Source organism: Neopsephotus bourkii, unplaced genomic scaffold (assembly GCF_033783945.1).
Source record: "Neopsephotus bourkii isolate Nb327-2 ecotype Australia unplaced genomic scaffold, CSIRO-AGI_Nbou_v1 NB_1638, whole genome shotgun sequence".
In the NCBI taxonomy this organism is placed as follows: domain Eukaryota; kingdom Metazoa; phylum Chordata; class Aves; order Psittaciformes; family Psittacidae; genus Neopsephotus; species Neopsephotus bourkii.
The window spans coordinates 4,922,978-5,211,335 of record NW_026902113.1 but is presented as its reverse complement, the minus strand read 5'-3'; the positions used below and the strand labels follow the sequence as shown (position 1 = coordinate 5,211,335).

Genomic DNA, 288,358 nt, shown 5'->3' with positions numbered 1-288,358 from the left:
TTTATAGATAATAAATATCTAAAAAGATATCTAAATAAGTATCTATCTACATACAGATCCACTTTGTTCATGAGACATTCAAATAGTTCTGTGGAGATGATGCAAGTGAAATTACTCCACAGCAAAATGAACTCACAGAGGCAGTCAGTGAAAAACAGAAACACACAGATAGGACAAGGAAATCTTCTAACTCCTCAGACCCGATCTTCCAGAAGGACTCACACCAGAACTTCAAAGACAACCTTGGGAACTAAAAGTAATAACTTTTCAGAATATTTGAACCAAACTTAATAAGCATTTTATAACCATTAAATATTTTTATACTTTCCCTCACATCTCAGCAACTGTTAAGCCATCCCTGTTCTACACAGGTTAACAACCTATATCTGATCTACAGATCCAGTCTCACCCCTCTTTGCCAACTATCTCCTCCCACAAAATGTTGGTAGTATTATGTTAGTGCAATGACTTCTAGCTTGACGTTTGCTGTGTCTAGATTAGATGTACAAGAATTGTATTTCCTTCTCAAACATCCATTTACTCCAGTGTAATAGATGGTATGTATCGCTGCAAATCTTGCCGTCATAGACATCTAAGACAGCATCTTATATTGTCACAGTTACAGAAGCATATCTAACTCAGTATAGTGTCAGGAAATTACAGGATCATGAAACCTGCTCCACTGAAATACTGAACTGAATTAATGCACATTGACATTTCAGAGTTAATGCCTAAACTGTGTAAGAATCTGTCTAGGTGAGTTTAAGACTGCCTTTATATGAGGCTAAGAACCAAACCCAAACCAGCAATTTATTCTACTACGTAAAATAAGTTAAGTATTTGTTCTCCTTTCCTCCTTCTTGTCATTTATCAATCTTATACTTCACTTTGATTTGTTGTTTGGAATGACTCCTTCTAGTCATTCTTTGCTCTGATGAAGTCCATCTCCTACATCTCTTTTCTGTTTGGGAAATGCTGATGTGTGAAACCACATAGATTTCCCCTAACAAAGAATACTCTTTGAGCTTTGTGCCATGGAACCTTTGTGCACATTGATCAAAGAGGTACTTTTTCTGTAAGGACTGCATCTCTGAGGAAACCCTACAATTCATTGCCCCCTGTGATGGTCATCTGTTTTTTCCAGATTCCCACTTTTGTCCCAGATGCATTCTCTGATAATTTCTGAAGAGGAGTATTATTTCTCTGTCCTGTCCAGTGCCTGCAACAAAGGCAGAGAAGACACTGATAGGTAAATGTAATCACTGAGTTAATTCAGACAAGTCACCCTCCACTCTGCAAAAATTAAACAAAGAATTTTCTGGTATGGTGCCACTGAGTTCAGCCTACCTGGAAGAACTGCTCAGATGAATGAGCTGTGATTATACCTGCAAGCTTGAACAGACTGGATTAATCCAGTATGAGCTGGTAATACAGGTAGTGTTTCTTTTCTTGTAAATTACTTGGGTGGGAGACTGAAGGGTTATAGAAACTGGTGGCAACAATTAACTGGCTTCAGGGATGGAAGACATAAAAGAGATTGGGCCATGTGATGAGCAGAGCCATTGCCAGATTATATCAGTGATCTAATATAAAAGGTAATAAAATGTTATGACGATAGCCCTTTGGGAGCAACCACCATACACAGTCATCTGATACCACATAGAAGATGAAGCCCAGGAATCTCAACACACAGAAACTAAGCTGTCATCCATAGATCCACCATCTCAAGCAGTCAGAATGAGTGACCTGTTCCTCTGGGGTTACTGGTATAGGACTGGTCTAAACTAGACCTGTGGGGCTGAAGCTCTCATCTCTGTGTGATGTGTTTGCAGAATAGGAATAATTATCCACTTAACCTATTCTCTCAGGCAAAGAAATACTAGACCATGTATCACTGAGTACAGTAGCACAGCAACCAATGTCCTCGTGACCATAGGATGCACACTGTAGATTAGAGACAGTTTTAATTTCAAAAAAGTGATGCAAATGCTTGCCTTAGGCTTTGCAGCTGGAAGTAGGTCCTGTGGTCTTTCACCTTGAATGCCATCCAGTTTGAGCCCAACCTTGGTTACATGGGAAGTAGACTGAGTGCCTTCAGGGCAGGAAGTCTTCCCTCTGCCCATGGGAACCGAAAGCCATTTAAAAGTGACTAAAGAAAGGGAGGGAAGAAGGGGTGGTTTTCTATGGGGGTTTTCTTGCACTCCGTTAGAGAACCAGCTCTCTGACCTCCCTCCCAGGGTTTCACTTCTGCTACCCCTTCAGAGTCATTCTCTATTACTGTCAGGGATATTACTGTGCTTCCAAACTAAACTGTTCTGTTTCAGAAAGAAATACAGACAAGCTTTCCACCAGTGAAGTCCTGTTCCCAGCTAAAACATACTTTGAATTGAAACAGAACTAAGCAGATCTGCTGATCCCAGGAATAAAAATGAAAACTATTATCAACAGGACAAACCCTCACCCTAACACACCTGTCTGAGATCTCTCAAAGACTATTTGCACATGTGTGCTCTCAGATCTTCAGTTTTTATGCCCCAGAATATGTCTGATTTCAACAAGAAAACTCTTTGTTTTTGCCGGAGTCAAAGATGTTTAGGGATTCTTAGTATTCAAATCCTGGAATTCTGCTACTCATATGCATGTTGTTCTCTTTTTATCTGCTGAAGGATATGGTGCTGAAGGACAAGAAGCTCCTTAAAGCTGCTTTAAGTGCTATGGTAGTCAAAGCTGAGAAGCAGCATTATCCACTGGAGGGCAGTGAAAGGCTGGGGAATACCTCTGCCTAAATAAGCCCCGTAACTGGAAAGATCCCGAGTTGCTCAAGGCTGAAAGAAAACTGTAAAATTGGCATAACTGGCAGAGTTTCGGTAGCAGAGGAGACTATAGGAGTGACCTGAGTAGGAGAAGGTCATGGACTGCCCTCCATTCACAGCTAGTTCCAGCTGACTTGGCAATGGACACCACCAACCCACCATGTGCCGAAACTTGAACCAACCAGACAAGCATAGAGCACCTCTGTGAAAACACGTTTAACAAAGCGTGGCTGCCGGGAGACGTGTGAGGATACACGGGACAGACAACACAGAGAAGACACAGGAGCAGATACACCCTGAGGGCACTGCAGGCCATGAAGAAATCCCTGTGGGAGCAGGGAGCAGTCTGGGGCAGCTGAAAAGGGTAAAAAATGTGGAGTGACAGGAAACGACTACAAATGATGCCAATCTCCTGTGCTGCATTGTGCCTCACTGAAGGGGCTGAATTTAACACCCAGCAAAACCAAGGGGAAGAAGGTGTCTGGATTGAAGTGGAGGTATTTTGCCATGGCACTTAATTTTTATCTTGTTTCGCAGTACTCCTGAATCAGTAGTTAAAAAATACATAGTTGGTTATGTATAGGTATATGTAGTGGTTTAATACATTAAAAATCAGTGCAATCTCTTGGGGGTGCTAGTCGATGAGAAAATGAACATGAGCCGGCTTCAGTGTGCGCTTGCAGCCCAGAAAGCCAACCTTATCCTGGGCTGGATCAAAAGGAGCATGACCAGCAGGTCGAAGGAGGTGATCCTGCCCCTTTATTCTGCTCTTGTGAGACCTTACTTGGAGTATTGTGTACAGTTCTGGTGTTCTCAACATAAAAAGGACATGGATCTGTTGGAACAAGTCCAGAGGAGGGCCACGAGAATCATCAGGGGACTGGAGCACCTCCCATATGAAGACAGGCTGAGAAAGCTGGGGCTGCTCAGCCTGGAGAAGAGAAGGCTGCATGGAGACCTCATAGCAGCCTTCCAGTATCTAAAGGGGGCCTATAGGGATGCTGGGGAAGGACTCTTCAATACGGACTGTAGTGATAGGACAAGGGGTAATGGGTTAAAACTAAACAGGGGAAGTTTAGATTAGATATAAGGAGGAAATTCTTTCCTGTTAGGGTGGTGAGGCACTGGAACAGGTTGTCCAGGGAGGTTGTGAATGCTCCATCCCTGGCAGTGTTCAAGGCCAGGCTGGACGAGGCCTTGGGTGATATGGTTTAGAGCGAGGTGTCCCTGCCCATGGCAGGGGGGTTGGAACTTGATGATCTTAAGCTCCTTTCCAACCCTAACTATTCTACGATTCTATGAGACAGGGCAACTGAGCAGCCTAGAAAAGGGAAGCGCTCATCTTTCTTAAGATTATGCTCTATTTAGGAGCCCGACTGGCTGCAAATGTGTAATGTGGTGCAGAATGTGAATCTCTGAGCTAAGACTGGCTCTGGAATGGTTCCTAGCAAATTCAACCTTCTGAAGAAACAACAGAGAACAAATGTTAAGAGCATCAAGCTGCTTCATATCAAAAGGGTTTGCATGCACCTCCTGCATATGGGTCTGGCTTTGCTCCTAAAGATATTTTCAATACATTTTCTTCTCCTCCCTCGAAGCCCAGGCTCCTCTGGGCTTGCGGGAAGCCGCACTCCCACCACTGCACTCCACTGCACAGAGCCGGGAGCTGTAAGCACAAGGCCAGCCATGCCGGGTACCACCACACCACAGATCGGTGTGCAGGCTGCATACTGCACCGCGCCCTCCTCAGACACCTGCGGGAAGACAAAGTGCCCCCGAGAGCCCGAATCAGGTCGGGCTGTCAGGACCAGGCGCACACAGACCTCCTACCCTCACTGTCCAATCGAGCAGCCAGGCCGCCCGCACCCCTCGACTCACAAACCCCTACTGCCAAGGCCCCCACGGCCGGCGCCATGACTCCAGCGGCGCATGCGCCAGCCCCTAGTGACTGCCGAGCGCGAAGGGCGGGCGGTGGAGCCGCCATTTTGGCGCCAGGGGGCGCCCGCCGCCGCTCTGAGGGGAGTTAGCGGGCCCGGGCTCCGTGAGGGGTTACCGGCGGGAGCTCTGAACACGCGTAATGAAGTTCAAATAGAGCTTTTTAACAACAAACTCTTTGACACAAATTGTAGAAAAAGTCTGTATTTTACCTGCCAAAAATCTATTCCTTGCCTTAAAAGCATGTTGCATTTAGCCCATTGCGTCTTACAGAACACACAGTGTTTATGTGGATGTATTAGTGATAATTAATCTTGGTAAGAAGTTGTGATGGTGTGTTGTGGTGGTGGTGGTGTTGTGCTATGCCAGAGATGTGTCTGCATGTCTGTGATAGATGGCTTTTTAAGATGTAAAGAACAGTCTGACAAAGCACTTTTTGCTGAGGCCCTGGTAAACCCCTCAGTGCTGAGATTGTCAGTGGTTCTTAGGATCAGAGCCACAGACAGGTTTAGAGATGGATCATTTTTATTGAAAAAAAAAACATTTTCTCAAGAAATAAATCCCAGTTGCTGTGGTTAAGATGCATTCTGTCTTCTCTGCAGTCTCCTGAAATGATGGTATCTAACAGATACCCTAACAGAAACACCATGATGAATGTTACTTAAAACAAACAGTTGTCCATATGAAACTATCAGTTTGGAAGACAGTTGCCCAGCTGCTTTTTAAGAGGATTATTTTCTGAGCACAGGCCCCTTTCTGGGAAGTGTTGGCATGCACAGCTTCCCTCAGCATTGCAGATCAGTCATCAGTTCTCTTTGAGCCAGACCTGAAGATAAAAGCTAGCTTACTTCAGTCAACACTTACTAAGCCTCATTAGATTTATCAACCATTGAGGTTTTCCTATTTCATTCAAGTAGATGCATTTATGTCAAACATTTGTAGATACATTTTTTTGCTATATCTTTTTTTGCCTGCATCACAGATAGCCAAAGGCAGCTGACAAGCTCAGCTACCTGGTCGTTTGATTTATATCATTTTTCTCTCCAAGCACTGGTGATGATTCTGAAGAGTGACTAGCTCAAAGTTTGTGTTCAGAGGTATATGTAAAGTATATATTGTCAATCACTCTGAATTTATACAAGTCTAACTCAAATCAAAATCTGGCTTGTGATTTCTAAATAGCAGAATGCCTTGTTCTTTCTTTTGTTAAAGTTCTGACTTGTAAGGGAATGGGAAAAGGTATGACAGTCCCAGGCAGGTCAAAATACAAGTAAATACACATTTGACTACAGATTTAGAAAGTTCTTTTTCTCAAGTATGCATTGTCCAAGATACTGTACTGTTCATAACTCCAGGAAGCACAACAATCTTTTCATAAAGCAAAAGTAATCAGAGCTATTTAAAAAAGTTTTAACTCACTGTTAATGCAAGGTTGGTATCAGGAGAGTACCCCTTAACATGCTGACAGTATTGAAAAGCCATTGATTTGTAGATACCGATTATAGAATCAGAACATGCCTTGGAAGTAGTCACTGTAACCTAAGGTATCATGATGTGACTGCTGAAGTTATGGCTGAAATCACTGTTGGTTTGATAGGGTGGGTAATGGTGGCAAGGGGTTTAGTGGTATAAGTAGGCTGACTGGTAGTGGTGGACTAAGGGATATTGATAGGTCAAGTGGTTGTTGGGAGTGGAGTTCCTGAAAAATCTACATGCCAAAGAGACATCACACAGAAAAAAATGTAACCAAAAGAAACAGGACACACAACAAAAATTACAGTTTCCATAAAATAGTGACAATAGTGACTTTGTGATAACATCATGCAAGTGCTTCCGGTGAATCAGTCTAGCCATTCTTTTTCTTCTTTCACAGATGTAATAGTAATCTTCCTGCATGGGATATTATATTTATCATACCCAAACAAAATTACAAAGCAAGAATCACAGTACTCTGTTACATGGTTATTTACTCCTAGATAACTTTTCATCTGTGTGTTTCCTGTGGGAAAACCTAATCTGTAGTTCTAGGACTGAAGGGCAGCTAAGGAAAAGTTGTTAAAAAAACCCAACCAAAACCCAACGAATGAACCCAAATAAAATTCTTGTCAATGTTATAAGTTGCAAGTCTTTGGAATAAGGCTAGCACATTTCATAGATTTATTGCTACCTTACACTGTTATAAATGAGAAAAGGTTTTGAAACATAGAAAGCACTTTACCATGAAACAGATACTCTTTCAGTTAAGAACCTATTTTATTTTTGTAAACAAAACTCCAAGAATAATTCCTCTATCGTTAACTTATTTTTCAACATAACACTGATTTTACTAAGGTTGCATATATATTAAGACTGTCAGATAAAGAGAGAATAATGATTCCGTGGTCAGTCTTAGTCCGAATGGAATTATATACATGAAGTTAGTGGGTACTTAATATTTTCCTAACCTGGAAAATAAGCCTTGCAAGTGCCTGGAAGATTAATATTTTCTTAAACTCATGTTGACAAAAAACCCAACAACCCCAAACCCCAAACAAACTTAATATAGCTTATTTTGTGTTAAATTATGTTAATTTATGAGAACAACCATTTTCCTTTTGAATGTATATTAATCTGTAGACTCAAAATGTGTTTCCAATATCTTTCCCCATGGTTAAAGTTCAGCTAAAGAAATGCTATGCTAAAGGTGCAGTTTACATCATTTACTCATTAATGGAATGTCTTGCCAGGATTAAAACAGAGGGTGGAATGCTGTTCCACAGGTCTGGTTGACACCTAACCTCTTTAACTTTTATTCTGCTTTTACAAAATGTTTTCTTGTCTCTCCTCACTAGAAACTGCTCAGAGTAAAAGTTCTGAGTCTCTCCTCACTCTCCTCACTAGGAACTGCTCAGAGTAAAAGTTCTGAGACCTAAACTTCAGCATGGATAAAATAACAGACATATTAAGCCCCCCCCATCTTTAAATCTGTAATCAAAATAGAATGCTCTTGAGAAAAGGTAATTATTTTTCAAAGAAGGAATTGATATGAAACATGAGCATATTATTTAACTAACATTTCTTCAAGCAGAAAATTTTAATGAAATGGCTTTTGTGTATGTAGGAATTTTAGGAAAAAGAATTTAAAGCAGTTTACCTCTGCATTATTTATGTAACCTTACAGTATCTGTTTTCTACAGTATCTTTTAATGTGTCGAATAGTTTTATTTTACACTATTCAAATATCTGGTATTATTTGTGTTTTGTTGATACTGACAACAACTAAAATGAAGAAAAAATAATTTGATCTCAGTTCTACATCAAACTTGATACTCAATTTCTCCTTTTCTTGTGTGACACCTAATGTACTTGTACAGAAAGCTTTTCCTCCAAGTATGGTTTAAAATGTCATAAGGCATGTTTTAATTTTAAGAGTCCTTCATAGGAGTAAGTAACACTTCTTTCAAGACACGTGAACAGCAAAAAGAATGAGGAAACTAGGTAAGTAAGACAATGTAGGACTTCAGAAAGGAAGTGGCAGAAACCATGCTTCTGAGACCTTATATGTTAAAACTACCATAATCACCCTGCATCACCACCTTAACAAGCATTATTCCTATGATCAGGTTTGGGCTCTCCAGTACAAGAAAGAAAATGGCATACAGGAGGGTGTCCAGTGGAGGCCACCAACATGATCGGGGGGTTGCAGAATATAACATCCAAAGAGAAGCTGAGAGAACCTGGAGAAGAGAAGGCTGAGGGGGATCTTGCAGCCTTCATGTTCCTCATGGGAGAATGTAGAGATGACAGAGCCTCACTTTTCTTGGAGGCATGCAGCAACAGGACAAAGGCCAGCAATGACAATCTGCACAAACTGTCCAGATATAAGGATTGTTGGTTTGTTTTTTTTTTTTTTTCATCATGAGGGTACTTAAACACTGAAACAGGGACCCAGAGAGTTCTGGAATCCTCAGCTTTGGAGATATTCAAGCTTAACAGGACATGACCCTGAACAACCTGTTCTAGTTGATCCTGCTTTAAGTCAGGGGATGGGCTAAATGTCCTCCAGAGATAGAATCACAGAATGGTTTGGGTTGGAAAGGACATTAAGATCATCTAGTTTCAACCTTGCTTCCACCAGACACTACACCCGGTTGCTGAACGCCCTGTCCAACCTGCTTCTAGACTTCTGTGAATATCTTTTGATAAACCCTAAGCAGCAATCTGAAAGGAATGTTCATTAGGGTGGAACAGCTGGAGAATTACATCCATGTACTTACCTTATTACAGTTAGGACATTAATGTGGAAACTAAATAAAATTCAGAGCATATTTTAATATTTGTAGTACTGACTGGAGACTACAGAGACTCACAGTGTGATTAGTGGAAATGTAATGATTTAGCTGGGTTCTTATGAATATAAACCCACAAATCCTACATAGAACATTTCAGGCTAGGCTAATTGTTTAAAAGGAACCTGTTGTGCCTTAAATACATGCAATATAGAGATACAGGATTTGATACTTGAAAACAAGAATACGGCAGGAATGAAAGAACTAGCTTTTCTTCACTTCTTCTCTCAGATATAACCACTTACCTGTGCATCACACTGTACAGCTGCATGATACACTACCTCACATCCAGTCTTTCACTGATGATGTAAAATGTGATGGTGCAAGCTCTTTCAGAAAACCACTTCTTAATTTCCCTACCTTAATAATACCTCATTGGTAGGCTGCAACCTGCAAAACCAGTTGGATGAACTAGTTACGTGTCAGACTAGATCATCTTCAAATTACACTTGTTGATCTAATTAAACAATTCCTTCTGCCTGGAAACCACATTTTGTTTGTGGTAGACCATCGCAATGCTTGGACGTTCTTACCTACACCTCTCTTGTCAGAGTGTGAGGGAAAATTGATAGTGCTAGTAAGGTGTAAAAACAACCATGGAAGGACTGTCCCAGCTCTTCTGCTAGGTTGTGGTGGAGTGGAGACAGAGGTCTCATTTGCTTGTAAAATACTATCTTACCCTTAAGTCTGGTTTTGGCTTTCTCTTCTCAGTCCTAGTCTGTTTCACGGTGGTAGGACTTAAAGGAAAGCCACACAATGAAGTCTGACATTCATGCATGTACAGGACAGATCAGTCATGGGTTCGGGCTTTCACCACACTGGGTTTAGTGTCTACCATTATGACAATAACCCATCACAGATAAGCAGGTAATCTGAAATGAGTACTACAGAAACAATGCTGTCTTAGTTAAGAAAAAGATCGGAATGGCATGTTTTGCAATTAAGTATACACTTACTGTGTTTTTCCCTTAATAGCATGGCTGAGTGCAGTGTCACAGGGTATTTTGATAAAAAAATAGGATCAATGTATTAAATGGAATACTTGATTAGTGATTTTCTTTTAAAGACTATATTTCTTCACCTGGTTATATTAAAATTAGGGTGGGAGCACAGGTAAAATCTACTTCTTCAAGAAGAACCCAATCCTCTCAAATGGGATCTACATCAGAGCTGCCCTTTTCCCCCCAGCCCCTGACCCAGTATGCCTCTTCTGTTGCATTGGAACTGGAAGTCTTCCCTTTGACAGGAATCTCATTCTGAGAGCCAAGTCAATAAAGCACAGATCTTATGAAAGAACTCCTCCCAGATCCCAAGGTGTTTCCTTGTAGCTGAGCCAGCTTTATGGGCTCCCTGCAGGATTAGATGAGTGGAGGAGAAGGGGCAGGCCCACACAGCCAGAAGTAGAAGGCTTAGCACCATGGCTTACCCCAGAAGAGAAAAGCCAGTCAGTCCCCTGGAGCGTATGACTCCCAAAACCCCAGAACAAGGCAGAGATCCCATGCTGAAGGCGTGAACTGAGTGGTGCACACAACACACACTGCATTACCAGACGCCAGGCCTACAGTGCAGAACAGAATAACCATCATGTGTACTTTGGCCAGTCTGATGGAAATGCAGCCAAGGGCACCCCATGATCCACACCAAATTTGTATTTCCAGGAGTTTCTCCCTGGAAAACAAAACACAAACTCTTCCCAAACTTTGAGAATATTCACTTGGCTATAATTCCTAAATAACAATGGAAAGCTTTCAGAAAGGGTTGTACCCCAGTCTGGATGGAGAAAACTCTAGGCAATTTGCTGGATCTTTTTAAGTATTATTTTCATAAGTCATCAGAGTGATCAACTAAAAAAAATAAATAAAAATGAAACCAGAATTATTCTGTTCAGTCCAAGGAACAGAATATGACTGTTGAAGAGGTTGTGTTTTAGGCTGCAGCTGCAGAGTCAGAGATGTTAAGTGTTATTCTATGAAACCACTGGGAGAACATGATTCTCTTAAGAGGAGGAAATCTGTCACATGGCTGAAGAACAGTTTCCTTCGTTTCAGGGACAGAGAGTTTGGTGAAAAAAAAAGAAGTCATGCTGTCAGCATGTGTTAAGTGGATTGAAACTTTGATGGTCCTTGGGCTTTATTATGTCTGCCTTTCTGAAGGCATAGCTCAAGGTTTGAAACTGTAATCTCCAGTTTTACCATTGGCTCTATCAGTATCATTTACGTTGGTCTCAGTGCTGGAAGGCTAAAGATTTGAGGGAGTTGTGTTTGGACTGGGTGAGAAGCCAGGGTTGTTTGAGATTTTACTAGTTATTACTGAAATCAGCACCCACATCAGTAACTTAGGTCTCAGGGGCGCTACACTTGCAATGAACTCCCATTTTTTTGGCTGGGTACTTTTCTAGTCAGGGGGTCACATCTCAGTTGAGGGTAGTGTGCAAGACCTGAATTACTGAAGTATAAAGACTTGTGTAACCTCATACTGATTGCCTTCAAAATGCTACCCTTTGTCTTACCATTTCTGTTGGGTCTAGGAATTTTCAATGACAACTGAGTACCTAAGTTCAATTCTTGATATTTTTTCATAATATTCTCCACATATTGAAACTCAACTTCCTCCTTATTCAGTCACTTTTGCTTAGTTAATACCTTTTTTGATATTGTGATACAGAAATGCTTCACATTTCCTTGGCAGAGACAGCAGACCCACCCCTGCACTACAGGAGATGGCAGTGCAGCCATAGCACGTTTTTGCACTGAGTAGCTTACCATGATGTTTCTCAGATTCATTTGTTATGGCTCATTTTAGAGAGTGTTGGAATACTTTAATTTTAAAATTGTGATTGCCTTCCTTTCTATACATACAGGACAGGAAAGCATTGTTTGGCTATCAGGGTTAATGCCCAACTGCCAGCTAGTTTTCTTGTTTCTGCTACTCTTGTGCATTTTTGACAGCAGTCCTGTCCCATCTCAATGTCCTTTGCTAGACTAACAAACCAAGCTGTTATGGTGCATATAGACCCTTTTGCATCTTTCTGCACATTTTCCTTGAATAACCAGCACATACACCATATTTCAGAAAAAGTATCCCAGGACTTTGTACAGTCTAACACATCCCTGTCTTGGTTCCAGCTGATGCATCCTAGGGTTACATTTGCCCTTTGTGCAGCTATTAGGCCTTTTCAGCTCATGGCCATTCTGGGAACACCAAGTGTTTATTTCACTTAGTTCCTAAACATTTCCAAATTATGAGTTTATGCCACAAATCTCTGTTACTGGTTCCCCTATACATGACGTTGTGTTCTATAGTGATAAATATAATCTCAGTCCCAAGGCTGCCCAGTTCTTCCAAATAGTTTTAAAACACTTTTAATAATGGCTTTTAACTAGGAAAAGTAAAAAGAAACTAATGAAGCAGAGGTGAAAACCTACTTTAGTCATTGTTTTATTGTTCCAGTTGTTCATCCTGATTTCACTCATTAGTTTGACCTTTGCTTTCTTCCTTTATTTTTCTGTGAGAAAAGTGGGTATGTTGGAGAGGCGGTATAAGATGATGAAAAATCAAAATTGTGCAATTGTGCAATTGTTGAATTAAAACCAACCAAACACACAAAAGAAAAAAAACCCAAAATTTTATGTCATAATAAAACAGGAGCTTTTATTAAAGAAATCCTACTGGAAAAATCCTTATCCTGATATTTTCCCAGAAGATTAATAAAGGAAAAATCATTCTATTATTCTATACTCTGTAGTGTATACTCTATATTATCACTCTACAGAATGCATTACAGTAAACAAAACAGATTTATTTAGAGACAGTAATTCTTGTATGTAGCATGGATAAAGAAATAGAAACAAAACCCCAACACTGGAGTTAATCGTAGTCTGACCATGAAGGACCTCTAGTGGCATAAATACTTCCAATTTAAAAAACCCCAAACCTGAAATTATGCTTATTCATCATTTTACAAGGAATTCCTTCTGCAGCTTCAGATTTTAAATTCAATTTGTATGATACTTTTTGTCTTTTCTTTTGCTGATAAGGTAAATGTAGAAAATACAGTTTTGTTATAGCAATACACAGTAATGTGTCCAGGTGTAAGTGGCACTGCGCTTTCAGTTTCCTGTAACTCAAAGCAGGTACTGTCAACTTAAAAATTATGTTCTGTGCTTTCACTTATCGTTGTTATTTGCTTTTATCACCTACTCAAACTTATGATTTTCAGGATGAGCAGCCTGATAGGACACACTGAAATAAAACTGTTTAATAAAATGGGGCTGAAAGCAGCTGAGGATATGAGAACAGTGTTCCTATCTCACTTGTTATGGCTGTGCTAATTCTTTATTTGGCTAATTCTTTTAATTCAGCTCAAAAGTAATCTTTTTTGAAAAGCAGCAGAAAAGCTCTGCCATTACTTTCAGGTTATCCTTCAACCACGTTAGAAGATAACCAACTATAAGAAATATTTGGACTCTTAGTTCCTTTCAATCACACTTCAAAAAAGTTTTGATATTTTACATACAAATTTAGAACGGAAATATTTCATTTTTAAATAATTCTACAAAGGTATTGCTAATAGTTCTTCGTCAACATTTTTTCTGAGTCAAAGAAGAGGCCTACTAGTCTAGAGGCTCAGTAAGCATCTAAGTACATCTTATATGCAGATAAACTGTAGCTGCTCCAAGGGATTATTTCACTCATCCTGGAAAAGCCACCGTAAACCATGTTACAGTGGAACCAGTTGCTTTTGTGGAGCACCAGTAACCGAGTTTCTATCTTTGACAGAGAATGCACAGCCTTGGGTGAACATACTGCTGAGTTTCCACTGGTGAGCCAGCGAGGCAAAATCCAGAAACACACAGCCATGGGCACACCTGAGGTGAACCATGACTTGCAGTAAAAGCAGGAGCCTGGAAGAGGAGTAGCTGAACACAAAGTCATGTTTAGATGTCTCAGGTATCTCTGCGTTCATGGCCATGTTGTCCACAGCCATAAAAATTTGAGACAGAAAAGTTTGTCGTCTGAAATGACCTTAGTCCCCAAAGTCTAACAGAGGGCACTGTTAAAAGATGTTGCTGGTTTTTTTTTAACCACTTTTTTCCTTTTTTTTTTTTTTTTTTAGTTAAATTAAAAGGCCGTCCCTGCCTGTTTAACTTCTATTATTTTCTTTCATATTTTTGCAGTAGACAGCTACTGCCCTGGGACTGCAGTCCTGCAGCTGAGCAGCTCCAGTGTAAAGCCCCAGCCTGGCAGTGGCTTCCTGGTGTGAGGCTCCTGCAGCTTATCTGTAGAGAGGAATTCCAAGAGCTGAGCTTAAATGGAGATGAAAAGCACCATAAACATGATTTTTCACCTTTTAAGAATTGGCAGCCATGATTCCCTCTCCATCTCTGGAGAATCGGCAGCAGATTGCAGATACAGGATGAATAAAATTAAAGGCAAAGATAATAGTACCACAGTTGTGGAGCTCAGATATGATGAAATATGCTGGGTCTGATAGTTCTGCTTCTTTTAAACTTATTGTTATAGATTATGGAGAATTGTGACCAGCATGACCTGACTCATAAGTATCACAACACTGAAACTAATTTTGACAGACTGATTTCATGCAGGAAATCAGTCACAGCATGACTTTATTTGATTAGGAATTCAAACTTTTCAATTCCATAAACTATTCTGTTATACAAGTGAAGGAAAGAGACATAAAATGTCAATGTAATATAGAAATGGGTATGCATTTTATAAATGTAGAAATATATTTATGAGTGGTCTTTTAAGACATAATTAATTGGCTTTTCTCTCACATTGATTTACAGCTTTAATATTACAGAATCTCAGAGTCAAAGAAGGGATTTGGGAACCAGCCCTCTCCCATGTAGCCTTAGTGGTTAGGGCCTAGCCTGTGGAAGTGAGAGGTTAGAGTTTGCCCTTCTGCTGGTAATGGACCGGCAGGCACATGAAGTTATAAGGATGACCCGTAAATGGGAGAATAATGCCTCCTTTATGCGCCAGACCAAATGCTATAAGGATGGATGTGGGTAATTGCAAAGGGAGATAAACCAGAGAAAATTTTTCCAGAGGAGGGCAAAGAGGATGATCAGAGGCCTGAAGCAGCTCCTCCATGAAGACAGGCTGAGAAAGTTGGGGCTGTTCAGCCTGGAGAAGAGAAGGCTGCATGGAGACTTCATAGAGGCCTTCCAGTATGTGAAGGGGGCCTATAAGGGTGATGGGGAGGGACTCTTCATTAGGGACTGTAGTGATAGAATAGAATAGAATAGAATAGAATAGTATAGTTTGGGCTGGAAAGGACCTTAAGATCATCAGGTTCCAACCTCCCTGCCATGGGCAGGGACACCTCCCTCTAAACCATATCACCCGAGGCCTCATCCAACCTGGCCTTGAACACTGCCAGGGATGAAGCATTCACAACCTCCCTGGGCAACCTATTCCAGTGCCTCACCACCCTAACAGGAAAGAATTTCCTCCTTATATCCAATCTAAACTTCCCCTGTTTAAGTTTTAACCCATTACCCCTTGTCCTATCGCTACAGTCCCTAATGAAGAGTCCATCCCCAGCATAGGACAAGGTGTAAGGGGTTAAAACTTAAACAGGGAAAGTTTAGGTTAGATATAAGGAAGAAGTTCTTTCCTGTGAGGGTGGTGAGGCACTGGAATGGGTTGACAAGGGAAGTTGTGAATGCTCCATCCCTGGCAGTGTTCAAGGCCAGGTTGGAGAGAGCCTTGGGTGACATGGTCTAGTGTGAGGTGTCCTTGCCCATGGCAGGGGGTTGGAACTTGATGATCTTAAGGTCCTTTCCAACCCTAACTATTCTATGATTCTATGATAAATTGTGTGAAAAAACTGTGGTGGTGGTGGGGGAGAAAAATTAAACTATTGTGCTCTCTGGGGAACAGCGAGGGCAGAAAGCAACACTACCTTGTGTCAGACAGATGCGGACACGGCTAGGATGGTGACAAATATTTGCACCACCGAGGGCAGAGATTGCTCTTCCTGGAAGCCAATCTGTGGTTTAATTCCATCACTTGTGACACATACAGAACATCACTAAAAGTAAGGGTAATTAAAAAGAACAACAGGGTATCCAAAATGCTACCAGTTTCTCCCGGTAAGTTCAGTTGAGATATGGGTTTAGACAAATGGGACAAGATAAATTTTGAGATGTGGGAGTCATCAGCAAAAAGGTGGGAAGTGAAAGCCTTATAAATAGAGGAGCTCAAGGCTGCACACAAACCTGAGAGAAGTTAAACCTTAAGAGTTTACAGTAACCTTGACTCACGTAACTGGCAGATGAGACCTGACTGGCTGCATATGCGGCCATCTGCACTCAGGCCTTCACATGTTTAGAGACATCAATTTGATGAATGGACCACTCGGTGGATAAAGAACTGGCTGGATGGCTGCATGCAAAGAGTTGTGGTCAATGGCTCAATGTCCGGCTGGAGACCAGTAATGAGTGGTGTCCCTCAGGGATTGGTGTTGGGACCGGTCTTGTTTAACCTCTTTGTCGCTGACATGGACAGTGGGATTGAGTGCGCCCTCAGTAAGTTTGCTGATGACACCAAGCTGTGTGGTTCGGTTGATACACTGGAGGAAAGGAATGCAATCCAGAGGGACCTTGAAATGCTTGTGAGGTGGGCTGATGCCAACCTCATGAAGTTTAACCATGCCAAGTGCAAGGTCCTACACCTGGGTCAGAGCAATCCCAGACACAGCTACAGGCTGGGCAGAGAAGAGATTCAGAGCAGCCCAAGGAGAAGGACTTGGGGGTGTTGGTCGATGAGAAAATGAACATGAGCCAGCAGTGTGCGCTTGCAGCCCAGAAAGCCAACCGTATCCTGGGCTGCATCAAAAGGAGTGTGACCAGCAGGTTGAAGGAGGTGATCCTGCCCCTTTATTCTGCTCTCATGAGACCTCACTTGGAGTATTGTGTGCAGTTCTGGTGTCCTCAACATAAAAAGGACATGGATCGGTTGGAGCAAGTCCAGAGGAGGGCCAGGAGAATGATCAGGGGACTGGAGCACTTCCCATATGAAGATGGGCTGAGAAAGTTGGGGCTGTTCAGCCTGGAGAAGAGAAGGCTGTGTGGAGACCTCATAGCAGCCTTTCAGTATCTGAAGGGGGCCTATAGGGATGCTGGGGAGGGACTATTCATTAGGGACTGTAGTGATAGGACAAGGGGTAATGGGTTAAAACTTAAACAGGGGAAGTTTAGATTGCATATAAGGAGGAAATTCTTTCCTGTTAGGGTGGTGAGGCACTGGAATAGGTTGCCCAGGGAGGTTGTGAATGCTCCATCCCTGGCAGTGGTCAAGGCCAGGCTGGACGAGGCCTTGGGTGATATGGTTTAGAGGGAGGTGTCCCTGCCCATGGCAGGGAGGTTGGAACTTGATGATCTTAAGGTCCTTTCCAACCCTAACTATTCTATGATTCTATGATTATATGTTCTGGGGGTTGAATCCTGTGGCCGGACTGGAGCCAAGGTGGTCTTGCAGGGACCCACACCAGGGCACCCGGCTGGGGCCACTGCCGGGAACCTCCTCGGGTTGCCTGGGCTCGAGAGCAGAAATACGAACTTCACGTGGGCGCTTCTAGAGCAGCCAGCCCTTTGCTGCTCTGCCCTCACGTGCATCAGCGGGGGCAGGAAACCTGCAGAGCGGGACTGGAGCTGGCTAAGGGAAAGAACCACGAGCCGCATCGCGGGCCAGGCAGCAGTCCTCCCGCCCCAGGACGAACCATGCTCCTCCCGGGGGCGGCCCCTCTCCGGGCACAAAGCTCAGTGCGACCGCCGTCAGCGGGGCTGTGCTCCGACATCCCTGTGCCGGCGTTGCTTCCTTCTGCTGTACTCCGCCCGCCACCGGCGCAGCGCCCTCGGTCCCTCCCTCTCGGCGGGCGCACGGCTGAAGCATGGAGGCGGCCGCTGACGGGGCACCGCCACCCGGTGCTGCGGTGGCCGCTGCACCCGCGACCGAGACATCGCCCGCCCCCGCCGCTGCCCCTCCGCGCCGGTTGCTGGCGCTGCTCAGGGACAAGCTCTGCACCTGGTGAGTGCCCGGCCGCGGCCCTCCAGGTGGAGCCGGGTACCGCCGGCGTGTCCATTTCCGCGGGGAGGCAAACAGCCTGTGCTCGGTGCGCTGGCCGGCGACGCGGTCAGGGTTATGGTGGCTTATCTTTGCCGCCGGGTAAAGCCGTGCGGTGCCCGGAGCAGAGCCAGGGACGGCCCAGTGCGGGCTCCGGGTTGCTGCGGGGAGCGGGGAGTGGGGCGGGGCTCTTTTCCTTCTATCCTTCTGGCGAGCCCTGGCAGAGACGAGACCGGTGGGTTCGGGCGGCAGCCCTTAGAGTTTCGTCTTGTGCTGGTGAGGAGGATGTGCTTAGGTCGTACAGCGGGCGGACGTGAAGCACAGCCGGCGGACGTGAAGCACAGCCGGGCTGCAGCCTGTAACCGCTGTGGCGTGATGCGAACAGTCACTTCAGGCTGAGAGAGCTGGGATGGTTCAGACTTTTTGCAAGGGCATATGCTGACAGGAAAAGGGGGATGGCTTTAAACTGAAAGAAGAGAAATTTAGATTAGATATTAGGAAGAAAGTATTTACTATGAGGGGGTGAAACACTGGAACAGGTTGTGCAGGGAAGTTTTGGATGCCCCATCCGTGAAGTGTGCAAGTCCAGCTTGGGCAGGGCTTTGAACAACCTCGTCTAGTGGAAAGTGTCCCTGCCCGTGGTTGGGGGTTGGAACAGGATGAGCTTTAAGGTCCCTTTGAAGCCAAACCATTCTATGGCTCTGTTGAGTGGAATCTCACATACGCACACATACACTTTTTAAAATTTATTATTATTATTAGTTTGTAATTTTTGTTTATATATATAAATATATATGTTCTGTAATTCTGTCTGTTCTGTACTCTTACCAACATTCCTGTGAAGAACAGGTGGTGGAGGCCAGAGAAGATAACAGAGCAAAATAGCTGAGATTGAGGAGGTGCGGCATCCAGAAAGACCAATATCCCCTTTCCCTCCTTCCTTGAATCAGCTTAGGCTAGAAACCCAACCAACTACATCACTTAAAATGTGAGCACTGGTTAAGTATGGAAAACTTGAGGAAAAAAGTCTGCCACGTTTTTGGCAGTAATCGCATGCACCCCAGAACTGGTCTTTGTGAAGCACTGCCCTTTGTTAGAGCAGAACTACCTCCTCCAACCTCAGCCTGCAGGAGCTGCCATTCACTTACAGCTTTATTTTCCATCTGTGGAAAAAGAAAATAGCCCTGTTTAAAAGGCTTTGTTCTGGCTCTGATTTTGGTCTCTGGAACTGTTGCATCAGACACCAGACAAGGAGGTGCTGGAGCTCTCCTGCCAGCCCTAAGCTCATATGCTGGAGTCTGGGGAGTGCACTGCATGTAGGTGCATGCTGGCCAGGCAGTCTTACTCCAGAGCGCAAAATCCCGCTCTGGTTTTAAAAGTTTTTCTGTTTTCATTCCTCATGCCTGTCGGGAATGCTCACAAAAGCAAGATAGGAACTTACTGATCTGTTCAGTAACCTCACCTATGCTAGTAGTTTTGCCAAAATGTTGCCAGAGGGCTACACTGAGTGACTTTAGTGATGATACTTGAAAGCAAATAAAGAGCTTGCAGTGACTTCTGCCAAGTATTGTCTGAGATACTGAATTGATCTCACCCTCCTCCTTTTTTATTTCCTCGTGTGGCTGGAGGCTCAGTCACTTCAGTTTTGTTAGAGACCTTTCAGAGTCATAGGAAGGTTTAATACTTCTATGTAATAAACTAGATTTCTTGGGATTGTTTTTGAGTAAAACCAGTAGGAAGTGTGCTTTCTGGTTCTTGAAATAAAGCTAGTCTTTTTTTTTTTCTCTTCTATTTTTTTTTGTTTTCTGTTTCTTAGGTTTTGCAAATTAAATTTATTTCAGTTTTAAGGCAGAACACTGAAAAACACTAACTTCTGAAAATGTTAGCACTTAAAAATAGTTTTTTTTTCCCGTCCTGAGCTGTCTGCTTATCATGTTGGAATATGGCTTCAATCTGAAACTGCATTTCCTTTAACTACTCACTGAAAATGTGAGGTTATTCAAATGAAATGGCTACCCACTGCTCCCCCCCACTTCAGCATTAATTACTGAACTCTTCCTGAAGTGCAAGTAAACTGTGTGGAGAGTGTTTAACAGGCTTTGCCTGTTAGTGTTTAACTGGTTGCATAAATACATGTAATTTTAGAAAAGCTGTATTTATTTTCATGGAAACAATACCTATTATAGGATTTAATAAACTAATAGCCAATAAAATTGTTAACTCTGAGTTTATTAGGTTTTCTTTAACTTCCTGAGATACAGACTCTGATTGTCTTTTTAATATCGGCGTCTTTTTCTTGTGCATTTCACATGGAGCCAACAAAAGCCAGCCTGACCCCCATGATGTCAATAGCTGCACATTGTTCAGCATTAGTGTTAGATCAGTTTGTGCCCAATTTTAACATTCTATAAACAAATCCCCAAATGACTTCTAGTTTTGCTCATAGCCATGGATATAGATAGCTAAGATGTGATGGCTGAAGGGAGAGGAGGAATAATTACTTAGTAGTCAACTACCAAGCAGTAAAAACCAGCAACAACAACAACCCCCCAAACTCTAAAAGTAAAAAGCCATTTCAGACCACTTACCTTGTGTCATCTGAGAGTCCAAAGTGATTTAGTCCTTAGCAATACATTAAAAAAAAAAGAAGAGCAGCGAGGAGCAAGTTCTGGCACAGAAAAGTTAATAATTAATCTGTTTTTAAAAAAGATTATAAATTATTAATAAGAAAATCGTGGTCATCAATACTCATGTTGATACTGGGAAGAATGGAAACTCATGTCTTTGAGGTGTTTTTCTTGTAAGAAATTGTCTGGCAAAATGAAACCAATAGGATTTGAAGTTTGCTCTCTAGTTTTACAGAGGGTCCAACACTGCCAGAATACCGTGGTTTGGGATTCATAGTGGACATATTTTGGGGGCAGTCTTCTATTGTCAGTGAATGACAGTTTTATGAGGCTCTTCTGGTCTTAATAGTTGAATCTGTTCAGGAGAGAAAAAACTCCTGGAATTACAATAGAGAAAAATGAAGAAGGGAATGAGGCAGTATGGAGCCTGCTTTCCTTTGGTACTGTGGAAGTAAAAGTTGCAGGTCTGTTGAGACATACATTAACTAAAGAGCAATGTTTGCTGGTGCAATAACCACTAATCAAACAGTTCTGTGGATTCTGGACCTGCGCCTTTTCCCATATGCAAAAATGCAATAAGAGAACGCCATGGGTACTTTAAATTGGAAAAACTTAAGTTATTAGAAAAGCTGAGGATCAGCTTAGTGGAATTATTCCTCTGCAAGAGGGCAGCCAGGTCTTTCTTGTTTTTAATAAATGGTACCTTATGCTACCCTTTACATACCATATCCTGGAGGAGCCTTGCCTCACAGAAGTCTATGCTAAACAAGCCAAATATTTGTGGGTAGCATTGCGTGTGCTTCTGCCCATCTCTCTGGCACTTCCTAGAAGTGGGTGAAGGGGAGTTTGCATCCAGGAGAGCAGAGCTTGTGTCAGCAAGGCAGCTTTGGTCTCTCCTGGTAATGTGTTGATGAGTGCAGTTCATTCTGTGGACTACGTAGGCTTTGCAGCTCTGCTCCAGTAAAACTACATCAGTTTTGTCCAGTCACAGCTCTACTTAGGTTTGATTCCCACCTCCACACCCTTGTCCCAGCTAGTCCAAGCACAAGGTGAGGTTAGTTCAGTAAACTGCTGAAGGCTTTCTCTGTGCCTCCTGCACTGAGGGTAAGGAAGAAATATTTTCTGCTTTTTTAGAGCAAGAAACTCTTTATTTGAACAATAAAAAGGATATATGCATTTTTTAAAGTGCCTGAAGCATCCTTTTTCATGCTTTGTTCACCATGTTACTTCTTCCTTAAAATTTCAGTGGGTCTTCTGGTAGAGGAACCAGAGTTCACAGGGCTGGCAGAGAGTGAGCTGAGGCTGTCACCCAAGCCTGCTTGAGAGAAGAGGTAGCACAATCAAATCTTTGACCAGAATAAAAAGAAATTCGATATAACTGAAGTGAGGTAGCTTCAAAGGTTTTTTCTGCCTTTTTATTTTGTATTCCTATATGTATTTCATAGCACTGTTTACAGTTAATGCTGTGCTACAAAGTAGCCATGATAAATTTCTACTTGAAACATGGTTTCTGTTGCTTAATTCAACATTCAGAATGCTGGAAATGACAATGTTCTTTTGTGAACCAGAAGAGTTATTCACACAAGGCTGGGTAGGACCTTACATGATATATGAATACTCTAATGGGGATGTGCACCGTTGCTGGCATTGGCAAAGAAACCTGTAGCAAAACATGGGTCTCGAATCTCTTGGAAGTGCAGCATGGCTGAACTTTGCAGAGGTTTGCTGTCTCATCAAAATGGACTTGAAGAGAAAAATGTGCCTCTTGGCATTTTTAGTCAGAAGAGCCTTGGAGTCAGGCAGAATTGAAAACAAGATTCATGCAGCTGAATTAGAATCCATGCAAGGAATATTTCTCCCTTCGAAAAGGAGGGGTTGCCTTTATGGTTGTAGTTGGTTTTATCACCCCTAAACACATCCTTCTAGTTGCCTGGCAGCTAGATTGCACACCATAGCTGTGTGAGCTGGTGTTTAGTACGTTCAAGTCACCCACTTTGGTAAAACAGCTGGTGTTACTGCTTCCTTCCCTTGCTCAGTTACTTTGAGTAGGAACAAATGGGTCAGTTGTGAAGACAGCTAAATTCTCATCAGTAGTTTTCAGAGCAGACAGATTAGATGTGAACTTTGCAGATCTGTACAGACAGCACAGCACTGAGCCCCTATCACTGTATGTTGTGAGTATGCAGGCAGAGACTGGGGTGGTACAAATCTGCCTAGCTCCACTGACAGGAAAAACAGCAAGCCAACAGATATGTAGTGATCTATGTTTACCTGGGAGCATTTGGAATAGTTCACTCTATATTAGTTGAAGAATTGCTACTAAAAGAGGATAAACTTTCCTCTAGAAAGGGTTGGATTTAAAATGAGTTGTAAATGCTAACATGATCTTTGGCCAAAGTGTGTTCTTAACTCCATCCTTTATTACAGCAGGATGTGATGGAATATAGCAGAAAAAAATCCAGAAGAAGTATTAACGATACGGATTCTTATTGTAAGAAAGATTTTTTTCTTCAGCGAGAGAAACCAGTCATGGGAGCAACCTCCCCAGGGATGGGTCGAGTCCCCATTGCTGGAGGTTTTCCAGATGTGACTGGACAGGGTGCTAGATAATTTCCCTTTCTGACGAAAGGCTGGACCAGATGATCTTTCGAGGTCCTTCCAACCTGGGCTGTTCTATGATTCTATGGTTAATACCTTTGTATTTCTTTAGCACTGCCCATCGTAGGGTCTCAGCTCGCTCTCAGAGGCTCAGGTCTTGGAAGGGCCTGCAGGCAGTTGTGCCTTACCTTGATCTTGAAGATTTCTGTTGACCAAAGTCAGAATGAGATTCAGTGGAGGACAAAGGATTCAACTCAGTCCATGTGTATCAAAAACTCTCTTGATAAGAATAGATCCTGCCATTGGTTTGAGCCTGCCCAGAGAAGCTCCTTGAAGATCCTTGAAAACTTTTGTAGTATCCATCACTGTTGGTTTGAACTGGCCTCATTTTATGGCTGTCTTGAGGTTAAACTAGATCTTCCGTGTGGACAAAACCCTATTGACTGGAAAATCAGAACAGCACTGGTGGGGAATATCTATCTAAAAAATGGCATTTTCCATCAAAAACTAGCAAATGTTTTTTAAACAACTTGAATGTTTAATTCTAATCTTACTGTGTTGTCTTTTATATTCACAGGTATATTTTGAAAACAATAATTCTGGGCCAGATGCTTTCCTTGTTTATCTGTGGGACTGCTGTTACAAGCCAGTACCTAGCAGAAAAATACCAAGTGAATACTCCAATGTTTCAGAGTTTTATCAACTATTCTTTGCTTCTTTTAGTTTATACAACTATGCTGGCATTTAGGACTGGTATGTAAAATATGGGATGGAAGATTCTGGTTTATAATTTATTTTTTCCTCTTCTACGTTTTCCTTACAGATTTTGAAAATAAAGAACTCAAAACTCAGCCTAGTTTTTCTAAAGCTCCTGCTGAAATTCCTGCTTTGTAATAACACATGGAAATGAATTTCACAGGTTAAATGAGCATTTAATTTTTATTTCAATTCTTTTCTGTTTGGAATTATGTGCTCTTTGGTTTCAAGTGCTATGTGATATTAAGGAAAATAAGCTTTGTTGTAATAAAAAGCTTCTTTACCAGAGGCTATTTAATATTCCTCCTATTCCTATTAATTTACTCTTTAATCAACTCTAGTCTTGTTTTTTTTCTTATGTGGAAGAGTTTCTGTGCTTTTCAGCATTTGCATTGTCTTGTCCCTGGCTGCATTTTGCTGTTACTGTATCTCTTTAAGCAGGGGAAACCAATATTGAGTGTCTCGGTAGTATTTATGATTCTAAAAGGCAAGATTCCTGAACAACATTTGGTGGGAAAGAAGCACATACTGACTACTGCTTTTTTCTAAACAGGGAGTGACAGTCTTTGGCAAATTCTGAAACAGAGGTGGTGGAAATACATCATTTTAGGTCTGGCTGATGTTGAAGCCAATTACATGATTGTAAAAGCCTACCAATACACGACCCTCACAAGTGTACAGGTAAGGACTGACCTCTCTTTTTGAACTGTATCTTTTATACAGTTTTGGACTGGGTTCTGAAATGAGATTCACAGGACAGACGTGGAAGCTATTTAAGCCTGAAAAAACTTTCCAATATCTATTTTTCTCTCTGCCGTACAGGGAAGAGCATCCTGCATCATGAATAACGTTTCCAGGAAGCAGAGAAAATTGGCCTGTATTACCCAGTGCCAGCTTTAGAGTTGGACTCATTATTTTGCTAGAAAGCACTTCTAACTGTTGTCAGCAGCAAGAGTTTGCTGATAGCCACTCAGGTTTTTCTCCTGACACAAAATAAAGATTTATGACCTGGTAGCACTCAACTCAGCACAAGCTGTTACTGATGAGAGTGAAGCAGATCTCTTGCCTATTCCTAGGAGCTGTGGGAGGCTTTGTGAGATGTAACTCCACACATGAGGACGTACTAGTAGTTAGCTGGTGTTGCTGACCATGCATTGAGGGAAAGCCCTTTGGCTTTTGGATGTAACATAGCACTTCAGACCGCTTTCTGGAAGAGATGGAAGGGAGGTAAGCTTGCCAGGCTCCTGAAGTGACAGTAGATATCCTCTGCCACACCAGCACTTGGAGCTGTGTCACTATCCTAGGATGGATCTTGTATTATGAAAAAGCTTTACAAGCAAGAGGGCTAAGGATGGATTTTCTTTGTCATCCTACACAGACGTAAGCTGCTGGAAGAGTTAGTGCCTTCCTCCTGCCTCCAGCTGCATGCTTCTGAGCTGAGGGCCAAATCCCTTGAGCAAACTGGCTCGGGGCACTGAGCAAAGTGAGAGTAAACCCTGTCTTTTGCTGGACTAATTGCTGAGCTGTGTAGGTCCAAATTAGCTCACTGTATGGCTCCACAGCTGCTGTTGGAGCAAGGGAGGAGTGTGTGTGAGGCTGTGCCAGCCTATGCCTTTTCTTGCCAATGGTGGATCCATGGCTAGGGTCATGACCACACTCACCTGAATAAAAAATGTGCTGTGCAGAACTAGCTGTTAGTTAGAAAGGAGTATTTAGATGTTGGTGTTTTGCAGTCAAAGTAACAGGGTTAATATTTAAAAGAGCTACCTGTAAAGCAATAAATTCCTGTGCTCTGGGCTGCATTTAGAGAACCGCAGTAACTTTTTTTGCACTACCATTTGCAAGACAATATGTCCCTGTTGGATTATTACTGTCACATTTCCACTTCATACTTACATGTTATAACTCATTAGGCCTTTAATTTCCGTACAAATAAGAAATCAAAGAAATCAAAGCTTTAAAAGTGGCACATTTCAGTCTCAAGATCAAGTTAAGCTGATAATTGAGACACTGTCTGATTATATACTTTACAGCTGAAAAAGCCAGGACTTTGATCCAAGTTCCGAGAAGTAGTAAAGCTATTCCCATGATTTCTTTCATAGAAATTATGAAAGACTAGAGTGAGTAGGTTGTCCAGTCCAGTTGCCAAACTGAAGCATTTGCTGAACCTTTTTCCCATGTGGTAACCTTCAGACTGATACTGCTTTTTGTCAGTTCAGTAATTGGAATTTGTTGTAACTGCCTGTAGCTGTAAGGTTTCTTGCTTATTCTCTGAAGTCACCAGTTTCACCACTGGTAGAAACAAGATATGGAACAGAAAAAAGCCTGTGATTTGGTCTAGACATTTGCTGTCTGTCAGTAGCAGGCAGTTCTGCAGCTACACCAGAACCTGTGGTTCAGAGCATCTGGCCTGAATGGCCTGTCTGCAATGCTGGCTGTGAGTGGATGCCCAGGCAACATAAAGCAATGCAGGAGTATATGTCATCTTCCTGGATACAGGGTAGACACTGTTAAAATACTGGCTGGCTAGAGCTTCAGCTCAGCCCTGTGAAACTTATCTTCAAACATAAGTTTTCTCAGCTCAGCAAGGAACTTCCATGTATTTTCTAGAACATGCATACAAAAGCAGAACTGATTTTCCTTTACTTGTCAAATATTAGCATTACACGGAAGGGGGTGGAAGATGTTTAAGGTGATAACATTAGGATGGGAGTGTTAACCTCAACAGGCAAAAATGCAGGATGAACTCCTGGGGCTCAGCGGAAGGCTACCCCAAGGGAGCCTTGTGGGGAGGTGAGCAGGATTAGCTACTGAGCTTTCTTGCTCACAAAGCTGTCTGGAGCTGGCAGTTACAACCAAACCAACCATACAAACAATGTATGATAATTTAGTAACCACGTATTAAAACATCTTTTAATCACTCGACCTTTAAAATCTCCTACAAACAGTACGGCCAAAGCCGGATTTGAGTCAAAACATCTGTAAATCAAATCACCAAGTTATCTGTCTTTTGCCTTGTAAAAATAAAAGGTAGAGTTGAGTAAGATGAGTTTGCTGAGGCTCTGCTGGCAATAGTAATCAGTGCCACAGTACTTTTGTAAATGTCATAAAAAGTGAATAAATAAACTTTATTCTTTTAACTGGTTACATTGATATAATTCATTGTGATATTACATCTGCTCTGCACCTCTTTGATCTTGATCCTGTACAGAAATGCTCTGCAACATAGTAGGTGAAGGGAAGGCAAGATCCAGTAGTTGGGAGTCAGATTTCTTCTGTGTGTAACTGAGGATAATTGTCACCTGCAACAGATTAACAAGGCATGTTCTTCATTATTTGGTGCCTCTGTGTGTTGGTTGCAAGTCCTCTAACCAGGATACTCTAGCTGTACAGTATGTTGTTGGTCTGGATGCAGCAATTCACCATCCAGTGTTACTGAAAGAGATTCTTGTTCATTATGTATAACTCCCTTACATCCTAATTAACAAATCTTTTTAAAAGTTTTTTCTTCCACTCTTTGGGTTGAAAAAATGTTTGGAGGTTGAAAAGATACATAGTAACATCTCAATTAATGGGGAAGTAAAAACTGACTTATTAGTAGAAGAGACATCTGTTACCAAAAGGGTAAAAATTTTGCTTACTAATGTTTCTAATATTTCTAACTGTCAAAACAGTCAAATTTGGAGGAAATGTTAGAAGTTCTTCTTGAGCCTAGACTTAAAAAAGAAGAGAAAAAGGCCTGTGACTAAGTAGAAACTCTCAGCATGATATTTTTTCAGTAGAGCAAAGTTGTGTTAATTATATGGTATTACATATTAGGACTTGTCTGGTTGTAATGTCTCATAATACAGCTTAGGCAAGTGCTTTTGTCCTCCAGGATGAGCTGGAGGCAATCTAAGGAGTGAAAGCAAATTGGCGGAAGGATAGAGGCACTGTTAGGATTTAATGTGTAATAACTCCCCTTAGTGCTATGCTTGTAAGACTTTAATATGTGTAGTTAAGAGCAAATAAAACCAGATGTATCATGAAAGTTGTGCGAGTTTGGTTAAAACCCTTGGGGATGGTGGCTGAACTAATGGAAGCAAGCATAGATGATGACTGCAGTGGTGCACTTAGGCAGGCAGAGGTTGGCAATGAACATTAAGGACTAAGGGCTCTTGTAATGATTATGTCCCAGTCCTATTGACCTGGACCTAATACTCTGTAGGGACTTCAAGAGGCCAAGTTTTAAGGCTGACATTTGAGAATAATTTACAAGCAGCCTTTGGAAGGCTGACTATATGTCCTGTGGTAATGGTTGGACTTAATGATCTTAAAGGTCTTTTTCAACCTGTCTGATTCTATGATTCTGCTGTAAACTGTTCCCTTCTATAGTTTCACAGTACTCTACTGATGAGGGTCAGAAAATACACCTTTGTTTTTGCCTCCAGACAAATTCAGAAACAAAGTTTTATTTTGTTAAGTTTTTAACCAAATATGATTATCTTAATGTTCTTGGTGTTATTCTAAAACATAATGCTCATCTTACCCTGCAGCATAGTTTTCTGTATTAACCACACAGCTAACTCATTGATATTTTCTGTGATAAACGAGATTGGGTAGAAGATGTGTGGGTCTAACAGCAAGGCAAAGGCACATAGGAATTTAGAAACACACAGAGTGGGAATATGAAATAAGAGGAAAGAGAAGTCCGTGTCACTGCTTGTCACGAAATGCAGACATCCTTGAACCATAGCTGTTCAGTCTGCTCAGTGTCTGCAAACACATCTGAAGTGCTTCAAAGCTCTGGCTGCCTTGTGAGTCTCTGCTGGTGAGGTTTGGGTGAACTAGAGTATGTTACCTGCTGCTGACTAATTGAGAGTCAGCTTTAAGAAAGTAATGAAAACACATTGGTAGCTTTTACATGCTTTTGTGGGAAGCTGGAAGGCTGGGAAGGTGACTTCAGAAAAGCTGTTCTTCCCTTCCTATCTTTCTTCTACCAGTTTTGTACATGGCATCCAGCACATGTGCATTTTTATTTTTTATTTTTATTTTTTTTAGTAGGATCCAATTGAGGGGGAGAAAATTAAAGCTAAAACTGCAGGGTTAAATTCTTGTCCTAATCACTTCAATGTAAAAAAGATTACTTGTATCTTTCAGTATTTCCGGATTTTTACTTTGTGGTCATGGAGCCTGAAAGTCTAATTACAGATTTGGAGACAAAAGCTGCTGCGTAGAAACAGAAATGTTGGTGAACCACCTCCTTGTGTTGCTGTCATGGGGAGAATGTGGTTTGAGAACAACACCCTGGCATTCATTTGTGAAGCTGCAAAGGTTAATTAGATCCATCATTAGGGGAGTTTCTAGATCAGTGCCTTCCTACCAGGAGAGGATGGATCCCCTGTCCCAGGTCTCCTTTTACTTGTAAAATGCATTTAATAGTAAAATTTGGGTCTGCCCTCTCTTTTAAATGAATCCACTGGGTTGCTTTGCTTTCATTAACATCTGATAGTGAGAGAAAGTAAGATCCTGTACATTTCCTGTCATGATAGTGCAATTGAGATTTGGGGTGGGTTTCTAATTCAAACTTTTCTCTGTACACACAGCTTCTGGACTGTTTTGGGATTCCTGTGCTGATGGCTTTGTCTTGGTTCATTCTCCGTGCAAGATACAGGCTGATCCATTTCCTTGCTGTTGCTGTCTGTTTGCTGGGTGTAGGAACAATGGTGGGTGCAGACATTTTGGCAGGGAGGCAGAACAGCGAAGGTAAGGAGTCCTTTATTGTGGGAGGAAGAGTGGAGAGATGGTTCCTGTGGCTGGCTAACTTGTTAAGGAGAAAGAGTAGCAAATACAGGGTGAGTGGGAAGAATGCAGAAGAGGAGAAGACACACAGCTATTTGTATTGCTTGTCCAAGAAGATAGTGGCTAAGGAGTTGCTGATTCTATAGGGAGCTGTGGAATATCTTTGCTTATAGGTTTGGATTATCTCTTAAAAGAGGAAGACTTGTGTTAAGCTTAAATTTTGTTGCTGTTCATCAAGCAGCATGATGAAGGGTCTCATTCTTGAAACCTTGTTCACTTTTACTGATTGTGTGAGATGGTGTAATAAAAGATGCTGCCTCTTCCTCCAAACTTTGGCTTGCTTACATGGAATCAACCTGCTGGCAGCTGGGCTTCTGATGTGCAGTTTTCTGTGAGCACAAATAGCAAACAAGAAGTTACTCAACAGCAGCTGACTAAGTGACCTTCAGCAGACCCTGTAGAAGTGGTCCACATATTCCCAAGGCTCATGGGTCTGAGCCTGGAAAGCAGGGACTTACTGTGTGAGAGCAAGAGGAGACATGGGCAGGATGATGGGGTTCCTGGGACCTCTGGGAGGGAGGCTGGGCTCTGGGGACTAGGATACAGCTGGGTGCAGATAAGGGCAAGTCTTCTTTATGACAGATTCCTAAATCAACCCATATCATAGTGATATTATTTTGAATAAGAATTCTGAATTCTCAGAGCCAAAGGGTATGAGGTAAATTTCAGGACATTGCCTTCATCAGGCATCATAGAGATAAGCCTGTTTGGTGTTATTTAGGGGCCTTTGTCCCTTACTGTAGGTAAGACAGTAAGACAAACTGAGGTTTAACTTTAATGCTGTGTGATACAAGTATCTCAGTCCTGAGGGAGAAAAATTACTTTCCCTGAGGCTTTAAGACAGTTATGCTTTATTTGCTGAGCTGGGTATTCTTACTACTGCTTACCCTCACATTTCAGATATATTTTCTTAGTGATTGCCAACTGGCTCAAGAAAGGAAATTTTAAATCAATTCAAGGATTTAAACAACAGTTATCCTTTTGCCGTTTAGCTGATGCATAACAGCATTTACTTGACGAGTGACTGTATCACAGGGAGTCCCATATAGGTAAATCGCAGCAGGATGCACAATACACCTATCTGCAGTGCCCACTTAAGGCCTGTCATAAACCTGAAGCTGAGTCCACGTCTTGCTGAGATCAATAGACTGATTTTAGCAATATTCAGAAAGTTGAAGAGCATCTCTAACGGTGAATTTTCTCTACTCCCTAGAGTGCTTTAGGTCAGCAGAAGTAGAATTGGACCAGACTATACAGCAATGGCTTGGTAAGATGCCATGTAAATGCCAGGTTTAGCTCATTCCAGACTGTGCAGAGTGAGGTGAGCAGATAGCAGTCTGTATTAACACACCAATCCACTAACCTGCGCACAGGAGCTATTTCCTTTCCCCTTACCCTTGAAGGTGCTAGGAAGATGGAGATGTTGGAGGTAAATTTGCTTGTCTTTTTAAGCAAAGTTAAACAGTTTTTGCAGCATTACCCTTATTGTGGATTAATATTTCTGTACAGGTAGTGACGTGGTGATTGGAGATGTCTTAGTGCTTCTTGGTGCTTCTTTGTATGCCATTTCTAATGTGAGTGAGGAATACATTGTGAAAAATCTGAGCAGAGTGGAGTTTCTAGGAATGGTGGGCTTGTTTGGGACTATTATCAGCGGTCTACAGCTGTAAGGATCTAATATTTATTTTAAAACAAATTATTTGTTCTACAGATGATTGCTTGTCTACCATGAAATGATGTTGTTGTTAAATTAATTCTTTGTTATGTCTGCATTTGGCTTATATGGCAGTCCTTCCACTTGAATTTTATATTTGTTGTTGATCAGCCTCTGTTTTATATCCTTTTTATTTGCACTGCTTTTATTACAGCGATTCTAAAGCTGAAATCCTGCAGTTGAACACCTATGATACTACGCTGTATTTTGATTTTGTTGATCTTCATGAGGACACTCAGTATACTGAGATCTGTTCACAGGAATGAAATTCTTAATGGATTTTCTCTGTGGTATAGTTTAGGAGATAATCGTTAGTAGAAGGTCTTCCATGTTAACCTTCAGTTTAAAATGAAAACATATATACTCTGACAAATAACCATGTTAAGAGTAACAGACCACATGCACTTAAATCTGTCTGTTGAATTTTATGTTCCTCATTTCTCATCATTAGAGTTAATAATTTCCTTCAATGGTATATCAAATAAAAGGGAATCTCTGAAGGATGAAAAAGCCTGGAAAGAAGGCATAAGAGTTAACTAAAAGTGCTCTTGACTTTCAGGCACTTTAAAGTCTTTTTCATGCTTGTTAGATGTTGCAGCTAGTGCCATTCAATAAGATTTCAAACAAAAAATTAAGGAATCGTAAATAAAAAGGTGTCTTATTAATTGTAAATGATATTTTTTTTTCTTTTTTACTGTATTCTATCTTTTCTCTAACTCTAGAGCCATTGTGGAACATAGGGAGATAACGAGAATTCAGTGGAACTGGAAAATTGGTATGTGTGTGACAAAAATGTTGTGCACTGGAAAGCTATAATCATTTAGACATCAAATGCTGGGCTTTTAATTTTCTTTGTGGATTTTAAGCAACATTTATTTTCTGCAAACTGCAGCTCAGCAGAGAGATCAGGTTTGTAGGACTGAACATGAAAACTTTGACCTCAGATTTTGCATTTTACATATAATATGCAATAATTTCTTAAATTAAGTAAAACCCAGACCTGTTCAATTACAGAAATGTGTTTGGTGTTGGAACATCACAAGAACATTTTTCTGTTGTCCTTCCTAAATGAAATGCTGGAAAAAAGGATTTTGTGACATGTTTTGACCTCAACAGAATTGTACGTTATTAAGAAATACACCTCTGAATTTCTTCAGTCAGCTCTTACATTAACTAGGAAAGAGCGACAACTTCCTTGTATAGATACAGTAATTTTTGCAATACAGGTTAATCTTGGAAAAGAAGTATTTCTCCTGTGTTTTTCTTAAATTTACATTCGCATATGTTTTAGAAGACCTTATTCTAAAAGATAAAAACGCATAGTTTTAAAGTGTCTGAAGAATATTGGTGTTCTTTAAAATCATTATTCCGTGCTTTAGGACTCAGTTGTCATCTTGTTTTGCAGCACTGCTGTTCACAGTCTTCGCCCTGTGCATGTTTGGGCTGTACAGCTTCATGCCCGTAGTGATTAAAGTTACCAGTGCAACCTCGGTCAACCTGGGTATTCTGACAGCGGATCTCTACAGCCTGTTCTTTGGGCTTTTTCTCTTTTATTATAATGTAAGTACCTGAATTCTTTGACTAAAATTTCAGTTACTTTTTAATTCCAGAGTTGCAAATAAAGCAGAATGCTCTTAAAAGCCCCTGAACAGTTGTTTGCACTTGTACACTTCTACAGCCCGTGTCATTCATCATTGGCAGATGTCAGTCATACCTATTTTATTACATAGCATTGCACCATTAGGCAGATACTGATTTTCAAACCACCTCACACTTAATAGAATACATTAGAGTTAATAAATAGTAAATAATTTCCTGGTGTGTTCAAATGGTAGAGTTCTTGCTGTAAGCCCTATGTGGAAGTGTACGTTAGGTTTGATTCATCTCTCCAAGTGTCCCAAGACAAGATTTGGATCTCCCTGTCCTGAAAGGCATTTGGTGACTGAGAGAGGAGCAGTTTGGCTTGATTTCCAGAAATTAGTATTTTCTTTTAGAAATGTAATCTGTTCATTACCAGTATCTTGGAATAAGAGTCAAGCTCTCTTAGTGCTACTGCCAAGGAGAGACTAAAGGAACTGTCAAAAAAACCCAGCTTATAAATGTGTTACCTCTGTACACTCTCCAGAAGGCAGTTACTTTTATTGTGCTCTAAAATAATTTAGGTAGTGTCTATTCAAGCTAAATGATAGTGCTAAAGAGATTTCATTCCACCTTGTAGTTTCCATCCATAATTGTTTGTGGGAACCTAGCTTGTTACAGCAATTGGAATAATTGAGTCAGTTGCTCAGTGACTGGAAGGGCTTAGTGAGAAGCTTGTGAAATTTGCTTAAGAGCTTAATTTGTGTTATTCCATGTGGTTGCTTTCTGTTCATCATTGTGGGGAGCCAGAAGCTCTTAGGTCAGATTTGTTTCTGAAAATGAAGGCCAATTTATTTTACAATGCAGAGGACTGGTAATGGTAGGGTCTGACATCAGCTAGGTTTTTGTTTTCAAGAATCTTCTAGCTCAGCTTTCCTCCCTTTCCTGGGTTCCAGTGTTTGCTCCAAGCTACAAAGGTATTAATTAAAAAATGTATATAGAAAGCAAACCATACTTACATTCTAACAACTAAAAAAATACTAACTCCCTTCCAAACATGTATTTTGGCATCAAGAAGTGATTATAAATTTGTGTTCAGAGTAGTAAAGAAGAGGAAGTAAGCTAGAGCCTTGGAAGGGGTATAATACTGTTCTTCATGATTTTTAGCTTATTTTAGAGAGAGGTTTTTCTGGGAGCAGATCATTTCATCATTACTATCTGCAGGGTATTCTGGTACAACAAGGAAAAATGAATTAGAGGAAGCTTTGGGGTGGTACTATGAGAGAATTTCGGATCTTTTGTTAAAACATTAACTTCCCTTGAAGCAATAATAATGCCACATGGTTAGTAATCTGAGGAGGCCCTTAATGACATAGTTTAGTGGTGGACTTGGCAGTCCTGGGGTAATGGTTGGACTTGATGGGTCTTTTCCAATCTAGTTGATTCTCTGATCTGAGATAGCTTAGGAACAAAGAACTGAGAGTGCCTGATTTTGACACAGCTTTTAACATAACTTTTAGCAGTAGGAAAACCTCACTGCCAAGTTAACCATATAGTTTCTTTATCAGTGGGACAAAGAAACCAGGCAGAACATTTCCTGGATTAAAAAACACTCTTGACACAGGAGTCTACAAACAAAAGTGCAAGGAATTGCTGTGTTCCTTTACCAGATGGTGTTTCATAGCAAGCCAGGCTTGGATGGGCTACAGAGTAGAGAAAGACCTGAAGAGCTCTGGAGAGCTCTGAATTGCTGTGGTCTGAGCCTGCTCTGAAGCAGAAGGACAAACATGCAGCAGCTATGGCAAAGACTGGGCCCAGAAATGAATGAGGTTTTGACTTGTGCACAGTGTTTTGCTGACACAACTTTTTAGCCCCAACCATGTCTGCTGAAGGTGGAATGTGAATTTGGCATACCTGTTTTGAAGAACTCTGGTTTTAATCTTTTACTCCATAATGGAACTTTGCTGTGCTTTTTCCTAATGAGCTCATTGTATAGATACCTGTAATTCTGCAAGAGATCCTAAAAAAGTTTTCCAAATGCTTCTCTTGTATGAATTGCTATGGAAGGGAGTGTACTGCAAATACAGACACTAGGTGGAGTTACAGGCCTCCAGTAACACTTAAAGTGGTCATTAGGCTTGATAGTGAGTATGTGGATATAAATTGCACAGGTACAACTAGAATCAGGGTCTGAAGCAATGAACTTGCTGCAATATCTGAAAACAAAACAAAACCAACCCCAAACCAAACAAAAAACCCTGCAAACCGTCCCAACCTCTCCCCCCCCCCCCCCCAACAAACCCAGCACCAGCACGATGGTTCAGGTTCACATGTATCAATAGCTGCAAACAGGCAGGCCTGGAATCACAGCTGTGCTGCAAGAGCTTTGACACCCTGGCTTGGTGACTGTTCATCCGCTCATTGAAGAATTAATTCTGAGCAGGATCAGAGACACCTACTGCCTGTGTGCACTGTGAGAGCGGGTCTGACAGTTACTGTCCAGTCTTGCCTGCCGGCCACATGTCCTTGGCTACAAACACATGTTCAGTCATGGCCTCAGGTTGCACTCTAGAGAAGTTGTCTTGCCTTGATGCAGACCCAAGCTCTGCCCATTTGATGGGAATGGGTCAGTTAGGCGTAGGACAATGCACACTGCTGCTGCCTCCATCAGGACATCTTCAGAGCTTGGTGCTTTCTCCTGTGCAGAGTCCAAGCTCCTCCAGGTAAACAGCCAGCAAGGTAAGGAGAGAGGGCACTTACCATAAGGCCACTGTGTTTCAGTCTGCTTTTCCTTTTTCATGGTGCTGTCCAAGGGTTTTTGAGCCAAGTGACTGCCAGCTAGGAATTGCGATGCCTTAACTGTCTATGCCTCAGTTTTTTGGATCAGAATCCACTGTCCAGGTCCTGCCATTCATTTCGTCCAGCTCTGCTGCTTGATAAATGAAAACATACTTTTCAGGCATGCTGAAGGAAGCTAAGGAGGTTAGGGAATATTGATAGTGGGATGTACGATGTGTTATGTCCTTCATCCTACTGTTAATCAGCATGATTTGGCAAAGGCAATATGGAAGATTTTAACAAACGTGCTGAAAAAGCGTTCCTGGCTGTGTATAACTTGAACACTTTGTATTACCGAATCTGGTGTTATGAAATAAGCATTTATTTTTCGTTCAAGGTGAATGAATCTTGGCAATTGTTGGGCTTCTAACAGACAAGTGAATGACAGTGAATGAAATGCCTCAGCAGTTCGTATTCTTACCTCACAAGACTCTTAAAAGGGCACAAGTGCCAAGCTTGTAAAATGAGCCCCAGTCTCCCTCTCTTCAGGAACTTGCTGGGTGTAGAAGGCAAACTGGTTTTAGCCCAGTAATATTTATCTAGCCCTGCAGATGGTTGAGAGCTGTGCAGAGAATGACCTGCTCTGGTGACTTGCAACGGGATGGAGATAATCATCTCTTGTCAGGACCTGAAATACTTGGCTGTGCTGAAGCATTTTGTTTGGGGGTACAGTGTTTCATACTCACACATGTAAACGACTATCCTACAGTATCCTACTATATAGGCCTAAGGAAATTCGCTGTCCAGCAGCGTTGAGGATGAGATGCAGAGAAAAGCAGCCAGCAGCTTTTGACCATCAGTGAGTGGAGGTGTTGAATTTTGTGTTTTGGACATGAATATAGATCGTGCTGATAATCCTCATTAAAATGGTTTTAAAAAGAAAGGTAGCTTTCACATTCTTAAAACAAGGCAGCACTGACATGTTTTTACATCAGACAAGATTTAATGCATCTTTTTCTTTCCCCTGCTAGTTTTCAGGTCTTTATATCCTGTCCTTCATTATCATCATGATGGGCTTCATTTTGTATTGCTCCACTCCAACTCAGACAGCAGAACCTGCTGCCTTGCCACAGCCCAGCAGCACTGGCTTGGACAACGCTGCGCTGAAGCTTGATGAGAATGACAGTGAAACGCCAGCAGTAACCGTACAGTTCACAAGTGGAGAAGCTGTGGTGGTCAGCACTGGGTAAAGAAGTGTCAGCATTCCAAAAAAGACCCTTTTTCTTTTTACTGCCAAATTTCCCTCAAATTTTAATCTGGAGAATTGTTCTACTGCCAAGGCATACGCCATACTGCACTGGTTTTAATGCACTGAACAGACTTTTAAGGCCAGATCCTCCATCAATGAAACTGTATTAATTTACCCTTGCAGCAAATCTGGCCCTTAGAAGAAGTCAGAATAGTGTTTATGTGGAGCCTCTGCAAAGTGAGTGACTCTTATTTTTAAATGCTTAATTAACTTAACAGCAAATGCTTAGGGGAAAAAATAAGCCAAAGCAAGCTCCCAGGTCACTAAATGGAGCAAATATATTTTATATTGTATTAGGGACCTAAATCTGCGCTACCTAAGGGCTTCATGATTCTCACCCCTCAGTGCTGGGTACCCTCAAATAGCATCTTGCAAAAGCCGCTCAGCTTCTCACAGGATTTAGTTCTGCAAGCTGTATTACATATCTACACCTCCCACGTGCTGGACTTCATTCCTCTGCTGAAGGACTTGCTTCTTACATTCCACCCAGATGTTCATCTCTTCATGTTCCTGCACTCCCTGTTGCAGCTGGGACTGCTACAAGTATTTTATTTTGAATTTTGATAGTAAGGGAAGTTTGGATGTGTTTTTATAATCCCTTCTTTTTCTCTCTCAGTGGCCTGTTGTTTGGTGCATTCCCACTAGGTGGACGAGACCAAATCAGGCCCTTGCTCTGTTCAGTAAGACCTGAATGTTGTTTTTTTCTGGATGAGACAGCAAAAGGGTTTGAACTGAAGTTCACTTCCTGGTGCATTTCTCCTTGAAATGGGACACATTTCTACAGAAAGATTCAAATAAAATTGTCATTTCTTAAAAAAGCATATTAGCCAATCTTCATTGCAGCAATAGTGACATCATCTCCGAAAGGTTAAATACTTCCAGTAAATTCATTGGCAGCTTTCTTCTCCCTCTTCATATTTACAGTAAATGATTAAAAAATATGAGGCTGCGGTTTTAACATCAGTAAAATGGGATTTTATTTTAGTTTTTGTACAAGCCTTCATAGCTCAGGTGTATGAAGTAACACAAGAATAAAGTTTTCAGCAGTTGAAGAGCTGCCTGTTGTTTTATTCATTTTTTAAGCTATAATTTGTTGCTCAAAATGATACTGATTGATGTTACTGACCAAATGATTATTTTAAAGCCTGAGCTTTGCCATAAGAAGTAAATGTGACCTTTTCTGAATATTAGTGATCAAAGGACAAAGACTGTTTTTGTGTACTGGTGGAGTTTGTGCAAGCAAAATAATTCAGCAAAACTCAGACTTTATTTAGCGATAGCAAGTAGGAAAAATGTTCAGCAGCTCCTACAGGAATGAACATTGCCTTTTCACTGAGTAGTTCATGCATGGAAGGCTGAAGGGGTGCTGATATTTCATGAAGAGCATTTGGGCCCAGTTGTCTCTTGCTTTATCACTGGAGTAAGATTCAGGTCATGAACAAAGACACCTAGTCTGGTGCATCTGCCATCTAAAGCTGAAAAAGCAGCTGGAGGCCAGGTAGGGTAAGGAAGTCTAATGGCAGTAGATACCTAAGAAAGACCATCTGGATGTAGTAGTTCTCCATACCAAATTTTAGTTACCTATAACCTGGAGCTAAGTCCTATCCACTCTTAACCTGTGTGATCAGTTAACTATGTGCAGTAACAAAGCAAACGGCAAGCAAACCTACAGGACTATAGGTGAATGCTCCAGAACTCAGCACTTAATGGCACACAGTGGGATACAGCTCCTCAGTGTGGCTAGTTATGGTCCTGTCTTAAATTGCCCCTCTGGGGGGCATGATTCAGTTGCCTCAGTGTGGTATCTCTTGGTGCCGGCAGATAGGACCCAGGGTCTAGAGAGACCTGTGACCTAAAACAGATTATGGACGACAGATGAGATGCCCTGGGATCTCTTAAATGGCACTGCAGCCTATGGTTGAGACGCTCAGTGCTTCTTTGATGGCTGCACAGGGTCTTGTGATTAGTTTAGATGCTTAGCATTTCCATAGCTAAAATTGGACGAGATGAATCCCAGGTGAAGTTCATGGGCCAACCTGCAGTATGTTCAGTCTGTGGTCGCTGGGTGGCATCTGAACATCTCGGGTGTTTGCTAACACAGTTCTGTGGGTCCAGTGCTTGTGAAAGCAGACTGTTGTGCCTGTGCATCCCATATGCCATCTGATACGGGAATCACTCTCATTGTGTGCACCTCAGGAAAAATAGCAGGGCCCTTTGAACAGATGATGACTGAATTGTTGTGCAACAAAGAGAAAGCACGAGGCAGCAGCTGGAGTTAACAATAGAAGCATGATGGAAAGTGTGGTCAAAGGCTGGTGCCATGGGTGAAAGTGTTGCCTTTGCAAACGGAAAAAGTAAAGATAAGTTAGCTCCTAAGTTCACAGCATCCCTTTGCATAGTTTCCAGCCAGAGAAAAGCAGGGGGAGGTTTTTCCTTTGTGCCAGAGCAAGGAATAAAGAGACTTGGCCCACCAACTAGCTAATGTAATAGCAGCTCCATCTGAGGATGATGCTTGGCTGGTGTCCTGTAGTGCTGGCATGAACAGGAGGGGACATTGCACCTTACTCAAGGACAATCCTGGAGGTTTTCCTTTAGTATAAAGTAACACAAGCTCTTGCAGATTGTTTGAGGTGGACCAAGTAGGGTGAGACATCTGCAGTGGTGTGGACCTGGAGCAATCTGTACTTGGACAAGGGAAGAGGTGATAGCCTGAAAGGCATTTAGAAGAGGCAGAACAAATGCTGAAGACGGGGACCTGAGTCAGTGAACAACTGAAAGAAATGGCTAAAAAAGGAAGAAATTCCATGGCTTCTACACACAAGTTGAGGCTGTTCTGAGGAGAAACCGCTGCAGTGAGCTCCAGGCTCTGGGCAGAAGCCTGGCCTTGGAAAGTCCTAAGCACGGGGTGCTGGTGCCCTGAACCTGGTCTGACTGGGATGGGGGCTGATATACCACCCCTGCTTGCTGTCTGTCCTGTGAATCGGGAGGAAGTAGATGCAGATTCATTAAGGAAAATGCATAGCTTCAGAGCACAAGTGACACAATGCGTGTATTGCTCCTGGGGAAACAAATGTTCGGTTAACGAATCGCATATGCCAGATCATCTGGTACCTCCGCAGCAAGGTGCATGGGTGAGTTTAACATACATCTTTATAACACTGGAATAAGCTGGAGAAAAAAATAATCCAGCTGTCACTTGAATTAAGCCCAAGTATCCAAATAAAAATGTGTGACACCTCCCTCCAAGGTTTGGCTACAATATGTCAAAACTATCTGGCATCGGAATGTCATGATGTGTTGGAAAAAGCAAAAATCAGGGCGGCAGTAATTGAATGGTGACATTATCTGTGCTAGAGCTTGAGGGAGAGGATGAGCTTTTGGACATCAGCTATTTTAAGATGTTTTTGACCTTTCCTAAGTTGCACATACTCAGTTCTATATGATGCGATGTCTGGGACAAAGCATATCAGTTCTTGTCAGCACCATTCATTCACACTGTATGTGTTGTGGGATATTTCATTACATTATACACATCTGTCTTGTAAATATCTATTTCAATCGATTGAGGAAGTTTGACAGGGACAAGCTGCACAAACTACATGATCAATCATGAGCAATTTTGAGCAAACAGACAGATACCTAAAAATGCAAAGTGCAGGATCCTGGGGCTGTGTTGGTGTTTCACCAAAATACAGCCTACTGGCAATTTAAGTGTTAGACTTGAGAATCTGATGAGCTGTGATGTTACAGCATTTAGTTTTTAACTTGAGGCTACACCTAAACCTACACTTGTCAGACAAACAGCATCTGAGGAGTCTTGCCCTCCTGAGCTCTCTTTTTGCAGTCCTTGGATGGAGGAACTCAGCTCTTCCTTGGATTTGCCAGTATTTATTTATTCAGATTTCTTGTTCTGAGTGCCTAGTTTTAAGTGGAACCAAGGCAAGTCTAGAAATCCCAACCAAGCACAGTGCCCCATTCTTATGGGTAACGGGCAGTAAGGCATTATCCAAGCTGGAAGTTTTACAACTTATGTGAGGGATGAAAGAGGCACAGAGAGATTTGCTTAGCAGCTATGGGAAGCCCATGGCTGGTTCGACAAATTTGTGTGTAGTGGTATCCAAAGTGTTCATCCTTCCCTCCTCTCAATTTGATTTTTTCTCTTGTACATGAACATTCAAGACTGAAAGTTACAGATTTTATAGAAAAAAGCCAGAAGGAAAAATATGATTTCTTGTACAACACAGGTCAATGCACTGCCTGCTGTTGGTCAGAATCAAATGTGTAGGTTTTAGCTAAGTTGCGCCATCACTTCTCAATCTTGATATGAAGTTCCCAGAGTAATATCAAATTCATCTCTTCTGAAAACAGGAGAATTGATTTTTTTCAGGAGCTGGCTCTTAAATGTATAAAAAGCAAAGAGTCGAAGTTAGACTTTAGAGCCTTCTGAGAGTATGCAGCCTCCAAGAGCGGGTTCCCATGCCCTTCAAGACTGATGTATTTGTGTTAAGCTACCAGCTGGGAACAGTCTGTGATATTTTCATATTAAATGCATGCCCTGGGGTCAGTATCACCAAACTAAAGCCCATGACATCACCCTTTTCAAAATAAACTTTATTTGAGCAGCTCATCTCCAGTTGGTCTCCCTAGCTGTCAGTGCTGTGAGCAGAGCTTGTGCAGCAATGCAGAAGGATCAGCAGGGCTACAGGTGAAAGGTGTGTTTTGTTCTCATAAATCAGTGTCAGTGTCCAGAGTACTCCAGAAGAACAGACAGTGTATACTGAAAGTACATTACAGCCAACTTCCAAAGAAGGCATGTAAAGAGGATGACTAAAAAAGAATAGAGACATATTATTATTGTACAAAATGAAATTTCCATGTTTATTTAAGAAAGCTAAGATGTTTTTACAGAAATACCAACGTTTATTTTGTACTGATGGCTGGAAACAGTGCAACATCTCCAGCAGTACAAGTCACTGAAGGTTATGTAAACAGCAGCTAATGACAGCGGTTTCAATTCTTTAGGAATATTATGGGTGCTACAACAATCAAGGGTGATGTTGCTGCTCTTCAGCACCATCTATTGACACCGTATCTAATGATTTTAATTAGAAACCACTCTGACAGGCAAAAGTGCACCTTCCATGACACACCAATGTAACTCAGTAAATGCACAACCAAGGTGGTGGTTGGAAATAAGGTAAAAATGACAGGAAGAGGACTGCACAAGAGTGTGGCTGCTTGCCCATAGTCCAGAAAAGATTGCTTTTGCTTTAACTAGTTATTTAATAAACCAGGTACTTCATCCATACACAGATCTTTGTAACAAAGGGGTATGTGTTTAGCCTCAAACTGTTGAGCCAATAAAACACCCCACCTTGAATAAAATAACCAAAATCATGGCAAAATTTGAACTGACTGAAAAACTTGCTCAGGGTAGAAAGATGTGACCAACCTCAAACAAGCCACCATCTCATGCTCTGATGATAATATGTGTGTGTGCATAGTGTTTGTGCCCATGAGAAATCAGTGAATGCTTGAAAACCTGTGCGGGTACAGGACACAACTGGCGTCCTTGCTTTGCTGCAATGTTTGCAGAGGAGCTACTTCCAGTCACTGCAAGGAGACTCTGATGGTCCTTGAAGTTCAAAAATGTTTGTAGTTTGTCTCCTCTGCCATTAATGTAAGTGCCTGCTGGACTTCCCTGAAGAAATGACTTTCATTAAATAAAATTGCATGTGTTAAAAAAAGAAATCCTGCTGGGTAACCCTATCTCCTGTAACATCTGTAAATTAATTTGTTTCTTGAGAGCAAGAATGATTTATAACTCACAACAGAGCTGAAGTAGCATGACTAAATTAAGAGGAGCATTCAGGCAGCTGGAATGCAATTACAGCATAAACGCACACGCCGTGATAATGTGATAGTAAGGTTATGAATTTAGTGAAACAGGAATCAGTGTGCACAAAGATATGGTTCCTTCCTTCCTACAGTGTTTTTCTAGTCTTTCTAATATGAGAAATGTCTGCATTAGCTAGATATAATCTTAGGACTAGCTATGGATTTCATGCATGCTGATGGGAGATGCTATCTTATCTCTGGGATGCACCAGCTCCTGGACGGCAATGCATACTGTGCTCTGTCAGAGAGATTTTGCTGTTATTCTGGCTGTTTTTCTTAGTCTAAGGGAGGTGTTTGGCAGGAAGCATGCATTAGTTCTGTCTGTACTGGTCAATAAAGTGGCTGTTTTCTGGCCCCTAAGCCAAGGCTGCAGGTTGAACCCCAGCTGAGGTCTCGCTTTTGCAAAGAGGCAGGCATTCCCAGCTTCATTGCAACACATGTAGAGGGCTCTGAGAAACACAAGAACACCACCAAGTTCAATCTATACCCATTGTGCTCCTGTGACAAAGCAAGCCAACAGGATGATGGGTTACATCAACAAGGGCATCACCAACACAGATAAAGATGTCATCATACCACTCTACTTGGCTTTTGTCTGGCCACATCTGGAATGCTGTGTTCAGTTTTGGTCCCTGCTATACAAAAAAAGATATGGACAGGCTGGAGTGAGTCCAGAGAAGGGCTACCAAGATGACTGAAAGACTGGGAAGCTGTATGGGGAAAGGCTGAGAAATGAGTTTGTTCAGCCTGGAGAAAAGAAGGCTCAGAAGAGACCTTATCACCATGTTCCAGTATGTAAAGGATGACTTACAAAGAAGATGGAGACTTCCTCTTTACCAGGAGTCACGTGGAAAAGACAAAGGGTGATGGGTACAAGTTATTCCTGGAGAGATTCCAGTTGGACACAAGAGGAAAATTTTTCACAATGAGAACAATCAGCCACTGGAATAAACTCCCCAGGGAAGTGGTGGATTCCCCAGCATGCAGGTGGTGTGACACAGCTCACAGCCCTACGTCTACTACACCTGGGCCTCATTGATCTGCCTTCCAGGATGCACTGCTGGTCTGTGCTGGTGTTCCTTGAATTTGCCTGGGGAAGTCCAGGCAGCCAATGTTTTGCCAGCCTTTATTGTATTGTCAATACTTCATCCAGTGATAGCTATGGCAGAAGTTAGCTGTGTGATGTTAGATCTGCCAGGCAGAAGCTAGCTGTGCTCAGGTGATGTCAGTGGGGGAGGACCCAGCAATTCTACCATGTCCTCAGGTCTAGATGTGTAACGTTATCCTGCTGTGACAACAGTTTCAGGAGATCCAGCAGGGATAAATGTACCAGGCCCCCTCACTCATGGTCTAGGCTTCTTTTATAACATCCTTTGCTCCCCTCTGCTTCTGCTGTGTGCGTTCTGCAACGAATGGTTTGGGTGCCAGGAATCTGTATGTACTTCATCTAGGAGCAACCAGTGACAAGCGTTAGTGCAAACTTCATTAATGCTGGTGTGATGACAGTCTCCTAAATGTCAAGCCCATGAGCATGCCTGGGCACTGCTTTCTTTCAGTGAGGTCTATTTTTGTTAGAGGGCAGCCCATGAATGTGCAGAGCACACACTCTTCATCCCTTAATGCTGCTCTGCAAAGTCAGCATTGGCCACCACGATGGGCCGCAGTGCTTGGGATGAGAGAGGAACAAGTCACCCAGAGGAGTGAGGCAATTCAGATACTCCAATGAACTAACACAACTGTTGCTAATAAGACATAAAACGTTGCATCAAACACCCACCTGGGTTTTCTGCAGGTGTTTTCAAAACCCCTTGTAATTTCAAGGTGTCTGTTGTCTCTCAGCTACAGCTCCTCCACACATGTTTTGATTGCTTTTGAATGACTGCTGGGAAAAAAAGATACTGCATTGAGGGAAGGGGATGATTTATCCACATATGAAAGGCATTTCAGAAGACAAATGTTCCAACCCAAGCTGTTAACCTGAAGACTCCAACGTGAGGATTATGGTCTGCTGAGAGCTAGCAACTTTTATTTTTGTAGAAAAAAGGGCCTTTCATCTCAGTATTGAATAAGGAGAATTGAAGAACTGTTACCCTTTATTTCTGTGAAAAAGTGCAGCAGCCTTTTAGTAGCATTATCAGGCTGCCGGCAGAACTCAAAGTCAGGTTTGTGGCAAACTGAATTCAGATTGTTTAAACAAGACCTGCATTTTGCTTTTTAATTTGCTGGGATGGAGTTTTCCAGAGGAACCATCTCAATTTGCCCTAGTTCATTGAACTGATACTCAGTTAGCAGTGATGGGTCAGAGAAATTTCATTAAAATGATACAATATTCAGTTTTGATTATAATTTTGGGGATGATGCCTCTGGAGTTACTTGTTACTGGATCAGCCTTTAGCCTCAATGAAGAGCTCATCTGAGGATTGTACCCCCATCCTCTAGACAAAGCTGATGGATTTATGTTCGTGAGGTACTGGCCATGTACCAAACCTAAGACTGATTGTGGCCTTAAAGGATACATGCTGACCCTTAGAAAAGGGAAGAGAGAGCAGATGACAGCTTCCAATCTAATTTTTCCCAGTAAGGGATCACCTTATGGATGCTTTTGCTGGATGAATTTTAGTGGTATTACTGGTTTGATTAACTAATGCTGGCTAAAATTAACTCGTATGCATTGGTCTCCCATTTCTGTGGTCAACCATAGCAAGGTTAGTCCTGCCTGACTATGGATGTGTCCCTCCGTGGTGGCTGCTGGCAGCATGGTCTGTCAGGTGGGATGCAGTCCTGAGCAGCCCTGTGGAACCCAGGAATGAGGATCGTGTCTTTGATGCCCACCCAGCTTCACCCTGTGCTGCTGAAGGCCACACGGACAGAGGTTGTTTGCAAGGGTGCCATGGTGTGATAGGGCGATTCAGAGTCACCTGAGCAAAAGCTACATCAGACAGGTGCTGTGCCCTGCATAGACAGACCTGAGGCTCGCTGACATGGGCACGGTGCTGTCAGACTTGTGACCATCCTATTGCTGAGATGTAATCCTGCCTGCTTCAGGGATGCAAAGATGATTAAAACACCTCTTCACAATTAAGCATACACACTCCTGGTGCTTGCAGTGGAAGCCCTGCCACTGGCAAAGCATTGCAACTGCGTTTCCATAAGGTCATGCAGTTCCAGCTCTGCCCAGCCCATGGCAGCCTTCGATCCAGCAGAGCATCAAGATGCAGCAGAGTTAGGTCCTTCTGGGACTTCTTCCCATCCAATTAAGTTTCTGTGTGCTGCGATCTCTGTCTCAGTAGTAAGCTGATCCACTGGCAGGGTATTCAGTCAGAAATTAATTAGTGGGAGCAAAACGTTATGAATACATGCAGCGTTCAGATTTTATTCCAATAACCTAGTTAATACTTTCGCTTCTTCAAGCACAGAAAAGTAGCATGAATTCCAGAGCTTTGTTCAGGCGGTGACATTTTGGTGCTAAGATGCTAAGATAAGAATCTAGACCAATAGTGTTACACAAAAGCAAATTGAAAGTTGCTTTGGTAGTTTTGAAAGTGCCCTTTCTGGAAGATGGACCAGGTACTCAGAAATAAGGTCTGTGCCCCAGCATGACACCCCTGAAGGTTGGTGCTCTATAAGATGGGCATGTCCTTATTTATAGAGGTAAATGGATTGAGCTACGAAGCACTTAAAACTTCGATTATTCTGCATAATCTCTGTTGTGAGTGGAGGCTCTTGGGAATTTAAGTGATGCAGGCAGGACCGTGATTCAGAGCAGGCTGAAGGAGAACACCCCCTCTGATGCCACAGCTTCTTGCTCTGCTATTCCTGCCCACCCAAGGCAAAACATTCCCAGAAAACCATGTTTCTGCTCCAGGGTCTAGCAAAATTCAGTTTTTGGTTTTTTTTTATTCACATTCCCCAAACTGTCCATACAGATCTTTGCTATCTGCCAGCTACATTCAATATTCTCTTTTTACGTTGAAATGGCCTAATTGACTCAAGGTCATGTTGCTGTGACAGGTCTGCAGGCAAACCTTGCTCTGGGTGTCTGATGAAGCTGCAGGACTCACGGAAGCACTTCCTTCTTGTTTTGAAATGGAGAGCGCACATTCCTGGGAGGGAATAATGAGTTGGAGCGTTTACATAGGTACTTATGTGAAGTCATTTAAAATAAACACCAGAGCAGGCGAGCTCCAGCATACCAATGCCCTGCAGTCTGTGCTCATCACATAATAACACAAACAATAGCTTCCTGCATTCAGTACAACTGATTAGCAAAGCTCATCTGCAGGTTTACCACAGCAACAGGAGGTTATTTAATGTTGGCATTTGAAAGTGGTTATTTTGCTGTGGTAGCAAAAAGCAAGAATATGGGGGGTTCTTTTCTGCATCTGGGATTCTGCTTGTAAGCTAGCAGTTGTTGTTTTGATTCTGTACTTTAATTTCCCTGTTTTCTTTAATTTAAATCTTTTATTGACATGAAATCCCTAGTATTCAGTGCAACCCCCAGGGACAGTTGCCCTGACCGGGGCTGCCATCATCAACAAAGAGTACAGGAATTATTAACTATGGATCAGCTTGGAGCTCTGGAGCAGAGAGCATGTGGCTCACAACAAAATTTCGCTCATGGCCAAGTGGGATCGTTCTTGGAGGAGTGAGCTTAGACAGGTGTTTAAGTCATGAAGCTGGCACCAGTGTGGTGGCATTTGTGCCCTCTGCTTGGCGGAGGGTCAAGACTGGAATACTCCAGGTTCCTTCTCTCTGCAGCCCTTCATCAGCTGATCGGAAACCTTGAATCTTTCCAAACAGGAAGATGATTGGGAAAGCTTTGTCATATTTCTCCAAGTTTAAAAACTCAGTTCTAATCATCTGCAACATCATGACTGGCTCCAGAAATGAGATAGTACTCATTTATTAGATACCATCTGCCTTGATACCCATAAGCTCTTCCTAAATATAGGGGAACTATAATGAAGAAAGTGATGTACTACAGCCTGTTATCTGATTTTGCAGCACTGAAGTGCCTTGAATAACCACTTTCGATATTAGTTTGGAAATAATGTCAATTGCTGCTTCAGACCATCTCTATCCAGACAAGCAGATTTCTGGAAGTGACCTGATAGCGTCAAACTTCTGTCATTTGTAAGTGGCTGACATTAGTTGGCCAAACACCAAACAGATTCGTTTGCAGTGACGTTACTGTTCTCTGTTTTGATCTTTAGATCTTTCTCCTTAGGAGTGCTGCCTTGTAGACAGCACACTTCAGTTAGAAGTCCCTGTCTAGAGAAAGACTTTCAGCTGCAGAGGTGTTAGACTATTTTCAAAGCTTTTTTTCATCAGAGATAAGATCTATACTTGCCTACAGTCAACATCTTTGAACCACCATAAGCAAAACAGAAGCTGTCAACAAACTGCATTAATAGTTTAGAAACATATTTAATTATTTATGGTGAAGCTTCAGCATATTCTTGATATAAAACTTCAGTGTAAAGGAGTTGCCTTGAGACACACTTCTCCCTGATCAGTACTGTACCACTGGGAACTGTTTATAGGGCTCTTTTTTATCATAAAACATCAGCAACATTTACTTAACTTAGAAGTGTGTTAAAGGCACTTTGCATCCAGGGGTTATGGTATTCTTTGGCTGCTGTTTGAGTATGCAGGAGTTGGCACAGGCTTATTAGGTTTCTGCCTGCAATACTGGCACAGTAGGGGTGCATGAAGCGCAGGTTACTTAGAAAGCATGGAAATAAGCTATTTTATTACAGCTTCTCAGATAACACAATGAAACTGCCATGGTCTGAGCAGTGGTACAGGTAGCTGGGAACCCAGGAGCTGAGCCAAGGAGAATCAGTCTGCCGCAGGACTGTTAGGTGGTGGGGAAAATAATTTGATCTTCCAAACTCAGGTTTACCAGGTTTCAGAGGGGGACAGGAAGACACCAGCTTTCTTTGTAAATGCTTCTGGAGTTAGAGATGAGAAGTAGAAGATCTGGTCCTCAGTGATCTCAAACGACTGTGGGTTAGAGATGTGCTAGCAATGTAGTTAGTTTCTAAAAGCTGGTTTATCTACCCAGACAAGAACAGTATTTCCTTCCTGATGTCCATTAAAAGACCCTTAAAAGTGCAACATTAATTTTATGTTGCAGCACCAGTGAATCTGGCATTATAATTTGCCCTACCAGATGTGTGTCTGTGGCTGGGTGTCGCTCTCCTCTGCATACCTGGCTTTCTTGTGGAAGCTGGAGATTGCATTATAGAGTCAGGGACACAGACTTGTGGTTGAGCTCGTCTCCTTGGCTTGCCCCAGGTTTAAATTAAAGTGGGAATCAGCATGGTTGGCATGAGGGCAGATGAGGAATATGGGCTGAAATGGTAATACAAATTTGCAGGAGATAAAAGCAGGTTTCTCAGCAACACTCCTCTCACCACCAGCGTACCTCTTGGTAGCTGGTCTGGATACTTATCCTGCCTTTCCAGGTCAATTTCCCCCCTTGTGCAAAAGAATCTTAGTGTTTCCTGCATTCATGGCATTGCATCCAGATGTGTAATTCCACAGAGTACCAGTGAACTTTCCCAAAAGGTCATATTTACCAAGGCAGAAGATCTTGAATGCTCACTGATGTATCAGAAGATCATTGCTAAACCTCAAAGCTGAAGATTGCCTTCCTGAGGTCCAAGCTGGTGCCTGATCCCACAGCCTTGGGATGCACTTCATCTGCTCCAGAAGTATCACTTTTTGATGGAGCTTGGGTCACTGCATTAAATGTTTGGTGGTCTAAGCCCTGTTTGTGGGGAAAACCTCATAAACAGCAGGATAATCAGGCAGGTTCACAAGCAGATTTATTGCACTTTTTTGGTACAGCCAGTGGAAGGGGGGGAAGGCACAAAAAGAAAAAGAAAAGATTATGAGTAGAGAATGGTGCCGTCTTATACAGTAGCAGAACCAGAGGGAGTGAATTTCACAGCTTCTGCTGGGAGCACATCTCTTTCACTACTGGCAGCCTATACCTGCTGGGCATCGCTTTTATCTTTGACTCAGGGCACTTCTGAAGAAGTTTCCTTCCCTGGCAATTTTTTAACTTGAAAATATAATCTAAGGCATTTCAAAGGGGAAAAAGAGACTCTAGACCCACTTGCGAGGATATTATCACACTATCCTCTGAAAAACACTGCTTTTTCCCCTGTATGTGAAACAGAAGAGTACTGAAGAAAAGAAGAAACTCAGTCCTTACCCGGGTGACAAGTCAATGCACTTGGAAACCAAAGCAGCGTTTGGAGATGGTTTTGTTTAGCAGTATGCCTGTGATTGCTTTTAGTCACCTTGGGAGCTTTCAGACCTGTGTGTTCTGGAGATCTAAGATGAAGTGAGGGTCTTACCTTTTACAGAAAGTAAGTTTCTTGCCTTTGTGCTTGCAGAGGAAGTCTGATCCAAGGAATAATAACAGCTGAAGTCAAGAGAGCTCCTTAGTTGCTGCTATTTAAATAGAATTGTTTGTTTGGATTTGGGGGAATCTGACTCATGCCATGTAAATATTTGAAGCTGGCAGTAGTAACTCAACTTTTAAGTTTCTCCACTTAAAACGTCCATAGGCTCTGAGCAAAATAATCATGGTGCTGACAATACACAGGGACTGAGTCTTCCCTATTTGTGCAGGAATTCACAGTAATGGTACACCTTTGACCTTTGGTGATTTGAGACCAAAAAACAAAAGGAAAAATAAAGTCAAGCTCCAACTCTCCAACTAACATGCTGCACTAGCAGAGAGTTGGACTTGATGATCTAGAGGTTTTATTCATCTTTTGAATTGAAATCCAGCTCTTCTAGCAACAAATCTACTTTGTAGGTAGGAAAAGGGAAGTTTCTCGCATTGTTTTCAGCCCAAAAGAATAGAAGGAAGGACAATCATTTGCCATTTTGCAGATATCTTACTTTGGTGATACCAGAAATGTGTATCATTGAAATTATTACTGCATAAATAGTCATTAAAGTATCATATTGAGGCATGCCAAGATCCATGCTTGTTGAGCAGCCTTTTGTTTCTGATACAGAAAGCACATATGGAGAATTGGGTTCTTCTGGAAGTCTTTCCTTTTAGATAGAGCATGTGAGCTCTTGGATTATTTTGTCTTACATGGCAAGTTGACTATTGCTGTTCTAGGCAAATAAGCTACTCCAGAACAGCACTCTCTGCCGTCACTGTGTTCCCAAATAATCACCTTTCCTATAAGGACAAGTAGAGAGGAAGGTCATTTGTCTTTCTATTCACTGTGCACCTTGTGCATATACACAGCAATTCCGCATGTATGAATTAGTTTCAGAGACCCTTATCATCTAGGGGACAAGTTTTTAGACCAGTACTGCTGCTGTGAGCCCAATAGATGTGCATGCACATCCACCTCAATTCCTGCCCTGCTTACTTGTCATCTTGTAGGGGATAGCCTGGTTAAATTGAAAAGGAACAGCAGCATTAGCACAACCACGCTTCAGCACTCCAGCAAGAAACCTGCCTCTCCCCATGTTGTCAAGCTCGGGCGGGAGCGGGGCTGCGTGTCTGTGACTCACTGAGCTGCTGCACAACATGGTGCAGGTTTTGAGGTGGTAAATGCGTTTTAATCTCATTCGATCTGTAATTTACATTGACAGTTGTGTGCATCCCTGCCTTTCCTTACACTGCAGAATCAAGGGCAATTAGTCTGGTTCAGAACACGACTGTAGAGCAGGCAATATGGGCTCTGATAAAGCAAGCATGCTTTTCCATTAAAGGAATTTGCATAATTTAATTCAATGAAGCATTTTTTCATTTTTCAATGTTGTTTTCATTCACTGAGCTCTGTATTAATTGCTAATATAAAACAAAGCAAGAGTTTTAATTTTAAGGGTTTCCTCTGCCTTTTTGAAGTATGAGGCTCAAAGCACAGCACAGTTTGGAAGCTTACATTCAGATACAGCTTAGTGCAGACCTCGTCCTATTAAAGATGTATGATAGCTTAGAGGACATTGTAATTTTAGAGTGGATACATGGTGTGTGCAGCCTGTGAGATAGTCCTCTGGTTGCTATGCTATTTAGTGCTTACCTAAAGCTGGACAGCCATGTTAGCTATTCCCCCTCCCTGAGTTGGCTCTTGTGCTGGGACCAAGGTAGCTTCCTCCCACATAAAAACTGATGTGACAGAAGTAGTAAAGAGAGTGTTTATCTTTCTTGGTACCCTGCATATTCTGCTCTGAGGGGCCAGTACCTTACCCAAGGGCTGGATATGGGCCTGCTCTGTGTGTTTTGACTCTGTGCATTCAAAACACCACCACACAGAAGGAGAATGAATGAGTCCTGTTTGTGCTGGGGGTTGAGCAGTCGTATCAACATGCAGAACTTTTGGCCATGGCAGTTGTTTTGCTTTTGCTTTTGTGGAATAAGGGAAGACTGAATGCTGCCCTTGGTAGACATAGTGGAGAACTACTGCATGTGGGCCAGGGGATGAGGGTGTGTTGAGGCTCTGGCACAGGCTGCCCAGAGAAGCTGTGGATGTCCCACCCCTGTCAGTGTTCAAGGCAAGGCTGGACAGGGCCTTGGGTGACATGGTCTAGTGGAGAGTGTCCCTGCTCATGGTTGAGGGCTTGGCCTAGATCTTTGAAGGTCCTTTCCAACCCAAACCATTCTGTGATTCTATGATAAGGTGATGAGTTTGGACCCTGGGATCTGCCATGTTTCCTAGCGCTCTGATGGAGAAACCTCAGGAGGAAGGAAAGGTGTGGTAGCTGCTGTGTATTGCATAGAACCATAGAATCATGGAATCATGGAATGGTTTGGCTTAGAAGGGACCTTCAAAGATCATCTGTTTCCAATCCACCTGCCACGGGCAGGGACACTTTCCATTAGACCAGGTTTCCCAAAGCCCCGTCCAACCTGGCCTTGAAGAGGAAACCACCAAGGTTCAGCTCTGGAGACAAAGAGAGGTGCTTTTTATGAAAACACATTAAAAAAAACCATGAAGCTTTGGGTGGAAGGAGTCATGGCCTGCGACAGTATGTGTTGCTGGGGAATGATTTACATACTTGGAAAATAACAGCCCTCAATTTTAGTTCCTTGTAGAAATAGTTTCCTTGGGTAAAAAGGAGCTATCCAGCCAACTCAGACGAGGCTACAGGCCACAGCTCTGGTTTCCTTGTGCATCCCTGCAGCAGGGTGGTGGGTTCTTTGGTGCTGGGGTGGGACGAAGCAGGACAAAGCACCCTGAAGATGAGGACTGATAAATGCAGCAAAACAAAACCAACATGGAGAATACTGTGATCAGTACACATCAAGTGAGTCAAGTGAATGTGGAAGTTTTCTCTGCTGGATAATTTGAATGAAGTACATTGTATTTGATTGTGTCAGTGGAAACATTCCCCCCCTCCCCCAGCATCATCATTAGTTTTCTTGTGTTTCCTCATACATTTATGTGCATTAAATGCAAATAAAATCTGTACATTTGGCTACCTGTTTGTACTGCTGTGCATAGATATAAGTTCTTTAAGGTGGGGATATTGTTGTTATTTAACCTCTTGGTGCTTTCCGGTGGTGTTCTGATCCTTAGACACCACCACTGCAGTAATGACATGCTAATGATAATAATGTTTTCGGAACGGCACCTGCTGAAATTTCTCTTTGTGTTGTGAAGAACTTTTATTTACCAGATTGTGAAGAGATTATAAATTAGAGGTAGCCGTTAAAAATCTGAATTTACCTGAATGTATTTCTCAAGGAGAAAAGGGTTCATAAAATCTACAGTGCTCCATCAGGAAGATGACAATCACATGTGACTCAAGTGATCTATGATATCCAAAAGCAGCAAATCACGAAGCCATGGCAGTTAGCAACAGCAATCAGGTGACAAAGAATGATGGATCAAAATGTGTTTCTGCAAAACATGTCCATTATGAGTCACAATTATTAATAAAGATCACTGTTATCATGCATATAAATATCACATTAATAGCCATATTTCTGCTGAGGAGCAGTTCATATTTTCAATACAGTCTGTCTTTCTTGCCATTGTCTCAAAGGCTGAGAACATATACATCTGTGCTGCACACAGCCAGGGAGCTGCTGCCCCATTATTGCTGCAGCCTCATGCCCGGCCTTGCCCTCACTGGGGCTTGGAGACTTGCTGCAGAAGGCTGCAGCTTAGCACCTGTGCGTGGGCTGTCTGCACCTTGCAAGCCCTGGTGATAACTCCTCCAGAGGCTCAGCCTCCAGCAGCCCTGGCTGCTGCTCTTCCTGCTCAGCTCCCCATGCAGAGCTGGCTCTGTGGTGCATGGGGAGAGCTGTTGGGTCCATGGGGGGCATGCTGGAGGGGGATGGCTTGTGGAGAGCCCAACCAGCCACACAGCCTGGAGGCTGCAGCCATGGCACGAGCAGGGCAGTGCTGCAGCCTGCCCAGCATGGCAGCCCACAGAGCCAGGGGCACACCAACCTCTGCCTTGTGGCCTCCCTTACACTCCTGGGTTAATGCACTGAGGGAACTACATGGACTTCACCACCCTTCAACTGAGAAGGAGCTGAGATTCCTCCTTTTCTATCTTTAAAATAGGAATCCAAGCCTTATTCTGTGCCTTCTGCCTCCTCCCATAACCCCTAATATCTGCAATTGGTTATTTTTCAGTCTCATTTTTTGTAAATTGCAAGTGTTTCTGAGGAAGGGAAATCTGACAGCTCTTACCTGGAAGGTGCTCTATAATCCCAAAGGTAGGAAAAATTATAGTCAGAAATAAAAAGAAAAAATGTCAAAAATATTTATCTGTCATCAGAAACCCCACAGTGTACTTGGTCTCTGGAAAAAATACATTAGACTGAAGGGGAAAATCTAGAAAAGAGTAAGGGAAAGATGAGTTTAAAACCAAGGCTGTGGTGAGCCAGTGAGAGCTAAATCCCGAGTACCACGAAAAGGTGGGCAGGGAGATGCTGAGCAGCGCTGCAGGGAGAGAGTGGCGGCTTTTTGCAAGGCTGTTTTTAGGTCACAATTGCTTTGAAATGAACATTTTTCTCCCCTGTCAATAAGTGAAACCTAAAAAAGGCAAAAGGCATCTTGTAGATCTCCTTAAGTGGAGAACACCCTTTAAAGTATGTCTGATAGTGATCTCAGAAACAGCTGCCAGTCCTGGCAGACAGCAGCAGCCCGAACACGCTATTCTTAGACCAAGAAAGCGTAAGTAGGTCGAGTTACAATAGGTACTTGTAAACACAGCCCCCACTGCAATCAGAAATCAATACGAGGTCAGAAGTTTGCGTTATGCTGAATCAGCGAGGTGAAACGAACAGGGCTGATTTAGCCTCCAACCCCCTGTTCTTTTGATTCATCTCCATTCTTACCAAATGTGTTTTGCTCCATATGCTATCAGTGGCTGGAGTCGTCCCTTTTGGAGGGGGAGTTACCATGAGCCCTTCTGAAGGCCTGGCAGTGGTACAGCTTAGGGATGCCTTTATTTATGTACCCCAAGGTAAAACTAAATAGTTAATGGGACTAAAAAGGAAGTTGCAACTTGTTAAGTGTTTAGTGCTTGTAAGAAAACACACTGTATGTGTGAGTGGGGTGAATCCAGTCATGGTGGCACTGTCTGTTTTGCCAGACACCAGAGGGATGCTCAGGTTGTGCCACCTGGGTGCTTGACTCCTGGAAATGCAGTGGGCTGCTCTTGTAGTGCTGCTGGCTGGAAAGGATGGATGATGACCAGCAGAGATGGATGGGGCTGGGCAGTGGAGGTGGCCCTGCAGGGCACTGCACCTCTGGGAGGCTCCTGACTCCTGAGGGTGGCTGTGCTTCTGCCAAGGGTGTCTGTGGTGTTGCAGGACACCTCAGCAGGGTCCTGGTTCCCCCAAAGCCACTGCTTTCTCCTCTGTCTGTGCTGTTGCCTCCCCTTTCCTAGGATGGAAACACTCAGACATGGAGGGACTTCATTTGTAGGCTGAAAACGAGGTTTGGGGTAAAATGTGGGTAGTAAATCCCTGTAGATTTTAATCCCGCATTTATTTTTGTTTAACTGCCCAATTTTTATTCCATATTTTATTTGCTTTTCTTTTGGCTGGCATTATAAATTTGTTTCTACTCTATTCCACACATGTATTACATTACAGCTCAGGGACCTCCTCCACATCCAGTTGAGCACTGCCTAATTATAGCTTGAGCTGGCCTTTTAAATAGGCATAGCATCTTTTTCATATAACTTCCCTCTCTGCCTTTTTCATTATGAAGGCAGACGTGCTACAGTTGTTTACAGCCACCTTGATGGAGGAATCCAAATCAGAATGCCTTTAGCAGCACAGAGCTCATTCTGATCGCAATAAACCCCTTCTGCTCTCATTTCAGAAGATAAGAAGAAAATAATGCACTGAAAGGAATTTTCCAGATAAAGCTGGTAGGCAGGGCAGCATGAGGAGCCTGATCTATCTCATCTCCTACGCTCTCAGCGTAAAAGACTGAGGCTTAGCTGAACCTGAAATGACAGAAAGCTGTCTTAATTGTGGGTCTGAGCACTTGCCTCAAAACTCAACTGAGTCAGTGGACTGATTTAATTCCTTGCCCTTGTTAAAACAGATTAAAAAATTCTGACACGGTTGGGCTCCCATTACTGGTCAAAAGCTGGTCTTTAAGAACTTGGGGTTTTAATTGGAGTAGACTTGCCAAGTCTTGTGATTTATAAGGATTTTCACAGTATCTTTGAATTTCTCCTTTCAGCTCCAGCACCTGGAAGCATCTTAGTGAACAAGAATACTCCATTTTAACCGAAAAGTGAATATGCATCTACTGTAGTTAGAAGAACTTGAAAATAGGACTCCTAAGGTGCAAACCCATCAGGCAAATTACTTCCTGACCCAGCAATTTGTGTTTCACCTTTGAAGCAAATGCTCCTTCCAGGTCCTTAAATCAAAAGGCAGTAATATTGCTGTTAAGTTCATAAGTAGCCACTGGCTGTACTGCAGCTTTTAATGTAGGAATAAAATTTTACCTATAGATAGCAGACACAAGATATATTTTTAGCTTGGGTAGGTCCTGCTTGTATATCTTTCATTACATCACTTACAGACCACTGATGGGAGTGTTTACAAGACTGGCAAATCATACCAACTTTAAACCCTAAATCAAAATTGTCTAAATTCATTCATTAGCAACACTTGCTAATGGGTAATTCTTACACAGTACTAAGCATTGTCACTACATAGAGAAAACTCTTAGTCCCAAACAGTCTAAATTGCCTGAGTACATGGTATCATGGGGCTAACATTTTGCACTGCTGGCTGCAGTCTTGGTTGTTCAGAATCACCGAGGTCTGGGTCATCAGGCCTGAGAGCTCACTGGTAAGAGTGCTCAGAACCCAACTGGTCTTCTTTCTTCTCTGGTTTTCCTTTTTTATGCCTGGTGTTTTCATGCTACATACAGAGCAAGGCCTACATGCTCATCATTAGCATTTCATGTAGTGCCCACAGCAGCTTCCAGCTAATGAAATGGAAAAAGGTTTTGAAATGTTGAAACTGATGAGACTTCAGCTGTATTTGCATTTCCTTGATATTTCTTGGACTACAGAAAGTCCCTTTATTGGTCAGTGGCAAAATCTCAAATGTCCAGAATAAGACCAGATCCATCATTTTGTTAGGAAGGTCACTATTTGAATATAACATGTCTGCATGACAATTTGCATGTGGCCTGATTCAGCAGAGCTCCTCAAGTACATTCAACTCGAAGTGGGAAGAGCTATTTCTAAATCAGCAGCTGACTCAAGTACAGCTAAACATGCACTTAAATACTTGATGGGATGCTGCAGCAGGGCTCCTCTCCTCTGGGTACCTCAGCTGTGGGTGTAGGGAATGGGCACTCCCCAGAATCACACATGGATTTTAATACTAATGTTTTGCTACTAGCAGGAAAGGGGTTGGGGTCTAAAAGCCACTGGCACTGATGAGCTTCCCTTCTGCTGTCCCAGCTCCTCCCACTTCACATACGTGTCAGCTCTCAGAAGAGTACTCAAGTGAAAGTCCCTCCTCTGGAGCATTTAAATGCTTTTATGTGAAGACATTTTTTCAGGCCTAGAAAAATAGGCTTTTATTTGGCATTTACAGGGGTGTTTTGGTGGTGTTGTTTAGTCCAGTTTCATTAGCTGTGTCTATTTTGGGGTTACCTGTTGGTTGCCAGATAAGCACTTTCTTCACCTGAAGGTGACAGTGGATTATTTAACCAGTTCCCTCGGTGAAGAGCCAGTTAATCCTCCTAATCTTTCTCAAAGTGTTCTCTTGCTTTGCATGCTCGGAAGTGTAAAGGCACCAAACTTCAGCTGAAACATTATACTGCAGGATCCTCACAGCAGAACTAAATAATCCAAACACGTCCTTCTGGATCAGACAATGCTCAGACGGTCCTTAATGAGATTTTGAAGCAGGAGCTGACACGTGCCCTGTGGCAGGGATGGATGCACATGCCAGGGATGGCTACAGGGGTAACCTCAGAGCCCCAGACTCCACTGCAGCAGCAGCATGATGCTGCCCCAGCCACCAAGTCAACAGTGGCTCTTGCTGTACCTTGTACCTTGGATGTTTGAGACAACACAACCACAATCCAGGAAAGCTGCCAAGCTTCAAACCTGTATTGGAACAGGGCTTATGTGAATATATATAACTGCAAGCTGTAAAGAATACTTTAGATACTGCTGTAGCAAGAAGTAATGATTGAAAAGCCAAAATCTCCCCGGAATTCTGTGCCTATGAAGGCTAGCTTTCACCCCTCTATAAGTTATCAGAATCTGTCCTTTGCCTCTCTGAAAACACCAAAAGCTTCAGATCATCTACCCTACAGCCTACAATCTCTGGTGAAAGACCCATATTCACAATTGTAAAACAGCTACAGTACCAACAGGGAAATCAAAGTCGCTACCTAGAGACAGGGCAGGGAATGTATGGGTTGTGGATGGCCAGAAATGTGAATGTTTTGGTCTCATACATACCCATACAGCTGCCCTTTTCCTACTCATCTCTACCAGAAGGCCTGTGAAAGCTGGAGAACTCAACCTGTATCAAGGAAAAGCTGCCCCAGCCCTCCACTGTTCTCAGGAATCTCATCAGACTTCACCAAACCTTTCCCAGCCATGCAGGCAGCTGAACTCTAGCAAGACCCTTCCTTGAAAGTGCCAGGCACAGGGGAAGCCACATGAAAGGGTTTGGACAGGCACCAAACCTAATGAGGTGCACTCGAGAAACCCCATTCCCATTGCTGCAGGGGGACCCTGCAGGTTAGACCATTCCAATGAGGGGTGGCTGGGACCAAGGCAGCCATCTGCCCTAGCATCACCCCTCTGCCCACCACCTCCCTGTCCGCAGTGGCCTGCACCAGCTGAGACCCCATAGAGGGATGTCCAAAGAGTCTCCCCATTGTCTGATGGGGATCTCAGAAAGATTGGCCTCGTTAGCATGAAGATGCACTTTGACTGTAGACCCCTAAGACTTAATCAGACACAGAGGTGAGCAAAGAAAATATCCTGCTGGTTTTCTGTATACATCTTTCTCATCTTACCGCCTGGAATTAACTAGGCATAAAGAAAAGCCAGTGCAACTGTTTATTGTTCATGAATTATTTATAGCAAACAGTTTTTCACTATGGCAGTTACTGAATAGAAAAAATACAGCTTGTTTTTTAGTGACACTTGAAGCTTTGAAATTCAAACCAAGAACTTACTGTATATAAAGAAAACAAATAACAGGCTTTTGACAGAAAAAAATACATTTTTTTTGGTAGAAATAATTGCTCCAAGTAATAATTGTTCCAATAATTGCTCCTCTTTCTACTTCTTTGCAATAAAGCATCCAACATCCTGTTCCAAATATTTTTTTGTCCAAACAAAATAAGCAGACCTGAAAATATTTTCCTCTTTTTGTGATGTCTTTGCCCGAAGGTCCATCCAATTTTTACAAGTGTATAAGAGGTGCAAGAGATGAACAGAATAAGTGTTGCTTGAACCAAAAAGCATGGAAGAGTCTCTCTGGCTTCCCCAGGGTTTAAGTGAGGCCCTAGAGGGAGGTTATGTTGCCAGCTGTGCTGTTTGTCCCTGAGCACACTGCAGCTACGATTTGCAGTAAACATTAACTGCTTCTCTACTGAAATGTTCACATTTACCCATGCATACATTATAGGAAACCCAAGAAATGGTACAGACCTTATAGACCAGATGAATTCATGTAAATGTTCATCACCTCAGCCAACAGTTCTCATGAAAGGCAGTGAGAAATAAACTGTGAATAATTCCTCCCCGCTCCTTCCAAGAGGGAGATGGGAGCAGAGATATTTTACCATCTCAGTCAAGGTGTCAGGGATTTTCTCCAGGGCTTTCTTAGCTCAAATGGGTTTTAGCAAATTAAAACAGTATTTAAAAAAATAGTTTTTGCAAAACTTTGGAAAGAATATTCCTAATGGAAAATGGTGCATCCAAGCTCCAGTGCAGCCAGTTTAATATCCTGACATTTTCTGGTAGCTGGTATTATGCAGAATGAGGAAATTTGGGATGTACCTTAGCCAGGTGAAAGCCATGCAAGCACATGGACCTGTGTCCTCCTACGGCATTCCTGCCACTCAGCTGGTTTTGGGTTGTAGTGTCCTAGCTAGGCTGAATGACTACTGGGAACTGGCTTTTTGATTCGCAAAGTAGCAGCTGTCATTGTGCTTGCATTAGCTTTCTGTGGCAGAAGCCAGGCTATTCCTGTGGTGCAGTATCTCTATGCCTCCTAACAAACTTCCACCTGTATAGCATGCTACCCTTTATAGACTCTTGCAATTAGAAGATGACCTATTAATGATTTTCTTCCTCAGGTATGCATTGATTAGTGTATCTACGCTGCAAGCAGGAAAACGACATAAGATTCACGTAATTTGGCTGCCTGAACTTGCCTAACTAGGTTTTGATTTTTACATCACCATGAAAACATAGCAAAGGCTCCTCAGGTGATGGGCAATTCCCCAAGGCTCCCTTTTGCCCTCTGCTTCCGAAGAGCACTGCAATGACATGTGAATTACCGAACACCTGGATTGGGCTGGTGTGTTGATAGTATGAGCACTGGCATCACTGAGATGCTCCTTTGTCTGTGCTCAGCCAGAGGTGTTATTTGCCTGCCATGCACTGCAGCAGCACTGGCTGTGAGGATGGTCGAGCTGTGACATGCTGCATCTTATGCTGCTCCAGCTGTGCGTGTCTTCTCTTCCTGCCCTGGGAAAGGGGTATTAAACATCAACATGTGAGACTGGACAAAGCTGAGGTCCAGTTTAGGAAGAGGGAATGTTCCTGTAGCCTGCATGGATGTACGAAAGACAGGAGCATTCAAACCACTAATGATTCCCCCAGAGAGGACAAGACTCTCACTGTCCTTCTGAGTGGGTGGTGAGACCTGGTTGGGTTTAACACCTATTTCCCCAGGTCTACAAATGTGGTCATTGCTAATCCTCTGTCTGAACAGCACTTGGCACAAAGCGCTTCTTGACTATGTGCCTATGTACTGCAAATCAAAGCAGAGAAAGGGGGTGGTGGCTTTCCTTCAGAGACACTCTTTGCCATAGGACTGCGACCTTACAGTTCTCGTGCTCCATTAATCCCCGGAGGTGACATCCTATTAAATGTCCTTATCATATTCCAGAAGTTTATTTCATAAATATTTCATGGATCGTACGTGGAACAGCTGCTCCCTTGCAGCACCGTCAATAGCACAGGTCCCCTCTGCTGGGAGTCCTGTCCTCTGCTGTGCTGCCTCAACCCTGCCCTCCTGCATCACCAGTGCACAGACAGGCTGCTGCTGCCAATTTAACACTTTGCTTTGTATTTCAGTCTGAAAGCACACAAATAAAGGTCCAATGAGGTCTACCAGAGGAGGAGGCCTGGGGAGCTGGGCAGAAGCAAGAAGAGGTCAGGCTACACCAAAGCTGACCAGCCTGGTGTGGTGTTAATCCTGCATGGCTGTGTCTGTGCTACTAAATAAAACAGGCCAGGAGCAGTCCTTTGCCCTGAGAGCAGAAGGCATGGCCTAGATGCCATGTGCATGGCTAAGCTCACTTCCCTGTTAAAATGGAGCAATCATATCCACTGGTGCCTCTGGTGAAGGGCCCCAGTGTCACGCTGCCTGAGCCATGCATGAGCACGTGAATCTGTGGGGCTCAGCCAAATGTGTGCCCTGGGTGTGTTTTGTTTTGCAGTAAAATGGGACCTTTGGGACTAGTGAGGAGCACAGAGGCAGGGGCCATCCTTATGGCAGGGGAGAGATCTCCAGGGTTTTGATGAGGAGCAGAGTCCTGCACTGCTCCCTGTGTGCCTGGAGAGTGTTGAAAAGGGAAGGAGCAACAGAGATGCAGTCCTCACACATTTAGAGGAACCTGGGGGTAGGTGAATCCTGTCCCACGCTCTTATTTTAAACTGGAGCTTAGCTAAAGTTTGAGCAAGCCAGTGAATGAGGATTTGCACCCAGCCGTGTGGGAAGACAAAGGTCAGGTGCAGCAAGCTGTGTGCTCTTTTAAAAATGATGCTAACCCCGAGCTGATGTTGCCAGCCTATGCTGTGGGATTAAGACCTCCTGCCAAAGAAATTGGTGCAACGGCTGGGCCATCACAACAGTCCAAAACGCTTAGATCATGACACAGTCAAAGAGCTTGCCTCCCACAGGGGATAGTTTTGGATTTGTGGTAAGCCTGGTGGGATGGAGACTGAATAATACAGCATGTCTTTTTATCTCACTCGCTATGTCATGTGCAGCCTGGTGTCCTGGGATGGCAACCTGAAATTTCTGAGTCAAACACAGTAGATAGGAATAACAAAGTATAGAGCAGTGAATATGGCAGGAGGGTAGAGCTGGTGAGCACCCAGCTCTGAAAAAAGACTTTGATTTCAGAAGGACAGATCTCCTCCCATGGGGACAGGAGTTGATGGGTGCTCGGTGCGCAATGGAGACCCTCAGGATGGGTGCTGAGGATGCTGCAAACAGATGGTTGCAATTTTTATCTCTGTGGTGCTCTCAGAAGGCTGGCCAGAAAACTCATCACCTCCTGCACGGCTCCTGTGATGTGTTTTGGACAAGACATGCAGCACTGAGAATGCAGCCCAAACCCAAGGTTAGATTTGAAGGTGAGCTCAGCAACATTTCTTACTGAGATTACGGTTATTTTACAGGCATAATCTGCTAAAGTGCCAAAGGCATGGATGAAATTCATAGCTTGAACCATTAAGATAACCTGGATCTGGGCTGAGTGTTTTTGCCCTGAAGAACAGATCATGGTGTTGTGAGGGAAGAAAAGCATCCCAAATAACCCTGATTTTAGAAACAGTCTCTGCAGACTGAAACTGGGATGGGTTTTTTGTGCTCTCACCTACTGCATTTTTAAATCTGTAATAGTCTGTATTTCTGCTGAAGAAGAGATTTTGAGATCAGTTTGAACCCCCCTGTTATTTATATAATCATGTTTTTACTTGCAGCTTTCTGCACAAAATTCCCCTGATATTTCCAAACTGATTTGCCAGGCTAGTGCAATACAGCCGGAAGCACCAGCCCTGGCCACACATAATGATAAATACTGTTTTAGGCACTACTACTGAGGGGAGCTCAACCCTGCTCAAAAATACTTGTGGCTGGATGCAGAAAGCTTTGTTCCCCACATTTGTCTCCAGATCTGTTCACCCCTGTTGTCAGTGGATGTGGTCCTGTGTCCTGCTGAGCTCTTTGGCCCAAAAGCATTTCCTAAGACACTGCGACTTGTCTGTCACCAGTTTCCCTGAATTTGAAGAGGCCTCTGCCTCTGCTTGGCCACTTTTCCTTGCAACCAAGTTTAATGCATTCTCTTTCTTAGGGCACTGCCAGGGCAAGACCTTTTCTTTCCAAGTCAAATGCCTTGGGAGAGAGCAGGCAGGCAAGGGCATGCTCAGTCATACCTTTGGGGGGAGCAGGAAGTTCCTTGGCTCAGAGTACCCCTTGCATCCTGCCCCCCCTTGCATGCACACACTTCTCCATTGCTCCTTGGCTGACATTTCCCCAGCAACTCCCCTTCCCTCAGGTTGGTCATACCCAAGCCACATGCCAGCAAACCTCAGAAAATAATTGGCTCAGAACCAGTACTTTCTTATTACAAGGAGGACTGCACAGAGAAAACAGCATGAGCCCTTACTGCCTAGGTAATCATCAGCAACAGCAACCCCTGCCAGTGTGTTGGGGTGGAAAGACTGAACTTTAGCTCAAGATAATGAACCAACATCCCTCAAATGTTTCCTGGGATAATGAGTTTCTGGTCTGACCTGGCACAGATTGCGCTTCTCTCTAAGAGCATAGTGAGACCCACAGGAGCTCTGCAAGGGATCAGAGCATGGATCTCTGGCTGTTTCTGCTGGAATAAGAGATAACTTTGTTAGCCAGGGTTGACACAGGTCAATGACATGTCACTCAGCCTGAGCAGTCTGTTAGGTGTCAGATGTTCCTAGGTCCGATTGGCAAAGTACTGATTTTGATATATTTATCAAGTTAAGCCAAAGAGTGTACTGACCTGCCCCCCTTACCTTCTCTTGCAGGGAAGAGTTACAATGAGTAGGAATTCACATTTGCTGCTATTTTAGCCAGACCTCCAGTCTGGAAAGTGTCTCTTGTGTTCCACATAAGGTCTGGAAGATGGCAGATAACACCTCTTCCAGTCAAGAAGAACTGGAATAGACTTCAGAGGGGCAGAAGCCAGAGGTGCTTTAAGCCAATGCTTTAAACACTGAGCTTGCAAGCAGAGCTTCTTGTAGCCACCTGTGGCAGCATTTGAACCATGCAAATAGCCAGCACCAAGCAGCACACCCAAGGATGGAGGGGAAGTGGGTTGTCTGGTTCCAGCTGCCATTAACACTGACTGTGTGCTGGCAGGTCAGCTGCTCACTGCTGCAGGATTATGTCCATGGCCTGATCCAAAGTCGTGCTGACAGCCAGTTTGGTAGCACCCAGGTTTGATATTAGTGGATGCTTAATCAAGCCCTGGAAGGGCAAAACAAGTAGTTTCCTGCTTCAGAGAAGGGAATAAATGATAGTGTATTAGCAGAGGATATGATCCTCCCAAAGAAAGGTATGATAGTTGAGCAGGGAGTCAGTGTCCTTGTTTTTCCCCTTAGCTGTATCACACTCAAGTCTGTAGGCATAAACGTAGGTGTCTGTGTACTGCTCACTTACTGCTATCTGTCTGCAGGTAATGAAGCCTCCATCTGCTCATGTCGAGATGTGTTAATTGATTCTGTAGAAAGCAAAATGTGGACTTAACTGTTTGTCAGTGACTCACAAATTGTGATTGCTAAGAGAGGAAGAGGGCAAGGAATATTCATCACAAACAAAAGTGGAAGCTTAACCTTAGTGTTGTAGCTGTCTATTATTAAAAGACTTTGCTCCCAATATATCCCCTGCCAGTAGTCCTGTTAAATGTTGTTGTTCACTCTTAACACTTGTCTTGCAAAGAGCCCAGACAAACATGTCTAGCAAACTTCCAAATGGCTAATCCTAATGAGCAACCAAGCAAGAGGAAAGAAGCACTGGGGAAACTCAGGCTGAAGGTGCTGGTTTGGGCTGTTCCACAGTCTGGCTGTTCAGACTTTTTTTTTCTGGGTTAGATCCAGACAGTGGTTAAAGCTCATCTGCATTTCATTGCCTGGAGCAAGAACCTGGGTTGTTGAGAGTAGCTATGTCTGACTTCTCATTTATTCCATGATCATAAAATGGTTTAGGCTGGAAAAGTCCTTAAGATCATCTAGTTCCAACGCCCTGCAATGGACAGGGACACCTCTTCGCCCACAGACGAGGAATCACACCCTGCAGCTGGGTTAAGGGCACCCCCACAGGTGAGCAGCCGCATGGCTTCATGTTGCCGCAGAGCTGGGCTGTGAGCTTTCAGGAGCAGACTTCTGCCCATAGCTCTGTAAAAGCACACAAAGAGTCTGCTGAAAGCACCAGGCTGTGTTGGCACAACAGCTGGTGGCTACCTAGTAACTGAAGGCAAACCTTCCTCGCAGGGCATATTTACAGGCTGCCTTATAAATGACTCTGGAGATTTAAGAACTCACACAACAGCTGTATGAGATAGGGCTGAAAGCTTCTCACATAGCGGTAGTGCTGATATGGTTGTTCACAGAGATAAAAATTGTATTTCTACATGGTGCCAGGACATAGTTTATTAAAGACTCACTTCTTTTCATGTAAGAGAACTAAGCCGGGCTGTGAGCACACAGGCATCTCACTCTGGGATAGAGTAAGGGGAGAACCTGTCTGGCACCAGCGGCAGCTCTTGGACAAACACCTACTCAGAAATATCTTCACAGTAACTCACCCCTTTTTTTGCAGAGATGAGCACCCTGTCTTTGCTTATACAACCAGTTACCAGACTAACCAACAGGATGTAAGTTCTCAGACACCCTTGTTGCTTTATGTCCATTCCTGTTCCCGGGTGGCTGGACCCTTTAATGGAGATTTTCAGCACATTGATAGCTACAAGGGCATCAATCAGTCTTGATACAAGAGCACTGAGCATCAAGGCCTGAGTACAGAAAGCTGCACTCCTCTGCCTATGCCTCTGACCCTGCTGCACCAAAGTCTTTCTTTCACCACAGGTAGAAATTTCCTCCACCACTCAGAAATGAGTTAAAAGAAGACTGACTTTGAACGTGTTCTACCACAGCTTCTACCATCAATCCCTGTCGGGTATTTCTCTACTAGTTTGCAGATTACTTTGAACAATGGCTGACTAGATTTTTTTAATCTGTTCCCTTAAGGCTTTGTATCTGTGGGCAGAGGTCTTCTGGTTCAAGCATAAAGCCCAGAAATGGCACCCATCACAATAAGAAACTCTTACTCATGTGGCAAAGGCCATGCCTGCTCTGCCCCTGAAGATGTTGCTGGCACAGGGGACCATAGCAACAGGCATTTATCTTGCACGTGCCTGCTCTGTCTGCTCAAACCACAGCTCCATTCAGCAGCACATTATAAACTCTAACTGTGTGGAAGAGTGTGGCCACAGTAGTCTGCATCTCTATGACCTTGACCCTGATTGCTGAAATTAATTAGCTTTACAGTGGGTTAAGCTCAAAAGCCTCTCCATAGTTTCTGCCAATAATGGCTAGACAAGAGAGTGGGGTGAGAGCATATCCCACCACACAGCCATGAACCCCCTACTTTTAGTTATCTTACAGGAGAAATTCGTTAACTGCAAGGTCTGATGTTTAGCAGCACTGCTAGAAGATGCCTTTTAATGCCTTTCCTTTCAGCCCAGTGAAAGATGAATGCTGCATTCCAGAACTCAGGTCAATTCAGAACGAGTGGGAGCATGTACTGGCTGAGATGTAAAATACATTGATTTTGACTAACTTTCTACAGCATTTCTGCGTGATTTTACCTCTGCTATTTTATCTCCTAAATGCTATTTACCATCTTATTTGTCTGTGAGGATTACTGTGTCACTGCTGTTGCAGGTGAATTGATGTTTTCTTTATGCTTGACCTGACATTTAATGTAGTTTGGAGCCAGCTATTAAATACTGAAATTGAGGTGTCCTTCTCTTTATTCTTCTCTCATTTGTGGTGACTTAGAAGTAATCTCAAGTTGTCTTTTTTCCCCCTTGTGTCTGGCGTTGCATGTAATTTTTTACTGGTCTAACTGCATTGCCAGATGGGTTTGTAGTTTGACCCATATTACTGCAGCTTTTGTCTGGTTGAAACTGTTGTATAGAAATCAGAGGAGTATCTTCTGACTCTAGGCTTGTTGTGAAAAGTCTAAAATTAATAAAACTAAAAATGAAAACAATAAAATAAGACTAATAAAAATATGATAAGAGCAAGTCTAGAATCCAGACAGAGAAGGAGGGAGTGTGACCTGTCAGCAACTGTAAACGTTCATGTGGCCTGTGGCCCATACGTGGGTTATTGTAATCTTCTCTGAACCATTTTTCTGTGTTATCCTGGACTTTTCTGGTCATATTCATCTTGCATGACTGTGGAGGTAAAAAAGATTAATACCTTCCAGAGAGCTGTAAATGACTATCTTTTGTCAAATAAATTGTCATTTGGAGGACTCTTTCTCCCCATTGACTGTAGTGTGATGCTGATTTTGGAAGAGATAATCCCACCCATCAGGCACTGAAAAATAGTGATGATTCTCTGCCTGTCACCCATTCCCTATTGTATTCCTTTTGAGGGCTGGCCTCACTAACAAGTCAGTGTGAAGCAAAGCTGAATGTGAATGAAAGATTGCAAGAGAGAGTGCTGTGATCACTAAAGCTTGGAAGTCCTATTCATCAATGTCCCCAGTGATTTTTAGGATGGAGATTGGTGAGCAGCAAACATCAACAATATGGGGCAAGATGTTCTCTTTCTGCTTTCTGCACAGAAAATATGAGTCCTTGAGAGCCATCCTGTGCTGGTGTCTCATCCTGGAGACACTAGCCATAGGTGCTTATATTTGTTATTACTGAAGCTCCCTAAGACCTGAAAGACTGTCAACAGAGGCAGTTCGGTCTCTACCTTGTGCCTCCATTGCTGTGCAGTACTTTTCCAGTTTTCCCTGAGGGAGAACAGATCTGAATCCAAATCTTCACATCCCATGTGTGTCTATCACAGCGGTCCTGCTGCAGAAATGGAGGTACAATTTACTGTGGCTTGAAAAAATGATGCCTGTGGCATCTGAGGATTTGTTCAAAGCATCTAGCTTGCTGTAGATGGTGAGATGCATGCAAATGCAGTTAGTAGCTACTTTTGCGACTCGGTGCTCTGAATATCTAATTATTTTTCCTTTGCTTCTGCTGATCTGACGTCCCTGCTAATTTTGGGACCTTCAGTTTTGTTTTATGCTTCAGTAAGCCTCAAAGGATATGCTGACGCTAATGTAAATGACATATGAACTGTCCATCAGACAGTTCTGACTCTTCTGATTTGCTGCATAGCCAGTTTTTACACAGCAATAATACATGACATCTCTGGGCAAGGGCACCATGCACTGCAGGCTCTGGAAGATGAAAAGCTCTATTCCTTGCTTTGAGGAAGGAACACAACAGGGCCAACCCATTTAGCTTTCAAAATACAAGGCTAGATGTCTTAACTCAAAGAGGAGGCTAAAATCACCAATGTCTGAGTGGAGTGTACTGTCTCTGCAGCTGCAGAAAAGGTAGCTGGCTCTCAGCTACCTTCAGGAGGGTCGCAGAGTCTCCTTCTTTGGAGATATTAAAAACCCACCTGGATGTGTTCCTGTGTAACCTGCTCCAGGTGGCCCTCCTTTGGTAGGGGTGTTAGACTAGATGATCTCCAGAGGTTCCTTCCAACCCAAACCATTCTGTGATTCTGTGAAATGCTGACAGCATTTAAGACTTGTTTTGACCTGTTGTATCCTCTATCAGCTAATTCAAGTAACTGTTTACTCATCCCGTGGCTGGTGTTAATCCTGTTCATGAGAGCTCAGGTAGGTTCATATGCTAAAAATACAGACCTCTGCCATCTGGCCAAGTCCAGCCTTCCTAGCCTCCAAAGCTCCCTTTGGGGGAAGTCAGTATGATCTGTGGTGTTCAGGGGTGCTGTCCCAACAGCAGATATCTACAATAGCAGATGATTTGCATGTATTAAGTGCCTGGGTTTCCCTCACTAACTCGTTTGAGGAGCCTATGCTGGCTGGTTCTGTGGGAGGTTCTTTGCTGTAGTCATGCAGCCATTGTGCTGAGAGCCATGGGCCTCACACCTCCCTGGCACGTACAATCCTGCTATGGACAATGTGGCAATATTCAAGCTCCTTTGTACATCTTCAGCTTTTTGCGGAGTGATTGTGTCTGTTTAGGTGATGATGTCTCTTCAAAAGTCCTGTAGATCATCACATTTAAGATCTGTTGAGCAGGCTTAAGTGATGTTTGTCTTCAGATCCCACGGAGACACACAGTAGTTATCTGTGAAATACATGTTGTGATTACAAGTACAGTATGTTGCTGCAAATTTGTATTCATACAGATAAGACATCAGTGCTTCAAGTGGGTCTTGTAAGAAGACACTTGTGATTACACTAGAGAGCAGGTGCCAACTTAAAAAATAGCCAATTCTTAGGATTTTTGAAAACTACATGTACTGCACTTGCTTAGTGTGAAAGATAATGATGAGAGCAAAAATGAACATAGGCTGCTCCAGTTATGTAAGAATGGTTTTGAAGGATTATGTGCTACTTGATTAGTAGGCTGGGAAGAACTTGAGATAGTCACAGCAACTTTAAATATAGACTAGAGCCTTAAGTTTGAGTATGTGAGGCATGAAGAGGGAGATTTGGCACGGGCCATGTGAAAGCTGAGAACATCCAGATCTGTCAGAAAAAGAAGAAAAAATAAAAGTGCCAATGAGAAAAATATTCTGTGTGGTATCTGAACCTCTGGGTTAGCATTTCAAGTGGAACCATCATGTTCGTTTTCTTTCTCTCCTTTGTGCTTTCCTAATCAGAACTAAATCACTTGGTTAAATAAACCATCCTTTGAAAGATACGGACTTTAGTGTCTTTGGGCTCTTTGTTCATAAACAGCAGGAGTATGTGTTTTTGGAGTGGGGCAGAAGTTTCAGCTCCTGGCAACTGCATACTCTAATCTATGGTGTCTTGAGGTCAGAAGTTCAGGCACATTCCACAGCTCAGGCGTGATTGTTGGACCTCTGTTCAGTGCTAAGTCCTTTTTTTCCCAAGTCTTTGTATGTCCATGCAGGCATATACTGTAAAACTATATGGGAGTGTTCTGTTAGATGACTTCAAAAGTAAATGTAACATAATTTGGCTCTTCTAAAGTTGCTAGGAACTATCTCTGTAAATCAAAAAGTGATTTTTAACTAGTTGGTCTCAGTTCAAGAAAATGAGCTGCCTTTAAATTGCTGATAGGTTGGGGAAAGTTTCTTTCTATGCTATATGGAATATTTGAATTTGCTTTTTCATTTTTGCAATGCTAAAGGTATGTAGGATGTTGTGTAGAGAAGCTCAACTATGAACACGTTGCTTGGTGTAAAGCTATTCACAGTATGAGCCATCACAGCTACAGGAGCAGACCCTTGTGTTGAGGGGACACTGACAGTGGGAGCAAGAGGTAGTCATAAACCCAACCCTGTTTGTAGTCCCAGTCTAGCAGTTCCAATAGGCTGAATCCCAGAAGTATGAGGATATCCAGGTAAAGATCATGCTACATTCATTGTGTTTCTATATGCTTTCCCCAGATTTCCCTACCAGTCAGTATGCTGGGTTAGATGAATCTTTGTTCTGGTCCCCTAATGAATTCTTGTGAACCCTGTGTGCTCTTCCATGGCCTCCTGTATGATCTTCAGCACAAAAAAATGAAGGAGGCATCTGTTCATGTAGAAAAGAGTTAGGGTGTTTGCCATGTGTGCTGATTACTGTCATGTACAGCACTGTTTCCCTTCTTTGAAGAAGGGAAGTTTTCTAGCTGTCATGGACAAAGTCCAAGAAAGACGTAAGCTGGGACAGAGCAGGAAGGGGCTCCCCATCGGTGTGGAAGTGCAGGTACAGACCTGGGGACCAGAGCTGTGGGGTTCTCGTTAAAGAAACACATTTTTGAGTGTTCTGTTGGCAGAGAGTAAAATAAACCTCAAGATCGCTAAGATGCATAGACCCGGGAGAATATTTGGGCACTGATGTGCAACATTTGGTAATTAAGATCAATGGCACTCAGATGTTTCATGCTTTTCCTGGTGGATGTTAATGTGATTCAAGGTGAAGTAGATTAGCCGTTGCATGAGAAATCCTTAGATTCCTGCTTCAGAATATGCCAGCGAAGGGAACAGCCTAGGTCAGGTTCATGGCAGACATACACCTGTGTTCCCTCTGGCTGAGGGGGAGAATTTTGAATCTGGATTTCCCAAACCCCCTTTAAGTGTGGGACAGGTTTGCTCAAGTTTTCCTTGAGAAGACAGGCTTTGGTGGCACAGCCAGCAGAGTATGAATTACAGTAAGAGCCTGCAAACCTGCTTAGGCATCTGAATGAGGCATGGGTTAAGCCTTTGCTCTTTCACCAGTATATTTTAGCACAGGACTCCCACGCAGCATGTTGGCTTTTGTGAATGTGCTGCCTGATGCCCAGGAGGGCAGTGGCAAGGCAGACAAGCCAATGAAAGGGAAGATTTCTCTGGTTCTGGTCCCCCTCCTACCTCCAGGGATTGCACGGGGAGACTATTTAGGGAGATCATCCAGGCAGAACATCCCTTCCCTCCGCCCCCCTGGTTACCCACAGCTATTTGTTTTGTTGTGTTTTTCATCGGATTGGTTTCCAGCCTGCCTTCCTCACTGGGGACATCACACTGAGATGTGAGTGCTGGTGCAAAGGGAGAAACGTGGGAGCTGATGGAGGGGCACTGTCACAGTAAGCGAGGATACTCTGAGCTGTGGTACCTCCCAGCATGTCCGAATGTAAATGTACAAAAGGCATCAGAATCAGTAAACAATCTTCATGCTATGCACCATGTGGTGTTTGGCAGGAGAATAAGGCCAGCGTTGTGGATAACCTTACACACTTAAACCTGATCAGGATCCTCATGTTAATCTGGCAGCACGGCGTTGCAGGAGTGACCCCTCTGACTTCAGTGGAAATACTTGCATCAATCACCTGAAGCAAAGGCTCTGAGTGGGGGAAACCCACAGCAGCACAGGGCTGGCAGAGTCTGCTCCCAGTTCAGTCCAGCCTGCCCTGCCAGCACTCTCTTTCAGCTGTAGTGATTAAAAGGAAACAAAAAGCCATTTCTTTTTGTTCACATACATAGCAAATTCTAGCAGTGCTTTGGGCTAAGATAAGGCAATGTGGGGATTACAGCTATCTAGGCCACAGAGCAGTGAGCTTTCTGTGGAGAAATGCTTCAGGGTGTCAGAAACACTTCTCTGTATGCTCAGACAGATGGAGCATTAACATCAGCTTTGAAAACCGATGGGAGAAGAGCATGCAGGCAAGTCAGTGGCTCTTTAAAGCAATGGACTGTGCTTTTCAGACCTCCTAGTCCCAAACTTTTCTATCCAGCATATGATCCTGGATTTCAGTAGTCTATATTCGAATGCCAAGAATATTTTGCTCCTGTTCACTTTATTTTAAATGCATATAAACTCCAGAAGCTGTGGTATATAGGCATGTAGGATCAACAGCTGTGTTGTATTTATGAAGATAAATATATAGGCAGATCTCCATACCCCAGCAATGATCTTGATGCTCCTGAATTGTGCACACAGACCTCTGCAAGTGGCTCTTCCTTTTTCCCACACTGGGGAAGACACCAAGCAAAAAGAATTCTCTGTCAAGTCCCATTGACTCCCAAGTGCTGCCCACTGCTCTGCTCTAGGCACAGCACCACCTCAGAAGAGCTAAGAGAGGCGAATCAGCCCACAGAGCCCCTGCATGAGCAGCCCATACCGAATCCCGCAGCCCAGCTTAGCCCTTTTAAAATGTTTTGGGGGTGATGTCAGCACCTGGGTTGCCAATGCACTTGTTGGTCTCCTCCCTCAGCCTACTTCAGTTCCCACTCAGGGACTCGGCATCCAGACAGAGTGGGAGATAGGCAGAAGCCTGGAGGGGAGTAATACCTGCAGTCACCCAAAGTCCAGAGGCAGAACCACTGGACTCCATTTACCTCCTCAAGGTAAAGAAAGTTTGGCTTACTTATTAGGTCAGATTTTCTCTTGTCCAGGGACATACAAGGCTGGCAAAACAACTTGGGAATGTAGGAATCTGTTAACTGCATGCACTGGGCTTTTAATGTTTAATCTGCAGACTAAGGCATTTTGTATTCAAAGTGTCTGCCTTCATGCTGGTACAGTCCCAGGGATTCTCTTGTTTGCACTATAGGTGTCACAGCCTAATCTGGCTTCTCTGCTGAAATTTTGGTTTTGTGGCTGAAATTCTTTGTCTAGAGTTCAGTTTTTTGGAGGTTTCTATTATATTTGCATGTGATACAGGTGGGATTAGTGCATGACATTCATGATAAGGTGTTCTCATTTCTCTGCATGAACTCCAAAACCATACAAAATTCAAAACTTGCTGTGGTAAAGTAAATAAAACCAATAACCACTAGAAAGGTTTTTGAACACAACTTGAATGGGATTTCAGAAGTAAGAGACCTATAGCAGCTTGAAACTGCAGGAAAGTCAGAAGGTTCTTGAGAGAGTTCTGTTTAATTTGTAGGATTAACTTACTTACAAACTTTATGAAGTTCTTCAGAAATGGAAATACTTAACCTGGGCTTCTCCTGGTACTGCCAGGGGTAACATAAATTATTCAGATTCATCAGTCTTCATAATAGTTTGCACCCAGGTTTTTTTTTCATATAAGCATGCAAAGATATATAGGAATTTAAAGAGCTCTAAACAGTGCTGCAGGTACAACATGGATCTATTGAAAGTAATAAACGTGGCTTGGGCATAATTCATTTGAACATGCTTGCACAAAGCAGCACTAATTTCCACCCCTGCATGGTGTATTTGGGGTGACACTGAGGAATGCTGGGTATCAAAGAAGGTGATAAGCTGCCAGGTGTAGCTTTTCCTTTTACTGTCCCCTGTGCCTCCTAACTCCTTGCTGCTGAAACAACATTTATTTACAGCAACATAAATAGCTCTGCTGAACCTGCCACCTCCATGCGTCTGTTCTTCACATATTTTTCTTTTTCCCTTAAAAGAGCCTGTGACCAGAAGGTTGAGCTCCAGGACGCTCCTGGGCAATCCACTGAAGTTTTCCCTTTGCTCTGCCTGCTGACCTCTTCTCTCTCCTGAGTGTTCCCCCCAAATGGAGCGATCCACACAAGAAATTTTCCTCAACTTCATGATTGTCCTGATTACTGTATTGCTCATGTGGCTCCTCGTGAAGTCTTACCAGGAATAAAAGACAATCAGAAACTGTGGGAGGTGATTTAAGTGTGTGTCTGCGGAGATAAGTAGCACCTACAACACACCGCTGTGATTAGCTTTCAGTCAGTCAAGTATGTTGTGAACCTTTTTTACTCTCTTGTATCTGTTGCCTGTGCTAATGTTTGTGATGGGTCTGTGATGGTGTAAGTATTTTATTCTGCGGCGATCCACTGTAAAATGTAAAATGCAAGATCCTTAGAAGCTGTTTGACTTGGCTGTCTCCTCCAGTAGTTACTGTGAATGCTGTAGCCCCCTGCCCACCATGCCAGCTTGTTTGGTGTTGGTGTTAGGTACTCAAGGGTATAAAACTGCAGTACGAAATGTAACCATCTATATTAACCAGTATGAGAGGCACAAGTTCGCTTAGCAGAAGGGAATGTGAAACCTCTACTTTCATTTGCTCATTTCATTTCAATAAAGAACATGTAAACCCATTTTTTATAGCATTCCTCATCCTTCTCCCATCCTGACTGCTGTTCACTGCGAGACCTGCTGATAAACATGGTATAGGGTGATGTGCGAGTCTGGTGGTTTGCTTGTTCCTCCCACCTGCATTTTTATTTGTATCATTTAAAAATTGCTGTGGAGTGGAAATCCTGCAACTGAACACCTGGGTACTCACAAGAATGAGCTGTTCAGGTCACTTTTCTGTCCAGAGTGACTTATGCCGTTGATGCCTGTGGACACGGGCTTCAAATAGACCCTCTGTCCCAGGGAGGCATTGTCAATAATTGCATTTGCTGAAGCTGGATTTCAGGCAGGGATTCCCAGGACCCTATTTTTGGCCAGGCTATGCTTGGAGTAGTGCCTGGAGGGACAAGCCCAGGTCAGCTGGCGCCCCAGCCCTGCTGCGCGCCCTGCGCAGGGTAGCAGTCCCTCGGGGTCTGTTGCAGCATGCCAAGTGCCATGGCACAGCCACTCTCAGCTTCGGTAGAACAAGGCGTGAGTGTGGCAGGGTTGCTGTGATAGTGTTGTCGCCTGCTAAAAAATCTTGAGCCAGCCTGAAGAGCCCACAGCCCCTGTGTTTGTGAAATCCGCAGTGTAACTCCTCCTGGGCATTCCTCGGCTGTTATTTTAATGGATTCAGAGAATCAGCATCTTCTCAAAATGCAGCTTTCTGCAGGAAGGCAGTTAGATGTGTGCCATGCTGCTGATACAGGTCTCCTTCCCCTCCAGGGACCTGCAAGAAGCAGACAACGATGCAGGGCTGTGCTGAGGTACCTGAGGCCAGTCTCGATATGGTTAGGTGGAGAGATGCTGGCTGTGACAGCTGGCACTCATGCCTGAGCTTAGAGGAAAGACAGCAAATGTTGTAGTAGCACCACTTGCTAAGTGAGTGTGTTGCTTAAAGATTGCTAGTAAGTGATCCATTGCCCTGTATCATCAGCATGGGGTTTTGCAGTCACCCCTGCTGCAGCATGTGTGGTGCACAAGACATGAATGCAGCACAGTATCTGATCATGGAGAAGATTGCCAAGGTGACATAATGCTTACCCTGCTGCTTCTCCCATCCCGCATACTTTGCTAAAGGCACTCTGTGTAGAGTTCACAGGAACTGCCAACAAGTAAAACAGTAGTTGCTCATGACTTTCACCTGACCCCAACAAGGCATTTTTCACTCTAAGTATAGATAGATGAATTAGCCTCACCCAGAACCAGAAGTTCAGTGGTATCCTTTCTGTTTGTTTTCCTGGGCCATGGATCAGACTGTAGCCACCTAATTTTAGATGTTCTGATTTCAAAAGATTGGCTCCAGGCCAGGTAATTTGGAATTGCCAAGCACTCAGCACTTCACTCAACACAAACAGGATGTTCAATGTGCTTTTGGAAAAAACAGACCACTAGTTTGTGTGTGTGCATACCAACCTCGAAACCAAATTTTAGGCACCAAGATTTGAAGCTTTGACTGAACATTAGAAAATTATTCAGTGGGGGTTATCAAAATGCTTGTATCAAGCATCAGTGGTTGCAGTTGAAACCAGTATATAGATATTTGTTTTTTTCCAAGAAAAGGGGTTTTATCAAGGAAAACTAAAATGTATCAAAGACAAACACTATGCTTGAAGACCAACGGTGTCCATTTTGCTTCTGAATGATGTCTGGCTGTTGTAGACTGTATGGCGTGTGCCCCCTTTCTCCTTTCTTGCTGAGGCGCCAGGTCTGGCAGGTTCTCTATCTTGCGTGATGTAACCAAGCATTCCTATGATGTGTTACCTCCAAGTCACAAGGTAGGAAACTGCTGTGCAGTGAGAGAAAGATGAGAATGGGGAAGTGTGGTTGAGACTGAGGAACTGCATGTGCTGAATTTCTAAGTGGGTTGATTGCAAACTATTTCCTGCTGACAGTTTTCATTTTGCAAAGTTTCACTCAAGATTCAGTTTCATGGGGAAAAAATTGCACACTGTGTAAACTGTGTGTGCGTGTGTTGTTTGTGTGTGCTCAGTAGATGACAGAAACAGAAGGAAAGGCAAAAAGTGTGGTTTTCACCCTTATCAAGACAGCATTCCTGTGTTTGCATTGAAGTTTTCCCTGCATCAAACCAAGAAAATGCGGAGCACAAATAATTTCCTCGCTACACAGCAAGTCCAGTGTGGTTCTATTTTTACAACCGTGTTTGGAAGTGTCCCAAAGGCAATAGATGCCCTTGCAATTCAAGAAGAACTTTGCACAATACTCATCTATATTTTGCTGGTGCAGTGAGCTACAAGGGATCAAGAAGACTGACATCTGCTGACGGGGTTGCCATTGCCGGGGCTCCTAAATCATTCTTCACCTACACAGCTGAGCTGGTTTGCCCCCTGTGCATGGGGTTTACCCACAGATTAGTGTCTCTGGTCTGAGCTGGAAAAGAGTCTGGCGCGTTTCCCAGGGCTGTATACAGCTGGTGCTCCAGCCAACCAACTCTGACCTCTTAGCTTAACAGTTCAGCTGTCAGCTTCTAAAGAGAGATGACAGCATTTTCGAGCAAGCTCCATTATGCTTATCATCTAATGCTAATCTCTGCTCACACTGAGCTGATCTGTGAGGAAGTGTAAAGAAGCATAAATTCATGCAAAATGAACAGAGATGGTCAGTTTGTGCTGGTGTGTATGCTGTACTGCACTTGTACTTGCTAGTTCTTCGCTGCAGTAGGTGGATGATGGAGATGAGTAATAATTTGGTTTTGGCAGCAGTTGTTAGCTAAATGTAAGTCTATGATTCCTTATACTACAGCTTGCATAGCAGGATCCGGAAGGGCATTTATATGGTGCATGGATGTGCCTTGATCCATTGGCTTTGCATATATGCCTCTTTGTGTACCCAGAAGAGCAGCCAGAGCTGTTTCTCTTCTGAATGGCTGTTTTCTTCTTGCTTCATCTCTTACGTTTCTTTTAGGAGGCAGGCAGTGGCCTTTCCTCTTGACTACATGGCCAGGGCAGGATGCCGTCTACAGCAACAGAGTCGTGCCCTGTTCGTGTCTGCTCTGCACTGCTGTTCCTGCCCATGTATATGAAAGCTTGGAATGACTGTGGTGACCTGAAGATCAAATTGATAGGGTCAGGGTATTCACAGTGACTCGGGTATCTAACAGTTTCTTAGGAAGGACTTAATCACTTGTAGAGATACACCTTTCTACATGCACTTCGCATAACTTTGGTCTTGCACATTACTGTGACAGCCTGGCCTAGATGCATTCTCCAAAAGCTCTAGTGTGAGTGACCCAATTCCTAGCCAAAATTATGGAAAACTGAGCAATAAATAATCTAGAATGGATGTTTCATGTACCTCTTTTCCCTGCAGTATTCAACCATTTTCATGTTCAGTTTCTTGTCCATAGACATCTGTTGGCATATCTGAAAGCAGGAGCATGATTTTTTCGCAACCAGGTTAGGAAGGACCTGTGAAAGTGGTGAGACACTGGCAGAGGTTGCCCAGAGAAGCTGTGGATGATCCACTCTTGGCAGTGTTCAATGCCAGGTTGGATGGGGCTTTTGATCTGGTCTCCTGGAAGGTGTCCCTGCTCATGGGAGGGGATTGGAACTAGAAGATCTTTAAGGTCCTTGCAACTACTCTGTAATTCTGTGATCTGCTGCTGCATGCTGCAAGCCATTTCCCCAGTGGACTTGGGCCTGGTTGCATCAGGCAGTAATCAGCCCTTTTGTGTTCCCCTGGTTCTGATCTAATCCCTACAAAAGTCTGTTTCAGCATCACATGGAAAAGGTATGCCACAAGTAGCTTTAGATCTTTCACTTAAACCCACTTTTGAACAGAAGAATTTCACTATAAGAAATCTTACATCCTGTATTAAGCTCTATTAACTAATACTTATGAACATAGGATTTGAAACACTAAGTCCCACACATTAAATCCATACCTGTGAATATATGTTAAATCCAAATGTTACTAATTACAAACAAATTTGGGTGGACTGGAACATCTGATTGTTAATCAGCCCACCTCACAAGTGTGTCAAGGTCCCTCTGGATGGCATTCCTTCCCTCCAGCGTATCAACCGAACCACACAGCTTGGTGTCATCGGCAAACTTGCTGAGGGCGCACTCAATCCCACTGTCCATGTCAGCGACAAAGATGTTGAACAAGACCGGTCCCAACACCAATCCCTGAGGGACACCACTCGTTACTGGTCTCCAGCCGGACATTGAGCCATTGACCACAACTCTTTGCATGCAGCCATCCACCCAGTTCTTTATCCACGGAGTGGTCCATTCATCAAATTGATGTCTCTCCAATTTAGAGACAAGGATGTCGTGTGGGACAGTGTTGAATGCTTTACACAAATCCAGGTAGATGACATCAACTGCTTTACCGCTGTCCATCAGTTCTGTAGCCCCATCATAAAAGGCCACCAAATTGGTTAGGCAGGATTTCCCCTTAGTGAAGCCATGCTGGCTGTCACCAAGCACCTTGTTGTTTTTCATGTGCCTTAGCATGCCTTCCAGGAGAATCTGCTCCAAGATTTTGCCAGGCACAGAGGTGAGACTGACTGGTCTGTAATTCCCCGGGTCATCCATTTTCCCCTTCTTGAAAATGGGGGTTATATTTCCCTTTTTCCAGTCATTGGGAACATCACCTGACTGCCATGATTTTTCAAACATGATGGCCAGCGGCTTAGCAACTTCATTCGCCAGCTCCTTCAGGACCCGCGGATGGATTTCATCAGGACCCATGGACTTGTGCACGTTCAGGTTTTCAAGATGGTCTCGAACCAATTCCTCTCCTACAGTGGGCCCAAGGTCTTCATTCTCACAGTCCCTGCGTCTGCCTTCCAAGACTTGGGTGGTGCGGTCAGAGCCTTTGCTAGAGAAGACCGAGGCAAAGAAGTCATTCAGAACCTCAGCCTTCTCCAAATCCTGTGTAGCTAGTTCACCTGAGAGCTTCCTGAGGGGGCCTACGTTCTCCCTAATCTGTTTTTTATTTGCTATGTACCTGTAGAATCCCTTCCTGTTATCCTTAATATCCCTAGCCAAGTTTAATTCTAACTGGGCCTTAGCTTTCCTAACCTGGTCCCTAGCTTCCCGGACAACATCCTTGTACTCTTCCCAGGCTGCCTGTTCTTGCTGCCACTTTCTATAAAACACCTTTTTTTCATTTGAATTTTCCTCAGGAGCTCCTTATCCATCCAAGGAGGTCTCCTGGCCCTCCTGCTGCACTTCCTTCTGGTTGGGATGCAACACTCCTGAGCTTGTAGCAGGTGATCCTTGAAGACCAACCAAGAGTCTTGAGCCCCCCTGCCCTCTAGGGCTATATCCCATGGAACCTTACTAAGCAGGTTTCTGAAGAGGCCAAAGTCTGCTCTTTTGAAGTCTAGGGCAGTGAGCTCGCTGCACGCTCTTCTCACTGTTATAAGGATCTCATATTCAACCATCTTGTGGTCGCTGCATCCAAGGCTGCCCTGGAGTGCCACATTTCCAACGAGCCCTTCCCTGTTGGTGAGCACGAGGTCAAGCATGGCACCTCTCCTTGTCGGTTCCTCTATTACTTGCAGAAGGAAGTTGTCTTCCACACAATTGAGGAACCTCCTGGATTGCTTGTGCCGGGCCGTACCGTCATTCCAACAGATGTCAGGGTGGTTGAAGTCACCCATGAGAACGAGGGCCTGTGAGCGTGAGGCTTTTCCTATCTGCCTATAGAGTGCTTCATCCGCAGATTCCTCTTGATCAGGTGGTCTATAACATATCCCCACAGTAATGTGTCCCATCGCTGTTTTCCCTTTAATCCTGACCCACAAGCTCTCTGTTAACTGCTCACCAGTCCCCAGACAGAGTTCCATACTCTCCAGCCTATCCCTAACATAAAGGGCAACTCCCCCTCCGCGCCTGCCAGGCCTGTCTTTTCTAAAGAGTCTGTAACCTTCCATTCCAACACTCCAGTCATAGGAGCCATCCCACCATGTTTCTGTGATGCCTATAATATCATACCCCCGTAGACGTGCACACATCTCTAATTCCTCTTGTTTGTTCCCCATGCTACGGGCATTTGTATAGAGGCATCTGAGCCGAGCTCCAAATGAAGCCGGCTCATTGGCTGGAGCAGCCGGAATATCTCTGCATTGCTCCAAGCATTTATTATAGGTGCTGGCAACTGACTGGGTGTGTTGGGATGGAATGATGCCCCTCTCCCCCAGCACATCTAGTTTAAAGCCTAGCTTGGCAAGCCTCCTACCAAAACTGTTCTTCCCCTTACCGGACCAGCTCCACCAGCCCCTGTTAGACCTGGCCTACAAACTCGGGTCCCATGTTCAAGACACCCAACCCCTGACTGTGACACTACCTTTTAACCATTTATTAACCTGGCTAATCCTCCTAGCTTTTTTTAGGTCCTCCCCTGTATCCTGGAGAATAGACAAAAAGACTATCTGAGCTCCAGAGCCCTTAACCACCTCTCCCAGGGCTCTGTAGTCCTTCTTTATGCTCCCCAGGCTACTACTATCTATATCCCTAGCACCCACATGTATCACCAGAAGCGTGTAAAGTCCATGGGACTTACTAGACCAGGCAGCCTCTCTGCCACATCCCTGATCCGTGCCCCTGGTAGGCAACACACCTCCCTTGAGACCGGGTCAGACTGACAGACGAGTGCTTCTGTCCCTTTCAAAGTAGAATCCCCTATCACTACGACCCGCTGCTTTTTCCTGGCAGCACCAGCAGAAATCTTTACTAGTGCATCAGCCGGCTGTTTCTGGCACAAGTGCGTTTCCTCATGAGCCCCCTGCAGGACAGCAAAGCGGTTCTGCGTGGGGACAACAGATTCAGGAGGAAGTCCCTTGCTTTTAATTGTCCTTTTTCTCCTTTTTTTTTTTTTTTTTTTTTTGTCACCAATTCCCAGCTTCGAGGGTTAACAACCTCCTTCTTTCCTCCATGAGCTACAGGGGAAGCTTGAGGACTCTGCACAGTTTGGGCAGGGAGCAAGCATTCCTGCTTCCTCTCAGCTACCCTGACATCTTGTAGCCTATTAATAGCTTCCTGCAGCTCAGCCCGTGCTGCAGGAGAGCCTCCACCAGGGAGCACCGAGTGCAGCCCTGCCCATTGTGTACCTTTCCCTCACCAGACCAGTGCAGGCACTCTCTACACCCCGAAGTCTGCACTGCAGCCTCCCCTCTCATCGGCTCTGTCTGAGTGCCTACGGTGGCCACCGCCGGGACAGCCAGAGCAGAGCTCCCACACCGGGCCCTGGTCATACGGCGAGTGCTCACCATCCCGCTCGCCTGCCCGCGCAAACTGCCCCGACCCGCTCTGTTCGCCGCGGTCGCTCGCGCTCCCTGGGGCAGGTTTTTACCCAGTCAGGGCTGGTTCAGCTCCTCCTGGCTCCGCCCCCTGTGAGTCCCTGCTCGCCTCAGCGGAGCTGCCGGCTCCTGGGCAGGTTCTGTCGAGGACTTGAGGCTCCCTCGGTGACTCTCGCCGCTCTGAGTTGAGGCTCCTGGGCGCTGATCTCCCCCCCGCTCCGGTGTTCATAGGCGTCCTCTCTCGAGCTCCTCACCTCAGCAATGGACTGTGAAACTCAGAAGTACAAGATGTCCTGAAAGAAAACAGGACAGACAGGTTTAAAAATGTTCAGATAAATCTGTGGAAGGAAAAAAACCCAGAACATTAAGATCTGTTAAATATGAAGATAGCTTCCTGGCTCCATAGGAAGCTTAACTAAGGACTGCCAACTCAGAAGATATTTTGAGGAGTTATTACTCCTTGTTTTACCTATTATCAGGGCAGTGCAGGAGCTAGGGGCTCCCCATAGCGTCAGGCAGGGCCTGTTCCGCCACCCCAGCTCAGACCAGGGGTGACCAGTGGCAGCTCCAGCAGCAGACATCAGACACGTCCCTGGGAATGGGAATGGGCCAAGTAAGAGAAATGGTGACTGTCAACAACCTTCAAATATATGCAACATGGTAACAAAGAAGAAAGCAATGAACTATTTTCCTTGCACACAAGTAATAGGCTTGAATGTTAGCAAAGGAGATTTCAGAGCATTTTTCTTAGTCTAACGACTAGTGCATGAAGTTGAGTACTATGCTACACTGTTGAAAGGTGAGGGGCTACCAATACTGAGAGATGTTGTCGGCAGTGTTTAAGAACAGGTTCAGACATCCATCAAGAATAGTTTATAACAGCTTTGAGAGGGATACTATCTCCTAGGGAGCTTCCATGAAAGCAAATACCAAAGGCTACCCTTTTTTGAGAGGCCTCAGCCTCCCCAGCCTGGCTCAATGAAGATATTTTAAAATGAAGAAAAATGCTGCAATTAGCTTACAGGACCTAACAATGAGTGTGTGAATAGGTCAATCTGCACTCCTCTTGGAGGAATTCTGAAAATGTTTAGGTGACTTAAAGCAGTGCTTCCAGTGCGAAAAATTCTTGCCTCAGGGAGGACGGGTGCTACAGGAATTTTATACCCTCCAGGCTGCTGCAGCCTCTTTGGAATCTCTCAGACCTGGAGTTCAGGATCTTTGACAGTCTTTCTCCAAGGTAAGGGCATTCACAACAGGTGAGTCCTACCCAGGCAAAGAATATCTGAAGTTGCAAGGGGACCCATAAAGATCATTGAGTACGACTCAAAACGTACGACTAAGAGTATTGTCCAGATGCTTCCTGAACTCTGACAGGCAAACTGAGTTAAAATCTCCTAAATAGAGTTCCAAACCCCTGGAGGGGCAGAGCCTCAAAAGTGATTGCCAAGATCTGAATTCCACCAGAAACTCAAGTCTAATTAACTAATTTGGTTAACAGTTTTCTTGGAGATAGTTAAGAAGCATCCATAGTACTATTGCTCCAGCAGTCAGCTCAGGGGCAGCTGCAGGAATGAGCAGGAGCTGGCACACAGCGGTGCTTTGCCCGGTGGACGAGGAGCGCCGGGCGCCGGGCAGGACCTGCCGGCTGGCGCTGTCCAGGGTGCTGCACCGACACCTCCGGCCTGACAGTGGGGAAAGTGATCGTCCAAACCCTCAGGGGTTTGTTTTGCGCGAGAAACCTCTTGCTTTTACCCCCAGATGTTCCTTGGTTATAATTCAGAGCGTCAACCAAAAGGCAGTTAATGTGAGGGTGCTCTTAAAGATATCTCTGCTCACGGCTTTGAAGTTGTATTTTGGGTTTTCTCTCTTATGACCTCAAATTCATTGCATAGTCAGACATCGATGATAAAGACTAGATTATGGGTGTCTTGCAAGAAGAAAAGTTTTGAAGATTGACTGAGACTTTGGTTGCAACAAGTAAGAATGCCAGTTAAAGGATTAGGTAAGGAGACCAAAGGCAATTCTCTCTCTGGGAGGAAGAGAGTCCTATCATTCAGATGTCTAGGAGCTATCATCGCTGTGCCTGAAAAATAATGGAATAGAACTGTGGCATAGAAGTTAATTACCATTATGTATGAGATTCATAGGCAGTGACTGTAGGCATCCATAATAAATTCAGCAGGATCACAAAAAATACTGTTGCTAGACAGTGATGTTAAATTTGCACTTACAGGTGCAAAGTAAGAATATAGAATGAAATGTTGAAGTGCCAGCATCTCTCTCTCTGCCTTGCAGTTCAGACAGCTCCAAAATGACTTGAAGTGCTGCAGGTTCCCAAATGCACTTCACAATCTCTCTATAACTTTTGGATCTCTGTTGGAATTAGATATGAGTTTAGTGCTCCAAAACCACTGATATTTCTATATGATAAGAAAGTCACTGTCTGGCTTTTCAAATAGTCTCTGAGGATACGAATGCTTAGTCTAGCTTTTAATACAAGGGCACTCATACCATTCATCAAGGATGACTTTCTGACGCACTCAGTAGATAGCTGATGTTCACATCTCTCTCAGACCTGTCTTTTTATGCAGCAAATGAAGGAGAACACCATGCTGTGGTTATAACTCCTTTCTGGGGCTCAGGGTCCCCTGTTTGCTGTTGCTGTATTCATCTCTTCTGGACAGATTTGGAGCCAGTGTACATTTGCACAGCTTCACAGCAGACTTGGACTAACTGGGGCCTGTCTCAGGCATGGACAAAAAGTAAAATAAATTCTATTCTGCAAGATAGAATCAGATGGTTCTCTCTGGAGAGAGCCTGGTAGGAGTTTGAGAGTACTTTAGGGGCAGAAGAACCCTATGCACTAAATTAGCAGCTGAGAAGAGCTAGAGAAGCTTTTTATTCCCCATGCAGCCACATGCTCATGTCCCTTTCCACTGCCCTCGTGAAAGGTGCAAAGCAGTTGAAGGCAGCAGCCTTGTGATGGCCAAGTTTACAGCAACCCTCCTAAACCTGGTGCCACCATGGCCCTCCGCAGGCTGGGCCAGGGCAGGATCAGAGGAGAAGGCTCATCAGGTCAGCTGGTGCCTGCTCAGATCCCTGCTCCCACCATTGTTTCTTTGCTCCTTTTTGGACCACAGAGCTATGGAGAGGTGACATCCACATCCTCTGCAACATGGCTCTGCCAAATGTGTGTGACAAAGGGTGAAAGGGAGAGAAGCTGAAGGTGCAGTGAGTGCAGAGACATGAGAATGAGGAAAGTGTATGTCTGTTGGCTTAAATCCAAATCAACCAACCAATGTGATTGGAAAACTGGGAGAAAGTGAAGAGGCAGATGGAGGAGTGAGGAGGAGATGATGGCTTAGTCACAACAGCTTAAAGCAGCACGTGAGAAGATCCAGAGCCAAGTCTTGCTCCCCTCCCTCGTTGCAGACTGTAAGCTCTTTGGAGAATACACTACCTTCAAATACATGTTTTTACAGCCACAGTACAGTGAAACCCAGGTCATGGAACACAGCAACACAAGTAACAAACCTTCTGCCCTTCACCATAGTTCATTTTGATCTAAGCTGCTGTACCCAATACTTGCTTGGAGGTTTTAGAGAGAAATCTCTTTTTCTAATTATAGGTTTATAGAGAGAACAGTTTCCTTTACTAGAATAAGTAATGACCTGATTTTTATGTGTGCTGCTCAGAGGGGAAAGCACAAAGCCAGTCCTGCTATATTCCTATGTGATCTTGTAGGAAGGCTCCTGGCTAATTTTTGGCAAGCCTTACAGAAAACCTGCACTGCCGCAGACTAAGGAAAACAATGAATAATTCATTTTCTGATCTGTTTCAGGATTGTTTTCTCCAAAATATCTATTTTAATAATTCATGTGATTTTTAGCTGCACCATGCTGCAGATGCAAGGGTACAGAAAGAGCCATACTGCTTTTGAGTGCAGCCTGGAGGATTCATCAGTACACAATTCCAGCTCACATTGGACGAATTCAAAGTGAGGAATGAGAGTTAAAGATGGGTGGTTAGCAAGATTCAAAGGAGAACAGTTCTCAAAAAATCAGAGGTTATGAGAGCCATTCACAAAGAAGTCTTCCTACAATGCCAGAATGGTCATGTTGAAGGTGTCAAGCTTGTCAAGAGCCAACTGGGGACAGAGGAAAGTACATACAGAGTTCTCCTACTTCCCAACAGAACCCATGGAATGCCTGAATTTAGCATTTATAGAACTGCCCAGGTTTACTGTTTCAGGCTGTAACTGATTCCTACTTCAGTCAGATACATCTGTGTGGCATAGCCATGGATTGAGGTTTCCTGTAGAGCTCAGGCAGGAATGACTCCAATCTACAAGACCCCACTAGTGGGCAACCCTGCAGTGCTGGCTCCCCCTGTGGAAGGGTAAAAAATCTTAGGGCACATTATGACAAAAATGGACAAGTCAGCAAATGAAAAGTTAAAAGCTAACCACAGCCCATGAAGGGCAGGATAAAGGAAATGATGATTCCAACTGCAAAAGGAAACCAGTATGTGCATGATGAAACCAGTGATTCTCTAGGTCAGTAGCAGCAGATCTGGGTACATTAACCTGAGCATCAGTGCTCTGTTCACATACATCCTGCTCCAACTAACACCACTTACTTCAACTAGCCACATGCTGAAAATCTGCTTGCAGCAAAGTGCTCCAGCCAGCACCACTAAGCCACTGGCACCCAGCTGTGCCCCATGGGGCGCACAGTACAGATGCAGCTGCTGTTAAAGATTGGTCTTCCATTAGCAAGGACAATGGATTAATCCTCTTTACCTTCTACACGACAGGAAATTTTCCAGTCCAGCTTAAGTGCTGCTGCAAGAAACAGCAGGAGTTACGATTCTCCAAGACAAACTGCATAAATAAGATGGACTTTGATTGCCTCTAAAAATAGTACCTAGAAATGCCACCAGCATTTAAAAAAATACCTGCCTAAAGAGCCAGTAAGAACCTCAGAAAAAATAATTCTCCCTTCCCCAAAGGAAAAAAAAAGCTACAAGCTAAGAAGTGACAGAAAGCCGGAGCAGCACTCGCTCTCCTCCTGGCTGTAATCAAAACCCTGCTCACAGATACTGCTGGTGCTCACCACCCCAGCTTCGCAGATGCTGGTGCAGCAGTGAGGTTACTGAAGACAAATCAGTGCCCACCTACATTGCTGAAGGAGCCCTAGCAACAATTTAAATTCACATTAGCTGGCATAAATAGTGCTGTGCTATGGGAAGTGACACAGAGAATCTATAATGTAGAGAAATACAGGCCACCCTCGTATAATTTTGCATATAGAAATAAAGAACCACAACACTATGCGGTCCTTTTTTCTGGCTTTAAGCATACAAAGGTAAACATTTCCACAGTTCGAATCACATGCAACCTGCCAATATCATGTTTTTATCAACTATATTTTTATCTGCCTGCCCAAAGCAAGACATACTCTGTATAGCATCAGTAAGCTATCTTGTATTTTATAAACCAAAGAGCATCTTAGACTAACAACTTGGCTGGGCTTTTTAAAAACACCTGGGTTGGATGCCACTGCCAGCATAAATTATTTGACTAAGAAAAGTACCTGTGAAAAAACAAAGGGTCTGAAGAGCCCCACAGGCTGGGCAGGCAGCACTGGTGGCCATGCAGGGCCAGGGATGATGCTTTCCCAGCAGTGAGCACCTGGGTGGCTTCACAGGAGCCTCCAGGAGAGGAGATATCAGGTGAAGTGCAGCAAACATCAGTTTGTGGAAAGCTTTTCAGAAGATCCAGCCTAAGTCTCCTCTACTCTTAGATAAACTAATACCTGCACCCTGCAGTGAGTATAAATCTTGATTCTACTTTCTTGAAACACATTTTTAACTTTTTTTTCTTCTTTCTGTTTCTTTCATTTTCCCCTCCCTAAGGAAACCAGCATCCAGCTCCTCACAGGTCAGCTTGGAGGTTATCTTTTTTTAATGAAAGTTCAGGTTTGCACTGTGGTAAGGGGCGATTATTGAGGAGGAGGGGAAGCAGTGTTAGGCAGACATTCTCCCTCAGTAGAGCACAGCCAGTTTGACAGGCACCAGGGACACTCTGCCTCAGGTTTGACGGGGGCTTTGAGAGCAAGGATGTCACAGGCAACACAGCTGAAGCACGAGTGGGCAGGAGGATAAGATCTGTAGGCACCGGCATGCAGAGGCTCCACAGGAGAGGGAATTTTGCACTTAGCTTCATCAAAACCATCTCCCTGCAAGACAGGAAAAACAATCAGCCAAAGCAGTGACGCTACAGTGACACGATCTGACAGAGACAGGTGACATTTTCTGATTTTATTTCAAGTTGACACCTTGAGACATGGTGTAACAATTGAGAGGATCAGAGCAGTAAGGAGGTAGCAGGGACCTTAATGCCTCCCTCCCCGTCAACTCCATGAGCTCCAGTTTAGAGAACTAAAAATAAACCAGCATAGCCTAACAAATTGCAGAAGATATTGAAGTCAGAGTGGGGCAGGCAAAGAGAGTCAAATATTTGAAACAATGAAAAGCTGTTGCTAGAAACTGATCTTAGAATTTTCAAGAGTGATGCAAAGTCATCCTTGATTCTGCTGGTTATCAATAACCAGTTTTCAAAATCAGTGGTGAAGTTCAACAAGCAGATTTTATTTCTTGTATTTCATGCAAAATAGGCAATAGCTAAAACTTCCATATTTCTGAATTAGTCAGAAAAGACTAATTATCACAACACCCCAAGAGTTTTGCTCATTAACTCCAAAACTAGTGCAAGTTTCCAGCCCTGGAGAGAAGCCCTAATGCCCAGCTTACATTTTAGCGAACAAATGAGAGGGCTTGAATGCAAGGAGCTTCCCAAGAACTTTACCTATTCCCCATTGATTTACTTTTCACTTATAAAGTGATGGCCCAAGCCACAACTAGAAATGGTATAAAGAACATGATCTGAGGATGTTCAGATCACTCTTCGGACAAGGGAAATACCACAAAGCTGTTATAACCCCTTTTATCTCATCCGTTAAAGTAAGCCAGCTTTCACCTGTATTAGTGTGTATCTCAAAAACAAAACCCACAATGCTTCAGTTTAGAATGACATATAATTTATTAATATAATTCACAAGTAGTTGGGCACTACCCAATCTCCATATGCAAGTGATTTACACAAACATATAATACTAAAATTGATTGCTTAGAAGGTAAAAAATACCATGGGTATGAAATGCCATGGTAGATGCTTTTCAATATACTACACAATCTTCATGTCAGACACTTTTACTCATTTTTTAGAAAAAAAGGCAGTTTGCCATTTTTAATTCTTTTCATAAGTAGTCTGGGAAACTCAAGTGGTTTTGCTCTAAACCTTCTAATCAATTATTTCTCCCAGTTCTTAGGAACTGAATGGACAACCAAAGCAACATTCTCAGTAGTCCAAACTCCCCCCCACCCAAAAAAAAAAAAACAAACAAAAAAAATCCACACCAAAAACAAAACAGATTTTTGCTCCCCCAAATTCACCAAGCATAAGGTGACCAGATCATGTTGCCTTCTAACATGCAACACAAAGTACTAACCCCTGTATGTTCAAAGGAATGTGCAGGAATTTAGACCATGTTTCACCATGGTGGTGTTGGTGACAACAGCCTGATGCTAGAAGTTTTGGCCCCTGCCAGTATCCAGTGGTTGTGAGTGTGTTTGCAGTTCATTGTGGATGCATTAGCATTACCAGATCATTTGGTATTCATGCAGCTGTGGAGTCTGATTACAATTCTGCATAAACTCTTCTCACTGAAACTTGTGTCTCATAAGCCTCATTAATTCTGCATTAAGCATATAATGGCTGCACAGAGAAAACTGGACTTTAATGTGTTTGCCTGCATCAATTAAGTTACACACACAATCTTCTAGATGAGGTCCAAACAAATATTTTGCTTGAAATGCCAGTAGTTACCTTAAAACATACCAAGAAGTTAAAAAGCTTTCACAATACAAGATCCAGCTACTTATTCCACATATACAAAAACACAGCTAGAGAAATACAATTCAATTGTCAATGCTGAATTATGAGGAAAGTCTAAAAAAATAGAAAACCTCTGATATCCAGACATCAATTCAGAATGTAACACTGCAGAATGTGGCAATATGAGCACCCATTTAAAATGAGAAATCCCCAGTGAGAGAAGCAGAAGGGGATCTAGTATGTGTGACCAAAAAAAAAAAAAAGATGAATATTGCACCAAAAACATGCATACAATTGCCATGGTCATTCAGTATGCTAGTGATGGTCTAAGCCATGATCTAACACAAGAGTGAGACAGTGTTTCCAAATGAAATTGAATGAGTAACTACATATTGATTAAACTTTCTGATGCAGCAAAGTGAGGGCACAGCGCCATTTCTGGGTTCTGGAGCTGTTTCAAGATTTGCTTGTGAAATTTCTCTCTGACACGATTGAACTCCATTATATCCAGCGGATCCTCTTCAATCCAGAATTTGTGGAATTCATGCATTAAGTAGCCTACAGAATAATAAAAAAGCAGAGTATGTAAAGATTACACACAAAACTATGAAGAGCAAATCCTGGTCACTGAGGTTGGACACATCACAACAGTATGCGGGCCAAGACTAAACTAGTTTTGGACAAACCCCAAATGTGATGAGTATCATACATTGGCAGAACTTCTCACAACAAACACAAGAAGTCATTAGTTGTCTTGACACACAGATACAGGAACTAAAATATTAAACTAATAAGTATAAAAGCAGGGAAAGATGCTGCTGATGCTGCTCCACGAGCCTTTTGTTTATATGTAAGTTCTGCCTCACAGACATTTCCTCACAGGTACATTGCCTACCCTTCACTAAAATAGAGAACATACAGGTAATATAACTGTCACCATCATGTCTTTCTGTATTAACACTTCCTCCTCATGCATAATTTTACCTTGTGTGTGCATGACCTTGCTGGAAATGTTGTTTAACATTTATGCCTATAATCCTGGAAAGATGAGTGATAAGATGATATACAGAACCACTTTGGTAAGACATTCCTGTTACAGGAAGAAACTTGATTCCATAGTAGATTTAATATATAGGCTCTGATTAAGGCCTTTACCCTCTCAGTTCTGTGCCATCCTTGGACTCAGAGTTTCACTAACAGGAAAAACATTATATTCAGCACTAGGACTTCAGTGAACTGAATCCAATCTCAATCCCAGCTTCCACAGCAGATGAACCACTGAAGATGTGTAATCTTACTTCCCAACACAGTGAAATGTGAAAGTAAGTTTTCTGTATTCCAGAAAGTGAGGGCTTTTGTTGTAAAAAAAAAAAGGTTTAATTGCTTGTACCCATTTATTTCTATTATGTGACAATTACAACACATATACTTATAACTTCAATTTCAAGGTATATTCGTGTAGTCATATTTTTTGCCAATCATTAATTTGCAAAAGGAATGTTACTTTCAGGAGATGTTACTTTCAAAGAAAAGTTCAGTAAAACCCCTCCAAAAATCCCCACAAACAAACAACTAAATAGCATCCTTGTTCTGAAAAGCCTATATAATATTTAATGGAACACATGCCCAGGACACTAATATTTGCCATTTATCCAGTTAGAGCAATAAGAAATTATTATAGCTGCAAAACATCTGTTATCTAAATAGCCAAACTTAAAAAAACCCAAAACAAATAAAGAGAACTGAACTTTTGCAATTGCCATAAATGTGGCATCTCGACTTCTTATCAGATTCTTACCTATACACTGAAAAATATTAGAAGCATTGCTCTCACTGTGCAAGGATGCACAGCAGGTCTGTGCTGCAGGAGGAATGCTCTAATGTGGGGAAAGGGCTGGAACAACTCTACTGAAGGGGGAAGGGTGACACTTGAAGTAGATACACATATTTTAAGACAACTGTACTTATGGCGAAGTGAACTCCAGAAGCTCTTTAAAGTACCCTTAGTTTCTTGCTGTTTAAAAGCACTCTAAGATGACAGGAAGATCACTCGTTCAGGTACTTGGTAGGGGTTTTTTGAGTTATTTGGTGGGATTATTTTGGGTTTTTTTTTTACTCCTTAGTTTGGTAATGGCATCAATCACAACCCAGAACTTAATTCAGTCATCCTAAAGACAGGAGAACAAGACCAGCATGACAGTCCCTGTGCTGTGTCAGGAGATTTTGATAGTATGGGTAGTACAAAAGTGTTACCAGGAGTACAGTTTATGTATTTCCCACACCCCTCCCCAGACACTTACAGAACGTCTGCTGAAAGTGAGTTAGTGTTGGTGCTTCTGGAGCAACATTGTAGAAGTGGGTCTTCAGAGCTCCACTCACAAGCAGGTTGTATGCGAGGTCTGTTATGTTAATGCCCACGATAGCGAAAGAATAGCTGTAAGATAAAAAAGCAGCAACATTTATTGAATGTTTGTCTTATTTCATTACTCTGTAAGAAACACTGATGACTGAAACTGCAGATTTTATGTGCTGCTGAGGTGTATTAATTTTCTCCTTTGTGAGCTTTCAGTGTGAGGGGGTTGGGAAACACCACATATTTATCTTGTCTGCTTTGTACACTCTAATGGCAGTGTTTCCCTTGTGAAACATATGGTCACAGTGAAAAACAGGAGTTTCTTCACTGTGCCAGTATTTTCAGTGGAGCAGCACCAATTCATTCCTATGGAATAAGAACAAGCCCAGGCGTCCCTGAGCTCTCCTCTGACACAGGGCAAGCACTCCACACAGTGTCTATGTCTGCAGTCACCCATCATTTGCTATTTTAACCCATCTGCCCCACTGGAATTCATTACCCACGGTTAGGAACGTCAGGTTTCAACAATCAGTCCTACAAAGACATGGCTAGAGAGCCTGTAAAAGAGATCCAGCTGAGTCACCTCCAATGTTTTCCTAAGAGAGAACTAGGAACACAGGCCAGAAAACAGGCAAAAGCCTAAATCAGATCATGCTGGAAACAGAAATAACAAAATCAAACTCATGAAGCAAACTCCTGTCATGCTAAAAGATATCAACGATGAAAGTACATTTAAGCAAAACACAACTCGGAAACTAGACATTATTTCTTGATTTGTAAGCCTGTTGCCTAAAGAACTTGACGTTCCTGGCAGTGACTATTTCCCAAGAGAATATACAATGTCCCACACTGACATTTAGTGATAAAAGCAAACTTGTTTAGTTATTAAATGATTCCTCCCCTCCTCTAAACACAGCTGTCTTCCGCAGACTGTCCTGGGTATATTTTCAGTTATCTCTGTCAAGCAAACCAAATACATTCCTTTTCTTTAACCTCTGATACATTTCAGAAAGAAAAAATAATAAAAGTCCAGAAGTTAACTGCAACATGGGGCCTAACGGCAATTTTCAGAGAGAAATTAAACATGGGCATTAAAATGATGTATTACGGATTTTCAGATACACTCAGAAGGAACAACCAGTTCCATACTCATGAATAAGGCAGCTGTACCAAACCTACTGCTTAAGAAGAAAGAAATCTAACTAATATTTCCTCCCTATTATGCTTTCCTGAAAGCAGATCAGAACCTGGCTCTGACAGTAAGAATTGAGACTTGATCACATTACACGTTAAGAAGAATTAAACAGGTTTTCATCACTGCACTATTCATAGCATACAGAGAAAGCTTCTCCTTTTTGGTTATTTTTCCTAATTCTTACTTTAAACTGCTTTTCCTGTAATCTTTGATCAAGGTCAAGGTGTGCTTAAGACAATACATGTCAGTATGTACACCAAAATTTCCTTTAAAATGTAACCAGGAAACACCTTTTTCCCCTCAAATATACAGCAGCATTATTAACTGTTGGCCTTGCGGCAACTTTAAAAGGATTTTTAAACTTACCCAATTGCTTTATCAAACTTTTTCTTCTCCCATTCAGCTTTGCTCAGTTGGCTAAGGTGGGGGGGGGGGGGAGAAAAACCATTAAAATCCAGCAGTTGCCACGCATCACTAAGTGATAAATATTTTCTTTCAATTTCTTTGATATCATAACATAGACTGAACATGGTATTCTACCTCCATTGAGGTAATCACATTTAACTTTGCTTCTGACTGAATGGACTGGTATGAAAAGACTTGAAATGAGTAACTGGCTTTATAGCATTGCTGATAAACTTGTTTAATCTTTACTAAGTATGCATCTATGGCAATGCTCTCAGTAAAAGCTAGTTAATTTCTATAGTGGCCATAAAGATAATCCATTTAGATTAAGTCTGAATTATACAGAAGTTGAAAAAATTACATTTCTTTTAACTCAAAGACTGTTCCAGGCTTTCGTGTTTTCAAAGATATACATGGCACTCATCACTGGAGGCATGATTCACCTGAAGAAGCAAACATGAAAAATGCTCCTCTGACAGAAAGTATTTGTGTCCAGCCAAATCAGAAGCCACTCAAGAGTCAAAAGTAAGGATTAGTATTTCTTACTATTTGGCACAATAATGCAGAGCTTTTCAAGGACACAGAAGGTCCCTCCTGTAAAATTGGTTAGAAAACAGATTGATTTTAGACTAAATTTCTGCTGTTCAACCACATTTTCATTTATAGAGTTATGTGATGCAACCAGTCAGCTGATATCCCACTAACCAGGTTTTAATCTACTCTCATGGACCAAGTTTAGCAGAAATCATTGCCTGCATTTATCACCAGCTAAAAGCAGGCATGGAACCAACCTTAGACATGCCTGGGGGAGTTCTGCCTTGGTAAGGCAGATCAGATTTTGCAGGCTTTAGATCCGAAATTACAGACACCAGTGTGTTCTTGGACTATACTTGAGCTACAATTAGTATATATTACACTAAAAACAATACCCTGACATTCATGTAAATACAGTAGTTTAGAATTCTTGCTATTAAGTACCTAGGTTCATACCCATTCTGACCTGAGTGTTATCACATGGCATGAATGAAGAGAAAACTTCACCTCCTAAATGGCTTAGCATACAAGAATACATCAGTCTTCACTCATTTCTCTAAAACCTTAACTGTCTTTGTAGGCTGTGCCATAATATCAGTTAAAAAAACCCAAGCAAGCATTGAATAATAAAGGTGGCACATGTAGAATGTGGACAAACAATACAATTCAACAGACATAGAAATTACATGGATCATGATCTCATCAGAAACTAGCATGGCTGCTAAGCAACCACACCAGGAAGAACACCAGAGGCACCACCAGCAGTATCTATCTTCTACTGAATTCCCTTTCAAGGGGTAGAAATTGCACATGCTCACACAGTGCTCTAAGACAGTCCTTGGTAATCAAACATGTAAATGAAGAACACTTGTGTGTTCCAAATGCTTTTTGTCACAGAATCAGCATTGAGAACTCAAAATACTGAGGAGATTAAAAGCTTCACAGGATTCAGATGTGGACCTTCTATAGGGCAATCTAATATTACTAGCAGAAGAAAAATGCCTTTTAAGGCAAATGATTACTATGCAGCTGGCTAAGAGGCATTTCCACCCCCAGTAATTAGAGAATAAGTCTCCTATTCACAAATCATTCTCAACACAAAATTTATGCCACTTGAAAGTACCTGATTTCTTAACAGTCAGGACAACAGGCTGGCCAGATTAGACCCACCCTTTGTCAGGGTAGGCAGAGTATGTGACTATAAATAAAGGAGCTCTTCAGCTGTCCTAACAAATCCTTGGCCTAGACTACTTTTGATTACCAAGTCAGTCACAGCTGTTGTGACACCACAGTGGCACTGCTTAGACTTTTTTTCCTACATGTAGAAGTCCCCCACATTTGTTCCTTAAGCCTGGTACTAAATAAGTCTAAACCACAATGCTTTAGCTACATCAAGCAGGGTTGATTTCATTCTTTATATATAAGTATTTTCTATATATAAGCTCAGATGTTGCACCATCAACTATGTTTGAGTTAACTTTAGAGAAGAGAATATGGATCTCTCCATGTGGCAACAAAGACTTTCAGTTTATAACATGCCAAATTTGCTGTATGGTTTGATCTTTATTTGCATGTAGGGTCTCATAAAAATAAGAGAAAAGAAAAAAAAATACCTTAGTTCCTTCTTAGTGACTTCCCTTCATTATGAAAAGATAAAAGAATTAAAAGAAAGGTAAATAAAAATACAAAATCACTTGAAATTAGAAGTATAAATGAAAACATTTAACACTAAGTTTAACTATTTCTAAAGATGCAGTATATAAGTTTGCCTCTTGGACTTGATCAGTTATCATGGATGGATCATGATCATGATCAATCCAGTACTTGAAAACAGATAGCATGTGGCAAGACCCAAGCATATGTTCAACAAAAAACACCTCCCCCCTCCTGCCCCAAGCTCCAGCCAGGACAGTGCTCTTTCAAGATACTGTTTTTACTGGTTTCAGACATTACCTGTATTTAGGATGAAGAGAATCAGAGAGAACTTGCTGAGCTATCTCAGTGTCCCATTCAGCAAAATACCTGCAGATATATATGTTTAGGGTGAATTGTTTAAGAAATACAATGAAAAAAGCATCTTAACTTATACTGAGCTATCCATGGTAGGATACTACATGTGTTGTGCAGTATGAGTAGCGTTTAATGTGTTAAATTCATTAAGCTACTACTTAGACCCCCAAATTAAAGTGCAACTCCATGAGCGCTTAGTGAAAGTGCATTACCAGAGTCTCCTTTCTATCCATCCTACTAAAAAAAGAAAATCAGTTGCTTATTACTAGAGCATGCTGGCTGTTGAGCTCAAGGGAAAGCAGTTCAGGCTTCTGGATGTCGCAGATTCATTAAGCAAGATAAGAGTCATCACAGGAGACTGAGAATTGAAATACATAGTACTGATTCATCTCAGTTGGAAGTTCAAAGCCAGAGTCAAGAGTCCAGCTCCTCCACTGAGCCTCCCTAAACAGTGATGTACCGACAGTGGATGATTTATGTCCTTCAATCAGTAAAAGCAGAAAATATTTCTTTTTCCCCTCGTAGGGGGAGGTTATTTTCCTAAATGTTTCAAAGTTATGTAACAACTTGCAGCAGATAAAAGGGCTGGAGGAACTAACAGTCATTGATTGATTCCCAAATTACCAGCCACACATGGTACCAACACCTGGTGTGCATGAGGCAGAAGGGAAAAGTGATGGAAACTCACTGCTTAATTTCGAGTATAGACAGAAACAGAAGCAGCAGTCTAACCACATAATTCTGCCATGAAGATCACATTTCAAGTGTTTTGGCCAAGAATTCAGCAAGAAATTCCCAAACAAGAAAGCTGAGCAGTAACATAACCCTCCCGCCTGTTCACTTGCAGGGCATTTTGTTTAATGAGATCTAGATATTTGGTGAAAATATACTTTACAGTTTCTTTCTTGTGGGAATAGAGTGCTAAATTACTGTGTCACAGAGAAACTAAGATTAAAAAAGGGTTTAGCAAGTGGTGCTACTGAGTTGAATTAGGAATGCCAAACCAAAGGAGACTCCTTCAAGAAGAGAAACCCTCCAAAAACTGGGCTAGCAAATAAATTCTTTCAGTTTTTTATATCAAGTCCCTAACACTTTTATATGTTATCCCCACAGACTTGCTAAAAACCCGCAAGTAATGCTGATTTTCATGACTTCAGACACACATTGACAGAGGAACATACTTACACCAAGTTATATAAGCCCAGGAGACCCATCCCTCTAAAGTCTGTTTTAGGATCATCACCTTGGAAACCAATTTCACACCACTGCTTTGAAATCCGAGCATTCAATGGTGAATTGGGCTTCAAGCATTTCCACAACTAGGAAAATTACAGGTAAAACATAATGAAACTTCCACACATTAGTAAGGCTTCTTCATTTTAAACCAAGCTATGTTCTTATGTAACATTACTATCCCAGCAATCCAGACATCAACTCAAATTAAATTCCTGGAGGTGAGGAAAGTGGGGAGAAATCCCAAACCACTATTAAGCACTGCAGACATTTCAGCCCTACAAGGCCCTTCTGACCTTATTTGGCAGCTGTTGTAACGTCTCTCAGAAGAGCTTGTTTTGTTCACACCTTATGCATCAAACTAGTGTCTGCCTCCATAAGCACTAAGACAGGAATGGGCTGCAATTTGGTTGTAAATCACTGTCAGAGCTGCAGGCAATCAGCCCTCAAATCCCTGAGGCCCTGCAGTAATCTTTTCTCCAGCATCTTTTGCAAGTCTCTGGAAGGGTTATAAATCAAGAGTGCTGACTTGGCTACCACAGTGCTGAAAAGCAAATCAGAGAACATAAAATAAAAATCCATACAAGAATAGCATGTGCCACCTCCATACTTAACTAAGGGGTGAATCATTCATTGATCTTGCATAAAGAGGAAAAAAGACAAAGTGATTTAACAAGCCAGATCCTCATCTGGAATAAATCCACTTAGCTGCACTGGTCCAACAACTTTAGTGCCTAAATATCATATTGCTAGGCACCTACAAGCAGCCTAAATTGGCATATCTGATAAATACATAACTTTCTGCACATCTCATGTGCCATTTCACAAACTCTCCCTTGCCAAAGCGTATTAAGAAATCAGGTGCTCTCCATAAACTATGAGTAGGTAAGTAGGGCCTCAAGAGCTACAAGACAAGGCCTTTCCAAGTGAAGGAACGATATGCACATTTCCCAAATAAGAAAACCCCAGAAACTGTGTTAATTTTCGCAATTCTAACTGCACTTAAAATAAAGCACCTTAGGAAGGTCGATGATTTCACTTTGTAATGACTGCATAAAGCATCATTTTTTAAACCATATTTGCTATCTTTCTCGCTCATCCATTGACAATAAATGCGGTATTATCCATTAGTTCAATCACATTAACTTAATCTTTCTCTCATTCAAGTGCCCTGCTGGTAAACATGAATAAATGATAGACATTAGGAACTTGAATTACCCATTGCAGAGATCACTTAGCAGAACACCTAGAAGGAATGAAAAGCAACTGGCCTATTCTTCCCCAGCATGGGTTAGAATTAAGTCCTTGGATGTATTTCCATTTGACATGAGAATCTGCAAAACTCCTGCTGTAAAAAAGTGCTAACACACAGGTTGCACTGAAGGCAGATGGTAAAACTGATACTTTCTTTGAAATTATGAATTTTACAGCATAAACTGCACTGCTTAATCTCCCCTCAGATAAATACTCAGTTTCCATTCTGCTTTCATTCTCATGCAGTTATGTTGTTAAAGCACATCAGTGACTACACATCATCAACTGACATGAATCTCAGGAGCATCCAAGAACCAGGACCTTGCCCTCACAGGACAAGGGTGGCCAGGGAGGAGACCACAGCCAGCTCCCTTGTGCTTCTCACCTGTGATCCTGCCCTCAGACCCAAATTCTTGCTCTCTGGGCAGTGTAGATGACCAGTTTATTTAGGGATGCTTTCCTGGAGTCAAAGCCCCCCCTTAAACCTGCAGACAGGTACCTGGTATTTTCAGGTACCAACACTACAGGCTGGTGCCCGTATCCCTCACCTCCACGACACAGGCTTCCTCACTAGGTAAATCTGTGTGTCCTTTTAGTTGAAAGCCCACTCTACCCCTAGAATTTTGTATGTTTGGCTGTACAGAGGCAGGACTTTAACAGGAGGATTCCATCTGACCCATCCTACCTGGTAGCTAGGAGCATTCCTTCAGGGGCAGATCTGGATTTTCACTCCTAGTTGGTGAGACTCCCACCTCTCAGCAAGGAGTCAACTTTAAAGACAGCTTTCCAGACATCTACAGGAACTCTCTGACCATTTGAGGCATTTAATAGAAATAGTTACTTACATCTGTATGTGTTTATATACAAGATGCCTCCTGGGATTTCTGGAAGTGACTGGAAGCCCAAGTAATAAGGTAACATTTCTAGAAGCTCCCACCATAATTTGTGTGAAGCATTACGCTGCAAACCAGAGTGTGGGAAACAGCTTCCTTGTAACACCACCAAATAGGTGGTATGTTTTATAAGCCCTCTGAAAATACTGTAAAAAGCCATTTTCCTGCAGATTACTATTCTATGTTTCTTGCCATTTCTCTTGCACTAGCTATGATGAGAAACAGGATCAGAAGAAGTAATGGAACTTGCTACTAGACTTCTAGCCCCTTTACCCCTTTCTCAATTCTTTTCTAATACAAGAGCTCTCTAGCTCTCCCTCTTCTTATGGCTTCAAGACTGTCTTCCTGCAAAAATAACTTCCATCATCTGTTCCAGTGCAAGGCTTTCCTGAAAGCATGAAGTAAAACCCAACTGGCATGGTTGTCATCACTCTGCATGCATTATCTAAAGAACGGTTTCATTTTGTTTTCATTTGAAAATAGACTTGGTAAATGTAAGGGCATAAGTCATCATCTCTTGCCCTTCCACCCTATGCAATAAAAGCTAGAGGGTTGCCATTGTGATACATAATATCTTCAAAAATGCAAGAAATTGAAGAAAAAAGAAAATTCCAGTTAAGAGAGGAAAATACCCTTCTCACATTGAAGAAGAGTACTGAAGTAGGACATCAGCCTACTTTTACAGGGTTCATAGCGCAGAGCTGTTATCTGCAGTAAGTGCTGGGTATCCAGTGCCTAGATATAGTCCAGCTAAAGGACAGGCATTCATCAAGCTGCTTGCTTGGCAGGGGTTGCACTTACACCCAGACCAGATTAATATGCTATATAACCTTGAAACAGGTACACAATGGAGAAGGCAACAATGCCTCTTGATGTTTCAGAGAGGCTGTTTGGAGCTGACACACACAAAAAGGGTTGCCCTTTAAATACCTCTCAAGCACCTACCTTCAGAAGCATTTCCTCATGTTGTGGATTCTCTGAGTCATATGGCTCTCTGCGAAGCTTTTCAACCTCTGCAATCAGATTTCTGTACCCCACAATCTGCAGCAGGCATGCTTGAAGAGATACTCCCAACCTCAGCAGAAGAGGAAAGAAGTAACATAATCCAGCTCAATCATATGAGCAGCACTACTAGGTACCTACCTGTTTAATTCATTAATGTACATGAATAATATTACATCTATTAATTGATAGCCCAAGACTTTAATTACAACGGGAGTATTTCAGAGATCAATATTATACTAAACAAGGTTGTGAAATGCTTAGTGCCTTCCTTAGATTATAAAATTGGGGATTTTTTTTCTAAACATGCTTCACTTTTTATACCTTCCAGGTGTACAAAAAGGCTGCATTTTAAAGAAAGCTGAAAAGCCTGACGAGACTGCATGTGAAATGTTGTAGTGCATCACTAAACCACAGCTGTAATGGTTTTAACTACTCTATAAACTTGGAGTAGTTTAGAACAGAATGTGACAGGTGGTGGCAGAGCAATTTTATCTTAAAAAAAAATATTGTATTTTTGAGTTCCAAGTTGCACAACATATACAAAGTAAGCCATATTTGCACTTTATCTAAAGGCAGTCAAATGCTCTATGCAGTATTATTCATGGCAGGGGGAAGTGGGTGGAATTAGTTTCCCCACTCTGCTTTTCATTAAGGAATGCTCTCCTCCTTGCCAAACAGAGGAGGCAGGTGAGCTGCTGATGCCCCACACCTCCTCCCTGCCATCCCTGTGCTGGCAGTGGCAGGTCTCAGAGCACAGGAGCAGCCTGCCAGGGCTTGCGTTCAGCTCCAGGTGCTCCACCAGACAGGGGAGAGTTCAAAAACTGGGAGTATTTCAAGGACTGCCTGCACAGTTTGTGTCGACTGCATGTGTCACCTGGTTATTCTACCTACTTCATTCCACCACTAAATACACACACACATCTGAGAGACTTTCATAAAGGGAAATTACTGTGGGTCTCCTCCTCAGGTCACAGCAGCCCACAGCTTTCAAGAGCAGCTCAGTGCAAACACCCCTAGGATGCTAGTTCAGCTCTGCAAATATGCTACATTAACAAAAAAAATAAAATAAAAATCACTGCATTTAATTTGCAGAAACTCATACAGCATGACACACGTCTCAGTCTTTACCACAACAGATTTCAAGTCGCTGCTATGCAAGAGAAGGCCAGAGCTTCTGAACAAGACAGTTTGGATGCAGGTTTTCTTATATTCAAGAGTGGGCAAGTCGATGAATTTTCCTTAATCCTGACTGCAGAAATACTGACCTGCTTTTGCTGAAATTTCTCCAGAGAACTTTAGTGTAAAATAAATGGCTCACAAGCAAAACTGCAGGGCAGATGCTTCAAGTTGAGCAGAATTATGATTAATTTAATATAAAGAACAATTTAGTGGCAAGGTGTGTTTCTGTGTATGTGGCACCACCTTGCACACCCCAGGCCCCCCCCCCCCATTCCCCACTGCAGATGCTGCTGACCACTTAAAGAAAAGCAGCAGTCAATGTATGGGTACTCATTTTGGATTATGTATATCAATTTCAAGTTTAGAAAGAAGAGTGAACCTCAGGCTTATCACCTGAATAATGTAACACTCAACCACAAATTCCTGACCTACACCATCTTGTGCCATATGCTATGGGCTGAGAAACAGTGCATCACAAAAGTGGTTACTCTTGCAATACACACTTGTAAATTTAACAGTTTGCTGTCAGTCTCTTCAATCTCATATCAGCTATGTTGTATCATTAAAACTTGAGCTTGGATAATTAAAGGCAGTTTTAATATTTAAAAGAGTATACTATTTATATCAGTTACAACAGAATTATTTCTTCCCTTCTCAAAAAGCCACGTACAGCCTTGCTAAGAAGCATGACAGGCACTGCCAGCACTACCTGCCTTGGTGGTATTTTATCTCTGTGGAATTGGTCCCCATAAATCAATGCATCAACAATATACTAAGACAGCATGATTCAGGAAATCAGATAGAGACTCATGACTTGCCTGTTACAGTCACCATAAAAGATTATCCATTTTTTCCATCGGCTTCTTGACAAAGCTTAAGATGGAGTTTCATGCTGAGGGATGAAATTCATCTTCAAATTGTGTGCCACAACAGCTACAGAGAACTAGTTCTCCATGGACCTAAGCCCTGAAGAAATCAGTAATTCCCATTTCTTTTGTAAGGAAACCATAAACTTACTGTGGATTTATATCTGGATTAATCCTTTTCAGCTCCATGATGTCATCTATTGTTTTTTCAATAGCATCAGGGTGAACATTTACTGAAGTTTGCAGCCGCTAAAAAGATTTTAAACACATGTTAATTCCTATGGAAGATATTATCCAATAGAAGTTAACAATGGTAAATTTGATACCCAAAAGCTTCTAGATTAACAGCCCAGAAAACTCAACTCAACATAAACACACACACCTTTCACTCTATTCAACCTTACTAACTAGTTTCAGGCATTAGCCCTGTAAGAATTCAAGTTACTTCTCATGCCCTTGTAGTCAATCACATTTCTGTGGTGGCTGCCAGTGAAGGTGATCTGCACCGAGGCCTTTGATCAAGAAGCAAAAATCATCTCCCTGACTACACTGAGACTGCTAGCCTTCCTTTGACAGCTCTCCCAACACACTGCAGTAGGACAGCAAAGCATTCTTCCTTTTTCTTGCATGTCACTGCACTTTGTAGAGATGTCCCTGGAAGTTCAGTATTCAAAAACCAACATTAAAAAATTAAAAGGTTGAACCTGCTGGTGCTTTGTCTCAAAACTACACAATTGCCTAAATGGAAGCTTTTAAATAAGATTCTGCCTTTCTGTTTGTGCTACAAGTATATTTGGAAGCATTATGCTGAACTATGAGCTATGAGACACTGGTTTTGCTAATGCTGAGGTAAGCTTTTCAGCATCACTGATTCTCATGCCGATGAGAAAGGAACAGCTGAATGATGCTATTTAATGTATACACAAATGCTCTGTGACAATTTAGGATAGCATACCCAGTGCTACACTGAAAGGATGAAGCAAAAGAGGCTCTTCTCCTTTAACATATCTAAAATGAAAGCAAAGACAGTTGTCTCAGTTATCTAGGAGCTCCTGCCCTCAGCCCCTTTTATCCCTGCTTCCCACACAAAACCCCTGAGGTGTAAAGTGTGTGACTGACTGCAGATTACAAAAATTCTAAGACAGGATGAAGAATCAAGCTCAGAAGCCCCAAAGTATATCACATCATCTCCACCACAGCTTGCTGCCCCCTTCATTCATCAGTGCCACGGTGTGCCTGTCCCTGGAGCACAGGACACTCTCCTTGAGTTTGCAAGATCACCTGCTGTTGTGGACACAAGACCCTCTTCAGTAGAAGATGGTTTTAATAGAAAATCATATCAAGCCTTAAAGTGTTTTTTGGGGTTAGCAAACAGCAGACTGAGCAAACCAAATGCACAGGACACAACAGAGAAAGGTCAATGACGAGATCTTCCACTCACCTTACTTTTTGAACCCTTCAGTGATGCCTCTGTAGGAGAACAATATTTGAAAGCATCATGTCAGACAAGCCAAGTTCATACTTGATTCATTGAACAATTGTTTATTTATAAGAACAAAATCACACTGTTTTTAGAAGAGGCAGAAAGGTAAAAAGGCATGCAGAAGTATTCTGCAGTTACCTATTTTCATAGTTCTGGCAGCTCCAGGTTTGGTATTGTAGCAAATCCTCTGCAATTCACACTGACCAGTTAGTTTCCTGACCACAAATTTCAGGCAGCGCCACAAGCACTTGCAGTAGAAGTACAGGCATACCTGGACAAACATCCTGGCAAAAGAAGAAGCCTTGATAAGAGTTTTGAGCAGTTTGCTTCAACAAGGTCACCACTCAAGCAGAAGGTACTTTCTCAGGCCAAGTTTCCATTGCCTAAGAACATTTATAAGGCAAAAGCAGCTTTCACACTGCAAACAGTTATCCTGGCAAGCGTTAAAAATGGTTTTTACTCTTGGCATGCACAAAGTGCCAGAACTGGAAGCACAGAATAAGTCAGCACCAGAGTTCTCAAAAAGGTATTTCTGGAAACTCTGTCCCCTTAAAATAAAAGGCCAGTTCCTACTAGTTCCTAGTTCCTACTAATGCTTTGGAGAAACTGGACTACATGGAAGAAAGCACAGGTCACCCTGTTATGGCTGCTGAGGATCCAAGCAGCCACTACATCCAGGCTTAGCTTTGGCTCTGCATGCGGCTGCTCCAAGCTGAGTGGTTATCCTGATGAACAGGAATCAACACTCGGGTGCACAAGAGTGAAGAGTGATGATTAAGGAAACTACAGCTTCCCCCACCTCCAGGAGAGAAGGTGTTTAAGAGCCTGTCCTGAGGACTGCCAGTTCTCCCCAAGATCAGCTGTTACACAGCACTGATGCTGCACAATTTCTCGAAGTGCAGAACTGACAGTAAGCCAAGAAAGCCCTTATTTAGATACTGCATCCAGTTCTGAGCCTCAGCAATACAAGACAGGCTTTGACAAACTGGATAGGTTCCAGTAGAAGCTCCTGAGGTGGAAGGACTGGAGCACAGAACCTGGGAGAAGAGGCTGGAAGAGCTAAGCTTCTTCACCCTGCTGCAGAGATAACTTTAGGGGGACTTGTCAGCAGCCTCTAGTGCCTGTGGGAAGATTATGGAGGAGACAAACCCAGGCTCTTCACAGTGGTGCAAGGCAGGAAGATAAAGAACCACAGTCATAAGCTGAAACATAAGAGGCTCAGCCTAAATATAAGGAGAAGCTTTTTCCACATGAGGACAGTCAGGCAGTGGCACAGGCTGCACAGAGAGGCTGGGAGTCTCCTTCCTCAGAGTTTAACCCCCTACTGAAAGAAGTTTTGGAAGGCAGATGCAGGGACTGTGAGAATGAAGACCTTGGGCCCACTGTAGGAGAGGATCTGGTTCGAGACCATCTTAACAACTGGAATGCACACAAGTCCATGGGACCTGATGAAATCCATCTGCGGGTCTTTAAGGAGCTGGCAAATGAAGTTGCTAAGCCACTGTCCATCATGTTTCAAAAATCATGGCAGTCAGGTGAAATTCCCAATGACTGGAAAAAGGGAAAGATAACCCCCATTTTCAAGAAGGGGAAAATGGATGACCCAGGGAATTACAGACCAGTCAGTCTCACCTCTGTGCCTGGCAAAATCATGGAGCAGAATCTCCTGGAAGGCATGCTAAGGCACATGAAAAACAACAAGGTGCTTGGTGATAGCCAGCATGGCTTCACTAAGGGGAAATCCTGCCTGACCAATTTGGTGGCCTTCTATGATGGGGCTACAGAACTGATGGATAGGGCTAGAGCAGTTGATGTCATCTACCTGGACTTGTGCGAAGTGTTCGACACTGTCCCACACGACATCCTTGTCTCTAAATTGGAGAGACATCAATTTGATGAATGGACCACTCGGTGGATAAAGAACTGGCTGGATGGCTGCACACAAAGAGTTGTGGTCAATGGCTCAATGTCCGGCTGGAGACCTGTAACGAGTGATGTCCCTCAGGGATCGGTGTTGGGACCGGTCTTGTTCAACATCTTTGTCGCTGACATGGACAGTGGGATTGAGTGCACCCTCAGCAAGTTTGCCGATGACACCAAGCTGTGTGGTTCGGTTGATACGCTGGAGGGAAGGAATGCCATCCAGAGGGACCTTGACATGCTTGTGAGGTGGGCTGATGCCAACTTCATGAAGTTTAACCATGCCAAGTGCAAGGTCCTATACATGGGTTGGGGCAATCCCAGGCACAGCTACAGGCTGGGCAGAGAAGAGATTCAGAGCAACCCTGTGGAGAAGGACTTGGGGGTGTTGGTTGATGAGAAAATGAACATGAGCCGGCTTCAGTGTGCACTTGCAGCTCAGAAAGCCAACCACAAAAGGCCACATCAAAAGAAGTGTGACCAGCAGGTCCAAGGAGGTGATCCTGCCCCTCTACTTTGCTCTTGTAAGACCTCACTTGGAGTATTGTGTGCAGTTCTGGTGTCCTCAACATAAAAAGGACATGGATCTGTTGGAACAAGTCCAGAGGAGGGCCACGAGGATGATCAGGGGACTGGAGCACCTCCCATATGAAGATAGGCTGAGAAAGCTGGGGCTGTTCATCCTGGAGAAGAGAAGGCTGCGTGAAGACCTCATAGCAGCCTTCCAGTATCTGAAGGGGGCCTATAGGGATGCTGGGGATGGACTCTTCATTAGGGACTGTAGTGATAGGACAAGGGGTAATGGGTTAAAACTTAAACAGGGGAAGTTTAGATTGGATATAAGGAGGAAATTCTTTCCTGTTAGGGTGGTGAGGCACTGGAATGGGTTGCCCAGGGAAGCTGTGAATGCTCCATCGCTGGCAGTGTTCAAGGCCAGGTTGGACAGTGCCTTGGGTGACATGGTTTAGTGTGAACCCCCATGGCAGGGGTGTTGGAACTTGATGATCTTAAGGTCCTTTCCAACCCTAAGTATTCTATGATTCCATGTTTATAAGTTGAAGCATCCCAGTCTGACCTCAGAACTGACCTGCTGTGAACAGAAGGTTGGGCCACAGATCTGCTGATGTCCTTCCTAGACTGAACTCTCCTGTGATCCTACAAAAGCCTCAAAGAGGCTGTGTACATGAGAAATACTCTATTTTAAAGTTTGTTAGCATTGCAGCTGCTACCAAAGCCCACATACTGCTACCACAATTACATAACACACCCCAAAAGCAGATTTCATGGGCTATAACTTACCTAGACACAGTTTTGCTTCCTCATTTCTACAGCTATGAATGCACAGATCGTGCTGTGTTATCCAACATGTCAACTCCTATGGGGTGTACCAGGACTCGAGCTGTGTGTGGGAGATCTACCCAGGGACATTGGATTCAGAAGCACATTTCAGGAAGGCAAGTTGTAAAGACCTGACAACTGGAACATCACCATCTGGACATGGTCCTGGGCAGCTAGCTCTAGGTGGCCCTGCCATAGCAGGGGGAGTGGACTAGATGGCCCCTAGAGCTCCCTTCCAACTTCAAACTCTCTGTGATTATAGTCTATAATTATATTATGGGAAAACATCAATACAGCTTTGATATGCTAGTTTGCCATTAAACAGTCAAAAATAATTGGGTCTCTAAGCCCGTGTGCATGCATATTCATCATTAGCCCATTATTTTTTCCACATGCTGTTGATGTTTTCAAAGGACAGTTATTTGTTAGGAGACTCTGTATTATTCTTTTCAATGCAGTGCAGTGGTTATTCTGAAATACTTAATTCCAGATAGCTTTAATAAAGCTTGAAGACTCCATCACTTCCTAAAAACATCTTGAAGGGCATGGTGTAGAAGCACATTCAGGGAAGGGAAGATAAGTTAACTCTTTTTAATGTCCACATAGGAGTTTAATCTCCTTTATGTTCACTTTAGCTTAATTGCCTTTGAAGGGAGATTAAGCTAAGAGAACTAAAGCCACTTTATGTTTAAATAGAGTATCCACATAACTATTCAACGTGCTCTAAAAGCATCTGCTTTATCTTCACACTTTAAGTTACTTCACTTAACACTCCCAAACATCTGCATGCAGGCAACCCCCTTGTCTTTATGCATCAGGAAGCCTCTATTTTAGATACAAAGTGAAACAAAGAATGCAGAATCACTCCTACACTGAAATCAAGTTTTAGACAAGCAAAAAAGTTTCAGCTCCTGACACTGAAATATTTGGTCTGTCCCTGTCCCTGCAAGATGTGCCAGAACACACTATTGAGAGGAGTTTGCATGTGCTTCACAGCAGGTTATGACCTTTAGTATTAAGAACAAGACCAGTTACCAGGAGGCAAGTCTGTCATCAGCCAAGTGGCCATTCTTAGTTAAGTTTCCAACAGTCAGAAGGGTAAGTCAGTCTCATATAAGGTCAACTAATGCCTTCAAACTGAAACCTTTAATAGTGGCTTGAAAAAAAACACAGGCTAACATTTGGCATTTTGGTTTTTCAACAGACATTTGCTATCGACCTTCACAGATTTGACTAGCCCACCATCCCTGAATAATCCAAACAGAACCTACAACCACTCCCCAGCCTCCTCAGAACAACCCAGTTCTGTAGTCAGGCTGAAGGTCCAGAGAAATGAATACAAGAGATTAATGCCAAACTCCACACAAAAGGTAGAGTGTGGCAAAACAAAAGTTCTGGGTTTTCACCGTACATCTGTAATAGAATTTAGAGTTGCTTTCTTTTGGCCTGCTTTGTTTTCAAAGGTTAGGCCTCTATTAGAGCAACTGTCTGAGTAGAGAGCTCTTTTATACAAAAGAGGGGAGGAAAGACTCATGTCATGTTAACAGCCCATGTAAGATTTCCTTTTAATGAGGAAGACTGTTCCCATAAAAAACACACAAAGCTCACGACTACAGGACTAAAGCATCACAACCCATTTCATTACTCAAAACTTTGTTTCTTACTGCATTATGTGATATGGACAAGTTTTGCAGTGTGTGGGGAGTTATTAGGTGCATTGAAATGATGTGTTCCTGCCTTCAGGCTCAATGACAGATTCGCTAATCAAAGGAAAAAAACTCTAAATGGGACAGGGCTGTGACCACATGGTTGCAACCACCTTCCCACTAAAGTTTTGCTCCAGCTGTGGTTTGCACAAAGATTAGCTAATAAAAATGCATCTACTAAAAACATGTCACTAAAGCACTCAAACACTACATCTGTGATTCACTAAAATATGCTAATAAAGCAACGAACACTAGTTTTCTACTAGGTAGCTTATAGAAGAAAGTTAGCCTTTGTCAATACCTCAATTTTCTACTACTCATCCATCTCAAGCTTACAACAGTGGAAATCTTCCATTTGTAACATGAACAGCAGGAAAAATAACACAATCTGGTTTTCAAAGGGTTGTTCTTTATAAAATGGAATTCTTGCTTGCAGAAGTCCTGTAATAAAAGCACACTAGTGATTATAAAACTTGGCTTACCTGCTAGCAGCTATGCATGTCAGTTCATGTAAGCAAGGTGGAGACACTAAGAGCTATGTGTCCCACGAACATGAACCCACATGGAAGTGAATCATGAGCCACATGACTGACTACTGTACAGTGGCAGTAACTTCTGGTTTGTTCTAGAGTCCAGTTCCAAGCCTCCTCTCCACTTAATCTCTTCTATGTCTTTATTTGTTCTGCTTGACTTTGCTATTTTTCTTAGCATAGGAGAGTGTGCTTCATCAGCAGTTTGCATGGTCATATACAGCAGTACTTGAGATCCTGAGATGAGCTTTAAGAACAGAAGTATTATAAAAATGAAAGTGTTCCTCAAGCTTGCACTCTATTCTTCCCCATCCCAATACAAGCTCTTCCTCCTGTATTTCTTGCAGCTGCACAGTCCTACAGATTTGTGTTTATACATGCAAAGCACATTAAATGAGTTCATACAAACATTTGTTCAGGTACAACAAAGAAAAAACTGCATAATAAGATGCTGATGTGCACATCATTATTTGCCAATCAACAGGCAGTTCCCTTGCCAAGGATGCAGTATGAGTGGACACACATGCAGTCATCCTCCCACAAGAAGTCAGGATTACTCATTCCCAGTTGCTGATGACAAACATTTGGGCATCAGTGCTACCCATTTGCTTCTGAGCATCAATACAACTCAGTGTACTTCTCCCAGTTTGGCCCACAGAAAGGGTCACTGAGCTCCGAGATTAATACTACAGAAAACTGTACTTCTTACTTGGGTTCCAAGAAAAAAAAAATTAATATCAAGCCAACACAAATGTTCTGAAATGAGTAAGTATTGCCTTATGGACTTGTGGAACATCACCCAGTGCTTAGAGCTACCACCACAGCTACAGAAATGTAAAGTTTTCTTCTGTATAACTAGCAAACATCAGTTAGGGGATGGTATACGCATTTATTTCACCTCTCCTTCCCTGCTCCTCTGTGTTTAAGCCTTTTCTATCTTCTCTGCTGTCACTATTTCTGAGCTCTGATTTTCTACTAAGAACAGCTTTAACAGAAAAAAAAATAGAAACAACAATATTAGGCAGTCAGTACCTTGCAAGGACTACCAGGAATGCTGCAAAACCAAACAACCAACCCACCTCTATCAGCAATAATGGGGCTCAGCAAAGGTTCTGGAGAGCTTTCTTCCACAAGGGAGGGGGTGAAGAAAAGGGGTTCTACAATTGCTAGGGTCCTTTCAAGACACACAGAAATGTAAAGCCAAAAAGAGCACAGAGTAAGAGTACGGCTGCTGCAATCACAGCACTTCTATTCCCCACAGCTCGTGCTGCTCTGCCTGGCATAAGGAAGCACACAGCAGCAGTAAAGGTTTCCAACGTGGTCTAATATTTCTGTGAAGCTCTTTCCTGTGTAAGGTGTATTTGCCTAAACAGCAAGATGTATGCACAATGCAACACGCAGTGTTTCACTGACATGAAAGGAAGTAGAGATTAACTACTGTGCAATGTTTTGAAACTAATAAATTAGAAGGTGCTTATTCCCTCCCCCAGTAATTTCAGAACCACAGTATTTTCAGAGCTAGCGACAAAAAAAACAAGTATTTTGGGTAAAATGAAAACTTCAACTAGATACCCAATGCTAGTGACTGCATTTAAAACTGAGGGGAAGGGAAGAAGCAAGTAAAAAAAACCAAAACCAACTGTAAACCCTCCAAAATGACTAGTTTAAAAATGAAATGAAAGTCACTGAGTCTCCTTCTACATCATTTACTCTCCTATGTGTCCTGTTTTAGGTCCTACAGATACGAAAGGTTCTTACACAACTATTTTTCCTGAAGGACATACTGAGCTCAGAGAAGAAAGCAATACATATCAATATTTCCTTCCTGAATATTCTAATTATGGCTTCAGAAGTCAGGGACACAGAAGATATGGATGACAAGCTGTCCAAATAGGTGAGTAAGCAAGTGACACTACCCCGTTAGGGGCTAATTAATTTGACTACCTCTGTTTATTTGTGCAGCTTACAGCATGAATAGAAGGTCAAACAAGAAGTAATGTACTGATGAGTTCTTCTGCTAGACAAACCTGTTGTCAGCTCCTTTAAAACACAAGAGATTCATCTTCACTGTGTGCCTTTGCATGCTTGACAACTGAAATCCATCTTATTTCTCCATTTAGACATGAAAGCAAGTCACTGTGGCAACTAAGGAAAACATAAGAGTAGTTTTTAACAGCAGCTTTCCACACTTCTCCACTTTTGGTTTTTTGCTAATTGATTTTCATTTTGTCGGATGATTTTATCTGACTCCAGTAAGACAGAAATTACACTTCAAATATGATAGTGCTCATGCACTGATTTGCAGTAGATTAAGAGGTGTCAAGTTTTTAGGATTTACTGAAAAAAAACCCTAAGTATCTGCTACAGTTGGTTCTCCAAGTTGTTCTTATTTCAGATGTTTCAGATAAGTTACAGTAAAAGTGGAAGTATCACTGACAGAGTGTTTTGATTGTCTATGGCTTAATGATGGTAACTATAGGGTTCAGCATTTATGGATAACAGTCAGGAGGAAGGCCAATAAGGCAGATATGGTGGGAACCTGTTAAAGAGGCAGATGAAATACTTCATAAGCATGTGGGAGAAGTCTCCCAGTCACTAGTCCTTGTTCTTATGGAGGACTTCAATGTTCCAGATGTCTGCTGGAAATTCAATACAGCATATAGGAAACAGTCTTGGAGGTTCCTGAAGTGTGTGGAAGGGAACTTCCCGATACCACTGCAGCTTCAAACTTCACTGCTCTATACCCTATCACACAAACCTGCAACTGCAAGACATACAACAGAACTCAGTGTCCCCACTGAGCACTTCTCTTAGAGGATAAACCCAAGTTATTTCTTAATCTCCCCATATTTCGTATATGTTTACAAAATATGAGGTTATATTACTCGTATCAGTTTGTGTCAAATCATTAACATAAACCAGGAAAATCCAGGTGCTTGTATGTGAACAGAACAGCTTTACTATTTCAACAGTGTTTTCCTATTTGAGGTGCTCTGCATTACCCCCCCCCCCCCCCCCGACCCCTTAATCTGACTTTCTGTTCAGCTTTTGTAATACTGGACTTTGTATAACAAAGTCCTAGTCTGTGCTATTTAGATAAGCCATTGCTTTTCAGATGATCTACCTTGGCTACTTAAGAAAAGTTAACACCATCAAGACTTCCAAAATCTTTTAGGATTCACTGACTTTAGAAATACCATGAAAAGAAGTAGGAGGTAGTTTATTCAAGTCAGCCTCAGGAACATGGCTTCTCCAACATGGGAAGGAAACACCAAGGCGCCAGGACATCAAAGGAGGGCAAACCAGACAGTTTAAAGGGAGAGGCAACATGTTTACTGTAGTCAGGGAAGAGCTGGCAGCTTAGAAGTCATCAAAAGCTCAGCTTCTCCATCAGGAGGGAGCAAAATTGCATTATGCTCAAAAGATACCAGGCCATGACAGGAGCAAGCTGTGACACCCTCTCTGACCCCAGCTGGGGGCTCCCATCCAAGTCCCAGGAGGGTAGAGTCTTATTTATGCAGGATTCATGGCCCAGACCCCATATAGCACCAATCTGTGACCATGGGCCAGGCTGCTGAGCAAGTCTACAGAGAGAAAGAAAGGTAAAAATTATAGAGACAGGGCTGCCGAGATGAAAGTCACTAGCAGGATCTAATAAGGAAGACTCCAACATGGAATGTTATAAAACTGTAAAGGGGAAAAGCACCACAGCGACGTTAGCCAGGCTAGTAGTGAACCATTCAGTCACTGGACCAGTACCAGTGGAGTTTATGGAAGACTTGTGAGTATCCAGTCCCAAGATCTGGGCCTCAGAGCTGCAGGTGTCAATCTTTTCCCTCCTGACTGGTGCCCATCAGGGTGGTGATCACACTAACAGCCTAATGGCTCATTAAATTGTAGCTGTCTTTTGTGGGTGTGGGCAAATAAATATTTGTTTTATACATTTAACCTGTATATAACCTATTTATAGAGTCCTTTTGCAGCTTGCTCAAGATACCTGAGAAAACTGACCCAAACACCCCACAGAAGTGCTTAGGCCACAGCTGGCTTGGCAGTAAAGTCATTAGAGATGATTAGCCTAGAGGTGATAATGCTGATATACAACTATTTACTATAAGCAGCCTAAAGAGAGAGAAAATATATAGTGACAGATGCTCTATATAGAAGCCTATGTTTCAGCTCTCTTGAAAAGGTTTTTCCCATCCAGACAGAAAATTATTTCTTTGGTTTATACACAAATTATGTTTGCTATCTCTGTTCGTTTCTATGAGTCCTCAACTCTCTCTGCTGACTGCACAACAAAGAAACCATGGGCTTTCTGCACCTACAGCTGGTGCCTGCAAGTCTCCCATAGTACCTTGGTTTATAGAGAAAAAACTGAAAGTCATATAGGAGTAAGTAATGGACATTCCCCTCCAAACTGAGCACAATTGGCTTCAAAAACATTTGCACATTTTTGGCAGCCATCTCCCCTTCTCTGCTTTCACAAATAACACTCCAAGAATACAGACAGCAGACTGCATTTTTGAATGGGAAGAATAGGAAAGAAAACCCAACTTTTTTCAAGAACTATTGCAGGTTACCATTTCTCCTATTTTCCCCTGACATATCAGGCACTACTGATTTGATACATCAATGCTCCAATCCCACAAGACACTTCCCACATTATTTGCTTCTATAAAAACTGGAAATTTTAAATTAAAATAGCTTTAATTAAATAGCAAAATCTAGGTCAACAGAAAGCAATCTAGTATAAACTAGTTTACACCTTCTGTATTACTGCTAACAGCTAAAACTGTTAACTCACTGCAGCATAGAAGTAATAAGAATAATTTAACACTTGAAAAAACACAGAACAGTTACCTCAGGAAGTGTTTCATGGTGACGGTTTGGTTTCTGTTGTTGGAGCTGTAATCTATTGATCGCTGATGAGCTCTGCTTTGCAGGCGATATTAATGCTGTAAAAATAGAATTGAGATGTATTTACCAAGAGAAAAACAAAGCAGTGTTTTAGTTTGCTAAACTGCTCTTGAAACAAACATCTGTGGAAATACATGGGATGGATGCTAAGAAATCTCCTGTCAATAAGAACAAAGTGAAAAATCATGGTTTGCTCACACTGTTCAGCCTGAGCACATACTTTGACCAGACTACACTACCCATGTCTTTTTTATCAGACAAGCAAAAAGTTTGAGTAGGAGTACAGAAATAAGCGAGAGTGCTTGAAGAAAAATCTAGTTTCAAACACTTCTTGTGTTCTTCAAAAACCTGTCTTGTTCACAGCAGCTTCCAATTGGCATTTTCAAGAGATGTTAATTTCACTCTGCTGTTAGAAGCCTTCTGTTCTCAGAATTTACAACACCATTTGGTCTAAAAGTAGCATGTAAGCAAAGAGCTACTGAGTCCTGATTTAACTTACTACAGATGTCAGGTAATCAATTTTTCTGGTGACCTGCTTTATTAAGTGAGGTCTCACAATAGACATAGTTGATCAGGTTGTCCATCTGTTCTGAAATCTGGGGTCCTACAGTTAATTTTCACTGTGATTAACATTTAGTTCCAGTAGAGGAGGAGGAACAGGAACAATTCAGGAAAAAACTTCATAAATATAGCCCTGCTCATGTACTACAGACACCAGTCACCACCTCTTTACTTCGGATCTCTAAAAGGGGGTATTCACATCCAAGTGGCATTTGAATAAGAGATGCAGACTTCTCAGATTGCTGTACTTCATATCCTGTAAAAGGCAATAAAACATCTTTATTTGCTGCCAGAAAACAGGCTACTGCTACACATCTTCTACTGGGACAGCTTAATCCAAGACTTGAAGAGAACAAGACCACACTTTCAAAGTGAACAAAAGGCCTGAAAAGCCTGAAAGCTGCATAGTTAAGAAATCATTCAAGAGACCAGTTTTTACTAGCACTACATGCAGCATGCTCAACAATACCTAAGGGCCTTAAAAAACAAAAATCTAGCCTCTTTTGTCACAAGCTTATAAGAACCTCAGATCTATTTTTCTTTTTGTGGGACTTACCAGCACTGATGGGATAAAAATCATCTTACCCTACCTTCTTCTTACAGTCTTTCCCTTTTGTAACTTGCAAGTTTTATGTTATGCTGTTGCCTGCTGTCAAGAACAGAACAAGCATTTAAGTTCAGAAAAATGCAGCTATCTTGTTGGATTACATCACATATAGCTTGCTAAAAATACATAATCCCTGAACTGTGAAAGCTTCATTCATTTATATTGTTTTTGACTGGCTGAATCATGTTGCTGTCCCCTGAATACAGCTGTAATTGCTGCTGGCTTCAGTGACACCTGCTTGCAAGGGCAGAGAGATGGTAACATCAAACTCTGGTTCATTAATGAACACAGTAGGCAGGCTCCTAGCACTTCCTGCTACAGCTTTTGATAGGTCTTTGACGACAGCAAGCACAGGAAGCAGAGGAGATAGGTGAAAACTGGAGGGGATGTAACCTGCTCCCCTTCTCCAATCTAATAATTTGCTGTTTAAAAGATACAGTTTGTGAAAGACTCTTACAGCTGAGTCTCAGCTTTTTAACATCAATTTGAGCAAAGCTTCACCACAGTATTTGACCCATAAGGGCAGCAGTGTAAGAAACACACCAGAAGTGCCAGGAGCTATCAAATCAACCCCTCTAAAAATGTGTGCTGGCCTCAACCTCTGAGGTCATCTCTTTCTCGATTCTGATCAAGGTCCTTGCTGAAAGTGATGCTGCTTCTTTACTACTACTTTAAAGGGAAGAGAAGTTCCACTTGCCTGAACTCCAGAATTGGCTCATTCAAGTGTGGCATGCTAAGAGCTTTGAAATACTCCCCTTGAAGAACAGGTACCAGGTAGAGCCAATTATAAATTTGTTTTGAATGCTCATTAAAAATTAGGCTGTTTCAAAAACTGTATTTTTAAGAAGTCAACATTGCTGTTCATAAACTCCTGCTTTCTTCCCAGAAAGCTAAACCTGAAGGTAGGTTGTTGGCTTTGGTTGCAAAGAAAAAGCATAACTGACAAAACAAGCATGACAAATGGTTAAAAATGCCAATTTTGGATCTCTTTAAAACCCACCCTTGAAATTACAGGAATAATTCTCCTCGCTCTCTTTATTTTAATTAAAAGAGGGCAGGAGTGGAAGTCATCATAAAAACTTTACAGCAGAAGTCTCGAAGAGACAGAAGTCAACATCAAAGCCGCCCAGCTTAGAGAGGAATAGTTCATCCTGCAGGCTTCAACAGCTACTGCCCTACAGCACAAGCACAGCCAATAACAAGGTCCATAGAAAGGCTGCGGTCTCAAAAGCAGTTTCCTCCACTCAAGCACAAAGCAATCAAATTCCACCTGACTTTACCAAGAAGGTTTCAAGACCTAGAGGCAAGACTTCCAGCACAAATGAAAGCACAGACTACACTGCTGTCTTGGTTCATAAAATAAAGAAACTTTGCTTTAATGTCTGGCAGAATGGTTTTGTAAATGCTGTCATCTGCTATGTACGTGGATAGAAATGAATGCCACACTCTGCAATTCTTGCAAGAATTCACTTGTGTGGATTCACACACACACATGGCAGTAAGCTACTGACATCCAAGTTAGACTGGGAAGCCAAATCAGAAGGTGGGAATCTGCAGTCATCTTCAAACAAATAGGACTAGAGGTCAGCATTCCCCATTTCCATACATCTCCATAAGTGATCCTCTGGGGGAGCTTGGTAAAGATTCTCTGTGGTGAAAAGTGTTTCAAGTCTTTAAAAGATTGTTACCACAATTCACAGCTAAGTTCAACTATTCATAAACCTGTAGAGCCACAAGACCTAATTTCTGCTAACCTTTTTTCCTCTCAAAGTGTAACAGATTTCTTCTAAGTGAGGAGAGAAAAAAGCAACAACAAAAGAACAACAAAAAAAAAAAAAAAGAAAAAATTCCATACAAAATAAAGCACTACTCCATCTTACTCTTGGAAAAGCTGTTACAGCATCTCAGTGAACAAGAGCAGCTGTAGCTTTGGACAACACTTCAGTTTGTCAAAAACTTTCAGTAAGTTGTCATTAAGTGTGCTCAGAAAAACACAAACTAACAAACAAACCCAAAAACCAAACCAACAAACAAAGACCAACCAACCAACCAAAAAAACCCACAACAAAAGCCCCCAAGCTTTGTGGCCAGAGAGAGGGATTTGGTTTCCAGATTCTTGTTTTCTTAAGGAAAGAGTTTCCTCATTAAGTTGGATGTCTGCAGGTCAGGAAGGCCCTCAAAGTCCACTTGTGGGAAAGGAAGACACATGTGAGAAAATGGTTTCTACAAGTGACAGATAACCAGGGTACTGCATGTTTGCAGGCTTGCTGACAGAAAAATTACAACAGTTAGAATCATACAATCATAGAATGGGTAGGGTTGGAAAGGACCTTAAGATCATCGAGTTCCAACACCCTGCCATGGGCAGGGACACCTTGCTCTAAACCATATTAACCAAGGCCTTGTCCAACCTGGCCTTGAACACTGCCAGGGATGGAGCATTCACAACCTCCCTGGACAACCTATTCCAGTTTCTCACCACCCTAACAGGAAAGAATTTCCTCCTTATATCCAACCTACACGATCTAGTTGAGAATCTGGCGCAGTTATGGAATTGGGGAGACTCAAATACAAGTTTCTGAAGACTCCCTGCACTTAAGAAATACCACTTTGTCAGAAAGTGCCGGACTTGCAGCAGGACGGCCAGAGCCAGCAGGTACCTGGTGGGGAGCAGCCTGCTGGCCCCAGCACCCACCCACCACTCTGAGGGCCTGTCTGCACTCCTACATGCTTTCATTCACGTGAACTTGCAGCTGGTTTTCTGCAGCCTAAAAAGAGTGTTCCAGCTTTAAGCTATACACACATTTTCTCACTGAGGAACAACCTGCAAGGTACTCTCCCTGTTCTCCTTTTGTGGGCAACTTTTCAGCCTTTTATGATTAAGCCGTGAAGCTGGGATAAGCCTAAAGACAAACAGGTTTGACTTCATTCACTAGCTTTCACTAATCCCCTAGAAGAACACAAATCCACCACTGAAAACCTCTTGGCCCAATGTTTAAGGTTAGCCCTTTGGCATGAAAATACTCATATTTTAAGGCTTCACACTGAGGATGATTGAGCAAGAATGCAGTTTGGATCTCCCATACACTCAAGTTTTTCAGCTTGCAGGATTTTATCCCATACCACACCACTTAGACAAGTCAACCTCCTCCCTCCAACAACACACCCACATACCCATTCACTGCCAATTGTTTCATCCAGTTTATCTTAAACCAGAGAGGAACTTCCCCTCCTAAAACTAGCTGCAGCTTTTCCTGAAAGAGAAGCTGTACTACTACAATCACATAGAACAGCAAAACCATTGCAAGATCTGTCTCAAAATACAAATTAAGCTTTCCTTATAGAAACATTAACTATTTTAATCCTTGTGACTATGCTCTTTTAAGTTGTATAGCAAAACATGCACAGTTAACTGAAAGGTTAACGGTTGCTGAAAGCTGAAAGAAGTCAAGAGTAAGCCTTAAAAGTCACCTCTACTGAAGCAGAGGGTTTGCTTTCTTGTCTTCAAGAAAGCTGCAGATACAGCTGAGCAAAAGAATTGTATTATTGAATATAAATCACCGTATTTGCAGAGTAAAATATAAAACCAAGGTATTTCCCCCCCCAATGTTTGTCTTGCAAGCTAATGACTCACCTGGCATACTGCAAACATTTTTAGAAGGTTTATATTCTAATTATGATGAAAGAACAGCTCTGCTGAAGAGACAAACCATCAACCATTAAGATGAGCAGTCAGAATATAGGACTTTGTTTACATGGATCATTAGATTACCATCCATCCAAACTTTCCTCCTCGCAAAAAAAAAGGACATATGTTTGAAATAGAAAGCAGTAATTACATCAATCATCTTGAATGCAGAGGAGGGAAAAAAATCATTTATTTTTAGGTTTAGTTGTTAAGAGTTCCATAGTAGTCTCTTCTAAACTACCTTGATGCTGACTTCAGGTTGCAACCTTTCTTAGTATCCTGGCTTGTAATCTATCCCTCATTCACCTCAAAAGTCTACGTGCATGTACTTGTGCAGGGTAACAATCTTTAACCTTACATCATCAAAAGTGTTTTGCTACTACACATTCCTTTTTTGTTGTTGTTGATGGGACAGTTAATGCTTCTCTAGCCTAAATACCAACCTGCAGTAACTAGAATTAGAAAGGGGAAGAACAACTATACAGATTGCAAAGTGTTCCCTGAGGTCCTGGTGGATAGCATGCTGGCCACAGGCCAGCAGTATGCACACACAGCAGCATGCGAGGCTGCATAAATACAAGCAAAGCCAGTAAGCAGATTGAAGGAAGGGATTATCTTCCTCTGTTCAGCACTTTGGACCGCATTTAGACACTGTCTAGTTTTGGGCCCAGGAATACCCAAAGGATACCAATAAACTGGACAGTGGTAAGCAGAGGCTACTCAGATGGTGAGGGAGAGGCTGGGGGAGATGAGCTTGTTCAGCCCAGGGCAGAGACAGCTTTGGAGGGACCCAACAGCACCTCCAGTGCCTTTGGGAAGGTCATCAAGAAGTCTTAGATGGACTCTTCACAGCAGTGCAGGGTAGGATGGTGAAAACCAGCAGATATAAACTTAAATATGAAAGGTTCAGCCTGGATACAAGGTGAAAATGTTTCCCCAAGAGGATAGCCAGGCAGTGGCACAGGCTGCCCAGACAGGCTGTGCAGTCTCTATGCTTTGAGGTTTCAAGCCCCAGCTAACTAAAGTCCCAAGAAGCCTGAACTCAGAGATAATGCTGCTGTGAGCAGGAGGTTGGCCTTGAGACCCTTTGAGGTCCCTTCCCACCTTTGATTCCCTGCTTCCCCCCAGTCACTCTTACGAGATCTCAGATACCTTGAGTTATACCCAAGTACTCTATGCAACACACAGGGTGCCCAAGTCCTTGCTATTTTACTCGTATAAGAGCTACCAACATCTCACTAAAATCCCATATAATTTGCAGTGTTTGTTTGCCATGGAAAATAAGCTTAGCTTGAAGATGAAATAAGATTACTCTCTTAACCTCACCTCTCCCCACCTCTCCCGCCTGAAAGCCTCCTCAATTTGACCATACAATTTAAGAAGTTTAAGACAATTTAAGGAGTTTATAAGAGTTCTGCCAGTATCAGTGTAACACACAAAATCCCAAATACAAATAACTCCCCACCAACTCTAGGACCCCAATTTGGTCAGGCGTATTCTCAGCAATCACTGTTTATCATAGAATCATAGTGTAGTTAGGGTTGGAAAGGACCTTAAGATCATCAAGTTCCAACCCCCCTGCCAAGGGCAGAGACACCTCACACTAAACCATGCCACCCAAGGCTCTGTCCAACCTGGCCTTGAACACCGCCAGGGATGGAGCATTTACTGTTTACTTGGGCAACCCATTCCAGTGCCTCACCACCCACACAGTAAAGAACTTCCTCCTTATATCTAAACTTCCCCTGCTTAAGTTTGAACCCGTCACCCCTTGTCCTACAAGGATTACAGCCCTAAGCAGGCTGTCCCATGGAACAGACACATACCTACTTGCGTCTTCCAACTTGTATGTCCAAAGGTGACATAAAAGTCACTTAAAGATATATTTAGAACCCATCCACATAGTAATTTAAAGGTCTTCAAATCTTACAGCAAGAACAGTACTTAGACCTCTCCAACTCAGAAAACATTGTGGGAGACACCTCGCTCTATTGACAAAAGGCTGTCAGGAACAAGTTGCCTCAAAAGTGGTTTGTGTGCGCTTAGAAGTGGCTTCGCCTGACACCAAAAGCTGCAGCCACTGGCAGGACCTACTTCAAAGGAAGATCATCAGCGGATACCTATTTTGTGTGAGCTCAGTTCCTCATCTCACTACAGAAGGGTACTTTCATTTCCATGTGCTTAAGACGAAGCTATATTCAACTTCAAGCATTCTATAGAAGAAAGTCTTGGAACAAAATGTCACACTTGACTGACGCAGCTAATAAGCAAGACTTGACTTCAGTCACACTGTCACAGGTAATAAGATTTGTTCCTTTCCTAATCTCCATCACACATTGACATTTTATGTTTCTGTATTTCACTAGGAGAGTGATGGAAGACTAGGCATGAAGGCAAATTCTCTGAATTTTAGTTCCATGTAAAAGAGCCTGTGAGCATGAGCATACACAGCAGAATTAAGTAATACAAAGACAGAGCTCTGAATAAAAGCTTAAAAATCACAGCAGAGTTGGAGGGTGAGAAAGCATAAATCCCCACACTTCTCCTAAGCCAGAGAACAGTGTTCTAGGAGCCCCTAATTCTACAGTCCCTAAGTTAGCACTTCAGTCCATTACTGCCTCCTTAAAGTGGCAAATACTTCACAGATACAAGACAAACACGGAAGCATCAAGAGGGTCGTAGATACAGTCACACAGGACTGCATGTGGGTTCAAGAAAACTTGTCACATGGCACGTTACTTCTAATGCCATCCAGTTCAGCCTATGCACTGCAATTTCTTAGTAGACTTCTGTTCAGTGACAACCCAAAGGCTGATGACGATAACATCAGCCCAATACTCAGCATTTGTAGAAGCATATCTACAGTTCCTTGTTGATCTCTGCCCTTTAAAAGAAAATGGCTATGGTTCTGTGCCTGACTGTTTACAGCAAACTAAATCCTAGGTATGCAACAAAGGAGATGTACATGCATACAGATATATTTTGACTTCAAAACTGGGCAATAATCTACTTTTACCAATTTCTATTAGCTCTGCTTTATTATAATGTTGAAAGATATTGAGGACAAAATTATATGAAGTCATTTCAGGTCACCAGTGAAGACTTCACTGGGTACATTCTATTTCTAATACTAAATGTGAAATTAAAAAGCAGAGGAAGCTTTCCACACCCCAAAGTACTGTAAGCCTCTAGAAATGTAAGCAGATGCTTAACTTCAAAAGGAATTAAAGCATCCAAGTGTTGTCTCGGTCTATAACATTTCCATCCTTAACAAGTTTACTCTGCTTATTGAGGAAAGTGTATTTTATCCAGAAGAGGCCCAAATAGATGATATATCACCTAAACCAAAGACTTGTGCTTGAAAAGAGCCTTCAACCCATAGCAACTCCCTCCCCACCTCTGCATGCATTATAAAGAGGCATAATTTTTAGCCACTTCAGAAGAGCCACTTCTCACTTGACCACTGAATAGTTCACCCAGAAGAACAGCAGCAGCATCTGGGTGGCTCATGTGTGCCTACATGGTTTTCAGTGCAATGTTTCTGGCCTACTTGCTCTGTTTTCAGACACACCATACAACAACTTGCACTGCAAGAAAATCTGTTCTGCATAAAACATCACACTTTGTAGCAACATTCCTTCAAGTTTAGAATAAATCCTACAAGACTGGATGAGTAAAATCCAAAGAGGCTGCCTGATTAGCCCCCAGAATAATTACTGCAGAAGCTTCCTGGAAAAAACCCGAAGTGACTATTTCTAAAAGTGGGTGACTCATGCTCTTTCCCATTCTCTTCTTAGTTTACACCTCATTGCCTAGGTGAGAGGAGTGCAGAAGGTAAAAGGCAAAGATGAAGTAGTCGCCACCAAAATTAAGTCTAGATTGCTTTAGAGCCCTACCCATTCCTAACGCGTAGCAATTTGCGGGGAAGAAGCATAATTCTATCAATGGATCACATGTATATCTGCAGTGTCAATAAAATGACACCAGAGATGCTTGCTCTGTCCTTTGCTCTACCTTTCTAAAAGCCGTTATGTTTGTTTGGACCACGCAGTTAATTCAGCCATCAAACCAATACAACCACATACCAGGCATCAGCCAGAAAGCATGTAGAAATAAGGACTTCCATATTTATTTTGTTAACTGTCAAACAAAAAGACAAGGACAGTAGACATGTCAGGAGAAAGGCCAGACAAAGCTTGCAGGCTAGAGAAGCATAAAGAAATTTATTTACCCAGAAAATTGGTGAAGATCAGACACAATTCATACTCATCTAACAGAAAACTGCTGTGGTGCCCAGTTTCCCCATCACTGCATCCAGATTACTTTGGCATGCAAGCAGCAACTTTATATCCAAGACAGACATGCAAGAGTAGGGTACATGAGAGTTTCTTCATGTGCTACTGTAATGTTACAGACACGCTGTTCCCTAAGCCAGGAGTCAAGAATAATGATCTCTGATGTTGTTGGATGATGTTAGATGAAGCATCACGTCTGTGAAACTGTGAGCATCCTATAACAAGTGTTATGCACCAGCTCTCTGCTGCCTACAGTCCTGCGACCTACAGAGGGACCACAATAAATGAAACATTTTATTTAATCTGCAGACAAGAGGACTAAAAATCCCATGGCAGGTTTTTTGCAAACTTTGTGGCCTAGTATTTAATCTTCAATTTGCTGCTCAGTGAGATGTTCTGCAACCCAAGAGGCAGCAAATCAGGACAGCTCCAAGTACATGACCTTGCTGGAAGTTCTGGTTATGTGCTTGCTGCCCAGAACAACATGCTCAGAGTAGACTGCTTGAATTTTACCAATGTCTGGGGTGAGGAAAACTGGAAGAAATAGTCTGTTTTCCTGTGGAAACCGAAAAGTTTTCTTAAGTTTTTGCAGTAAATACTGAAAACTCCATGCTTTGGTTGTTTTATGACCTTCTTCAGTGTAAAATTCTGAATGGTAACACAGTCAAAAATAAAAATCACTTTAGGGGACCTTAGAATCATAGAATAGAATCATAGAATAGTTAGGGTTGGAAAGGACCTTAAGATCATCAAGTTCCAACCCCCCTGCCATGGGCAGGGACACCTCACACTAAACCATATCACCCAAGGCCTTGTCCAACCTGGCCTTGAACACTGCCAGGAGTGGAGCATTCACAAACTCCTTGGGCAACCTATTCCAGTGCCTCACTACCCTCACAGGAAAGAATTTCCTCCTTATATCCAATCTAAACTTCCACTGTTTTAGTTTTAACCCATTACTCCTTGTCCTATCACTACAGTCCCTAATAAAGAGTCCCTCCCCAGCATCCCTATAGGCCCCCTTCAGATACTGGAAGGCTGCAGTGAGGTCTCCACGCAGCCTTCTCTTCTCCAGGATGAACAGCCCCAACTTTCTCAGCCTATCTTCGTATGGGAGGTGCTCCAGTCCCCTGATCATCCTTGTGGCCCTCCTCTGGACTTGTTCCAACAGTTCCATGTCCTTTTTATGTTGAGGACACCAGAACTGCACACAATACTCCAAGTGAGTTCTCACGAGAGCAGAATAAAGGGGCAGGATCACCTCCTTGGACCTGCTGGTCACACTCCTTTTGATGCAGCCCAACACTCCTTTTGATGCAGCCCAAATCCGTTGCTCAGACAGGCCTATGTACCAGCAGCTTTCAGTCTTCAGCTTGGAAGAGTCCCAAGTATCTTACCAAATTTTAGTTTCCATTAAAATGGGTTGTGAACAACTGTAAAACTGTATTAAGACTCACTTCACTCTTCTTAGCTTAAATTAGCTTAAGATAACTATAGGCAGCACTGTGTATGGAGCAATGCTCCATAAATAGTGGAGAAAGCAAGCTAGGATGGAGTTTGATACAGAGACATTCATAGCAAGGAGCAACACAAACACCCCTCTAACATGACAAAGCAAAAGGAAAACATAATGAAAAGCTGCAAAACAAAGATTAAAAGAATGGTTTGAAGGTCAATAAAGTTACCCCAGCTGGCGAGCAAGACTTATGAAACACACTTTCAGACATTGCCCAGGAACCATCCTTATGTAGTTATTGCACAAACTGCCTTTTTTTCAACCAAATAGGAAAAAAGCCAGTGGCAAGGGAAACGTGCAGTGCCACTGTGCTCTCCTCCGCTCTGCCATTTCTTGCTCAATCCTAGTGGGCATTTGCTTTCTTTTTGGTACCTAGTCTCAGACAGAAAAGGATGCTGGCAAAGATTTGATAGCAGAAAAGTGGAGAGAGAGGAGAAGACAACGTGGGAAGAGAAGAGAAAGAGACATGAAGACCATTAGAAACTGTTTCTGTAACACCATTTCCAAGAGGGAAGAAGAGCAAAGCAGAGCAAGAATACAAACTAGGACAGAATGATTGACAGCATTGCTGTAACACACTTATTCTTAACACAATGCAACAGTGAAAGTCTCCTTCCTTCAACATCTCTTTCTACTTAGAATAGTGGGGCATTCATTTTTTAATGAGATAAAGGATAGGACTATAAATGTTAAGAGTTAGAAAAACTTTTAAAAGAAACTAAATAAAACAAGCTGCTAGAACACTTGCAGCAGATACAACCATAATTCGTTAGCATGACCTGATCTCATCCTTGAGATAGTGCCATATCATACAGGTTACCATGTGCACACTCAGATTTTCTCCAGATTCAGTGGGTTTGTTGTTTTCAGTAGGGTTTTTCTGTTGTTGTTTGTGGTTGGTTTTTATACTGAATGGTGACCACAATCATATCTTTCAAGCTTTAGATCTAGTCCTGAATTGTTTGGTTTGCTTATGATGTTAACTAGATGTTCAAGATGCACAGGAGCAAAAGCACTCCCTTGCTCATGCTGCATCACTCAACTTCCCCTCTGGAAAAATATGCCCCCAAATTTCAAATAACCCCTACAACATGATAAATAAGGATGATGTGGGGGTAGCAAGAAAAGCCACTCTAGCTAAAACAGCCTATGGTATAAAAAAAACCCACCAAAACATTTTTTCCTTTTTACAGTGAAACCTCAATCTTGTTTGCATATAGGAGCCTAAAGACAGCAAAGATGCTGTATAAAAACAAGCCTTAACCCAAAACATTTGTACTGTAGGTGGTCAGGACAAACAATGTTCAAAGAACATGATTATCTTAGATTCTTGGAGATGTTGTTGTCCCACACCAAAAGGCTGGAGGAGACTGCATGGCCTTTTCTTAATCTGTGCCCAGGGTATGCCCCTTCTTCAGTATCTTCTTCTGGGAGCATCATCACTCGTCTCCCTTCATCACTTCTCTCCCTTCCTCAAATGGTTCAGCAAGAACTCCTCTTTTCCTCCTTCAATCCATCTGTTCTCCACAGGCTGCCTTAACACTGACAGTGAAGGCCTAGCAAGCCCAAATTTAACAAACCCCACATTGATCTTAGTGTTTCAGAGGCACAACCTGTTTGATCGCATCCAAGCCAATGTTGATATGGATGTGGCTTTGTGAAAGCAGAGTGGGAGAGAGAATAAGAGATTTGCTCTTATAACTGCCTACCAGAGCTATGGAGGAGGACTACAGTTTCCATGACCACAGGACAGCTTTGTACTAAGGTGCCTAATTCTTACCATCTGTATGCCCACTGATCGTGCAAGTATTATCACTGCAGTAACAAATGGTTGCCACACCATGGGAAAAGTCTCAATACCCAAAGCATCCTGGAGGACAATGAAAGGTAGGGATTTTTGGTTTTAAATATATAAGGGCGGGGGGGGGGGGGGGGGAAACCACATAGATGGTGAAAAAGAAAGTCTGTTTGTTTTTAAACAAAACACCCAATACAGATGCTGCAGTGACTGCAGCATTAGCAATGTTAAGTTGCAGTTAATGTGCCCCCAAAACAGTTCTTCTCATTTATTCTCAGGTGCTCCAAGACAAAGTGAGGTGAAGAACAAAAAGGCAGGGACAACTGTGACATTTGCTTCAAAAACACAGTCTGCCTCAGCTAAAACTTAGTGTAGACATCTGTATTAAGCCTAAAAATGCTGTGAAGTAATTCTAGGTACAGTAGCACCAGAGAGGGGAGCTCACAAGTACACATGGTTTCCTATAGACGCAGTCATGAAGACTACAGTATCCTGTACCTCCTAAATCTGCTCTAACAAGTTGTAATTTCACCTGCTCAGTCTGCCGACTGTTTTCAAATTCAGTCTTTGCATGTCCTGTATTTCTCCTATTCTCCAGGCTCCCTTGTCCATCTGTGACTGTAGCTGGCTGAACCAAAATGCAGTGCTCAGTCCGAGGATCTGCAGATTAGGACATGCTAAAAAAACCATGCCCAACCACTTGGTTCCACTCAGGTACTAATCCTCCTATAAGTACTAGAAAATATCTTCTTGAAGGGTCTATCAGCTGTAAAAGACAGACTGAGAAAGTTGGGGCTGTTCAGCCTGGAGAAGAGAAGGCTGCGTGGAGACCTCATAGCAGCCTTCCAGTATCTGAAGGGGGGCTATAGGGATGCTCGGGAGGGACTCTTCATTAGGGACTGTAGTGATAGGACAAGGTGTAACAGGTTCAAACTTACACAGGGGAAATTTAGGTTGGTTATAAGGAAGAAGTTTACTGTGAGGGTGGTGAGGCACTGAAAGGGGTTGTTCAAGGAAGTTGTAAATGCTCCATCCCTGGCAGTGCTCAAGGCCAGGCAGGACAGTCTTGGTTGACATGGTTTAGTGTGAGGTGTTCCTCCCCATGGCAGGGGGGTTGGAACTTGATGATCTTAAGGTTCTTTCAAGCCCTAACTATTCTATGATTCTATGATTTTTTCAGGGGAGTGGGATGTAGCACTCCAGAATGAACTGCCAGAAGTGTTTGAAGATAACAAACTTGATGTGGGACTCTTCACTGGTTTCATGCTTAAGTGGATGAGAACCGTTCACTCAATTACAGCTGAGAGGTACTTTTAAGAAATCAGTCTCTTTCATGCAAGACTCAGTAATTGACTGGGAGTGCTCCCACAGCAGGACTCCTGGCTTAGTTTCATTGGGAGAGTTCAGGTGTCTTTCAGTGACGCTGCTCTGAGACCTGAACCAGCACAAAGCACTGGAGAAGGTCTCCAGAACATGTGTCTGATACTCAGACTGGACAGAAGCCAAATCACAAGTGTAAACATACCCATAATCTGTTTCAAGGCAGTCAGACAGGTCAGCTCATCACTAAAATGCTTGCTCTGCCCTGAAAAGGAGTGCTCAGCAGTGCCACGTACCACTGAAAAGAGACTTGAGAGGCTGCGCTGCAGCCTCTGCTGTCAGATTACTCTCTCCACCACCTGGTATGAACAAGCACAAGCAGTGTTTCCACCCCAGACTCAGGCTTGGCAAGTCCTGTGGTGCGGCACGGCTCAGCAGGCGAGCTCAGTTATTGGCTGAGCTTAGATCATGTTATGTTGATGCTGAGGATGCTAAGCCTGAACCTCTGCCCTGCACTACCACAATCATTCTCCATGTCCCTCTATATCAGTCTAATTTTTTCATTTTATGATGTCTTACTTTATCCTTGCTTCCTGACTGGAATCTCACCACTTGGCTTCCTTCCTAATATTTCAGCAAACCCTACCCTGGGGTTTACTCTTTTTGCTTCCTTCCCAAAGCTTTCATTCAAGGAGGGTAACATTTGGACTACATCACCAAGCAAAAGAGTTCAGAGGAATGTCAAATAAAACAAGCTTTTCAACCAAGAAGGCTGAGCAGATGTTCATAAAAAAATAAATTAAAAAATAGAGTCTCATGAGCCAGAGGGCATTTTATCCAACAAGATTTGATCTCCAGGCAACTCAGGCTTGTTCTTATTGCAATTTTCTGCTAACACTTCAAATGACCCCTTGGGAAAAAGAAAGCTTGCCTGGCTCTGAATAGTACTTGTGCCCTGTCTGTATAGCTAACCAACATTTTTGTAAACATTGGTTACAGCTGATCACAGTTTAGCTGTAAGTACAAGCTCTCCAGACAGCTTTAAAATACAGGAACACTTAAATACTAGCAGCAGTCTTGACAAACTAGCATTTATACAACAGCATTTTCTCTGCTTCCATCACTGCAAGCAGCAGCAAGACTCTGTTGGTGCAGGGGAGATGACAGATGACAAAATAACCCCCTAATACAACATAGCCCTGAAGTTTCTCTGCTTAAGTATAGCTTAGCTCAAGGGGCTGTAATTCCTTGGCAAGAATGACAGATCTGTTTGATCAGAGGAAATTCTTGGATCCACAAGCATCAGTGCAGCTAATATGATGCTGTCCCATGGCTAATAAAACCCTGTCTCAAGAGCTGAGCAGGCAAAAGATTTGTAGACACCTTGTTTACATGCTTATCCCCAGCAGGCTTTTACACTAACAGAACATGTTTTACTGTAGATCAGTGAAGCAGCACGAACAGTGAACAGACGCATTCTGTTAGATAATTTTCTATTGCTTAGTCCTTTTCCTGGAAGTATTTTCTGCTGAGTTTCTGTGATTGATACATTCATGATCTGATGCTGTCACATGATTTCACTCCTGAAAATCATAGGCTTCCTGCCTCTGAGCATCTATTCAGCTTGGTGAGAAGTCAATTGCTACAGCAGTGTGGCTTCGCTTTGTTTCAGTGGAAATACTGCTTAAAGTGATATATGAGAATTAAACAAGTCAAAAGATATTTCTAGATGTAACTCCACCTGTTTGGTTTGGAAATGCAGCAGTCCACATCTTCTAAGATAGTCAGAGAAAAGCAGGCTCTCCTATCAGCAAGTGTGCTCTGACCTGCACTTTGCTAAATAAACATCAGTATGCAACACCTACCAAATTACTGCACATGACAGGTCTTTTGTTATTCTCATCTTAGGGAGACGAGATGTTCTTTCTTATCACAAGCACATTCAACTGCTTCAACTATTCACAGATCTACCAGTACAAAATAACGTTCTTTTAAAATGCACAATGAAATGTTTGGAACAGAAGGCAACCAATGCGCTTGCTGTAGTGCATGGGAATGATGCAGGGTTTAAGAGATGCCATTTCTTCTATTTACTTCATTTTAGGATTGATTAGGATGGGGGGAATGGAGGGTGTCGACACACACAGTGAAAACCTGTATTTACTACAGCATGCAAGCTAAAAAATAATATTTTCCGTTTCTAAAATGGCTCCTTTGTTTCAAACGCCTTTGTCACGAAAAAACTCATCTTCTTGTGATTTGACTGTTGACTGAATTGGGACAAAGGTGTTGTCATCCCCATCGCCGATCTGTCCAGTCTCCTCCCTTCTCCTCTCCCCTCTCACCCCCGCCTCCAACAATTTATCTACTCTCTTTTTAGCCATTTTCATAGAAATGGTAATAAAAGCAGAAACGGTGAGGACAAAGAGAAACATAAAGACCACAGACATCAATCCCAGAGTTAACTCAGGAGCAAGTGCAACTTCAACACACAATGACCGTGCAGGGGGATGAAGGGGAGGCAGAGAAGAGGAGACTGCCGTGGAAAAAAAACCCCAAACCCAAACTCAAAACATCGCTATCATGCCCACACGTCGGTGTAACCGAGGTCCTCAGCCCTCAGGACAGCTCCCAGAGGCAGCAGGGCGAGACCATCAGAGCCGGTGCCCCCCGCTGCGGAGCCGCAGAACCCAGCGCCCGCCCGTCGGCCCTGCCCGGTTACAGAGGATGGGGCGTTAAGCCCACAGACCAACAAACTCCCCAACGGCACAAACCACCCAGCGCCCCCCAGTCTCCTCACGCCATAAGGTCGTCCCCGGCACAGCCCCGCGTTCAAAGGGGCAAACTTCGCTCCCACCGCCGGGAGGAGGGGCAGGGGGGCTGCGCCGCGATGCCCACAGCCGCCTCCCGTCGCTCGGCGACCCACGGGGCCGCGGACAGGGCCCAACGCTGCCGCCGCCGCGCACTCACCGCTCCGCGCCGTTACATCCTCGCGGTACGGCACAGCGCAGCCCCGCCGCCGTCGCGGGCCACCCCTTCTCGCCGGGCGGGTGCGGCGCTGCCGCCGCGATGTGGGTCACCCAGCGCCCGGCGAAGGTGAGGAGGAGGAGAGGAGGAGGAGGAGGAAGGAGGTGGCGGTGCCGCCTACCGGCGAGCGCGGGGGGAGGCTGCAGCGGGGCCCAAACCCGCCCCGCGGAGAGGGGAGGGGAAGGGGACGCGGCCGGCACCCGCGGGTGCGTTGGCTCCTTGTCTCCGTGAGGGTCCCCTGCGCAGGATGCACCTTTCTGACCTTCCCCTGCCCAGAATGAAGCCGGACTTTCCAGGCCTTCCCTCCGGTCCTCCCCACGCCTGCCGGGGAAAGGCGATACCTGTCTGCGCTGGAGGGCAGTCCAGCCACAGTTCAGGTCCTACGGGAGAGCTGGGAACGTCTCTGAGGGGTTAAGGTCCCGGTTAGCTAGGGTGATGTCCAGGCAGGGAGTCAGCATCCTGCCTTCTTATCCCATCCCACCCTCCTGTCAAGGAGATCTGCATCCTTTCTTTCCCAGCAGTATACACTAAAGGCTTTTGATTTCAAAGTTAAAATCTGCTAGTCAGGATCACAGGCAATGCCAGTTTATCTATATGGTGCTGCCCTCCAAGATAATAACCAACATTGTCTGAAGCATCCACAGAATAATTTAAAGTTGTTCGGTGCTGTAACTTCCACGAGTAGGCACAGTCTGTGTTGCTGTTCATCAGTACCATCTGTCCAGAGGTGCCTTTGAAGCTGTAAGCAGGCTGTCAGGCCACACTGACAACCCCACATTGCCCAACAGTCTTGGGTTTTCAGATGTCCTTTGAAAATGCTAATTAACCTCGATTTCAAAGTGTTTTCTCTGCCTAACCTGAAAATAGCTTTCTGCATGCTTGTTAAAGGGACATGGTTTCATTTCTTCTGAATCTCCTTTTTCAGTTATTCTGATCCTATAATCAGCTGTCACATTCAAGAAGTACAGCAGGGTCACAAAGTTAAACATTTAATGACTAGACTGTTCATGTCTTACTCAAGGGAAAGCAGACTGGCACTTAATCCTCCTCCCAGCTAGAGTTATGTAGTCCTTCTTCCACTTCCTCACAGCAGCATGCCTGATGCACCTAGCTGGCAGATGCTGTCATCTCTGGAGCTGGTTGAATGGCAGGGATGGGTGGACAGGTCTCAGCAGCCTCCAGCATGGCCACACCATCCATCAGCAAACAAGGTCCAATGCTCAAAGAAACCCACCAAATGATGGGTATTGGACCACAGCTTTGCTGCCCCATCTCTTATTTGTGTCATGCTTTGCACATTGAAGTAAGCTTTCAAGATTAATTCCATGTATCAATGCAACTAGAAAAGCAGTTCTTCCTCTTGTCTCCAACATTAGAGCAGTGTTTCCTGTTACTATATCCCAATGATATCCACTCCCAAGACATAGATTCTTGCTTTCAGTTCCTGAGCCTGTCAGGAACTGGTCTAGCACAAGGAGCAGTCACCACAGGTCGCTACACCTCTGAACAGCCTAAATCCAGCATTTGGGAACTTCTCAGGTGTTTCAGGAACAGAATTCAGTTATGCTTCCCAAAATAAGTTTGGGAACAGAGTTTTGTGAGACAATGCGTTCTTAATTATGCAAGATGCAACCTCAGCATGAAAAGCCAGATCCATGTCATGGAGGTAGCCTTACCTTCCCAGATGTCATACTCCTCATAGAATCATGGAATGGTTTGAGTTGGGACTCTAAAGTTCATTTAGTTCCAACCTCCCTGCCATGGGCAGGAACACCTCTTACTGTACCAGGTTGCTCAAACCTCCATCCAGCCTGGCCTCGAACACTTACAGGATTGAGGCCATCCACAGCTTCTCTGGGAAACCTGTTCCAGAGCCTCACCACCCTCACAGTAAAGACTTTTTCCTAATAAATAATTTCTCTTGCCCGCAGACATGGAGGAATTTAAACTGTAAATTAGAAAGGCTCACTGACTCTAGGTATGGCAAATTTAGGGGATGAGATCAAGGAGTCTGGAGTTTCCAAATGACCTCCTGCCCATTCTCCAGAATCATGCAGTTGTACATAGCTATCCTGAAGTCATGCAGTGCCATTTCAGACTTGACTGGATTTTTACAATATCCTTATTTTTGAATTGCAGTTTGATGTATGCATTCACTCAATGTCTGTGATGGAAGTTACCCAGATTACTATGCCTCTTATGCTCAGCATCATAGTTCTCATGAAAAGTTGAGGCAAACCAGCATTTGAAAACTAACAGAGGCATGGATTAAAAAGCCCCCAGCTCTTTTGATTATAAGCAGTTACAGAACACTTTACTATGCTGTACTTTCCTTCTAACAGCATAATTATTTTTAATTTATAGTCAGCAGAAGAAACTCTGCATGACAGCAGAAATATAGCCTGTCCTTAGAAGTGGCAGTAAAAAACGCATTAGAAGAAATAGATACAGGACCCCACTAGTTGAGCAATGTCACACTTTTCCAGCAATAGCTCATACAGCCTGCTATGCCTAATAAAATCCAGCAAGGTCACCTGCATGATTAATCTAGCACTGCAGAGAAGGTGACAGAAGCAGCAAAAAATCACAGACAGCAACATACCTAGCTCAGATATTGGTTAAAACCCAACAGTCGAAGTCCCTTGTTATTTTGGATAGAAGCTCTTGCTGCACAATTTACTGATAAAGGCAAGATTGATAAAAAGCACATGTGCATTCTTTCCCTTGGGAAGAACCTAATGTTTTCTGACACCATCCAGCATATCTCTGAGAAGACATGCCACCCAAGCATTATTAAATACACCGTAAGGGCTTACACTTTAGTTAAAGCTTTTATAGTATTTTATTTGTTTGTTTTAACAAATAGCATTTTTCTTGTGACAATACAGATGGTGGCAGAAGCACTTCAGATATACTTGTATTTTTTTACTTAAAACAGACAAGAGAAAGAATATATTTCACATAAGAATCCTAGTACTGCCAAAATAGTCTTAAAATTTGCAATAAGCATAAAGAACTTCCTTACTTTAGTTCTGCAAAATCTCTTGTACATCCAGATTACCAATCTGTTTAGGTTTTACTCGAGATCAACTATGCTCAACATAGAAGAAGACCTTCTGCTTTCAAGTTTCCTCACCCTCCTTGGGCATTAGGGCACCCTTTTGTCACCTAGGCCTTAGCAGGGTGTGATAAACCACTCCCTTGCCTTTAGTCTGCTAGCAATTTTCCTGATACCTGTGGATCAGCTAAAAATGTTTATGTTTTATTTCTTAATGTTTGATCTTCCGGCTCGGTTAGCCCAAGTGTGATTTAAGAGACCATAATACATTAGGCAACTGGTGACAGTGCTGTGCATTTTCAAGAAAATTTCTGTAATGGCAGCATACTGCTAAGTATAATGATACTTGTGATATCAAAGGAACAACAGTGGATTAAGTACTGCTAGACCAGCTGCTGTGTTTCTTTATTACTTTGATTGAGCTGATTTAATGTTTTTGCTTGTGGGGAAAAGTTTTGCATTAAAAAGGCTATACCTTTCTCTTAGTTCTCTCATCTATTGGAGCACATGAAGTCTGATTTCAGTTTAAATAGCTATTTGCCCTAACTCCATAAGAAAAAGCATCTCACCTCTTGTCATTCGGAAACCCATATGTTTATATGAAACTGTATAGGATCTTGGTGTTAGACCTCTGTGAGAAATGACCAGACACTGGTATGTGGTGAAATGGAGCCCTTCCAAAGCCAGCAGAAAGCAGATAACAACAAAAAATGCTGCAATTACTGAGTGTGATGGTAACTACAGCTTTTGTTCACAGAAGGATAAAGCTCAGATTACCTTAGGTGTAGAATGTCATCAAGCAAACCTCCAGCTATGTCTTCTGGAACATGTTATATCATCCAGATGAATGGGATGCTCATGTAAAGTTGCAGATGGGAAGACAACATTTATCTGAGCACAGCTTGTCACTGTTCTGCACGTATGGAGTACCTTCTATATGAGAACAAGCTGAAGAGAGTTGGCACCCTGGAGAAGGGTCAGGGGTGATCTCATAATAGTCTTCCAATACCTGAAGTCTACAAGAAATCAGGAGATGGACGTTTTACAAGTCATGTGGTGACAGGAAAAGAGGGGTTGGCTTTAAACTGAAAGAAGGGAGATTTAGATGAGATATAAGGAAGAAGTTCTTCCCTGTGAGGGTGTTGAGGTCCTGGCACAGGTGCCCAGAGGAACTGGCTGCCCTAGACCTAGCAGTGTTCCAGGCCAGGTTGCATGCAGCTTTGAGAAACCTGGTCTAGTGGAAGGTGTCCCTGCCCATGTCAGGGGATTTGAAACTACATGATTTTAAGGTCCCTTACAACCCAAACAATTCTATGATTCTATGCATTTGTGGTGTAAGTTAGTTGCTGGAAAAAAACCCAACCCTTCATTGCCAGGGGAGGAACCTGGAGTCTTGGAGGCTGCCAGTGGGAGCAGGAGTCATGAGAGGTAGCTCTCTGGTGAAAGGGGTCTAAATAAATCTTCAGCTGCTAGACTTGTCCAGCAGGTCCAACAGAACCCAATACAGTTGTTACTCCTACATCAGCATGGCCAGAAACTTACATATATCTGCCTGGAGCTTTATAGTTTACTTCTGATAAATAATTTAAAAATTCAGAAAATTTGGAAACAGGATGTCTGGGGATCCATCAGAATCTAGACATGGAGTACTAAACATCTGATTTGCTTATATATAAGAACTATCACACTTTTGAAGCCTTTCATCTGAGGATACTCACGTGCTAGCAAGAGTGAACATCTCTGATATAGCACAACATATGTAGGAGCCATATGTTTTTATCCTATATAATCAAATCTATCCATGCTTGGAGTTACTGAGTGGGACCTGGGGTTTGTAGTTCATTCCTCCCATTCCAAGCAGTGCTCAGATAGTGAGAATCATAGAATCATAGAATAGTTAGGGTTGGAAAGGACCCTGAATAATGTGATTCAGCCATAGATTCCTCTCTTTAGTCTCCACACACGTTCAAGTAGGTGATGATTGCATTCCTAAGAGCATCCTGTGCAACTGAGAGGTGGATGGGGACTTTCTTGCAGATATCCCCCCATAAAATGCATTTCTACAACTGAGCTTCAGAATGCTGTAGAAGTGTGTCATAAAGAACAATCTTGCTGTGATAAAGAGAAGGATAGGGTGACAAAATATATTTCCAATTTCTAAGTCTGTAATTTTGTTTGCTTAAGAAAACTTGTCCCCCAAATTCAATACTATTTTCCTGATGTGTCTGAGTATCTATTTGAAGTACCACAATGATTTCACAATCATTGTGATATTTCAAATGGTTTCATAATCATTGTGATGCTTCAAATTTGTGTCCACACTCTACTTCAAAATATCAAACCACTGGTAATTCTTTGTTCCTAGATCAGGACAAGTATTAAATACAGAATTGTCCTAAGATAGCGTATTACATCCTCTCCTGCACTGATATTATAGCAACTAAAGCAATCTACACACAAGCTTTATGATAATTTCTTAAACCTTTCTCCTAGTTATCTTGATAATTTACAGTGCCACACTTTGTTTCACTTATATTCCTTTGACTGAAGATGCTGTAAAGTTTAGCATGGGAGACAATAACAAAAGTATTTAAGTGATGAGAACATGAGAGTTGAAGTGTGTCAGGCTTACTCATATAGCCTTTAGAGAGCTGACAGCTAAGTGAAGCAGCCAGTATGCTCATTTAGCTTACCCATCTCTTAAAGAAATAATTTTGCCAGAAAGGACTTTGTCTATGTATGAATTAAGAGTATTTAATGTTATAATGGTTTTCTTTAAATCCTTCTGTTTGATATTTCTATATAGAAAGATAAAATAAAGTGATGTAGACATTAATTTCAAATACTATATCCAAACACCGCCTAATCTTCTTCACTAAGATGTGTATCAACCATATTATGCTCATGTGAAAAGGGAAGATTTGCATTTTTAATAGTGTTTTGGGTTTTTTTTCCAAACCAATTTTGAACAAGGGGGGGGGGAAAGCAATGTTGTAAGTTTTTAATCCATTTTTATTTTCATTTATCCTCCGCCATTAATCAGATCCATACTCTGAATGCATATGCTACGTTTCATTGAAAGATTACAAACTATTACACAAACAATGATGCATAAAGATTCACAACCCTTGCGAGATGGGTAAATATTCATGTAAATGTCATACAAATTGGTAAACTGAGTTACAGAGAAGTGCTTGTAAAAAAAATCCACTAAGTTTTGATGCTTTATATTTTTGCTTATTCAGTTGAAAAATATGCAACTTCTATTTTTCAGATATGTTGAGTGTGCATGCGGACCCAGGGAACTCAATGAAAACTGGGTCTCAAGAGAGCAAGGGGGGTGACCCGGGTAAATGATTGTGGTTTTGTGTAAAAAATTTTAACTTGTGGTTGCACAGCTCTTCTTCCAAAGAAGGTGAATCTATTGCATGGGCAACAGGTAATGAGGCCTTCTGAGATAATGCCTGAAAGGGAGGGAAAGGATAAGGTCCCAGTCTAAGGAGTGTTTTATGATATTCTCTTCTGTCTTACTGGAGGAATTGAGGATCTCATGATGGAAACGTAACATTTAGTTCTCTGTAAACAATGCCATGCTCTTAAAAATTAACTTTGCAGATTGTGGCTGAACTGCAAGCATTTTATCCTTAAAAACGTATTGATTGATGGAGCAGACAAATTCACTGCCTGATATTCCATGATTGTCCTTATGACACACTTATACCCTGAAGTTGTAACTGTGAGAAATGATGGTTTCCAAGGATATGCAGGAAAGCAGAATGCCTGCCTAGAGTTGAGACCAGGGAGAATCCCTGTGTAGGATTGCATTGCTTTCTGAATGCCTACCAAATCCTAATTGTCTGTGACAGAACTAAAGTTTTGCCAGGTTAGTGGAAGATTTTGACTGTAAGACCAGAAAAGAGTAATATAATTCAATCAGTAACTAAAAGAAAAATAAAATTCCTATCTTGGTATGGAAAACAGGCATAAAGAGCAAGAAGAGAATGTAAAGTATGCACAGGCTTTGAAGAGGATATGATAATTTTCAGCCTTTGTGCAGTGAAAACAGAAATATTTTCTTTGAATCTTTCTAACAAGATTGCCTTCAAGGCTAAACTAAACCACGTTTTGATGGGTTCACTCTTTGGGAGAGAAATCAATATTTTGTATGGTTCTTTCAGTACTTGGTATTACTTTTCTGACATCCTGAGAAGTGTACTTGGCTGGCATAAGATCTTCCCTAGACTGCCTGAATTGCAGAGAAAGAATCACCTGGCTAGTGAAATCAGCAGTTCCTGTTCAGGAAAGAATTACCATCTGTTCTTCAAAGTGTGCATGGCTTTGGAAAGATTTAAAGGCCCAAGTCTCCAACATTGCTTATGGCCAGAGAAAATTTATGAAATTAAAACTGAGGGCAAGATAATTGTCTGCAATGTATGATTTGCTTAGTATTGGTGCATGTGGGATTTTGAAGGCTGGGGACCATTCACTGAGATATATGTGAGCAGAAAAAGCTGACAGGAGCTGCTTGGGGAGCTTTTAGTTGATCTTCATGGAGGTTACACTTTCCAGTAATTGTGCCTAGGGAATTTACACCTCTTAGATTCTTCCTTCATCAAATGAGGAAATTCTCTGTTGACATCTATGTGCATGTGTTGCAGGAATCTCACAAGAGTTGGTACTAAAAGGTCTAAGTAATGAAAGTTCTTCAGACTTGCAGCTTGCGCATCATAATTACAGTAATTTCTGTCTTGTGCCTGAGAGTTTACAGGAATATTCTGAGGAATCTCCAGGAAGGGATCAAAGATTTTGTGTCTATTGAAGCCTACAGAATTGTGCTCCTAGTTCTAGGCCAATATGGTGAACCAGCACTGCACACCCTTGCAGTATGCCTGACAACAGACATTAAAGCTGTTCCTCCCTGCCTCTGATAACACAGGTTTGTGTTTCATTAATAAAATCTCATGGCATAGCAGGAGTGCCCAATTTAACTAACCTCTGCCTAATACTAAATTCACTGGCTGGTTTTGGTTCTCTGGATAACGAGACCTGTAGCTGTTCAAAACACAGAACTGAAATCTGCCCTTTTTCCTTTCAGAAAGTTGTGTCATCATGCTAAAGAAACTTGCTTCACAAAAGGGTCTTACCTTGTAACGATGGACAGGAACCTGCCAATAATTGTGCATATGTGCCACAGAAACAGTGTTGCCAGATCTTAGAATTTTATCATGAAATTTATGCTATTTCATGTATTCCTTAAAGTTCCAGTACCCTGAGTCTAGAGATTTCAGGAAAACTTCTGCTTTTATTAAAGGAAAGGGGGGGGGGGGGGGAGGGGGGGAATGTATTCCAAAGTCTTATGTTCATGAAAAAAAAAAAGCATGGCATTATGAACAGATCCTAAAGCTTAGAAATCAGAAAGCATACTGATACTACTTGATGTTTTAAGTCTCTTGAGAATAAGATTTTTGTTTGCTAGTATTTGAAAATCCCATTGATTTTACCAGGGCCTAGATTTCTCACATCTTTTTTTTTTTTTTTTTTTCTCTTAATCAATTGCTAAAAAAGACTTAAAGTTGTTTTTTGGCTGATTTTTTTTTTTTTTTTTTTAGAAAGAAATATGAAATCTAGCATTGAACAGCACAAATGCAGAATCAAAATGACATGCAGCACAGAGCCAGTTCTGCTATCTTTTGGAAGAATATAAGCCTTTGGCATTGCAGAGGTTTGTTTGGGAGAATTTTACTATCACAAGCGACAGCAGCAGCACATTTTGAATTTAGGTCAACAGATATTTGTCAAGGTCCTTAACTATTACATGAATGCTATCCTAAAACAGTCCACCGTGTCTCTCATCAGCTAAGAGGTTTCTTCTTATTTCTGTAACAAACTGATATCCTGAAACATATCCTATTTGTCATGATTCTTAAGCTGCAGTTTCTTAAATCAAGAGATTTGATACAAAATATCCTACTATCTTCTTGTGATTTTCTTTTAATTTAGTTTGAAAGTGATGGAAATCCAGTGTGATTACAGTATGCTAAAGCATGGCTTGCCTTGCTTTGGTATAAATGGGATTAAGATTGTTTTTCCATGTATGGACCAGTAGCCTCTAGTTTCTTGAAGAAAACAGAAGTGTTTACTCACTATCATATGAAGTTGATTCCCAGTGACTGAAAAATACCTTCACTCTCCCTGGGAATAAAATAGCTATCAGAATAGTGAGTATTGTAATTTGCTCCTTGGAAAAGTCAGCAATCAGCAACATTTTATTTCTCACCCTTGAGTAGATGGGAGCATGAGACTCTGCTTTAGATGACATTTCCTGGTTATCTGTTTGAAAACACTCCCAAAACAATAGAAACAGAGCAAAAATTTTCTGATATAAACTTTTTTTTATCCTGAAGAAAACTATGAAACCTTAACTTCAAACTAGAATATTTGCTGAATTTTAAAAATAAAATATTATAATTGTAAAAATTGCTTTTTTTTCAGAAATATTGAGATTTCTGCCAAAGCACATTTAAGGAGAGATTATATTAGTATTAAATGTATATGAATCTCCACTTCTGTGAACTATTCAGTGTGTTAGTCAGTGACAATTTTCTTAACCATATGGTGATGTATTTTTACTTGTGGTCAATAAGCACTGTGGTGTCTCTGGAAGGAGTCTGTACCCATGTTATCTAGTATGAGAAGAGACTGCACAGTGCTTAAATTATAAAGAGAATAACAGTTCTGGTTTGACCAAATAAGCTTGTGTTTAAAACCCATAACAAGCCTTTAACTGTTTTCCTTTTAGTTGGTGGAATTTTCCTATGTGAGAATGTTGTTTATAGAAGTAAAATCTTGATTCATTTACAAAGGAAATATTATTGCAATATGCATCACACATTGCTGACCATTGCTAATCATACAGAGATATTTCAAGAAAAAAAATCCACATCTGTTCTCCCCCAGAAAGCAGTTTCCAAAATAAAACACAGAATAAACCCAAAAGTTGACTGGTGAGCACAGGGTCAGGCAGCTGCCAGAACATCGTGGTTTGTGCTCTGAGAGGTAATGTTCTGCTAAGCCTATGTTCTACTTCTCACCTACCAACAGTGCATCCCAGTGGAATAAACCATACGTGGGCAGCCAAGAAGAAGAAGAATAGAGAGCCCACACAATCAGGGCTTTGAACCAGAACATGAGGGCTTAACAGGAACAACCTTTGGGCAGGTATTCTCCCCTTGTCAGAACAACCTGGTAATGAATCACAGGCTTATTTCATTAGGATCATCCTTTCAGTAGCTTTCAGGTTTGCTGGTTTTTAAGGCTGAGGGCCTCAGAGAATCTTTCAGTAAAGAGAGCAACTGTGTACATTGCCTGGCTATTCCTTACGTCCATTCATTCTAGCTTACAAAAAGATGATGCTTAGTGTTCACAAGGTTAACAAGATCCATGCTATACTCTGACTAGGTAGGCAGCTAACAGTCACACTTTACATATGAAAAAACTTAAGCAAAAGATCTGTGCTGTCACAATACCTTGTCAGCCCCCATATGGGTTAAACATGGAGAGTGATATAATGCCACAGGCTGTGGTAGAAGGACAGAAGCACGACCATCTTTCTGACCAAATACTAACTTCACAAACTGGTGGATGTGCCCCATCAGCCTCATATCTTTAGTGTGCTTATACCTGTCACACCTGGGATATCTGTGACCCTGGCATAGGTCATAGTATGTGCTCCAGGGGAAAGAGAGAGACACTTTTTCTTCTTGGTAAGCACAGCCTTACCTAATAGCATAGAGTTCTCCAGAATGTGGATTTAGGATAAATTTGAGGAGCTGGCTTCTGACTACAGGTTTAAAAGCTCATCAATCACCTCACTTACCACCCACCTGAGAATCCCACATCTAATTGATCTGTAGGAAAGTTAAACACCCACAGGATGTTGGGGGGTGGAGGTGTTATTTAAATAGAGGAGAAAAAAAAAATTAAGCTACAGTGAGAAACAGGATACTTGTCAGGTAAAGACAGAAGCAGTAGGTAAACCTGAACTTCAGTGTTTAGGATAAAGGAGAAAAGGGGCATCATATGTAGCTCAATTAGTCTATGATGGCAAAGAAAAATGAAGACTTATGTGCTCTGTCTCTGATTTAAGGGATCCCTTTCTCATGCAGGGAGCTGGTGAGCTGTGTAGATGCTGCCTTTCAGTGAGGGAGGCTGCTCAGTAGCATGGGGTTAGTGAGCAGAATTAGCAGGGTTGCCAGCAAGTTGAAGAGTAGCATGGAGAAATACATATGCACAACCAGAGACTTGGTCTTTGTGTGCTCTTGGCTGTGTTGACATTATTTTGTCTTCCTCTATCCATAGTGTGGGGCATACCAAAGGTTATATATGCTCAGTGCTGCCGGTGAAGGTGGTATGTCTTAGTGATGGTGCTTGGGGTGAGCACCTCAGTCTGAAGCTGTCTTTAATGCACTGCATGGATGTGGCTCCCACAGATTGTGTTTGGATCCCCGGTGCTGGAGGAGGCTCTGCCCAAATTGCCCTCAGCAAACAAGTAGAGCCTGTCGTGTGGCCAAAGGAAGGTGCCCCACTGCGGGTGGGGTTGAAACATCATTTTTCTTCTGTTGCAGACTCAGAGGAAGGGTTTATTGGTGATAAGGAGGATGACAGGAGCTGGCTCTGCCTGGAGAGAAAAGGTGGCCGCGGAGGGCAGAGCAGTTGGGCAGCACAGAGCGAGCAGGATTAAGGAGCACTGCCACTAAGTGTGTCTGAGGCAGAAGAGGCCGCTTTCACGCCTGGTCACCAGGGAACCGTAGCGCCGAGCACCGGTTGGTGTCGGAGGCGTTTCTCTCCCTCCACCGTGAGACAGCAGAGCAGACGCTTTGTCTCACATACAAAGACTCACCGGACTCCCTGCTCGCCGGGGGCGGGGTGCCGCCATGACGGAGGGGCGGAGGCGGGCGATGTGCCCGCCCCAACATGGCCGCCGCCAGCCAGGTAACGTGTAGCGGCGGCCGGGAGTGGGGCTGCAGCGCCCGCCTCGACTGGCGCCCGGCTGGGGAGGGAGAACAGGAGCAGGCGAGGGCGGCGGGAGCAAGGGCTTGCTTCCTCCCTGCCGCGCAGCCTCTGCGGGGAAGCTGAGTCCGCTGTGGCCTGGCCCCGGCCTTGTCTCTTGCACTGTCGGGGCGACGTGGTGTGAAGGCGGACAGGGCCAAGTCAGCCCCTGCATCTTCCTCGCAGCTTTTGCAGCCTTCCCCCCTCCCTTCCTGTATTTACTCAGGGCAGAGCGTCAAGCGCACATTCCTGTTGTTATTCCTGTTACCGTGCGAATGCCCAGAGCCCGTGAGTTTGAGGCGTGTCAGTGGGAGGTTTCAGTGCTGGCGGAGCTGGGGTAGGGGTGACCGCAGGGGCGTACTGGAGCCTTGACCAATATTGGAACTCCTACATCTCCATCAGGGCTCCTGGATTTCGTTTTCTCCCGTGAGTTTTGATGTCCGTATGTATGCAGCGGCTGTGTATACTGCTACTTACGTGTCTGCGGCACAAAACCAAGCCCAAAATGAGTAATAAGCTGCCGAGCTTCTTAGCTGAGCGCGGCGCTCCCTCTGCTGACAGCTGCCGGTTAGCTCCGATGCACTTTCGTTTTCGTAAGTGGCTTTTGCTGCAAATAAGGTTCTTAACTGCATTAAAACTTTACAAATAGTTGTTTCAGGCCAGTTGTGTGACCTGCTGTACCCTGAGCTTCCATTTCAAGGGGAGAGTCTTTCAGTGTGTTTTCAGGAGCTGTTTTGTTTGTAGTACTTGTGAAAGGGGATGATGGCAGTAGTGACTAATCTACTGCTGTGTGCTCTTCTAGTTATGTTGGCCTTTGTAATGGGGGTGTGAGATGCTACCACGCAGTTTTGCACTTCTGTGCAGCTGATTGTGATTCCTTAACTTGGAAAGCAAGGTTTCTGTGCCTGCAGAATTGAGCCTCATGTAATGGTGCAGCAAACAAGGCAGAGAGTTTAGGCCCTGTTTAGACGGAAACCAAGGGAAGGTTCTGGTGTCTCAACAATGCAAATAGTGCTGTTTGAGATCCATTCAAGGGCTGGAGGCATCTGGGTGATGCTGGTAAGCATGGCAGAGCATGTAGGGAAGATCTTGAGCTTCTTGAGCATCAGGTGAAAGGCCAGGCTCTGTGGGGTAGGGCATCTCTGCCAGGTTTAAAGGCAGCTGAGTCACACCACATCTGTTGCTTGTTCTGTTTAGTTCAGAGGTTATGAAAAGATGGAAAGAAGTCTTTTTGGCTTCAGTTTCTGTGCTAATTTGCAAATGTTGGAACATGACTTGTTGGTTTTTTGATTTTGGGATTTTCCTTTTTGGCTGCAGAATGTGAGATTTTGCAAGGGCGTGACTAAAGGCCTGACTAAACTCAGAGCTCCTTTCCCCTGAGGTCAGATGTTATGGGAGTGGTCTGAGACTCTGTTCAGTACCCTTTTTTCTGGCTGGGTCTGTTCTGCGGAGGCTGCCTGACAGTGGTCTGACCAGTATGGGTGGTGTACATATACATAGCCTTCATGCTTTTCCATATGAACTAGATTTGTGTGAGTTGTCTTTGGCAGCATTTATTCTGCTTCTTTTGGGAGGATTAGAATCTGTTATTTCCACAGGTGCTTTTCATATTCTGATTCCCTTTAAAGATTTTTCTCTTTCGGTACAATTAATAGTTGTACATGTTGGTGATGGTAATGTTGTAGCGGTCACAGGGGATATGTACTTACAGCTCCTGTGCAACTCTTCAATATTCTTATAACGTTTTTACTAGCTTAATTACATTTGGCTAAAAGGAAACATTTGCCAAGTTGTTCAACACAAAGTTGCATCAAATAGTAACTTTTTTTTAATATACCTTTGCAATTTTCCAGTGGTACATTGTTATATTATTATGATGGTGTCTATCGGGTGGGTATTGGGAAGCAGCTACGTACTCTTGCAAGCCAGAAGGTATGCAAGTGGACAGTTGGAGCAGTTGATGCCTTTAAATAAGTACACACAGTGCTGATTGGTGTAGGGCTTGTGTTTTTGGTTTTTTGCTTTTTGTGGTTTTGGTTTTTTTTTCCCCAAAGAAAAAAAAACAAACAAAAATATTTATTGGGGGAAGAGAAGGTAGAAGGATTGTTGTCAGATCAATGATAATAAAAGCATGGAAAAGGACAGACAACCACAGTTGGATTGTCTAGCTGTATTATTAGGAGGATTTGGGAAAGACAAGAAGAAACCACTAAAGTATGGGTAAAGGATTATGTTATAGTGAGAGAAAAAGGGAAAGTCAGAGCTTAATCACATCAGTGTCTGGGAGCTTTGGCAGTGTTATGTGAGGTCTGGACTCTTGCCTTGCATCTGAAGGAAGTGGGAAGGGAGGAAGGAAAAGCAAGGCTCAAAGGGATGTAGGAAGGTGTTACATGATCTCAGTATAGTGGTAGACCAGAAGTGACAAAAGATGCAACAAAACCTGGAGAAGGCCAGTGACTTTTGAGAAACTCATGGGCAGGTAAATGCTGTGTTGCTACTAAATTTATTAGTTAATATATGTACAAAGTTTTCTGTTCCTCCTAATGACAGGGATGTGATTTGTATTTGGCCTTTGGAGGTATGCTAAATGAGTGGGGAACATTCCTGGCTGCTAGTTCTTGAACATCTAATTATTGAACACATTTTTCTACTATCAAAAAAAGCAGTTTTTGCCAAATGTCATATTCACTTGAAAGTGGCAATTATGAAAAAGGAGCCAAATGAGAACAATTAATTTTCAATTCAAGCATTCGGTGAGGCATGAATAACTTGGGAGATAAGATGGTTCCATGTGTATTGTTTTTCTCTCATTCTTCTCTGGAGAGACTGTAAAAAGAAGGAAATACACTGCAACTACAATGTGAAAGCAGGAGGGGCAGACAGGTTAAAAACTGCAAATGATTTAGTGATATTGTGAAGAAGAAGAGAAAAACTGTAAAATGAAACCTAGCATCCTGCCAGTCTTTATAAAGCTTTATTTTTGGGAGAGATACTCTTAATAAGACAGTTTAATAATGTAACCTCAGAGATGGGGAAAACTGTGCTGTTGACTGAGGAAGAACATATTTTGCAGACTTGGTTTTGTCAGCCCCAAGTAAGTCATAAAGTCTGTAATTTTTCCAAAGTTCTATTACTGTTCTAGAGGTGACATACAGGATGGGAAGACTGTTTTCCTGAGCAGACTGAAATATTTGATTTTTCAAGCAGGATACTTACTATGTGTTGTTACTTCTGCTTTCCAGATCACCAGCATGGAACTTATAGCAAGCAAAGAGCATCTGAAAGTCCAGAAAATGAAGAAGGTATTGAGGAAGCAAGTCAGAGCTCAGCACACACTGATGAGACATGAGGGCATTGAGTGCTCCTCCCATGCCACACAGGTGACTAGTACTTCTGATTTTGATGGTAGTATGAAAATGCTGCTAATCTGTGTTCTATTCTCATGTATGCTTTGTCTAAAATACAGTTCCCATCTAAAATGTGTTTCCTGATATTGAGGTTTTTCTGTGCTTCTGATTTCAAAGCAGAACTGTACTTCAGCAGTTTAACATCTGTGGAGAGACTTTGTTGAAATTTTGGATAAGTTTTTTTGATCTGAACCAGTAATTCCTTGAGTTGGGGAGTAGGAGGAAATGTGACAAATATTACCTTGTTGGCGTAGATAAACTTTTATTCTCTTTCTCTGATTTCTTTGGCTTTTAGCTTTTGTATTTTTCTTTCCTCTCTATTCTCTGTCAGGTATAATTTGCCTCATCTAAACTCCCTGTTAAAAACATGTCTATTTTAGAAATCTTCTTTCCACATTGTTTTCTTCACCTAAATTGATTTAGGCTGTGGTTCTGTGGGAGTTGAACTGATAGACTGACTTGCAGCTGTTGAAAAGGGGCCAACATTCTTTTCCCTTGCACAAAAAGGGACAAGATAGAAAGAATTCTGCTTTCTTAGGATGCTCAGTGAACTTTGCCATAAGCTACTTTGTTAACCTAACAGAAAACTACTCAGCTTTTTGATTTGTCATATTTTGCTACAGTAAAGAGTTGTAGCAGATCAGAGGGTGACCTTACAGATACTGGTGTAGCAAAAAATGACACAAACTTGCAGGCAGGAAGGGAAGACATCAGAGTATGGTTTCTGTCCATCAGGTGTGGGGATATGTTAATAGCTTGAAACACTGTAGAGCAGCATCACTTCCTCTATCCTTGTCCTTCATCCTGTAAATTATCCTGCAAATTCTTCCCATTCAGATAAGAAAACATCCATTAGATGTTGTAACAAAATTAGGAATAGTGTTCACTCAGATTTCATATCACATGGACATATGCTAAAATAACACAGTAGTGTTGCTCCTACTTGGAGCAGGGACCATAATCCAGGACTTGTTCCCCTTGACAACGGCATAGGTACCAAATTATCCATTTAATCTATCCAAAGAGTAATTTTGAGGTCCAGCAAGTTCCTCATCAATGATGGAACATTTGAATAAGCGATAAATGAAACAAAAATCATAGTGCTAGTGATAAGCATGTGTCAAGAATACAGAAAATGCTTTCAGACTTTATGAAAGAGTCTGATTATGTTGTAATTACTCAGCTAGGAGAAGATGATCAGTTGCTGTAGATGGTGCTGCTGTGTAGTTAGCCTTTGTAGGTGAAGTACCTACAGCCAGTGAAAGCACTGGTTTGACTCTGCATTTCCTCTGCACACATGGGCCTCTCCATTAATAACAGCTTGGAAAATAACAATAATAACATGGTCACCTTTGAAAAATGTGATCAGTAACAGCCAGCCTGATTCAGTACGAAGAACAAGTGTTAAAGGAGACATTGCAATAGGTATAGTCATAGCAGTACTGTATTTTTAAAAACAGTAGTTATCTTCAGTTTTAAACCTAATTTGCTGTATTCTAGAGAAGTGAAATTCTGTTATTTGAAACAATTGAACACTTTCCTAGCTGCCTTCAGAAAAGGTCATAGAACATTTTGAGGCTTTAAGGAAAAGATTAACTGAAAGCTTTCTGGAAAGGTGTTACATGGGATCAGAGTAAATTGTTGCTGGTTGTTTGCAGTCCCCAAAGCTCATTCCAAGCTTTGACTGCATCCTCATTTGGCCTTAAACAGGGACTTAAACTTTCTTCAACCACCGTGATTAGATTGAACAGCCAATATAGCTTGAATAGCCAATAGCATATAGCTATTTATATGTCAAAACAACTCCCACATTTATTTTGAAAAAGTCTATGTATTAATCTAATGATATTTCTTGAATAATTGCCCTTAGAAGAAGCCATAAAACAGAACTTTTCAAACATGACAAACCAGCAACAGTCGTCACAAACTGCATACGCCTTAATAATTTTGGACATAAATCACTGTGATAGCATAGAATTAAGCAGTTGGGCCTTGTTCATGAAGTAATCTCTGTTAACCAAGGATGGGACATAAATCCATTTTGTTTATAAAAATGAGGGAGCATTTTTGGTTGAGAGAGTTCTGGAGCAGAATTAGATGCACTGTTTCTAGAGGCTTCTGCTTTTTTCTTTTTTGTGAGCCTGATGTATGGGGGACATGAGGTTCAACTGGGAATATCAATCTCTGTGCTTGAAAAAGGTCAGAAAGTCTTTCTTAAAAAAAAAAAAAATCAGTCCTGAAAGGTTTGGTGGTGTTTTTTTTTTTTGTTGGTTTTGTTAGTGATAACATGTCTCCGGAAAAAATTCCATTGTAGAAACCTCAAAAATTGTACGTGCCAGTGTCACTGCTTGCATGCAGTACACTTGAAGCACATGTTCTGATTTGAAGCTGAAGTGCTCTTGTAGTAATAACCACATGCATTAATTGAGGAGGTATCTCTAACAGAGCTTGCAAGCCTTTCTGCTAGAATATGTGCTGGGCTAACAAAGGTTGCTTTAGCCTCATATATGAAGCTCATTGAACTGTAAGTGTGTTGTGTGGAATAAAAGAATACTCATTGGCTTACATTTTCTTTATAATCCTGCTCTCTTGGTGTAAAGTGTTAGTTTTAAATGAACTGATATTAATCACTAATTCCCCATGTATTTTCTTCAATTAGAGCCTGGTTATTGCCAATGCTGGTCTTGGTAATGGGATGAGTAGACACCAACTGCTTAGGATAGTAGAAGAGTATGGATTGGTGGAAACAGTCTTAATGCCACCGAGTAAGCCGTATTCATTTGTGAAATATGGGACAACAGAAGAAGCGAAGAAAGCCTTTGATGCCCTTAATGGAAAAGAAGTAACTCTGGAAGACTGTGGCCAAAATATTGTTCTGTATATTAATTTTGTGGAAAAAGGTATCCTTTTTTTTTTTTTTTCTTTTTTTCTGTCCTATGTATCCAACTTCCTGTGTGCTGTTTCCCTTTGATTTTATTTCCTAGGCTAGTAAATCTAGTCACAGAATGAAAAACGGAATTTAAGATTCAGGACATAAAATAATCTTTGCTCTTTGTATTTCATGATAGGATACTTTAATTTGAACTCCTTTACTTGGAGGCAGAAGGAAAAAGGATTTAGATAGTTTCCAGACAGTTTGAAACTGCACATGAGGGTTTTGTTATTGAGGAGCTAAAATGGGACCTGGGAGATGTCTGGGCAGTTCATCAGATTTCTTGTGTGACCTTGGTTTTGCAATCTCTATCTTGAATCCAAGAAGGAAAGTAGGTACAATAAGATTTCTGTCTTGGTTTATTTAGGCTTTCTTTAAGCCTGACTATAAGCAATATAGTACAGGAATCTTTGCCCTTTCAATGAGCTCTTATAATGTCTACTGAAAAGGGTTTCTGATGTTGGTCTGTACATTCTGCCAGTGCATAGCTTTTTTAATCTATTATAATAGTAAACTGTCCCTAAATCACCAGCATTCTGTGTTCACCCAGGCATTGCAATATACTCCTCTGTATATGATTACAGATTACACTTCCAGAGAAATAATCTGGTGATTTGGTAAATCAGTAAAGTTACAGAAAACTAAAATGCAGGTAGAATCCTGAAGTGACAGGGAAATTCTTATTACTGTTATTTTGACAGGAAAATCACAAGTGGTTTTGTGTTTGAATAGCATGGACTCTCACTGATCTCATGCAGTAACATTTTTGAAGTGGTTTTTGCATGATGCAAAACTTGGGCCTTATCCTGTTTTGTCATGCCCAAAAGGATCATTCATTTACCAAATAAGACCCCCATGTGGTTCCATTGCATCATTAAATACTTTTACAGCTATACTACATGGTTTTACTTTCTGAAACAGTAACAATATTCTGTCTTTCCGTACATCCTAGTTTTCTGGAAGAATGCTATTCCTACAAGCTTGCCTCCAGGCCTAATGGTCATTGAAAATATTATTTCTCCAGAGGAAGAAAGGAGAATATTGGAAAGTATTGACTGGATAGGAGGTGAAGATACTCAAAATGGTGGGCAAAACCATAGGAATCCAGAATTTCCATACTTTTCATGCTGTTTTTTCTTACAGTTCAATTTACAAGAAGTCAATATATTGGTAAATGTATTGCTTCAAATCATTGTTTATTTGTTCTTAGTATTTTAGAAATTAGGTCTTTATATTGGAAGTGATTAAACTCCTGGGGGCAAGTAGTCCAAACTGATATTCTGGTATGGATTTACTTTAATAATATTCCTGCATCTATAATCAATCAACTAAAATATTGTTTTGGTGTCTTATGCCAAGCACAATGCTGTTCTGTGAAGGTTACCCATGTATTTTATGTCCAACTGAGCAGCTGTGTCTTCTCTTACATCAAAAAATGTCAGGCACACACACATTCTGGATGCTTCTGTTCTTTCACTTGAGCTCTGTGGAGTTAAATCTCTCAAGTGACTTAAAAGAACAATTGATCTATGAAAAGTTTCTGTGTATAAAAAGTTTTGTTCCTTGGAACAGCACAAAGAGTTGTATTGGCCTTAGCTAACGTGTAACTTGGTGACTGGTGAAAGTGAAGGATCCTGCTGTTATCTGTAGTGTGATAATCAAGTGCAAGTTCAGAGATCAGGGCAAGAATAAAGATGCATTAAACATGGCTCAAGAAAATTGATTCCCTCTACTTCTTGCATATAGAAAAGCACCATCAGTTTGACTTCAAACAGCAGTGAATGTGATGCCTTATGAAATATAAAAGGTAATAAGGCTTAAGAAGCGTGTGCTTTGAAGGACAGTGGTCAGATAGAATAGGGAAATGTAGCAAATTGCCTATACTATTTTATGTAGTTTAATTTAAACTTGTGTGTTTTTACAGCCCAGAAGACATTAAAGCATAGAAGAGTAAAACATTTTGGCTATGAGTTTCGCTATGATAACAACAATGTTGATAAAGACAAACCTTTACCTGGAGGTGAGAATTTTCCTATTAAACTCATTTTGCACTGACGTTTGAACCATTATATAAAGCCTTTAAGCCTTCCTGAGATGTGGTTGTCAGTCTCGTTAAAGAAGAGGTGAAATTTGAATAAAAGGAGAGCCTTCACTATATCTTAAGCACGCACTGAACAGTGCTTTTGAATGAGACCCATTCCAAAATACCTGAAGTGCTTGAAGCTTGTTTTCCAGTCAGTTGCAGCCAGGGGTTGCTGACCTTTTTTGAGGTCCAGTCTAATGAGGCTTTTGGGATTGTAATTGTCATTCATTTTTAGCTTTTGTTCCATAAAACAATTGTGTTACAAATTACATACTCATTTGTTTGGGAGTTATGACGTATATTGCTCTGTATATTTATCTTGACTAACTTGAAGCTTGCTGGATGCACACCAAAAAAGAAAATTCCTTTTAGACTAAAAGCAATTTGAAGAAGTTTGAATAGCTCTTGTTTGGAGTTGAGAGCTTGTGAGTCAGAGCAAAGCAACTGAGTCATCTTATAGACTTAGATTTAAAAATAGTGAAATAGGGGAGTTAAATGCCTATAAAACTTGAAGGTGGTTAAGGTGTTGCATGTGTAATGGGATGGATGTAGCTTCTGAGAGAAGGATTCTGGTTATATTGTGGTTTTAACAGTGAAGCTATGTAATCGTAAAACATTGATACTTGAGCTGTTTTCTAGGCTTACAGCTGGACTATTTTATATGTGAGAAGTATAAACACTTCCTTAGGGACAAAAACTGAGAATCAATAGCTTTATCTAAGGGATATGACTAACATGTCTGTGGGTGTTATCTCCAACAGAATTTTACAATGAAGTCCTCAGGTAAAATAGCAAACCAAAGATTCAGTGAAGGACTGCAGCTTTTATTCCTGTTTCAAGACCAGTTTAACCTCAGCAGATTTTTTTTTTGTTGGGATATATGATCTAATTCAGTAACAGATTTTTAGGGGTAAGTTTTTAGAGAGCTCTCTGCACAGCTTCTTATTTCTGCATAATAATTTTGCTTCTTGCCTGCAATGTTTTAACTGTAGTTTATGGAAACTTTGTCTCTGATTTGATATGGTTTTATTTGCATAGGGATAGTGCAGTTTGCATTTGTAAGGAGTAAACTGCTTCTGAGTGTGGAGGCCTTGGGGGAATGGCCTTTCTAATTGTGAGGTGTTACTAATATATGGGACTTGCAGATCAGGCCCCCAGTTCTGATGTGTGTGCATTACAGCAAATTCAAAGTGATTGTTATCAAAGATGGATTTATGTATCTACAGAGCTGTTCATATGTATCTTGTCCAGTTAGTATACTTATTGTAAAAAGAAAGAATAAATGTAAAAAAGCTATCCTGTCTTGCTTACAGTTTTGTTTCTGTAATTAGGTCTTCCTGAAATTTGTGATCCATTCTTGGAGAAATGCTTGAAGCAGGGATATATCAAACATAAACCTGATCAACTAACTGTAAATCAGTATGAACCTGGACAGGGTAAGTTAATTTGCCCTTCTAAAATTTTGAGATCTTGACCTTACATTGTAATTTAACCCTGGTAGGCTGCTAAGCACCACACAGCCACTTACTTACTCCCCCTCATTGAGATAGGGGAGAAAATCAGAACGGTAAAAGTGAGAAAACTCCTGAATTTTGATAACCCCCCGGTTTTATTCCTGAGCATGCAATTACATGGTATGGAATACCCCTTTGTTCAGGTATCCAACCTGTGTCACCTCCTAACTTGTGCACTCCAGCTGGCTGCTGGCAAGGATACATGAGAACCAGAAAGGACCTTGCTGGTCTGTAAGCACTGCTCAGCAACAACTAAAATATATTATCAACACTGTTTTCATAATAAATCCAAAATATAACCCATACTAGCTACTGTGAAGAAAATGAACTATCCCAGCCAAACCAGTACAACTTAGCTGAAGATGAGAAGAGAGTTACTAAATGTGACATGGCACAGGGACAGGATTTAAGCACCTGGTTAGTGTATTTCCTCTGTAATCAGAAATGCTTTGAATAAAAACTGAAATCTTCATACTGGTTTCTGAACCTGGGAGCTTGTTTAGAAGTTTCTGGTACCACTGTTATGGAAATTGATGGTGTTTCAGACTCCAAGGCCATAATATGGAAATTAACCATAAAAAGATATGGGAATAAATAGGCATATTTGGTTTTTTATTCAAGTGGATTTTTTCATGCTGAACTGTTCTTGTTCCTTGTATTGTGCATACAATCTCCAGAAAACATCTCTTGCTGTTAGTACATGTGATGTAATGTTAATATATATGATATATGAGCTCTTAAAGCATGATGCAAGCAGTGTTCCTTATCTGAGGAATAAGGAATTAGTCTATTTCTGTAGACATCTCAAGAGAAACGTGCTTCTAATCACACCTCTGGGGAATGAATGATGTGCTGTTCTTTTCGTTTAGGTCAGTCATCAAGGGTAAGTATCTGGCTGGCTTTTTAGAGCGGCTATCTCATTTGTCCTTAGGAAGAAGAGACAAGAGCTTTTCCTTCAGAATTAATGCCTGACAGCTAATACAGTGTCTGCCAAAGAAGGTTCTGAAAAGCTGATCCTATTTGTTTATCTATGACAGTCTCTTAAATTGATACAGTCATGTACTTCTGGCTGGCACACTAGAGATTTGTTAGAATTGTAGATTTTCATCAAGAATAGAAGCAGGGTTGGTTTTCTTGTTTTTAAAACAAAAGCCCCTTAAAACCAAAGCAAAATGTTCTTCATTAAGTGCAAATTGTTACGATATGAAGGAGCACAAAGTTCAGTCAGATTAACTCCTTTAGTATTGGTGTTCTGAGACAGATTATCATTGGAAGTTATACTTGAGATTGTAAAGATACGACTGGGTATAATCTGTAGGGGCCACAATTAAGACATATTAAATTAATTCCTACTTGAGGGCACTTGTTTTCTTTCAGGGTCAGCAATGTTTAAAGTTGTAGATTATACTTGAAAGTTACCTTCTGAATACATAGGTGGAGTGTCTGTCTGCTTCATATATGGAATATAAACAGATAGGTAGGTCAGTGGGATCTTGATTGAATTCTCTTGGTAATGCTGAAGAGAGTGATCAGTGTTGCACAGTGAATTGCACTGACATGCGTATGCATCTGAAAGCAGAGTTTGAGTGCTTTATTCTGAGGCAGAGCTATGAGCAAACACAAACAGATATGGCTTTGGTTTTCAAGTCTCACTGATTTTTCTTTCAGATTAAATATTGACCTCATAAAATGCTTCTTGTATTGCTTTCACTGAAACTAATGGAATAGTGAATATGTATATATGGAGGTAAAATCTGGTGTATAATAAAGATGCTTTATAGGGCTGACACTGTTAGGAACAATGTTTTCAGCTCAGAAATTCGATAGTGTCCAAAATGAATGTGGCTAAGATTTTAGTAAGCAAGTATGACTGTTTTGGTTTGGATCACATAGAAGTTACACTTTCTATTTGGGCCTGCTCTGGTGTCAAAGGAAGGTGTAGTTGCAGTTCTCCCAAGGCTCACGGCTGACTCCAGTTCCCCACCATGCGGTGAGATCTCGCTGTGGCATGCTCCCTCTTCAGCACCTAGTGTTAAAATGCGTGGCACAAGCTGCAGGGAATGGCATTTTCTTTCCAATGAGCAGATCTGAAAGAAAAATGAAAATAAAAAATTGTTGTCATTCTGGCAGTTCTCAGCTATGTGTTTACTCACACACACAGACTGATGGGGTACCCAGGGGTTAGCTGAGCAGTGGGGTGGGAAGTTCTGGGAGCTCCAAAGCAGAGCAGGTTTGACTCTGGCAGTACCTGTGTTTGCGGTGGTGGTCCTAATTTTGAAGTCGAGAACCTTATGTCAATTATTTGCTTAGTAATAGAGGGAGTATTTAGGATGACTTCTCTGTGGAGAGAATGAGGAGAAATAAATGATCATGAATAAACTAGGGCTCAAAATTACCTAACATAGATAACATAGTACTAAGTGCTATGTTGCCTGAGAGGAGAGCATCATGATTTTTAGCTGCTCTCTGCAGCAAGAAGAACATTTTGAGTCTTCAGAAGGTGAAGCAGGCCTTTGGGTACCCCCAAACTATCTTCTATATATTTCCACTGACGATACAGGACACTTGCGTTAACAGTGTACATCTGATCTGTAGCATGTACTTCAGTTGGTTGGCCTGATTTCTTTTGGAAGGTAACTCCCTTGTTCATGGTAGTTTTGTCCAGCTGTTTGTTCATCCCAGTCTCCTGTATGGACATCCATGAAAGCTGAGCTTGCCAGCAGAGATTGCACTCTATTTCTATTATATTAACTTTTTTTTTTTCCTTATGCAGGAATTCCTCCTCATATTGATACACATTCCGCTTTTGAGGATGAAATAATCTCTCTCAGTTTAGGAGCTGAGGTAAACTTAATGTCTGTATGTGTTTTGATGATGCTTTGCTGAGAATTTTAATTTTTACGTTGTTTAATTATTGTGGTTTAAGCCCACACTGTCTCGCTGCCACACTGTCTCGCTTGCTCACTGCCCCCCTTCCTCCCCCCCCCCCCCAACCTCCCAGAGGGATGGGGAGGAGAATCAAAAGAATGGAACTCCCATGGGTTGAGGTAAGAGCCGTCCAGTAACTAACGTATAACACAAACCCACTGCTGCTACTACCAATAATAATAATGATAAGGGAAATAACAAGGGGAGAGAATACAGCCACTCATTACCTGCCGACTGTTACCCAGCCTGTCCAAGCAGTGATCAAGCTGTTTCAGGTAACTGCCCCCAGTTTTACATCTTGGGCGTGACATGATATGATATGGTATGGAATACTTCTTCGGTTAATTTAGGTCAGGTGTCCTGTCTCTGCTTTGTCCCGGCTTCCCCTCCTCCTTGGCAGAGCATGAGATTCAGAAAGTCCTTGGTCAGAGTAAACATGACTTAGCAACAATTGAAAACATCGGTGTTATCAGTGCTGTTCCCAGGCTGAAAATCAAAAACACAGCACTGCACCAGCTACTACGAAGAAGAAAAATGACTGCTAATGCTGAACCCAGGACATTAATACAAGTCAGTGTAATTTTTCCAGGGTGTCTGTTCACACTCATCTAAACTTAATATAAAGCATGTATGGTAATGTGATATTCTGATTAAATAAGTAACTGCAATGAGATGTTGTCCCTGGAAGATTTGCCAGTGGTTATCAGTGATACCCTCTTTTTAACCAGTTCCCCACTGACCTTCTTTAATTTTGTATTTCTCTTGAAGTGCATCACTCCTGTTTATGTTTCTACTTATATTTTACCTTGTGTTATCACTTGTTCCCTCTGGTATGCATAAGCCTTCTATTATATATTCAGTATACATATTACCTGTAGAAAGTCCAGTCAAAGTCTGAGCCTGCCAAGCTAGTTGTGGTGCAGGCAGAGGTAGACTCCTATCTCATGAGCTTCTAACATGCAGATGATGTAGACAAAGTACGAGAAGGGAAACGGAACAACAGGGGACTAGCACAAAGTTTTGCACATACTAACAGCAGGGCTGAGAACAGTCTATATATTGATTCTTAGTGCGCTAAGTAGTGTCTAACTAGGTGTGACCCATGGTGAGGCACGCTGTGCCCTTGCAGCACATGGAGGTCCACGGTGGAACAAATACCCACCTGCAGGCAGGGGAATGCTCGAAGGAGTCTGTGACCATGTGGGAAGGCTGTGCTGGATCAGGCTTCTGGCAGGACCTGTGGTCCTGTGACCCTGTGGGGGACCCACACTGGAGCAGTCTGTTCCTGAAGGACTGCACCCCATGGGAGGGACCCACAGTGGAACAGTTTGTGAAGAACAAACTGGGAAGGGAAGGATTCACTTTTTCCTGTGGAAGGGACTGCATGATGGAGCTGGGGAACAGTGTGAGGAGTCCTCCCCTGAGGAAGGAGTGGCAGAAACGTTGTATGATTAACTGGCCACAACTCCCATTCCGTATCCCCTGTGTTACTGGTGGAGAAGACGTAGAGAATTTGGGAGTGGAGTTTTTTCTTCCCAAGAAGAAGGGAAGGGTGGGGGGAAGGTGTTTCAGGATTTGGTTTTATTTCCCATTATTCTACTCTGACTTGATTGGAAATAAATCAAACTAATTTCTCCAAGTTAAGTCTGTTTTGCCTGTGATGGTAATTGCTGAGTGATCTCTCCCTGTCCTTATTTCAACCCATGAGCCTTTGGTTGTGTTTTCTCTCCTTTGTCCAGTTGGACAGGGCAGTAACAGAGCAGCACTGTCACTGGCACCTGGTGTCCAGCCAGCGTCAACTCACCTCACCTTCTTTTCTTCCTATCCATTTCTTGAGAGTGTTATGTACACATCTGCAGGGCTTGCTTTCATTGCTGTCTTGGGATTTTGTGATGGGGGTTACAGGTATTGCTGTGTATTCCCATGGAACTGAGTAGCTAGAAGCTTAACAAGGCTGAGAACAAGTTACTGCAGTGGGCAATAAAGGTTTGACTTCTGAATCTTTCAGTAAAAAGTTATGAATTCTGTCAGAGAATGTTCTAATCTGATACTTGCTTTTTTTTCTGGCAGTGGTGTGTAGATGACAGATGTGTGTGTGTTCATAGAGTTGTACCTGTATTCCCAATAGCATTCTTCTGCTACAAACCAACAATTTGCTTATTGCTCTTGGTTTCTTTCACGCTTCAGGTAGAGAGAAGAATATTCTGGATATTCTGAGCATTGACAATTTTTGAATATTTAGTCTGGGATTTGGCATCAGCTTCCTCTTTTTTTTTTTTTTTTTGTGAGTTGTGTGGTGCATGTGGAGCTCCTGGGATTAGGGGTGAGTCTGAGAAATAATACCTTTTTCATTAACATGTGGCAGTGGCATGTCTGTGTTCGTGGTCCCTTGCAAATCAGCTGTCAGTGTTGCCAGTCTTTCAGCCTGACCATGGATAAAAGCATCTACTCTAGAGCAGGAACACCTGGGATTGTGGTGTACTCAGTGGCAGTAGAGTTCTTGCTACTTTTGTTTTGGAATCTCTTAACCTAGGGGCTACTTCCTCATGTGGCTTCTGTGCTTAACCTTGTCTCAGAGACAAGGTTGTCCTCTGTTCAGCTGCAGTGTTGTCTTTTAACAGTGCCAGTACCTCCATGCTAGGGAGCAATTTCTCTATGAGAAAGGCGCTAATTGAGCTGCTGTGCAACTTTCCCATCTTAACTTTAATTATTGTAATACATGCTGAGCACTCAGAGCAGCACAGCAACAGTAGATGACCCCAACTTACGACTCTTCTATGCTGATCTTGTAAATACTAAAAAAAGTTACTTTAGTTTGTAAAAACTGTGTTGGTGCTGTGATTTCACATACTCTGCCTCAGTCTGCAGCCCAAAGCTTTCTCAGCCTTTCCATTTCAATTAAAGGGCTGAGTTTGGCCCAGATTCTCTATTACCTCATTGATAAGCACCACAAGCAGTGTGTTTCTGGATGATTATATTACAGCACACCTTTGTGTTAGTCTCAGAGATGGCCAAAAGCCAAGTGATTTTAATCACTTGAGAAATACAAACCTTTCTCAGAAGTGGACTGCCTGGAACATTATGAAGCTGTTAAAAATTGGAATGTGTACATTTCAATCAGGGAAATAGCCAGAGTTGGGCAATTTCTGAATATTTTGGACATAAGCATTGGGCACAGTCTGTTAAGATAGCTCCCAAGTTTCAGTGGCTTTTCCTAGTGGGCCATTAATACACTTTTCAGGTGCACAGAATTAATTCACAGATGTAGTAAAACAACCCAGTGGCCCATGAAATACTGTATTAAGGGATTTTCTTTCTGGTACATTTACAACTCTTTGATTTCTTTTAATGTTTTGTGCACTTAGCTCTTCATCTGATTTTTTTAGAATGTGAAAACTGTTTACAGTAATATGCAAGTTAGCTGTTTTAGGAGTGAAGCCCCCAGTAAAGCTTACCATGTACAAAATTTACACGCTGGTAATAAATAATTTGAGATGCATATACATCAACAGACTCTGATACCCGTTTCTTCTGTCTGTACTGTGCCTTTTTTATTTACCTGAATAAATGAGGCTGCAGTGTAGTGGAAAACACAGATAAAAAAAGTTATCCTATCTTTATTCTCCTCAACAGTAAATGCATGCACTGAAATAAGTGCCATAAAGAAATAACCTTGCAACCCAACTGGTTCTGCACCCTATTTGGAAGTTGGCTAACTGGACACTTCAGAGGATGAAAAGAAAGCACAATGCCTCATACAGTTTATTTTTACACTAAGTCATAAAAAGAGATTTTCTTTCAACTATTTGTATGCTTGTACTACCAGAATCTACAGATTCTGCTAACTAAAATGTTGCTCATTTTTTCTTGTCCTGTTGGTGGGCACTACTAGGAAGAGTCTGGTTCCCTGTTCCCTCCCATTAGGTGTTTATGCACATTGGTAAGAGCCATCTTATTTGATGGCTTTGTTTGTTTGTTTGTTTATTTGGGATTTTTTTTGTGTTTTTTTTCTCCTGTGTTAGTACTTTGGTGGCTCATGTGCATCTTCTTGTTCACCAGGACCCCCAAGATCCTGGTAGGCAAAGCTGCTTTCTAGCTTATCAGTCCTCAGTGTGCAGTGATGCCTGGGACTTTTTGTGTCCATCTGTTGATCTTCATGAGGTTCCTGTCCCGTTTCTGTATTGCTGAGAGTGTGCTCTGCCCCATCATACAGGTCATTTAATGAAGATGTTGAAAAGCGTTAGCCCCTGTATCAACTCCTATGGTACTCTACTGGTGGCATATCTCCAACTGCAGTTTATGCCACTGCCATCTTCAGTGATACCTTGCAAGCTAAATAACATTATTAACAATCAGTCTTTTCCTCAATGGTGAATAAGTTTATCCAGTAACAAAGCACTTTGTACTACTTTGCCAGAGGAATAAGTCTAATTTGTTTCTGCAAACTTGATTTAAGTTGAAAAGGAACAGTTATTGTTACGTGGCATATGTGTTCATTTTAAGTATGAACAAACAAGCTTGAGAAGAAAATAAGTGCATGATTCTTCACAACACTGCATTTATCTTGCCATCAGAAAACCTACAGCAATCCAAATTCTTACCCTTGTATAAAATTAGGTGGAAATGTAGGTGTGAGATTCTGAGATTCTCCTTATTTCAGACACATGGAACAGCTTTGTCAAGAGGCACAGGGAATCCAAGTGTCTCAATTTCATCCTTGTTGATGCAGTGCATTGTTTTTTGAGGTGTTTACAAGACAGATTAAACTTGATTTGAAGGAGAAAAATCTCACTATTACTTTGTACTTCTTCCTAGCTTATAAAACCCACTAAATGGTTAGAGGGCAGAGCAGTGAGATGTCTTGCTAAGTGATGTCTTATCCCATAATACTCCAGGAAAAGTGAGGGCCTTGGGCTAATCAGTTCTTTGGTTTTTGATCCATTTATTTGGCATCTCTTGGGAAACTGCAAAACCAAGTGAGACTTCCAGTCTCACTACAAGTCCTCTAGGACTTGTAATGGCATTTTATAAATCTCCACATTCGCCCTTTCTTTATAGGAGCTGATACACTGAAAATATTAAGGAATATTAGTTTCAGTGTTGTGCTATTAAATATGACTTTTTCTTTAATTCAGAAGTTGTCATAATAGGAGAAGAAAGACAATGGGATAAATTTAGTTTGGAGTGATTTTTATTGAGCATAATGATAAACCCTATGTTCTCCATCCATGAATTTGAATAAAGTACTGCAAAATAGTGAACAGTTTGTTCTGTTGAGAACTTTCTCTGTTTTAGTTAGGTGTTATTTTCAGTGCCTCCATTTGGTGTCTCTAAAGATATATAGTTTTACAGGATTTCATTTTAGGAGCCTGGCCAAGCTTACAGTTGTCTCCAAAAACCCTAGTTAAAGCCTGTGTCAAATTTTCTTTTGCAGCTTTGCAGCAGGAGCTTGATCAATATTGAGATTTCTGCTTTTCACTTTTCCTAATTTGCCATTTTACATGCTGTCATGTAAGCCTTGATTCATTAGTGTTTTAGAAATACAGAGGCAGCATTTCTCTAATGAGCTAAGTAGTGCTATGAGTATATCCAACCCATAAAACAATTTTCCCTTCCTGGCTATAGATTTTACCCCCACTAAACAGCTAGTGACACGCTGCAGTCTCTCCTTATCAGCTCTGCCCAGTTCCAAGACTGCTGTGGGTCACCCACAGCCCTATGATAGAGAGTGAAGTGCAGTCACATTTTTCTTGACGAGTGTGTTGTGTTGGCACCCTAGTATGATTTATGTTGTTCTGTCCAATTTTATTAATATCCAGCCCTGATCTGGAAGCCCCAAGCTTGTTGTTATTCTATTCTCTATAGTTTCTGCTTCTTCTCTTTGAGTGCCTCAGTGTGGTTCCTACCCCTCCACCTTGGGCTGGCAGAAGGTGGATGTGAACACTGAGACCTGCTGTGATGTTCAGACAAGGCTGCTGACCGAATGTCTGTGAAAGGGAAGCTGCAGGGTTTTGAGCCGGGTTTGTGGATCAGGGTTAAACAGTGGGGCCATGTGTGGATCATCCTTGACTTCTGCCTAACTTCTTTTCATCTGAACACATATTCATCATCCTTTAGCCTGCAGCTATCAAGTGCCTTTATCTATAAAGGAAAGCTGTGATCCTCAAGCCTTGAAAGCAGAGTAGTGTTAAAATATAAATCCACCAGACCTTTTGAAATGTGTCTGACTGATGGTTGTCCTAGAACTGATAGAATGAGGTACACTGCTATTACTTGTTTCTCAGGCTGATAATTGACCATTTTTTTTCCTGGCACTTCTGCTTCTTATCTATTTTCAATCTCTCTTGGTTAGCAAACAAAAACCTGTAGCTGCTATAGCAGCAGCTGTTTCTGCTGTAGCTGCTTGAGAGATGTTTAGAAGTCTTTAGAAAGTCTAAATTGTACCCAGCCTTTTACATTAGCACTTCTTTCATGTCTTGTATTAGCTCTAACAAGATAGGCAGGCACTGGATATAGTTTTGTTAACTTTGTCGTTGCACTCTTATTTTGCTTACATTAGTTGCTGATTCAGTTTAATTTACTCTCTACATTTATGGTGCTTTATTGTTCTTTTAAGGGAGGGCAGAAAGCATCTTACCTGTTTAAGGAATTACTCTGGCAGTGGCTATACCAAACTTTTTTCTGTGTCCATGCTAGAAGCATGATTGTAGTAGATGAAAAAGTAGTAACAACAATCAGTACTTAAAGAGATTGAGTTGCAAGAACCAGTAGAGTCCAAATAGAAGACATTAATTTTAATGACTACAACCTAATGCTGAACTCAGAACTTTGTTCATGTGAGTCTAGTGGGATTCTTGTAGCTCAATAGTGTTCTTTTCAGATCTGCGAGACACATTTCCTTAGCTGTATCTTTCTTAAAGTCATGGATTTTCAGTTCTTGAAGAACAGTGATTGGCATGGTTTCTGTATCTTTTAGCTGGAAACCCGAAGGGACTCTACTTATATGTGTATGCCGAATTTGGTCTGTGCCATTAAAAGTGGTATTTGTTTTTTGAGAACTACTGAAGAGCTTTTCCATGTGAAAGGTATCCTGAGTACCAAAATTTAAATGCACCAGGCTTCATAAATCTGTCCCTCCTGTTTGCCTTTACTCTGTATAAATGTCCTGTGTGTTTCTTTCTCTCTGTGTCAAACTTGTCATTGAGCTTGGATCGATACAAGACCCATCAAAATCAAGGGCGAACTTTCTACTGATGTAATTGAACATTGAATTGTGGCCTCTGAGATAAGCAGCAAAGCCCACAGGTCTTCATGGGGATATTTATAATAGTCTGTTTTTTTTTTGGGGGGGGGGGGAGGTTAATATACTGTTCTGGGTTTTTATTTCTGTGCTGGATGTCTCTTCCCTGTTTGTGTGCAGGATTCTGTTCACCTATCAGTGTTACTGATGTTTCCATTTGATCAGTCATTTTAACCTTTGTAAGGATCTTGAGAGCTGGGCTGTCATGTAAATATTCAGATGGAACCTGTCCTGCGGTACCTATTCACCTCCTTCCACAGTCTTGGTTGCTTATAGGGTAACTACTGTTTTAGCTGAAGTTAACAGCAAGGTACCCACTGGGTGCAACTAATGCAGATAAACATGTGTTTCTCAAGTGCTGTAGGAATCTGCTAAATAATCTTGATTTGCACTGAAATGCTACAAGAGCATTTGAACAGAACTACCACAGAAGAATGATACATTATTTTTCTATGAGCTGTGTAGCAGTAATTTATTGAGAAACAAGACAGCAACAAGGAGATCCTACCTTCTCCACTACCTTCTCATATTTTGGAGGAGCAAAATCAAAGCTAAGCTGTGACAGAGCCTCTGTCTTATTTTTGTATGTAAAAAATATTTTCTTCTCACGTTTCATATCGGTGAGACATTACATTTCACAGGTGCCTCTTTTGTGTGGTCTGTACCTGTGGTGAGTCTCTGAAGCCTGACATTTACTACTGGTGGGTCAATACTGGGCAAATAGCTCTGCAGAGCTTTGTCTCTTGCCCCCATTTTGTTGGATTCATACCAGCCTTTCTTTTTCACAGAAGAAAGAAACTTGTCATCTCCTATACCTTTCCATAAACCTATTGCCCACTGTGCAAGACCTAATAAGTCCTAAATAGTCTGGAATCCTACTTCAGTGCTGAGGAAGGAAGGTCAGCCTCTAGTTTGAGTGATGGGGATCTCTGATTTGCAGAACGTTCAGTGACTTCCTGAGGTATTTCTCCTGGCTCTGCTAGAGTGGGAAGTTGCCTCACTCCTTTCTGCGTAGCAGTTTTATGTTTCTTGCATGTGGTCTATTATTTTGGCTGCTGAGGTGGAAGGCAGAGCTGCAGCTCCTCCTGCTTTCTACCACTCTTCCCAGTCAGTTGGTTGCTCTTTAGCATTCTGTGTTTTCTTTGAGTTGTTGCTGTTGAGAAAGGAGTGTGGGAAGAATGTTCTCATTGTCTTCTTAACCTCCCTGGGCGCAGTTGCACCAGCAGCACATCTGAGGTGAATATGGAAAGAGAGACAAAGGAAATTTCAATTAGGAGGAATTTGAAAATGAAATCTACTCAGTATCACATGGAAAAATACATAGGGATGTTATGAAAAATGTCCTATATCTCCAGTTAGCTTTCTCACGATCGCACAGAAGGCCTACTGTGAGTGAAACATTCTAATGTGGTCAAGCTGCTAAATAATGAAGGAAAACTCCTGCATAATTCCTTTACCAACCTGATTCTCTTTTAACAGAACCTATTGTCTCCAGGCTATAAGCTGTTTCTGTGATGTGCTTACCTTGTCTGCTGAGGCAGTGTCATTTCATTTCCAGTTCTCAGGCATCTGGCTGTTATGGCTTTACTGTGACACACAAATACAGATACTGCATTTTTCAGTGGAAGGAAAGGTACTCTCTGTAAAGGATCTTGCTATTGCTGGAGATTTCTAGTTGGTTTTCATGTGGTAGGAAATACGTGGATAAATAAAAATCTTAGAAAACGTTAGATCGCAATGTACAGTATTGCTGTTTTTAAATGAAAACCTTTTTTTTTCTCTTGTTCCGTTTCACTTGCCCCATGTACCCTCTCACTATGGTACATGAACTACTTTTCAGTGGTGACAAGGTGAATTAATGGTTTAAAGATGAAGTTGCTATTTATTCATGTGTAAAACATAATCATTGTAATAACAGAAAACTAACAGAGCATTTAAATTTTCATCTTGATTACTTTTGCAGCTGAAACTATTTTTGAGTCAGGTCTTGGATTGTTGCTCTTGAAATAGAGTTAATTTTCTTTTTTCAATAGAAACCTCTGCGTTGTTGAGTAGTTACTAATTTTCTTTACTAATTTTTAAAAGAATTTTTGATTTCCACAACAGGTTTATCAGTGGAAGTTATTTCTATTCCCTGTGTTATTTTTAGAATATCAGTACTTGATGCATGAATCCTGGCATTAAATTAACAGAAGCAGGCTGAACGCTGGGGCATTAAAAACTTATCTTTAGCTGTTGCATTCAGCTGTACTTCAGTTCTGGAGTTCAATAAAGAAATCTGGTTTCATTAGCTGGTGATGTCATCTCTATTGTCTTAGGAGCCTATTTTAAGACTGTAGCAAATTTCATGTAGAAATGACAAGCCATCATTCAATAATAATAATTATAATTACAAGTAATCCGTAAGCAAAGAAACAAGCTTAAGTTGTTAAGCTCCTGCTGTCATGTATTTTCTCTTAGCTTTGATCTGGAATTTTATAATACCAAGAAGTGTAGCAAATGGGGTTTGAAATCTGTCTGCATTTGTATTGTCTTTACAAATCTGAACATTTTGCATACGGCAGTGTTCTGTGTTTCTTTCCAGGTGTGTTGAGTTTTTCAGGAGGGGTTCTCCACAGAGCTCTTCTTTCAGAAGAGTTGACTCTGGAAATTTTTACTGGGGAACTGGCAATTTAGAGCAGTTAAAAGCGTGCTGGAGCCAGAGCTGTCAAATCTGCGATGCTGAGGCACTTGATAGAAAGATTCTGATTCAAGGCAGGGGAAGAGGTATGCTCTCAGTGGAGAAGAAAGTAGGCAAGCAGCCTCTTGGTGCACTGCAGGGGCAATGCAGGTGAAGCTCCACTCTGCTGGGCAACAGAAGAATGGTTGGAAGGAACCAAGGGTAATGGTGCAGCTGAAAGCAGTGGAAAGTAGACACTTCAGAGTTCCTTGTGGGTTCCTCTTCTGTTGCTGTGTGCATCTCTCTGCAGTTCATGCAAGCCATTGTAAATTTAGGGCCACATGCCAAGGCCCTGGTGGAGCCCTTTTGTATAACTTTTGGCCTGCCTTATGTGAAGACACTCATTGCGCTAATGAAGCAGATGGAGGGAATGAGGGAATAAAGAGATGGCATTGCCTGTGATGAAAATCAGCAGTGTTGGAATACTGCCTAGCCAAACTTCAAAATGCAGTTTTCCTTTTTTGATTTTTTGTTGTTATTTTTTACCTGCTTTAAAATAATACCTAGACGTCAGATATGTGTTACTTCTGTGGGGTGAAACATGGCAGTTGTGGGAATTGATAGAAGTTTTCTTCAGATGATTTTAAAGATGTCTTTCTGCGTCATGCTCTTTTGAGTTGTACTTTATGGCCCTAGGAGACATCATTAACCAAGAAGATGACTTTTGTTCATTCTTTGTTTTTTGATTGTGGTTTCTTTTTTTCTCTTCCTTTGTAATTTTTGAGAGAGTTATATGCTTTTGTCTGCTAAGGAATTATTTTTCTTTATGTATTTATGCTATTTCTGCAAACTTGTGCCCAGATCTTTGTTCCTCAACAGATTTCCTTTTTACAGTGAAAATGAGAGGATTAAGAAACAGGCCATAGGGTAGTTTCCATAGCAATAGATTAAAACCTGTGTCTTGTCAGCTCTTGTGAGTTATAGAATCATAGAATGGTTAGGGTTGGAAAGGACCTTAAGATCATCCAGTTCCAACCCTGCTGCCATGGGCAGGGACACCTCGCACTAAACCATATCACTCAAGGCTTCGTCCAGCCTGGTCTTGAGCACTGCCAGGGATGGAGCATTCACAACCTCCCTTGACAATCTGTTCCAGTGCCTCACCACCCTAACAGGAAAGAATTTCCTCCTTATATCCAATCTAAACTTCCCCTGTTTTAGTTTTAACCCATTACCCCTTGTCCTATCACTACAGTCCCTAATGAAGAATCCTTCCCCAGCATCCTTATAGGCCCCGTTCAGATACTGGGAGGCTGCTATGAGGTCTCCACGCAGCCTTCTCTTCTCCAGGCTGAGCAGCCCCAACTTTCTCATCCTGTCTTCATACAGGAGGTGCTCCAGTCCCCTGATCATCCTCGTGGCCCTCCTCTGGACTTGTTCCAACAGTTCCATGTCCTTTTTATGTTGAGTACACCATAACTGCACACAGTACTCCAAGTGAGGTCTCACGAGAGCAGAGTAGAGGGGCAGGATCACCTCCTTCGACCTGCTGGTCACACTCCTTTTGATGTGGCCTTTTGTGGTTGGCTTTCTGGGCTGCAAGCGCACACTGCCGGCTCATGTTCATTTTCTCATTGACCAGCACCCCCAAGTCCTTCTCCACAGGGCTGCTCTGAATCTCTTCTCTGCCCAGCCTGTAGCTGTGCCTGGGATAGACACAGTTTGCATGTCTTGTATTCTGGCAGTTCTCTGTCATAGCAATGGTTTCTGGGACAGTTGTTAGATGGAGTTGTGAGAAGGGCTTGTTGACCTTTTATTTCAAACTCAGGCTGAGTAAACATGTAATTTCATTCTTTTGAATTGCAGATATTCAGCACTGGATTGTTTACATACTACTTTATCAGTGCGTTTAGGGCAAGATTATAGTGACAATAGTGCAGGAAGAAGTTTTAATTAAGGCAGGATTGTTTCAAAGAGCTGCAGCATCTGCTGAATCCATACTTGGGTGCCTTGTTTTATAAGTTACTGTCAGTGGTTTTCTTCCAGGATTAAGATACTGAAATTTTAATGCTTACAAGTAGGTGTCTACATATGCACTGCATGCTTGAGCCCCTCTGTAATCAACGGGGATTGAGTCAGTGCAGCCAAAGGGGTGTTTCAGCTAATGCTAAATTAGACTCTAGTGTCTGTTTTCACAGGTTTCAATTCTCTAACAGGATTTTAAAAAAATATGTGCCCAAATGTAGATGTCTTAATCTTGAACTGAATTGACTATTCCCACCTTATGACTTACAGTTGGCTTGGATTCCTGTACTACAGCATTACGTACAGAAAGCTGAGACCTCCAGAGGAGAGTAAAGTTTGATGAACAACCCTAATGCTTGTAAAGAGTGAGGGAAGACTGTTTTCCATTATACAGGATAATGAACATGCAGCATGTTTTATCCTTGCCTTGAAATACCCTCAAACTGTAAGGACTTGGGCTGTCGTTCAACAGCTGCTGGGTCTGTGCCACCCAGGATCTTAAGTGTTTCAGGTCCTCTTATGTTTCTTGTCTTCCTTTAAATGCATGTCTCATTGCTAAGGGTGTTTTATTCCATGTTTGTCAGTATTATTCAGCCAAGGCCTAGTTTGTCCTGTATCAGTTATTGTTTATGTTATGGAGGCCCTGTTCAGTCCCTTACACTGTTTCTGTTCTAGAAAAGTTGTAATTAAAGGTTATAATGGTTGATGACAGGATAAATAATGTTGAGGTAGGGTGTCATGGAAATATAATTATGGCTGAAGAGAGTCCTGCTACATGTACTTGCAACCTTGGTAACATGAAAATGGCTGATTATAGTGTGTGTTTCCACAGATATTTGTAAATGATCAGTGATTTTAAAAGGTGATATGCTCTTTTTGAACCTGTTGTGGTTTAACCCCAGCCAGACAGCTTGTTCACCCACCCTCCCCCCCCCTTCTTGCCCTTCCCCTACTCTTGGAGGGACGGAGAGGAGAATCAGAAAGAATGCAACTCCCACAGGTTGAGATAAGAACAGTTTAGTAACACAAATCACTACTGCTACCACCAATAATAGTAATGATAAAGTAAATAACAAGGGAAGAGAATACAACACCTCATCACCAGCCGACCGATAACTCGCCCCCCCAGCCCGACCAAGCACCGACTGATACCTCCTCCAACCCTGCAGTCCCCTCTCCCTTCCGGGTAACTCCCAGTTACATCCAGGGCATGACATGCTGTGGTATGGAATACCTCTTTGGTCAGTTTGGGTCAGGTGTCCTGTCTCTGCTTCCTCCCAGCTTCCCTCCTCCCTGGCAGAGCATGAGGCTCACAAAGTCCTTGGTCAAACCAAAACATCATTGTTTTCAGCTCTGTTCCTAGCCCGAAAGTCAAAACACAGCACTGCACCAGCTACTAAGAAAGAGAAAAATGACTGCTACTGCTAAACCCAGGACAGAACCCCGAAGTATTTATTGACAATAACTTGAGAACTTGCAAGTTTTTAATGTGTGAAAGAATTGCGGATATGCCACAGCACTAGACACCCAGATGTGCATACCAGAATCCTATAAATGTCATCATGCTTGCATAGAAAGTTGCACAACAGTTGTGTTTCTGTTGTAAGGGCTTGTTCAGTGGTTTCTTGGTAGACATCTGACACAGCATTAATTGTGTAAATAAGGATTATTTGCTTTCAAGACATAGAGTAATACAGTAAGTGCAAGTCCTAGGAGATGTATTTGAGGATGCAGAACTGCTTTCTTGTGACATCTGGGCATTATAAGTTGAACAGATTAAGCCTTCTGGAGGCCGTTAAGATCAGGATGTCTGAGCCCTCTTATGCTCTTCCATTGAACTGTACTCCATTAGACATCAAGTGATACAAAATTTTGCCCATTTCCTTTCCTTTAGAGAGGAGAATGAGGGCTTTTGTACATTTGAGGTGTGTTGTGCCCTGGTGTGGGTGGATGCAATTGCCTTTATGTCAGTGTGGTAGTACCCATGGATGTAAGGGAAGGCATGACTTGAAGAATTGAAAGTATTGCAGAGGAGGGTAAGATAATAAAATAAATGAAATAAAGACTAACAGCATTAGCCTGTTACTTTCCGTGTCCTAAAGGAGTTTGAGCTAAGAGCTAGGGAGGTAGTTTATTAAAGGATGAAAGTAGAATATTAGTGGAATTGAATAAACTGGATGTTGTTGAGAACTACACTGAGTCTTTGGATTCACAAAAGGAGATCAAGGTCATATTCTGGGGTTGGATAGCATTTTCTGGAAAGGATAAATTTATACCTGTTTTGGCAGAGAAAGGGAAGCAGTGATAATGCAACTATTGCCTTTTACTGTAGGGATTGGAAGTCTGTATAGGAATCTAATATTCAACACTGAGTTTTAACACAGGTAATGATCTGGGAAGGTGAAAAGGCCTCAGGTAATGGCCTTGACATATGAAAGAAATTCATTACTTTTAGAGTTAGTAAGATCTGCTATATTTGATGAGTAGTCTTTAATTAATTGGATTTGTTGTGTACTTTTAGTCTGCTGTTCAATCAGCAAGATTAAACAGTAACCTTGGATTTACAAAGAGGCTTTTAAATCAAAGAAGAGTCAGCTTGAGAAGATGTATGAGTGAAGCATAAAAATTTGTAGCAGCATGGAGAGACCTTGGAATAGAAACAGCAGCAGTCAGAAGTTGGTGTGGTGCTGCCAGAGGTACCACCAGCATCCCAACCTCTGCCAAGGCTGGGCAGAACAGCCACCCCATTGGACACCATAAGGAGCCAGCATCCAAGGAATGAAGTAACTAATAATTTCTAATACCGTGGTGAACTTCAAGAATTGCACCCCAGGGTACATGAGAGTGGTATATATTCCATCTAGCTGGCCTGCAGAGGACTGGAAGCTCCTTCATCCAGTAGGAGTTAGCTTGGAAACTGCAATAGTTTTCCTCTTTTTGTGCAGTACCTGAATCTTGTAAGCAGCATACAGACAAGAGAATTTGTATCATGAAGTCAGTGGCATATATAATAGCTAGGAGAGATACTGGTATGCTGTTCAGTGGATACACTCTCCTCCTTGGGGTTATCAAGAAAATCTAACAAGGTGAGGCCTCAGAGAGAAAAGTGAAATGCTGTCTGTATGTTGGAATGGTTTTTACGCATTCCTGTGCTGGACTTCAGTTAAAAGGAAAAAGTATAGATACTTCAAATGACACAGAAAATTTAGGAAGATAGTAATGCATTGCATGGATGGAAAATTTAATATAATTTTTGAAGAAAGAAAACCTAGGAATATATTAAACATCTGACAAGCATCACCATAGTGCCTACAGAGATAAGCAGGCTTAGCGGGGCATGCTATGCTTCTAATTCTGATATGGGGGAGGCTTGTGCGTGCATTTAGAGTTGAGGTAGGCAGCACTGAAATAATTCATCATCGAGATTGTCAACTTTGCACTCGTTTTCTGAAGTATGGCTAGTGACCATGATATAGGATGTAAATATCAGCGTAAGTTATACAAGATAAATTTCCTTATTACATGGGTTATTTAGAAAAGACACGCCTATTCTCCTTTCCTGTAAAATTCAGCATTTTCTGAATTCTAAATTTTGGGATTTAGCATGGGGTTTTGAAGTGTGCTGTGTAAGCCAGCAGGCTCTTTTCTCCATGTAGAGTCCCACTGTGTTGTTCAAGCTCCATGTGTGGGCTGTAAACCTCTCAGCTATCTCTGAAGTAGACATTCTTTTTCATCTGTTTTACATGTGAGAAACTGCTGTGTAGGCTGATTATGTCTTTGCTCTCTGGAAATACAGTAAATAATGTCAGGAATACTTAATAAGCATTCCACATTGTTCTTTTTTTTTTTTTTTCTTAGCTTTAGAGTATGTTTCGTCTAAATTGGTCTATTAACAGCAAGTACAAATTGCATCAGAGACAAAGTTTGATGAAACAGTGCTGTCATTCCACGCTGTGGCAGTGAAATCCTTATTGGCACTGTCCTGCCAGCCCCGCTGAATTACTGTCATTTTGCCTTTGGATTGTTGCTTATTTGATAGACGAGTTCTTCATCTCCATCCTCCTGCTCTTTCATGAAATGTAGTGCCGTTGCACTGAAAGGTGATGCAGACTTCTCATTTCCTGAGGGAAAGCATACTTTCTTTCCTTTTCCTTTTATACTGGATTCTTCTCAAGCTTTTGCGCTTCGCTGTATTTTATGCCACAGGAACAGTGTTTGGGATGTGGGTGTCCCTTTGCTTTGATGTGTAGCCATCCTTGAAGGCTGTTTACTGCTTCATGTGCTCCATTGTCATGAGCACTCTCTCTTAAATAACCTGGCATCATGACAAGTAATTTAAAACCACAAGTAGGTATTATTAGCTGTTTGTTTCTTTTTTTTTTTTTTTTGTTATGTTTAGAGACACTCTTTTTCCGTGGTACTGAGAAAGAAGGTAAAACTTGTATAAGGTAAAAGCATCCTCTATTTTTGTTTTTTTGAATGCAATCCCTGGTGATGCACCATGGGCTAGCTGGAAATTTGATCTTTATTGACTCTGCTATCTGAGAGGGAAAAGAAAATGGGTGAAACTGAAAATAGTAATTGGAAATATCTCTTATGGAGCAAAACTGTCATGAAGAGATTGATTCAGCAGTGGCAGAGTTGCTTTATTGATTTGAGTCCTTAGTAAATTAAAAAGAGGACCAAATACGTTAATCTTGTGTGTGTGTGCGTGTGTGTGTGTATATATGACATTGACAATTTAGAATGTTCTGCCTCAAGCTGTGCCATGGGAGGTTTAGACTGGATATTAGGAAAAATTTCTTCACAGAGGGTGCTCAGCAGTTGGAACAGGCTGCCCAGGGCAGCAGTGGAATCACCGTCCATGGAAGGGTTCACAAACTGCACAGGCCTTCAGTGACATTGTTTAGTGGTAGACTTGACAGTCCTGCAATAATGGTTGAACTTGATGATCTTAAAGGTCTTTTCCAACCTGGTTGATTCTATGATTCTGTGATAAAGACACATAAAGGAGTGTGGGAACATTAGCTGCTTCAGTCAGTAATAGGCTTGTCAGAGACAGGAATAGAGTTCTTCCAAACCCCTTCCGAGTTAAATGTTGTTTACTGTACTGTAAGCAAAGCATAGAAGAAGTACTCTTGCTTGGGTTTTCTTAAGCATTCAGGTGCAGTTGTTCTAGAAAAAGGAATGAAGCACAGGAATTGCACTAATTGTCTTCAGATGTTCACAGTGGGTTTCTAAAATTTGATTCTCTGTCTGAATTGCAATATCAAATTTATTGGTAATACAAAAACTGTGAAACTTAGAATCATATAATAGTTAGGGTTGGAAAGGACCTTAAGATCATCTAATTCTAACCCCCCTGCCATGGACAGGACATCTCCCACTAAACCATGTCACCCAAAGCTCTGTCCAACCTGGCCTTGAACACTGCCAGGGATGGAGCATTCACAACTTCCTGGGCAGCCCATTCCAGTTCCTCACCACCCTTACAGTAAAAAAAACTTCTTCTTTATATCCTGTCTAAACTTCCCCTGTTTAAGCTTTAACCCATTACCCCTTGTCCTATCACTACAGACCCTAATGAAGAGTCCCTCACCAGCACCCTTATAGGCCCCTTTCAGATACAGGAAGGCTGCTGTGAGGTCTCCACGCAGCCTTCTCTTCTCCAGCCTGAACAGCCCCAACTTTCTCAGCCTATCTTCATACAGGAGGTGCTCCAGTTCCCTGATCATCCTCATGGCCCTCCTCTGGACTTGTTCCAACAGTTCCATGTCCTTTTTATGTTGAGGACACCAGAACTGCACACAGTACTCCAAATTAGGTCTCACGAGAGCAGAGTAGAGGGGCAGGATCACCTCCTTCAACCTGCTGGTCACACTCCTTCTCATGCAGCCCAGGATATGGTTGGCTTTCTGGGCTGCAAGTGCACACTGAAGCTGGCTCATGTTCATTTTCTCATCAACCAACACCTCCAAGTTGTTCTCCACAGAGCTGCTCTGAATCTCTTCTCTGCCCAGCCTGTAGCTGTGCCTGGGATTGCTCTGACCCAGGTGTAGGACCCTGCACTTGGCATGGTTAAACTTCATGAGGTTGGCATCAGCCCACCTCACAAGCGTGTCAAGGTCCCTCTGGATGGCATTCCTTCCCTCCATCATATCAACCGAACCACACAGCTTGGTGTCATCAGCAAACTTGCTGAGGGCGCACTCATTCCCACTGTCCATGTCAGCGACGAAGATGTTGAGCAAGACCGGTCCCAACACCAGTCCCTGAGGGACACCACTCATTACTGGTCTCCAGCTGGACACGGAGCCACTGACCACAACTCTTTGTGTGCGGCCATCCAGCCAGTTCTTTATCCTCTGAGTGGTCCACCTATCAAATTGATCTTTCCAATTTAGAGACAAGGATGTCATGCGGGACAGTGTCGAACGCTTTTGATTATTTTGACTGGTCTAATAACCACTCAATGTCATTGCCCATCTGCAAGTACATGAATCCTTTATTTATATTTTCCTCCCCAAAATATCATTATTTGTCATAAGGATGAAGTTCATTTTGAGGGGGAGCAGCCACAATGTGAGATAATAGTGCAGAAGCTTTACCTCCACAGAAAAGTAGGGAGGAGGGACAGAGCTGGGATCCTGTGCTGGTGTGGATTAGACTTGCCAGATGTTACTTAAATAAAATGTATTGTGGTGCAGAATTTGAGGTATAAAAGCAGGAGCTTATTTAGTGTATTTCTTGTTGGCTTAGTGCAGCTGAAATTCAGCCAGGAGGACATACTTTCTTTTATTGTCTCTTTTCCTGCCACTTTTGCCTGAAAATCCAGCTACCAAGGATAATTTTGTGGTCTCTCATTCCCAACATGCTACTTGTTATAGTGCACTCTGAACTTCTGCTGGTTTGGATACATGGTGTTAACAGGACAGGATTGGAGGAGCATCTTTGAAGAGACTCTGAGGCCGTGCAGTTGATGAGGGAAAAGGAACTGGAGGCGTGTGAGGTAAAGCTGCAGAGAAGGCAGGGGAGCTTGAGGAACTGTTTCCCACCGCTTCATGTAGCGTCCTCAGCCTGACGTGCAGAAATGAAAGGGAGCAAGGTCCTCATATGGGCACTGTGGGAAGATGGGCACTGGAAGTGTAGGGGACCTCACAGAAGTCTCCTCATTGACTATTTGAGAGAGTGCGGTTCCTGAACAACATCTGCAAGAACAGAGCTTTGTAACTACTACTGACCCAGAAAGAGGGACAGTAGGGTGACTGAGCTTCCAGGAAGGAATTCTTCAGTCTCATGTTCAATTTATTTTGAGGAACCCAGTCTATACTGTCCCCTCACACTTGTCCCCCAACAGCAGTGAGCTGCGGAGGCAAAGGACAGGCTGAGATATCATCTCACCAATTTCATCCAACCACTTCACTCCCCGCTTCTTTCCTTTTCATGCTTTTTCTTTCCTTATGTTCTGGTGTTGATTGGTTACCTTCTGGTTTCTTTGCCTTGCCAGATAGCTACATCTTTTTACAGAGGCTTGCACTTAGCTGTGCCTTATGGGACAGCCTCCCCATCAGATCTGTGGAGGCACTGTGTTTTCTCCTCCTTTACCCCATGCTTCTTGGAGGATACCTAGAAGAAATTGTGAAGTGCAAGGGGAAGAATATATTAGCAAGTGGCTGCCATTCATCTATTTATGTAGCTATTGAAGTGTGTCATAATCACTAATCAGAGCTTATAGGTAGGCTTTATTCTTGTTTCCCCATCTCTCTTCCCCTTTCAGCCCCACTGTTTGTCACCCTTGGCATTTCTTGCCTTAAATTTAGATAGCTCAACAGGAGAAACTGTGTCATTCTGTGTGGGTGGTATCACAGCATAAATAGGGTTTGTTGGGTTTTTTTTCCCCTAAAAATGTAAATGCCATTGTAGTTTGCTTCAGTGTGTACAGCATTAAATAGTGAATGTTGGAAGTGATAAGTTTTAGTGTTTAAAAGCCTTGCTTATTCAGTCTTTGCCTTGTGAGGTTTTTGTGCTGAATCATTACACCAATGCTTTGTCTTTGTTAAAAGCATCTGTATGCAGGAGCAGAACTGCTTAATTCATTTCAGTCTGGCATAGTGTAGTAAGCCTGTTTTTTAAATTGTAAGCTTAGTAGGTTACAAGTCAGGTGGCAGCACTTCCATGGTGTTGATTCTCCAGTGTAGCTGGAACTGCTGACATGAATAGGTTTTGACTAGTTTTCTTTTATGGTAAGTCTTCTGTAACTCACTCGGCGTGTTTATTATTTTCCACAGCGAGAGTTTCTCTCATTTGGGAAATGTGAAAGGATAACATTCCTAGCCCAAGCAGAAGCAAAATATAGCACTGCCATCTGGGCTGTGAAATTGGAATAAAGCTGAAAGTGTTACCTTGGTATATTGCCATCGCTAGAAGCTGGGTGGCAAATAATAAAAGGATGGTCTGGTAGTTGGTATCTTAGTCAGGATCTTGGGAGACTGCATGTGCTTGCTGTGCTGTAAACCTCCAAGGATGTAGGCAGGTTGGAAATTACTTCTCTCACCCATTCCTAGTAATCTGAATGTTACACATCTACGCTGAGTTAGTTGTCTGAGCTCAATCTGCTGTGAATGGATAGGCATTTGCAGAGGGCATAAGGGTCATTCCATTTAGCTCTACATTTTAGACTAGGATGAGTCACTCTGGGGAGATGCTTGTCTCTCTGCATAGACTTAACAAAAAGCAGCTGACTGCCTTAGCCCAGGTACCTACGTGTCAGGTGTCTGAGTTACAGCAAATGAGCCCTTTTTTCCTTTGATGCAGTTGCCTTTAGCTTAGGGGTAGTAATCCTTTCCTCCCTCACAGATATATGGTACACACAGAGGTTAAACGATGCTACTGTGTACTCACAAGGAAAGTTATTACTGTTAAATATTTAGTGTTTTAATTATCTATACCCATGTATTTGTGACTGTCTCAGATTTTTGAACACAGTGCTGAAAAGGAGAGATCTTGTGGATAGAAACCTAGAGATTTTTGCATCCTTAGGAAATACGTATCTGTTTCACGGCAATATTCTGATGAACATGTTAAAGAGGCAGAGCTAGGATTTGTGAATGCCTGGCATGTCTGTGAAGCTCTGTAGGTCATGCTTGTTCATGGTGGCTGGTTTTGTTTGTTTTTAGGTTGTGATGGATTTCAAACACCCTGATGGCCATACAGTGGCAATTATGCTGCCCCGATGCAGTTTATTGGTGATGGCTGGAGAATCCAGATACCTGTGGGCACATGGGTAGGTGTAAAGAGTCCTTGCATTGCTGATGGTAGAATAGTATATGTCCTTTGCTTTGTTAATGACACTGTTTTTTAAATTGCTCTGAAAGAAATCAAGTAAAATTTTATAATAAATATGCAAATTCATTCCTCTGCTCAGGTTAAACTGAGAAAATTGGGGATTTTAGGAAGTTAATTGCCAGTCCCTTAGCTGCAGTTTCCTGCTGCTGTCACAAGTTAAGTTTTGCTCAGAAATTGCTCTCACGTTTGCATTGTGAAAGTACTCAATGAGTCTGAGCTGGCAAAGAATTGATTGTAGTGCAATTAGCTTTACCATTTCCTTTCTTTCTTTTCAGCCCACCTGTTGGATCAGGTATACCAAAGGCTTTAGAGAAGGGCTGCTTTAGGGACACTTTTAATTACTGATAAGGCTGTATTGTATTGAGCATGTTTGGGTGTTTTTAAATATGTCTTGAGGCTTTGCTTATTGTAGAGTTTAAATGCATGCTTTTTAAATCATGCAGCACTGGGAGCTACCTACAATAGGAGTGCTAACATTGGCAAAAAGGCTAAAACCTTGGCAAGCTCTGTGAGTGACAGCAGTGTACTTCAGGAGAGTATAGAAACCGTCATGTTGGACAGAAATGCCCTGGTAAATGTTTCTTCCTTTGATCCAAGCTGTCACTGGATGCAGCAGTCAATTGGAGACACTGATTACATTCTGTGTAAATTAAACACCAAATCCTTTTATTGGTAGAAGATTTTCTGCCTTTTAATTTTGATGGTTAATTTGTATTGTGAAGAAGGGTGAATATGAAGGCTTATACCACCTGTATATTCCCTCATTAAATGAAATACCTGTAAAAAGCAAGTGGTCCTTGTGATGTGCATTGTTATAGATGCACAAGGCAGTGAAGTCCTTTGTTTTTTGGTACACAAGACTGAACACTGATATCAGTGTTATAAGCTACTTATTTTGTCCTGTCAAATACTGTCAGTTGCCTTTTGGAAAGGTCATTTGCAACTCTGAGAACTTGCTGCGGTTTCCACCTCATTGCTGTTGCCAAGGGAGCTGGGGCTAGTCCCCAGCCCTGGGCATCAGGCAGCTCTATGGGGGGAGGCTGGGATGTCAGCCTGGAGGGCAGTGGCTGTGCACAGAGCTGTGGGTGGGGCTGGCCCAGCAAGACAGCCTCTGTTTAAAAGCAGCTCAAAGGAAAGAAGGGGGAGCCCTTGCTTGAGGCCCCTGGCTGTCTTTGTAACAGCTTTCTCCAAGGCCACCAGCTCTGCTATTCCTAAGCTGGCCCTGGACAGCCAAACTTCCAGGAGAAGGAAAGATTCATGCAGAGCACTTGCAATACTTGCTAGCAGGTGTTCAAGTTGTGGTAGTATAACCTGCCTTCTAACAACTGGAATGAGGTCATTACTTGTACCTGCAAGTGGTAGTTGTCTTTTGAGAACCAGTGACATAAACTAGAGTTAAATGATGATCCCAGATCTTTCTACTCACGTGTAAGTTCCTGTCCCAGTGCTAATCCACCTTTCCTAAAAGTAGCTTTTCTGTATATTTTTAAAAGCAATAGTGGGTCAATATACTCAGCTGAAGTAAGCTTTCCATCATGCCGTGAGGCATCCTATTGTAATCCACAAGATTAATCATCCAGCGAGTACAATTAATTCACTTGCACACATAATGTCAGGATGTATTTAAGATCACTTGTGATGCCTTTTATCTGCTCCTCAAAAGTCCAATTAGAGAACAAAAGATTCAGTTTTGGAATTAGTCTGGAGAATAGGGAACCTGCAAACTCAGTATTTAAAGTTCTGTAAAGGGAGTTTTGGGCGTCCTCAGCTGATTATTTCATCATAGCTTCATTATCTGCCATGAACAAGGCAATTCTTTATTAGAAGGGGCAGGATCACCTCCTTTGCCCTGCTGGTCACGCTCCTTTTGATGCATCCCAGGATACAGCTGGCTTTCTGGGCTGCAAGCGCACACTGAAGCTGGCTCATGTTCATTTTCTCATCGACCAGCACCCCCAAGTCCTTCTCCACAGGGCTGCTCTGAATCTCTTCTCTGCCCAGCCTGTAGCTGTGTCTGGGATTGCTCCGACCCAGGTGTAGGACCTTGCACTTGGCATGGTTAAACTTCATGAGGTTGGCATCAGCCCACCTCACAAGTGTGTCAAGGTCCCTCTGGATGGCATTCCTTCCCTCCAGTGTATCAACCAAATGCTGCTCCCTGATTTCAAGACAGAAAGGACCTCCACACTTTCTCCCTGTGGCTGGGCTAGAGATCAGTTTCCCTGCAGCAGGAAAGATGGCTTACAGCAGAGTACAGGAATGCTGATCAGGCTGCAGACTTCCTCTCATCATTTGGATCATTCTTCTTGGTTAAGAAGTTTCATGTGGCCTGCAGAAAGGTTCCAGGAGAAATTTGAGATAAGTGCTCTGCTTTACTAAAAGATATAAAGACACTTTCCCCATGCCCCAACTTCCCTTTTGGCTCAACCTATAAGGGTTAAACTTGGCTAACTAATGTGGAAGTCAGTTTTATAGTGAGAGCTTGCCCTGTTGGGGGTTAGGTACTTGTACCTCACTCCCAGAGTCAGCAACTCTGAAGGGGCTTCACTTAGAGGCCAGTTCCTTTGAGATGTTTTTTCTTGAGGAAACTTCATCTCCTTGATGACGTAAGTTCAAGAAGTGCTTTAGTGTGACAGTAACAGCTTTGAGGTGCTAAGCTGTTTCCCTGATCAGTTTTCATTTTGTCCCAACAGTATCTACTTTTTCCCATGTGCAAGTGATGAGAAGCTACATGTGGGTGCAGCTGTTTCTCTTTTCTCATGTGTTTCACACTGTACTTTGTCTATTTCCTTTTCTCAATTTAGAGAGAGATTAATTTTTAGAGCTATTAAAAATTCCTGGGTTTGGTACTTTTATGTAAAACTTTCAATAAAATTATTTGAAACTTTTGTCACCCCAGGAAAGTTCCAAATCACTTTTGCCTCATGAATTTTGGCCTGCAAACTGCTTTTCTGTTCCATTAAGATCCATGCCACATCCAAAAGTAGCTTAAGCACCTCTGTTCCCAGTTTGCTTGATAGATTTTGGTCAAGAAAGATCTACAGCAGAGTTTGTCCCTTTAGGCATTTCAGCAAGTCTCAAGGAGTGCTGCATTCTGTTGTCAGTAAATGGAAAAGGTATTCTTTTGCAAAGCAGAATTCACTGGAGAGGCCTATTTGCAACAAGAAACTTCAGTATGCTAATGTAGAGCTCAGTCATTTCTATTCTTCTATACCCACAGCCACCATTTCTAGTAGTGTATTTTATCTTTAGGAAATACATATTTTTGTAGAAAACAAATATTAAAAAAATAAGTCCTAGGAAAATAAACAGTCAAACTTTATGGACCGAAAGGAAGGGAGGGAAATGTAATTACTTGCAATCGAATAACACTTTAATTAACATCATTAGTTTCTGTCAGCTCCTCTTGTTTCTCTGAAAGTGAGTAAGTTGAAAATAGAAAAGCAGCCATACATTAAATAGTGTTATAATCACACATGTCACAGAGTGTAAGAATTGCTGCCTTATAATGATGGATTGGATTTTTTTTCCTGATGCAAATTGAATTATTCTTTTATTTTGTGTTACTTTGTTTTAGGATTACACCCCGAAAATATGATGTCATTCAAGCATCTGAGCTTGGGCAGAAAGTTGGAACAATCACTGCTGATGCTGGAGATTTAACACTGAATCGAAGGGAAACGAGGACATCATTTACATTCAGGAAAGTGAGGAGAAGCCCTTGCAATTGCAGTAAGTGTCTTGAGGTGAATCTTCAAGTCAAAATTGTTATTTATTGCCAATATGTAAGCATTTTATTAGCCAACCGGTTTATCCCTTTGGGTAGTTTTGGCAGTCGTGGTAGCCATTCCTGAACAGCTCGAGGTTAGGCATACTATATCATTGGAGTTGTTTGTATCTGTGTGATTGCTCTATACAAGAAGGAATTTGGCTTGCTCCAGAGCTGGGCAAGTAATCTGGTATCTTGCATTTCTGTGGGGACCTCAAGTTCTGCAGTAATGCAACAGAATAGAAATAGCTACTATTCTTCATGTTCCAGTCAGTTTTAGTGGTTTGTATGTGAAGAGGACTTCAATTTTGTGAAATTAAGTACATTAGAGAAGGAGAAGCAGTCAGATCTGCAGTGACAGAGCCATGTAAGTGCCTTAGGGCAGGACAGAATGTAGGAGATAGGTGGCTCAATGATTACATGGAACTGAAGTCCATTTGTGCCCTCAGAAGAGAATTTCAGAGGCTGAATTGCAGCAATGTCATGATCTTTATTATTACAGGCACTATCTGAGTTTTGAAAACGTAAACCTTGTTAACGTAGCGGGATGATTGATCACTGCAAATAGCCTGTGGTACATGTGGGCAGGCTGCTTGTTCTAAAGAAATCAAACACTTCTGCAGTTCAGCCTGCATTTAAGTTTTTAAAAGGTAAAGGAGGAATGAAGCTATTTTTGCATTTTAATGTTTCACTTTTAATTTTATTTTGCTAAATAAGTTTAATCAACAAGGAATCACTTTAACAAAGTATTTTTTTGTGTATCTGTTGCTATATCTAGTTTACCCATCTGTTTGTGACAGCCAGAAAGGGCCGCAAAGCCGGGTACAACCTTCGTTTCCTCACAATGAGATGGAGGCCTCTAAGCTGGAGCAAGAATATGTACACAAGGTGTATGAAGAGATAGCCACACACTTCAGCAGTACTAGGCATAGCCCGTGGCCCCAGATTGTAGAGTTTCTCAGGTCCCTACCAAAAGGCTCAATAGTGGCTGATGTTGGCTGTGGCAATGGGAAGTATCTAGGCATCAATGAGGACTTATACATGGTAAGTAGTAGCTACTGTCCTTTGTTTACATTGGTACTAGTGTTTATTCCATCATGCATTTGTAGCATCTTGGAGCTTCACTTGTGGGAAGAGTGACAGGAACAGAAAGCTGTTTCCTAACCCAAGATCAATTACCAGTTGTGTTAGGTTTTTGCATACATTCACTATGTGCATTACCCTTCTTTTTTTTAAAGCCACTTTTGCTTTGCAGGTCAAAATTTGTGAATTAAAAAAAAAAAAAGTAATGGGTATTCTGGACTGAAAATTTGTAATGGATTCTTTAGCCTTTTATGTTGTTGTTGTTTAAACTTATTACAAGGGAAAATGGATGAATAGTTTGAATGCTTCCAACTAGTCACTTGACTGGTGGGCATGAGAAATGCAATGTACATGTCCCTGAAATCTCCAGCAGCACTACTTTTCATATATCCTCTTCAGTTCCCTCCTGACTGGTGGTGAGGCTCATCTGTGAATGATGATGTGTTTGGCTGTCCCACCTCTGACTCTCTGCGTAGGCCCAGTAAATATGACAACATAAAATTCATGGGGGGGTTCTCAACTTCAGCACAGATTTGTGGCCTTTCTCTCACTCTCTTCACTTTTAGACAGTTCTGATGTCATTCTTGCTGATGTTGCTATCACATTCATTGCCTCAGTCTGTACTTTGAGCAGTTTTACTTCTTTCCTATCAAGAGAGGTAGGAAGCACATGCAAATATGAACCAAGTGATAGTTTTTTATTGCAAATATTTCAAGGAATTTTTTGCAAGGATCAAACTTCCCAATTTTGTATTTATTTTTTTTAAACCCAATATACATCTGAGAGGTTTGCGTTATGGTATCTGTTCTCCCCTGTTCTAGGATTGTCTCAGTCTTTCATATTCTTATACTGTGAAACACTTTGAAATCCACCAGGCTTGAAAACTTCTGTATAAGGCAAAGCATTCATTATTAATAATAAAAGTCAGACTTGTTTGTCTCAGGAGTTTCTGTCCTGCTGTTTATATTCCACTATAAACCATAAGTTTTATATGGCTAATACAGCCTTGTCTGTATTAGTAATGGATTTATTTCCATTACTATTCTTATAAGTTAGAACAAGATCAACTGATTTATAAGTAGGCATGCTAATGCCTGGCTGCTGTGGCCTAATTATTAATGTTCAGTACATTCTTTCACTCACTTCTTCTGTAAGAAAAATCATCAAACCTAACTGGAGAGGAGAAATGTTTATCAGGGTACCATGAAGGTTACCAGGTCCTAAAATGAATTTAGTAAAATGCTGTTTTGTAGGTTTGTGGTAGGTTTTTAGGGTGAAATCTGCAAGATGTTGTGTTCAGAAATTACCAGCACCAGTCTGTTTTGGGAGCCCACTGTTAACCACCTAAAGGAAAGAAAGATCTACTGTCAGAGGAAAAGCAGCTCCTCTGTTACTTTAGGAGTTACCTCAATTTCATAGCTACCTGCAGGAGAAATCCAGAACATGAAAAGCAACAGTGAAAGGGAGTAAACTTGAAGAAGCAGTTGAGGCAGTTTTAAAAACAGGATCTGGGAATAGCTTCATTCAGTTGGCCTGCCTTGATGGTTTATTTCCTGCTGGTGACAGTGAGTTGTTCTTGGTTGGAGCTAGAGTCTAGACATTGCATTTGCTTATTTTCATCTGCAAGCCAGCACAGAGTCTCAGGAGGATGGATGTGACTCCTTCTTTTTACTATATTTATTTTTATGTGTCAGCCAAAGCGTGGTTAAAGAAGAGTGCGTCTGTATTGTCGTTACAGATATTTTAAGCTTTTGACAAGGTATCTCAAGAAGGGGACTGTGTTATTTCCATTTACTGTGGGCTGCGCATAGAGGTGAGGGTGAGGGGTTACAGAACATGCTTTGTGTATCAGGTAAACTGATGGGATAAGAGTAGTGCTCCCTAGAAGCAGGGCATCTGTTTCCTCCCTCATTTACTCTTCTCGACTTGGGGGCATAAAATCCAGGGAGAAACTTAACTACTGCAGCCTTTCCCTCACAGCAGTTGCTGTGGCTCTTGGTAAGTTTTTATGCACAGTGCACTGGAGCTCTTAGCCTGGGCCCCGCTGGGAAAGAAGCAATAAAGCAGTGCTGTGAAATTAGGAGTTATTTAGGGGTGGGAAGAGCACTGTTAGTATAGCTTTGTAGCTCAGAGTCTTTTGACTCAGAAATACTGAAAACTTGAGGCAAGTACTTCCTGGAGGCAAGCAATATGCTCTAAAGGCTACTATACTTTTTTAGATAGGATACTTTAAGTAGCAGCAGTAATGATAGTAGATCAAAGCTAGGGTAGCTCCTTTGATGGTTTTCATCTTCAGGCACTGTCTGAAAATGTCTCCACTGTGGCCTATACTATCGTATTTGCTTCAGTTTCTTTGGATGACTACACATAGCCTGATCTACTTGAGTGTTGTTGTGTGACAATGAAATGCACGTTAAGTCCATCTAGGCTCAATGAAATGACAGCACTGTAATGGCTGCATTTATCTGACACAGTGAAAGAGCAGCAATTTCATGACAAATTCAGATTGAGTGAGGATGGAATCAAAGTCTGATGTAATTAGGACAAAGACTGGAGAAAGACTGAATTTAATAAAGTTTCAGATTACTTTTTCTTTTTTTCTGCCGCATCCATCTTTTTTATTATTTGAGTGAATGCAAAAGAAAAATGGTTTTGTGGCTGCTTTTATACAATCCCTTTCCCATCCAACCACATTTGGGAAATTTTTTTAACACTTTATTTAAATTACTTTATACTTAAGTGAATTTAAGTGATTAATATTCATATCTATAAGCAGGGCTTTTACTTTTACAGAATGCTAAGTTTCAGCCTTACCGATCCCAGGGTTTCATTCCCAAGGCAGTTGACATCATTGCAATATATCTCATCAATTTTTATGAGCTTTAGCTCTGTCTCACAGTTTCCAGCCTTCAGGTAGGTGTGGTGATGGGTAAATCCCCACAGGAACATTCAGCACCCTTACAGAGTCAGGGTGTGAGTGAAGGACATTGAAGCCTTCCAGTTTTGTGGTTTACGTTTTTAATTGAACCAGTAGACTGGTGGGAAATCCAGTTACAATTAAAAATGCCATTGGGTAGGTTATTTTTTCTTTATCTATATAAAGAAATTACTCTTCGTTGTCAGAGTACTGGAATACAGGAATAAAAGTGATGGCTTTGAAGGAACCAAAATGGTTTGCTTTAATACAGACATTTCTCTTTGTAATGTGTGTCATTCAGTGGTAATCAGTAATGTAGCTTGTATTTCACATGACTTTGTAAGACACCCTTTTGCTGTGAGATATACTTCTTTGTTTTCTGCATTATTGTACTAAACTGGGATCCACTGGAACTGTATGCAGGTTTGATTGTGTCAGGGTGTAGGGAAGAGGGCCTATAGGGATGCTGGGGATGGACTCTTCATTAGGGACTGTAGTGATAGGACAAGGGGTAATGAGGTAAAACTTGAACAGGGGAAGTTTAGATTGGATATAAGGAGGAAATTCTTTCCTGTAAGGGTGGTGAGGCACTGGAATAGGTTGCCCAAAGAGGTTGTGAATGCTTCATCCCTGGCAGTGTTCAAGGCTAGGTTGGACGAGGCCTTGGGTGATATGGTTTAGAGTGAGGTGTCCTTGCCCATGGCAGGGGGGTTGGAACTTGATGATCTTAAGGTCCTTTCCAACCCTAACTATTCTCTGATTCTGTGATTCTAAGGTGAATATTTGCTGCAGTATGGTTGTGCAGTGGTGGGGGTTTTAGTGTCATTGGGTCCCTGATGACTGAGAACAGAACAGATTCCTATCCAAAGGACTTAGTAGGAGGGAGTAAAAAGCCGGAAGGACAAAACTAATTGGTAAAGGTACACCTGGAGCAAGTTCATTTGCTCTTAGGGATCAGAGGGCAAAGCAGGAGAACCTTTCCTGCCCTTTTCTCTCAATAAATTGGAGCTATTAAAATGATGGAAGATGTGGAAAAAGAGCTCAGAAGGAACTGGGCAACAGCTGCACAAAATCAGAATGAACACTGAATTGCTCAGCTTTGTTCTGATGCTTTATTCTTGAGAAATGAACTTCAGGTTTTAGCCATAGCAGTTCCACAGGCGCCCTGACTGTATGCAATTGCAAAGCAAAACACTACGTGAAAGGAATGCTAAAGGCCTGACTCAGACCAACTGGAGAAGGAGATTTGTTTGTCTTGCTGTGGCTGTGCTGGTGTCTCTTTTTCTATGTATATCTGTGTTTGCTGGAATGTAATTTGATTCCTTGAGGCTCTCGTGCTATTAGTTATAGCTGAGGTGTTTCTCCAGGGAGCCACAGAATTCCATTTGGTGGCTGGATTTCAGAATTAGATGTCGTTTTCTTCATCAGTTTCTAATGTGCTGAATCAATCAAGTTTCCAGATACTTAAATGAATAATTCTACAAGGTAGAGTTAGTTATAATGAGATAATGTAGGAAAAAAAATATATCATGGTGGGCAGCTCTGACCTTTTTAAGGTCTTTTATTTAAGCTTGCAAAATGATTTATCTCTTGCAGATCTGCAGCACCATTACAAAGCAAACTCTTTGGTGCCTTTTGCCCCCTAATGATCTCTTCCAAACCACTGCATGAGAGAGATTGTACGAAACTTGGTTTAGCTACTCCTGGCTGAAATGGTGGAGGTGAAAGTGCCTTGGAATTCAAAGGAGCAGGATGGGCTATCTGCTTGCCTTATCCCATTCTCAGGGAGCCAGTACAGAGCTGCTACAAATTCAGACAAACCACAGGTGTTATGTCTGTTTCTCCCTTCCCTTATCCTCTTTGTGTCTTGGTCTTTTTTGATACTTGTTAATCTAAAGGTTTGTGTTACCCAGCACCCTAAGGAGGGAGTGCTGTATGCCAGGATGATGACATGCTTTTGCCTTTTCTGTAAGTTTTGTGTTTGCTGGGGTTATAGATGCAGAGTGACAGGCCTCCATACTAGTACAGATTTCCTGACTTAAAAGTTGATACAGGAGTTGGGTGTAGTAAGTGTTTATCCAGGTACATTTTTAACAGGGCTTTCAGGCACTGACTTTCATTGTAAGTGGATTTTGAGCCCCAGTACAGTCACCAGTGGCCACTCTGGAGCTCCTGTGAGCCATTATCCACATCACAAAAAAAGCAGTGAAGAGAGGGATGGAGGTACTCCCCAGAAAGGCAGGGATGTGGGAATGGCTGCCTGGAATAAATGACAACAAATGTGGGAAGCCACCCTCCTTTGGGGAAATACTAAAAGGTGTAGAGCAAGTTAATGGGGAGGTGGACCCTCTAAAATGTAGATTCAGCTGAATAGTAAACAGTGCTATTTGAGATACACATAAGAAATCGGGGGGTTGAACAAGGAATTTGATTTAGAAAACTGGAATAAGGAAAACAGGTATAATTATATATAATTTGGAAAACAGGTTTAAGGAATGATTGACAGGACTCGCAGGTAATAAGAAACAGGGAACCTTAAAATGTATGGCTGATCAGGAAATGGTACTTGATTCTGTTGGTTTTGGACAATGAACTAACAAAAATTGTCTACCTTCCTCCATTCTTCAGCACTATCCTGTGCTGAGCATCAACATCAGAGTTACAAACTGGCAAAAATTAAAGGATTTCAGTTGCATTTTGAGATTAAAAAATAAAGTTTTGATTACATGTTTAATTAGATAAAAGTGTTCTAAATTAAAAAAGTCCTTTGAACTGTTTTCTGCAAATGAAGCTTCATCACATCAGAGCTTCTGTGAGCTTCAGAATGCAGAAATCAGTAGCAGTTGTGAAAAGCTGAGTTTAGGGGCTCTGCCCCAGTTTTGTGTACTCGTAAGAATCACAGGCTCATTTTCCAGCTGTAAGCTGGCACTGTGCCACCAAAGTTAGCTGCTTTGTGCTAGTTTGTTTTCTAAGTGACTGAAACCAATGTATTTTGTTTTTTAATGAAGCATGTTTCTTGTAAACTAGAAAATACAGGAATGTGGTGATAATTCTTTAAAATATTCAGAAATAATTCTAGTGAGGATGTTACATTTGCTTAGCTTCAGCACCAGGCAGATCTGCAGTGACTCCTTGTGTTCAGCACTTATGTATATATGCATAGCACCTATTACGATGTTTACATTAAAACTATGTTAGGTTTTAGCTTAATATGCCTATTTTAGAGCAGCCGAGTGTTCAAAGTGATCCATTTTAAGATTGCCATTTTCATCATGAAACAGAATCTTTTTGCTTTGGATGCAGCATCACTTTAATAAGTCTGACAATACAAGTAAGCCTGACTTTGTAATTATTTGATATAATTTAAATGCAAATGAGGAGCTCACGTTCTGGCAGCCATGCCTGTGTTCTCATTCTCAATTCACCGATTTTCATCAACATGCAGTGTAGTCCTTTTCAAGGTCATTTTGGGAGGGGAGGGGATGATTGAGTTCCCTTATCCAACCTGTTTTTACTATAGATGCACAGGGCCAAAGCAATTCTTTGTGGGAAAGCTTGTTGTCAGTGGAAGTTGCAGGTATTCCTCTCCCTCGTGCCAGCAGTGAATTCGGTCCTTTGAGTTTTATTAAATGCTGAATGCTAATGTCTTAATTGCTGAAGTAGTTGAAGGCACTGGTAATGAGGTGTGGAATCTCTAACATGCAAGTTGTCACCTAAATCCCATTCCATGATGAGAGTAATTAAAAGATGCCTCAGTTGGCTTCCAGTGTGAAATGACACGGATTTATGTTTTCTTCCAAGTAAACAAGAGTATCCTTTTTTTAATTCATAAATAACACTACTTGCTCAGTGCTTCAGTAAACACAGAGAAGCCAAGGAATAAATGGGAAGAAAGCAATTCTAGGATTGATCTTCCCAGGTGTGTTTAATGCTAATTGGTAGGACAATATGTGCATATTCATAGTACTGCTTTTGTGGAGGATTATCTTGGGTTGTCAGGTTGGCATTTTCACAGCTGTTTCATTTACTTTGAAAGAGAAGTCAGGGACCTGACTAGAAAGCAGCTCACCTGGAAGCTTTCAGGACATATGACTGGAACAGAATCCTGGTTCTCTTCAAAACTGTGATGGAAGACTAAAAGCTAGAATGATTTGGACTGGTAATATGAAAAGTTATAATGGAAAACAAATATATTTTCATTAATCATTGCAAACCAGAATTTTTATTTTAGCAGTACTGTTGTCTCTGCTGGGTTGATTTACCAGAGCAAGTTGGAATCATAGAACCATAGAATAGTTAAGGTTGGAAAGGACCTTAACATCGTCTAGTTCCAACCCCCCTGCCATGGGCAGGGGCACCTCACACTAAACCATACTAACCCAAGGCTCTATCCAACCTGGCCTTGAATACTGCCAGGGATGGAGCATTCACAGCTTCCCTGGGCAACCCATTCCAGTGCCTCACCACCCTTACAGTAAAGGATTTCTTCCTTATATCCAATCTAAACTTCCCTATTTAAGTTTTACCTCATTACCCCTTGTCCTGTCACTACCATCCCTAATGAAGAGTCCATCCCCAGCGTCCCTGTAGGCCCCCTTCAGATCCTGGAAGGATGAAGTTGCTATTCTTCTTGCATCAAGTATTCTTTCTGTGTCAAATGCAATAAATATTGTCATCAGTAAATATTTAGGATTCTGAATCTGTTTTCTGCTGTCTGCCTGTTGCTGATTATTGAAAACAAAAATAAATTTAATATTCTCATGCAAGCTGAGTTCAGTATACATCTCGTTAGCAGGGGTTTGGTTTGAGTATTCATTGTGTGTGACGGAAATGAAAATGAGGGTGGTTCATACCTCGCTCTTTGTTCAGTTTGGATTTAGTGGATTTATTCAAGCATGTAAAAAAACTTTCTCACCCTCTTTGACCTGGACACAGGCAATGTTCAAAGGGGGCCCGGAGGGGAAGAAATGTTTTATGAGGTGTTCTGGAGTGGTTTCTAGGGATTACTTGATTGCGGCTATACAGAACCTCAGAAAATGATACTGTGCTTACATCTTTGTGGGTTGTGATATTGAGGCAAACAGGGCTGTACCTGAGCACTTATACTGAAATGGTGAAACTGTGCCACATACTGCACTGATGCCACCAAAGTCACCAGATTGTCCTTTGAAGTTGCACATACAGCTTTTGTGAGTTCAGTATTTGGCTGTTTTAAGTGTTGTCAGGTTACAAAGGGCAACTGGAAGGAAAAGAAAATGCTGAGTTTAGGTCACCTCTTGTTTTGCTGGTTTCAGGATACCTTAAGAGACAGCTTTGAGAAGTTGGGTTGAAACCTGTTCTGTCTTAAGCTGGTTCAAAATCAGGGTGCTCCAATGAGCTGTCTAATACCCAGTCTGCCACATTTGTTTTAAAGCATCAGGGTTTTTACTTTTTGTCCACACCTGGGAACCATATATGCCTCTTAAAGCCATTTTCTCACACTTGCTCTTGTTTTTATTTTAAACTGTGTTACCTCAGTAGGAGACTGTGATGACTCTATTACTGTAAGCATCAAGTGAAAAGCATTTTCCAGTCTTGTAATTATCCTCTTACGAAAAGCCTAATGAAACACTTTGTTATAGGTGGGCTGTGACCGCAGCAAAAACCTGGTGGATATTTGTGGAGAGAAAAATCTGGAGGCTTTTGTCTGCGATGCGCTGTCGGTGCCAATGCGCAGTGGTTCTTGTGATGCCTGCATCTCGATTGCTGTAATCCACCATTTCTCAACTGCGGTAAGTCACCCCTCTCTGTGCTCTGCTGTACTACTGTATGGCTGTGCGTACCTACTAATTCTACTAAAAACTGCTGGTTTGGGCTCATGAAAGCAAAAGGGAAGAACAAAGTGAGGAGAAATCAAAGGTTTGCATTTGGTATAAGCAGTTGTTAGGGCAGAGTTACGCTGCTGTGCTGCTGCTTCTTAAGACTTCACATTCTTCTTTTGCTTGGCAGATGCCCTTTGATCTAGGTGTTTGTGTTTTATTTTCCTCTGCTCACAATTAATGTCACTAGAGAAGGGGGCTCTGCTTTGACAATCAGAGGTATGTTCTTCCCAGCTCATATTTTAAGCAGATCTCGTATGTGGGTTTTTTTCTCTCTGCCTTCGTTGTCCATCTTCAAACAAATGGGACAGTACTCAACTAGTCTGATGTATCTCTGGGCTATGTAAGCTTCTCCTGGCAGGAACTGTTCCATTGTAACAAGCTTCTAGACTATGGAGTTCTAGTCTTGTGCTTAGGAAAATGGCCTGGCTTGCTCCTCATGGTGGATTATGCTATGAATTAAAATGTACAGTGGAAAAAAGTTCCTCTAATTTTTATTATATCTTGGGGAGGACAGTAAGACAAAGTTGCTGCCATTCTGTTCTGTCTTTTACATACTAGCTTCATACTTGCACTTTTCCTTTGTAGGAGAGGAGACTGGCTACTATCCGTGAACTGGCCCGGCTTCTGAGACCTGGTGGAACAGCACTCATTTATGTCTGGGCAATGGAACAAGAATACAAAAACCAGAAGTCTAAATACCTTAAGGAAAAGAACGGTAGTAAAGACAAAGAGGGGGAAATTAACACTGGCAGGGCCCAGAGACCACTCAGTGATCAGCTCCCTGATAGCAGCAGTCAAGACTCAGTGTGTTCTGACAGACTCCTTAGTGACCTGAAGGACAAAGGCTCTGATGCAAAGCCCATAGCAGACTCCACACTGCCCATTCACACTAATCGAACCTCCTTTCACTCTCAGGATTTGTTGGTTCCCTGGCACCTGAAAAGTGGCGCAAAAAAGAAAGGGGAAAGCGTGGATACAGGGTTGTTTCCAGTTGGCTCCAAGGAATCACAAGAACTCAGCCCTGTTTTCCACCGCTATTACCATGTGTTCTGTGAAGGAGAACTGGAAGCAGTGTGCAGATCCCTGGATTGTGTGAGGGTTCAAAGGAGTTACTATGATCAAGGAAACTGGTGTGTGGTTCTAGGAAAGTTGTAGCCTGTGGTGTTTCTTTCACTCTATGTGGTGTTTTGTTTGGTTTTTACCATGCAAAAGATATTTTTAATTCAGGCTGCAGCTATTACCTCTTTTAAAATAGCAGAATAAAGATTGTTTATTGACTTAGTAACTGTAACTGGTACTGTGTGCATGTTAAATAATGGCCAAACTCAGGTATTTCCTCTGCAGAGTATTTATTTTACTTATGTGAATTACAGTGAAGAGGATTAACTGGGAAAATACCTGCTGTGGAAATCAGTAAAGCCAGGGTTGAGCTTCTGAAAGACAGAGGGCCTGCCTTTCCCTTCTTTTGCTCCAGTTGAATGAATGAATGGCATGTGAAGGGAGCAGTTTAGCTGAAGAGTCAAAATGCTGCCTGAAGTTATATCCTGCCTGTTTTGGCGGGGGTTACAGATCTCTTTCAGTTTGGAATTTACTCTTTTGGTTGTAGTAGTGATTTCCACAAGGAGAACAGGAACGCTGCTGGGGACACTAGAGCCCTCTTTTTCTTCCTTGACCTTGAAGCACCCACAACTCATGCTGTCACTCCCCAGATTTCTCTAGCTCTTCACTGTAGTGTTGACAGCTCCTTTGAGGTGTGAGGTTGCCCAGCTGGAACACCCTGACCGGCTCTGCTGAATGCCTGCTCTCCTGTGAGCACAGGGCTGTGTGCCTGTAGCACCAGAGCTCGTGGGATGCCAGGGGTGTTAGCACAGATGCCACTGGAGAAAAACAGGGAAAAGGCAGTATTGATGCAAATTTCCTGCAGGGTAGTTTCCACCCTGGAATGTCGGCAGTGGAACAAGTTGTATTTACTGTACTTCAGAAGAACAAAGAGCTGGAGTAGAGGGCAACTGATGCTGGGCTGGCTGACTCACAGTGGCTGTTTTTGCCATTGTCTGCAATGACCAGCAGAATTTAACACAGCTCCTGTGCTGTCAAAGCAGCGTGCCCCCTGCAATGGATTTCCAAAATCAAAGTATAATGGACTGGCTTTTGCAGGGTGAGCAGCTGTTGGTGCCTCTGGAACCCAGCACTGCTGGGCTACACCTCATTGCCCTTTTCATTGATAATTGCTCATAGTTACAGCAATATCTATGGTATAGGCAGGGCACTGCTGCTCTAACTTATGGCATCTAAACAAGTCCCCATCCTGAATCATGTGGGGGCTTGGAGGACAGCTGAATGCACTTGCCCTTCTGCCTGCCTCAGACTTGCAGATTGGAGGCAGCTGTGCTGGCACATGGCTTCCAGTCACCATTCCTATTTCACCCTGTCCCAGGCAGCCCAGATGGATTTCAGCAGGTCCTGGTTCTGGAAAGAGGTTCTGGTATGGAGAACACCGGCTTTGGGCAATGTTGATGTGTGGGTTGAATTTGCAGTATGTAACTGAACCAAAAGGGGCTTTCCTTGCATTCCTAAGAGCTGTGAGCAAGGGACTGGTCCAGGAGTGCGTCAGCTCTTCAGAGACATTAGGAGAGTTTGAAAGAACTGACATTCTCCAAGGCATGGAAATGTTATGAACTATTTCTTTGATTGAAGTCAAAGGATGCTCAGAGAGGAATCAAGTGGTGAAGGAGAAAATTACAAGGAAGGACAGAAGGTAGATGTTAAAATCTATTGCAGAGGTTTATTGAGGACCTCATTACAACACAGAATTACCTGCCACCACAGCTGCCCTCTGCAGAACTCATCCCTTTTACCTCCTAGAAGTGTAATGAGCTGAAACTCTTTAAGGTCAACAATTGGATTTAAATGTTACAGGTTTCACAGTGTGGTGGTTTTTGTAATAATTATGTTCCTTTTTGGCCTTACTTAAATAACAAATGTGCTTAAATGGTTATTCACTCGCAATCTAGAAGATAAAGGGAAAGCAGAGTTCTTTGTGCCATTTCCTGTGCTATGAATGCCAGTGCCTCTCCTGTGCCAGTTTTCCATGTGTCCCCATCATCCCCAAAGTGCCTAGTGCACCCAGGATGGGGAGGTGGGAATTTTAGCTCTGGTCCAAATGACCCATGGTTTAGCACTGGACACATGCAGGCAAACATCTGATGGCGTGCCAGAGGTGGCTCTTTGGCGGTCACTGCCCCTAGATCCCAGCCTCCTATTCCAGGGACCACTAGGCCACCCTACTTGACCCTCCATCAGACAGATGCATTGCACTGTCCTGCCCTGACAAAACAAGTGCTTCAGAGCATCTGTGGGCTTAAAGCCAGGTATAAACCAATGCAACTTGTTGTCCTGGGGGCAGGCAAAAAATTAAACCTGCAAAGCACTGAGGGCTTAACTTCATAGAGGACCTTCAGGCTGACACTGGTGCAGCGTTGCCAGTGACAAAAGTCCTGAGACCTCAGAGGGGCTGGATTTCCCTGAAAGTGCTCAAGTTCAGCTTAACAGGGAGAGTCTTAGGACAGCAGTTGGTGAGGGACAAAACAATGTGTTGCTTTCCTGAGTGACAGCCTCGAAAAGCTGTGTGGAGACCACAAGCTCTCTTCAGAAAGCATGGAGGACTGGTCTTGGAAGAGTGAGCAAAGATGAACTCTTGTACTGCTCCTCAAGGCTGTATGAAGTCACCATAGAGGAGAATGCAGTAGGAAAGGCAATCTTCCCTGTTCTGGAAAGTCTCCAACAGTTTTAATATAATGGAAGAATTCTTGATAGATTTATATGTCAGTCCTTGATCAAAGCATCAGAATCTACTTAAGAACCTATTCCTGGTGAAGCTTCCAAGTGATCATTCCAAGTCTTTACCAAGCAACAGAAGTCTCAAGTTTGATCCTTGCCTGTTTTTTTGTTTGCCTTTTTTTTTTTTCTATTTAGTGTTTGTCTCTTTTTCTTTTTTTTTTTCCCCAGAAGTGTTTCTCTATTTTTAGTGACTTTTTGAGATCTTTATGTGCACGACAACATCTGTGATGAAACATTTGTGCATGTTTTTAGTGAAGTTCTGCATATGGAAAAAAGTAATATCCATGTGCAAGAAACAATACAAAAAGCTTTAAACTTTCATTTTAATTAAATTCGTTGTTTCATGGAATAGTTAGGGTTGGAAAGGACCTTAACATCATCTAGTTCCAACCCCCTTGCCATGGGCAGGGACACCTCCCACTAAACCACCTCACCCAAGGCTCTGTCCAACCTGGCCTTGAACACCGCCAGGGATGGCGCATTCACAGCTTCCTTGTGCAACCCATTCCAGTGCCTCACAACCCTAACAGGAAAGAACTTCCTTGTATCCAACCTGAACTTCCCCTGTTGTAGTTTGATCCCCTTACCCCTTGTCCTATATCTACAGGTTATCAAATATAAAAATAAAAAGCCAATACAGAAAGATCCCATCCCAAGTACTGTCCCTTAAGGCAAGCCAAGCTTCATCCTCTGGGCTGGCTGGTTAGTCTGGTTTTTCCCATTTCATGTGAATCTGGAGGGGTCTCAATGTACAGCCTACAATTTTCCCATGTTACTGGGGTCCATATTTCTTCAAATTCCAAAATGGATTGGGTTAACTCACCTGCCTTGTCTTTTGTATGCTTTAATAGTACATACTGCCTTCCAAGAGTTGGGTGGTGCGGTCAGAGCCTTTGCTAGAGAAGACCGAGGCAAAGAAGTCATTCAGAACCTCAGCCTTCTCCAAATCCTGTGTAGCTAGTTCACCTGAGAGCTTCCTGAGGGGGGCCTACGTTTTCCCAGTCTGTACCTGTAGAATTCCTTCCTGTTATCCTTAATATCCTTAGCCAAGTTTAATTCTAACTGGGTCTTAGCTTTCCTAACCTGGTCCCTAGCTTCCTGGACAACTTCCCTGTACTCTTCCCAAGCTTTGCTTTGCCTAATCTCCCCATATTTTCTACAAGTATATTGCCATGTTTATAATAAGTTTCTTAAGAAGTGACAGCTGAATTACAAACCATCCAGATAGAGAATTCACACATTGCTGCATTAGCAAACAGCATTCCAGTTTCTTTCTTCTGGAAAAGCTATTGCATGGTAGGATGCAGGATGGTATGTATAGCAGGATGGAGACGTAGGAAGATGTGCAGTTCAGAAGAATCTGCCAGGTATTCAGCCCTTAATTCTGCAGACCATCAGCCTGCTTTTAGCAGAGAAAGCAATTAATCTGTACAGGAGAAGCAGAATTTAGGTCAAGGTCTTTTATCCCAATTTATGGTCTCAGTGGTTTGAGAAGTACAGGAACAGACTGTAGAGCTGAGCATAATTCATCCTCAGAGACATTGCATACCTGTTTAGAGGGGCAGTACTTTAGTGAGGGTTTGACAAACAGATTGGTAAACCAATGCCAATGCACAGAGAAGCAAGTGGTACTTCAGGTTGAAAGTAATGGATCTCTTGGGAAGAGTGGCACTCTTTATACTGCACCTGCATGATGAGTCCAAATTGGGCCTGGCTACTGGTACAGGGTGCTCATCTCCAGCCTGAACAGAGCAAGGTGTCTCACATCTGTTCATGCTATGGCTGGTTCATGATTTGATCAAGGTATCTCTGAGCCTCCAGGAGCTGCAAAAGCAGAGAGATTATAAGAATATGTTATACGGAAGAACTTGGTGAATAGAAACTATGGCATGCTATCAGTAGAGCATGATGGCAGAGGGTGGAGACTAACAGTGATTGGTTAAATGGCATGATCCCAGTGGTAACAATTAAAGTAAATGTCTGTCAGAGATACTGAATATAGGGAAGAAGAACAGCATTTAGTCTGAGTGATAGGAAGCTGCTGGTGTGCGTACAGGATGAAGAGAACCTCTGAAAGTCAGCTATAGAGGTAAATCTTCCCTTAGCAGAGCTCAGACATACACTATATAAAGTAAATGACAATAAGCATGTTTGGGGAGCTGTGTGCCAGAAATTAATGTCATGCAGCTATCACTGCATACACCAAATGTTCTTATTTGTACGTGTTCCCTTGATGGACGTGGAGCTGTTGGAGCAAGTCCAGAGGATGCCACAAAGATGATCAAAGATTGGAGCACCTCTGCTATGAAGACAGGCTGAGAGAGATGGGCTTGTCTGGCCTGGAGAAGAGGCGGCTTCTGTACTTAAAGGGGCAGACAAGATCTGGAGAGGGACTTTTTACAAAGGCATGTAGTGACAGGACAAGGGGGGTGGATTTAAACTGACAGAGGGAAGATTTAGATCAGATATTAGGAAGAAATTCTTCCCTGTGAGGGTGGTGAGGCACTGGCACAAGATGCCCAGAGAACCTGTGGCTGCCCCATCCCTGGCAGCGTTCAAGGCCAAGTTGGACGGGGCTTGGAGCAACCTGGTCTAGTGGAAGGTGTCCCTGCCCATGGCAGGGGGCTAGAACTAGATAAGCTTTAGAGTCCCTTCCAACCCAAAACATTCTCTGATGGTAAGCCATCCCAAGCATTATGAGAGATTTAAAATAATATTTCTGTATGTTACAAGATTTTCAGATTTAGCAGAATCTGGATGAGTTTCACTCTCAGAATTCCAGTTCAGATATGTTATGCCTGTAAATATCACAGAAACAATTTCCATTTGCAAAGAGAAAAGAGTAAAGATTTGTCTAGAAATACTAAAGAAGATTAATAGTTACTGTCTCCAGTGTGCTTTGTTTTGTGTATACTTTTTGCTGTTGCAGTTGAGGATTTCTTGTCACTATCACTTTCTGTGTGTCACTATAGTTTTCTATAATTTATTGGGGAGAAAAGAGGGAAAGACATTTCATTCATCATTGCAAATCTCTTTCATGTGTGCTAATGTGCTTTATATGAAGTAATTACACTGATGACAGCAGCATTTGGACCCTAATGTATTATGCAGATAACTTGCCCTGCATTAACCGATGTGTGTCCTCCTGGGGCAGAACCGGAATTGCATGGCTTTGTCCAAACTGCTCTGAAAGTGCACACCTGACATCTCACGTGGCCACAAATGAATCATGTTCCTTCTCTCGCTTGCCTCCTCACCAGATACTTGCTACAGAGATGCCTGTTGAGTTCAGACAGCTTTTTCCAGTGCCTGATAGTGCTCTCATTGACAAACTAGATACAGATTTCTAGACTAAGACATATCACCTAACTTGAAAAGCTATTGATGTTGAAGCCCACATCTCAGGTCAGCAGCAAAATATTCAGTACATCTCCTATCAGACAGTTGCAAAATTAAGACTTATTCTTAGCCAAGGTTTTGAAGCCTTGTCTCCACTGACTTTCATTTTACCTTTGAGAATGTAATCTGTTCTTGTTTTGAAATCTTGTCTTCCCCTTGCTCCTGTGATGCTTTTCCTCCCTGAGCTTCCTGCATTTCTAATCACTTTGTGTATGTCCTTGAGTGATCCTGCCTTCCTGCTTGGCCTGCTCCCCTCCTTTTCCCTCCCCTTCCCCGCCTTTTTATTCCTCCTTCCCTTTTTGTCTCTTCCCCTTCTTTCCTCCCAATATACTCCATAAGGTCTGCCACTGTTTCTGTCTTCTTAACTTGATGTAGTCCCCACAAACGCAAAACTAATTCTCATTGGTATGCAGACAAGCTGCAGTCTTCTAACACAACAATGAATGATATCAATGTATTTATTCTTAATTATGTCTTTGACATTCCTACTGAAATCTCAATTGAAAGGGGAACTACCGAACCAAAGCGTAAGACAGTAGAATAATTTAGTGTAAAATATATATTTTTGTAAATGATTTTGTGCTCTTCATGTGATGTTCAGAATTTGGAACAAAATTGACGTTGTGATTCTGAAGCCTAGACAGAGTTTAGAAATTATTAACATTAAAAATAGCTCATAGTCTGTTGCTGAGCCATCCTATCTCCTCAGCTCTCTCATCTTTGATACCTTGTGCACAGCAGAAGATGGAGAGGTACGTTTCTCACCACACTGATCTGCTTACACATCAGACCTTAATGTCAGACTTCTCATACCCTTAGATGAGTTCAAAGTATAAGCTTTAAGCCAAGGAACTGCTACAGCATTCATCTCAGGGAGACAGAGTCCTTTACAGTATGCTGCAGTTCTCATCAGCGATCATTCAAGTTGCAATCTGACAACAACTAAAGCTCTGTTAGAACAATTACAGTGAATCCTGCACTCCTGCTATTGGAAGGCAAATCTTTCTTTCAGTTTTCCATTTTCAAAGCTCCTCAGCTTTTCACACTGCCTTATTCTTCTAGTTAAAGATGGCAATTATGAGAAATAGAGGTTGTTCATTCTTTTTTATTTTTTTCTTTAGCCCTTTAGTAAATAGCCTGACTGGTAACTAACCTTATGCTGGTTTTAATTTACCAGAAAAGTTTGTTTCTAGCATGACCTTTTTCTTGAAGAGGTCTTGCCCTTCAAGAAAATATAATTTATTTGAGGAATGCTCCCTATCTCATCTTTTTATTGCTACTCTAATGATTTTTGCTCAGGAAATTCACATCTCACTTCATTCTGCATCCCATATTCTGAGGAAGGATCAGAGGATATTTTATTTGCAGTTCATCTCACCCCACCACCAGAATGAGAGGATATATGTTACCTGACCCAAATATCTTTGTTCCCCTCATATTGCTGCCTCTCAAATTGTCTTGAAGTTAAATTACTGCAAAGACACTGGAAACTAGTATCTATATTCAGAACACAGGAAATATTTTTGAGTCCTCCTACCAGTCTAGTTTTTAATTAACAAGAAATGAATTAGACTCTCTGCCAGTATCAACATTCTCTGCTCTGGCCTTTGTGAACTGGGATTTGTAAAGAGAGCTGCACACAGAGCAATAAAAGGCATCTGGTTTTGGTACGTGGTTTGGTTTAAGACCTCTGGCACTGGCAAGAGCTGTCACCAAGAATCCTGCCCCTGGTCTAGACTTGGTGTCACATGGGCCAGAGGAAAACTGTTACAGTACTTCGTGTTCTGCTTACTCACAAAGTAACATGATCTCCTTCTGGTCTAGATTAAATGAAGCCTCAGAAAAGAAATGACGTTTCTAAGGGAGTTAGAGCATCATATTGTCTGTATTCAATTAAAATTAAATGGAAAGAGACTTAAATGCATACTAAGATATTCCTAGCCCATATCACCTTATTCTGCATTGCAAACATGTTCAGTGAAAGCAGTGATTTAGCACGCCATTCATTAAAAGCGAACCTGGCCTCACATGAATAGTTCTTGTGTCAGTGAACAGGAGACATATTTTTTGAACATGGGCTTGAGTTTTGTTTCTTGGTCTTACAGAAAATATCTAACTCTTCTTTCTGAGAACAATGCACTAAAAAACCCCATGTTTATTCATTGTGCACATTTCTTGGGTCTCAGGCTGTATGTAGCAAGGATGTAAATTAGAAGCTGATCTGCAATGAAAGACGTTTCCAGCAATCCCTTTTAATGAATCAGTGTTGATTATGAAGTTTTATCTTATTTGTATATTTTGAGTTAGAGGAATTACCGTGATTAGTCTCTTTCTGTTGATATCTTGCAGGTTAAATAAACATAATTCTGCAGTCTATGGCACTGCTCCTGTTCTCTTGCATTTGTGTTGCAAAACCTGAAAGACATGGAGTCAGCTTGCAGGCCACAGCTACGCTTATTACACCAGGATCCCTCCTAGGAGTGTTCTCAGGATGGCAAGAGGTCTTCCCACATCTCTGCTCTTCCCAAATAATCCTCTCAGATGAGTCAATATGTGTGGCCAGGCTGCCAAGCAAGGTAGTCTCCTGGAGGAACAGGTAGGAGGAAATACAGGGCAGAAGTCACTTCTCCCCCATCTACCCTGTCTAATATGTGCTTGGCTTTATAAGGCATAAAGGCCTTATTAATAAGGCATTATTCCTGTGTGACAGGGTCATTTATATAAATGCATAAATATGAATATATATTTATATGCATAATTATTCACATGTATATCTATCTTAGTGTGCATGCATGTGTTGGTTTAGGTAGTTGATTGCAAGTGCATGTATATTAGCTTTAATAACCAAGTGTTGCTAGAAATCTTGTGATTCATCTTAAAACTGCAAATTGCTGCTAAAATGATACTTGTAACCCTTTAGGTGAGTACCACTGACCAGGTACAAGGCTAAGTCTAGATCCAGCTGAACCTAGACTCCTCTCTAAGGAGTTTAGAAAGCAAGAGGATCTAGTCTGAACTCATGATTCAACAAAAGGACTTCCATATTCCTATATTTGTTCTATTAGACATAAATCACTGACCAAGTCTGAGACTAAGATTTGATTCAGCTGCACCTAGGTGGCTTGGGATGTCAGCCACATTACTCAGTATTTATAGCTATTTCTGGGTCAAGGGCTGAGACAAGGATTGGATATGAAATTACCCTTCCCTTTTAACACAGTAGTATTCAGAAAAAACAAAAACAAAAAGAAAACAGGAGAAAAATGAAAGGTAATTTGAGGAATTGTATGGTGAAAACTGGGGAGAATTGTTCAAGTTGCTGCCCAAAGTTATGGACACTTTCTGTGGCAGTTAAATTCTCTTTACAATTATCATTACAGTGCTGGAGTGCCTTGGAGCCCTTTCCATGCAGCAAGACCTCACTGGTCCCAATGATTTTTTCTCATGAGTGTTCACAAATTCATTAGAGAAAGACATGCTCCCATCCCCATGTTGTTTTAGATTCTCTATTGAAATTAAAGGAGGAGACTCCCCTATTACACTTTACCTGTGGAGTCCAACTGGGACTGTTGCAGCAGCTTCCTTTAGTTTGCTGAGTGCTGCCTATGCAAGTGTGCATTGGACTGAGCAACAGCAGGAGAAAAGGGCAAAGACAGCCCCAAGGTCTCTGGAGCAGCCAAAGGCTGTGGTTTCTCTGTACTGTGTGTCTGTTATTTCAGCTTAAGGTATTGCTGCTCTTGTAAATAATGGACTGATACAACCACCTGTGGGACTAGGCTACAATGTGGCTTCTGGAAGTGACCTACCTTTAAAAAGCGAAACTATGCTTTAATCTCACTTTAAAACCAAAAGCAGCATATTGCACTGCATCGAAGCTCTGCTCAAGACTGAGTTATTGCTGCATTCATCTGATGCATAAGGACTGACAAACTAAAGCCCCAGAGTTTTAATTTCTGTTCCAGTCAGGTGATCTGAGTCAGTATTTATGTCTCATTTTGAAAACAGCAGATTTGAAACTCCCTGACACACGCACCTCTGGACCTCCCAGGTTGAGGAGGCACTCATTTCCCTCAAAGAAATGATTTCTGAAATGGTGTGTTCCCAGAAACATAGAATAGTTAGAGTTGGAAAGGACCTTAAGATCATCAGGTTCCAATCCCCCTGCCATGGACAGGGACACCTCGCACTAGACCATGTCACCCAAGACTCCACCCAGCCTGGCCTTGAACACTGCTAGCAATGGAGCAGTAACAACTTCCTTGGGCAACCCATTTCAGTGCCTCACCACCCTCACAGTAAAGAACTTCTTCCTTATATCTATCCAGCAAATCAAGGTCAGGATGGGTGTTATCCCTGCTGTCAGCTTCCTATCTGATGAGTCTTTGGTTTTGACTTCTCAAAGGGAACACAAAGCATGTAAAAACCCCACAAGAAATGAACTGAATGAGTTGTCATTTCACATGTGGAACAGCCTCCTCACAAAACATTTATTAGTAGTATTTGTCACTGAAGAATTTCCCCAATGAAAGAGTCTCTTTAGTACAGTTGTGAAGCTGAGGTGGGGAGAAGGAAAATGGATGTTTTAAACCCCCATACCCCTGGTCTGCTGAACTACAGCTGAAGAGAGCACTCACTTTTAGAGTAGCTGAGCAAGTTAACAAAATAACCCTCTCTTAGGGGCAGACAACACATGACTTACTATTGAACATGGAATAATGGGTGAACCATTCTTCGATCCAGCACTCTTATATTTGTTTTCATTGCAAGCTGAACTCTCTCTTCCAAGGCAGGCTGTCAGGATCGTCAATGTCATGGGGGCTTTTTATTGCTGACAGGGCACTCTTTATGACAGACAGCAGAAAGTTGTATGTTTTTTTCAGCTCAGGTATTCATTGCACAATTCAGGCATGACCAATAGCCCAGATATTGTCATTGCATTGATTTTTTGAGTAAGGTGTTCTACCATTTTATGGCACTAACTTCAGACACAATGGTTTTTACTAAGGCTGCCACAAGTGGGGTCCCTCATGATCAATACTGGGCCTCAAGCTGCTCAAAACCTTCATGAGTGATCTGGATGATGGGACTGAAAGCAGCCTCACCAAGTCTGCTGATGACACCAAACTGGGTGATAAGGTGGACATGGCAGAAGGGCGAGATATCTTATAAAGACATTGATAGAGGCTGGTCAAGTGTATTTAGTTACAGAGCGCTGAAGGCAAGCAGTGAAGGTTAAGCAGCAGGTTTGTAACACAGGTCAGTTGGAGAGTCACCAGCTTCTGTCAGAGGAAGTGTAAAATATGCCATTAAATAGGAAACCATAACTGACTCTGCTAGGTCAGTGCCTCCCTGCTGGAGTTCAGAAGAGATCAGTATCTCTGAAGCATGGCTGTTTTATTAGTGTGCTTAATGTTGGCACTGACAATGAGACAACTGAACAGAGGTGCCCAGCTGACCATTAAAAGTGGTATACCAAGGACTTGTTCTCTAGGCTCTCTGGAGATTTCTGAGCATGTGAGGAATTCTCATACATCGTAAGATCTTCAAAGGAATAAGACTGAACTTTCAGATCTGCCTGCTTCATCTGAGAAAAGAGGAGAGGAAATAGTATTAAATTCTGTCACCCTTTCCCTACTTGCTGACTTCAAAATTAAAGTCAGCTCTCAAAACCCCCAACAGCAGATGATCATGTTTATAAAATAGCATTCTGGGTTTTTTTGTTCTTCATTTATTTGAGATTCTACAGCGTACCTGCATTATGGTTTATCTCCTAAAACCAGGAGTACTGGAAATGTGTTTTTAAATGGAAATTTACAGTACTGCCTTATTAAGATGTGGAAGGTTACAGATATTAAGAATAACACCAAATGCTGCATATAGCTAAGGACAGAATAGCATTAGTCAGTCCTGATGGAATGTCTTTTATATCCATCTGTTTGCTTTGTAAATGGCTCCCCAGAGGGGCTTCACATGCTGCTTCTCCAAATGGTGCCTACGAAGCTCCATCAGTTATCATGCTCTACCTAGTGGTGATCTACAGCAGGTTTTTCTTGAGATGATGTTAACTGTCATAGCATAAATTGATCAAAAATGTAAATGCAATTTACATATTTAATACTGCCATGGAGATGGTGATCAAATTACCATTATCCCTTTGCAAACACACTTTGTTTGCATACTGTCCATGCAAACAGCTAACAAATTACCCAAGCACTTGCTAGACCTTCACCTGAATAGTTTCTTGCCAACTGTGAACACATTTGGTGTCAGACACATTAATAATGCTCTGATCTCATCCCAAAGAAACCATAAAGATAAACACATGCTTCACCCAAGATACAGCAGCTCTGTCAAAAACACTGTTGGCCAACTGCAACTTACAAGTGCTTGAAGGTGACTTTGAATTCCCTTCCTCCCCGCCGGGCACATCTCTGCAGCTGCGCAGGGTACTAAGGTACACGGTACCCGCTGTGACCTTCACCTGCGAGGCCGTGATACCCTCCACAAGCTACCTTTGGTACTGAAGCTGTGAACGAAGTCAGGGAAACTACGCCATGAGACAGCCAGCGACACAGCCGGCCGCTGCCTGAGGGGGCTGAGCGCTCAGCGCTGCTTCCGGGACGGCCAATGGCTCCGCCCCCCCGTCGCTGCCGCCCCGCCGTTGTCCGGGACGCCGTTTACGACAGTTTTGCGGCTTCGCTGTACGGCGGGGTTGCTGCACGACGGTTGGCTTCCGGTGTGGGGCAGCGATGGCGTCCGGGTGTGAGAGCGAGCAGAGCCCGGCGGCGCACAGGGAGCAGCGGGCAAAGGTGGGGGCACGGCACGACCCTTCCCCGGGCGCCACCTCCCCCGGGCCGGGGGTGGGGCGGTCTCGGCTTGCGCAGGGCGGGCCTGGCCGCTGCCTTCCTCCCGCACCGGCAGCTGGCAGAGGGGACGCCCTGGGCAGAGCCCCTTCTGCCCCACCGGATCTGGGCTGTGATACCGCGGGCGGCACAGAGCAACGGGAGCTTAGTTTTGAGTTAACCCGAGCTGATGTGTTTTGCCACTTGTAGTGGTACTGATCCGCGTAGTGTTTTACTTACAGTGTGTTTCTGTGCTTACACCTTTGGAAAGAGCCAGGGTCGATCACCCTTACACCCTTTCTTAAGTTATTTGTATATATATTGAGGACACCATCCCCACTGCCCAGCCTTCTCTGCTGTAGGCTGAACAGCCCTAGCTCTCAGCCTTTCCTTAAACGAGGCATAAAAGGTAAATTGTCCTCCTTGTCGTCCGGGCCTGTCTTTTCTAAAGAGTCAGCATCCCTCCATTACAGCTCTTCAGTCACGGAGTAGTTGTAACTTGGAACACAATTAGGACAGCTGGATTTTGTGGAGCAGAATGTTACTTGCTTGGTTATATGTTGCTGTAGAATTAGATAAGAATTGTGAGGCCCTCACTGAGAGGTACTTTGTTGGTAGAGTTGTGTTAACTTGGAGACTTGTGCTAACCCTGGTGCACTGTATTTAAAATCTGCCTATATGCTATGTTTGGTACTTGTGCAGTAATCTGATGATTCTCGCTGTAACTCATAGGTAAAATGAATGATAATATAGGAAATGGCATATCGGTTAGATGATGTGACTTGTTTTGAAGTTTAAGGAGTGGAACTATATGGAAAGAAAGTATAAGAGAAGGACAGGCTATGGAAAAAGTATGACGTTTTGCTGATTTTGTTTTGAGTGAAGAAGGCCAAAGTAAGCAGCAACCAAATTTTACTGGGCAAAGATATTTTCAGAAAAAAAGCAATGGCAAAATGACCTGAACAATCTAAGGCTTATGTGGTAATGGTGGCTTTTGTCAAGGCAACACAGGAAGACAGAGAGAGTATCGCACAGTTGTAAAACCATTTCCTGACAATAGAACTTCCCTTCAGTGACTTCAGAAGTGTGGGGTGATCCTGCTGCACTGTGCTTCCCCACTTTTTGAGAAGCAGATAAAGGGAAATTTCTCTAACTTAGTGAATAATACTATCCTGCAGAAGTTTGTTGTTGTTGTTGTTAAGATGTCTTTTGCTTTATGTGAACTGCCGTATGATACGTTTAAGAGTACTCCTTTGGTCAGTTCAGTCTCTTGGATGTTCAGAGAATACTTTTAACTGGAAGCAAAAAGTATGTAGGATGCCATTATCCTACTTAACCTTTTCTTCTCAGTTGGTGCCACTTGAACAGCAAGCTGTCTGGGGCATTGTAACTCTCTTAGAATCATAGAATAGCCCTGGTTGGAAGGACCTCTGAGGATCACTGGGTCCTACATGTTGTGGAAAAGGGACCCTAGATGAGATTACCTAGTGCTCTGTTCAGTTGCGTCTTGAAAATCTCCAGTGATGGGATTTCAATCCTTGTGATCTTCATGTGGCTTCCTCCTTGTGAAGAGAGAGCCTCCTTCCTCCTTATAAGTGCCTTTAAGTACTGGAATACTGTGATGAGGTCCTCCTCTTAGATGCCTCTTCTCCAGGGAGAGAAGACCTACCTCTTTCAACCTTTCCTCATAGGGCAGGTTCTCCAGCCCCTTGATGATCTTCATGGCTCTCCTTTGGACTCAAACCAGCCTGCCCGAGTCTTTTTTCAGTAGTGGGGACCAGTGCTGGACACAGTACTCCAGGCATGGCCTGACAAGTACTGACCAGAGTGGGAAGTTCACATCTCTTATCTCTGCTAGTGATGCCTCTGCAGATGCAGCTCAGGATTGGATTTGCCTTTATTGCTGCAGTGGCATGCTGCTGACCCCTACGCAGCTTGTAGTCCTCCTGGGCCCCAAGCTACTTTCAGCAAGGCCACACAGATCTGAACCTGGACTGTGCTCTTTGGTTGTGTCATCCACGATGCAGGACCTTGCAGTTGTCTTTGTTAAACTTTGTACAGTTCTTGATAGCCCATTCTTCAGCCTCTATCAATGTGCCTGTAAGATGTCTAGCCCTTTTGATGTGTGCACCGTGCCACCCAGTTTGGTGTCATTAGCAAACTTGGTGAGGCTGCTTTCAGTCCCATCATCCAGATCATTTATGAAGATGTTGAGTAGCTTGGGGCCCAGTATTCATCCTTGGGGACCCCATTTGTGACAGCCTGAGTAAAAAACACTGATAAATGGTTGCTTTTCGTAAAAGCTTTTTACAGTGTCAGAAGTTATTTGAGTAGTTTATTAAATAACTATTTTTCTCTCTTCTTGTTTGCTTCTATTTGCATGAACAGCTTAACGTGAAACAAAAATATTCTTTGAGGATGATATTTAAAAATTTTGGTATAACTTCCTCTTTCCAAATATTTGTGGATTTTTTTTTCTTACTATCTCTAAAGTGCATTAATTTGCAATAAGAGATGTAGCATTAAACACTTTTGTGATAGTTTAATAGTAACTGGATTGTGGTATAAAATATGCTGCAATCTATGGAAAAGGCAATCAATTTGCATTTAACCTCTCATCATGTTTAGGTAGGTCTCAATTTGGGGAGACAGTAAACCTGAGAAAGGAGGTTTGGTGACAGTATGTTGGAGAAACACTGCAACAGTGAGCCAGAGCTACTCTCATAGAGAAAGGTTGAAGTTGGGGTTGAGAGCACTTATTCATGCAGAGGGTGTGCCAGGAAAAGGGTGAAGGTTGGTGGTGGCAGAGTTGAATTGCTACTAGAAAGCATGGTATCTTGAGTGTGGGGGCTACACTTCTTCCTGTTAGGTTATGTTTCAAGAGCTCTTTGATGGTAATAGGGCTTCATAGGCCCTAACTCTCAGTGTTAATACGTTCTTGCAGGTTTAGATGCTGCTCATCAGCCTTGTTAAAGAATATTAAAAAAACTGGTTCGGAGGTGTTAGGATGAAACTAAGTCTGGTGTGGTTTGGTGTGTTTGCTTGTTTTTTTATGAACAGGATTTGCTTGATTACAGCTTATATATATGGGAGCTGTGTTGAATTTTGTGATTTTGTTTGAACAAGAAACAGACCATCATTGTATTGTTTGGCATATTTTAAAAATGCCGTGAATACAAATTACTCCCAGATGGAAATCTTAAAACCATATCTGCAACTTTTGTATGATACTGAATAAAACCAAATGCAGAAGCCTAATTTTCTGGAGGAAGGCAGCCCTAATTTTCTGTATGTAGCAGTAGGCTCAGAGTTGACTTTTACCCCTCAAGGCTAAGACCTGGGGAGTAAATAGCTGCATAAGTATGCTACATCATTGCTCAGACAAAAGCTAATCAAGTGTTAGAAGTTACTGGGAAAGAAACAAAGAACAAAGAAAATGGTTACACAGATATATTACTGATTTTTGTATAATATCAAATAGCATATGCAGTCCATGTACCAGCATTGCAAGGAGAACACAGCAGCCTTGAGAAGGTGGGAAGAAAGGTGTCAGAGATGATCTTGGTACAGACTGTCCTGGAAACTAAAGGTTTTAGGATGGGGGAAAAATAGGCTGAAAAAAGTTAATATGAGAGAGTTGTGTAAAATCATAAGTATTACGGAGAAGGGAATAGGGAGTTGCTCTCTGCTGTCTCTGTCAACACAAGAACTAGACCATATTAAGGAATTTGCAGGTAGCCAGCTTAGAGCAGATGAAGTAAAGGTACTTTGAGATGATGCACAGTGAACTTGTCCAGTATGTTGCAAATACTGACATTTCACATTTATCCAAACAAGAATAAGCTAAAAGAAAAAAATATATGTTAAAACTTACTGTTTGAAAAACTGGTGAGGATCAAATTGCTGGAGGATACGGGCATATTTTAAAGATATCTTACTTTGGGTTTAACCCTGTATCCACTTTCATCAGCTTCTCTGGATATTACTAAACACTTTTGAGTTGGGATACTAGTGTGTGAAGTTCTGAGAATGACAGAGCACTGAGAAATTCAATACAAGGAAGTGTGATGGAGGAAAATTTGTGAAATACTGGGTACTATGGTTTTACAGGTCCTTTTTTTTTCATTCTTTTTTTTTTTTTTTTTGTGGAGTGTTGGAAAGATTCTTGAGGCAGTGACATGGTTTTCTATGGGATTTAATCATTAGAGGTGCTTTCTCCCTGTATCCTTATAGCATATAATGGTTTGTGTTGGAAGGGACCTTAAAGCGCATCCAGTTTCAACCGCTTGCCAAGTGCAGGGCCACCTTCCATTAGAACAGGTTGCTTAAAGCCCCATCTGACCTGGCCTTGAACACTGCCAGAGGTGGGGCAGCCACAGCTTCTCTGGGAAACCTGTGCCAGTGCCTCAGCACCCTCACAGGAAATAACTTAATTCTAATATCTAATCTAAATCTCCACTCTTCTCATTTAAAGCCATTCCCCCTTGTCCTATCCCTACTTGCTTTTATAAAAAGTTCCTCTCCGGCTTGTAAGTCTGCTTTAGTTACTGGAAGGCTGCTCTGAGGTCTCCTTGGAGCCTTCTCCAGGCTGTACCACCCCAGCTCTCTCAGCCTGTCAGTGAGCAACTTCTTCGGTATTACTTTTTAGCTTCTTACTGGAAGCGTGCACTCTACAACTCCGCGTTACTTTTCCATGGTATTATCTTTTCCATGGTATTATCTTTCTACTTCTACGCAATTTAAAGCTAAGTCAGATTCCATGACTTCCAGGGATTCTCTTGGGTGCATTGAGTAGCACTGAAAAGCACAGTAATGATCAGTTGTTTTTTGTTACTATTGCTTGTGAAACTGTTGTCTTTATCATCATAGAATCATAGAATAGTTAGGGATGGAAAGGACCTTAAGATCATCTAGTTCCAAACCCCCTGCCATGGGCAGGTACACCTCACACTAAACCATGTCACCCAAGGCTCTGTCCAAACTGGCCTTGAACACTGCCAGGGATGGAGCATTCACAACTTCCTTGGGCAGCCCATTCCAGTGCATCAGCCCACCTCACAAGCGTGTCAAGGTCCCTCTGGATGGCATTCCTTCCCTCCAGCGTATCAACCGAACCACACAGCTTGGTGTCATCAGCAAACTTGCTGAGGGCACACTCAATCCCACTGTCCGTGTCAGCGACGAAGATGTTAAACAAGACCGGTCCCAACACCAATCCTTGAGGGACACCACTCGTTACTGGTCTCCAGCCGGACATTGAGCCATTGACCAGAACTGTTTGTGTGCGGCCATCCAGCCAGTTCTTTACCCACTGAGTGGTTCACCTATCAACTTGATGTCTCTCCAGTTTAGAGACAAGGATGTCGTGTGGGACAGTGTTGAACACTTTGCACAAGCCCAGGTAGATGACATCAACTGCTCTACCCCTGTCCATCAGTTCTGTAGCTCCATCATAGGTGGCCACCAAATTGGTCAGGCAGTGACCTTAGTGACCTTAGTGAAGCCATGCTGGCTGTCACCAAGCACCTTGTTGTTTCGTGTGCCTTAGCATGCCTTCCAGGAGAATCTGCTCCAAGATTTTGCCAGGCACAGAGGTGAGACTGACTTGTCTGTAGTTCCCTGGGTCATCCGTTTTTCAATTGTGTATGTGTCCTTCAACTGTTTCTTTTCCTTGCAGTAGGAACTGAAATTTGAAGTAAGGAAGGGACATGCTGAAGGTTGGTAGTTTCCCTCCTGCCCCCATTTCTGCACCAGAGTTTTAGAATGTGTTAGCAAGTGTATTAAGCACTACACGGAATATTTAAGTCCATGGGGGATAAAGGAGGCTATAGTGTTTCCTTTTTCCCTATTTTGGCTGATACAGAATTTTAGGAACAAAACTGTGTAAAATAGAAACATTTCCAAGGCTTCTGTCAAAATCAGTTTAGAATTTTGTAGCATGGAAGCATAAAGATGTTGTAGGCCTAGAGATGAATATATATATTTTTAGTATGTATAAATATATAGGGTATAGATATATATGTAATATGTACTAATAGTTCAGACATAGTACCATTTAAACCAGATTTGATAAAGTGGTTAAATCTTCTGTATTTAGCTTAAGTAATTGATATCCCGGTTTAAGTATCACGCAGTTAGCAATAGTCAGTACTTAGCTAAGTTTGAACTCTATTTTTGTTTTTTATGTTCTGAACACAAGCAGGCATGAAAATCTGTCTTTTCCTCCCTGCATTCAGAAAAAGAAGAAAGCAGTAAACAAATGCAAACAACCTCGCCTTGAGGGTACTCTGCTTGAACTCTTATGCAGGAGAAAACTTGCAAATGTATTGGTAGGGGGTTTTTCTTCCCTACTTTTTCCTGAGGAAGGAAAACCAGTCCTCATTTGAATAAAATAGACTATTTCTAAAGTTTATGAACTCCTAAGGATGTTAATTTGCTCATTAAAATATGTATATTATCGATAACATCAGTAAGTGAGAATGGGTTAATGTCTTAAGTGTATTCATTTTCTCTGCTTTGATTAGGTTACTTTGATTATGATTAGACTGCCTGCCTATAGTGGTTAACAGAACTGGGAGAAAACTACTGCAAGGCTTTATCTCTGCCTTTTGATCATCTTGCTTGCAAAGGCAAAAAAAGAGGTGTGCAGGGACTTCTCATATGTGGCTAACGTCGTCAAGATGGTTACTTGGTGCTTGCAGTCTTGGAAACTCCTGCTTTTTGCTTTGGGAGAGATGCTTTGGAATCTGCATAGGTCTTTGCTTCTGATGATCCAAGAAGTTTGCAGAAATTACTGACTTTCGTACTTGTGTTTCTGGAAAGATGAGATGTTCAATGAAATTGCCTTAAGGGACCTTTTTATTATAAAATATTGGAAATCATTAGTCTGTCTTCTGTTCTATAGAGTGTATATTTGGGGCATAAGATAAAAGGGAGCGCTTTATCTGTGTCTTTGATATGTAGGACAGTGAGGAGTCTGAGAGAACCTTCACTATCTCTTCAGAAGTAATTTTTACCCAGTCACCAACAGAAGAATCGGATTAGATCACTGTTGCAGATTCCATACCCACAATAATCAAGAGATTAAATTTATAGTAGATTTTGAAACAGTTATAGAAATAGATTTCTTTAGTATCTTTTACCTTTAAAACAAGCTGAACAGAGTTGCTTGTTTTTGTTTTATTTGTTAGTCATGTTTTTTACCAGTTATGATCTTCCACTTCTTCTGAAGAACCAAAATACCCCCCAACTCAGTTATTGAGATTTCTCTTTTAAATTTTGGGAACATGTTCTTTTATTTATATCGTCTGCCCTCCCAACTGCACTGGTAGAACCCAGCAGCTGGTAACGTTTATGATAATGATTAGTAATCAAATAATTAGGTGTTGATATGTAATTTGCTATTAAGCTCTAGAAATAGCGTCTTGTTTTGATGAGTGCAGTAGCTCATGACACTACTGTTTTAGTTTGCAAGTTTAGAACAAGAAAATAATTTGCTGGGTGTTTTGGTAAGGGCACAGATGTGTGCTTTTCCTAGACATGAATGCTTTTAATTAAAAATAACCCCTAATAATTCAATTTTGAATTATTCTTGCATCTGTGCTATGACATGGTATTTTTCTCGATTGGGGTTGCTCTTCTGTTACTTGTTGGTTTTCACAACACTTTCACTCGTTTTTCACTTGATATTTTTTACTCTTTGGCCTCTGAGGGTGATGTGATTTGACCATTGCTTGTGAAGCAGATCCTGTCTTTATTTGTTAGGGATTACTGATAGATTGCAAGTTTCTCTTGATAGCAGTACATACTGATTTAAAGAAGCAAAAGCTGAGTGTAGGTAGATAAGACCTCACTCAGTATTTCAAATGAATAAAATATATTCTTGAAACAATGTAAATGGAATGATACCTTGAAACAGGATCATTGCACAAATAAGAAACTGTGTGTTTAGTTCTACTTATTTAGGTTTCTGAAAAAAATTGATTAGAGATCTTCAAGTCATTATTTTTTGGAACGTGTTGTTTGATGCTTTTGGCTTAGACCTTTTCCTTTATTGTTAGTTTACATGTTTTGATTTGTTTTCTTTGAAAATACAACATAAAATAAACCCCCCCAAACATCAGAGTGTATCAGCATCACTGAGTTCACTGTATTTGAACTCTAAACAAGCTGTGGAAGTCAACAGGTTTTCCTGGTGAAGTACTGTCAGGTGTTTCCTTGTAAAAGCCTAACCATTGGGTTGATGCAGTGATCAGTTTTGCCTAGGTGATGGAATGCTTTGTCAGTGTTTCACACTTCAGTTTTCAGTGGAAAATACAGAAATTAATAGCAAAATATATCACTGGTAAAGGTTATAGAGCTGGTATTTGTGGAAATTGCTTCTGTGCTGTAATACTAAGCACCTTCCTTTTTGTTCTTTCCCTTTTAAATCCTTTATGAAGTGTTACATCCTTGACTCTCTCTGTCAAAGGGAATACGCATGTTAGTATTACTATACGCATATCTTTGAGTGATGTTAGGAGAATAACAGCCCTGAGAAGTGAATACTGCAGTTTTTCAGACTTCTGACAGAACACCTCTGTGTGCATTTTTGTAAGCAACGCGTTTGGTTTAACAGATAGGTAATTTTAGAAGGTGAGTGATGAAGACATGTCTTCACTGTTATCTTCTGTGAGTCCTTCCACTACAGTTTCCTCTGCCACAGGAATGGAGACATCCTACATTAATGTGAAGTATCTATCAACAGTTTCCTAGCAGTAGTAGCTATCACAGTGTATCTATTTATCTGTTGCGTCTGCAGGCATACCAGCAGAAACAATTACTGCCTTCCAGATGTTTCTGACAGAAGGCTGACATCTCCTGCAGTCTGCTCTTGTCTGACTGTTCTGTAATGGTTATTCGTCACAAGAAGCTTAAGTAATTTAAGCGGTGATCATTTCAGTGTCCTGTGTTCTGTGCCTTTTGGCAGGTGGAAATGACAGTGGTGGCACAGCTGTGTCTGGAGGAGGTGCAGGTACAGGCAGCACTCTGTTGTGATTCAGGTGGAAGCTAAGCCCTTACTTGTATTGCCATTCCTATCCTCCTTCATAGATGTAACAATAATGGGCATATTGAGGGTAGAAAAACAGTCTAAGCATTCACAAAAGTAAGTGTGTTACTGAGAGAACTGGTATAAGAGCATCAGAACTGGAAGGGAGAGTATGCTAAGGTATTCTGAAGGTAAGCACTCATATAGCCAGGGCTCCTGGCCCTAAGCTTTGGGGTGATGGAAGCTGGGAGGGTAATACAGGCCACAGCAACCTTTCTGGTAGCTGAACTGGTAAATGAGTAGAATGGATTGTATGACAGCATGGGAAATTAGAAAGAAAAGCTAATTGTTTAAATTTTGTGTGCCTTCTGTCGATGTCTGACTGACATCAGGTGTTAGATCTTTTGAACTTGTCTAGCAGTAAGCTGTTGCCAAAATGAGTTTTTTTCCCCATGCTTTTTCCTCCCTGAAGTGCACATTTTCTCCCTTGATCCTTGTGTTTAAACTGGCAGCCTTGATGACCTTGCCAGAGGGGTAGCTTAAAAGCTTGATCTGCAGGAGGCTGCACCCTATTGTTGGTGTGTGCAGTTCTGGTGTCCTCAACATGAAAAGGACAGGGAACTGTTGGAACAAGTCCAGATGAGGGCCACGAGAATGATCAGGGGACTGGAGCACCTCCTGTATGAAAGACAGGCTGAGAAAGTTGGGGCTGTTCAGGCTGGAGAAGAGAAGGCTGCGTGGAGACCTCATAGCAGCTTCCCAGTATCTGAAGGGGGCCTATAGGGATGCTGGGGAGGGACTGTTCATTAAGGACTGTAGTGATAGGACAAGGGGTAATGGGTTAAAACTTAAACAGGAGAAGTTTAGATTGGATATAAGGAGGAAATTCTTTCCTGTTAGGGTAGTGAGGCACTGGAATAGGTTGTCCAGGGAGGTTGTGAATGCTCCATCCCTGGCAGTGTTCAAGGCCAGGTTGGACAGAGCCTTGGGTGATATGGTTTAGTGTGAGGTGTCCCTGCCCCTGGCAGGGGGGTTGGAACTAGATGGTCTTAAGGTCCTTTCCAACCCTAACTATTCTATGATTCTATGATTCACGGTGTCAGGGTGGTCCTTGAAGTGGCTTCCCCTGAGGCTGGAGTACAGGGACAGGCTGGTGCAGGCGAGGTGGTGGGAACGCAGGAGGGGGAGTGTGGAGAGGAGAGCTATGGGAACGGAGCCCGGGCCTTCAGTGGCAGGTAGCCATTGAGCAGTTTGTTGGATATTTTTGTGGTATCATAAAGTGTTAATGAGCCTTAATGTGAATTAAATTGTTAAGCTCCTATGGGTTGAGAGATGTGAAACTATGAGAGTTGGCCTTCATAGCATAAACCAGTAAATCTGACAGGGAACTTAAGTAGTTTTTCTTCCTTTTCAGCGTAAGATGCTAGCAAGCCCTGTATCATAAAAGACAAATAGAATAGAAAGGTAAGGTTTGAAGCTAGTAATGTGTACAGATTTTCCTCCCTTCCCCCCCTTGAAATAACTGTGTGTGTGTGTGTGAGGGAAAAGTATTCACTACAATAACAAATGAATATTGCAATTTGATGGTAGAGGGAGCTAGATAGGTTTTAAAGATAGGAAGGATCAGTATCGCTGATAACTTTCTAGTCTCATGTATAAGTGATAATTTAGATGAAAATACAGCTTCTTTCACCTTTTAAAATCTCTAGGCAGCTTTTTTTTTGTTTAATTTTGCATACAGATATTGTTAGGAGTCTTTTATACTTTGTATTTTTGTCTAAGAAGAAATAAATTTTAACCTAATGCTTTTGTGTCTGTCATTAACAGCCTGGTGGTATTGCCACTACAGATTCATCTTTCCCAGTCCTGTTTCATTTGCTATTCAGGAGACAATAGGCTGCAGTTTGATGATGATTTCTGATCATTCTGTGTTCTGCATATGTGTTTGTATACTTCAGCCAAAATGATGATACACCTCTTTTATTAGGATCATGTATCTCAATTACCTAAATACTTGCCTATTTTGTGTATCCTTAGATCTAATAAAAGGTATAAAATCTCCTTTTCTACCTTATTTATAATGTTAATTTCATTTTCTGCAATATATGTTTGTAACTTCAGTAACAGGAAGGAAATAGTAATTAAAAAAAAAATATCCTGTTATTATAGAGAAGGATAAAAGCCTAGATCTTCCTAGGCAGGCAAAGAGCAAATCAGTTGTAGACAAGCTGAGTTTGGTCTTTATTTAAAGTGTTAGTAGATGTATATACCCAAGAACTGCTAAAGGGCTGGAAGGGAGCTGTTTGATCCAGCTGCAAGTCTTTCTCAACCAGAAGTGAAATGGAGCATTGCAGTATGCAGTGAAAGCCTGCCCTTTACCCTGTGTAACTCTTGGCAGTGTGCTTTGCATTTACTTGCGGAGCAAACGTTTTTGGAGACTGTTTTCATTGCGTTTTCCCATCTAGAGCTATATTCAAGTTCCCTTTATCTCCACTCTTTCATCTCTGTGCAGTTACAGGCTTAGGTTTTGTGTATGTGTGGCTTGTAGGTATTTTGTGAGGGTTGTGACCTTTCACTTGCACATGAATGTTTCATGCTCAGTTACCTAATTTTAGTCACAAGAATGTATTTTTTAAGACAGAAGGGCCATTGTCAATTGTACCGACTAGAACAGAGGATATCAGTCAGTGATTTCCACATGAACTTTGTTGTCCCAGATGGATAGATGTGTTAGGGTGGCCAGAGTTAGCCAGTGAGCTCTCTGGATCATGGGGAGGTAGCAGGAAACACCTGTATTTTTTGGAGTCCTGTGTGGTTTTGGTGACCCTATGTTATGCTCAACTACTATTTCACTCACTGAATTAAGGTCCTGCTTACTCTTTTGTTGTTTTGTTTATTTATAAACTGGAAAACTGTTCTGATATTGGAATAAATGTCCCAATGTGCTCTTAAATCAGTCTTTCTTAATCCCTGCCTTTTGAATGTTAAACTTTAGTGTTCACCCTTGTAGACTCTCAGCTTCATTCTAGAGATGGAAGTCCGTGTCTTGGCCTCTTTTTTTGAACTAAAACTTTTGGGTGTTTTTTTGGTGTGTATTCCCTTCAAAGTCCCTTCTTTTAAAATGAAGACATTTGGGTAGCAGCCTTGCTTGCATTTCAGTGCATTAGTTTATCACCCGAGGCTTCTAAGAAAGTAGATGATGAGGGTTTAAGTAGCTGCTTTGTTTGGGCATAGATGTTTTGTTGTTTTTTTTTTTTTCTTTTTTTAACTTATTTTTTAGTATGTATTGCTGTTCATTGAACCCTTAGAGTGTACTGGTCATCTTCCTGGAAGCCTTGCTTTCTATTGATATAAAAGCTGCAGATTTCCTTCTTGGCTGTGTCAAAAAGAGAAAACTGGCCTGTGGCAGGGAGGCAACTGTCTTGTGCTGTGCACAGGCTTGCATCTAGAGTCTATTGCAGACAGGTAATAGCTGACCAGGAGGAAAGACTTCAACTGGTTGCCTAATCTCCTCAGATTTTGTTTGCTTGTTTTAAATATTGGTCTTTTTAAAATTGCATCTGATCTCTTGGCTTATGAGTGAGCACACTTTCTGGTAAAATTTGGACTTTGAGGGTGAAAAACAAACTGTACCTTTAGTTCTTGCTCTGACTTTAGTTATTCAAAACCCCACAAACAGCACCACAAACAAAAATCAAAACTAAGATCAATCTTGCAAGACTCCTCACACAAAATTAGGATTGTAGTAATAAAAAGTAACTTTTCTCCTGTTTAATCAGATGTGATTATTGCACTGTGGGATAAAGAGTTTTCTAATGGCAAGTTATATTAAAGCATTAAAGTTACTTGAGAAAGTCATGTTTCTGCTGAAAGTAATTGAGGGGGCTTCAGAGACTGTAAAGTTTGTTATTTATGTGGTTTATAAAAATCCTTTTCAGGAACTGAAACTCTCTGCAGCGAGTATTATTTTTTTCAGAAGTAGTAGCAAAAGTATTTCTGGTCATTAGCTTCATAATGTTCTTTTCAGAAAGGAAAGAACATTCTGCAGCCCCAAATGCTAATTCTTTTATACTTGCATAGTCCTTGAGAGTATTTATACAGAAGTTCCATGTTTTGCACTGGCTGAGGTACTTTCAAAGGTGAATGTGCACTAAGGCAGGTTTGCTAACTTCTCAGATTAACAGGTAGTGAACTGTGCTTTGCAGTGGAGTAATTGCCTGGAGAATTTTTTTCAATGAGAAAATCAGAAGTTCACTCTATCGTACCATATGCAGTTCACAGGGTTGTAAGAACAGAAGACATCTCAGAATGAAGAACAGAAATTTGCTGTCTTCATGTCACCCTTGTTTAGGATGAATGGTTTGGGTTGGAGGAAATCTTAAAGGTCATCTAGTTCCAACCCCCTGCAATGGGCAGGGACACTTCTCCAAGCCACGGCCAACCTGGCCTTGAACACTTCCAGGGTGGATCAGCCACAGTTTCTCCGGGCAAGCTGATTTTCTTTCATCTGGGTGGTTAACTTATTTACAAATATTTACTTGTAGGAACATTCTGTGCAGAAAAAGAAGAAAAAGGATAAGCATTCAAAAAAAACTAAGAAAGAAAAGAAAAAAAATAAGAAACAAAAATCTGAAAAGAAGGATGACGTACTCGATAGTTCTTCGGTAAGTAAGACACTTTAAAATGCTTCAAACAACGTTTTTAAAACCTGTGGCATTTTAGCCTCTGTGGGCACACATGGTTAGTAAAATTACTCCTTATTCTTACCATTTTCTTTTGGGAAAAATTGTGGTAAAGTTTGTCTTTTTAATGTACTATTTAATCAATTTAAAAGTTGCTGTTATAAGTGCTTGTGAATTTTATAATACTTTATTCATTCATTAGGATCTAAGGAATTTATAGTTTTTTAGCAGAGAGAAATTGAAGAAAATCTTCATTCTAAGGTACGAGTGGAAAAATTCGTGGGTTTCTTGTAGTCAGTGGTAAATGGCAGAACGAGGTGTCTAAAACTGCAAGCACTTGACTTCAGTTTTAAGCATGAGTTACTGCTGCGTTTTTCCATGGAAACACTCAGCAACATGGGAGTTGTATGTGGATCTGAAGGAAGGCTAAAACCTGTGCATTTGAATCTGTAAGCAGGTACCTTCATATGGAGAGCCATTCCGTCAAAACGCTACAGTGACTTTTAGAAATCTGGATGTTGCTTTCTGGCAGCATTCTGTCGAGCACCCTCCCAGTATTTCTGTGCAAGTCAGCACTGTGATTTATTTTATTTATTTTATTTTATCTCATTTTATTTTATTTTATTTTATTTTATTTTATTTTATTTTATTTTATTTTATTTTATTTTATTTTATTTTATTTTATTTTATTTTATTTTATTAATTTTATTTTATTTATTTTATTTTTTTTTTTTTTCTCTTTGCAGACAGTCTCTCTTATTGAGTGAAGGAACATGCAGTATGAAATCTATTTTCTGGGGACTGGTATCAGAGGTTAACTATGCTTTTCAGTGTGGGAAGTAACCTAAGGCACAAATGTCCCACATTTCCCACTGGAGTCATCAGAATCCTTCAGATCACGTCAGTGAGTTCTAGGCTGTCACTGGCTGATACCTTCAAACCAAAGTCTGCTATTCCCATGACAGGTTCATGTGAATAGCAAAGAAACTGTTCAGTGGAGTCCTATTTGCTTCTAGTGTGAAATATCAGTGTAGTTTGCAAGTGTAGGAAGTTGGATATGAAAACAGGAGATAGCATGTACAGTGCTTTATATTGTACTGTTACTGATTTTACATTTTAATGTAAAATATACTTTGTAATGAATTTAGATTTTTAAAATTTTGGGTTTTTTTTGTAATGTCATAAAAGCAATTAGTTTGGGTTTTATTTTTAATCTGACAGCTTTAACTTTGGCAGTGTTATGCTAATAAAAGGTCAGTATAAGCTAGTGTTATGTACTGTAATATATATGGTGGAATGTTTTGATCATGAAGGATCAATCTCCTATGGGAATATCAATATTCTGTTTTTATTATCATAGAATGGCTTTGGTTGGAAGGAACATTAGAGATCATGTAGCTTCACCCCACCTGCCTTGGACAAGGGCACCTTCCACTAGGCCAGATTGTACCAAGCCCTGTCCCACCAGGTCTTGAACATTTCCAGGGATGGGGCAACCACAACTTCTCAGGGCACCCTGTTCCAGTCTCTCCACCCTCATAGTGAAGAATTCCTTATGTCTAATCTGAATCTACCCTCTTTCAGCCATTTCCCCTTGTCCTTATAAAAAGCCTCTCTCCACCTTTCTTTAGGTACTTTCTCCAGGCCCCTTTAGGCACTGGAAGCTGCTTTAAGGTCTCCCTGGAGCCTTCTCTTCTCCAGGCTGAGCAAGCCCAACTCTCTCAGCCTGTCTCCACAGCAAAGGTGTTCCAGTCCTCTGATCATCTTTGTGGCCCTCCTCTGGGCTCACTCCAACAAGTCCATGTCCTTCTTATGTTGGGATCCCCAGAGCTTGTCGGTATTTCTAAATAATAAGCAGAATTATATTAGTAATGCTAATCAGGATCAATATTGATTATCAGTATACTTGGTAAAGTATTGCACTTTATCAACATATAATAATATGTTAAGGTGTTATTCTTTCCATTTAACCCTGTTTTTAGGATTCTTCAGTTGAATGGGTTGAGTCAAATGTGTCACAGTCATGCAACACAGAAAAGGCTTGGAAGGTCAACAAACAATCAGATGTTGTGAATGAGCCCTCCCTGCAGGTAAGCAGTCTGATAAGTACTCCAGAAATAAATCCAGCATGACTGAATGTGAAACGTGCTTAGGTTTCTTGACAGCTGTTTTGCAGTCTGTTGAACAAAACATATTTTATAGACAAATGTCTTTGTTTAGCTAGGTAATGTTACATTTCATTTATTGGATGACTTCTTTACCTAATAGTTGGTTTGTATTTAACTACACTTAAAGTTGCCTTGCACCAATGCCTTTCATCATGTTTTGAGGCCCTAGCAACTGAGCTTGGTTTCCTTGAAGAGGTCCACTTAAAGACCTTGATGAGCATTTTGTTTTTTCTGCAAAATTTCAGTGGCTGTTCTACATTTGAACAAATTTTTGCTTCTGTGATGCTTAAGCAGATACAAGGAAGAGAGGTCTAGAACTTTTAGCAACAATATTGATGGAATCAGTGCTTCTTTTGATCATCCTAGGTAAATCCTGTGCCCAGTAAGCAGTGTTTATTCTGGAAAATGGAGTCATTCTGAAATGAAGTGCTGTGATTTTAGTGACATAAATGTAGTCACATATCACGACTTTCTCAGTTGTGTGGAAATTATGATTTTTAATTTAGTGTCCAATTCCACTCCTGAAAAAAGTCCCCTTTTCTCATTCTGTATTTGTGCAACTTGTTGAAAGAAATAAAAAGGATCTCTGAATCATATCTGTCTTCTTGGAAAAGTATAAAGTAATGAAGTACAGATCCTTCTGTATGTCACGATAATTTATCCTGCAAAAACAATTTTATCCAAGCGTTTCTTGTATAAAGTGTGCCTTGTGCTTTTCTATTTTTGCATAAAGAGTTTGCTTTTGAAAAGAATATCCTGGTCATTTCTCCTTTTTGTATTTTGGCTCCCATTATGAAGAATTCTTGGTGCATATAAATCCATTTTCTGTTGGATTAAACTAAATTAGAAGATACGATCTCAAAGTGCACCCAAGATGCTCCACAGGACCAGTCTCAGACTAGTCCAGAATAATTACTTAAAAAAAAATGAGAGAGAGAGAGAGACACAGACACCCCATTCCCCATCCTCCCAACTGCAGATCTGAGGCCTATGTAGAAGTCACAGCCAGACTCTTTCCATTGATGCCTGACAGGACCAGAGGCAATAGGCAGAAACTCAACGAGTTTCTTTCTGAACATCAGGAAACAGTTTTTTAACGTGAGGGTGACCAGGCACTGGCACAGATTGCCAGGAGAGCTAGTAGAATCTTCAGCCCTGGATATTTTTACAGGCTGTCTGGTCATGGTGCTGGGCAACTGCTTCTGGGTGTCCCTGTTTGAGCAGGGGAGTTTGGCCAGATGACCTCAAGAGGTCCATGCACATCCACTTCTGATTATCCACGTTGCTTACTCATGTGGGCATAGACAGTATTGAATCACTTGAAGATAGATTATTTTTCAGTTCCTTCTCAGAGGACATGTGAGAAGTGGAATGTTGTGTTTCACGTCTGAAACTCTCTGGTGTGTTTGCCTAATACAATTTTTAAATAACAGAGAGTGTGACATATATCATCTGTTTGGATTGACAACTCAGATTTGAACGCTACTGAAGATATGAAGAGTCTTCTGCAAGGACATATTTCAAAATTGATGCAATCTTGCCATTTTGTTTGCTTTACTATCCACTGAATTGTCCCAAATACTTATTTTTGTAGAGTATGTGTATGTCACTGCTTTCTTTTGAGGCTTCAGGTTTTGTGTGCATAAAGGTAGTAGGAATATCTAGGCTTTTTATATGTTGCTTTTGTTCAGAGAGTGGTTCTCATTTTTAAAATATCATTGGTTTTGTAAATGCAGTTTTGTACCTGTTATTACGGGTACAGTTCACAGAATTCAGATGTGTAATTGTTTGAGGGTGCAGTTAGTGCCTAGATACTTGAGGTATGAACTATGCTCAATTACTGTTTGTAAATTTTGTATATGCTAGAAGGGATGGAAGAGGTCATGAACTCAGAATTAGCGAGATGAAAAGGAATTGATCTAGACGTACACTGTTTAAGTAAATAGTAAGCTTTTATATGGTTTGCTTGTTTACTGGTATCTTCATTGTGAAGATGTATTTCAAATTACAGAAAGACATTTATGAAATTTGTGTAAGTGAATATTAGAAAAATTAAAGGTTTGGCTTCCTAAAATCATGTTTGCTTTTCATTGAAGTATTTGTGTTTGTAAAACCTATGCTGTTTACTTTAAGTAACATTTGTCAGCAGTTGCACTGGTTTGATTTGTACCAAAGCCATGTTTTTGTTAGAAGTATGAACACTGATTCTTTGTGTTTATTTTAAAGAGAGAAGAATGGATGAATTTAGACTTCATGTTGTTGAAAACCACTTCATCAGCAGCTGTCAGAGGGGAACGGCACAAAGAAAAGATCTTAGAACGGCAGAAAACTCAAGAGCTTGAGCAGGTAGGAAGAATTAATAGAGCAGCTTTTTTCTGCATCTTGCTAAATTTTGTGTGATGAATGAACCAATGAGTTAGTACAAATATGTAAGTCTTTGTATAGTTTCTGGACAAATGCCTGATGCATTGTGTGGTAGTGATTTTTAATTGAATTTGTCAGTTATTTGTTCTGTTTGGGATGGGAGGGGTTCATAAAACAGGCTTCTCTTGTGGAGAAAAGCCTTTGAACTATCTTCTGTGTCAGGAAAAAGATGGTTTTGTTAGTACTAAGTTCTGTGATATCTGAAGGGCTTTTAAGATGTTTTTACTTAATAACAGTGACAGACTGCTTTTCTGGCTTTATCTCTGTGTTGTGTGGAAGGAACACCATTCTTTTGTGTCATAAAGCTTACCTAATGTACTGTGTTAAAGTTTAGGGTGCTGCGGCTTGTTTTTTCCGGAAGAAAGAATTCAGAGCAGTTGGTGTACCTTTCATGCTGCAGTTGTGCATGAACATGTGGGGAGATCAGGGTCTGGATGGGGAAGTGATTGCTGTCACTGAATTAGTTCTGTTTACATACAGTTGCTGGCTGCTTCATTTGCTCATTCAGCTCCTTAAATGCAATGCAGTCTGATAGGAAAACAGTTGCTGATCACTATCTAATAGTTACTTGTCCTCACATCTTATAGTAGGCCATTTGTTACTCTTAGATTATCCAGTTAGTTGTGTTGTGGCTAGGAACCAGGTTTACTTGGTATGCTGTTCTTGTATAGTACACAGCACTGTCTTTTGAGTATGGATTAATCTATTTGGGTGTTTTTCCCTACATAAGTTTTTGCTGAGCACTTTTTCTGAATTGTTGAAGGATGAAAGAATGTGGAGATCTTAAATCATAAAAATGTCAGCATGTATTATATGGTTAATGATGGTTTATATGTATTCTTCATCATGGAAGAATATGATTTTTATAGACTCTCCCACCCAACTACTTGTTCTCCATGCAGGTTTATACTTTTGTGCTTTCTTCACCAGAATGTATTTCTTTTTTCTTTTTTTTTTTTTTTTATACCTAAACCAATGTGAGAGCACATGCATGCAGCATGCCAGTAGTGGTGATGAATTGAAGATAGACCATAGACAAATTCAGAATTTAGTGCTGGAATGCCTCATCCTAATCCACTTCTTCAGTGGACTTCCTTGCCTGGTTCCAGAGAAATCAGTTGACAGAATCACAATAAGCAAACTTGTTTGAGGGTGAAAAGCAGGAACTGAGGTAAAACTAAGAGCCCACATAACAGTGGTCCTTCAGATGCAAGTGCTACACTGGCAGTGCCGTCAAACAGTAAAACTACTTCTGTGTAGTAAGGGTACCAACTAAGCACATGTTTGAGAACTTTGACTCAGGGTGGAGAATTAGCTTTATTTCCACTGACTTCAGACAGCAGAAGATATGAGTAAGCTGCACTATTCCCACACTGTCTCTTACAAACAGTTATCAAATATTCTAGGAAATACATGCTATGCACACATTAAAATTATTTCTGTTTAGGCCATGCTGTCTGAGAGAGAACTCAATCCCTATTGGAAAGATGGTGGTACAGGTTTGCCACCAGTGAAAGATGAGGCAACTTCAGTTAAGAAAGGTAAACAGCAACTTTTATTATGAATATTAAATTTGTCTCCAATCTCTGTGTTGCTAACAAGTTACTACTAATCTTAATGTAAAGGAATTATAATAATATGTTATAAAATAAAATCTGGGTGAAAATTCCGTAGTGAATGTTGGGGTTAATATCATAGTATGCTGTTTTGCAGAATTACTTTTCACTGCATTTTCATCTTGAGTGGTTTGACCTTCAACATCTTAACAGAAATTCTCCATTTTGAACTAATTAAAGGAAAGTATGATTTAACCAAGACAAGATAAATTGTTGTCATCTCATTTGGTTCCTTTCATTCCATTACACAAATTATAATTTTAAGATACTCATCCACAGAAGTCTGAGTCACATTAAAATGAAGTATATTACTGATTCAGTTTGTGAAAAATGTAATTTCTGTAACCTTTTCACTTTTTTCCTTACCCTAGGGCTGTTCTGCCTATAGCCAGCAAGAGCAGTTAGAAAAATATTTTTTATAATGTCATGAAGTGTTTAGTATGTGATAAGAAGGGTGCTTGTATTCTGTCAACAGGGAACAGTGAGGTCCCTGGATTTTCTCTCTTTGGGAGCCTTTTCTTGCGGATAGGCTGTCCTGCTAACTATTAGCCTCATGCCCACTTCTAGGAGTCACAGAGAGCAGTGATCTGTAAGAGGTGACAAGTATCAGTGAATATGTGCTCCAATGTTAAGACCTCTGCTAGCTTCTCAAATGGAAAGCAATGTGTTATTCAAATTTTTTGAGAAGGGGAATGCACATGTTTGTTAAGTAAGGGGTAAGCCAAAGAACGGATAGAAGAAACGCCCCCGAACTTCTCCTATGCCACTCACAGTATCACAGTATGCTAGAGATTGGAAGGGACCTCAAAAGATCATCTAGTCCAATCCCCCTGCTGGAGCAGGAACACCTAGATAAGACTCCTGTCTTGGAAACTGCTTGTTGCATTCTGTGATAAAATGGAGAAGCGTAAATTAACTCGGTGTACTACTAACATCTATCCAGCATAAGCTTAAATTAAATCAGTGTATTGCTGAAGTAAATCCAGCATTAACTTACACAAACATGTAATTGTATTACTATATTCTTCCTATTTTTCTTTTGCACCCCTTCAATTTTTACATTAAGTTAAGGCTTAATGTTTTGTACAGAGAAAGGTTAAATAGAAGTAACTGTGGGGATATAAAGCTACAACCTCTCATTGTTTTCTACTTTAGTTACTGTGGTAGAAGACGCTGGATTAAGCTGGTTACGAAAATCATACCAAAGGATGAAGGAGCAGGCTGAGAGAGAGAAACGAAATGTTGAGGAAATTGTAGCAGAGAGATACGGGGTAAGAATCTTCAGCTAAATCTTTTTTCATACTATGAAATGCTTGGAAAAGGTTGCTTTCATCTAAAGGTACAAATACTTAACATGTAGTATAACACATATGGAAAGGAGCAGGAAAAAAGAGCTTCTGAAGCTTCTCTTGAGTGATGAAGAGTTTAAAGCTACCCAGCCATTTTATCTTTCTTGTTAAATATTTTTTAATGTATGGGATCCTACACCAAATTTAAAACGCTTATCTTTTACATTAGGAGGTTCAAATGATCCCAGTTACAAAGTACCTGAGTGCTTCCAAAATTATTATATATGCTAGAAAACATATTTTGTTCTTGTGCACCTACCAGATAATAATGCACATTGAGAATAACAATAATGCCAGGGTAATTTGGAGAGCTGTGTCAGGTTTTACCGAATGTGATTCTTCTGGCCACTTGTGTTCTGCTCAGACCAGATATACAGAAAAAGCTGCTTGCTTCTGAAGGGCTTAAAAGTCTTCAAAATTTATTTTTAATAAAGCAGTCTGCAATAACAATATTAAGTCTTCAAACTTGCCCTTCCTACATATTATAGTATTGTTTTTTAAAGCATTCATTGAAGGTGTGAGGTGTTGAATTTTGGCCATGGTGTTACATTTGACTTTTCTGTGGGCTTTTTGGTAAGGCTAGGTTGGTTGTAGAAATCCTGGGTAAGATGCTATGATTCCATACTACTGTCTTCAAACTGAATTGTAGTCACTCCTGAGTGATGAACCTAACATAGTCAGTGCTGGTAGAAATTATTCAATACCAGTGCTTGAAAAGAATTTTAATTTTAAGAATCTTTCTCAAGAAGCTGGAGTTCAAACAGTGTGAGCTACTCTGTCTGCTGAAGTGCAGGACAGTGATCAAAAGAGATCCCTGTCTGACTTGCTTTGGTTTGTAATGTTTTGAGGGGAAAAAAATTAATTGGTGGATTTTCAGCTCAAAAGAGGGAAGAGGAACAGTCCATATTTTGCATAATTGCCTAATGGATAGAATATTTATCCAGAAAGCCAGAGACAGTTCAAAGACTGAAGCTAAAGATTTTGCACCCACTTTCCTGTGTTTTCAACAGATTGTAAAGTGGTTTAGTGGGAATAACCATTGCTTCTGTAGAAGCTGAGCATCTAGTGAGCATAAGTGCAAAGTTCCCGAGTAAGAAAGAGGAATCCTTTCTCCCTTGCTGAAGCCCCAAGTTTCCAGCTTGCCAGGAGGAGACAGTTCTGAGGCCCTGGTCCCTGTTCTCAGGAGGGCTTTAGCACTTTACTTTAGAGCCATGGGATGGAAGTTAGAAATCGTCTAATCAGAAAGCCTTCCCAGCAGAGTATCTTAGACATGAGGTTCTAAACTCCCTTTTTCATGCTGGTCTTCCTTTCCACTCCATGCATTGTCCATTGCACTCTGATTCATTTTCACAGAATGGTGCCTTGCTTGTAATACTCGTAGGAAGCTTCACAACACCCCATGATCTGAAAAGCAGTATGACTGTTCTATTCTTTCTTGCAGTCAATGGAGATATTTCAGTCACGATTAGATGAAGCTGAAAAAATTGCATCAAGAAAGGAAAATTACTATGGAAGCGGAAGATGGAAGAAACCTTACTATTCAGAAAGTGAGAAAGAGAAGAAAGAACAGTATATGAAAAAGGAGACACGAGATGAAGATGGTAGGAACAGGAGCACTTTTGGCAGCTATACTAGGGAGAAGTATGGCAAGGGATTGGCGCAAGAAGACAAAGATCACAAAAGAGACACACCAAGAGAAGACCAAAAACATGGACACAGTAGCACAGATTCAGTATTGAGAGGCTCCAAAGCAGAACAATATTCCCATGAAAGACGAAGTCAAGGAAAGAGTTCATCTCTAAGCAGCATGAAACACAGATTTCTGAAACCCTCTGAAGATGATTTATCATCTTCACCTAGAGTCCACGATTCACAGCAGTCCTCTTCCAAACTGACAGTTCATAGCTCTTTGAGTAGCCGTTTCCAAAAACCTAGTGAGGATACTGCACTGTGGAATAAAACACACAGAGAAGATAACAATGAGAAATTAATGTCTGATCAAAAATCATCAGGTACTAAGGAACAAGTTCATGACAATAACAGGGAAAGAACTCCAAGTAACGTAAAAGAGAAGTTGCATCAGGAGTACCCAAGCGATATCTCCGGGAAGAAACAAACATTATCTGACAGTAAAGCATCGGGTTCTAGGTATTTGACAAACATCTTTACTTGTCTTTGCTGTATTTTTCATGGCAAGGTGTACCAGAAACTCTGTCTTCTTTATGACAGTATTAGATCTGATTAAATGAGATCTTTTTAGTTAGGAAGAGGCTAGCCTTCCGGCTGAGACAGCTAAAATGGACCACTGTAGAAGTGATGGACCCCTACTTAACTTGTCTCAGCATATTTGAGAATTGCTCATGATTGGTTATTTTCTGCTTCCTTCAGTTCACACTGCAGTAAATTCATCTCTTAGGTAAAAAGCCTACAAACTGCTATCTTAACTGTTGTTTAATTTATAAAATTGAACTTGAAATGTTAGAAAATGCTGACTATAACCTGAAATAATTAATGCAGCAGGGATAGGTTTGCCACCTGTGATATGAGCTCATATGCTAAAGTAGTAGCATTTGAAAAATAGTAGAAGGTATTGACTACAAAAATGCATTTCTGTGGAAAAGAGGGAAGATTAATAGGAGTGGGAAGGGACATGCAAACTAGCAAGTGGTAGGAAATACAACCAAGAGTAGTAAGGAGAGGTTGTCAAGAAAGTAAGTGGTAGAGAACTGAGCTTTTGTCTACTCAAGGACTCATGTTTTCCAGTATTACCAGCTTGCTGGTTCTTCCAATGATGTGAACAGTGGGATTATTACTGTGACTGTTCTCCTTCAGATCTTCCCAACAATAGGTATGCATGTGCAAAAGTATTTTATAGTTAGGATGGTGTTATTTAGTTGCTTGGGAAAGCTGGATAAACAAATATTCTTGGTCAGAGTATGCAAGAAGGATGATACCTGGAAGTGTGCAAGGCTAGGTTGGATGGGGCTTTGAGCCACGGGGAGGGACACCTTCACTAGACCAGGTTGCTCAAAGCCCCATGCAACCTGGCTTGCAGGGATGGGGCATATATATCAGTACAGTAGGCATATAATATTTGATTACACAGGTAAATATGACTGTTTTTCTATGGGTTTAGTGCTGCTGGTGTTTTACAGAAACACGTCAAATGATGAGCCACCTCGGATCCTTACTGAAGAGGAGATGAACAAACTGGGAGCAAGGATTGTGAAAGCAGAACTCATGGGAGACATGGTAATGCCTATGAAAAATTTTCACGATTTACTGCAATTTTTCTTGAAAGCTGATAGTGATTTAGTTGTTTAAAGAAAAAAAAAAGTATTTAAGCAAATAAAGTCCTGCAAAATTTATCAGTTAGGACTTGAAGATACTGCTTTTACTGTAACTTCTGTTTTAAATGCAGTGGTTCTCGGACTAGAATAGAGGTTCAGGTCCCCAGGTTTTGTAGGCTAGGCAGCATAGCCATAACTTTGTTATAGTATTTAATGCGTTAAGCAGGTAGCAGGTGAAAAATACAAAGTTCCCAGTCTGTGTCGTAGACAGTGTCTGGAGCTTTTGTTGTTTCATCAGCTTTGTCACAAGTAGATGTTTGTGGTCCATAGATCTGCTGTATAAGTATAGTTACTAATTATGATATGGAAATGCAACAACTGAAAGGAACCACAAAGGCCATTACATCCAGCTCTGCAATGAGAACAATGGTTAATAATACTGTTAATTTTATATGTGCAGTTTTTCAACATACGCACTCTGAATTAGCCTATGTAAAAAAAAAAAAAAGGCAAACAAAACCCTAAACAAAACCTCACAAACAGTAATCATAACATACATAATAGATTAACTAATCTGTGCCTTGTTGCTCCTTAAATATTTTTTTTCATGGTCTTTCCTTGACCAAATTGAAATGCAGCTTGTTTAAACAAGTTCAACCACACACACTAGAATAGATGGTGATATAACAGCATGTCCTGATGGCCAGAGATTCTGGTTGACCATGTGGGACAAATGAATTCTGAATCTGTTTTTGTTACCAACTTGCTGCTTGGTGTTGCCCAAGTTATTTAATTTTGGGGTAGCAAGTATTGGCTTGATTATTGGAGTCCAAGCAATGAAATTGGCAAAGTGGTCAGAGTATAAATGGTTGTATTTCATATAGGCTGATAAGTTGTGACTTAGCAATTCTTAGCAAACCGAGGTATTCTAAAATGATTTTATTTACTTGATAAACAGATGGATGAAAAACAATTTACACAAGACCGTAAACAGTTCTTGTTTTCTAGCTCTTGTCCATTTTAGCACCTAAAGTAAGGTTTTAAGTGCCAAAGTTGGGCATGTGGTGTCAAGAGATATGAAACTGCATAGCAAAAATGTCTGAGGTATATTTCCTCAGTCTCATTACAAAGGATTATGTAGCATAACCTGGAAAGGTTATTGACTTGATGTGTTCTGGCTTCCTTGTTTTGCTTCCTATACACCTAAGCTTAGCTATGCAAAGCATTTGTAAGTATAACTGAATAATGTTGAAGCATAATTTTGGTGGGTATTTTTATGACAGTGTGTTTCTGTACTTTAAATGCCTCTGTTCTGAACATTATTTTTTATCTCCAGTAAAGAATTGTGTGAACTACATTGAGATGCTTTCTTCAGTCTTTTGTGTCATTACAGTTTAAAAAAAATAACCAAAACACAAAGAAATGGAATGAGTAGTTAATTCAGATACAAGGTTTCTGTAAGTTTTGAATGGTCAAACTAATGGAGTACTACCACTTCTTTGAAGGAGTTAGCTTCAGAACTTCAAGAAGAGCTTCAGAACGCTCGCAAATTGAGACAAACTCAAGGGCAGATTCCAGCAAATTCTGGCAGAGAGGTAAGGGGAAAATACTCTTCTTTTCTTTGCGCTACACAACGGTATAGTACAGGTAGTAGCTGAATTACAGAGAACACAAAATGTACTTAGGAAAATTACAAGGTGTGATTTTAGGTGAGTTACTTTTCAAATTGGATTGTACTTTTTGGTGGTAAACAAAACCTTCTCCATTGTTCTTTAGCAACTTCCATAGCAATTTTTTTACTGGTAGTATTTTGTAAGTAATGCTATATCTTCCATTAAAAATAAACCTTGTATGTGTCGTGTTGACTGTGCTAGCTCTGATGTTTCTGAAGAGGCTGGTGCTTCAAATATTGTTCTTTTTAAAGAGTGGTATTCAAGAAATGTAATCTTCTTCCATACCAACTTTGATATAGCTACAAGGAAACAGGATTAATATCTTCATTTATGAACTCTGTCCTCAAGATGGAGAAGAGACCTTAAGGCAAAAACTAAAGTTTTAACAATCTTTATTTTGTGAGAACCAGGGCTGGTGTTAGTCCTGCTGTTTTGGACTTTCCATGGTTTGCCAATTCAAATCGTCCAGTGAAAGGTGCCCCTGACTGTGGCAGAGGGGTTAGAACCTTTAAGGTCTCTTCCAACCTGAACCATTTTATGATTCTATGATTCCTTTAACAGATACAGCAGCGTGGTTTATGTTTGTAATTCTGTGAAGCCTGGCTCTTGAACTGCATCATGCAGAACAGTATCAACCTCTTCATAACTTGCTGTAAAGTTGCTTAACTTCTTAGGCTTGTGGTAGATTGGGAGACTCCTCAAACCATGGTGAAATCCTTAAAGTCTATTTGAAGTCATTTGGGTTTTAATTACTGCTAGGGCTTGCTTTCCAGAGGGTGAGGGTCTTCCTGTATATTTCTGAGGCTTACTGGCTTTATGAATATGCTTTGTCTGTGCCTGTTTCATGGCTACTTCTAGCCTGTATTATGTGATATCCTATCCAGTGATAGTTGCCAGGGCAGTCTTAGTGGTTTTACAGCATCTAATTGAGTTTGGAATACTGGGACACAAGCAGAATGTGTATTAAGGGCCAATTACATAACACTGTGTATCTGAACAACCTAGATGTTCCAAAACCATCCTGTAACACCAGGGGCTGATTTATGCAGATGTCGTTGATACTGTATGAATGAGTCTTTCTGTAACATTGACCCACCCCTCAAGTGATAGGCTCAGTCAGTTCAGGTAAATGTGTTGCCAGTAAGATACTTGGAACAGTTTCCACAGAAGTGGTTTTCCAAATGGATGTTTCACTGATCCCGAAGTTTGATAGCTTTGCCTCTGCTGCAAATAACAAATATGAAGCATTTTGTCTCAGGTAGGTCTGTCTCTAGTGAAAGGTGCTGAAATGTGGCTTTGCCTTATTTTCAATTCTGTTGGGAGATCTGGGGAGATGAATCAGGAAGCATGAAGGCAATTCTGAATACATCTCCCTAGGAAGGTTTTTTTCCTTCTTGACTAATTGAGCGTGGATCAATTTTCCAATTCAGTTCATGCTGTGACTGAATGAAGACCCATGCTAGTATAAGGGAGTGTGCATGCGTGGCTGGGGCTTGTACAGAGGAGACAGGATCAATTCTTTCGACAGCAGTGCTGGTTTATTTTGTGTTAAAGTGATGAAGAAACTACAGATGGACTGTCAAGTGGTAGCTTAAATCCTGGTTTTATTTATTTGTTTGTTTGTAAGTGAGAACAGAGGCAAATCTAGCTTTTATAGTTAGTTTGATTTAGACAAGGATTCTATAGCAAGGAAGCTGAAAAATGTTGGTATTAAGTACAGCTTTTCAGATACTGATGTTTGATTTTAAAAACTTCACATTAATCAGATGATATATTTCACCAGTTACAGATCCTGGTAAGACCACTTTGTTACTAGTTTACATTTTGGCTAAAGTTCTCTGTAGTTTGAAGACCTGCGGTTCATGATGCATTTAGATGTTGCAAGCAGGTATTTTGAGATGAAAGAAGCCAAAAAGCATGATGTATGCATCTTTCTGAACCTAGAATACAAGAAAATAGTAAAAGATACTGAAGCAGAAGTCCATAGCTGCGATGTGAGCGAGCCCCACTGGGTAATTTTATAGCAAAAATTTTCCTTGAGGAAAAGTTGTTTTCTTTTTTATTTTTTTTCTTTGTTCTTAGTAGTTAGGCTCATATTTCTATTAAATGAAGTGAGCACCCATGACTAATAGAGTTACAGGTTTTCTGCCTGTGAAAGTATCCCAGATTAAAATTCCGCGCAGGCTAAAGGATGTTTGGATTCTCTTGATACTGAAAGAAAATAGTAACTTTTTAGCCTTGAACCATTTTCAGTGGTATTGAAGTCTTTCTTTTATGCATTACGAACCATTTTGCCTGTATAACATTTGATTTGCTGGCCTTCCATGTGCCCAAAGTGCAGAAAAGATGAAAATTTATTAGCCATGCTTAACTTGTTTGCAGCTTTTGAGTAGCTTCATAAATAGAACTCTTGCATGAATTGAGAGATGAGTTTTTCAGTAAATTTTGGGTGGTTTGTTTTGAAGAGGTTAGTTTTAAATCTTTTTGAAGAGAGGTTTTATATATATTTCTCTTGAAGGTATCTTGTTTTTTTTTTGGTATTTCACAAGAAGTACTATGGAATGTTTTTGGGGATATTAGCTCACTGAAGTTTTTCCACATTATTCCCCCCCCGCCCCCAATTTCCAGATCATCTTAAATATTTAAATTCTCAATTGTACTTTTCCCTACTTATTTCCTGTAGCTGTTTTTTAAATAAAATAGCTATAAATAAATAAAGGTGTGTGTATATATATATATATGTATGTGTGTGTGCGTATGTATATATACACATATACATGAAACCTAAATGGAAGATAGGTGATTTTTAATAGCCTCTGAACTGTTGTGCTATTGTAAGTATTTTCTTAGTTAATTGTGCTAGGAGAGCTAAGAAGCATTGCTATTATCAGGCTTAATGTCTAAGAAGATAGAAATTTTCTGCTCTACAGTAAGCAGAGGGACTGTGGGAGGACACGGGTATGTATCAGGTTACCCTAAGTTTTTCCCTATTGAGGGAAAGGCCCTCAACAACAAGGCTTTGTGAAACAGAACACAAGACTAAACAAGAAGATAACTGGGGCCACGAGGTAGAGTTTCTAATATTTCTTCACACCTCTAAGTGTGTCAATATCTGATGTCCTTAAGTTCATCATAGATTATTTTCTGTATTACTAAGTAAACATTTTGATTCTAATATCTCTATATTGAAACATGAAATTCGATTGGAACAAAAGTTTAAGGGCTCTAGACACTGAACAAGCCTGACTTATGGCACATTGGATTAGATTGCTCTCATGGGATAGAGGCTCTCTTTGTGTTGTAAATGGAAAGTCTGTGACTAAAGGCACTAATGCAAGTGCACAGGTCTCTCAGCTGGTTTTGTGTGCTCAGCTCTAGTGAAAGACGTCATCTTGCCTGAATGTACCACCCTGACAAAGTCCACAGACAGAAGTTAACCGACATGATGTGTCTGCTGCACGCTGCCTGGATGGCTCAGCTTGGGTAGACCTCCTTGTTGTTCACTGCAGGTTACCTTAAGCGTGTAGTCCTATACATTTTAATATGATTATGGTTATATTATCTGTTAAGTGAAATTTGGGGCCCTAATGGCTACTCTACCTACACACTTGAGTTGTATGTTGTCACAAGGGTGATTTAATATCTAGATTGTGCTTGTTTTGCCTTTACGCTTGGGCAGGAGGCAACCTTCAGAGTCTATTGAAATGAAAAAAAATGGGTCATGTGCAAAAGAGGCATCTGGGATGTCTGAAAGGCCCAAACCGGAATGAAATATTTTTATAGGTAGGAGTACATGGTTGTTATCTTCAGATGCTTATGTCATGGGCATTTTGAGAAAAGTGAAGTTGCACTTTGAGCCTTAGTGAAGCTGTGTAAGAGTTGGCTGCTGCACCATAGGGTTTCTGATTTAGGATAGGTGATGAAAATGAGTATTTAATGAATTTAAGGAGACAGAAAATTGTGGAGATTGCAGCATTTAAAAAAACCTTCCATGTGTTCATGGCTTACCTCTAAGTACAGTTTGTGTTTCTCTTATCTGAAAGTGTTACACAACTCTTGATATGAGTGCATTGGTTATGAGGATGTCACCTCTACCATTGTCAGTACCAGTCATAACTGATGTAATTTATGTTTTTATTGTGTATTATTACTTAACCGAATATATCTTGAACATTAATAGTCCTTTGAGGCCCATCATTTGCAGTGGTTTTTAGGGGTACAACAGATGGGAGGTAAAATTTAAATGAGTAAGAGGCAGAATACAGAATATTTAAGTTAGAAAGGACCTATAATGATCATGTAATCTGACAGTCATTTAGTCCAAATTGAAAAGGCAGATTGAAAACAAGTGAAAGAAAAGGTGATTCTTCAAAAAATGGTTGCTCCAGGAAGTTATGGGTGATGAGAGCTTAAGTAGGTTCAAAGAGAGATTGGACAATGTTCATGAAAAACAAATTCCTTGAGAATTGCACAGAAATGATGTCTGGCTTTTAATTGCTGAGTTACAAATGCTTGGAGGCATCCTTTCTTTTTGTACTCTTCATTAGGCATTCACCTTTGACTGCTGCTGGAGAAGACGTTGGATTTTGGTTTGATCCAGCATAACTGCTTTTATGTTTTAGTCTGCATGTAGAAAGTGTTCTTTATGTCAATTCTAAATAATTTATGATGTGCATTATTTGTATGCTTTGCTTTTTCATTTTTTTCCCAGAATTTCATTCGCCTTATGCTTCATTTATATCTTATATATAAATTTCCCAGAATTTCATTCGTCTTATACTTCATTTATATCTTATACTTCATGGTCGTTGCATAAGAATTAGAGTCAAATCTGCTAAATGAAGAAGAGTTTGCTTTTGTGTTGCTACAAACTGACTTAATTGTGTTTATTTTTTTAATCAGGAAGTATATTGACATGATGCAAAATTAGGTAAATCTGCGCTCAGTCAATAGTGGTGGATGAATAAAGTATAAGTGTGTGCATCTTTTAAAACTGTTTTCAATTTCAAATGAAGTATGGCCTATTAGAAAAAAACTCAACACTAAGCTTGTTACTGTTTTCTATAGCAATTAATCTGTCTGCAGGAAACAGAAAGTAGTCTCTGCTGAGAAATTGATAGAGACAGTTCTTAATAATGATGAATTGTGTTTAAAATAAAAAGTCAATACCAAATTGAATGAAAGGTAGAAGGTAGTACTTTAAGCAAAATAACACGGTAGAGGTGTATTGTCATAGGGTATTTAAAAGAAGAGAGCGAAGTTCTGAAAAAGTTAAAAGAAACAAAGACAGGTTTTTCTGTCCTGCATTTGCGAAATTGTAAGGCACACAAGAATGATTTCAGCATAGCAAATCTTCATATGAATAACTGAATTCTCTATGAAAGTTCATCAGCATTCAGTCTAGTATGATTCATTTAATAAATATGTTTGAAACATAAGGAATAAAACAGTGATTGTGAGAGATACATATATATATACACAAAAAATAAAAATAATATAAATATATACTCTACAGGATCTATACATTCCTCAGTGTAGATCAAAAAGATCAGAACAAAATCTCCTGAAGGTTATGGAGTGCTTCTGTGAAGCCTCTTGGTCATGAAAGATACCTGTAGTGCAATAGTATTCAATTTTGGTAGGCACTGTATTTCACTTTATAGTAGGCATCGGACTGATGTGATGCTGCTTTAAAGGAGAAAACCTTTTCTAGGTTACTTGTTCCATCTGTAAGCATTAACACTCTTCAATCCATTGCTTGTGCAACATGGGTGGAGAAGATTTCTAGTGCAAGGAAAATACAATTTAGCTAGTTTTATGGAATAAGTAGGGCTCATCTTTTAATAAAAACCTTGATAATATCAAGTGTTTCATGTACTTCAAATGCTTCTGTTTTATTCAGTTATTCTTCCTGAGTATAAATAATAATGATGATTAGGTTTCCAACACCTCTTCGTACAAACTACATCTGAACACAAATTTTAATGTATTGAAGGTCTGATGTTTAATTTGGATCCCTAAGATGCATTACAGTCCAGACTGAGAGAGAAGTTTTAGAGAACAAGCTTAGTATAAATTGTTTTTTCTTGTTTTTTGAAGAAGTAATGCTAACCGTTTTTCAGAAAGGAAACTGAATCCAGTGGCTTGGCTTATACCTCATATCCTATTTACGCTAAAATATCATTCATTGCATTCCATTGTATATAATTCTGCATTAAGAGAGATAGGATGGAACACGCAGCATCTTTATCTAGAGAAAGTATTTGCAGCACAGTTATTACCTGAGACAAGTAAACCTCATGACATGAAGAATAGCTGAGAGGAATCTACTGTGGAACAAACCTGAAATAATGTTCTATTGGTTCCAATAATGATAATAGGGAAAAATAAGAATATTTATTTTTCACATTTTCATCATTTGCCTTTCCAAAAAATGGCTTAAAAATGACTGATTTCTTGGAAAAAGAGCCAGTTACCTGAAAGAAAAGTGGTGTATATGTGTGTGCATGTGTGGTGATGTATATGTACGTATGCATGTAGAATTTAGATAGTGATTAATACTTTGGATTAGGAAGTGAAAGAAGAAAAATAATCAGTGCTTCTGATATATATATATATATATTTTTTGTTTACAAAACCCATACCCAACATCACAGAATACCAAATGACCCTGAAAATTAACGTTCAAAATTGCAGGTGTTCCCACATGTTCAATTTAAGGTTTGGGAACTGAGATTATAAACACAAATATTTTTCTGCAATAAAAATATTTGGCTTTTGAAATTTACCTGTAATATATATTAATAACACATGGTTGGGTTGCCTTTCACAGACATACCCACTGCAGTAGTAGTAATGTTTTTAGACCTTTGATACATAAAGAATAATATACAAAATTATTTAAAACTGCTTCTCAGGAAAATACAGCTGAGACATTTGTATGAAAAATGGAATGCTGAGGATTAATGATCCTTGCTAAATGCACAATAAAAATCTGTGCTTTCATTTGGAACTTCAGATGGTGGGGAGATACAGCAACAGATGGCCTGTTTACTCTCAGCTGTTTTCAGCTCATCATAATTTCTTAATTCCGGCTGTTCCATCACACTTGAATCTTGTCTGAGGGATGGTTGCACCATTCTTTCTTCAGCAAAGCATGTTTTCCATACAAAGAGTTGACTAGCTGTAACAGGAACAGGGAATAATAAAGTGGGTATACTTTTGCAGAACAGTTTTAATATCATCAGTGCATACTTTTGTTGCTGTCAGTAAGAGGAGATTACACAATTATTTATAAGACAAAACCAGATTAAGACAAAGTGGCTTAACTTCCGTAATGTAATTTATAAGAAATTGGTTTTCACAATTTAAAAAGTACTGGAGAAATTGTATCAGTAACTAAATGCCGTAAAATATCTTCTTAGTTTCAGTATATATAACAGTATAAAAGGACAGAGTGGATAAAGCCTCTTAAGAGTTCAAACTGATAAAGTCTTTGGAGTAGGCTTTGACACTAGAAGCAAAAGCCATATCAAAGTGCCACACAGCACTTGTAGCTAGTGGTACCATTTTGTCTAGCTCTATTTTTCTCCTAATACCTTGTTGAATTTCTGTGTAGTTTTACTGCTGTATCTACGCTTTCACTGTGCTTCCTCAGAGTAAATTTTGTTTTTTGTAACAAATTTGACACCTCCCCAAACCCAAGAAAAAACAAAAGCAAAAACATTTCTGCAAAGCCTTTCTGGTGCAGTGGAAACTTCCAATCTGAAATGGAAGGTTAGAACCTCACTGATTCTTCTCTTGGCAGAGCCTTGGTAAATAAATGGTATTAAACATTTATGGACTTAAAATAGTTTACGTGTAAAGCCATTTATAAAAGCGTGAACCTTAAATTAACAATTTATTTTGTATGTGTAAGCAATAAAACACAATTATTGTGTTCAAAATTAGGTTTTGAAAGGAGAATTTGATCAACCAATGACTATTCAGACCACCTGGTCTTCAGTGTAATTACATGTTAGGTCTCATTAGCTGTTGCTACCAATGTAAAGCAGAAGTATTTTATAGAAATAGGCTGTTTAAGAGGAGCACTTAAACTATGCACCCATCCTTCAAAAGGAATAAAGTATTTGGTTTTGGGCCAAGCACATCTAGGCAATGAGATACGGTTTGTGAGGTTGCATGTGTGAGACTTTTAGAGGTTCTTCATGGGTTCTGCATGGACAGCTGTAGAGAGTGGGGGCTCTCCACTGGTGTGTGGAATGAAAGTGCCATCGGTATTAAATTTGTCATTCTGTTCTGCGTGTCTAGGTAGGAAGATGTTATAGGCTCCTTGCTTTTTTAAGTCTTCCACTTTCTTCTGCTGTCTCCCAAAATACATAGGAGTGATAATGGCTTGAGGGTGTGGATATATGTGAGTAGAAGCTCAAAAGGATGCAGAGTGAATCTTTGTTCTGCAACATCTAATTGTACACATTCTTCCTCTGCCTTTTTTTTTTTCTTTTCTTTTTTTTAACCTTTTTTTACATATGCTCCTTTAATAATATTTTTTCAGGGTGGACTACTTTCTAATAAAAATGCAGCTCCCTCATGTGTCTGAATTAGTATTTTTATTTGGGTTAATCTGTTGCTTTCAGTTTTTCTGATACTACAGTCTCTGAAAACACTTTATATACCAGAGCTGCTTCTTATTACCTTCTCGGTTTTATATTACATTTCTGTCTTGGTTAAGATGAAATAGGAATTTGTGGACTTAAGAATCAACATGCTGCAATCTTTTCTTTTTTTGTGGTCTGAGCATATACGTTGTGTATCAGATGTTCTTGCTAGATAAACAAGCTATTTGATCATCTCATTTAACAGATTTTCTTACACCCCATACCTACATGGCTCATTGGTGATATGGTTAAATGACTATCCATTTTGAAGTGTAGCTGACAAAATATCAAACTGCATGTTTAGACCTTTTTTAAAAGTTTTATTTGCAAAGTTATGTGGCTTCTTGGCATCCAATATTATTATTGTTAGACTTTTTCCATTGCTAGGCGGATCACTGGACACATTGCAAGCTCCTGTGAGTTACACATTACCAGTTCCAGTCTTAATTCCACATGCTGGCAATACAACTTTTAGTGAATTTGATCTCAGGTTTTTGTGTGTGGCTGTTCTACGCTCAGGATCCTATTCTGATCACCCTGTCTCAGAGATGCTCTAAGAAAGATTTTTGAATGCGGGTATTCTGAATAGTAAGCAATTTAGCTAAATACCCTTTTTTTGTAATACAAGAATAAAAGAATTGTTGAATTTAAAGGGCAACCAGTTTTATACCAATAAGACAAAATTGTTTACGTAACATGTTACTAACCTGTGTCACTCACTGACCTGGGGAACAAAAGGGTAGAGCCTAAACAACAAGTGGTTGTCTAAGTAACTAATGTGGGGTTTTTTTTGGTGTCTATTTTTCTTTAGTCTCATGCTTCATAGATAAGCCTAACACTACCTGATAAAGATACTCTTATGTAAACTAGTTCATTTCTGTGTTACAGCCTGCATTAGATTTTCTAATGCTTCTCCTCACTGTTAAGCACAAGGTCCTGATTATGGCAGACCAACCTTCTGATCCTGTAAAACCTTTTTTTTAATCCCATTTTTATGTTACCTTAATATGTTTGGATGTTGTAATAGTGATGCTTATTACTATGTTTACTGAGTCTGAAAATACACAATTTTTAACCTAGACAGAAGTTTACTCTTGCTTCCCTTCCACATGCTTCTATGTCTCTTAATTTTCATTGCAAATCAAAGATACGGGTTTTATACAATGGATTGCTGCTACAGACTTGCGACCATTTTAACTTCACCTTGCTGTGAGAGCTAAACCTTGGTCTTGCTATAGAGAATGGTCTACCTACTGATTTTAGAAGCATTACCTCAAGGTTGACAGTTCCATTATTCACAACAAAGGGCAGAACCTGAAGTATATCTTAGATGCTTTGATGTTACATGGGGATTCCAGATAGTGACTACACTGACTTCTCAATGATGAGACATGCCCTTATATCAGCACTGAAGGAGGCAGACTGCTCCTTCTAGATGAGTTTGGCTCATCCTTTTGATAACGGTGATGGTCATGTGTAAATGCAACCTGAGAAGCTACCAGGAGGGTAACTGAAATCGGAGAAGAAATAATAATGGAAGAGAACAGGAGACAGTGGATGTAGGAAATAGCAATGTGTGACACTTTGAGGAGTGCTAGATTTCTTCTAGGCACTTACTTGATATTATAAGAGTGGACTTCACCAGTAGAGGATAAGACAGTATTCCAGGCATTTCTATTTGCCGTAGACTGTAAGAGAAAGGAAGCAGGCAGTATGCCTGGTCCAGCTTCTAATTTGTCCATAGCTGGTATTTGATTGTAGAAGTTTGTTCCTTGCTGAAGACAGTTGCTGAACTTTGTTACTCCTTCATTGGCTTATACCACTTTGGTGTAGCTGTGATTAAACGTTTACAGACAGCTCTCAACTCACATGGCATGCAGCTTTCTGTTGGCTCAGTAATTAAAAAAGATATGTGTGTTTTTATTAGCTCTAGTTGCTGTCCCACAATATACTGACTCTTAAAAATATTTTATTATCTTTAGCTATTAACACTAAAACCCAGTTCCAATTGACTAGGTCCTACCTCAGATGTTTGGCCTGCTTACTCTGTATTCAGCTATTCCAGTGTCTGTTCCTCAAATTAAGTTGTGCACCTGGTGGCAGAGCTTTTCCATTTCCTCCTGCTGGATTATACAACAGGCATCATCTCTGGAGAGTTCAAAAATCTTTTTCAGAACTGCATTTTATTTATTTATGTATTTAATTTAAAGCATTTATCTTTTAAAACCAGACTTATCTGCTTTGTTTTGTTCAGTTGGGTGTTAATTGCTGTATAGGGGTTTGTATGTTCAGTGAGAACCGTGTACTTTGCATATTTAATTGGCCTGAAGTGAAAATTCGTGTTCCTTAAGTAATGGCAACAAACAATTCCCCTATCATTCTGTAAATACACACCGTCTTTGTTCGTTTCAGGCTGTAAATTATATTGTTTGTGTAGCAGTCATCACAAGATGACAGCCTTTTCTCCAGTTTCAATGTTTAATAATATATATCATATTTAAAGTACATTTTGATACCTATGTTGTGCTTACAGCAGCACAGATAATATTTATCTGATTATCTTTATTAATGGATAATTAGATTACTATCACCATCATTTCTGTTTATAAAATAGCTTAGTATGTTTAATATTTAATAATATTTATACAATAAGTCATTAATTCAGAAACTTGTTTAAAGTAAGCCATGTAATGCCATGCTACTACATGAAAAAATGCTGCATTCTCCAGTTATGAAAACCAAGTTAAACAGAAGAAAAAAGCCAGGTTCAAGTGAATCTCTACATAAACCAGAAAGATTATTATTTTCTCTTTTATGAAAGATTATAACAATTCCTGGAATGTTTGTAGTTTCCCTGGGCAATTTTACAGTTTGGTAGTAGTAAATAAGGTAGTTACTCCATTCTTGTGTAAAAAAATAATATCAACAGGTATAACATGACTTTTATATACACTCATTGGTATCCATGTTCCTTTAAATCATAGAATCATAGAATAGTTAGGGTTGGAAAGGACCTTAAGATCATCAAGTTCCAACACCCCTGCCATGGGCAGGGACACCTCCCACTAAACCATGCCACCCGAGGCTCTGTCCAACCTGGCCTTGAACACTGGCAGGGATGGAGCATTCACAGCCTCCCTGGGCAACCTATTCCAGTGCCTCACCACCCTAACAGGAAAGAATCTCCTCCTCATATCCAATCTAAACCTCCCCTGTTTAAGTTTCAACCTGTTACCCTTTGTCCTACCACTACAGTCCCTAATGAAGAGTCCATCCCCAGCATCCCTATAGGCCCCCTTCAGATACTGGAAGGCTGCTATGAGGTCTCCACACAGCCTTCTCTTCTCCAGGCTGAACAGCCCCAACTTTCTCAGCTGATCTTCATATGGGAGGTGCTCCAGTCCCCTGATCATCCTCGTGGCCCTCCTCTGGACTTGTTCCATCTGTTCCATGTCCTTTTTATGTTGAGGACACCAGAACTGCACACAATACTCCAAGTGAGGTCTCACAAGAGCAGAGTAGAGGGGCAGGATCACTTCCTTGGACCTGCTGGTCACACTCCTTTTGATGCAGCCCAGGATACAGTTGGCTTTCTGGGCTGCAAGCGCACACTGCCAGCTCATGTTCATTTTCTCATCAACCAACACCCCGAAGTCCTTCTCCACAGGGCTGCTCTGAATCTCTTCTCTGCCCAGCCTGTAGCTGTGCCTGGGATTGCTCTGACCCAGGTGTAGGACCTTGCAGTTGTCATGGTTAAACTTCATGAGGTTGGCATCAGCCCACCTCACAAGCGTGTCAAGGTCCCTCTGGATGGCATTCCTTTCCTCCAGTGTATCAACTGAACCACACAGCTTGGTGTCATCGGCAGTCTTGCTGAGGGCGCACTCAATCCCACTGTCCATGTCAGCGACAAAGATGTTGAACAAGACCGGTCCCAACACCGATCCCTGAAAATCGTTCAGAGAAGTCTGACATTTCGGTCAGTTATGGCTTTTCCCTGCAAAGGCTCTTGCCCCGTGTGCCACATTTGTTCAGTTATGGAGGAATACTGGTCTTTATTACACTTGTGTGAGCTTGTCCATTACAAATGTTAGATGCTCCATTGCACTGTAATTCCCAGAAGCAGCCTTTGGCACATGTTAAAGGTTTCTGTTGTAATTGCAACCCTCCGTTATTTTTGTAATGAGACCTGTTTAAGTGATACATTGCATGCTGAAGGATTTGGACATGATGTGTTGGAATTTTTTTTTTTGGGAGCTCTAGTGAAGATCATCTCTCATGGCAGTTTGCTTCAAAACTCTTTTTACTGATGTTTCAATTTAAAGAAGATTCCTAAAGCTGTTTTTTAAAAAGAAGGGGGGGAGGGGAATGTTGTTGGATAGGAAAATCTTATATTTAGAATGCAAATAATTTATTATTCAAATGTCATCTTCTGATACTGCTGTAACCATTTGAGCATGGGTTGTTTTGGTTTTTTTTCTACTAGAAAGATCTCTGCTTCTGATGTGTTTAGAAATAGCTTCAGTTATAATAGTAAGATCCTCCTCAAAATCAACTTTTGTCTTGCCCTTTTATATGAATACATTTAAATCTATATTTATGCTGTGTTGTATTCAGTTGTATTTAGTCAGGATTTTTACTTCTGAAGGATGACGTTACCTCTAATAACACCTTTAATCTGAATAATCATGCCTGAAGCGTTTGGTCCATTGGATTCATTTTGGTTTGTAGTATTCATTTACTTTTAATCTCTAGTATGCTTTCAACATTAGTCTTCATGCTGTCCATATTCCATTATTTTATCCTTTTATCTGCCCTTTTTACTTTTGCTTTGATAGACCACTTCCTCTTTTTGTACTTTGTCTTCTAAAGCTAAATACTACTATAATTTCTTTTTCCCTTTTCCTTTTTTTCTGTAGTATTAAATCTAAATATGTTATGGTCACTCTCATATGCCTCATGCCAGGACGTTGGGCTCTTAGAAATTAGGAAAAAAACCTAAACCCTCACAAAACTCATAAAATTCTTGTAGGGTTCTGACTCAAAGAATTTAATATGTATTGTATCCAGATGTTTTATTCTGTGTGATTTCATGTTGAGTAACTGAGAGGCTGCTGAAATCCCTCACTAGAACTTTCTAATGCATTACTGGTTTCCTCTATAGTTCCATTGTACATATCCATGGTTCTTATCTTCTACTTCATCTTGGCTAGAAAAAAAACCCAAACCCAGACCCAAAACCCAACAAAACAAAAAACCAAACCTGAAATCCCCCCATGATGGTGATTCCATATTCTTCTTAGGCAACTGTACTGTTGTTCAACAGTCGTTAATGTTCAAGAGCCTTTCTAATATGCAACTTGCGTTTCTTTTGCAATTTAACCCTTTTTGTTTTCCTCTTATTCATCACATACTATATTTTGACAAAACCTCTTCAGTTTTTTTTCAACCTACTAGCGTGTGTTCCCTAATTTTGTCTTCGTTCTCTCCTCACTTTTTTTTGTGACCTCTAGTAATTCTTGCTTTTTTCCAGTTTCTCTTCTGTTACATTGCATCTTTCTTGAAGTGTAATGCCCCAAATAGGATGTAAGGCCATCTGAAGTCTTGCATGTGGAGAAATGGAAGCACTTTGCAGCTTCTTTGACTTTGCTCTTCCCCATCTCCTTCAACCTTTAAAATTGTTTCTACTGTCTGTCACACTACCGAGCCCTGCTAAGTCACAGGTTGTTTAAGCATAACAGTTTTCACAAAAGTCTACCTATTCTGGTTGTTTGCTGTTTTTTTTTTTATGTGCCAAAATAAATAACCAATTCCTTAGCAAATTGCATTGTTTACCTCTTTGTTACTATATCCAGAATACTCCATTTGCATTTATATCCCATTTAAAAACGTGCTGTACAGTCTTTTTGCTCCTATTATACTTTTTTCTGCAGCCTATTTTCCTCTTTTTTATCTAATGCTGATTAGGTTTTCTTTTTTTTTTGTTGTTATGTTTTCAGATTAATAGTGCTTTTAGTGCTGCAATAATAACAAGGTCTCACACCTATCTGAGCAGCACAGTGGTAACATGAAAACCCAGTCATGCCCCCTCTGGCAGTCTGCATCTCTAGCCAGGTTTGACCTTTAGCACATAGCAAGAGTGGGGTAGAAGCATACAGCTTTTTTCTCATGTTGTGATGAATTACCTCTGCGCCAGCTCTCAGTAGAGAGAAAACACCTTATCTTGTACAAAACTAACATCTGAGTCACGTATCTGGTGGCTGCAGAAAAAAATAAGTAGTGTTGTATGTGAATTCACTGAAAATACCATTATTGTTATTGGAGCCAGACCAGTGTTGAACATCTTGGTTTCCCTTGTAAGAAGAGATTTGCCTTTGGTGATACAGAAGAGAGAAGTTTGGCTTACCTAGACAGCTTTTTGGCCTGTAACTACTGCCTTCATGTGACTTTTCATGGAAAAATATAATTAAGCTGTTGAAGCTAGCATATTTCAATATCTATAGAATTCCCAGACTTCACTGGGGTTTTTGGGACAAGCTTTCATTAGGCAAGGGTAACAGATGTAAAGCAGACATCAGTGGTTTGTTGGAAAATAGCTTCAAATTGAGATTAATAAAGTTGTTTATAAGATTTGACAAATCTTATAGTGCAATCAAGAAACTCTCAGGCTTTTTAAAGGTTTTTCTTTTTTTTTATAGATATGCTTTTAAAAAGTTAAATATTTTTTCTGGTGAAGAATTTCTGCCTTTTTTTAAAGTATTATTTTTTGGGGGGTGGGGCATATGTAGATATCCTTATTTAAGTCTGAGAATAAGTAGGAATGTACTGTTGTTCCTGTTTTGAAAGGAGCTGAGCTGAGCTGACCTGGCTCTTGACATCCATCATCTGAATGGATGTCTGTCAGCTTGAAAGCTGAAAGGTAGTAAATTCCATTCCAAATGAGAAGGTAGTTGGTGGGATGGTATGCCCTGAAGCATACCTTCATCTGCTGATGAATGAGGGCTGGGCACATAAAGGGAGCGATATGGAACAGCATGTGGCACGTGTATACTTCACTGGTATCAATATTGTAAGCTGCAACTGTGAGTACTTAGAAATGGAGTTGGCAATAGTTGAGATGTAAGGTTTAATGAAGTATTCAAGGAGTCAGTTGGGTGATATATTAATTCTACTCCCTCGTGTTTTGTCTGAAGGATTGGAATCCATGGGAGTGCCTTCATCACTGAGCTATATGATAATGCTCTATTTTAATACATGCTGATAAATTCTGTCTGGCTTAGTGAGTCCTCCTCCTTAATGAGTCCTCCTTCTTCTTCACTCCTGCTGTACAGCTGTTCCAGGCTGTTCCTGCTTTCTCTGCTTGGTGGCTAGAGAAGTCATGGGAGATAGTCTTAATACTCCTGAGCTGCAGTGAAGTTAAATGAGTGGATGATATTCCTCCAGATTATTTTTACAAAAGGGTATATTTTTCTGAAATGAGTCTGTGATTGCAGACCTTTTAAACAAATTCAGAAGTGTTAATGAGCCCTGGATCTCAATGAAGTCAACCAGGGATGAAACGAAGGGATAAGGGTGCTTAGCCCAGGACGCTATTGTACAAGGAAATGGAGGGATCTTCTCTGTGCTCAGATGAGTGATGATTTTACTATCCATTCACCTGCCAGTGGCTGACAGATTGATCTGAAGCCAAGCAATTGGCAGCTTGCTTCTTGGGTTCTGATAAAGAAAAATCAGCATTATCAGGAGTTTTTATGTTGACCTTTTGTATCTCTGCCTACTGGTAAAGACCATGCTGTGAACTTCTTTCTTTCTGATATCCAGCTTTTAATATGTTCACAGCTGCTCTGTTTTTCATCTTTGTAATATCATCTCAAGAGGAGCTGTCAGTCATAGCTGTCAGGGGGTTTTGTGCATGTGTTTTTCTTTCTCACCCTTCAACTGAAGTAGAGCTTAGGAGCATAATGCAGAATGGACACACACTTTTTCATGTAAGTTGTGACATGGATCTTACGATACCTCTTCAGTTAACAATCTGCTTGAAATCAAGTTTGAAATGAATTTAAAAAACTTAAGGCAGAAGACTAGTTCTGGGTCCTGTCTTCTACGAGTTTGGGTGGTGGGATGTGGTACTTTGTGAACTCCAGTATTGCAAAAAAATCCCCCCCAAATTATGTTCAAAATGCTGACAGGGATAATGAAAGGAAAATAAGGAAAATGACACCATTTATCATTAATTTCCTCTTGGGCTTTATTCAGTTTAAATAAAAGATGTATCTCAGACAAAGGATTCCATTGACTGATTGCACTATTTCTAGATTGGGTGGCTCCTATTTAGAGTTTTTGAACTCTTACACCAGTTGTAAGATGGTAAAGTGTACGTTTAGCGCTGTTTATCTCATTACATTTATCTCTGTGGTCCTCCTGGGTGACTTGCCTCAGGTTACACCTTCTGGAAGCTTCCATTTTGGTTTTGAGCTTCAGTATCATTTGTCCTTGAAGATCAACCAACTCTCTTGGACACCTTTGTCATTCATGACCATCCTTCATGAGATCAAGCCAAGCAGATCCCTGAATAAACAAGAGCATTTTCCTATAATCTAGGGGGTTTTCTTTGCTCTGTTACTTGCCTTTCTCACTTCCCTTAGAATCTTAAGCTCCACTATCTCTTGGTTGCTGCAGCCAGGGTAGCTTCTGATTTCCTTGAACCTGATGAGGCTGGTTTTAAATTTCTGAGTGGAAGATCTGGGAGAGCAACACTCCTAGCCAAGTTTGTCAGCATTTGTATCAGTACTTGCTCTCAATACACTCAAAATCTGGATTGTTTGTGCCCTACTGTGCTGCTCTTCTGGCAGATGAACTGGTGGTTCCATTCTACCGTGAGGACCAAAGATTGGTGTGTGAAAGCTTTCCTTGTTGCCATGTCCTGAGTATGCCTCTTACATCTCCAGCACCTCAAGAGATTGGTTTAGTCAGGGTTAGAAGATAATTCCTCATAATTCCAAATTTTTTTTTTGGTATGTAGAAGCAGTAATTACATATAAAGGTAATTTATATGAGACAATGTGTTTGCCATCCAAAGACATTTAAATGACTTATTTGGCATACATGTGAGGTGTCCCTGTCCATGGCAGGGGGGTTGGAACTAGATGATCTGAAGGTCCTTTCCAACCCTAACTATTCTATGATTCTGTATCAGGTAAACACTTGTTTTTATTTCTGTATATTTTGGCACATGAACAGATGATTTAAATGCAGTTACTTCTGCCTCAGTCTATAATTTAATTCGACCTGAATAATAAGTGTACATCTACTCATCTCTTCTTCACCATAGAGAGATATACTTGTTGAGCTGTTTGTATTTCCTATTCTGCATACCCTATAATCAAGATTAAAATGTTATCATTATTACATTGTGATGAAAGCAATCTGTATAAGTGGTAGGTGCAGTATAGGAAATAAAAGTCAGATCTAGTGGAATCTGTTGAAAATCTATAGCTAATGTTTTGTTTGTTAGCCAAGTTTTGAAAGGAAGAAAATACACCAAACCACACAAAACACAACACCCACAGACCACAAAAAGCCCAGAAGTGGTAACTTGCTGCAGATTTACAGTGGTTTTTGGGAATATCCTGTTATAATGGTGGCAGTGTATATTAATTCAGTATTATCTATTTGAGTCTTCAGAAGCATTGTATTTCTTCTGGGGATAAGGCTATATGAGAAAGTACCAAGAATACAAACTTGGTTCTTTTAGGAAAAGATTTGTTAATTCTGCACTTAACTAGCTGAATATATGTTTAATATTCTGTTCTTGTTGAAAGTGGAAAAGGAACCTTGTGTGAGGTAATAGTGTCTGCTTTGAATTATAATCAACACGCAAAATTTTAAGAATGTTATTTACCATTCAGAATTTGAAATATTTAATTTAGTGTGGATTAGGTGTTTCTTTTGGTGCTGTCTATGTCAACTGTTTTAAAATATATTTTAAAACCTGACACAGCCTTCAAGACATCAAGAAACAGAACAAGTGGTCCTTGTCAGAACGGATCAAAGTGGAAGGGCATGGCCTGTGACCGCACCAGCTGAACCACAGGAGTCCAAAGGAGGAAGGAGAAAGAGACAGATGGTAAGTTTTACAAATGTATTAAAGGATAACTCTAAAATAATTTTATAATTTTATGATGAGTAATGAGTGTCTCACCAGAATGTCAATAGGTAGTTAAAATGTTCCTGTCAGAAGATGATTGTAATTAAGTGTTAGAGTATGTATTTATTAAGCATATATTAAGTTTATTTTCAGGCTGTGTTTCCCTAGAGATGACTTTAGGACCTATTTAAATGCACATTCAAGAAAAAGTAGTTTTTCAAGCTATCACAGTCTCTTAGCCAAGGCGTTTCTATTACGTAAAGTTATGTAAATAATGAAGATTAGCAGAGGTGAGCATTTCCAAAATATGATTTTATTGAAATATTCAAGTTTCAGGGGCTAATTTTCTTTTGCTTTTATTTGCTTCTGATCAAAAATACTGCTACTGATGATAATAAAAATTATTACCCAATCTCTGTAACAGCGGTTTGGGGAACAGTGAGAAGTTTGGAAACTGGAATAGTGTTTGCTTGCAACAGTGAATAACCCAATATTTCAATCTTTTTGCTGTAAGAGGAGATAACAATACTCTGTATTTCTAGCAAGCATGTTCTTGATTAGTTGGACAGATCAGTTTGTAACACTGCTATGGAGGAGTGAAAGGCACAAGCAGGTGAGGAGTAGCTTGCCATCCTCCTACTATTTTCTGTTTTGGAAAGTATCATCTTGTTTTATGTTAATGACCATTCCCTATGCTCCTTCAGGATTTCATTTAGTCGTGCTCTAAAGGACAAACTCTTGTTCTTTTGTACGCTCAAAGATGATAACATTTCCCAGCAGAAGTACCACATTTATCAAGTTCTCAGTACTGTGATTGCTGTGTTTCAGTAGTGTCTGTGACTTGACAGTTCAGAAGCTTCTGTAAATAATGAAGATTACTTTTTGGAATAGTCTGGTTTTTGTGAGCTGATCGACTGTTTCACATTTCTTTGTTTTCATCTTTCCTGAATGGTAATATTGTACCTCTAGTAGCTTAAGGATATGATAGATATAGCAATTGTAGAAAGAGGCTATATTTTTATTTCAGTGTACTGATGCAACTGAAGAAAGGGGGAAATGCTCTTTTCCTTAAGTGAAATGAAGCAGCAAGCCCAGTTGTTTCAGGTGTGCTTAGCTTGATTCGTGATTCTTTAAAATTCCTGAAATTATTAGGATCTGAATTTTATAGTTGATCATTCTCACTAGTTTAATATTTATTTTCAATGTGTTTGCTTCTAGATCCCTACTCATGTAGATAAAGAGAGAGTAAGGTATTTTCAGGATGATGATAGTATGAACCTGAAGGATTTGGTCAAAAAAGAGAAGATGAGGACAGCAGAGGATCAAAACTCACTGTTCATGCGTATGGCATCAAAGGTAAGGTGTTGTGTGTTTGGCTTTTTAATTAAATATTTCATTATTAGAAATGTCAGGGAGGACCTGAGGCCTCAGTGATCTAGGTATGTTGCTTTTGGTTGAGAGCTCTGTCTTGAGTAGTAATCAAGTCTATTGTAAGATGGTCCTGGTAAATGTTATCAGTGGTGGCAACCTGCATGCGCCTTCACAGAGGTGATTGTGTTGTTCTGCCTGTAAAATTTGATACTTTTGAGGTGACTACTCTTAGAGTGTTGTACATCAATAGGTTACTTACGTGCAACAAAGCAGGTTTTCCCCAAATTAGTTACAAATACAAGAAGCATTTTCTTAGCATGTAGAATAACTCTTCCATCTAGGAGTTATAAGAATCAATGAGATTTGAAGCAAACTATGTGAAATTCCATCAGGGCATCCTGGTTAATGAGATAATTTATGCTCACAGGCCACACAGATTTATACACCATCAGTGATTCTACTTAAAAGAGGGTCCAACTCACAGATAGTGCAATGCAAATGGAACTGTTAATTTCTGTCATCCAAACTGAGTAATAAAAATACACTTTATGTGCTTGGTATGGAAGTGTTTGACAGAGATGATTCCCAGTAGCTACAACACAGTTTTTCTAGCATGCTTCAAATTTTCCTGGGTTTACTGATCCAGTATATTGTGCACTGTTGAGCAGGTTTTGAAAAACCTTATTAGCGTGGAATTAGTATCATCACAGACAGAATTAGTTTCTTCCATTTATTTAGAAGGCAGACAGAGTCCTAGAAAGTAGATTTTGGTTGGTTGTTTTTTCTTTGTAAAAATCTCCTCCCTTAGCCAATACTTAGAACAATCAGGAAGACCACGATAGTGCCCAGTAAAAAATATTTAATCTGATGCTATAAACCATGTGGCAGGAAATCTTTCTGTAGAGATTATCAGAATTTAGTGTGGTTTATGAATTTTAATTCAGGTGCTTCTGGGAGATGGTCTTATTCACTGGCATACTCAGAAAAATGATGCCCTTAAATAAACACATCTTCTTGGCAGTATTTGATTTCCTGATTTACCTTCCCTTCCAAAAAAAAGTCCAAACACATAAAACTTTGCTTCACGACATGTGTAATAGTGCAAACTATTAACTAGAATTAACTAGCATATCTGTCATGCAAAAATTTACAAGTAAATGAAAATATAAGGACACAGTATTAATGTGTCTTTCTGAAATCAGTATTAATGTGCTTAATCTGTCCTGTGTTTGGTCTGATGTTTTCATGTGACTGCTTCCAATGAGCAGTTTACGGATTGCTTTTTGTGCTCTGATTCTTTTCAGAGATGTGAAAATAAAACCAGGCTTATTTGAGGCTCATGAATTTGGCAGTGGCAAATATTTGCTGTGCCCCTATGAATACACAGTGGAGACTGGTCTCAAAAAGAGGAATATTTTTTTGCTTGGATTTTTCAAACTGAAATGATAGCCCATTGGGTCTTTTCTGAGAAATGTATGTGCATTTATGTACTTGGCTTGCCCCTGAAATTTCTAAACTTTGTGAAAAAGTATTATTTGTGTATTCATGTATTTGCTGATTCCAAGCTTCACACTGGAAATAATGTTTGACTTCTAGAGCATGTTCAGTGCTCAGTGCTAATTGCACATGTATGACACTGGGGAAAACATTCTAAGGGGGTGGACACCTTCCCAAAACAGGCTAAAACTGTATTTAATTGATAAAAAATATACTGAAGGGTGAGTGAACAGAAGAATAAAGAATTTCTGGAGGTTAAAAGAAAAATCAAATCCAGAACCCAAACATTATTTAAAAAGTACTTGTCATATCCAAGTAAGGAGAATGGAAAAGTTTGAGCATTGCAGGCTTAGAAGTAAGCTTTCATAAGAAAAATGATCTGGAGAGAGTTGCTTTAAGTAATTGAGTTTGCTAAAAGCATGGAACTAGGAGCTAAACTCATTGGAAGCAAAAAGCCTCCAGGAATGTGGTGTTGAAAAAACCTACAAGGCATAATTAGAGCATTTAGGAAAAATAAGTGCATACAAGAAGAACTAATGAACTGTTTGTATTAATGTCCTCTATAAATGAGCAATTATTTGTGGGGAATAAGTAAAAAAACTATCTCAAGTTAACAGTGTCAGTAAAATGAATTTTAGTCCAGATTTACAGAAATCCATTAACTTAAAAGAAACTTGAATTTGGGATGAATAATAGCAGATGACTAAAACTGAATGGTCCTCCTCCTTAAGTTGTCTGAAAGAAGTCAGGTGTGACATGAACTGCTGAATGTAATCTTTATTCATCCTGAGGAACAGAAGATGGCAAGTGTAATGGCAATCTTTAAGAAGAAAACAGAGGGCAGAAGTAAATAGCTATTTTTTATTTTAAAAAGAGGGTTGCCAGTGGGTTAATAACATAATTATTTAGGGCTGTCAGACACAGACGTCATTCTAAATTGTAGAATTTCAGAATAGAAAGCTGGGATTTTTCTAACACTATGAAACTTATATCTGAATTGATTCTTAAGGCGAACTTTAGAGAGTTGCTGGAGACACGCACGTATTTTAGTGGTATGAGTCATCTGTCCCATTTTGAATGCCGTCTGAAAGACATTATGGGTATAAAAGTTATTAAGATGTCTAGCTCAGACACAGGAGATTATGCTATAGACCTTTCAAATAAGGAGAAAGAGATCCCACCATAGGTATCGAGGCAATAAATTCAGATGAAAGACAGGGTCAATAAATGCAGAATGATGATAATCATGAAGCTGAGTGAAGCTATAGCTGCGCATCTGCCACAAGAGACTTGTTGTTTTGAGAGTCATTGCCAGTCTGCTAACATCATCTCAGTGCTGGTGTAATTAAAAGGAGAAATGGAATTTTGGAGATTGTGGGAAAAGGAAATTTAGGACCAATCTGAAACATATATGCTACCCATAGCCTTAGTGCTACCCAAGCCTGTAAAGCATACCCTTGTCATGGAATGGTGGCCATTTGAAGTAAACCTAAGTAAGCAACATTTCTTCAGCCTGGCAGGGGGGAATGACAGCTGGTACACTAAAACACAGTTATCATAAAAAAATTGATAGAAACCAAGTATTTTTGTTTCTCATATGTGAAGTGTTCTCAGGGCAGAGTTTAACATGAAGGGTTTGGGGTATTTTTCACTGAAGGAGGAAACTGTAGAACTTGCAATGTAGCTAGAGCATAAGGTGCAGAGGAGACCTGGATTGTGAGGTGGAAAGAAAAAAAGATACACTGACTATGAAGTACAGTTTCATTAAACAGGGAGATCTAGACAGGCTTTTGGTGCAGGATTTCCACAGTGAAGTGCTGAGAGCTGCAAGTGTGTAGCAGAAGTGTCAGTTCTACCTGCTTTATTTATGCTTTCCCCCATATGTTTTAGCCATTGCTTGTGATTGAGTTTGTAACATAAAATGATCACAGTGGCTGGAGTGAGCAGCTGAATTCAGTTATGTTGTATTCTAGAGGCTTTCCTTTGTTTGGTTTTGGTATTGTTTTAATATTGTTTTAATATTGTTTAAAGATAAAATTTCTTATTAATGTTACAAGAATGTATTGTATTTCCTGGCTTATGCAACTGCTTTATATTGTAGTTTGGGAAGGCTCTGAAGGTTCCTAGTTATTTCGGTAAACTTCGGGCCAGATGCTGTGTGCCATATGTACTGTTTTTCTTTTTTGTGTTCTTTTTTTTTATGTTACATTACATTATTTTATTTGAACCAAACCTCTTTTGTCAGTTTTACTTGGATAACAGTACACAAATTTGACACAGATTAATTGCTTTCTCTTTGTGTATTCATTTGAGAAGTGGAAAAAATATCCACAAAAAATGAATCTGCCATCTTTCAGAAGAGCTTTGGGAGAAAACTGCTGGACGTCTGTAAACGATATCCTACCCAGGATAGGAGAAGGGAGACCCTATCCCTTAAATTCTGTTGAACAATTTAATTTATCTTCCCAGTCTGAACTGCTTTTGTTGAGTGGTTGTTATGATTGGGAGTGGCTGCTGGGATAGAAGTTATCTACCGCAGATGAGGGAGTTGCTTTTGATGAATAAAACTTAGGGTATATTTTTTACCAGTCTTCTTGTAAGGATCTCTACTGCACTAATACTTTTTGTTACAGTGGTGGTTTTGCTTCCCTGAATGCTAATGTCAAATCTGGTGGCAACATAATTTGTGGCAAAACAGATATTCAATGGGTGGCTCTTCCTTAGGTTCAGTTGGATGCCTCTTTTCAGCTTAGTGGAAACTAAAACAAAATTTGTTTGAATTGCTGAAAATAGCATTCTTTTTAAAAATCCATTGTATTTGTTAGTTTTCTTAAAATTGCTGACTGCTCAATCAAGTAAAAAGAAGAGTTAGACTAAAAACTTAAGGAGCTTCTGCTGTCATAATATAGCCAAATATGTCTGTGTTGTTGTCTCAGAGCCTCTATCTTACGATCAGATGGTATTTTTCCATACTGACTGTATCTTGTTCAGTCCAATGAGTGGTCAGCATTTGGCAGCAAGGTGGCTCTCCAGTGCTTACAGCTCTTTGGTTATGCAGTGTCATCACCCTTTTTTGCCACCTTTAATCCAATATGAATCCATCAATTTGAGCAGGAGCCTAAATGCTCTCTGCCTTCATCACCTCGGTCTTGAGTGATGTGGTTGCTCCTTCTCCTGTGCCAGCTAGCAGTGTAATTCCCCATGCAGTTGTGGCTGTGGTTGTCACTAAGCATGTAGACTACAGCACTCTTACTTCCTTCATGGATTTACGTGGGGCTTTATCACTTTCCCAGCTATGCCAAAAAGAAAATTCCAGAAACACAGTTGTTGAGGGTGGAGGAAATGACACTGCTCTCACAAATGGGAATGGAAGGAGAAAGATGGACCAACATGTTTTCTGGCTTTTATGCAGCCAAATGCTGAGCTCCATGTGAATGATACGTTCCCAATATTTTGCGTTTAAATGCTATTTTAAATTATATAAAGGCTAGTTGTTATGAATCTCTGAAGAATTCTACAACGTTGCAGTTTTGTAAAGGGACATCGTAGAATGGTTTGGGTTGGAAAGGACTTAAGATCATCTAATTCCAGCCCTGCTGCCATGGGGCAGGGGTACCTCGCACTAGACCAGGTTGCCCTAAACCCTGTGCAGCCTGGCCTTGAACACTGACAGGGATGGGCAACAACAACTCTGGACAACTTGTACCAACTCCTCAGCACCCTCATGAAGAATTTCTTCGTTATATCTAACCGAAATCTCCCGTTTAAGTTTGAACCCATTGTCTCTTAATCCTGTCACCACAGTCCCTTATGAGTACTGTCTCTCTGGCGTCCTTGTAGGTCCTCTTCAGATACTGGGAGGCTGCTATGAGGTCTCCCCTAAGCCTTCTGTACTACAGACTCCACAGACCCAACTCTCTCAGTCTCTGTTAGGAGAGGTGCTCCAGCCCTCTGATCATCTTTGTGGCATCCTCTGGACTCGCTCCAAGGGGTCCACATCCTTATTTGGGGGGCCCCAGAGCTGAATAGAGTACGCCAGGTGGGGTCTCATGAGGGCAAAGATGAGGGGAAAATCAGCTCCCTTGACCTGCTTGCTGGTCACGCTCCTTTTGATGCAGCCCAGGATACGGTTGGCTTTCTGGGCTGCGAGCGCACACTGCTGGCTCATGTTGACCATCTCATCAGTCAACACCCCCAGCTCCTTCTCTGCAGGGCTGCTCTCTATCCATTCTCTGCCCAGCCTGTAGCTGTGCATGGGATTTTCCCGACCCAGGTGCAGGACCTTGCATTTCGCCTTGTTGAACTTCATGAGGTTGGCATTGGCCCACCTGTCCAGAGTGTCAAGGTCCCTCTGGATGACATCTCAACCCTTTGGTGTATCAACCAAGCTACACAGCTTGGTGTCATTGGCATGTCAACTGCACCATACGATCAGTCCCAGCACTGATCTCTGAGGGATACCACTGATCACTTGTCTCAACAAGGACATTGAACCTTTGACTATAGCTCTCTGTGTGTGGCCCTCCAGCCAATTCCTTATCCAGCAGGAGGTCCACCCATCACATTCATGTCTCTTCAACTTAGAGACAAGGACATTGTGCGGGACAGTATCAAGATGGGGATATTGAAATAGGAAGATAGAATTCAGAAAAAAATTTACTTTCTTAAACGGGACTTGGAGGAAATGTCAGTATGTAGGCCCAAAATCTTGATCCATGAAACCTCTGTCTAATTGTATTGGCAAATGAAGGTCTGTATAATACTACCTCATGCCTTACTCCTGCTCTCTGTCACAGACTAAACTTCTGTTGTGGTCAGGCCATTCTCATCCTTAGAAGTCTTTTTCCCACTTGTAAAATTTCCTTTTCTCAAGAGCTCCACAAGATCAGATGGAGGCACTGTGCCACCTCCTAGCTATCTGTGTACCTTTTGAGCCAATATTTTAAATTTATATGAAATGCAAGTTCAGATTTACCATTCCCCTGTTGCTCATTGTTCTTTTTCTAGTTGTGGTTCAAACACAACCTTGTGGTACATGATGCTGTTGAGTCCTGTTACTTTTGGCTTCTGTTCAAAGCACACTGATGTGGATGTCAGTTATCTTGGACATTCTGAAATACAGCCTCTCCAACAGGCATCCTATGCATGCTATTATGTCAAATTTATGACTGTCATGAAAAAGCACCAAATCTTTCATTTTCACTGGTGAGAAAGACTTTTTTTTCCCCAGTTTAAAGAAAAAATTAAAAGCCCAACACTAATCTTTTTAACATATGGGGAAAAAAACCCAGGCCTTAAATCTGATTCTTTCACTTCACTGTTATGCGTAAAGAAAAAAAAACCCACCTTTTTGAAGTTACTGCATTCTACTTTTTACTTTCTTCAGCTTGAAATCAGTGCTGCAGAAGCATGACTATAGGATACAAGAAAAGTCAACAAAATATTTGAAAGCTGATATTTTTTTCCTGCCATTTTTAGAGTACAAAATGGGTGTGAAATCTTAGGTTTTCACTACTGATAGCTTTAAGTACCCTGTCTGTAATTCCTTCTGCCCTTGACTGTTGTAAGTAGTTCAATTTTCCCAAATTAATGCTGTTAAGACTTACGTAATCCTTTTACTTATGTCAATAGATGCTTGTGGGTGTACAAAGACTGATTTCTAGAACATTACTTCAATAGAAATTACCTTCTATTTGTACGGATAAATTTTACTAAGGCTTTTTTTCTTCTTGTTGAGTGCATTTCTCTAAAAGAAAGCAAGAAAGACTAATTGGTGTTGTTCATCAGGCCATTTAAATTTTGTACATAAACTGCTTTTATTTAAGAATCTCTGAAGTCATCCATAACATGAATTTAAGCAGTGAAAAAATACAGACCTGTGCTAGTAACGCTGGCCTTCATTTATGAATTTAGTAAGGAGATATGCTGGTATTATAGGTTTGCAAAAAGCAAATTTGCGTGTTGCCTTTCTTTGGTTTTGAAGGCTGTAAAATGGAAGGTTGTTTTAAGCCTTAATTATTTTTATTTGCTGTGCAAACCTACCTGTTACATCATAGAAAGTTAGGACTGGAAAGGACCATAAGATCATCTACTTACAACTCCCCTGTCATGGTCAAGGGTGCCTCAGCCTAAACCATGTCACCCAGTACTCTGGCCAACCTGACCTTGAACACTGCCAGGGATGGAGCGTTTACCACTTCTGTGGATAACCTGTTCCAGTGCCTCACCATGCTTACAGTAAAGAACTTCTTCCTTATATCCAACATGGGCCTCCCTTGTTTAAGTTTAAACCCATTACCCATTGTCCTATAACTGCAATCCCTGATGAAGAGGCCCTCTCCATCTTTGCATTTCCAACACCGTAACCCAAAATAATAGTCTAGAAACATTCAGAAACTAAAGTGAAAAATGCAGCATGTTGCAGCTGCTCCTATTATATAATAAACCTTTTTTATTTTTTCACATGGTGAAGCTGTTCTAGCACAGTATGTGATAAATGTGATAAAACTCTAACAAAGCTCTAGTGCTCTGTTGCTGTGAAAGAATATGAACACCCAAGACAAAACTAATTCTGAAGTCCTTGTTCTGCCTTCTGCTACATTTCAGTTCAATGCACAAAACACCTTTCTGTGTATATTGTGTGGACACAAAGTTAAAGTTCTTCCTGCATGTAGAAATAAATCAACAGCAGTGACAGCTGGATTAGGAAAGAAAACCTTGGAACAGGAGAAACTGTGTAGATGCAGCCCATAACAAATGACTGCATGAGCATTTGGCATTCTTCCTGAATTGTGTTAAAATTACAAGAGAAATTACAAATGAAGATTTGTGCTGGACAGGCTTTTCTAAGCATTAAAGTTATGGCCAGGAATAACTTTAAAGTTAAATGCTAATGAGAGCTTTAATAGCAGAACTGTGTGACTGAAGGTGTTTTGTTTGGCTTGTATTTCATTGACCTGCAGATAAAGTTTTGTCTGTTCTAATAACTAGATATAGCTAAATCTACAGCTTTCATTTCAAATAACTGAAACAAAAAGGAGATTGGTCCGTAGCCATTGAGCAGTACTCTGCTCTACATTTGTTGCTTGACTTCGGCTGCTCAAAGGTAGTCCTGAACTACCTTGCTCATCAACATGATTCATAATATTTAGCTGTCAGTGCCATAAGCCTTAAAGCATTTTGTGGATTGGTACTATGTGTTCAAAGTATTATTTATTTCACTGTGATGATAGGCTTGGGATATGCCTATATGCTGAATTTTATGTTGAATTAAACCTACGAATTCAGATGTCTGTGCTCATACAGAGATTGGAGTTACCATAAAGCTAGCATGATAAAATTCTGCCTTGTTTTGGCTTAAGCAAATGATACTTGAGATCAGAAAGACTTTTCTTAGGTGATTTTTATTGTAAACGCTAGGTGCTAAATGCTAAATAAATTTGTTATGAGGTGTATTCATGTCACCCAGGTTCATATTCTAAAATAATAGTTTATTCTTTATTGCAGCTTCCCAAAATATATTATGAGTACAACATTCCACAAATATTAACAGTGTCATTTCAAGTTGAAGACGTCAGTGTTGCCATGACAATTTAAAACCAAACTGATACGTTTTATAAAATCTATAGACTTTTTGTTTTCACAAATTTGCCAAGCAGATGCACTTTTATTAGCTTACGTGGAAGTAACTTCAGCTGTGATTGCATTAGCGAGAAAACAGGAAAAGCAGAAGTTCAATAGTTGCATACAAAATGGAATAAGAAATTAAATAGAAAAGTAAACGTACAAAAAAAGCTGAAAATAACCCACGCTAGAAAGATGCAGGTATGTGTTGCTACTGTGCTAATTGTGCATAATGGAATTTCCTGTTTCATCCCCAAATTTCAGAGAAAATTTGAAGAGAGGGGAAAAGTATACTAAGGGTATTATTACATTGTACTAATCCCTGATGATTAGGAGTTCTGTTTCTTGAGGTTTCCTTTAAGTATTACAATGATATTAAATTCTTTAGTAGGGCTTTCTTTCCAAAAGGCACACCCAAAGAACAAGTAATAGCAGCTGAGGGAGAGATAAGAGATACAACACACAGCACACTTCAGATGGAGTGTGTAGGCATCCAGTGATGTATAAGACCCCAGGGGTTTACTTTGGAGTAAGAAAACCAGAACTGGTTTAAAATTCAGCCATGAGACACAGTTCCAGTGATCTGCACACGTGTTGACAGAAGAATGAGGTTGACCCTGGAGTGTGCCTTGCACAGGTCTACAAGAGTCACTTAGGAGCTAGCCGTGCCAAGGTGCCTAATGTCTTCAGTAATGGGAAAAAAAAAATTAAACCCCCCCATTATTTTTGAATAAAATGTTAAGTTATTCATGTAATATATTCATATTATTCATGGTAATTATCATGTTAAGGATTTAATTGGCAAATACAACATTGTAATTTTTCCCTCTCTCAAATCATTCTCATTTATCCATAGTCAGATGCTCATCTGTTTCTGGATTCCTGTGCTGAATGGTTAGAGATCGCTCTCCTTTCCTGGGGTTTTGCCACATTTGCACTGTATTTGAGCTGTCCACATGAGAGCCCAAAGGCTGATTTTTATCTGCTCTTGAGAGAAGCTTGGATGCCTTCCCTGACTGCTCTTTAAATGCTTGTGTATTTCAGACCTGTCTTGGCCAGAGCAAGCAAAATTGTGATGCTGTCTGTATTAGTTAAACCAAAACTGCATCCTGGTTTTGGAAAATATGGTCCCTGTCAGATGGATGGTGGAAATTTCACAGTTGCACAATTACACTGAGGTGTAGGAGGCTATGTAATTTTAATTTTGCCTGGTGCTTTGAGTCCTGAAGCCACCTGTGTCTTCTCTGGTTAATTGGTGCTTGCCAGAAGAAAAGGGAAAGTTAGAAAATAGAGGGTGCATACAAAGGAGAATGTGGCAGATGAGCCCAGAACAAAAGACTTAAATGGGAAAGAGAAGACAAGGGACTATAGAGATGATCTGTCTTAGGAGTACACCAGCCTCTCTCAGCTCTTCATTTTGGCCAGTGTCTGGTAGAAACAAGGACTGCAGGTCCATTGCCTTTATAGATGTCTGAATTTCCTGTGTTAGGAAAATTCAGTGACGTTTTGTAGGATATAGCAACTTAAAACTGATTTATCAAAGTGACTTCTTGCTTCTTTCTGATCTCTGCAGCACTTGAAATACAGTGAGGGCAATACTGGGCAATATCAAGCATGATAAGGGAACTAAATACACAACTTCCAGAATGCATTGGCTTCCACATACAACAGGTGTGAGGCTTCAGCTGATGTAGCTTTCCAGCAACTCTAATAGATTAACATAATTCCATCTTTGGATTTGTACTAGCTCTGTCTTTTGTATGGAGAATGATATGTGTGAAAGAAATCAGTTTTAAAGTGATTATTTGCTTTCCTTCTGGCATTTTGGCTAATGCTTTCTTCTTGTTCTTTCAATTCCCCTTTAACTTTTTTTGAGAAATTTCATTATAGCCAAATAATGCAATTGGCAGAACACGCTGGGCACCTTACTGTAAAAGAGTGTAATTTTTGAAAGAGAATGTCCATTTTCTTCCTGAATAACTTTTCAAAAAGGTCAATATTTAGAGTAACACTTGAAGAGTATTCCCTAGTCTGCCATTGTAGCAGCTACATTTTATTTTATTTCAATTGTGACACGCTGATGTTTGGCATTTGTAGGATTCAAGGGATAATCTTATTCAAGGAATTATGGCCTTAAAGAATCATCTGACTTTTTTGCATTGTTACTGACAAGGAATGTGTTAGTGATATTCATTGCTACTATTCCAGTACTGCAGATTAAATGTCATTAGTGGGTTTTTTGTTGTTGTTTTTTTAAGGCAGAAAACATTGGTAAGTGGATTTTCCTACTTGCATTCGTATCATATCTTATTTCAGTAGGAACACTCAATTCTTGCTGGATGATATTTTTGCCTGTTCTTAGGTTTCTGTATTCCTGAACTGTCTTGAGGTATGTTGGAAGGACACTGTGGTAATAGGAGAGTTGCAATTAAATTCTTACTCCTTTCATGGCTGTTGTTAATAGAGCTGAATTTAACACTCCTGTTTTAACACTTTTTTAACATCATCTAAAATATGTGATAAAACATGGCATGAAATGAAGATTCAGGGATGGGGTGACTGTCTGTAACTTGGTTTCTTTGTCTCAGAACTGCAATATAATGGCCCTGGGCACTGATGTGTTAGACTGTATGACTTGAATAAAGGTCTCGTAAACTTCTCCTTAAAGGTATGAAAAAAGGGGAAGGAATAACCCCTCATTTTTCTGCCTTTTCTGTTTTTCTTCAGCAAAGGAAAGGTATAGAGCTTGAAGAGCATCCAGCTGAGCATGAGTTATAAATGACTAGGCTTTTTTATTGCACAAGCAGGTTGAAATGCTTAAGATTTGTTTGTTTGTTTGTTTTTTCTTAGACCCTGCTTATTTCAAGTGCTTATTTAATGTTTTTGAACCTGGGGTGTTGTTTTCTTGAACGGTCTTGCATTCCCTATTAACTTCTGGGTTTTGTTGGTATTGCAATAGGATCTATAATTTTTGCTGCTTGTAGAGACTCTATGGTAGAGGTAAACTAAGTCTGATCTGTGAGTGCTTCTCTAAATGTCCCTTTACTATGGCTTCTCTCCCCCAAATGCTGCACTGCTGCCTACCTTTTTCTTGTTTCTTTACTTCTGCCAATAATTTCTTCCCTCCCCAGCGTGCTTCATCTGATTGTGTTGGCCAATATATATCTTAAACCAGAAGTGCAGTATTGTCTGGCTGCCATGGACTCTAGCTGTATGAAGAAATCTTGTACACATCTTCGGATTTCTAGGAAACATAATTTCCACTGACTTCTGTAGCCTGATGCATGTACCTTAGGTGGGATCCGGGCTGTGTTAGGAGCTTAAATTGAAAGGGCAATAATGCGCATGATTACACTCATGTATATAGCCTGTTCAGTAATATTAGAAGTAAAGATATTTAATTTTTTCCACTGTTTTCCTTTGTTTTTGAGGACTTTTAATTTTGAATCCTGAAATGCTACCATTGGATTTCCAAGAAGGACTAAGAGAATACTGGTGCATCTGGGGAATCTTTTTCACCATTCTTTTGAGTGACTCCAACTTTTGCCAGTAGCTGGTTGTCTGTATTTCTTTCCTTTACCTTTTTTTTTGTTACATTTGTTTTTTTAAGCCTCTTAAGAGGACTGAAATCATGTATTAGACCTTCTGACCTATTCTTGAGTCATTGAATTATAAGTATCTTTTCATATTGCATCAAACACAATGCAGAACAGTACAACTCCTGAAGAACAGCAACATTTTGGTCTTACTGAATTACCATTTGAAATGTAGTGATCATGAGTTGGTCATGACTGTACCATGAGAAACCAAATCTGGTCTTTAGACAGCAGTTCCTTTATTAAAGTTTACTGCTTTTGTGATGAGCATTCTGAGTTTTATCCCAGATGTCTAATAGTATACAGCGTTTTACCCAGTGTTGAAGAAAGGCATAATCCAGCCTGTTTAATAAGATGAATACTTATTTCATCACAATAAGAGAAACTTCAGAGTGTTTTGAAAAGTACTGTTATTTAAAAGAGGCCATGGGTAACAAACCAGGAATTTCCCTGACTAGTTCTAAGTGCAATCAGAGCAAAACAGTAATGGCATTCTGTGCTGCACATGATACTCCTGTTAGCCAAGGTGTTTTGAATTCCACTCCTTCGTTTGTTTGTAGTCTGCCAGCTGTCTTCTTTCATGTGTATTTGCATTCTCATGGCAGACTTTTTATTAAAAAAAAAACACCACCACCAAAGCAAACCCAAAGCAAATAGTAAACCTTTGCTTTTGGTAGTAACAAAGTGGTCTTATATGTGTTTCTTCTATCAAAGCTTTAATTTTACCTTTCTTATGTTTATATGGCAAGAGAGCAGAGACTTCATTTTTGGAGCCCAAATCACTAAATATTTTTTCTAAAGCTCAGGAATCCTGTTTATTTTAAATATAGAATTACAGTATTATAATAAAACACAACAAGAATGGAGTTGAACTATTGAACTGTTGATTTTAGTCTGCAGTGGGTTCCAGTAGGAAATGCATAAGCAGTTAAATGTATTATAGCTACATAAAGTAATATTAAGGAGGCTGCTTCTCAGTTGTTTGTTAATGAAAGTACCAAGGATATTCAAAATAAGCTGTTGGTCTGTGTTAGAGGATTGCAGTATCCAGGAAAAGCGAGAGCTGTTTGTGGTTTTGGAGAGGGGAAGTTACTTATCTGTCCTACAAAATAAGGTATTGTTTTTTAAAAAAATATGAGATTTTTGGTATTCTAAAATACATTAGGATTTGCTGTGAAGGCTCCTCTACCATTTCCTTAACAGTTTTTGGACCAAAACTACTTGCACATGAATCTGCCAAGACTCTAAAGCACCAGCACCTCTAATATCAAGAAATCTGTATAGCGTACTAGCTCTACCCGTCATTTTAGTAAAGAGATTACTGAAACTCTTCAAGGTAAATTACAGTCAAATATATCATAAAAGTATTGCAGCAGTGGGATTTCATTTCAAGATAAAAACCTGAAAAAAAAAAACCCTTTTGAATGCTTTTTTGCATTTGCTTTAGAGGTATGCATTGAATGTTTAGGGTATCAGTGACACATAATTTTAAAGTCATGTAGAGCAACCAAAGCAGGAAATGGAGAAATGCTTTCTTAAGTACTTTAAAAAGTTAATCTTTACAACCATGACTTGTGGAGTCTTGATTTAGACAAAATGTCATGGGGTTCGTTTCTCATAAAGCTGAAAGATTGATAAAGCCTAATGCAATATATATATACTTACATATATATGTTTTCTATGAGTTAATGAAGCTTAGTGAAACCTACTGTCATTTGCATTTGTGTCCTGTGACCCCCATACTTTTCTTGGTTTCTATTCAATATCTCTTGCTGCTATTGCTGTAAGCCTTCTTACCTACCATGTCCTCTGTCACCTTGCATCACCTTCAGCTCCTCCAGTTCCTGTCTACTGACTTCATCCCTTCTAAATATTGTCCAGGTGAGACTTAGCCAGTTTGTGTAGGTTTCCACTATTAAGATCTTGTAAGATACCACTGACTCTCAAGCATGTCTTCGTAAGAAATCTGGTATTTTCATAGTTTAAATGTGGCACAATTAATTAAAATGTAGCAATTAACAAAAAACCTTTGGATCATTCAGCCTTGTGTCTGGTAATGTGATAATTGTGTTCATTACCCATATGTAGCAACAGGTACATTGAAGAAAGACTAAATACTGAAGACAAAGAATGTTTTCTTCACAAAATGGCTTAGTTTTGTTCACTTGGTAAGAGTAGCTGTTGGCCTGTTTTTATAGAATATGAATGAGGTGAAGAGTCAGGGTCTAGTTCTTTCACAAGAGATGATTTAATGGATAGTGATAATCGTAATAGAAGAGAAGGAGGGGGGGAAGACTGGAGTAAAATATACGATTATCTATGATTTAAAAAATGGTGCATCTGTTTAAAGCTGAAGCTATGCCAAGATAATATTGATATGTCTAGCCCTTAACTTGATATGGAACATAGTAATTACTTTTCTCACTGCTGTCAGACATCTGTATTTTAATACATATGCTGTCTGAGATTGTGTATGACTGCTCTCAGGAGAGATACCTGATGACTGCATATGCTACAGATGCCATATGGAAGGAAGCAGTCCTACTGCTTACGTATTTCATGCTTGTCTCAGTAAAGGATACTGCAAAGAGCTAATTATTTTTTCTTGCTTATTTTCTTATCCACGTAATTTTTCTGTGTATCTTTTCAGCTCATGGATAAAACTGACAGGGAGTACTACACTCTGGATGACATGTTTGTTTCCAAAGCAGCCAAAAGAGTGCGCAGTGGGGAAGAGGAAGAAATACAACGAAGAAAAGCAATACGTGAGCACCAGCAGCTTGCTGCACGCATGGAAAAATGCCCATACTGCTACGATAGTAGTGAACTTTCTAAACATCTTATTGTTGCAATTGGCACAAAGGTAAGAAAATAGCAATTTAGCACAAATGTAAAAATAAAAAAGAAATAAAGAAAGGCAGTGTTGGTGCTGGAGTGCCTAAGATTAAGAATGAAATGATTTATTTTTCTTCACCTTATTTTCCTTGCCCTTCCAGTTGATTTCACAAATTCCTCAAGGGTGAGGGAGAAAAAGATATAAATCTGTCATGAATTTTAAAGGTAATCTTTGATACCAGAACTTCACACTTGTGGTCTGTGGATAAGAATAAGAATTGCATAAGAATTTGGATTTATAACATCTGAAATGATTCAGTGTAGGTTTTTTTGTCTTTGTTTCTCCAAAGTTTTCCTTTATCATTGATGTTTTTCATTTGGCTTTTTATAGGCAAAGAAATTGACTGCATAGATACATATTATAATGTACTGCATTTGTATTTTTATATAGATAGATATGTATAATGTGCATAGATGTATATCTGTCTCTATGTATGTGTATAATTATAGAACCAACTAGGTTGGAAAAGACCTTGAAGATCATCAAGTCCAACCTTTACCCCAGGACTGCCAATTCTACCACTAATCTGTGTATTTATATGTGTTTATATATCTAATAGATAGATAGATTGATAGAGTGTCCTGATTTTGGCTGTGATAGAGTTAATTTTCTTCTTAGTGACTGGTTCAGTGCTGTGGTTTGGATTTAGGGTGAGAATTATGTTGATAATACACCAGTGTTTTAGCTGTTGCTAAGCAGTGATCAGGCATGCTTCAGCTTCTCACACTGCCCTGCCAGGCAGGCTGCAGGAGCAGAAGAACTTGGGAGTGAGCACAGCTAGGACAGCTGACCTCCAGTGCCCAAAGGGATATCCCATATTATATGACATCATGCTCAGTATAAAATCTATGGGAGAACTGGCCAAGGGCTGGGAGTTGGCTGGGCATCGGTCAGCAGGTGGTGAACAGTTGCATTGTACGTCGCTTGTTTTGTGTATTCTAATACTATTATTATCATCATCATCAATTTGTATTCCCTTTCTTTTCTGTACCATCAAACTGACTTTATTTCATCCCAAAAATTTTACTTTTTTCTAGGTTTTATCCCCTATCTCTCTGGTTGTGGGGGAGAGCGCATAAATGGTAGCTGTGTGATGTTCAGCTGCCTGCCAGGTTAAACCACAACACAGAGCTCTATCTGTGTGTATGTATTTCACTAAAAATACATTGGATGTACATCTAAATTCAGAAATTATTGTAGTGGATTAAACAGTATGATTTCATAATAGTTAGGTTACCAGTTGGTCTATGAGGCTGATATTACTGTCTTGATGTTGCCTCTCAATACTACTAGTTCACTGGAGCTACTGATGGATAATGGGATCTTTTTAAAAGCACTGAAATTACTAATACCATGTTATAATTAGAAGGTATTAACTTCTATTGGTTTGAATTTAGCAAATGATGTACCTCAGCAATGGGAAGGTTTTTATGCTAGAGAAATGAGCACTTCGTTTTTGTTCACTTTTCATAGGTATACTTGTCTCTACCAAGCAACCAGTCCCTTACTGAAGGTCACTGCCTGATAGCCCCTCTACAGCACCATACTGCAGCCACTCTTTTGGATGAAGACATCTGGGAAGAAATCCAGGTGAGCTCAGAAACTGTCTCATGTTCTAACAGTTTTGTAAAATAATATTATTTTAAATAATAGTAGACTTGTCATGAGTATCTATTTTAATAATTTCCAGCCTGGCAGCTCTTCTCGAATTCCACTCTTCTCAAATTCCGTTCTTGCATTATGGATGGATATTAGCGGACAAATCCTGAAAAGGGAAGATACAGGGTAAACACAGAAGTTCCCATTTATAAACACTATATAAAGTTGCCTGGAATGCTGCAGAACCTCTGTCACTGGAGGCCTTTGAAACCAGGTTAGCGGAATATTTACCAGAGATGATGTAGATAGAGCTGTTCCCTTACAGAAAGTGGAATAACTGGCTTCACAGTTAAGATTTCCTTGGGAAAAGAAAAGGATTGTCAGGACAGAAAGGTCCTTATAATGAAATACAAGCTGGAGGTCTGTTGTTTATGTAGCTTCAGGTTTTTTAAGCTAATCTTGGGTTTAGCTGGATGTCAGTTGAGGAAAAAACTCTCATTCCTCTTCAAATCAGTGAGATTGTCCTAACATTTTTGAAAGGAAATATTAGAATGAAGTGCTAAGAATGATGGGTCATGCTTTCCAACTGTCCTATGAAGGCAGTTTGAAATTATTGAGGAAAATCAGGGGAGGAATGTAACAAACTTCTGCCTAGGAAATCGTGATTGTCAATCTTCTTTGCCCCCAGTCAGAATTATTGCAAGGGGAAAACAACTTGCAACCTTTTATATCAAAATATTGGAGACTATTTCAGACTACAGAAAGACGTTGTTGGTTGCAGTTGCTTGTATTTAAAAAACAGAGTAATTCATGAGTTTGAAATTATTTAAGTAACATTGGTCTTGCCTCAGGACTGGCAGATGGATTCTCTGACTTTCCAGATTTGTTGCCTACATTAATTCTCATGGCAGATGTAATTTTTATCCACTGTTTCCTAGTAAATTATGCTTCACCTAAGCAGGAGGGGAAAGGAGTTCTTTTGTATATGACAGAAATGCCTAAGAAAGTTGGGTAAGAAGCAAGTTAAGTTCAACAAGTGGGATCAAGAGGAGCAACAGAGCATGGGAAAAAGTGATAAATATGTTTCTTCTACATCTTCTATTTATCCCAACTTCTTTTAAGTAAATAAATGATAATTTTTGTAAATCTATATGAGAAGGAAAATAGCATAAAGAAAAGATAAGCAAATGCAGTTTCTGTATTCAGCACTAGTCTTTTCCTTGCTAAAAAGTGTAGCTGGTTGGTACAACCAGTATCCATTGACGCTGTGGCAGTTTAAGCATTTCTTTGAAACAAAATAATTTGGAAGCTGATGGACACAATTTATTTTTTTTTTCTTATTTCAGTAAGAGGAGTCTGGAAGGCTTTAGCATTCAGGAAGACTATGAGCGTGCAGTTATTCAGTGACAAAACTAATGTTCTGATGCCAGAGCCATATTTGATGCTGCTGTTGAACGGAAAAAATTATCGCACTTCAAATATAAAATGTTGTATTGAGCAGATCTTTCAGCTAACTTTTTTTGCTGGGATTTTTTTTAAGATAGGTTGGAATAAAGCAAGAAGGGTTCCTTTATATTGTGTGCCTTCAAGCGCTTGAATGTAGCATTTGTGTGTTTTAGACTTGGGTCACTTGCCAAAGTAAATGTGCATGTAAATTTTTAATATGAAAAGATAAATCTTTGCATATCCTGTTTTGACTGAACTGTTACGTGTATCAATGTGTGCATCTGAGCATGATCCAAACATTCATATTTGCTCCTATGAATGATTTTGTCGTTTCCATTGCTAATTATCCTTGATGTTTTGGTCCACTCAGAATTTGGAGGAGAGTGCCATTTATTTAAAAACAACAAAATGCAATCTGGGAAACGTTAGCTAACATCTGCAGGTGGCTTTGAATTTCAGTTGATATTGCAGGGTAGAAACTGTCTTTCCCAACCTTTGGTTTAATATTTCTCTTATCTTACCACAGTTGTTTGCTTCCTTGTACTTCAGATGTAGAGTTCTGGGGGGCAGGTTTGAGGGGCTCCAGAGCTATTAATTCAGAGTTGCCTGTCACTCTGCACAGTTAAGTCCTATATTAGTTGGGGTACGGTGATCTATTAACTAGGCAGTATCTTCCAGCTGTGTTTCATCAGTTGTGTTAGGGGGATGGTGGCAGTGTTTTCTTGTCAGAGCATGGAGCACCTTATTTGAGAGGAAAAATTCATGGCACAAGGGCTTTGGAAAGCTTAAATGACCTCTCTGCTGTGAAGAGAGACTGAGAGGGGTTGTTCAGCCTGGAGAAGGCTTCAGAGAGATCTTAGGACAACCTTGCAGTACCTAAGGGGAGCTTTTACAAAGGCATGTAGCGATAGGACAAAGGGGTGTCGTGGTTTAAACCCAGTCAGCCACACAGTTTCTACTCCACCCCCCCCCCCCCCCCCCCCCCCAGCTCCCGGAAGGATGGGGAGGAGAATCAAAAGAATGTAACAAACTCCCACGGGTTGAGATAAGAACAGTTTAGTAACTAAGGTATAACACAAATCACTACTGCTACCATCAATAATAATAATGATAAGGAAAATAACAAGGGAAGAGAATACGATACCACCTGCCGAAACGAGCCTGCCCAAGAGTGCCCTTCCGGGTAACTCCCAGTTACCTCCCTGGGCATGATGTGCTGTGGTGTGGAATACCTCTTTGGCTAGTTTGGGTCAGGTGTCCTGTCTCTGCTTCCTCCCAGCTTCCCCTCCTCTCTGGAAGAGCATGAGACTCACAAAGTCCTATGGCCAGTCTAAACATTTGAGCAGTAACTAAAAACATCGGTGTTATCAGCTTTGTTCCCAGGCCAAAAGTCAAAAAGCACTGCACCAGCTACTAAGAAGGAGAGAAAATGACTGCTACTGCTGAAACCAGGACAGGGGGAATGGCGTAAGACTAGCAGAGGGTATATTTAGATACTACCAAATTTTTTACTGTGAAGTTTCCCAGGGAAGCTGTGGCTGCCCTGTCTCTAGCGGTGTTCAAGGCCAGGTTGGACAGGGCTTTGAATAACCTGCTCTAATGGAAGGTGTCCCTGCCCATGACAGAAGGGATAGAACTAGATGATCTTTACGGTCGCTCCCAACCCAAGCCATTCTCTGAGTCTATGAATTAATATAAAATATTATACCTGAAAGCTTTGAAAAGTTAATTCAAATTATTTTTTTTTCTTTAAACAGATGTTCCGAAATGCATTGGTGAAGATGTTTGAAGCTAAAGACTTGGACTGTGTCTTCCTAGAAACAAACCTGAGTCTGAAGAAACGGTATCACATGGTATATGAATGCATTCCTCTTCCAAAAGAAGTTGGAGATATGGCTCCAATCTACTTCAAGGTATGTGAAAACATTTTTTTCTTAGGTCATTTGAATGTATGTATCATAATTCATCTATTTCTGGAAAACTTTTTGATATTCAAATACTTTTTTTGAAAAGATAGACCCTTTCATCCTATTTCTTGATCCATTCTTTGATCATAGTCCTTGATCTTAAAACAAGCCCTGTGAGGTGATTCTGTTTCCCAAGTTTTTCACTTATTCAGTGGAAGAGCTGTATGTCACTGTGCAGTTGTCTCCAGTCTGACTGCACTGACAAATAGGTGAGGAAGATGAGAGGATTGTAGTTTCTTGAGGTGCTGTAAGCTTTGCAGTACTTCTCACTTAAGTCCTGTAGTATAAACTAAAACCACCATACATGTGCCTAGGCAAGCATAAAATGAGAAAATGATGTCAACTGTTTTAAGAAATACCAATATATAATGTTCCACCCTCATTTTATTTCAGTAAGCCCACATGTTACACCTGTCTTAGGTCTCCAGTGACATTAAACATCATGGTAGATATCTTCTCTAAAGCTTTTCTGATCTCTTGCCCCTGACTGTAGGGAATATTGTGTCCAGTTCTGGGCCCCTCAGTTTAAGAAGGACAGGGACCTGCTGGAGAGAGTCCAGTGCAGGGCAACTAAGATGATTAAGGGAGTGGAGCATCTCCCTTATGAGGAAAGACTAAGGGAGCTGGGTCTCTGTAGTTTGGAAGAGACTGAAGGGTGACCTTATTAGTGTATATAAATATATAAGGGGGGAGTGTCATGAGGATGGAGCCAGGCTCTTCTCAGTGGCAAACAATGATAGGACAAGGGGCAATGGGTACAAACTGGAACACAAGAGGTTCCACTTAAACTTGAGAAGAAACTTCTTCTCAGTGAGGGTGACAGAACACTGGAACAGGCTGCCCAGGGAGGTTGTGGAGTCTCCTTCTCTGGAGACATTCAAAACCTGCCTGAACACATTCCTGTGTAAACTTATCTAGGTGTTCCTGCTCCAGCAGGCGGATTGAACTAGATGATCTTCTGAGGTCCCGTCCAATCTCTTGCATACTGTGAAAGGTTACATGAAAGCTTTTGCCTGGTATTGAGGCCTTTTGGCTTTAAGTAACTGGATCCTGATTTGCCTTTTATAAGTAAATTATTTTACTGGTTCTTTGAAATATTATTTTTGTTTTCTGGAAATGATGTGATTGGATTTTGATGAAGCGGAGGAGTCAGTATGAACAGCAGTGTAGTAACTTTTACCGTATTTGAAACTCTCCAGCTGGTAGATGTCATTGCTATGCTTCAAGCACTGGTAAAACTCTTGTTTAGCTAAAGGAAGGACAAAGTAGAAGACTTAATGCAATGCCATTTGCATAAAACTTTATTTCAGAAGTGTCCATTATTAAAATACACAGAAAATGAAATTTAAAAGATACCTACACTAAACCCACTTCCCATACTACGGAGACTACAGAGGCAGACTTTGAAGGTTTTTAAGTGCAGCCTTCTAAGCTGGATTCTCCTTTTGGTATTTAAAAAAGGAAAATAAAAAAGACTAATCTTGTGTAATGAATTCACAGGAGGATTTGTATGAGCTTAGAAAAAAGAGAATGTGACCTTTTAGTTGGAACTTTTTGGAAATATTTTATGTCAGGCAAAAGTTAATTTTCAGAAAAAAAAGTAAAAGCAGAATTAAGTGAGTTTGAAGATATTATATGATGCCTTTTTAAGTAAGTTGTGGAAATTTGAAAGGTTTCCAGAAATAAAGTTACTTTGTTAAGAAATAATTGGTACTTGCAGTGCAAAGGACTTGACTACATTAAGAAGTTAGTTCTTTGCTTGCTGTATGAAGGACTATTTTCACATCTAGATAAAATGATTTTACAGAAAGCTATAATGGAATCTGATGAAGAGTGGTCCATGAACAAGAAGTTAATTGATCTTTCTTCAAAAGACATTCGGAAATCTGTAAGTAAAGAAATGTATTGAACATTGAATTTCTCAGCAAATTCTTTTAATATTTTAATCTTTTTTCATTGTTAACTGTTTCAAAAAGAGAGGAAGAGGAACACAATTAGATTAGTGCATCAGGAGATAGCATAGGTATGATGAGTATGAAGAGTCTGACTGAACTCCTAACTGACATTAGGGAAAATAATCCCATTTATTTCAACAATTGATGAACTGAGCTGCAAGCATTGGTTAAGAACAAGGCTGGCACTTTGAGGACTTGTACCAGCATAATTTTCTTGATTAAGAATTAAGGTAGATCAAAGATCTGCAAATTACTTTCCTGGAAAAAACCCACATTGATGTGTCTTTTTCATTGACCTGAAACAGCCTTTTTTGTTGCTAAGTCTAAGCAGCAAAAATATAAATAGCATTATAAGTCTTTTCTTTCTAAAACAAGAGAACAGAGCTCTGTCTCCTGGATACTAAACTGAAACATCTGTGTATATTCAAATGTTAAAGGTCTAGTGCTGAAACTGTTCCGTATTTTTAACACTAAAGTGAAAGATGTGTGGTACGTATGCTTTACCACAAATAGTTTACTACTATGTAGCAATAAAACTTTATTTCTGAAAGAGTCTTTTAGTAAATACAGCACCTTTGTACTAAGAAATCCTAGCTTAGAAGAAAGAGGAGATGGGTTTAATTATGAGACACGAAGCTTGATATGACAAAGAGGGAGACTAGATGCTAAAGAGTAAGGGATTGGGTGGCTGTATAGTATTATTACTACATAGTGGCTGTATAGCAGGAGAGATTTTCTATACTGTGATGAGTCTGGAACTAAACTGACAATGGTAGCAAATGTAGCAAAAAGACAATTTCTTCTGCCACATAAGCTGAATGTCATATAAATGTAATGGGTGTCAGTTATGGGTCACCTTATTCAAAGTGGTGAGGCTTCAGCTGGAAAATTCAGGTGTGATTTTGGGCACAGTATTTTAAGACTGTTACAGGAGAGTAGAGGTTAGAAAACTGAACTAAAGAAGCTGGTTTAGGGGTTAGTACAGACTAGGAAAGAAAAGACTGAAATGGGATGTGATAGCTTTCTGTATATAGGAGATTGTTTTAAAGAAGATAGTACGTAGTTGATCTCTAGCACTATTGGGTGCAGACAACAAGGAATTGAGTTAATTTGTAGCAAGGACTTAGGGAACACTTTAAACTTAAGGTGAATGTAAACATAAAATAGTAAGGTTTGGGTATCTTTTTCTCATTGGTGTTTCAGAACAGGGAAAGCCAACATCTGTCACAAAATAAGGTATAATTTTTTGACACATGGTAGGGCATCAAGACATTTGATTTCTAGAAGTTTCTTAGCTATACATAATGTGACTACTGTATTGCCATTTGGTGGTAAACCACATGAAGATTAAGGTACGACAGTTTCTTTAAATTGCATCTTTAAATGCATCTGAGTGTAAATTGTTATACATTTGTGTGATTTTAACATTATTTTAGGGTAAAAGAAATCCCTGTAGCCTTCAGGAAGATATGAGTATAGCTTAAGAGACGGAGGTAAGGTTTGGGAAGTTTGAATAGTTGTATTAGGATATAGAGGTGCATAGAGGAAGGGTCAGACATGGCTGAGATGTCATCTAATGGGTGGATTGTGTGCAGAAATTGAGACTGGTGTCCAGAAGCAGAGCCTAAACATTCAGCCCTTGCACAACATCAAGTCCTTCTGCTTCTCCTTCTCTTCCCTGCAGCAAGGGAACTGGGCAATGGGCTGGGAGAGGGGACACAGCCAGGAGAGCTGATCTGGAAGCAAGCATTGTTCTGTGGCAGCCACAACACTGGCAAGTTGTCAACACTGGTTTAGTCACCAGTCCAAATCTCAGCGCCATATGGGCTGCTATGACGAAAATGAACTATCCCAGCCAGACCTGACACTGCTAGACACAGATAAAGCTGACATATTTCTTAAGGTGTCAGCTGCTGACCCATTTTTCCTTATTTATGATTCTTTTTTAGTTCATTTAAAGTGTTTTATGTTTCTTGCCTTGCTACATCGCCCCTCTGTGTTAAATCTGAATTATTTTTAGAGTGAATTTTCAAGCAGTAGATGGAACATGTCTTGTGAAAATTGGACTGTAGCAGAGGAAATGGTTATGAATTTGTGACTTTGTAAATCTTATCAGGAACATCCTTAACAATTAAAAGAGTGGAAAATAATGTTGCAGTGAAAAGCAGAAATGACTTAAAATATGTAGCAATAAACGAATCCGCTTCTCACTCTGTCAGACTGAAGGGTCTTTTGTTGTGGCAGGATAACCAGCATCTCCTCTGTAGGCCTACTGAATTATTGAATTATCCTATTTGGCAAGTTAATGATAACTTCCAGTCATGTAGTGGTGTTTTCCCTTCCCTGAGTGTCAGTGCTTCCCCTGGCTAAACATTTCCTCTTATCACGGAACACTTATCTTTAATAAATGCGACTTGCTGGTGGTTGTCTTAAAATTTCTATTCAACCCATTCATCATACAAGTGTGAAGTCAGGAAGGCATTTACTCAGTGCGCATGCTGCTGTCCAGTCCTTCTCTGTCTCTTACCTGGTGCTGCAGTGGTGGCCTCTGGAGATTCTGCCACCTTGTCATCATCTCACTTTAGAGTGTCTTTTCATCTAGTTTCTGTGTGTCCTTTCCCCTTACCGGCTTGGTTTTTGCTTATCTCTTGCAATTTTATACTACATGTCCTTCATTTGAAAGATGTTTTAAAAGAAAATGTGATACTGTAAAACCACTTTCAAATTCATTAAGTTGTGGGTGTTAACTAAATATCTGCAGTCTTCAAACGTCTAAAAATGTGTTTTCGCATGTATAGGTTCCTAAAGGCTTACCATACTTCTCTGTGGACTTTGGTCTTCAAGGAGGATTTGCTCATGTCATTGAAGATCAACATAGTTTCCCTCATTACTTTGGAAAGGTATTGTCATGTAGAAGATCAATTTACCAATTATACTCTGTTTTGTTTACTTTAGTTAAAGCAGATGCTGCCAGAACAGTCACTTTGATATATCTTATCCTGGTTCATTAGCTGGCTTTTCTTGTTAAGTCATTATAACTTTGCTCATTGATGAGTAAAGGAGTGATCTGATAAATGGAAAATACTTGCATCTGTTTAAGAGTTTTCGTGGCCATAGTGTTCTCATGTCCTAGCTCCTGCTTGTCTGAATTAGGGTGCCTACACACATACACTCATGGACAAGTCCTAGTAAACTATTTGTGTGGTTAAATTACTCCATGTGGTATAGAGAGTATAGTATATACAAGAAGAGCTGCAATAAATTCTTCCTTTATTATGTCACAGCTATAATTTATTGACAGAATTAATATTGCAAAAACATGAAGAGTGATTGCGAGAAAATATAACTTCAGGAGTTAAGAGCAAAGTGGGCAGCTTTTTTCTGAACTTTTCTTACAACTGTACTAATACCTTAGCAGTCTTGCAATGTTAGGATATTTATTCAGTGCATTGCTCTGCTCTACTTACAAAAATTTTGCTGAGGCAACTATCTAACAATTGCAGTCCTAATATTTTAATAGGTACTTTTTCAGAATTTCAATTTATAATGACCCACACATGAAGAAAACAATGAAAAATAATCTCACATTTTGAAAACTCTTATTTCTTTACTCAATGGTAAATTAGTATTAAGTAATATGATAATTTTGTATTTATAATTCTCTTTCTTCTACTTGTGAAGGAAATTATTGGCGGCATGTTGGACTTGGAGCCACGGCTCTGGAGAAAAGGAGTCAGACAGAACTTTGAGGATCAGAGCAAGAAGGTGTTGCAGTTTGCACAGTGGTGGAAACCATATGACTTTACCAAGAAGAAAGAATGAATGCATCCCTGCAGTCAAGGACCGTATATAAGCCATAAATGTTACGAATTATATGTTAAGAATAACATATGTTAACATATGTTAAGAATAACACCAGTGTGTTATGTATTGCTAATATATTTTAAAACTCAGGATATTTAACTGCTGATTACCTGTTCCTGGTTTGGACACTGGACACTGTGGGTCTCATGAACCTGCAAGCCTGACAAACCACAAGTGTACAGTGTTTTTTAGTTTTTCATTTTGAAACCAAAAGAATAAAATCCATGTGGCCAGAAGGAAGATTCTGGTTTTGGAGTTTTACAATCTTTGAGGCAACTGATTTTTTTTCTATATTGTATTCAGCATAGAGCCAGTGCTCAATTATAGGTGTCCTTTTGTAGAAAATGGTGTATATTTTACAAATATTTTGATGCATACAAATACATTGTTGCAGAATGAAGCTGAACAGAAACACATTTTTGATTTTGAGTCCTTGTATTCTTTAAGTTGAGGTCATTGGAGTAATACATTGATACACCTGCTGCTGCCCCCTGGACAAGAATGAATTCAGTATTTTGTACTTTCAATATGAAGTAGTATTTTTCAAGCTTGTCTGTTGCTCACAGGATGGTAAGACAGTCCCTAATTGTGGCAAATGACAGCTTTAATGGTAACAGTTATTTTTGATGACAATAAAAAAATAAAAAAAGAGAGTGGAATAACATTAATGGAAAACTCTCCGATGTCCTGCAAAGAAAATAATCACAGGGATATCCCCAGGTGACTCTTCTCCCCCAGGCTTCCCCTCCAGTGTGGCAGGTGGTCCACCATAATACTTTCCCAATAATAACTATATCGTTTTCATCAGGACCTGCTCAAACTCCCTGCTGATTGTTCCTGTTTGTGATGCTCTTAGCACTGATTGGAGCACTCTTGCATCAAAGGCAAGAGTTGCCTGTTAATTGATTGTTAAGCTTTGTGCATGGATATCACTGGGAAATGCCTGTCCACTGTTTAAGGGACTGCTGTTTACGGTGTTATTCCCTAGGCTTTTCTTTTTCTTGTCTAAAAGTTAGCAAATGGGGGTAGGGAAGCATGAGGGTGAGAAGGATGATTTCTTGCATCAGTGTTAATCACTTCCGTGGGAAACCAGACATAGCAGCTTCAGGCTTTGCAGGTGCAGAACTGGGAGAAAAGGAGAAGGACAGAAGGACGCAGATGAAAACATTGCCACAGTGTCCTCCCAGTGCATAAGGGAAAGGGTGCAGAGTTGTGAACAAAGCACTGCAGTGCTACAGGGAGAGGCTCCAGATAGCAAGTGGAAGGCCCATAGCATAGGAGAAGTTAAGAAATGTGTGTCTCAATGTGCATCCTGATGAACCATTGCTCTGTACAGCTGTTAACTACTGTGAACTGTTCAGATTAAGAAGTGGATCACTAAATATTACGTGGTTGAATAAGTGTTCATTTCTAGTCCCTTTTACAACTTTCCTGAAGAGACAGTACTTTATTTTTTCTTCTTTTTTTTCTCTCCATTTTTGGCAAATAAGTCTGGTAGAGATAGAAATCTACTATGCTGTGAATTGTTTTCTGTAGCATCTTTTGTAAGGTGTTTTGTAAATTTGTGTCACTGCAAGAGAAATAACTTAAAAATAAGCTAACATGATAATTTCAGTGATTTAATATCTGATTGATACTATTTTTTACCAACAAGCCATGGATAAAAGGGGCAGTTCTACTGTCCTCCAGTAAGTTTTGATCTTAGGCTACTGGGGAAACTACAGCACAAATAGGACATGAAATAGTAGCTGCTGAGTCTGGCACCGGTTTCAGGGAGGGTGTGGTACTGCAGCAGCATAGCACCATTACTGCTGGTCCATCAAGGCCTGGGTGAGGTCTGAGCAGGAACTTAGACTCCAGAGCATTTTAGTCAATTATGTTTGCCATCAGGTTCTCTAGAGAGAGCCAGGATGGATGCTATAGTCAGGTGGGTCATCTGCCTCAGGCCCTGATAACCTGAAGATTCCCAGCCTGGGTTTGTCTTGGGGAAAATGAGATAAACAGGCTCCTGTGAGATGTTCACTTTCTTGTTTGCTTTTTCTCAGGCTGTACTGTTCAATCTCGTATTCCCAAGGCTTATGTGATTGCTGTAAAAAGCTGCCTGAAGCGTGAGGCAGTTGTTTAAGGATCCACATTTTGAAGTTGCTATTTTTGCTTAAATTGACGGAAAGCACCACTACATTAGCTAAAAAATTAAGTAAGTGTGAAAGCTGCCATCGTATCATTATTGTATTCTTAAAGTAAGGCTTTCTGCTAGTTGCTGGTGTTCTTCAGACAGGTAGCTCTCATTTATAGTAGAGTCATAGAATGGTTTGGGTTGGAAGGGACCTTAGAGCCCAACCAGTTCCAGCCCTGCTGCCACAGGCAGGGAAACCTGCTAGGCTAGGTTACTCAAAGACCTGTCGAGCCTGGCCTTGAACACTGCCAGGGATGGGGCAGCACAGCTTCTCTGGGCAGCTTGTGCCAGTGTCTAACCACCCTCACAGTAAAAGACTTCCTAATAGCTAATCTAAATCTACCCTCTTCTAGTTTAAAGCTCTTACCCTTTGTACATACTCCACCTGCTTTTCTTTTGTGTTTTCCTTTGACATAAGACTCAGAGGTGCTGCATTTAGTGCAGTTTTGGTGTAACAATGTTGGATTGTTGCTTTGTACTTGTTAAAATACCTGACAGAACAATGTGGATTTGTATTGCTTTGCTATAAAATGAAAATAGCAACATTCAATCATAGGTTTATTTGGGCTGGTTATTCTCAGATTGTTCATGAATCTGAACAATGCATTATTCTGAGTCGTAATCAAATGTGATTTAGTGGGATTTTACATATTGATTTAAAGTAACTTGGTTTAAATTTCATACAAGTTTTGATTGGAAAATAAAATAAACAGTAACTCTAATGGCAAGAGATCACAAATCTCTTGCAATCTATGAAAGAAGAAATATTTTGATGGGTCCCTTAAAGGGTTCTGTCTTCAGCTGAAATTTCTTCAGCATTTCCTGTCTTCTACATCTGTATTTTTATCATTAAGTTGTATTTTCTCTTTCTAATTCCAGCTGGATTGCTGGATGAAAAGATACTGCTGTTTTGGAAGCAAGATTGTTAGTATCCTAGCTAAAAGTGCCATTTTTAACGCTCACAAATCAAGACGGTCTAATCCATTATGAAGGAGCATACTTGAAATCCAACCTTGCTGAGGTCGTAATTCTCAAATGCACATTGATGTAGCTGTATGGTAACATTACTTTTCTGGATGTTGCATTTGCTTACGTTGTTAGAAGCGCGAAGGAAGGGTAGCATGCTTCCTTCAGGAAAGTCATGCTGCTACACCCCTTTACAGAGAAGTTGGTTCTAAAAGAACATTTAAGCTTTTTTTTGTGTCCCAGATTGCAAAGCCAATAATACAGTCCCAGGATTGCCCAAGGGAAATCTTTGAAAAAGAGTTGCCTGTCATTGTAGGAGCTGATGAATTTATAGTTTTGAACACTGTGTCCTGCTCCGTGATCAATCCTGCACAATGTCCCTGCTACTTCTGGTTGTTCTGAGACTTATGATAAAGTGTCTGTGAAGTACTAGAGCTATAATTTAAAAGTACTTTGTGGTTGCAGGTTATCTTCCAACTACAAACATCATCCCCTTCCTTGGTGTCCGGCCTCTTGGGTGTGACCTAAGCACTGTACACAGAGAGCTCAGAGGCACATCACACAGCACAGAATGAGTATGTTGGTTACGTTAGAGAAAGCACAGTCTGATGTGTGGGTAGATGTAAAATGTTCATTCCCCAGTGCTCAGGCTGCATGTGCCTTTGTACGTGTGGTCTGAGTGCAGCTGGTGGCCTGAAATGGCTCTGGTGCATAACATTCACATAATATTCTCTGTTGACCTAGTCAATAGAGTAAATGGAGCTTTAGATAGTGATTCCTCTTATGCTACAGTAGATGACCTGATAGGTTAACTGAATAATTCACTAGGGTCTAGTGACTGTGTTGGTTAGAGAGCAATACCTACTATTATTAATTTGAGTATGTAAAAGCAGTCTAACTTTGGCTGAGAGAAGTGCTTGATGGAGGTTTAGCCATCAACGTGGCTATCCCTGTATTGTATTTGTCTTTGTTCCATGTGGATGCAAGGAATCTCTCAAATGTTGCAAGGTACTTTTGTGTTGAATGGTGATTTTACAGTCAGAGATCAGCGGTTTCTTTTGCTTGGGTTTTCATTTCTAATCAGAAGGGATCAGAGCACTGAACTTTAGTCAGCCAGCAAAGAAAACTTGGTCAAAATCAATGTATTTCAGTGAAAAAGGTCAGCTTTATTGAAACAACTTACTGAACTAATTTTTGTGGCCGATGTTCTTAATAGTTCTTTGCTTCTTGTATGTTGAAAATTAGTGTGGTATTCCCCTATTTAATATTTTTAGCCAGTTGTATTTAGAGTGAGTGCTAAACAACTGCCCGTGTAAAGCAGGTCTGGAATGCTTGAGGTTGGGTCCTAGCTTGGCCCATGCTGGTCTTGGGGCAAATTACCTGCTTTATCTGCCCCTTGCTCTTGGCAAACAGTGAGAGGACCACCTCAAGCAACAGTTTTGAGAGACTTGGTTGAAATTGTGCACAGTGAATACTTGCAGTGATTTCCAGGCAGGTTGGTTGAATTTAAAGCTATATACTGCTGGCAGTTCCTGAGAACTTGGGGTGGGGAATTTTGTCTGTAATTACAGCATAGATTCAGGATTTTAAAAGCTGTAAATAAGTTACTACAAAAGCAGAGAGCAGAGAATTTGGCTGTTCTCTTTTACAAACAGCACACGCTTCTTGAGAGATTTCTTTGAACCGGCTCTCCACTTTTCCTGATGTGTAGTCTTTTGTGGGAAGCTTTGGGGTTATTTTCCTTTTAGAGCAAGCCAGAAACAGATGATACAGAATTCACCTCACATCTGTGTGAATAGTTCTTGTCTCTCTATTTGGCTGTCTGGAAGACTCTGGATAAATGGCATTTTACATTTCCTACTGAATGCAAAACCTTTTAAAGCTTTTGGTTAAAACTGAAAAAGAGTGAAGCCCTCCAAGGAAATCTTAATCCTCAGGATTTTCATCTTCACAGCTCTTTGCAAACATTAATTTCTTATATCTGAAGGCTTTGACCGACACAGCTCCCTCTGACAGCTGCAAAACTGCTGTTGCTTTGAACCAAGTGAATTTGTCTTCAGACCTGGGCACGTCCCCTGCCCCAACCCAGTGCTTGGGCTTTGGGTTCCTGAGAGTGCCCAGAAGGTCCTCTGGGATCCCAGCTCCATGACCACCACTGAGATCCCATTCACTTTAGCTGATCACATCCACTTGGAAGTGCTCCTTGTCCACAAACACTGTTTTAAATGATTTATGACTGCAAAGTCTTTTTAGTTTCTGTGTGAAGCTTCCAAATCGAATCTTGGTGGGAGCTGCGGTCTGTGATAATTTTGTTGTTTTCTTCTCCACTAATGAAAAACAAGTTCAGTCTTGTAGTTAAACTGCAGTTGTCTTCCTTGGAACATTTCTGTACAAATCAAACAGGAATACAGGTAGATGAGAACAGTAATATGATTCTGCTGTATTAAATAATTAACCTTTAAAAGGTCAGTGAGTCCCTACCTAACAAAACGGCAGTGCTAGAAAGCCTGGATTCTCTGGGCTCCACAGCTCCAGGATCTGGAGGCTTTCAGAATGGCTGAGGAGCACTGTTTGGGAATGGCATGAGTGGGATGACTGTGTTTTGGAGCACTGGAGTACACATTGCTGAGTCCCCCGTGGCCCATGGTTTTTAGGGAATTCGTGCACCTCTTTTGCTTGACAGTTCAGTTGTTTTGTCAGGAGCATAGGATTAGGAAAGGGGTATTTTTGTCACCAATTCCAGGGAGCATGTTGCCTGCAGTACATTTTCTATTTTGAGGGTGCCACTAAGAACGCTTCTGCTTGGTACAATGCTTTGCATCTCTATATGTGAATTCCACTTAGTGAAGTAGACTGGCACTGCCTGTTCCTGGGGTATCGTTGCCGACCTTGTACTGTTTGTTCCCTTTCCCTAATAGGTGGGGGTCTTAGGGACAGGGCCTGCTTATTGGAGACTGGATTTGTGGTTATTGATCATTTCCTCTTCTCAGAGAAGAGAATTATGACAGAGAACAGGTCTTGCAAATAATCTAAACACAATTACCTTCTTAGGGAGCGTGCTCCACATCTGGATCAGCTTATTAAGGATATTTACTAACGAAGGCCTAGTGTGGTTACACAGCAGCCAATTATTTTTTGCATCGAGTTCCTGCTTGTTTAGTGACAGCAGGACCTTTTAAAACTTCAGGCCTGACAACTTTGTGTTAAATCTGTTATTTCAGTTCAGCCTTTAACAGCATGTCTAAACCCCAACCTGAATCCCCAAATATAATCACATTACAGACCAATTATTTTGCTTGCTGAGTCACTTTGTCAGTTTGACAGCATGCCTGGCAGAAAATTTCAATTCCTTTCAATTCTTTGATTGAAGAAATTAATTCAGAGTTTTATTTTGTTTGGAGATATCAAAGTCTGACTCTCCCACTGACTCATACTCCCCACTGATAGTCACTGGTGTGGAGATACCGCTTTTGTGGTGAAGGTAATGAGCAGTCATGCTTCTGGGCAAAATCCTTCCTATTGCCAGGCTGGCGTGCAGATCCCTGATCTCCCTGTATTTGAAGACCTGCTTCCACCTTATTGCTTGTACTAGCCAAAGTTGACTGTATTTCTCTCTAGCAGCCATGAATGGCCAGTGACACAATTTGCCATAATGAAGGGGTTGATCCGTATGAAGGATGCCTTCCTGATGGCTTGTTATTTAAAACAGGGAATGCAAAGATGTGTAATGGAGCTTGGGAAAGAATTTTTTAGATTTGATTGAGCTGGTCTTGAATTTTGAAGTTAGCAAATACTCTGAACTTCAGAATTTTTGGTTGCTTAGAAAAGTTGGGTATCTGCAGCTTATAGTGAAGACTGAAAACTGTTAACAGAAAAATACTGTCACAGGCCTCTGTTTGATATGGTTTTCTACTCATTGTAATGGGAAATTAATAGTATTGGCATTTTGAAACTTTCTCAAATGCAACAAATATATTATGGTTTAGAATTTATGAAATTGTATTGCTATCAGCACACTGCAGACCAAACTGGCCGTTGTGCTATTGCCCAGTCACATAAATGGGCCACCCATGTCATAGGGTTCAAGCTCTAGCCAAAAAACCCCAACAACAACACGGAGCAGAGGAAAACTCATGCTTTTCACTCCCATTTTGCTAATGACCCAGTGATTAGAGCCTGTGGGGGTTTTCTGCTGGACACTGTGCAGCCCTTCCTGCTAAGGTGTGGTCAGTACAGAGCAACGTTTAATAGGAGGGATGATGATCCACTTCTACATTATGGAAAGAAAATGATTATAAAGATATCTGTAAGGACATAACAGGAATGTGTAGGGATAAAATTGGAAGGGCTGAGATGTGAAGTGGATCTAGTGACTTGTAGGGTCATAAAAGACAGGGAGAGAAGCTTCTACACCTACAGTAAGAGGAAGGCATCAAAACCATAGCACCAGTGCTGAGTTAGGAAGAACAGCAAATAACGGATGGTGCCATAGACAGATTAAGTACTATTGGCTTCTAACTTTGTAAAAAAGCTTAATTCGTCCAGATGATAAACACAATTAAGTTTTCAAAGGAGAAAATAGTTGTCAGGAGTAAGGAAAGAAGAGGTAGAACAAACTTCAATAACTTGCATGCATGCCAGTCTGAAAAATGAGCAAGAAACTGGGTGGTTTGGAGTATCTGGGGAGATGTAAAAATACTGTTACCACGGCCTAATAAGTATTTACAGGGACTTTCAAGTTAATACACAGTTACGGTATGTGTAAAGTTGCCTAGGGCGATGGGCCATAGCTTGGTTCCTTTGGTCAAGAACATTTTAAAACAAATAACAATAACAAAAAAAATTAAGCAAACTTTCAAAACGAGTGAATTATTTTACATTCTCCTGATGGGAATCTTCACTCTTCCTCAAGTTACCTTTCCCTCTGAGCAAAGCTTGCAGTATTTTCGAGTTTGTTGTCATTATGAAGTCCAAACAAAATGAATCTGTGAAAAAATAAGTTCAGATGGAGCTTTACTACCACTTTACCACGTGATTTGGGCAGGAGAAAAGTTGTTCGGACATGCGCAAAACCTGCGCTTTGTGCTGGGTAATTTTGCACCCTCTTGTGGCCATGAGGCTCCTTTTTCAGTCCTAAATTCCCTGGAGTAGGTAAATCACTTCTCTGCAGAAGCGAAACACTCAGGTCCTGAAAGTCATCCGTGCGCCCTCTCCCTGTAATCAAGTAATCCACATCAGTTTCCAAAAGGATATATTCAAATAATTTTGTGCTTTTATGATTTTCTTCTCTTTCCTTCCACAGTGCTCCCACATAAATCTCACCTGTGACAGTTTATGCTGAGCAGCTCCCGTAGGCAGACAGGAGTCCTACAGGGCTGCCTTGTCACCTTTGACAAGCTTTGGAGCATCACAGAAAAATGGTCCTTGGGAATTAAAAAAACCTTGAGCTGCGGTTCTGTGTCTGCATCTTCAAGCATGTTCCTTCTGCTGGGACAAGCCCTCTGAGAGGAAAAGTTGCTTCAGTACTGAAATAATGTATGTATTCTTTCCAAGGCAGGAATCAGTGACAGATAGTGCAGGCCTGGATAACTCAGTAGGTGTGTGTGTTTGTTCCCCACTAAATGACAGAGCTGCTTGAAACGTTGTACATACACTGTCCATACGTGGAAGGAAACTTCTTTCAAATGCCCATCAGCACCCTCTGGAAGAGAACCTGGTGTGCATTTGTGGATGGTAGATGCAGTTCAGACAAGGCAACTCTTGAGCCTAGTTTTTATGACAAACAATCTACCTTTCCTTCTCTGCAAAGCCGCTGAAGACAGTGTTACCTGTGCTAGTAAGTAACCCTCAGCCTTTTTTTCTTCTATAACTTCCAGAACTTTTTTGGAA

General features: G+C 41.1%; 5 protein-coding genes and 2 long non-coding RNA genes across 15 annotated transcripts; 4 read left to right on the top strand and 3 right to left on the bottom strand.

The window, feature by feature from the left end:
• The first annotated feature begins 17,971 nt into the window (after positions 1 to 17,971).
• SLC35F2 (solute carrier family 35 member F2) lies at positions 17,972 to 52,138 on the top strand. 2 transcript variants are annotated; one of them, XM_061374462.1, is made up of 8 exons: positions 17,972 to 18,133; positions 23,972 to 24,147; positions 24,704 to 24,831; positions 29,736 to 29,895; positions 31,501 to 31,657; positions 32,428 to 32,480; positions 33,111 to 33,265; positions 51,581 to 52,138. In XM_061374462.1, exons 1-8 carry the CDS (start codon positions 17,997 to 17,999, stop codon positions 51,629 to 51,631), a joined length of 1,017 nt encoding a protein of 338 aa, XP_061230446.1. In that variant the 5' UTR covers positions 17,972 to 17,996; the 3' UTR covers positions 51,632 to 52,138. The 2 variants fall into 2 exon arrangements, with proteins under 2 accessions (XP_061230446.1, XP_061230445.1); XM_061374461.1 differs by lacking the exon at positions 51,581 to 52,138 and adding an exon at positions 37,093 to 38,188 and having other exon boundaries at positions 17,982 to 18,133.
• Positions 38,185 to 42,535, bottom strand: LOC133223627 (uncharacterized). The gene is made up of 2 exons (XR_009728642.1): positions 39,842 to 42,535; positions 38,185 to 38,271 (listed from the first exon to the last, which is right to left on the bottom strand). It is a non-coding gene; the product is annotated as an uncharacterized LOC133223627 (long non-coding RNA).
• Positions 52,139 to 73,715: 21,577 nt separating the features above from the next.
• SLN (sarcolipin) lies at positions 73,716 to 75,587 on the top strand. The gene is made up of 2 exons (XM_061374466.1): positions 73,716 to 73,890; positions 74,925 to 75,587. Exon 2 carries the CDS (start codon positions 75,032 to 75,034, stop codon positions 75,125 to 75,127), a length of 96 nt encoding a protein of 31 aa, XP_061230450.1. The 5' UTR covers positions 73,716 to 73,890; positions 74,925 to 75,031; the 3' UTR covers positions 75,128 to 75,587.
• A 14,367-nt stretch (positions 75,588 to 89,954) lies between these two features.
• ELMOD1 (ELMO domain containing 1) lies at positions 89,955 to 132,872 on the bottom strand. 3 transcript variants are annotated; one of them, XM_061374464.1, is made up of 13 exons: positions 132,413 to 132,872; positions 128,655 to 128,782; positions 115,601 to 115,695; positions 105,382 to 105,527; positions 105,202 to 105,230; positions 103,912 to 104,009; positions 101,656 to 101,785; positions 98,516 to 98,649; positions 97,274 to 97,342; positions 96,934 to 96,957; positions 94,748 to 94,798; positions 93,134 to 93,267; positions 89,955 to 91,391 (listed from the first exon to the last, which is right to left on the bottom strand). In XM_061374464.1, the coding sequence occupies exons 3-13, from the start codon at positions 115,615 to 115,617 to the stop codon at positions 91,219 to 91,221; spliced, it is 1,005 nt and encodes a 334-aa protein (XP_061230448.1). In that variant the 5' UTR covers positions 115,618 to 115,695; positions 128,655 to 128,782; positions 132,413 to 132,872; the 3' UTR covers positions 89,955 to 91,218. The 3 variants fall into 3 exon arrangements, with proteins under 3 accessions (XP_061230448.1, XP_061230447.1, XP_061230449.1); XM_061374463.1 differs by lacking the exon at positions 128,655 to 128,782; XM_061374465.1 differs by lacking the exons at positions 96,934 to 96,957; positions 128,655 to 128,782 and having other exon boundaries at positions 132,413 to 132,871.
• Positions 132,873 to 144,365: 11,493 nt separating this feature from the next.
• Positions 144,366 to 193,684, top strand: ALKBH8 (alkB homolog 8, tRNA methyltransferase). Of its 3 annotated transcripts, none has more exons than XM_061374457.1 (12): positions 144,366 to 144,518; positions 147,818 to 147,955; positions 150,642 to 150,882; positions 151,867 to 151,998; positions 152,839 to 152,934; positions 154,329 to 154,433; positions 157,285 to 157,355; positions 178,600 to 178,706; positions 182,346 to 182,500; positions 183,316 to 183,581; positions 192,159 to 192,308; positions 192,984 to 193,684. In XM_061374457.1, the coding sequence occupies exons 1-12, from the start codon at positions 144,501 to 144,503 to the stop codon at positions 193,551 to 193,553; spliced, it is 2,049 nt and encodes a 682-aa protein (XP_061230441.1). In that variant the 5' UTR covers positions 144,366 to 144,500; the 3' UTR covers positions 193,554 to 193,684. The 3 variants fall into 3 exon arrangements, with proteins under 3 accessions (XP_061230441.1, XP_061230443.1, XP_061230444.1); XM_061374459.1 differs by lacking the exon at positions 144,366 to 144,518 and adding an exon at positions 144,593 to 144,863; XM_061374460.1 differs by lacking the exon at positions 144,366 to 144,518 and adding an exon at positions 144,997 to 145,193 and having other exon boundaries at positions 147,826 to 147,955.
• A 46-nt stretch (positions 193,685 to 193,730) lies between these two features.
• On the bottom strand, positions 193,731 to 206,179 carry LOC133223629 (uncharacterized). Its single transcript, XR_009728644.1, has 2 exons — positions 206,103 to 206,179; positions 193,731 to 194,275 (listed from the first exon to the last, which is right to left on the bottom strand). It is a non-coding gene; the product is annotated as an uncharacterized LOC133223629 (long non-coding RNA).
• Positions 206,180 to 206,299: 120 nt separating this feature from the next.
• CWF19L2 (CWF19 like cell cycle control factor 2) lies at positions 206,300 to 279,748 on the top strand. Of its 4 annotated transcripts, none has more exons than XM_061374451.1 (17): positions 206,300 to 206,446; positions 220,052 to 220,171; positions 222,172 to 222,279; positions 224,584 to 224,703; positions 226,229 to 226,322; positions 227,553 to 227,668; positions 229,188 to 229,894; positions 230,902 to 230,998; positions 232,542 to 232,631; positions 251,367 to 251,492; positions 252,732 to 252,869; positions 268,251 to 268,463; positions 269,970 to 270,086; positions 273,299 to 273,454; positions 275,316 to 275,396; positions 278,262 to 278,363; positions 279,145 to 279,748. In XM_061374451.1, the coding sequence occupies exons 1-17, from the start codon at positions 206,387 to 206,389 to the stop codon at positions 279,283 to 279,285; spliced, it is 2,586 nt and encodes an 861-aa protein (XP_061230435.1). In that variant the 5' UTR covers positions 206,300 to 206,386; the 3' UTR covers positions 279,286 to 279,748. The 4 variants fall into 4 exon arrangements, with proteins under 4 accessions (XP_061230435.1, XP_061230437.1, XP_061230436.1 ...); XM_061374453.1 differs by lacking the exon at positions 206,300 to 206,446 and adding an exon at positions 216,947 to 216,971; XM_061374452.1 differs by lacking the exons at positions 206,300 to 206,446; positions 220,052 to 220,171 and adding an exon at positions 220,924 to 221,093.
• The last annotated feature ends 8,610 nt before the right edge of the window (positions 279,749 to 288,358 follow it).

Excerpts from the sequence above, each read along its gene's own strand:
- SLC35F2 (XM_061374461.1), top strand. The coding sequence starts at position 17,997 with ATGGAGGCGGCCGCTGACGGGGCACCGCCACCCGGTGCTGCGGTGGCC. Across the intron at positions 24,148-24,703 it reads TATGCTGGCATTTAGGACTG|GGAGTGACAGTCTTTGGCAA; the intron begins GTATGTAAAATA and ends TTTTCTAAACAG. Across the intron at positions 32,481-33,110 it reads TCAGTGGAACTGGAAAATTG|CACTGCTGTTCACAGTCTTC; the intron begins GTATGTGTGTGA and ends CTTGTTTTGCAG.
- SLN (XM_061374466.1), top strand. The coding sequence starts at position 75,032 with ATGGAGCGATCCACACAAGAAATTTTCCTCAACTTCATGATTGTCCTG.
- ELMOD1 (XM_061374464.1), bottom strand. Across the intron at positions 105,231-105,381 it reads TGCCAGAACTATGAAAATAG|AGGCATCACTGAAGGGTTCA; the intron begins GTAACTGCAGAA and ends GTTCTCCTACAG. Across the intron at positions 96,958-97,273 it reads TCTCTTCATCCTAAATACAG|GGAAGTCACTAAGAAGGAAC; the intron begins GTAATGTCTGAA and ends TTCATAATGAAG.
- ALKBH8 (XM_061374460.1), top strand. The coding sequence starts at position 145,012 with ATGTCCGTATGTATGCAGCGGCTGTGTATACTGCTACTTACGTGTCTG. Across the intron at positions 150,883-151,866 it reads TATTAATTTTGTGGAAAAAG|TTTTCTGGAAGAATGCTATT; the intron begins GTATCCTTTTTT and ends CGTACATCCTAG. Across the intron at positions 183,582-192,158 it reads TCAATGAGGACTTATACATG|GTGGGCTGTGACCGCAGCAA; the intron begins GTAAGTAGTAGC and ends ACTTTGTTATAG.
- CWF19L2 (XM_061374451.1), top strand. The coding sequence starts at position 206,387 with ATGGCGTCCGGGTGTGAGAGCGAGCAGAGCCCGGCGGCGCACAGGGAG. Across the intron at positions 226,323-227,552 it reads GGCAACTTCAGTTAAGAAAG|TTACTGTGGTAGAAGACGCT; the intron begins GTAAACAGCAAC and ends TTTCTACTTTAG. Across the intron at positions 273,455-275,315 it reads TGGCTCCAATCTACTTCAAG|AAAGCTATAATGGAATCTGA; the intron begins GTATGTGAAAAC and ends ATGATTTTACAG.